Source organism: Elephas maximus, chromosome 7 (genome assembly GCF_024166365.1).
Source record: "Elephas maximus indicus isolate mEleMax1 chromosome 7, mEleMax1 primary haplotype, whole genome shotgun sequence".
Taxonomy (NCBI): Eukaryota; Metazoa; Chordata; class Mammalia; order Proboscidea; family Elephantidae; genus Elephas; species Elephas maximus.
The window spans coordinates 22,646,355-22,934,712 of record NC_064825.1 but is presented as its reverse complement, the minus strand read 5'-3'; positions in this window follow the sequence as shown (position 1 = coordinate 22,934,712).

Here is a 288,358-nt window from a genome sequence, read left to right as displayed (position 1 = left end):
GGTAGGGACACAATACACTCAGAGAAAGGAAGATTAAAAAATGGCTGATTTTCACCAAAAACAATAGAAGCCAGAAAACAATGGAAAATGGGAAAATGTCCTCAAAAATTGAAAAAGAATTTAAGACGTACTTTTTTTTTGACAGATACACAAAATCTGAGAGAATTTATCATTGATCAGCCATCAATACTAAAAATAATAAAGAAAATCCTTCAGGCTGAAGGGGATAATTACAAATAGAAAATTGGTCCTACAAGAATAAAGAACACTAGAAACAGTAAATAATTGCTGAGTTTCAGTGCCTAAGGAACATCCAGCAAACAAGTAGGTAGTCCCTTGTGCATATATAAGTCTGAAGCTCAAAAGAGTTATGGGAGTAGAGATTGATTTGGAAATTTTAACAGGTAAATAACCATAAGGATAAGATAACCCAGTAAGAGTTCCTAAACATTTAGTACCTCACAGATTTCTTCAGAAAAGGTGATGAAACCAGAGAACTCCTCAGAATACATGTAATGTTTGCCTACAATTTGGGGGAATTCAAAAATCTTCTACAAGTTGTTTATTGTCCTCAGTCTATGAACTCCAGATACATTCTGAGAAAAGTAAGGGGTATAATCTATAGGCCTAGGAAAGAAAACCTTCAAACAAGTCAAAGCAACCCCATGTTTTAATAGAACAAAATACTGACCAGTCCTTCACCATCCTCACAATCTTTGTTATGCTTGAGCACATTGTTGCAGCCACTGTGTCAATACACCTCACTGAGGGTCTTCTTTTTCACTGACCCTTTACCAAGCATAATGTCTTTCTTGAGGGGTAGTCCCTCCTGACAACATGTCCAAAGTACGTGAGACAAAGTCTTACCACCCATGCTTGTAATGTGCGTCTGGCTGTACTTCTTCCAAGACAGATTTGTCTTTCTTAGGGCAGTCTATGGTCTATTCAATACTCTTCGCCAACACCATAACTCACAGACATCAATTCTTCAGTCTTCCTTATTCATTGTCCAGCTTTCACATACATAGGAGGCGATAGAAAGTACCATGGGTTGGGGCAGGAGCACCTTAGTCCTTAAAGTAATATCTTTGCGTTTTAACACTTGCAAAAGGTCTTTTGCAGCAAATTTGCCCAATACAATAGTTCTTCTGATTTCTTGACTGTTGTTTACATAAGTATTGATTGTGGATCCAAGTAAAATGAAATCCCTGACAACTTTGGTCTTCTCTCCATTTGTCATGATGTAGCTTATTGGTCTAGTTGTGAGGTTTTTTGTTTTCTTTATGTTGAGGTGTAACCCATACTGAAGGCTGCAATCTTTGATCTTTATCAGTAAGTGTTTCAAGTCCTCTTCACTTTTAGCAAGCAAGGTTGTGTCACCTGCATAATGTAGATTGTTAAAGAGTCTTCCTCAAAACCTGATGCCATGTTCTTCTTCATATAGTCCAGTTTCTGGGATTATTTGTTCAGCAGATTGAATAAGCATGGTGAAAGGATACAACCCTGATTCATACCTTTCTTGACTTCAAACCACACAGTATCCACTTGTTTTGTTTGAATTACCTCCTCTTAATCTATGTGCTAGTTCCTCGTGAGCACAATTAAGTGTTCTGGAATTTCCATTCTTCACAATGTTATCCAAAATTTGTTATGATCCACACAGTTGAATGCCTTTGCATAGTCACTAAAACACAGATAAACATCTTTTTTGGGATTCTCTGCTTTCAGCCAAGAGCCATCTGACATCAGCAATGATATCCTTTGTGCCAGTGTCCTCTTCTGAAATCACTTCTGAACGATCTTCAGCAAAATTTTCCTTGTGTGTGATATTAATGATACTGTTTGATACTTTCCGCATTCTGTTGGATCATGCTTCTTTGGAATGGGTACAAATATGGATCTCTTCCAGGTAGCTGTCTTCCAAGTTCCTTGACATAGACTAGTGAGCACCTCCAAAGCTGTGTCCGTTTGTTGAAACATCTCTGTTCCGTAAATTCCTGGAGTCTTGTTTATCAGCAATGCCTTCAGTGCAGCTTGGACCTCTTCCTTCAGTGCCATGGGTTCTCAATCCTATGCTACCTCCTGAAGTGGTTAAACATTGGCCATTTCTTTTTGGTACCGTGACTCTGTGTATTCCTTTCACCTTCTTTTGATGTTTCCTACATCATTTAATATTTTCCCCATAGAATCCTTCAATATTGCAACTCGAGGCTTGAATTTTTCCTGCAGTTCCTTCAGCTTGAGAAATGCGGAGCATGTTCTTTCCTTTTTATTTTCTAACTCCAGGTGTTTACACATTTCATTATAACACTTTGCTTCTTTGAGGTGCCCTTTGAAGTTGCCTGTTCAGCTTTTTTACTTCAACATTTCTTCCTTTTGATTTAGCTACTGTGCATTCAAGAGCAAATTTTAGAGTCTTTTCTGATATCCATTTTGTCTTCTCTTCCTATCATGTCTTTTTAATGACCTCTTGCTTTCTTCCTGTATGATATCTTTAATATCATCCCACAACTTGTCTGGTCTTGGATCATTAGCATTCAGTGTGGTAAATCTATTCTTGAGTTTGGCTCTAAATTCAGGTGAGATATACTCTAGGCCCTATTTGGGCTGTTTTGAACTTGTTCTAATTTTCTTCAACTTCAACGTGAAATTGCATATGAGAAATTGATGGTTTCTCCTGCAGCCGACCCGTGGCCTTGTTCTGACTGATAATATTGAGCGTTTCCACTGTTTCTTTCCACAAATGTTGTCTATTTGATTTCTGTGTATTTCACCTGGCAAGGTCCATGCATATAGTCGTTGTTCATGTTGTTGAAAAAAGATATTTGCCTTGAAAAAGTCCTTGGTCTTGCAAAATTTTATCATGCAATTTCTGGTGTCATTTCTATCACCAAGGCCGTATTTTCCAACTACCAATCCTTCTTTGTTTCTAGCTTTCACATTCCACTTGCCACTACCACTAATTACCAATTTGTCTTGATTGCATGTTTTATCATTTTCAGACTGCAGAAGTTGGTAAAAATCTTCAGTTTCTTCACCTTTGGCCTTAGTGGTTAATACACAAATTTGAATAATAGTTGTATTAACTGGTCTTTCATGTAGATATATGATATTAACCTATCACTGACAGAGTTGTACTTCAGGAATGTTCTTTCTGACAATTCCTTTTCAATTTATCATTCCCTGCATAGTAGACCATAAGAATGTCTGATTCGAAATAGACAATACCAGTTCATTTCAGCTCACTAATAGCTAGGTTATCTATTTTTATGTCTTTCATTTCACTTTTGACAACTTCCAATTCTCCTAGATTCATACGTCACACATTCCATCTTCTGACTTTTCTAATAGTTCTGACTATTAATTGGTTGTTTGCAGCTCTTTCTTCTCATTTTGTGTCATGCCACATTAACAAATGAAGACCTGAAATCTTTATCCATGTCAGTAAGTTTGACTCTACTTTGAGGATGCAGTCCTTCCCCAGTTTTTTTATGAATGTCTTCCAACCTGAAGGGCTCATCTTTCTGCACTATATCAAATAATGTTCTGTTGCTATTCATAATGTTTTCACTGGCCCATTTTTTCAAAAGTAGTCTGTCCAGTCCTTCTTCCTAGTCTGTCTAGTCTGGAAGCTCAGCTGAAATCAGCCCATCAAGGGTGACCCTGCTGGTATTTGAAATATGGGTGGCAAAGCTTCCAGTATCATATCAACATGCAAGCCACCATAGCAGGACAAATTGACATGCAAACTGTGTGTGTGTATGCATATGAATGTGTGTTAGAGATTAGAATTTTGGCAGATCATTTTTCCAATATTACTAATCAAGTTCATGACTTCTTGAGAATACCATTTCTTCTTTAAAGAATTCTTGATATTTTGGGATTTAAAAAAATCACATAATTAACTGCAATATAATTTAGAGAGATGAACAATGTAATTTGGATTTATGAATGTCTTATGAAGTATCTTGGTTTTTCATAAATGAAGTAGACATTAATTTATGTTAGCATTTTAGTTACAAAATAAATAACATTCACCATTTTTTATACAAATCTCAGAGAGGAAACTGTGCACTCTGCATTTCTCATGTAATGTTTAATCAATAATTATATAATTTGCTAGGCTGCTAACCTATTTCATATTCTTTCTTGAAAATAAGCACAATATAAAAAATATGTAACATTCAATTCAGGAAACACACATTTAACATTAATTATCAGATTAAAATTAAAATAGGCCCTGTGGAATTCCAAAGAAAGCCTGTTTCAAGGACCATAGAAAATTCAAATGTACTTACATAAAAAATTTAGAAAACAACTTGCTCATAGTCTAGTTTAAGATAATTTTTTAATAAATGCATATTGATTTATTAAAATCAATTTCATGTTCATTGACTATCCGCTAAACAGTGTGTCAGAATCTAGACAGGAGTCAGCGAGCTTTTTTCTATAAAAGGGCCTATACCCACTGCCGTTGAGTCTATTCTGACTTATACCAACCCTATAGAAAAGATTAGAACTCCAAATGGTTTCCATGGCTGTAATTTTGGGGGAAGCAGACTGCCACATCTTTCTCCCACAGAGCAGCTGGTGGTTTCAAACTGCTGACCTTTCAGTTAGCTGCCATGCACTTAATCCTATGTCACTAGGGCTCCTTAGTAAAAGGAAATATAGTAAATATTTTAGGCTATACAGGCCATACTATCTCTGTCACAACTACTCATATCTGCCGTTGTAGTGGGAAAGTAGCCATAAACTACATGTGAATGAATGAATGTGGCCATTCTCTAACAAAAAAACTTGATTTGCAAAACAAGTGGCTAGTTGGATTTGTCCCAAGGGTTCTGCTTAAGAAGATAAAAAACGGACTGGTTACATTCCAAAATTGATCAATTACTTTGAAGAAGAATATAATCTTCTTGAAAATGGTAAAGAGGATTACATTATTTTAGGTGACTATATGCTCTAATATTATATTAATCCAAATATAGATATATAAAGCAATATGATAGAAAAATAAATGTTACTGTAAAACCACAAAAGTAGAAGAGATTTTTTAATTTTTTTAAAATAATATTTTATTGTGTGTTTGGTGAAGGTATACACAGAAGTTCAGATTCCCATTCAACAATTTCTATGCAAATTTTTCAGTGACATCAATCACATTCTTTGCAGTGTGTCAACATTCTTGCTATTTCATTCTGATTCATTTCCATTTATCTAGTTTCCCTGTACCCTTACAGTCTCATCTTAGTTTTAAAGTAATTATTGACCATTTTGTCTCTTATAGATGATTTTTTAAAGACATACAGTACTCAGGAGTGATGTTATTCTTTGAGACAATTTGTTATTTAGCTGAAAGGTAACCTCTGGAGCTAGTTTTGGCTCAAGGGATAAATACTTTCTCAGGTCAGGAAGTTCTCCATTCTCAACCGGTTAAGGAAGTCTGTTTTTTAGGGTCATGGTTTCATGGGGCATCCCAGTTAATAACATTTTAGTGCTTTTGTTCTAGCTCCTAGTTTGTGGCATAATGCCTGGGGTCTTAAAAGCTGGCAAATGGGCATCCAAAGTACAACGATTGGTCTCTATTCACCTGGAACAACAAAGGAACAAGGAGAGTCAGGAATAGCAGGAGGAAATGAAATGTGGCTAATTACCTCCGTGACCAACTGCCTCCTTTGTCATGAGACTGGAAGAACCTGATGATGCCCGGCTACCATTACTGAACTTTTTAATCAAAGATTCCATAGAAGAACCCTGCTCAAAAGGGGGAAAATGCAGAGTAGAATTTCAAATTCTCATGAACTCCAGACTTCCTGTAGCCATGAAGGTTTGATGAACCATGAAACTATTGCCCTGAGATAATCTTTAAACCTTAAACCAAAAATATCCCCCTGGTTTCTTCTTAAAACCAAAAAATAGTTTAGCTTAACTAGTAAAAACTGTGTACTTTGAGTATTACGCTCTTTTAAGAACTCTCTACATGGGATCAAAGTGACAATAGCAACTCAAAAGGTTAGATACAAACCTTAGGAGGAGTGAGTTTATGTTATTGGCAGAGGAACAATTCAGAAAAGGCAGAGGGGAATGGTTTCATAACTCAAAGAATGTAATCAATATCACTGAATTGTATATGTAGAAATGTTTGAATTGATGTATGTTTTGCTGTAAACAAAGGAAAAAAGATGTATTTCAAATAAAATGTTACTTTTTATGTTTAATATTTATCAAGAAATAATTTTTAATTGATACTTGGTGAAGATTTTATCAAGAAATTTTAACATTAGACCTTAGAGTATGAATGGTATCAATGGTAACAATTATATTTCATAATTAAAAAGTGATTCCACATATATTATCTAATTAGATAGAGAGGAATATTTGAAAGTAGAATATTTGAAGCCAAGAGATCAATTTGAATAATGCCAAGATACCAGAAAATACAAGACATGTTTTGGCATAAGTGAATTGTAGGATTTGGCCAAACTACAAGGCTAAGTATTTTGGTGACAAAATAGTCATATAGCAACTCATTTTTGAGAGATTGAAAGTGAGATATACTAGAGGTGGGATTATAAATTAAAATACAATTACAGAAGAATTGTCAACACCCATGGAAACTGCAGTCAAGAAATCAAATGATGGATTGCATTGGGTAAATCTGCTGCAAGACCTCTTTAAAGTGTTAAGAAGCAAAGATGTCACCTTGAAAATTAGGGTAGGCCTGACCCAAGCCACAGTGTTTTCAACTGCCTCATATGCATGTGAAGGCTGGACAATGAGTAAGGAAGACCAGAGAAGAACTGATGCCTTTGAATTGTGCTGTGGCTGAAGAATATTGAATATGCCATGGACCGCCAGAAGAACAAGTCTATCTTGGAAGAAATACAGCCAGAGTGCTCCTTAGAAGCAAGGATGGCTAGATTATGTCTCATATACTTTTGACCTATTATCAGGATGTATCAGTCCCTGGAGAAGGACGTCATGTTTGGTAAAGTAGAGGGTCAGTGAAAAAGAGGAAGACCCTCAATAAGATGGATTGACACAGTGGCTGCAACGATAGGCTCAACCATAACAAAGATTGTGAGGATGTCACAGGGCCGGGCACTGACAAACCCTAAAGGCCACACTTTCTGTTTGAGCCAGAACTTACTTTGAAAGCAGAAAGAAAGCAATGACATTGTAAGAAACACAAATGACCAGGTAATTCTCTCATATCCATCCTTACTTGTGCAAATCACTTATGCTGTAAATGATGACATAAAAGTAAAGGGAAAGATAAAGCAATTTATAGTTCCATTCCTTTCATTCCTTCCTTACACATTAGTACACCAAAGGTAGAGAGTGTTGGGAGAAAGTGCATGTATCAAGAAATAAAATAAAAACAGTTGAGTTAGTTTTGTGAAACATTTCCAATATTCTGGTAAGAACAAAATAAATATGCAGATAGAAGCTACAAAGTATGAATTGTGTCATTTCAGTGATTCTACGTATTAGTCTAACACCCTTGCATTTACATGTGAAACAGGCATTGCAAAATATAAAGATGGGTAGTAAAAGACATACTAATAATTTAAAGCTTGAATTTTCCTTTATTTAGAACAACATGAAGTCACAAATTATAAGCACCATGACAGATTGAAGCAGAAAGCACAAAAGAAAGAAAAGCTTTATACTTTTGTATTTAAGAACCTTTAACAACACTTTTTTCCTGCTCTTTGAACTAAGAGTCTTTCATTTTTATTTTGCACTGGGGCCTGCAAATTATGCAACTGGCATTGAAGTCCACTCTAAAAATGGTAAAGCACATATAGGCACTCCCCTTCATGGCTTGGGGAACTTCACTACCCAGGCCAAGATGGATAGGAAAGGATCAAGGGTGGGGAATGAAGTGACAGAAAAACATGGTGGTGAATAATGAAATAAAGAGGGCATGCAAATGTAAGGGGTGACCAGAATGCCAATGCCAGTGAACCAGTTAAGAGAAATCAGTGGCATATGACCCATAAGGGCACATGACAAAGTTTATATTTCCATGTCCATATGTTTTCATGAGGGCACTTCCATTCCCATCAGGAACCAATTTTGAAGTAATGTTTCTGTTCTCTTTCATTTAGTAGATTTTCTACCATGGAAGGAGTAATTTATTAGATGTTGAGAATCTATCATCCATGTGCCCACCTTTCTCTACTGAGTGGAGCAAAGGTGCTAATTTTGCTGTTATCATAGGCTTTGCTTTTCTTTTCTCTGGGCCATTGCCTGCCCATTCCAATCATACGCCTGTCTCTTGAGTGTGGTAAAATTACCAGGGTAGGCTCTGTTCTTGCCAATGATATGTCTACAATATTACATGCCTATATTCACCATAGGAAACCAGTCTGTGTCTATAAATTCAAGTGTGTCCTGCAGTCCGGAAATATTAATGATAAAAAGAATGGTTTTTCCCCCTTCTTAAGGGTTTTGCATATTTTTGACTGGTTTCAAACTCAAGGGAGATAGCTGGGATAAAGTATTACCAGTGGGAAAATGGTTGCCCTTAAACTGTTTATACACAGATGTCAGAAGTAAGGCATACATCAAGGGATCATAAATGTGATACGGGGGTTGTTGGAAAAAAATACAGGTGTTGCTACCTGAACTTGTTTTTATGTGCTCATATTGTTTTTTTTCTTTTAAGTGGGAAGTGAAACAATAGATTTCAGAGAATTCTAAGACACCTGAGAAGTTGTTGCTATTAGAGTTTTTCAAAATTTAAAACATATCTAAAGTTCATATTTTCATCTAACTATGAACAGAGTCAGACAATCTAATGCCAGTTGGGAGGGATGGGAGGAGCAGAAAAGTAAAAACCTAGTGGAAACACCCCTCTCTGTCCCCAAACTTCCTAAGTGAATCGTTACCAGATGATTTAGACGCAGTTTGAAATGGAGGGATGAGGGATGAGTAAGATACTCAACACTATCATCCATCAGCCATCATGTCTCTTCACTACAAAGCAGTGGTTTTGGAAAAATGCCAGGAAGGAGTCAGAAGAAGCAAGTGAAGCATCAGGGCAGCATAAATCCTTGCATCTGCTCTCTTTTATTATCATCCAGAACATTTTATTAGGAGTCCTGTGGGCCAGCTTCCTTACGACATACAGATGAAGCAATATGAATGACAGGATTTCTGTTTTTGGTCATTTAAGGATTAATAACAATAAATGAAAAATACAGCACTACTTAGAAAGAAATAATTGCTTATTAGCACACAGATGTAAAGCTACAGAGTTTTTTTTTTTTTTTCCATTATAAAAGATGTTCTGTAAAATATGTTTTCCAAATGAGCTAGTTCTTCTGAAACTGTTCTCCTAGGTCTGAATTTTAGGGAACATGTCAAATGCAATCACATAAAATGGAGACCTCACAGCATGAAATACCGCATTGCTGAGGCTGAAGATTGCAATTTCTAAGCAGGTATATCCTGTGCCTATGAAAAATAAGAGTGAGTCTGCTTGAGGAAGCTTGAATTGTGTGGTTATTACTTGCAGATATACAAACGGTCTTATAGGTTTATTTTTTTTTCAGACAGTAAAATTGAAAATGATGGAAGTCTAATTTTGGTATGGATGGTTGTTATAAGAATAAACATTTTTTTTAACTTGACCCATTCCAACCTTGTGACAGATAATTTCTGAAGCAAATCCAAGTCTGTCAAAAAAACAGTATTTATCTCCATTTATGTCAGCTTTGGCAAGGATAAGTTGTCTAAACATTGAGGCATAACATTCATGACAAACCACTAATGTAACAAATAGAGAGTAAGGTGAATTGTTAATTCTTTGTGTATATATCATACTTTTGTGAACTTCTTAAAAGCATTTTAAGATGCACTCTTCTTACATTTAGTTGGAAAGCATACCAAAGCCTTTTATTTCAGTCGGGGAGCTTTGAGTGGGGAAAAGTAAAATTTTAAAGTAACAAATCAAAAAGAAACCAACAAAAAAGCAAGTATGGTTTGATCTAAAAAACTAGTACTGAGGGTTTATTGCCAGAGTGTTTTATATGCAACCAGGATTATATATTGTAGTAGTTAAGCCTGCCCATGTTGAGATATTGAACTTTCTTTTACAGTATGCATGTTTATTCTTAGCATATGTAAGTTATGATTGTTTTATTGTTAAAATATTTTTAATCTGAGTGGTTTAGGGATTCATTGGCTACAATGAAGAAAACCACACAAACTAAACCTCAGAAGCAAAATGGGAGCAATCACCTGGCTTCTGAGACAATCTCAGACACAAGGACTTATGTACCATATTTTCTGTGTGTGCAAGGCTGAACATGGCCACCAGCCCTGAGTCAGCACACCCTAATTGGCACAGCACCCTCTGTCTGACCAGTCTATATCTCACTTCACATCCTTGGGAGAGAGAAAACCTGACTAATCTACTATCATACAGTGGAGTCAGGTTTTCATCCTTAGACGCAATGGCTGTCCTTTTTGTGGAGAGATGTGAGCATAACCATGTGGTACAAACATTATTTGAACTGGTAGGGAATGCCCAAGCCATAGTCTTTTCAATTTCCCCATACATGTGCAAAAATCTGGACATTGGAAAAAGAGGACACAAGAACTGATGCGTTTGATTTGTGATGTTGGTGAAGAATATTGCATTTACCTTGGACTGCCAAAAGAACGTACAAATCAGTCTTAGAAGAAATAGAACCAGAATGCTCCTTAGAAGCATGAATGGAGAAACTTCAGCCAGATTACTTTGGACACACCCTCAGGAAAGACCAATAGCTAGAAAAGGACATCCTGTTTGGTAAGGTAAAAGGTCAGTGACAACAAGAGAAACCCTGAATGAGATGGATTGACACAACTACCACAACAATGAGCTCAAACACACCAACCATCATGAGGATGGCACAGAACCAGGCAACATTTTGTTCTCTGATAAATAAGGTCAGCATGAGTTGGAGACAAACTGACAGCAACTAACAACAACAGTCAGGAAAGTTACCCCAGAAAGGTTTACTCTACTGAAGATTTGAAATGGAGATGATCATGTTACAAAACAGTTGAGAAAGGTCATAAAATTATGTAGAGCTAGTGGGTAGGAGAGAGATGCTGACGAAGAGTGAGCTATTTGTATCAGGTGGACACTTGAGACTGTGTTGGCATCTCCTGTCTGGAGGGGGGATGGGAGGATAGAGAGAGTTGGAAGCTGGCAAAATTGTCACAAAAGGAGAGACTGGAAGGGCTGACTCATTAGGGGGAGAGTAAGTGGGAGTACGGAGTAAGATGTATATAAACTTATATGTGACACTCTGACTTGATTTGTAAACATTCACTTGAAGCTCAATAAAAGTTAATAAAAAAAAATTATGTAGAGCTGAGTAAAACCAATTATCTGTACCAGGAAGTACAGGGACATTCACCACATCCCTTTTCAAATTCTTGCTTATGAATGAGCTTCTGATAATAAAAACAAGTAACATGCCTTGCATGCTTATTATGTTTACCTTCGCCCAGGCAGTACTGGTTTACACGCTTTACTGGCAAGATAACCTGGGGCACACTCTTTCATTCTCGAAAGCATCCTGGTTTTGACAACACATCATACGGCCACTCTGACTGTTTTTCATATGTATGCATTTGATTTGTGATGCTGGAGAAGACTACTGAGTATACCTTGGACTGAATGTAAATCAAATTGTTTAAAATACAACGTTATTATATTTTTAATGTCTGTAGGTTGTGTAATGATGTCCTTTTTTAATTTCTTCTGATTGGTGTTGGTTATTTGTGTCTTCTCTTTCCTTTGATCAGGCTTGCTATAACTTGAGGAGTTTTCTTAATGTTTTTCAAAGAAAATCAGCTTTTGATTTCATTATTTTTTATTCCATTTTTTATCTTTAACATTTTCTTGCTTCTGTTTAATTTGGGTTTAATGTTCTCTTCTAGTATTTTAAAGTTAAAAATTTAGATCAGTCATTTGAGATCTTTCTTCTTTTCTTATATAAGCATCTATTTTTACAAATGTACCTCTAAATCCTATTTCGGAGACATGGTGGCACAGTGGTTAAGAGCTCAGCTGCTAACCATAAAGGTCAGCATTTTGAATCTACCAGCAGCTCCTAGGAAACCCCATGGGGCAGTTCTACTCTATCCTATAGAATCTCTATGTGTCAGAATCTACTAGATGGAAATGGGATAGCTGGAGAGTAAAGGAGCCCCGCTGGTGCTGTGGTTAACTGAAAGGCTGGCAGTTCGAAACCACCAACAGCTCTGTGGGAAAAAGACGTGGCAGTCTGCTTCTGTAGAGATTTACAGCCCTGGAAATCCTGTGGGGTCACGATGAGTCAGTGGGTTTGGTTCTGTTTTTTTTTGGTGGCATTGCTAACCTAAAAATATCAGTGGTTTGAACCCACCCAGCTGCTCTGTGGAAAAGACCTATAGATTTACTCCTGAAAAGATTACAGCCTAAGAAACCCCATGGGGCAGCTTTACTCTGTCATATTTAGGATCACTATGATTGTAATCAACTCAGAGGCACACAACAACAACAGTTAGAGACCATATTTTTTTAGGATATCAATACATTTAAATGTACTAAAATTTGCTTTATGGCCAATAATTCCGCCCATCTTGGTGAATATTCTATGTACACTTGAAAAGAATATGAATTCTGCTCTTATTATTTAGAATTTTCTATAAACATCAACTTCATCAGGTTGGTTGACAGTGTCGATCAAGTCCTCAGCATCCTTACAGATTTTTGTCTATATTTTTTTTCAATTATGCTTAGCATTTTTATTAAATCTGATAAACTGTGGCTTTAATTGGAGTACCCCGACCATTTAAATTTAATGTAATTATCATTATGAGTGTGTGTAAATTACAATTTTACTGCATAAGCTTTATTTTTTAAATGATACTTTATTGTGTTTTCAGTGAGAGTTTACACAGCAGATTAGGTTCCCATTTAACAGTTTCTATAAAAATTTTTCAGGGACATTGGTTACATTTTTCACAATGTGTCAACCTTCTCTTTAACTCTGTTTTGGTTGTTCCATTTCCAGTAATCTAGTTTCCCTGCTCCTTACCTTCTCACCTTTGCTTTAGGGTAATTGTTGACCATTTGGTTTCATATATATATTTTTTAAAGAAGTGCAGCACTCACAGGTTATATTCTTTATGAGCCGCTCTGTTGTTTAGCTAAAAAGGTAAAAGCACATCTGAAGGCAATAGTCTTGGGGAGTCCTATGGTCTCAACCAGTGCACTAAGTCTGGACTTTTTAAGAATTTGAGTTCCTTTCCATATTTTTCCCTCATTTTTTTGGGGGGGGGATCCATCACTTCTTCAAATAGTTGAAAAATGCTCATAAATTTATTATTGCTGATAATATTTTTAAACTTCCATACTTACTCTTTTCCCCCCAAAATTACTGTATTTACTATTTTTAATAGTAATACCTTTTTTCTTTTTTATTGTACTTGTAACTGAAAAGTTTACAATTCACATCAGTTTCTCATACAGAAACTTATACACACATTGTTATGCGACCCTAGTTGCTTTCCTGATAATGGCAGCACACTCCTCCTCTACATCCTGTATTTCCTGTGTCCATTCATCCAGCTCCTGTCCCCCTCTGCCTTCTCATCTCGCCTCCGGACAGGAGCTGTCCACATAGTCTCATTTGTCTACTTGACCTAAGAAGCACACTCCTCACCAGTATCATTTTCTCTCTTATATTCCAGTCTAATCTTTGTCTGAGGAGTTGGCATTGGGAATGATTTTAGTTTTGGGCTAACAGAGAGTCCAGGGGCCATATCCTCTGGGGTTGCTCCAGTCTCAGTCATATCATTAAGTCTGGTATTTTTCAATGGTAACATCTTAGTAATACATACTATTTTTTCATCAATCCCAGTGCCCCCTTTTTGAAATATACTCAGAAAGAAAAGTCACTTTGTGCTCCAGTAGCATTGTTCGCACTCCTGTTTTATATGATAACACAATATAAATAGTTAACAGTAACTCACCCGTACTATACGGAATACTCACCATAGTCTCTACGACCAAAACATTGTTGTATATAATTTCATTTTTCTACTACCTACAGCAGTACCTGTAAAGTAGTAGAAGCTGAAGGAAATGTTTATTTTTGATTGTGATTTGCTAGTGTGCTTAACCCAGTCTTTCCTTATTTCATGCAGGATCAAAAACCTAAAATACACTGCCATCGAGTTGATCCTGACTCATAGCGACCCTATAGGACAGAGTAGAACTGCCCTATTAGGTTTCCAAGGAGCACCTTGTGAATTCAAACTGCCGGCATTTTGGTTAACAGCCAAACTCTTAAGCACTACACCATCGGGGCTTCTTCATGCAGAAATGAGCCCTTTATTCTACTTCAAATTTTCTTCCTTCAAAGTTTTCTTTCTTTCACAGCCCCAGATATAAGCCTGTTATATTCTGTGAATACAAACAAAGAAGAACTAAACTTATAAATAATAATTTTGTCTTTGGTTTTTATGTAAGTGAAAATATTATTCCACTAAAAATAGATATTTTTCATAATACTATTTATACTTCTTAATACACATCATCATACATATGTTTTACACAGAAACACCTAAAGCTTTGGAACAGAGGCAGAACATGTTACCATGTTATTGGTATGAAAACTAAAAGCTCCAAATTTTAAAACATCTGTACTGTTACAAATATTTGTGTGAATACTACATGACGATTCCGGTTATTTTATTATTATTATATTCTTTCTATATAATAGTTTAAAACAAAATAAAATAGCTCTGTGTAAGAATGACAACTTACAGGAAAACTGTCAGTTTTCCTTTACCGTTATAAGTTTCCCGACGAGGTCACAAGTCTCACTTAAAAATGAGCAAATTTAAGCAATTTAATTCTTTGATAGTGAAGTGTGATAAAAAAAACCAAACAAACTAATAATAGTAGGAAAATATTTTATTCTGTATCCTCACTTTATGCAAAGAGATAAAGCTATTAGCAAATCTTGAAAATCTGAAAGTCAGTACAAAATAGAATCCTACTTTGAATTCAGAAGTTAAAGGACGATTAACTGACTTATTCATGCTACCACCCACTCTGCTGTTATTTCATCCTTCAGTCAATCCTCAGTGATTATTATGTACGTAACACTTGTAGAACTTTAGAGATTTTAGAAATGAGGCAGTAATACAGCCCCCAAAATTTATGTTATCAGAAATGTTTGCAAAATTAGGAGTTCCTTGGCGATGCAAATGGTTAAGCTTGGACTATTATCAGAGAGTCTGGTGATTCAAACCCACACAGAGGTGTTTCAAAAGTAAGGCCGGGAAATCTGCTTTTGAAAAGTCACAACCTTGAAAAACTTATGGAGCCCACTTCTACTCTGCCCACATGGGTTCACCATGATCATCCAGAATCAACTGTATGTCAACAACAACAAAAATAATTTGCAAAATTAGCTATTGTGCAATACACAGTGCAGTAAGGACCATTTCTTTGTATGCGTGTGTGTGCATGTGTGTTTTAAATTTTTATTGTGCTTTCAGTGGAAGTTTACAAATCAAATCAGTCTCTCATATAAAAATTTATATGCACCTTGCTATATACTTCTAGCTTCTCTCCCCCTAATGAGACACCACACTCCTTCTCTCCACCCTCTATTTTTGCGTCCATTCAGCTAGGTTCTGATCCCTTCTGACTTCTCATCTCACCTTCAGGCAGGATGTGTCTACTTGATCCGAGAAGGTCACTCCTCATCAGTATCATTTTCTATCCTATATAGTCCAGTCTAATCCCTGTCTCAAGAGTTGGCTTTGGGAATGGTTCCTGTCTTGGGCTAACAGAAGGTCTGGGGACCATGACCTCCGGGGTCCTTCTAATCTCAGTCAGACCATTAAGTCTGGTCTTTTTATGAGAATTTGAGGTCTGCATCCCACTGATCTCCTGCTCCCTCAGGGGTTCTCTGTTGTCTTTCCTGTCAGGGCAGTCATCAGTTGTGGCCAGGCACCATCTAGTTCTTTTGGTCTCAGGCTGGTGTAGTCTCTGGTTTATGTGGCCCTTTCTGTCTCTTGGGCTCATAATTACCTTGTGTCTTTGGTGTTCTTCATTCTCCTTTGCTTCAGGTGGGTTGAGACCAACTGATTCATCTTAGATGGCCACTTGCTATTGTTTAAGACCCCAGACTCCACTCTCCAAAGTGGGATGCAGAATATTATTTAATAGATTATATTATGCCAATTGACCTGGATGTCCCCTGAAACCATGGTCCCCAAGCCCCTACCCCTGCTATGCTGGACTTCAAAGAGTTCAGTTTATTCAGGAAACTTCTTTGCTTTTGGTTTAGTCCAGTTGTGTTGACCTCTCCTGTATTGCGTGTTATCTTTCCCTTCACCTAAAATAGTTCTTGTCTACTATCTAATTAGTGACTATCCCTCTCCCTCCCTCCCCCATCTTGTAACCATCAAAGAATATTTTCTTCTCTGTTTAAACTATTTCTCGAGTTCTTATAATAGTGGTCTCATACAATATTTGTCCTTTTGCAACTGATTAATTTCACTCAGCGTAATGCATTCCAGATTCCTCCATGTTATGAAATGTTTTGCAGAATCATCATTGTTCTTTATCAATGTGTTACATTCCATTGTGTGAATGTACCATAATTTATTTATCCATTCATCTGCTGATGGGCACCTTGGTTGCTTCCATCTTTTTCCTATTGTAAACAGTGCTGCAGTGAACATGGGTATGCATATATCTGTTTGTGTAAAGGCTCTTATTTCTCTAGGATGTATTCCAAGGAGTGGAATTGCTAGGTCGTATGGTAGTTCTATTTCTAGCTTTTTAAGGAAGTGCCAAATCCATTTCCAAAGTGTTTGTACCATTTTACATTCCCACCAGCAGTGTAGAAGTGTTCCAGTCTCTCCACAATCTCTCCAACATTTATTATTTTGTGTTTTTTGGGTTAATGCCAGCCTTATTGGAGTGAGATGGAAAAGGAATCTCATTGTAGTTTTGATTTGCATTTCTCTAATGGCTAATGATCGTGAGCATTTCCTCATATATCTGTTAGCTACCTGAATGTTTTCTTTAGTGAAGTGCCTGTTGATACCTTTGTCCATTTTTTAATTGGGTTATTTGTCTTTTTGTTGTTGAGTTTCTGCAGTATCATGTAGATTTTAGAAGTCAGGTGCTGATCGGAAGCGTCATGGCTAAAAACTTTTTCCAGTCTATAGGTAATCTTTTTACTTTTTGGTGAAGTCTTTGGATGAGCATAAACCAATCCAGTGCCATCGAGTCGATTCCGACTCATAGCGAGCATAGGTGTTTGATTTTTAGGAGCTACCAGTTATCTAGTTTCTCCTCCCATGTTTAAACATTGTTAGTAATGTTCTGTATTCTGTTTATGCCATGTATTAGGGCTCCTAACATTGTCTCTATTTTTTCATCTGTAATCTTTACCTTTTTAGATTTTATATTTAGGTCTTTGATCCCTTTTGAGTTAGTTTTTGAGCATAATGTGAGCTATGGGTTTTGTTTCATTTTTTTGCAGATGGATATCTAGTTATGCCAGCACCATTTGTGAAAAAGACTGTCTTTTCCCCATTTAATGGACTTTGGGCCTTTGTCAAATATCAGCTGTTCATATGTGGATGGATTTACGTCTGGATTCTCAACTCTGTTCCATTGGTCTGTGTATCTATTGTTGTACTATTACCAGGCTGTTTTGACTACTGTGGCAGTAAAATAGGCTCTAAATCAGGTACTGTAAGGCCTCCCACTTTGTTCTTTTTCAGTATCCAGGGCCTCTTTCCCTTCCATCTGAAGTTGGTGATTTGTTTCTCCATCTCATTAAAAAATGTCAGAATTTGGATTGGAATTGCATTGTCACTATAGGTCACTTTTTTATAGAATAGACATTTCTTCCTATCCATGAACAAGGTATATTTTTCTTCTTATGTAGCTCTCTTTTGGTTTCTTGCAGTAGTGTGTTGTAGTTTTCTTTGTATAGGTCTTTTACGTCTCTGGTAAGATTTATTCCTAAGTATTTTATCTTTGTGAGGGCTACTGTAACTGGTATTTATTTGGTGATTTCCTCTTAGATGTTCTTTCTGTTGGTGTAGAGGAATCCAAGTGATTTTTGTATGTTTATCTTGTAACCTGATACTCTGGTGAACTATTCGTTTCAGTATTTTTCTTGAGGATTCTTTAGGGTTTTCTGTGAGGGCCGTTTCTAAGAAGTGAGCTTTAAAATAACATAATTTCTTTTTACTAGAAATGGAAGGATCTAGCACAATGATGTGGAAGAATCAGGAAATGTTCAGTGAGAAGGTGAGGCACTTGAGCTGAGTTAAAAGCAAACCAAACCAAACCAAACCCACTGTCCTCTAGTTAAATCCAGACCCGCTCATAGCAAGACTATAGAACTGAGTAGAACTGCCCTATAGGGATTTCAAGGCTGTAAATCATTATAGGAGAAACTGCCACATCCTTCTCCCAGGAAGCAGCTGGTGTGCTGAAACCACCAACCTTTTGGTTAGCAGCTGAGCACTTTAACCACTGCACCACCAAGGCTCTGTGATCTGAGTTATGATGGTATATATGGGGTAACACATTTAAATATGCAAACACAGCCTGAAGAATAAATGAATGCAGCTAATGACTCAAAGTAACAGGACTCAAAACATAAGGAATAATTATGTAAAGCTAAAGTGATTGATAAAACGGAGAAAGAATGAGTTTGGGAAGCATGGTTGCACCCAGATTTTATTAACTGAGAAAATTCCTTAATATTTTTATTATTAATTTCCCAACATGAAAAATGCATTGTTTTTATGAAGATTAAATGTGATAATTAATATAAATCACATGGTAGGTGATAAGTATTTAATAATCAGTATTTAGATCCCTAAAGAATAGGTTCATAAAGACAATGACACTCTTTCTCCTCAAGAAAAGCAGTGTAAACAGAACCTACCATGGTTCTTCTCTCCTTTCATGCATCCCTCCTTCTCCTCTTTCACCTACTCCACCTCTGCTGGCTCCTCCACCTTCTCCTCCTTTTCTGTCTCTCTGTGTTCATCACTTTATAGTTGTCAAAACAGAGGCTCAAACCTAATTCTTTCTGATTCTCTCCGCTGAAGTAATTATTTGAAAGTTATTTTTAGTACAGTACCACATTAAATGCTAGGGAACTTTAGCCCTCATCAAATGTGCTTTCAAGCAGCAATGTGCATGTTGGTAAGTATTTGTTGATAACACATGGCATTGCCTTGAAAGAAAAATAAGCATCACAGGTTCATCGTTTTGCACCCAAATCAAAACAACTGTATATCATACTTATTTCTTATCCAACCAGCTAATCAGAGTTATTCTCGTCTCGTGGGTACTTAAATTCCCTTTTCAGGATGTCCTGTTTGAAAACAACCTTTAGGAGTGATATGGAGGAAGATATTCAAACTAACTTTGTGGCATACTGAGGGACTGAATTAGGTAGAAAAGCTGCATGAAACATTTCACATGCACATAAAAATAGATACCTTTTTCAATTAAAGAGGAGCATTTTTGTCCTTGAATATTCTTGAGGACTTCAAGTGGAACAAAAGTTTACAAGAAAACCAATTTTTGCCTTCCGGGAATAGATTTATGGCACAGGCTCAAAGTAACATTTTACAAAAGTCCAAGTTTAACATTTATGTTTTTTTTTTAATATATATATGTTAAATAATAAAAATCTTCAAGGTGCAAATTCGTTGCGTTCCACCATAGATGTTTAAACACAGATGAACCCGGAGGAAGGCCTCAAAATTCATATCTGATAATGTAAGTATAATTTATTTAATTCAGTAATAAAATAGTTTGTTCTGTAGTTGTTGTTTTTAACCCATAAAAGCCTATCTGAGTACTTTATTTAGTTCCATAATAAATATGACTATTTTGCATATTTTTAGAAGATAAACAATGCTTATGCAATTGAGCATTGCTTGAATTTATTTTAAGCAATGTTGGTGTGTTTTGAAAGCAGTGTTCTAATTCATGAATAATCAAGTTCTTTGTAATTTTACATAAAATATGCCATTTAAGGAAAAAGTGGAGCAAAGTAATTTTGGTTAAAAAGAGATTAGATCAATAATTCATGAACATCTGCAGAGAGTGATAGCTAAACTATTTACATGTCATGAAAACACTGAAGTGAAACCATAATAAGAAATTATGTTAATTATACAACATTGAAAGGTTTTATCAAACTGAAAATGTTTTAACCTGCATTTACTTGAAATTTACCCTTAATCAATAATCTAAAAGTCATTTTCTTCCAAACAGATGGTGTTTTTTTGAGATAAATATAAAGTGCATAGCATAGCATTTGTTAAGACAATTGTGGCTAATGAAGTCACTCTTGAGGTTCACCCTTCAGCCAAAGTTGAGAGAGGCCCATAAAACATGAGACTAAAGGGGCACACTAGCCCAAGGGCAAGGATATGAATGCAGGAGGGGACAGGAAAGCTGGTAATGGGGAGCCCAAGATTGAGAAGGGGAGAACGTTGATGTGTCATGGGGTTGGTAACCAATGTCACAAAACAATGCGTACTAATTGTTTAACGAGAAGCCAGTTTGCTCTATAAAGCTTCATCTAAAGTACAACTAAAAAAAAAAAGAAAAAAAGATGATTGCAGCATCATAATAGGGTAAAAATAAATTATTAGGGAAAAATTTTGTGTAAAGAATTTAAACTGTATGTAAGAATAATTCATAATAATTTTAAACAAAGAGTTTCAAGTTAGATTAATGTAACTTGGCATGATGATTCTGCCCACTTATTCTTTTTTGACCCTTGGCACAATGATCCTTAGGTCTCATTTTCCCCTCATGGAACATGAGGATCATATGTGCCATGTGGGGCTGTTTTGAGGATTAAGCGAGGAAATGCATCTAAATTTTCTTGCATGGGGTCTAGTAATATTAGACTCTCAAGTTAGTTTCTGCTAAACTGGAAAAACAAAGATTGAATGTTGAATATTTTATCAATCATATGAATACATCTTTAGCAATATTTTATATTAGCATATGACATACGAATGGAAAATATAGCAAACAACACTGATTGCTGATATTAGGACCAATTCTTTTTTGTAAGTGGCTTTAATAGAGAGCATTTTTAGTGTAAGACAGTGGTCTGATATGGCTGACAAAACTCTAATCAAACTACAGGATCTTTTCTTCAAGAAAGTCCACTGTCTACCTTTGCATGGCCAAAACTCATTGCTGTGGAGTCAATTCCAACTCACAGTGACCCTATAGGACAGAATAGAACTGCCCCATATAGTTTCCAAGGAGTGGGTGGTGGAATCAAATTGCCAAAATTTTGGTTAGCAGCAGAGTTCTTAACCACTGGAATACAAGGGCTCCACAACGGGTTGGCATGGTCAGAGAAGAGGAAACTTGGTGTGCTGCTTCCCCTGTTCATTTCTCACAGCATGGAAGCAAAGGAGAATTTGGAATAGATGTTATCTGAACAGTTTAAGTTGTATTATAAAGTCAGCTCTACACCTTTAGGACAACTCTCTTAGTCTAACTGGACCTTTATTGGGAAGTTTAGGATTTATTTAGCATGATATAACTTCAGAGTAAAGATTCTATCAAGTCGTGTGCCTTCTTCCTCGTCCACCTCCCAGTCATTAGTAAAGCTAGGGTTTTACCAGGGTACTCAGAAGTACATGATTTGGTGGTTCTTTAATCATCTTTTGCCTCTATACTAGAGAGAGAGAGGAAAAAAAAAACAAACACTGTCCTGGAGTCCCTGAAGGACGATTTAGTCTTCAAAGATTAGGACATAAGCATGGAATTATTTTAACATGGTTTTCTATCATCATCTACTTATTAGTAGAATTCCACTCTTGGGAGAAATATTTTTTCAGTGTTTTCATGAAAGTATTGGCTCTATTTTTTTGTTTTATCTGCTGTTTTGCATTTCTCAGGCACTCTCACAAGTTGATATCTATCTTAGCCTTCTCTTGGTTTTCAGATTGGACTATATTCATGGACACGTGTTTCCAAACTGCACATCTCAAATGAGACTTCTTGGGAATTTCCTACATGTGGCTGCTTCACCAATAATCCTTCCTCCATCTTTGATGAACTTTCCCCACAGACTCTCATATTTCTAGGCACTCACAAAACCAACCCAAACCCACTGCCGTTGAGTCGATTCCAACTCATAGTAACCCTATAGAACAGAGTAGAACTGCCCCATAGAGTTTCCACGTAGTGCCTGGTGGATTTGAACTGCCATCCTTTTGGTTAGCATCCGTAGCTATTAGCCACTATGCCACTAGGGTTTCGTTTCTGGGGGCTAGTGGCTAAATAAGCCCTAACTTGGATTGGCAGAGGTTGAGTGCCAGATTTAGGCCAAATAGTAAGTAAAATTGCACCCTATTTTGTAAAAGGAGTTAAACCAAATAACAAGGACATTTATATGTTTCTTCTAATCTAGTAAACTTTCCAAAACATGTCTCTGCATTCATTAGATTGGAATAGTGCCAATAAATTTGGAAGAGCTCCAGTTGATAACCAAAAATAAAAATTGCATTGTTGTGACTTTAGGTGAGCTCCACAACTCATATGACAGAAATTTCTGCTAGTCCTAACTCAATTCCCCAACAAGATGGAAAAAAAAAAAAAAAAAAAATGGAGGCTATTTGTTAATAGAAACATGTGCCTTTCAAGTCTCTGGCTGTCCAAAAATACTTGCACAGACATGAATGCCTAAATCTTACCAGAAAATGGTGTCATTATTCTAGAGGGAAGTACCTGTGCTAATCTAACTGGGAAAATAATGATAAAAGTGTAAAACTATTTGGTGTTTAATGATATATTTTACCAATATCCTTATACTAAGTGTATGTGGGGGATTGGTTTGAGCTGATAATCTAAGCCTTTAGGGTTTTAATAGGACCTTTGGACTTGGTCAAGTTACTTAAATTTCTGTGCTTGTTTTCATCGTCTTTAAGATGAGAACAACAATTATAAATCCTTAAAGGGCTATATATTGAGAATTACAAGGATTAACAGCATATAAAACCCCTTGCTGTCAAGTTGATTCTGACTCATACATAAAGCACTTGAAACAGTGCTTGGCACATTATAAGTGCTATAGGGGTTTTAGATATTTTTATTGTTACTTTGGGGCCTAGGATTTAGGATATCATAATAACAGCCTGCGTGTTTACTCTATTGTTAGGATAATTTTCCTGAGCGAGGAAAAGCAGTCATGTTCCATATGTTGTCCCTCTCTTCTCTCATTATTAAAAAAAAAAAATTTTTAAAGAGGACTGAAAGTAATAATACGGGCTCAGAGATTTTTAAAGCTTTCTTTATGACATTTTGCTTCGAACTCACCTCATGACATTTAAAAGCTGCCTCAGGTGCTTACTTCAGAAGAAGTTTCTGCTCTTACATTATTTAGATGAATTGATGATAATTAAAAATCACTGTCATGTGCCATGATTATATTGTTAAGGCAGAAAAAAAGCAAGCCTCTTGAATGTCAATTAAGACTAAAGACATTCAACCTCACTTACCAAATTCAGTCCATAGGCAAACACACACTTAAATCTGTCCATATTACAAATCCACAAATAATATTTGTTTATTATTTTGAGGTAATAATCTGCTAATAGTAAATTAATTTTATAAGATCGTGAAATACCTGTTCTGATTTGTGGGTTTGCATTTTGTCTCACTAATGTGGACAAGGGGAGTTCTGGTGGCACAGTCCTTAAGCACTCAGCTGCTAACTGAAAGGTCTGCAGTTCAAACCCACCAGCCTTTCCATGGGAGAAAGATGTGGCAGTCTTGGAAAAAGATTTCCAGGCTTGGAAACCCTATGGGACAGCTCTACTCTGTCCTGTAGGGTTGCCTTGAGTCAGAATCAATATGATGGCAGTGGATTTGGTTTGATTTGGTTGTAAACTACATTTTAACACTGACTTCGTTATTGCCACTGCTCTAGGATAATATACTGAAGCCACAGGTAATTGATAGTAGTTCCCGGGTGGAACAAATGGTAAAGTGCTCAACTACTAGGTGAAAGTTTGGATGTTTGAGACTACCCAGAGCTGCCACAGAAGACAGGCCTGGTAGTCTGCTTCTGAAAGGTCCCAGTCTTGAACACCCTGTGGAGTAGTTCTACTACGCACATGTGGGGCCATCATGTGCATCATGTGAGGTCATTGTATATCAGTATCAACTTGAGGAGCACTGTGACTTAGTCAGTTGATAGAACTTCTCACTTTTTTTACGGCCATGAAGGGTCTTGTATGCAAACATCAGATCAATTAACTCAGTGTTCTGCACATGCTGGATGTTAAAAGCATATATTTGATAAATAACTAAATGAAGAAATCAATGCATTTTTGGTGATAAATCTTTGGTCTTTTAAAGTGATTGTCCCTGGATAACAACTATTAAGCTTCGGCAAAAACTGCCTTACTGTGCTGGTCAGAAGAAGAATATTCAGGCCTCCCTAGACTCTATAATTTGTTTTTAAATCATTGTGGCATTTTCAATTTCCTCTAGAGTTTCCCCATTCCTATTTTCATTTAGCTAAAAGTGTATTAACAGAGAGTTGGGGCTGAGTTATCTAATTACATCAGAACTCCAAACTGTAGATCAGACAATCCTTTCTAAGCACAGATTTTTCAATGAAATGTTTCATACTTAGTGATTCTGTATCTACCAGATACTTTCTCTGCTGTGAATGGCAACATAAGTAAAACAAATGAATATTGACACCAACAGCCTTGGACTTATTCACTAAACTTCACTTGAGAAAATATATTTTCATTATATAGTAAATTTCCTCCAAAGTAAAATTTCCATGTTTTGTGGGAGGTAAATATACATAAAAATATAAGCTACTAATTCATGTACTCTTCTATGTTATACACCCACTCCTCACTTATCCACATGGTTAGCTTCCAAATATCAAGTCATTATGAAAAAACTGGCATTATACAAAAATAGAGGAAGACTACATCAGATCACAAAATGGAGGATGATTGCATCATTACATGCTGGTAAATTACATCACTACATAACTGCCAGATTTCATCATTACATGATCGCCAAACCACTAAGAATTATTGCCCAGTCAAGTTGACACATAACCTTAAGCATCACAGCTAATGTTACTCTCCCTTTGACCTTTTCATTCATTACTGCCAGACATACGTCATTAATGTGCAAAATAGATAGTGGATTTTTCACTATGGTTGTAAATGCGAAATGTAGGACAACGAGATAACCAATAAGTCAGGAGTAGGCGTAACGTCAAATAGAAATTCCATTATGCTTTCAAAGTCTATACATTCACTGACATAGGTACTAAAATAAAATTTGTTATATTTTTAGTTCAAATCCACCCAAGTAGCAGAACATTTTACCCTTCTTTCATTCAATATTCAAAACATAACATTGGTGTTCAAAATATATGTAAGAATTATCTAATTAAGACACCTAACACAGTGGTGGTTAAGAGCTAGGGCTGCTAACCAAAAGGTCAACAGTTCAAATCCACCAGGCACTCCTTGGAAACTCTATGGAGCAGTTCTTCCCTGTGCTATAAGGTCACTATGAGTCGGAATTGACTCGACAGCAGTGAGTTTGGTTTTGGGTTTAACATAGTATAGTGCTTTGTACATAGTGCATGTTTGAGGAATAAATACTTAAAGAATGAATACATGTAAGACGGAAAGAAAGATACATTCCATATATTTTGGCATTTCACCTTAAGAGCCTATCCATTATACTGTAAATACAAATAACATTGTTTTCCATATTAGTTAACATCAAAGCAGTGACTGTTATGCACATAGACCCCATCACCAATACACCTGAAACATCAAAGACTAACACAAAACCAAGGCAAATCAAATAACATTTTTTTCTGAAAAAAATAGGCATTTAATTTACTTCATTGTCTATAGTTAACAGTTCAAGAAGATATATATACATACATGTATATGTGAATGTATATATATGCATATGTAAAAAAAATTTTTTTTTTTTTTTTTAATATATATATACAGTGCCCTGTTAGCAGCTACGGCTGCTAACCAAAAGGTCAGCAGTTTGAATCCACCAGCTGCTCCTTGGAAACCTTATGGGGCAGTTTTACTCCGTCCTGTAGGGTCACTAGGAGTCACTCAATGGCACCAGGTTTGGTTTTGGTATATATATGTACAACGTAGCAGGCAATTCTAAAACACAATTGAAAATTTATCTGATTAAAATTACAGGTGATCTCCCATGTGCTTAGTGAGAAGAGGGAAGCACAGAAAATTAAAGGGAGAGAAAATCAGCCTAACTGCTAATGTTCCCAAGCCGTAGAGATAATACAGCATGTGGAAACTGTGCAGCCTAGTGGGCTGTTTGCCATCATCTAAGCACTATAAATCAATACATTTATCAAAGTCTCTGCACCTGGCAAAGAAAGGAAAACTAAAAGCATAATTTCAGTGAAGCAGAGTTATCTACAGAGATACCAATGTTTAACTATACTTGGAAAACTTTAAGTGATTTAGTGTAAAAGGCTACTGGAGGCTGAAGTGGAACAAGAAATATCAATCAAGTCTTGTAGATATCATGATGGAAAGGGTGTAGTGGAGAGTAAAAGCACAACAGAAATAAACACACTTCTACTTGAAAAGGCTTCATAGTTCAGGTGGCATTTGACACTGCGGATAGTTTCCATTCTTACATCAAGGTATGTATCCTCATTGTCTGCTTTCCTGGGATTAGCTACACTTACTTTTGGGGGTAGCTACACAACACTCACACACACGCACACACAAACATATGTGTATGTGTGCATGTATGCATGTATATATATATGAATACATGTATATAAAAACCAAAACCAAACCCGTTGCCATCAAGTTGATTCTGGCTCATAGTGACTCTGCAAGACAGTAGAAGTGTTCCATAGGGCTTATAAGGAGCGGCTGGTGGATTTGAAGTATGAACATTTTGGTTAGCAGTCAAGCTAACCAGCTAGCCACCAGGGTATTTATATATATCTTAACCAGTTGCCCATGAGTTGATTCTGACTCATGGTGATCCCATGTGTGTGAGAGTAGAATTGTGCTCCATAGCGTGTTCAATTGCTGATTTTTAAAAAGTAGGTTGGTCAGGTCTGTCTTTTGAGGCACCTCTGTGGGGACTTGAATCTCCAAACTTTTGATTATCAGCCTAATGTGTTAACCAATTACACCACCCAGTCTCTCTCCCTCTCTGTCTCTATATATAATGGGATATTCATATGGACTATATTTTTTTATTATATAGGTGTGAAAAATAAGAAAAACTCCCAGAACTGATATAGAGTTATAGAGTGATTTCCAGTATGTGTCTGGGTGTTTTTTTTTGTGTGTGTGTGTGTGTTTGTGTGTGCTTTGTGTGTCTAAGTAGAAAAGCAAAGTGATATACATAGATAGGCAGATAGAGAGAAAGAAAGATAGATAGAGAGACTGAAGGGGGAATGCTGTTTATTTTTGCAATAAGGAAATAATAGGAAGGATGAAACATAAACCAGTGAAATCAATTGCCTAGAGGAGACGGGTGGTAACAGATAGTGGAGGGAGGGTCACTTTTCTGAGAATCTTTTCATGTAGTATTAACTTTTAGAAATAAATTAATCTTTTACAAAATCAAAAATAAAATTCAATCAATGAAGATCATCAGAAAACTAAAGTTGAATATGAGTGGAAACAACTGAAAGAACTGTATGCTAAATTAGTAGCATATCCAAGGAGAAGGGGAAACTTAGAAATAATGCAAATTTAATTTTCAGTACATATACTGTCCATAAAAAATAGAAAGAACTACAAAGAAATCATAAATTTTAATTAGTAGTTTTGATCTTTTTTGAGGTTTGTATGTATCAATTTTATAACTTTTGTGTATATGAAAGACAGAGAAAATGCATAAATAGATTAATATTGGCAGCTGGAATTCTCAGTTTGGAGAAGGGAATACAAAAGCGGAATGAGAAGATGAAAGAATCTTGGGTACTGAAATGAAATTTAAAGTTTAATTATGAACTCAGAATTAAAAAAAAAAAGTATATATTTCTTTTTTTTTAATATATATTTCTTAGCTCTGTCTGCTGAAAGGACCAAGAAATAATGATAGCCCTGTAAAAGCAAGCCTAATCTTGGTTTCTAAATATTGTCCACATCAATAGAATCAGGACTTCTTATAGAAATGACTGATTTCAGGGGTGGTGAGGAGAGTACAAAAGTGAGCCTGGAATATCTTCTTGTGCCAGAAATTAAGTGCGTGCTTAAAAATTGATAGAGACGTCAAAAACATAGGCCACTTCGGAGGACCACACTGTGGCCCTTCCCACTGCACATTTCTCTAATGTGGGTGATCTGGCTCTGGCTTGACCTCCTCTAATTACTGTCAACCCCCACCCCTAGGACTGCACCACAAAACTTTTGCTGCCAGAGTCTCTGAGCATCGGCCAAGCTTCTTGAATTGCTCAAAGTGAATACTTAACCCACAGGAAACCCATGCTTTCCTATCAAGCCAACAAACTGGAGTGTAGGAAGATCTAGGTGGATCTAATGCAGCCCTTATCCTTTCTGCTGTACATCACAGAAAATGTACAATCAGAGAAAGCAAAGCCCATTTTCTGTCTTTGCTGCCATTCCCTATGATTACCACTAATTCTTGTGGAGCCCCTCTCCTTCCTTGTTTTCCTTCCCCAGATAGAATGAGTCGATATTTGGGGTACTTAAGAAATGTGGCATCCCTTAATAAGCATTTGGAAGGTTTTCTATCACCAATTTTTGGCAGCTTTCTCTCTGTCTCTCGTATAACACGCACACACACATGAGTACACATACGTGTATGTGTGTATATATATATACAAATGTACTCTGTCATACAAAAATGTATGCACATATGCATATTTTTCATTATTTTGCATTTAAAATTATTTCATGAGTGTTTTACATATTATTAAATTATCACAGAAAACTTGAATTCAAAGAGTGTATGGTATTCTGGTTCTGTATACTGGCTATACAGTATACATGGTCATGGTAGATATTCTGGATAATAAATCAATCCATGGTGCATTATTTGACATGCAGATTGTTTCTAATATTCATTAAAATGAATTAATTGTCATGATCATACCTTAGCATAAATATTTGATACATTTCTAATTGTATCATTAGGATAGCTTCTAAGACATGGAATTAGGACAAAGGATTTAGACAGTTTTTTTCCCTAAGAGGGCTAATTCCACCTATATCATTTCTGCAAATGATCTTCTGAATTATATGCAAGCAATACAAATTATTGTTAATTAAGGATTCTTTAATTATTAAGGTATTTCTCATGTTATATTGAGAAAAGACACATCCGTAATAGAGAGAGATGATTAACTTTACAATTTTTAGAGGTAGAGTACAGTTTCTGAGAAACAGTATGACCAGACTGTGACCAAAAGCTTTTATAGTCAGCATTTTGTGGAAATAGTACATGAAGAAAGAAGGAAAAAAACAGGTTGATTAATCACAAGTAATTTATTTTATATAATGGGAGACTCCCCTATTTGTTGTTCCTAAATTATCTAATTTCCACCTTCTCTGCAAAAGCCAATTACAGCAGGTCTCTCTGTTTTTTCCTCCCTGTTTCCTCCACAGGGTCCACATGGTGCTTTCCTTGGTGTTCATTCAATAAATGCTTTTTGAGTTGAAATGAGTATAATTCCCTTTGTCTTAAGCCTATAAAACTCTCTTAAGACTTCAGTTTTATAAGTATGGACCATTATTTTCAAAACATCTCTAAGACAATTTTTTTCCCTACTAAACAAAATAAATAAAAATATATTCTCTTGCAAATACTAGTACCGTACTTAGTTTCAGATAGCTTTGCCCTTGTGCTGTGGCAGTTTTAAATTTTACATTTAGTACCAGATAATATCTAAAATGTTTTTATTGCAATACTTTTAAAAGTGAAGTTTTACAACATAAATAGTGTTCTTTAATGGGAAAACTGCTCTTTGCTGGGAAATCAGGAAGTTACTTCATTGGCTTAGTCATCGTATGGGATACATACTCAGTTTTTAAACCATAGAGATAAAATATTTAAATGTAACATGGATTCATGTATTGGATGTTTGCTTATTTCAGACTATTTTAACAAATATCCTATTATTTTTGAAATAAAAGCATAGAAAAGACACAATTGCAAGATTTCCATATGGTCAATAAATTAAACTATGTTTTTAACAGTCAATCAAGGCTGACAATTTTATTATGGAGAGTTTCATGATCTTTATCAGTGTTGAAGACTCAGTCAAGAGTAGTATGGCATGCATTAATAGTTTAAGAGAGAAAAATAAATAATTATTTATTATGGTTTATTTCTTCTGTAATTATATACTTAAACCAGTCATACTTTATTTTTATCTATTTTTTATTGTGCTTTAAGTGAAAGTTTACAATTTAGACAATTTCTCATACAAAAACTTATACACATGTGGTTATGTAACCCTGGTTTCTCTCCCTATAATGTGACAGCATGCTCCTCCTTTCCATCCTCATTTTCTGTATCCATTCAATCAGCTCCTGTCCACCCCCTCCCCCCGCCTTCTCGTCTCGCCTCTGGACAGGAGCTGCTCACTTAGTCTCCTGTGTCTACTTGAGCTAAGAAGCACTCTCCTCGCTAGTGTCATTTTATGTCTTATAGTCCAGTCTAATCTTTGTCTGAAGAGTTGGCATTGGGAATGATCTTAGTTTTGGGCTAACAGAGAGTCCAGGGCTCATGTCCTTTGGGGTCTCTCCAGTCTCAGTCAGACCATTACTGGAATTTGAGTTCTACATCCCACTTTTCTTTCGCTCCCTCAGGAACTCTCTGTTGTGTTCCCTGTTTGGGCAATCATTGGTGGTAGCTGGGCACCATCTAGTTCTTCCAGTCTCAGGCTGATGGAGTGTCTGGTTTATGTAGCCCTTTCTGTCTCTTGGGCTTATATTTTCCTTGTGTCTTTAGCGTTCCTTTTTTTTTTTTTTTCTCCTTTGCTCCAGGTGGGTTGGGACCAACTGATGTACCTTAGACGGCTGCTTGTTAGCTTCTAAGATCCCAGGCACCACTCACCAAAGTGGGATGCAGAACATTTTCTCAATAAACTTTGTTATGCCAATTGACCTAGATGTCCCCTGAAAGTGAAACCATGGTGCCCAGACTTTCGGATCTGCTACTCTGTCCCTTGAAATATTTTTTTGTATTCAGGAAACCTCTTAGCTTTTGGTTTAGTCCTGTTGTGCTGACTTCTCTTGTATTGCGTGTTGTCCTTCCCTTCACCTAAAATAATTCTTGTCTACTATCTAGTTAGTGAATAACCCTCTCCCTCCCTTCCCACCCTTGTAAAAGGTGTTTCCACCTTTCAAAGAATGTTTTCTTCTTGTTTAAACCTTTTCTTGAGTTCTCATAGCAGTGGTCTTACGCAATACTTTTCCTTTTGCAACTGACTGATTTCACTCAGCATAATGTCTTCCAGATTCATCCAGTTATTAGATGTTTCACAAATTCATCACTGTTCTTTATCATTGTGTAGTATTCTATTGTGTGAATATGCATAATTTGTTTATCCATTCATCTGTTGATGGGTGTCTAAGTTGTTTACATCTTTTTGCTATTGTAAACAGTGGTGCAATGAACGTGGGTGTGCATATATCTATTTGCCTGAGGGCTCTTATTTCTCTAGGATATATTCCAAAGGGTGGAATTGCTGGATTGTATGGTAGTTCTATTTCTAGCATTTAAAAAAAAAAAAAAGGAAGTGCTAATTCAATTTCCAAAGTGGTTGTACCATTTTACATTCCCGCCAGCAGTGCATAAATGTTCCAGTCTCTCCACATTTATTATTTTGTGTGTTTTGGATTAATGCCAGCTTTGTTGGGGTGAGATGGCCTCTCATTGTAGTTTTGATTTGCATTTCTCTAATAGTGAATGATCGTGAGCATTTCCTCATGTATCTGTTAGCCACCTGAATGTCTTTTTTGATGATGTGTCTGTTCATCTCCTTTGCACATTTTTTAATTGGGTTGTTTTTTTGTTGTTGAGGTTTTGCCGTGTCTTGTAGATTTTAGAGGTTAGACACTGATCAAATTAATGTAGCCAAATTTTTTTTCCCAGCCTGTGGGTTGTCTTTTTACTTTTCTGGTGGAGTCTTTGGATGAGCATGCATTTTATTTTGGGAGCTCCCAGTTATCTAGTTTCTCTTCTGTTGTTTGTGCATTGTTAGTAGTGTTTTGTGTACTGTTTATGCCATGTATTATGGCTTCTTGCATTGTTCCTATTTTTTCTTCCTTGATCTTTATCGTTTTAGATTTTATATTTAGGTTTTTGATCCATTTTGAGTTTGTTTTTGTGCATGGCGTGAGGTATGGGTCTTGTTCATTTTTTTGCAGATGAATATCTGCTTATGCCAGCACCTTTTGTTGAAGAGACTGTCTTTTCCCCCTTTAACTGACTTTGTGCCTTTGTCAAATATCAGCTGTTCATAGGTGAATAATTTTATGTCTGGATTCTCAATTCTGTTCCACTGTCTATGCATCTGTTGTTGTACCAGTACCAGGCTGTTTTGACTACCGTGGTGGTATAACAAGTTCTGATGTCAGGTAGTGTGAGGCCTTCCACCTTGTACTTCTTCTCCAGTAATGCTTTACTTATCTGAGGCCTCTTCCCTTTTCATATCAAGTTGGTGATTTGATTCTCCACCTTATTAAAAGATGCCATTGGAATTTAGATCAGGATTGCATTGTCCCTGTAGATCACTTTGGGTAGATATTTTTACAATGTTGAGTCTGCCTATGATAAAATGATAAATGGTATTAATTTGGTGATTTTCTCCTCAACATTCTCTTTTTTGGTATAGAGGATTCCAACCGATTTTTGTATGTTTATCTTGTATCCTGATGCTTTGCTAAACTCTTCTATTAGTTCCAGTAGTTTTCTTGTGGATTTTTTAGGATTTTGTGTGTATAGTAGTGGTGATAAAGGGCATCCTTGTCTGGTTCCCATTTTCAAAAACCAGTCATACTTTAGATTGACTTGATTTGTCTAATGCCAAAATATTTATCACAATATAAGGATTTTTTCATTTGAATGGAAAAAAAATGCACATTTTACTTCATTTTTATCAACCCCTAGAAAAAATATAATAAAATTAGGGTCAGAATATATACTTGAATCTAAGAAACATATTTTCTTCTACAGGATAAATGGAATATAGATATGTTATTCATTAAGTGGTGAAAACCTTATAGCTTTTTACGGGGAGGTTATAAGAAACATCTATTTTGACACTTAAAAAGTAGACACTTCCCAATGATTCATTTTAAAAAATAAGCTTCTACCACAGATGGGTTTATAGACTCTCAAATTCACATTTTCAGCTGCAGAAAAAATGATTTCAACTTCACACAAATGAAATTTCTAGGTATTAATCACGTATCTAAAGAACAATATCCATGGGACATCCTTTCAGTGATATAGACATGACAGTCTTTTAGTGAAACATGAATTAATTATATGATATTAAAAAAGTTACTTCTTTTTATAAAGATCAGGTGTTCAGACAGGTATTTAGGCAGATGTTAATATTTTTATCACTTCACTTTACTAAAACTTTTGTTTATATCTTGATATCAATAAAATGGTCTTAATAACTATAACAAACTTAGTTATAATAATCTCTTTCCTGTCTGTCTAAAATGGCCCTATCAACTAACATTTTTAAAGCTGGATGAATATTTTCTTTGTTCCTGAACATGTCAGAAAACTTGAGGGATTTAGTTTTTTATACTAGCAGTATTTCTGCTTCTGGTAATGGTAGAATAGGCAATTTAAACTAATCATTTTCCCACCGAGGACAATAAAAATCTGATCAAATTTTGTTGCTGTTGTTTGTTTTTTAATATGTCTGAGGAGAGAGAAGAAAATAGAGAATATTTACCAGGTCAAGAACAAAGGATTGCTATAGTCTACGGAAGTGATCTCTGTTTTTGGGACCACTTTCTCTCCTAAGGATCACACTGATTTCAGAGATGGCTGAGAGCTGAGAGGATGAGGGGAGCTTTTGATATCTTGCAGGGCTAACAAGCCAAAATTCTGTACTGGGTCCTCACAGGTGGAGGACCCTAGTGAACCTTTCTCTCCTTCTTGGAACTCCAAAAAACGTCACATTAGAAGTAAGGGTAAACTGGAAGTAGAGAAGTTCTATAAAGACTGCTGTTCAGTTTTAAATATTCCCAATTCCTAAAACTATAGTTTTCAAACTACAATAATGCCCCCAAAACATCTCAAAATGAATGCAGTCCAAGAAACAAATAATAATCTGTTCTGGAAAGATATGAGGTAATTTCAAATCTCAAATTGTTTCTTTAAATAATTTCATAAATACAATGATAAGCACACAATAAAAATATAGCTAGATATTATAAGAACAGACAATCAGCAAAAATTATAGCCAATAAAAATAGAAGGATGGTGGTTCAAATTATCGGGGTAATCAGAAAAAGACCTTAAAATAACTATGTATGCTATGTTCAAAAAGATAAAACATGAAACTGAAAGACTTTCCGAACAATAGAAACTTCCAAAAAAGACAAAGGGAAACTTGTAGTTCTAAAATATGGTAAGAAAATTAAGAACTCAGTAGATGAAATGAAAAATAGATTGGTCATAGGTGAAAATAGGTGAGTAGACAGTAAATGAAGTGAGAGATATACCAAAACAATGACAATGAAACACAGAGATCAAAAAATTATTTAAAATACAAAATAAAGATAAGAGATATAGAAGATAGATTAAGAAAGTTTGGCTGGGGTGGGGAATATGTGTTTAACTGGAGTCTCAGAAAAAGAGAAAGAATGTAGAAAAGCAATGCATTAAGACATAATAGCTGGAGAAAAAATACCAAAAAGATTTTAAAAATAAGCTACAAATTGAACAGGCCATAAAAATCCCGAGGAAGATCAATAAAGTAGAATTTATATCTAGATGTATCAGAGTAAAACCATTAAAATCCAAAAACAAAGAAAAATAAATTAGAGAAAAAGATACACTATTTTTAAAAAAGCAAAAAAAAAAAAAAAAAAAAAAATTATTAAGTTCCTCCAAAAGAAGATTCCGAGGCAAGGTTTTGAGTACACGTAGTTTATTTGGGTGATGATGAAGGAACCATTGGTAGGACAGTCAACAAGTTATAAGAAGCTAATATGAGGTGCGTTAACTGAGCAACTGGAGCTCAGTCCTGCCAGGAATCTGTGTGGACTGGAGCTCAGTCCTGCTGGAAGACTGCCTTAGACGGATGCATCACCAGAGGGTTGAGGAAGCTCAGGTATTTATTCATCAATGCCTGTCTATCATTTGTTGAGGTCTGCTCATCGGTCATTAACTTCCTGGCACTACCAGCCTGCACTACATGTGGGCTAAATATGCTTCTGCAGCTAGAAAAATTATTTTGGCAGTGATTTGCAAGGTCTTGTAGTAAGAAGCCATTAGGGCATACAGAAACGATCAGAGCTTAGGAGATACAGGGGAAACATTGACAGCATGTGCTATATACTTCTCAAAAGAAAAGAAGTTTAAAAAAAAAAAGTTAGAATGGTGTTATTCAAATGCCAAGAGAAAATATTATCAATCTCAAATTCTATAATCAGGGAAAATACTCTTCAGAACGCTGCCATAAACATATCTCAAAAAACTACCTGAAAGAATTAGTCATCATCATTCTAAAGACAATAATAAAGACTACTGCTCAGGAAAGTATCTCATATGGAAAGACTGAGACTCAAAAAGACTAAAAAACAGCTAAAATGTTAAATAAGAGGGTATATCTAACAATACCAAAATGACTACATCAAACAATAAAAATGGTAAAAATGAAATAAAAAGCACGTAGACTGAGAGAGGTTAACTTCACTTAAAATGAACATTCTAAAAAAAGAAAAAAATGAACATTCTAAGGACATCCCTTTATCAAGCAAGAGGCAAAGGGAGAAGATAAAAGTGATGATTAATATTAGATTTCAGCAGTCAGAACTTATGTTTTAGTCTCAATAACCCTTAAAGGTTAATAGAAGAGTGTATAATTTCAGAGTTAAAAAGAATGGAATTGTAAGAAATGAATTGCTGCAAAGAAGGCAAGAAAAGAGAAAATGATAGGCACATAGAATGCATATGAAAAAAAAAGCACCTCCTGTTATGGTAGATTTAAATCTAATAGTATTTGGAACTTCATCAAATGTAAATGAAGTAGATGACCTAGTTAATAGAAAAAAGATTATCAGATTGAATAAATAATCTAAACCCAACTATATGCTTTTTATAGACAACACACATAAAGCATATGGATACAAGACAGTTTTTTGCCCATTCACTATATGAATATTCAGAGAAAGGACACTTCCTAAGCTTATTGGCCCATCATATAATACATGCTAATACAAACCTGGAGTCCCTGGATGGTGCAAATGGTTAAGTGCTCAACTACTAGCCTAAAGGTTGGTGGTTTGAACCCACCCAGAGGCATTTCAGAAGACACCTGGCAATTGACTACCAAAATGTCACAGCCTTGAAAACCTTCTGGATCAGTTGTACCCTGCACATGAGGTCACCATGATTGGGAATCGATTTGACAGCAACTCTCAACAACAATACAGGCCTGAATTATTAGTACAAGTATGATTGAAAATGACAAAATTTGGACCTTGAAATAGTTAAGCAGTATACCAAGGTTCCAAAGTGTCCAGAGAAGGAAGGAAAATTAAAGGTTATGGAATCTCTGAAAATCTGCATCTTATTTTTGTGAGTTCTTGAATCAATATAATGTACACGCAGAGAAATGGGAGAAGAAGAAAAACTATTGCTTCATCCTGAGAACTTGCCATTTACTGTTTAGAGGGTTGTGTGTCCTACCCATATGAGGGACATTTCAGCCTAGCTCAGCTGAAAAATTAGTCTTGGTTCTTATAACTTCTGTGATAATGTTCTTTCTCCAGTAAGTACTTGTTTATTTAGGAATTCTTTGCCTACAGTGTCTCAACATTGATACAACCTTTTACTTCACCAATACTTTTCTACTTATTCCTCATTCACACAAACTGACATGTGTTCAAATTTCATCTTATCAGCAAAGCCTTCTCTGATCTAATTACTTAAAATAGGACTCTCTCATCACTCCTTACTCCTTTTACACAGTTTTATTTTTTTTTTTCATTGCACTTATCACTTCCTGATATAGGATACAATTTTTTGTTTCTTCTTAGTCTCCCCCTATGGAATATAAACTTCATGAGGAAAGAAAATTCACTATTGGCTAATTTCTATATCCACGGTGCCTAGTACAGTGCCAGGAACCCTGAAGTCCCTCAAGAAATACTGAATGAATGAATAAATGAACAATCCAGTTTGATAATAGAGCCATGTTAATACCTCACAGAATGATTTTAGTCTAATGTGTTTTCTTTATTATTATCATTTACATTTCTAGTGGGTTTTCCAAAAATTGGTCTCTTAGCTCATGCAGGGAAAAGCTAAGAAGGGCAATTTAGTATTCCTCAAATAATGTGTGCACTTAGTGGGTGAGCACACCCTCAGTTAATAAGTTATATTTTCCTTCTCTGAAAATTATATATTATGTACAAAGAACTCATGATATTGTGTGCAGAGCCCTGGCTTAGAAACAGAACAACCTGGAATTTATGACTCTGCTCAGTCCTCAGTAGTTCTGTGACCTTGGACAAATACACTACTTTTTGAGCCTCTGTCATTTTATTTGTAAAATGAGAATAAAAGTATGACCCAAACTAGTTCAAAAGATTGTCACAAAGATAAAATATGGTAAATATATGAATAACATTTATTGGTGGTAAAAGATGTAATATTTTTATTCCTATAAGTTCCCTAGTGTCCAAGGAAGTTAGTCAGAAAGTAACTTTAAGTTTACTCCTTTATATATGCCTTCTATATCTTATACCTTGTACTTTTCGTCAATTTTTTTTAAATTATTGAATAAATAGCTAGTCCCAGAGGCAAGTGATATGTTCAGGTAAACTAAGAGGGGTCGTTAGACATAGTCTTGTTATAAGAAATCCATTTAAAGGAATTCTGAGCTACAAAGAGTCCCCAGATACCAGTTGCACAGATCAATTACAGTATAGGGGAAGGAATATGCCTGGGCAAATTCAGTCTTTACAGTTACTAACAAAAAATAGAAATAACCGTTATAATAGTCTTCTAAAAAGCAGTTGAGTAGAGGGAAAAGTAGTGTCCTCTGTCAAACAGTCCTCTGCTTTGAGAAAGAACAATGACTTTGTATACCTCTGCTACCCATTGTTACATGAAGCCTCCAGACCTTTGAGTATTTAGATAAATTTATTTTAGTCCTTGGGTCCTGAAAATGGTTAATGAGCTTGGCTGTTAACAGAAAGTTTGGAGGTTTCAATCCACCCAGAGGCATCTTTGAAGAAATCCTGGTGATCTGCTTCTTGAAAAATTGCCCCTGAAAACCCTACGGAATATAGTTCTACATGACGCACATGGGTTGCCATGAGTTGGAATGGACGTGAGGGCAACTGTTTTGTTGTTGTTTTGCTTTTTTTAAACTGATTTATTTGAAATTAGAGCCTCCTTTCTAGTTCTGCTGACGCTGCCAACTTCCCTCCTTGTACTCCCTTCTCTCTGCTCCATACAGGAGAGGTATCGAATCTCATCTGCCTTCTGCTTTCCTTTTCTGCTATTTTTTTTTCACACAAAAAAACCTCTAACACCAATGATTCATGAGTTTGTAATTTTCCTGAAAAGTTTAAAGGTCAAGAGAAAGAATCACTCTTTACTAAGCCCAAGCCTTTGATATATAGTTCAGTTGCAGTCTCTTCTGACTTTTAAGAATTAGTAACACATCTTCTCCACACGCAACCTCTTATCTCATCTGAGGCAGATAAATCCACACCCAGGTCAGTGTCTAATCCAAGCATGCCTATCTTGGAATTTCCGTGTTGAAGTCTATCAGCTCTTCTTTTGCTAGGAGGAATTCCTTACTTACTGGTAAGAGAACAGCATTTTCTCCAATGGGTTTTTATTTTCCGTCAATCTTTTCCTTAGTAGAGACATACAGACATTTTTAAAGGAGATATTAGAAATACATAATGTGTTTTCTAAATGAGTGCATAACTACAAATATTTAATGAGTATGAAGTGGATATTTAATTCAATATCATAAACCTGGTTCTCTCTTTAAACATGCTTAAGTTCTAATTGCTCTCTTCATACAACCCTAAGCAGATACCATCTGATTTAACTTTCAGGAAATCAAGAGGGATTAGCATTCTATGTACCAATTAGGACTAGGGATTCTACATGAATAATTTAATCCTAGCAATTATACTGTTACCAGTTTATTAATGAAAAATCAGGTTTAGTAATTTTGAAAAGATCAAACCACTATTAAATGGAAAAACCTGGAGTACAAGCTCAGACTGATGTTAAGGTGAACAAATGCCTTTTCCAGATAATGTTGTCTTGGGAAATGGAAACTCTTAAGGGACCACCATATAATATGAAAGTTTTAATTTTTGTAGCAAAAATATAAGTGAGTAAAGTGAATCATAATAAAGAGTTTAATTCTATAAATTCAAGTTTTTATCTAAACATAACAGTATTTTGAAGGCCGTGATTTAATAATTGGGTTCTAGTTACTTACATGTTAGTTTATTTTAAGGCACATTAAGTTATTCCAAAATTCACCAACTTTATTTTGTAAGGAATTTAAATCTGTTTTTATATTTCAACATTTTATGCAACACAAATGTTAATCTAAAAAGAACGTGTAAGGGAGGCTCTAATTTAAATTCATGACCCGTCTTTCCTATGGAAAATTCAAGAATCTCATCATGACCTACCTCCAGTCACTAGCAGAAGTCTAAACCTACAAGAAATATCTCGTCACTGGAAATCATCCCCAAAGACTCCTCCCTACATTCCCTAACATAACGCCATCTTTTACCACTCTTCCTCTGCCTCTCAAATCTTCTCACTGTTTCCTTCGTTAACACCATCTGTCAGTAGGAACCTATCCCCACCTTCAACTTCTTCCCTGAATTCTCCTTTTACCACCCTATTTTGATAAAATATGGCAGTAAATGGAGTCTTCGTAGTGCACGCTGCTGTTGTTGCCATTTTTCTTCTAACACTCCTTGCATTTACAAAGCCTGAAGATGGTATATTTTCTTGTATCTTATTTCAGCCTCCAGACTATTTATTATATCTCAAACATCAAGACTTCTTTCAAGTTGATGCCATTAGACTTGACTGTCTACTAGCTTTCTTTGATGAACTATTAGCCTTTCCTAGTTTTTCTCATGCTTAAATTCTTCTCATTCTTTCACTTAGTTTACATCTTGCTCTGCATCATCATTTTTGTCACTATTCTTGACATGTCAAAATTCACATTGCTGACCTATTCAATTCCCTAGTCATTCAAATTCTGGCATCTGTACTTCCAATAATCTCTTTCTTAATCCCTTTTTAGTCACTTCTTATGTCCTAGACATTTTCATTCTCAATTACTACATTAACTCTGAAGCCTGAATATTAAGAGTCAAGTCTCTCAAAAATCTACTATCTTCTCTGTTCCGTTATTTCAGTAAAAAAAAAAAAAACACTACACAAATTCTTTTGCTCTTCCTAGAATTCCAACTGTTCTGTATGTCCACTTCTGTATGTCCACTCCTCATGTTTTCATTTTCCTTCTCTCCAGGTCAGATTTTATGCCTCCTCACTAGAACCATTTCCTTCCATATACCTTTTCCTCTCTTGTCCCTCACTCCATACACAATTACCTTGCTTGGATAATTTGAAATCTCAGTTATTCACAACTTCCACTTTCTCTGCATATGCACATAAGCAGCTAAACATGAGTGATAAAATAAGCAACTTACCATGACTAGTGGAAATCACAAGTCCCTAGCAACTGGGCTTCATTTAAATTGTTACCATAAATCCAAGGTGGCACTCAGCACTTTCTGGCAAATGTGCTACATTTTCCTAAGTAATTTATTCTCCCACTCTCCAAGAGGACTATTTTATACTTACTCTTCTATTAACAAGCCTACTGTCTTCCACTCCTAACTCTGAGTTGATGAAGACATCTCTTAATTCTTTGAGAAAGTATACCAGTTTACTTATCTGTCACTGGATGTATTAATTTAATCTCCCTTCTGTCCTGATAGGAGCCCTGGTGGTGCAATGATTAAGAGCTACAGCTGTTAACCAAAAGGTTGACAGTTCAAGTCCACCAGCTGCTACCTGGAAACCTTATGGGGCAGTTTTACTCTGTCCTGTAGTGCCGTTATGAGTTGGAAACAACAGCAATGGGTTTAGTTATTTTTTTTTTTCTGTCCTGATAAAAGGGATGTGTTTACCTATCACACTGTGAATAGTTTGCATGTCATTCTTATTCCACATTATGTTTCTGAAATGTATTCATAATGGAGCTGGTTTATTCTTTTTAACTGAAATAACCCTTTCACTGAATAAATATACATTTGTTATTCCACACCCTTGCTGCTTTGCTCTGTTTCTACATTTTCCACACTGTTAATAGTGCTGAGGTCAATAATCTTGTAGTTGTCTCCTTATCTACCTGCAGGAAAGCTTCTCTGTGTGTAGATTTCTCGAAGTGGGATTGCTGTGTTCTAGAATATGTGCATTTTTTGAACTTTAACTAGGTGGAGGCAAATTGCTCTCCAAAGTGGTTTTATCAATTTACAAACCCAATAGCAATGTAAATGACTTCTGTTTTTTTATACATTATCCTCAACATTGGTAAAGAGATATGTTATCAGACTTTAATGTTTCAGACCTGACAGGTGTCAAAAGCTATTCCTAGTTCTAATTTTAATTTCTCTGATTATTTGTGACATTGAGTATCTTCTCATATGTTTATTAGCTATTCAGACTTCCTCTTCTTTGAATTGCCTATGATTTTTTTGTCAATTTTCCTCCTTGAAATCTTAAATTTTAAACTATTTAAACTGTAAAGCATATCACACAGAAAACAGATACACATCATAACAAATTATTGTAAAAAAAATCTTTCATGCAATCACTCTGCAATTTAGTCTCGCCTGATTTTGTATTTTTTTAAATAAATAAAATTACTTAGTAGGAATTATTTTTGTTTCTATTTCCTCTCAGCATAATATTTCAAAAATTAATCCTAGTTATGGTATGTAGATGCAGTTTATACATTTTTGTTGCTGTGAGATATTCCCCTGTATGAAAGTACCATTATGTGTTCATTTTATTCCTGATTTCATTTTTTTTGGTTTTATTTATCGTGAACAATTATATTATAAATGGCCTTATACACGTATCTGGGTAAAAATAAGCACATTTCTGCAGAATAAATGTTTAGGGTGCAACTGCTGAATCAGAGTATATGAATTCTCAACTATACAATTTTTTTTCTTTTCTGTTTTTATTTGTTTTTGCTGTTGGTGGCTTTCGAAGTATAACTCATCTGCTAGCGTAGGTTCACATTACTCCAAGTTCTTCCCAACTCAGTATTGTCAGACTTTGTACTTTTCAATTTTAGTCTGTTGGATTTGTAGTGGTATCTAATTGTTATATTTTGAACCTCATTAATTAATAATTAGGTTGAATATATACATGCCATTAGTATATCCTTTTTTCTAGCATGTTTTCTGACTTTTTTATATGAACATTTTTCAATTCTAAAAATGTTATGAGTGTAATCCCTTTACCAGTTATGGGTAGTTTAGATGACATGAAGTTAGACTGCAATGAAGGATTGTTTCTTTCCAATTCAGTCTTAGCCTAGGTGTGCTCCTTCTCTGTTCCCACCCAAAGCAAGGTCCCTGATCGTGGTGAGACCAGGACTCTGGCTTTCTTCCTTCAGCCTTAAAAAGCTACTAAATCTGACTCTTCAAATTGGTAAATGTACAGGGAAAAAATGTCCAAAGTGCTAAGCTCCACTAGTTCCTGGTTTTTGACCTGGTGATTCTTCATTATGCTATTAAAAATTTGATGCTTTTAAAGAAGATGCTAGTTTATTTTTGTAATTGCCTTAAGCAGGAGTGTTAGGTCAAAGACCAAACCCTAATCATTGCTAGCAGAAATCAGTTTTCTTTATTTTTATTGTTATTTTTGGTAATGTTTAGGAACATTTTCAGTTTTTGCATACTAACTTTTGGTTAACTATGTTCCTACAGATATCTTTTCCAGACCATTTATCTCATTTCACTTTGTTTATGGTGATTTTTTTCATTTGTATTTAGTAAACTTATCCATCTACCTTCATAATTATTTTTGTGTGTGCTTTGTTAAAGTATTTTTTGTGCGTAGCTTGCTTGTGTGTACCTAGAAGAAAAAGTTACTTTTCTATTCTCCATAAAAGTTTAAAATGTTTGTTTTTAACCATTTCATTTTTGATTACCAATTTGATTTTGTCTAAAAAAATGAATAATTTTCCTTAAGTTTAAATTATTTTAAAATTTATTAATGTTTGAGGGAATACCAACCAGTTGCTGTCAAGTATATTCCAATTTGTAGTGACATCATGTGTGTCAGAGTAGAATGGTGCTCCATCGTGTTCTCAATGGCTGGTTTTTCGGAAGTAGATCAGTAGGCTTTCCTTCCAAGGTGTCCTTGTGTGGACTTGAATCTCTCACCATTCAGTTAGCAGCTGAGTGTGTTAATAGCTTGCAACCCCCAGGGACTCCATCGAGGGAGTATTTTCAGATAAAATCTAGATAAAGGGAGTAAGAGAAACAGAAAAGGCAAGGGATGCCACATCTCTTAGGGATTTCTGAAACATTAAAAGTAGTTCTGAGGAAAGTGGTTCCAGTTACCTGCTGGCAATTTTAAGGAGATGTTTGCAGTCATGAGTTATTAATAGTCAAAATTTAGAGTAGAGTAGGAATGAACACACCAGCCTGGTAAAGGGTATGCCAGACTGAGGGTAAATGGCATTTACTACTCTGCTATGAATGATATTATACTGAATAATTTCATAGATTATTATGCTATATTTCTTTATATTTGTTCAATAATTAAATATATATATATAAACGATAAAGATTCACATCTCTTTTGTAACCCCTCATCTCAGAGTTTTTTTTTTTTTACATTAGGAATGTATTTTTAATTAATTTATAGTATCTATAATTTTAATGCATTAGAATTCTATTTATTTTTGTATATTGATGTTATATCCAGCAACTCGATTGATTATATGTCTTACATCATATTAACCAAAACAAAAAAACCAAACCCAGTGCTGTCGAGTTGCTATGAGTGCATCATATTATCTCTGAAAAATAACCAGGTATTTCTTTTTGTCTAATGTTTATGAATTTTAATCCTTTAAAATATTATTATCATTGGCTAAAATTTTCAGAATTCTTATTGAAAGCACTTGCTATCTATTTTTAAAGGAATGTTTCTAGTTCTTTTTTTAATTTATGAATATGATGCATATAGGTTTCTAGCAAATGTTCTTTATCAAATTATAAAAGTTATGCTTTATTTCTAGTTTGCTAACAGTGTCTTTCATAGATGGAATATTAAATTTTACTTAATATATTTTGTGCCTTGAATGAGATTATCATGTTTTTCTCCCAGAATCTGTTAAAGTAATAGAATATAGCAATAGATTTTCTCATGTGATGCTACCATGTATTTCTGGAATAAATTCTTTTTTGCACCCTCTCTCTCTCTCTTTCTATATACTTTGTTGTTGGTGATGTTAGCATAAGACATTCAATTTGGGATTTTCTTTTACATATATTGTAATAACTAACCTTTTTTTTCCTGTCTTATACTGTCTATCTGCTTTTCATATTGCAATAGCATGAAGGGTTGAATTTTCAAGAACCACTCAAACAAGTAGTCATAGAGCTAGAGTGCCTACCTCACTAGTAACCATTTTCCATTCAGTTGAGTTCCATAAGACCATACATTCCAGATTTAGTTACAATATTCTATCTAGACATACCAGAGGTATCCATAGACAACAACATCCTAGGCCATGTGATTGCCCATAAATTCCATGATAGTGTTACCAAAAAAGTCTTAATAAGGTGGACTGCACTTTGTGCATCCCAAGGACAAAGGCAAATAGTTATAGACTCATTGTCAATTCTTTCTTTTCTAAGAGTCTTGGTTATGCTACCCTCAAAATAAGAGTGGAGTATCCTTAGTTTTTTATTCCTTTCTGATTTTTATTGCACCTTATAAGAATTATAATTTTTAGTCTACAGTTTGGCTAAAATATAATTACCTGTTTCCTCTTATAAATACAATTCTAAATATAATTTTATTTTTTAAAATTATAAAAAATTGTAATCTTTTAATTTTATAATTTGTTTGAAAGTTTGGTAAAATTCACTTAAAATACACCCGATACTAACCATTTATCATAACACCACTTCAATTCAAGCATTCTTTTTTACTTTTAGTTTTCTTTAAATAACTTAAGTTATATGCATATTTTCTGTTTCTTATTGAGTCCCATATTCATAGGCTGGTCAACAAGTATAGGTTTCTTATTTTATAAACTGTCATTGTCATCAAGTCAGCTCAGGGTCATGGCGACCCAATGTAACAGGATGAAACACTGCCCGGCTCTGCATTATTGTTATGATCATTGGTATCCTTGAGTCCATTGTTGCAGTGTTACTCTGAGTACCTTCTAATCTAGTGGGCTCATCTTCCAAAACTATATCTAAAAATATCCTTTTGCGATCCACAGGGTTTTCATTGACTAATTTTTGGAAGTAGATCCATAGGCCTTTCTTTTCTTTGTCTTAGTCTGGAAGTAGGAATCCCTGGGTGGTGCAAGTGGTTAACTGTCCCACTACTAGACGAAGGATTGACTGCTCAAAACCACCCAGAGCTGCCTTGGAAAACAGGCCTGGCACACAGCTTCTGAAAGGTCACAGCCTTGAAATTTCTATGAGCAGTTCTACTGTGCACACATGGGTTCGGCAAGAGTTGGAACCCACTAAAAGGCAATTAACAATAAAAAGTCTGTAAGTTCTGCTGAAACCTACCCACCATATATGACCCTGCTGGTATTTGAAATATGGGTGGCATAGCTTCCAGAATCATAGCAACATGCAAGCCACTGCATTAGGACAAACTGATGGATGAGTGGTGACCCTTATAAAGTTTAAAAAAAAAAAAAAATCTTTTTCCATCGAGTTGATTCCAATTCATAGTGACTGTATAACACAGAGTAGAAATGCCCCATAGGGTTTCCAAGGCTATAAATCTTTTTGAAAGTAGACTACCACATCTTTCTCCTGCAGAGCTACTAGTGGGTTCGTACCACCTACCTTTTGTCTAGCAGCCTAGTGCTTAACCACTGACCCACCAAGGTGCCTTCCTTAGAAAAACAAACCAAACCCATTGCCATCGAGTTGTTTCCAACACATAGTGCACCCATAGGAGAGAGTAGAACTGCCTAATACGGTTTCCAAGGAGCGGCTGGTGGATTTGAACTGCCAGTCTTTTGGTTAGCAGCCAAGTGCTTAACCACTGTACCACCAAGTCTCCTTCCTTATAAAGTAGTGTCTATATAAAGGTCAGATCCCTGGTGGCACAGTGGTTAAGAGCTATGGTATGCTATAGCTACTAGCCAAAAAGGTCAGCAGTTCCAGTCTACCAGCTGCTCCTTGGAAACCCCATTGAGCAGCTCTACTCTGTCCTACAGGGTCACTATGAGTCAGAATTGACTCATTGGCAACTAGTATATAAGGGTCAGAATACTTGTTGGCTAGAAAAGCATCAGTGTTTTGCTTATTCTGACTTTGATTTTTTTCATTGTGTTTCCATTTGTACTTGGAAGCTTCAGAATAATATTATTATTTTTTTCTTTCAAGCTCAGCTACTTATCAATACTTATTTTGGAGGAATGTATTAATCCAGCCTATGTTTTTTATTAAGTGGGTAATGCACTTTTTGTATGATATTATCGGAAGTTATACATTCTCTTTTTAACCTATTCCAACACGTTCTGTATGTGTACCTGTCCATTAAAACCCTTCCTAATAATGTGAGAGTCTGTCTTCATCTTAACCATATCCAATTCTCAAGTTTCTTTCTATTTCTCTGGAGCTTTATACACAGTGGCCACTCCTTCATTTTAGATATTTTTTTCACTTAACTCGCAGGACATAATTCTCTTCCTTCGATCCTCTTACCTCACTGACCATTTCTTTTTGATTCCTTTTGTTGATTACACTTCCTCTTTTCTTCCCCTCTCTAGATTCCAATTTGTCTGAAATTCAGTCCTATGCCTTAGATAGCTTATGATTGCTGATTTGTCCCAAATTTTGTCTTCTGTCTTACATCTTCAATCTCCAGAGTCTATATCCAATTTCTTACTTCTCTGGCCTTTGGTATTTAGGAGCCATATCAACTTGACATGTCTCAAACACAATTCTTCAATTCCATCCTCTCGCCAATCTGCTCCCTTCTAATGGAACTGCCATTCACATGATTATTCAGGACAAAAAGCTAGGAGACATATTTTCTTTCTTTTTTTTCCATATTCTATAGAAACATACTTCAGAATATATCTTCAATAAAAATTACTTCTCCTTACTTCTCTCATCTCAACTTCTACTACACTTGACTTCAGTCACTGTCCCTTAGCTACACTTGCTTTTTTAATGTTTTGTAAAAAGGCAATCATGTTTCTATACCCAGCACCCATTGCCCTGAAATCTTCACAAATATGTCTACATCTGACTATTTAACTCCCTTTTGTCAAATGTTTTTATTTGACTTCCTATCCTAAAACATTTTCCCCAAATTTCCTATTATGTTTTATGGCCTTATTTTTCTTTGTTTTTGTGTAATACTAAGATCAGAAATTATTTTAGTCATTATTTTTAAATTATATCTCACTGTTATCACACATAAGAGTAACTCCTCCTCTGTTGTTCACCACAAAATTCTCATTGCCTATTACTCTTCCTGGAATAAACCAGATTCTCTCTCTCTGTATGTACGTTTATATATACTGTTGTGTGCTGTTGAGTTGATTCCAACTCATAGTGACCCTATAGGACAGAGTAGAACTGCTCCATAGGGTTTCCAAGGAACTGCTGGTAGATTCGAACTGCCAACCTTTTTGTTAGCAGCCTGAGCTGTTAACCACTTCACCACCAGGCCTCCATATATATATATATATATAAATACATAAAATGAATGAATGAATGCAAGATAGAGAATAAGTACATCTAAAGTGAAATGCTGACCATTATGTGAAGAGTGTATATTTGAAATATTGTAAGAGGGAAATAAACATTTCCTTATTTTAAAGTTAAAATAAAAGCAGCTTTAATTAAAAAAAATTAAATCTATAAAATAGTGCTTCTTAAAATATGATCTATGGTCAGTCCTTATTATAATTACTGAAGAACTTTTTAAAATGTTGAATCCTGTATCCGCCTTTTTACTCAATTAGAATCTCCTGTTATAAGAATCACCACCCTATTTGCAAAAACTAATTATGCATTCATTTATTTTGCATAGCCTACAAGCAAAAGAGTATTTTTTTGTAGTTCATAAACCTTAAATATTTCATTGAATTTTATTAGATGGAGGCTAACAAATTCAAATTGTCAAATATTTAATTGCTTGCTTTAAATACTTGTCCCAGAAAATTGTGTAATACTCTCACATCCCATCCCAACTTCTTGGAAAAATGAGGTATTCTTCCAATCTTTCTATCTCAATGTCTCTTATTTAGAAGTTGGAAACTTGATTTTTTGAATAATGCTGAAAACAGGCTTAATCCTGAGGATTGAAATATAGGTAATCCCAATTCAAGGCAAGGTTTCATTCTGATGACTGTTGTAAATTGATTCTGACCCAAGTCGAATACCTCACTTCTTTTTAGTTTTCATTATTATTGCATTTTATTATCAGTATCTTTATAAATCATGACGTTGAACTGCTGCAAATGAGAGCAGTTTTGAGGATCTGAGAGTGATAACATCAGCAAATTACATACTTCAACATTGTATGTAGTACATATAACTAATGATAAAATGTACAAAAAAAAAAAAAGATGGCCGTAAGTGCAGTTTGTCAGTACTTGAATATGTTATAAGTAGGGGATTACCTGTACTGCTGTTTAGGAGCTACAAATAAACTCACACTCCCCTGGGCTGTTCTGCTCTTCTTTTCAACTTGTAGGAGAAACACTGACATTTCAGCTAATCTTCATACCTCCTTTTTTCAGATTATGATAGGTCTACATGCCTAGCTGGAATTCAACAATGAAACTACACACTGTGACTTCTTCCTTGCAACTTCTTTTATTTAGAGACAGATAAAAATAAACCTGACATTTTCTCTTATGGCTTTGCTAAGATTTCCCACTGATGTTTTGGTTTGTTTGCCCGATTTTCGTAGTGAATCCCTGAACAAAATACATTCTAACTGTAACATTTGGATTACTTAGACAGCTCCCTGCTGCTGTGACTTTCCAGTGATGTGGCTTTCCTCTGGAAATTGTGTTTTCTTTATATTAATTGAATGACTTGAGTGATTGGCTATGTACAAACCTCACTCTTTTGTTCCTGTGGGCTTGTATCTCTTCAGGTAGTGTGGACAGGGGGAGGCTAAGGGTCATTCTCACTTTGTTTAAAATGATCTATTTGCTTCTGACATTTTATGATTAAAGTTCATGTTAGTCTGTCTTTCATAGAGTTTAGAATGGGCATAAAATTATTAACTGCCCCAATTACCTTATGAGTTCTAAAATTTTATAAGTAGCCTCACCCCAATTATAAGAAGAAACATTTCTTGGTTTATTTATAGTCTTGTTTCCCAGGCCCTTGCTACCAATGTCATTTAGAAGGAAACCAACTTTTCCAGGGAAGGGCCAACCTGCTCTCCTGGTTCCCAGAGGTTCGAGCTAAGCAACTGCAATAATCATTGAAATTGTTGGCACATAGTAGGTGATTAATAACAAGATGTGAGCTGTTAATAACCATTACCGCCAGGAACAAGGAGCATAGCACAGATCCCTAAGGGGTCTGTGTGAGATTCTGGAGCCTTCGGGGCATATACCCTAGACTCAGTAAAGAAGCAATGACTGCTGTACCTATTCTACTTGGAGCACATGTCCTTGCTCTTCTCCTTTGCCAGAAATGATGAAATCTGCATAGCAAGAAAATAAATAAGCCCCAAACTGCAACAAAATCACAGGGATTCTTCAAGGTACCTAAATATCCCACATTTTCTTGCATTATTTTCTATTTTCGTATTATCTCATATTGTTCACACAAAATCGCCGTTCATCAAGCAGTTCCAAATTTGAATACAGACAAAGAGCTTGTGTGAATATTATATCAACTATGGCATTTTGAAATTATAAATGTCATGTTAGATGGAATAGGAAAATCATAATCTTTACTGTGGTAAAACCTAATTTTATTCATGGGTTAAATTCATATAAAATTGGCAGAAAGAAATAATAACTATTAAAAGTAAAGTATCATAATAAAATATGCAAAGACCTGAGACAGAAAACCAAAAGGGACGAAAACGTTAAGCATTTTTCAAACTGAAAGAACTGGAGGAAAAAATTCAAGCCTTGAGTTGCAATATTGAAGATTTCTAAGGGCAAAAAATTGAACAACTCAGAAAGCATCAAAAGAAGATGGAGGGAATACACAGAATCACTGTACCAAAAAGAATTGGTCGATGTTAAACCATTTCAAGAGGTAGCATATGATGAGGAACTAATGGTACTGAAGGAAGAAGTCCAGGCTGCACTGAAGGCACTGGTGAAAAATAAGGTTCCAAGAATTGACAGGATACTAACTGAGATGTTTCAACAAACAGTTGCAACACTGGAAGTGCTTGATTGTCTACGCCAAGAGTTTTGGAAAACAGCTACCTGGCAAGTGACTAGAAGAGATCCACATACACCCCCATTCCAAAGAAAAGTGATCCAATGGAATGTGGAAATTATTGAACAATATCATTAACATAATATGGAAGTAAAATTTTGCTAAAGATAATTTAAAAATGATTGCAGCAATACATCCACAGGGGGCTGCCAGCAATTCAAGCTGATTCAGAAGAGGACTTTGAATGAGGGATATCATTGTTGATGTCAGGTGGATCTTGGCTGAAAGTAGAGAATATGAGAAAGATGTTACCTGTGCTTTATTGACTATGCAAAGGAATTAAACTGTGTGGACCATAACAAATTGTGGATAATATTGTGTAGAATAGGAATTCCAGAACACTTATTTGTGCTCATGTGACACCTGTACATAGATCAAGAGGCAGTTGTTCAAAGAGAACAAGGGGATATTGCATGTTTTTAAATTAGAAAGGATAGTTTTCTTTTACCATACTTATTCAATCTGTATTCTGAGCGAATAATCTAAGAAACTGGACTGTATGAAGAAGAATGGGGCATCAGGATTGGAAGAATAATTAACAACCTGTGATATGCAAATGACCCAAGTCATGGTATTTTCAATCATCTCATATGTACGCAAAAGGAAGACTGAGAAGAACTGAGATGTTTGAATTATGGTGTTGGTGAATAATATCGAGTATACCATTAACTCCCAGGAGACTGAACAAATCTGTCTTAGAAGAAGTACAGACAGAATGCCCCATTGTAGTAAGGATGGTGAGACTTTGTCTCACATACTTTGGACATTCCTATGTTATCATGAGGAGCCAGACTGGAGAAGAACATCATGCTTGGTAAAGTAGCGGGTAAGCAAAAAATGGAAAGACCCTCAAAGAGATGGATTGACAAAGTGGCTGCGACAATGGGCTCAAACATAGCAAAACTGTGAGGATGGTACAGGACCAGGCAGCATTTATAATTTTTAGACAACCTTTAACTGGATGTAGAAAATTTAGTATATAATTTTAAGATTCTTATATACAGTTAATAACAATACCAAATACAGTAACAGGCAAAGTCTTTCCCTATTTAATATAAAAAATGATGGTCGTAATAATGGGCAGCACTTATATAGTGCTTAGTATGTATCAGGCATGTTCCAAGTATTTTATAAACATTAACTGAAATAATGCTCACAAAATAATATTAAAAATATTAGTAATTGTTCTTGTTAGGTGCCATTGAGTCAGTTCCGACTCAGTGACCCCATGCACAACACAATTAAATATTGCCCAGTCCTGTGCCAACTTCACAATCATCGTTTCATTTGAGCCATTGTTGCAGCCACTGTGTCAGTCTATCTCACTGAGGGTCTGCCTTTTTTCACTGATGGTCTGCTTTACCAAACATGATGTCCTTCTTCAGGGACTTGTCCCTCCTGATAACCTTCCAAAGTATGTGAGATGAAGTCTTGCCCTCTTTGCTTCCAAGGAGTACTCTGGCTGCATTTCTTCCAAGACAGGCTTGTTGTTCTTATGGTAGTTCATGGTATATTTGATATTCTTTGCCAATACCATAATTCAAAGGCATCAATTCTTCTTTGGTCTTCCTTATTCATCACCCAGCTTTTGAATGCATATGAGGCAGTTGAAAATATCATGGCTTGGGTCAGGCACACCTTAATCCTCAAAGTGACGTCTTTGATTTTTAATATTTTAAAGAGGTCTTTTGCAGCAGATTTGCCCAATGCAATACGTCATTTGCTTTCCTGATTGCTGCTTCCACAGGTGTTAATTATGGATTCGGGTAAATAAAAATTAGTAATGCATATAATGATTAAGAAGAAACCCTGGTGGTGTAGTGGTTAAGTGCTAAGGCTGCTTACCAAAGGGTCGGCAGTTCGAATTCGCCAGGCGCTCCTTGGAAACTCTATGGGGCAGTTGTACTCTGTCCTATAGGGTTGCTATGAGTCAGAATTGACTCGATGGCACTGGGTTTATAATGATTAAGTAGCATTTTTGTAAAAGCTACTTGTCTAAAACAGCCTTAAAATTGCAGTATATGTCCAGGTTCTGGAGGCTAGGATTATATAATTTTCAACTATTTAAAAGGGCAATACTGTATTTGGGTGCCAGAGGATTCTTTTTGTATGTGAAATGTGAAGGACATTCTGTTTTCAAAAAAAGTATCTGATGTAGACACATGAGACTACGTGGGCACCTCCTGTCCAGGGGTGAAATGAGAAGGCACAGGGGGACAGGAGCTAGTTGAATGGACGCGAGGAATACAGGGTGGAGGAGTGTGCTGTTGCATTACATGGAGAGCAACTAAGGTAACATAACAAGGTATGTATAAGTTTTTGTATGAGAGACTGATGTGAATAGTAAACTTTCACTTAAAGCACAATAAAAAAAATCTGAAAATGTGATGACCTTATGATTAAAAAATATATATTAAAGTTGGTGCTATATTTATTTATACACATAAGTAATCATATAAAATTTATTATAAACATCACTTACTATTTAATGATCTAGTTCTAATGTTTATGATGTACATTAATGTATAAAATATAATAAAATGTGAAATTCCATAATAACTAGTGTTCACCAATTATATATGTGTACATCTCATTCCTCAGATCTCCATTACATGAATTGTTGCCAGAATCAATGATACTCTGCAATGCCTCAGATGTCTTCTATATAGAATTAAAATATGTAAATCCAGCCTTTACCACACTATGAATAACCGGTTTATTCTCTCTTCTCTGTCACTAGAATCATCCATAGTTTTCTCGTGGTCTGTCTCCCTGGCTCTCTTTCTGTATCTCTATTTCTGTCTATGTCTCTCTGTCATTCCTCTCTCTCTCTAACACACCCACATTATGCAGTTATATAATTTATGAGTTGGAAGGAATAGGAAAGTCTTCTTCTTCAAACCTCTAATTGGTGTTCAAATCTTCTTAAAATACACTTCATAACAAATCCGGGCTACTTATTGCTCTCAACCGTGTCTATGTAAGTATGTTATTTTTCATCCAGAATTTCCACCTATTATCCCCAAGACTCCTGCCCACCTGATAAAAGTGATCAAAAACAATGTTGGCATGTACTCACAATATTAAATTTCTTTTGTGATTTTTAATCCAAAAATTATTTTTAAAATCTTATATCCTAGAGATAACTTGTCTCTACAGAATAGTTCGTACCCCTTAGGTTGCAATTGTTCCTTCACACTAATACCTTTTTCCTCCATCACTGATTTGTCAGATTTGTTAAACGTCATTTACTACGCTTAATCAATTGCCTTTTCTTAGTTCCCTGATACTCTTCTATTTAGCAATAATCTAGAGAGAAACATAGCCTGAAACTGACCTGATACAAGGCAAAACATAACATTCATGATTTTTAATTACTCTATAACTGTAAAGTCATGGGATTTATAAATAAGCTTCTTACTATGTTTTTTTGGGAAGATTTAGCTAAGATCATTTTGATTTTTTTCTCCAATCTGAAAATTCCAAAATCCAATGTCACAGTCATTTTGAAATAATAAATAGAAGAATTCATTTTTCTTTTCACCCGAGAATAATGTAAACTCGATTTCAAATACAGCCACCTACAGGATTTCATTACCAACAATCACAAATGACATTCATCATTTTGTTTTAATATATAGTCCTTTATCCAGGTGTCAGTTCAGGTGACAATTTTACAATTAACATCAATTTAAACATTTTTCTTCTGTGAGAAAAGGGTTGTGAAAATTAAATCAACTAAACTTTATAGGCTTTCACACCCCCGCAGCTGCACTCTAGATGGCTAATTCTCACTGATTTCAGAAAGAGGTCCATTTACGGAAATGCTCTGCAGGCATGCAGTGACCGAATGAGTGCAAAATGCCCGTGAAATACTCATTTTAGGAAAGAAAATGTTAGAAGAAGATATATAGGGGGACCATAGAAATGGCGCGTTTTTGAACACTGCTTAAAAGCCAAAAAATAATGTAAAAACCAACCAACGCACAAACAACACAAAACAAAACAAAAAAACCTCAAACAATGACAAAAACAACTACATTCAAGGTTTTTGCTTGTAAAACTTATATACAAGTGATTGTTTCTGGCACAGTAGAGTAAGTCCTATCCCAATCACGTCTACTGAAAACAAAATTATTTTTGTTAGATAGTTTTGCATAGAATTTTAAGGTAGAAACAATGCATTTGATGTCATCACTCAGAAATAACTTATTAATTACTGATTTTAAAGAAGTTTTTTCTCTATAATTTCTCATATTTAAAAACCCATCCCTGTAATGTCACTACTCCTCCAGCAAATGTTGCATTGTTTTTCTCCTATTCTTCACCTCACTATTTATTCCCATTATTCTTTACTGCCTCTACTCCTTTACTACTTTTTCCTTAACCCTTAGTAGTACGACTTAAGTCTTTACTCTTCAACTATATCTTGTGATTACCAGTAAGAGGGTAGGATCAACTTCTTCCCCAAATTGGCTCAGATGTCGAGACTGAGGACACCATAAAGACACCATACACACACCTAAATGTACAAAAAAGGATAATTTCTGGGAAGGACAGTGCAAGCACCTGAGCCAATCCCTTTGGCTTGAGTGAAATGAGGGGACTAACGGCTTTGGTTTTTCTTGTGGTTAAGGTTTAAGAGTTTCACTTCCCAGCTGGGCTAGAGTTTGTGTGGTTTGATTTTCTCCATGGCACCAAAAGAGGGAGCTACAGGGCTTTCTTATAGGCTTGCCCAGTTGAGGGTCAAGAGGAGAAGGCAGAAGAGGGAGGCCCGAATGCTGTCAGCTGTCAAGCATAAAAAATGGAGTCAGACATTTTATTATATTCAGAAGTGTTATGTCTGTTGAACTGATGTATTTCTAATTGACAAATCCACATGCTGACGAACATTCCTCATCATTCCTTCAGGGCATGCATTTCTGTGTTAAATAGTTCTTTTTGTTGGCTAGGCTCTAGCAACCACAGGAAAGGGTCATTGGAAGATACTATCATTGTTCTTGGGGCAGCGGTAGTTCAGTAGTAGAATTCTTTTGCCTTTCATGTGGGAGACCCTGGTTAGGTTCTGGCTAAAGCAATCAAGTGTAGCTATAACCTGTCTTTCAGAGGAGCTTGCCTGTTACTGTGATGCTGAACAGGTTTCACTGAAGCTTCCAGACTAAGAAGGCCTAGGAAGAAAGGCCTGGCAATCTACTTCTGAAAAATCAGCTGATGAAAACTCTATGAATCAAAACAGCCTGACATAATTGGTCTAAACTGGATTAGATGCCAATGACTGTAGCAATCACCTATAGCTAGGTGGTGAGGAACCATATAATCACATGAACACTTTTGATGAACATGTGGCTACAAAGAAAGATGTAAAGGGATTAAAATTTCAGGAGGAGGGCTGGAGGAAGAGTGTTAAGTAGACAAAGAAATGACTCTCTGCCAGCAATCCTTGAATCTGTCTCCTGCACTGACTCTCATAAGAGGAAGTATTCAGCCACTAATCTCATGTCTTTGGTTTAGGTTCTTTCATAAAGTCCCTAAAATTAGATATTTTTCAGTTATAACATTTATTTTAATACATTATCCCTGTATTGAATCTTGGGACAGAATGCAACCACAAACATTTTCTGGTTCTCAGGTTTCCTGGGAAGCTACTTTTCCCACTAAAAGTATATGCTGCCCTCCCGGGGGGGTCCTGTGTAATTTTGAAAAGTGAAAGAAATGTTCTTTGACAAAAATTCACTAAGGAAGAAGGCTTAAGTATGAGGCAGTACATCCAGGATGTGTGATTGGGTCAAACTTTTATCTCTTGGTTTTTGTACAGCTAGATAAGCCTTGTAAGCATATTTATGGTTGCCTGCCCCAGTGGCGCAGTGGTTAAGAGCTGAGGTGAGCTATGGCTGCTAACCAAAAAGTTGGCAGTTCAAATCCACTAGCCACTTCTTGGAAACCCTATGGGGCAGTTCTACTCTGTCCTATAGGGCTGCTAGGAGTTGGAATCAATTCGATGGCAACAGGTTTGATTTTGGTTTGGTGTGGTAGCTGGAGCCCTAGTGGCACAGTGGTTAAAAGCTTGGCTGTGAACCAAAAGATCAGCAGTTTGAATCTATAGGCTGCTCCTTGGAAACCCTGTGGGGCAGGTCTACTCTATCCTGTAGGGTTGCTATGAGCCAGCATCAACTCAATGGCAGTGGTTTTGGTTTTTTTGTTTTGGTGTGATAATTATGGAGCACTGGTGGGTTTGAGTTTTTTTTTGTATGTGTGTGTCATATTTGGAAAGCAAAAGGGTCCCAATGTAACCAAATGGAAGGTACCTTTATGTATCAATCCATGTTTGAAAAGATTAATGGTATTTGGGACATATGTGCCCCAAATAATATGTATCACATTCCATATGTCATAACATACATTCAGGCTCTTTGATTCAGCATGCCTTCCATTACCAAAAACACACAGTGTCAAAAATTTTTTTTAAAGGCGAAAATAACAAGGACTTGGAAGAATTATATTTACTATTGTTTTTTAGTGTTTTACAAAGTATCCTCTCATATTGAAGTGAGATAACTCTCCAGGAGTCTCCTATCTCTGCACATCTTGTGAGTAAAGTGGCAGGCGTGCTGTCTATTAAAAAAGATTCAGATTCCCTAGGTTCAGAATTCCCGTCTGTAACATAATTTACTGCATGCTCAGGTATCACCTAGTTTTCTTTACATTGCCAAGTGGGAATTGGGGCTTGGGGAACTAATGGAAAAATGCTAAAACTCTGGGTATTGCTATTGCTGTAAGTAATAAGCTGTCCATCATCTTTGACCTAGATGTTTCATACTGGTAGGAAAAAAATGTCCATCACCTTGTGGGTGAAGGTCAAAAATGAAGAAGCAGAGAAGAAAAAGAGAAAAATAATTAAAGTTTATTTTCCTTCTAGGGTGTGAAATAAAGGGCAGTGCAGAATTAAATATTAATAATACTACCTTCTTACTATCAATATTGCAATAAAATAGCCACGTTAACGTCATATTCCGATCTGATTGCCAAATGATACATAACTTACATTTATGGGTTCATTTCTCATTTATTTTCCCACTGTAATTTATTTTCAATGACTATTCTCAGTTTCAACTGACCCCCACTTTCACTTTCACATTCTGTAAAAACGACAGCAAATAGGTGTATTCTACTTTTTAAATTTTAGATTTCTATTTTCTGTTCAAAAGTCATTATCCTATTTAGAGACATTATCTGTGGTCAAACACTCAAAGCACAATTCCCAGTGAGGGAAACTACTGAGGCCTTTGAATACATGTTGTGTGATAAGACATTACACCTGTGTTTGGCCCTTGATTGTTACAGGATTTTAAAAAGTCTTTATCAAATTTGTTTATTCTTGCATTATTTTGTGATTTTTTTTTTCTTGAAATATGACTTATAATGAACAGGGTTTTGTTTTTGTTGTTATTGTCAATAGCAAACAAAAAAACTTATAGGAAAACACTTTAAACACTTAATTTAATGGTCCAAAAATTCTTGGGCCATAAAATTCCAAATGATCAGAATTAGGAAGCTACCACCCACTGTGGCCGATGCCACAGTCAACATTTTCCAATTACAATTTTGTTTGCAAATTTTTTACTTTCAAATTCCTTAGATCTTTCCTAGAGCTTGTTACCTTTATTGAACCTCACTCTTTTCAAAGCAGTAGTCAGAGCTGGGGTATTTGGAAGCTGGCTGTATTTCAAAGTCAAAGCGACATATGTAACAGTAGAACAAAAGGAGCAACAGTTGTCTGGGATAGCGTGTCAATGAATCATCATGGCTTGAAGGTAGCTATCACGTTCTATCCTTTCTCAAAAGTATAAGATCTACATTTTAAGAGTTTCCAAAGAAAGTTTGAAAGGTTATTATGTATGGAAGGAAACCCTGGTGGCATTTTGGTTAAGTGCTACGGCTGCTAACCAAAACATCAGCAGTTCAAATCCACCAGGCACTCCTTGGAAACTCTGTGGGGCAGCTCTACTCTGTCCTATAGGGTCACTATAAGTGGAATTGACTTGACAGCAGTGGGTTTGGTTTTGGTTTTTATGTATGGAAACCCTGGTGGCTTAGTGGTTAACAGCTACTCTGATAACCAAAAAGGTTGGCATTTAGAATCCACCAGGTGCTCCTTGGAAACCCTATGGGAGCAGTTCTACTCTGTCCTATAGGGTTGCTATGAGTTGGAATCTACTTGACTGCAATAGGGTTTTTTTTTTTTAATTATTATGTGTGTGTGTGTGTGTATATATATATTGCCTGTTTCTACTTCTTTTATTTATTTTTTATTTTATCTTTTTATTGTGCTTTAGGTGAAAATTTCCGGGGCAAATTGTTTCTCCTTAAACAGTTAATACACAAATTGTTTAGTGACATTGGTTGCCAACCCCCCCATGTGTCAACACTCTCCCCTTCTCCGCCCCATACGCCCTGTTTCCATTCGTCTAGTTTTCCTGTCCTTTCCTGCCTTCTCGCCTTTGCTTTGGGCTGATGTGCCCATTAGTCTTGTGTGCATGATTCAACTATGAAGCACATTCCTCAGGTGTGTTATTGTTGGCCTATCAAACCAAAATTCATTGCCATGGAGTTGATTCTGACTCTAGATCTGTCTAATCTTTGGCTGAAGGGTGAACCTCAGGAGTGACTTCAGTACTGACTGAAAAGGGTGTCCAGGGGCCATACTTTTGCAGTTTCTTCAATCTCTGTCAGATTGGCAAGCCTGGTCCTTTAGTGTGTGTGTGTGAATTTGAATTTCGTTCTATGTTTTTCTCCTGCTCTGTCCAGGGCCCTCTATGGTGATCCTGGCCAGAGCAATCAGTGGTGGTACCTGGGTACCATCTAGTTGTTCTGGGCTGTCTGGTGGAGGTTGTGGTAATTGTAGTCCATTAGCCCTTTGGACTAATCTTTCCCTTGTGTCTTTGGTTTTCTTCATTCTCCGTTACTCCAGCTGGGATGGGACCACTAGCTGTATCTTAGATGGACGCTTGGAGACTTTTAAGACCCCAGATGCTGCTCACCACGGTTGGATATAGAACATTTTCTTAATAGACTATGTTATGCCACTTGAGCTAGATGTCCCCTGAGACCATGGTCCCCAGCCCTCAGCCCAGTAGCTCAGTCCTTTGGGTGTTTGGGTGTGTCTATGAAGTTTCTATGACTTTGCCCTAATTAAGTTGTGCTGACTTCCCCAGTATTGTGTACTGTCTTACCCTCACCAAAATTAACACTTATCTTTTTACTCTCTAGTTAATGTTTTTTCCTCCTCACCCCTCTCCTCCCTCGTAACCATCAAAGATTGTTTCTTTCTGTGTGGAAACATTCTCATGTGTTGTTGTAATAGTGGTCTCATACAGTATTTGTCCTTTTGTGACTGTCTTATTTCACTCAGCATAATGTCCTCCAGATTCACTTATCTAGTGAGATATTTCACACATTCATCATTGTTCTTTATCGTTGCATAGTATTCCATAGCGTGTATGTACCGTAGCTCGTTTATCCATTCATCTATTGATGGGCATTTAGTTTGTTTCTATCTTTTTGCTGTTATGAATAATGCTGCAGTGATCATGGGTGTGCGAATATGTCTATTTTTGTGACTGCTTTATCTAGGATATATTCCTAAGAGTGAGATTGCTGGATCCTATGGTATTTCTATTTCTAGCTTTTTAAGGAAGCACTGTATAATTTTCCAAAATGGCTGTATGATTTTGCATTCCCACCACCATTGCATAGCATATTTTATTGCATTTTTAAGATACATTCTGTTGTGTTGTTATAGCTTTGATAATCATTTCAACATAAGCCTTCACTAAGTTTTCAGCATATTACAGTGCACACAAAACCGAACTTAAGTGAGGTGGTTAGGGGATATGGATTTTAGTCCAATTTAGGTCTGTAGCACTCTCTCACTGACTTGTGATCTCTCTTTTTCTTATCTATTTACCTATCTTCTATCTATAATATAGGCACACACACACTCACAAACCCAGTTGCCATTAAGTTGACTCCAACCCATGGCAACCCCATCACATACTGGGTTGTAATTTCTTTCTTTGCAAAATAGAAGAATTGTACTAAAAATTTAGCTAAGGTCCTTTACTGCTTTAATAGTCCATGCGCACATAGGATAGGAATAAAAAATAAAAAGGAACACTGAGTATCAGTGATGTCCAATGAATATTGTATAACTTATCATTTCCATTTCCAGTTGAGAAAACTGAGCCTCATATCATGTCCCTCGGGTAACACAATTAGTAAGTAGGATAGGTAAGATAGAGACCCATGCCTATCATTCTGCAACATCAATGTGCTTTTTATTATACTATCCCCTTTTCTCTTCGCCAAGAATTTGCTTTTAATAACACCCATTTATCATTGATTAAATATTTATTTATCACCTATTATGAGCCAGGAATTATACAGTAGCAAAGGAAATAGTCTTAGTCCCTTCCCTCATGGAACTTACAGAAGATTTGTTTGAGAAATAGATATGTATTTATCTAGTTAGCTAGCTATATTGCTATCTATGTATCTGTGCAAGTATTGATGGGTTTAATCTTTAATTACAACTCAATAAATGTTATGTAAACAAAAAAACAAGAAAAAAATACAGTTGCCACCAAATCAGTTCCAACTCATGGTGACCCCGTATGTGTTAAAGTAGGACTGTGTTCCATAGGGTTTTCAGTGGCTGATTTTTTAAAAGTGGATCACCAGGCCTTTCTTCTGAGATGCCTCTGGGTGGGTGCCATAAAAATGAATGACTGGGTGGTGGTTTGGTAGTTTACAGTAGATAGTCAATTAAGACCTATCAAAAATGGTATTTCTGATGAGATTGAAAAGATGAATAAAAAAAAGTTACACCTGTAATTGAGGAATGTGCTTTCAGGTAGTGGTATAAAAGCCAAGACAGAAAATGTATTTGAGGGTGTTAAAAGAACTGAAAGAAGCACAGAGTGCTACAACATAGTGATTAGGAGGTAGAATGATGTTAGAGGTTAAGAGAGGTGGTAGAGCAGAGGCTGCTAGTTACCTTCAGACATTCTCTCATTCTCTTGTAGTGACAGAACACTAGAACATCACTCCATTCTGCTACATTGTAAATAGTGAATTTCAACCCCCATTTTAGGACATTAGACTGAGGGTCACACACAAGAGATGGCAGAGGGCTAATCTGGAGGGAGCGTGAGTTGCTGATAAATTCATATGGCTACCATGTAAATCCTGCACTGCCTATCTTGGGTTACTTAAGCGACAGCCAGATAGGTTTCCCTCATTATAGCCACTGTTACTGTGGGATTCTTCTGTTATATGTGCACAAAGCTGAGCCCAATTAATAAAAATAGGTAGGAGTTAGAAAATGAAGAATTTGTAGGTCATATTAAGGGGTTTAGATTTTATTCTAACTAAGGTAGAATGATATTGAAGGAATTTTAGTGTGTGTGTTTGCAGCATTGATGATTGACATCTTCTACATTTTTAAAAGATCGTTATCATTCCGCATCCCACTTTGGAAAGTGGCATCTGGGGTCTTAAACGCTGGCAAGTGTCCATCTAAGATGCATCAATTGATCTCAACTCACCTGGAGCAAAGGAGAATGAAGAACACCAAAGACAGGTAATTATGAGCCCAAGAGACAGAAAGGGCCACATAAACCAGAGACTACATCAGCCTGAGACCAGAAGAACTAGATGGTGCCCAGCCACAACCGATGACTGCCCTGACAGGGAACACAAGAGAGAATCTCGAGGGAGCAGGAGAGCAATGGGGTTCAGACCTCAAATTCTCATAAAAAGACCAGACTTCATGGCCTGACTGAGGCTAAAAGGACCATGGAGGTCATGGTCCCCAAGCCTTCTGTTAGCCCAAGCTAACTCTTCAGACAGGAATTGGACTGGACTATGGGATTTTTTTTTATGGGATAGAAAACGATACTGATGAGGAATGAGATTCTTGGATCAAGCAGACACATGAGACTATGTGGGCACCTTCTGTCTGGAGGGGAGATGAGAGGGCAGAGGGGGTCAGAAGATGGCTGGACACGAAAATAGAGAGTGGAGGGAAGGAGTGTGGTTTCTCGTTACCCAGTGCTGTCTCATTAGGGGGAGAGAAACTAGGAGTGTATAGCAAGGTGTTTATAAATTTTTATATGAGACTGACTTGATTTGTAAACTTTCACTTAAAGCACAATAAAAATAAAAAAAAAGATCGTTATCCCTCATGTGTGAATAAATAACTACTAATGTGATATATGCCCAATCTTCCCCTAGATAATTTTATTAGAGAAAATAATTTAAAAATTATAATCAAAGAAGCCAGACATTTACTATAATTTTGGCTCACCGTAATTCTGCTTTGTGGAACCAGAAGACTAGATTTCCAGTTTTGGTGTTACCATTCATTAATAAAGACGGCCGGCAAGTTTCTTAAACTTACTGGCTCTCAGCGTGTTTATCTTTTTTAAAAAGGTAAAAATATCCAGCCAATATGTAAGGCTATTGAGAGATTAATGGCTTTGTGTGCATGAAAATGCTTTCTCTAGTGCAATCCTCTCTACAAATGGCCCACGTAAAAAATGTGGTCATAAAGGATTAAATATCATCCTTTTAATTTTGACCTTTCAAATAATCTACCCTGACAATGAGTAAATTCAGAAATCATACTAAATATCTGAAATGTGTAGATGACTAAAGTCACAAAAAGGATTTAAATTTCCTATCAGTTTAACAAATTATGGAGAGTTTTGGGCAACTGCCACAGAATTTAATAGTGATTATGATATAATAACCTTTGATGTTTACAATATTAAAGGGTATTGTCAAAATGGATTTTACTCTGTGAATATAATTAAAGTTAAAATAATACAATGGTTTGAATTCACTAATCTACTACATGCTGCCAACTGGCTTCAGTTCCATGTTTTTCTTTCCAGCCAATATTGTATTTAAAATCAATCCACTTCACGTGTCTGCTTTATTCTGCCACAAGTTAAACATTATAACTACAATGAAAATCATTTATGAAAGATGTAAATTAGAGGTAAAAATAAGAAACTGGGGGGAAAATGCAACGTAAACCAGAGAAGGGCAGTGAAAGCCATCTGGGAAGGGGTGAAATTGCTGGAATGGGAGACAATTTAGAGAATACGATTTGAGTGGTTTCAAATGTTGTCTTTGATCTCCACTACTTCTCTCACTGATTAACAATCAGAACCAAAATAATTATTAGACCCACTGTTTTAGTAATATTCTAAAGAAAGCTACAATTAAAATTCTAATGGTATTGGATTTATTAATCCATGAACACTTGTTAAAATTAATTTATTCAATATTCTATCTTTTCGCAGCTTTACATTACTCTTTATGGCTTCTCTGACCTGTATTTTGAACATTCCCCTCTCTTTTGTAGCTTTCCTATTGGTATTTAACTGTGTTTGTCTGCTTGCTGTACTGTGGTAGCTTGTGTGTTGCTATGATGCTGGAAGTTATGCTCCTAGTATTTCAAATACCAGTATGGGTCACACATGATACACAGCTTTCAGTGGAGATTCCAGAGTAAGGCAGACTAGGAAAACAGGCTTGGTGTTCTACTTCTAAAACTTAGTCAATGAAAATCAAATGGACTTAAACATGCCAACAATCCTAAAGATGTTGCAGGGCTGAGCAGTTTTTCTTCTGTTATGCATAAGGTCACCATGTGTCAGAGCCAACTTCTTAGCAACTATCAGTAGCAGCATGTGTCCTCCAACTAACTATTTAGAGATTAAATGCGTCTCCTTTAATATGTCTTTTCCCCTCAGTAAAACCCAAACCAAAGTAGAAGCATAACTAGGGTATGGCAGATATGGCCGGTATTGCACGGGCCCTGGTCATGGGGCACTACTGAGTAGTTTGTATTAACCCAGTACCTCCAGAGGCGTATCTACAGAAAATGGCGCCTATGGCAAGCACTGAAATTGTGCTCTTGTCCAAACATCTGACATCCTACTTTAAGATAACATTACCATAATTTCAACTCAAAAATACAAGTCAAGCTCATTAATCTTTTTATGAACATATTACCGTGCTTGAGGAAGGATACTGGGCCACACCAGGTTAACAGAAACTGCTCAGTAACACCACGCACCCAGGGCTGGCTCGATACTCTAGATATGCCATTGGTAGCCATTGCTGTCAAGTTGATTCTGACTCACAATGACCCTATGGGACAGAGTTGACCAGCCCCATAGGGTTTCCAAGGCTGTAAATCTTTATGGAAGCAGACTGCTCCATCTTCCTCCCGCGGAGCAGCTGGTGGGTTCAAACAGCCTATCTTTCGGTTAGCAGCAGAGCTTTTTAACCACTGTCCCACCTCTTCTTCGGAGGAAAACTTAAAAAAAAAAAATCAAGATCATCTATACTTAGAATTTTCATAATAAACCAACCCCCAGTCCCTAAAACTGTATCCGAGTGAAATTTATGATTACCTAGTGAAAATTAGTGTTGTCAAAGAATATAAAAGAATCTCAATGATTTCTAAGAAAGGGAAGTTAGATGGAGAAATTATACTTGTTTAGCCTCACCAGTTTGGTCAACGCTAGGTGTCCAGTTTTCACAATTTACAAAGTTAAACAAAATCTGTAGAAACGTCCCAGCAAGAGGTTAAGGTTGTTAATATAATTTACCCATATAGGTGGTGAGCAAATCTAGGAGTATTATCTTTCATCTTATTGTAAGTAAAATCTCTTAATTTTCATTTCTCTCTGAACTGTATGTTTTTAGCACCCTGGTGCTCTTTTGAGTGTGGCCCTATCTAATGTCATATATCCTCTCTTTTGAACGGGCATTTTTTTATACTGTGCCGCAGTGGCTGGTTTCACACCTTTAGCTATGAAATTACTTAGACCGGTGAAACTTGCCTGTAGTGTAAATCTCTGTGCCCTGAGGCCTCACCGTTGTTCAAAGAAACTGAAGCTACCTTTACTGTTAATGAAGCCTGTACATCAGCAGTTCTGTTTAGGAGCCATCAGTCTGCTACCCTCTCCAAAGGGCATTATCCTTCCTTGGCTCCACGTCTGTCAACCTTTTACGTCACTAGTGAGATAAGACTGTAGGTTTATTTACTTCTTTTCTTAGGAGAGCTACATTAAGTTTGTAACAGCTTAACCACCTTCTTCATACAATGTTCACTTGCCATCTATAACATATTGAGTTAGTGTCTTTTGTTAGAATGGGCCATGTTTCGTTTTCCTTTTAATTTTCATTTGCTTTCTTTGCAAACATTTCCCTTCTTAACATAACTTCTAGATTTTGTCTTTTTGGTTTTCTCATTATGAGTTCCAGGAATTTAAGAAATTCTGCGTGCCCCCCAAATTGTTGTACATCTTCACAATTCTGAGTTGCATAATCCCACTTGGGTTTTATTTGACCATTTAATTAGCATCTAATTCAGGCTTCTCAGATTATTTGTTCAGCATGCTGAGCAAATAATCTGAGAAGCTGGACTATATGAAGAAGAAAGGGGCATCAGGATTGGAGGAAGACTCATTAACAACCTGCGTTATACAGATGACACAACCTTGCTTGCTGAAAGGGAAGAGGACTTGAAGCACTTACTAATGAAGATCAAAGACCACAGCCTTCAGTATGGATTACATCTCAACATAAAGGAAACAAAAATCCTAACAACTGGACCAATGAGCAACATCATGATACACGGAGAAAAGATTGAAGTTGTCAAAGATTTCGTTTTACTTGGATCCACAATCAACAGCTATGGAAGCAGCAGTCGAGAAATCAAACCATGCATTGCGTTGGGTAAATCTGCTGCAAAGGACTTCTTTAAAGTGTTGAAAAGCAGGGACATCACCTTGAAGCCTAAGGTACGCCTGACCCAAGCCATGGTATTTTCAATTGCATCATACACGTGTGAAAGCTGGACAATGAGTAAGGAAGACCAAAGAAGAATTGACGCCTTTGAATTGTGTTGGCAACGAAATTTGAATATACCATGGACTGCCAAAAGAACAAACAAATCTGTCTTGGAAGAAGTACAACCAGAATGCTCCTTAGAAGTGAGGATGGCAAGACTGTGTCTTACATACTTTGGATAGTTGTCAGAAGGGATCAGTCCCTGGAGAAGGACATCATTCTTGGCAACGTGCAGGGTCAGTGGAGAAGAGGAAGCCCCTCAATGAGGTGAATTGACACAGTGGCTGCAACAATAAGCTCAAGCACAGCAACAATTGTAAGGATGGCGCAGGACCGGGCAGTGTTTCGTTCTGTTGTACGTAGGGTCACTATGAGTCGGAACTGACTCTACGGCGCCTAACAACAACCACAATAATTCAGGCTTACTGCCTGTTTGATCTCCTATTTGCTTTGCGTTTAATTAGAACCTTAATTCCATAAACTTTTGGTACATGCTCCCTCAAAGACCATATTCCCTGATCTATAATAACTGTGTCACCTTCTAACTCACCCAGAATTTTTTTGGAGCATTTATTAATCCCAAAGCTATCCAGTGCCATTAACTTCATGGAGTGACTCCTCAGCTGCTCTCAGAATGGATGCTGTCCACAGCTTTAAAGGTCACATCTCAAAGTTCCCAGAATATTGGCTTCCTCTGCGGGACCTTTCAGTTTTCTTTCTATGATCGTTGTCAGTCCTGTCAGGTTTCTGTTAGCATCACTGTGATCTAATAATAAAGTGTCTCCCACTTTTCTAATGTCTATTTTATGAACAATTTGACCTGGTACATTTCTCTTCCCTTTTATATCTACTTATTCTGTTTTTTAAAATTTCATTTCACCTTCACATATATTTAATCTCTCATACAATATCTCAACATTTTTCCTGAGAAAATCTTTCTTCTTATCCACCTTGACTAGTCTGTCTTGGTTTATTTTGCTTTCATTTGCCAGTGCTTTTCACTTGATAGGAAAACTAAAGCATGTATTCAAACCACTCCAATTCTTCCTTGTTTTCTTAGTAGGCAGTGGTCTTGTTTCTCAGAGATGCAGTGTTCCAATTACAAAACAATTTCTTTTTGCTTTTTGGTCTTTGTCATACAGTAATTCATTATTTTTTTTTTCCCCTGTGCCTCTTCAATTGCATAATCTTTTCATAATAGAGGCCCAAACTTTCTAATTTGAATATTAATAAATATCTACAATTCTTTTGTTGTTGTATCACAATTTTGATCTTTGAAATCTTAGATCTTGTTAAAACACTATGTATTTAATAAATTCTAGGTCAAATCCTCTTTGCAATACTAATACAAAGAATTTGTACAAATGTACTGGACCCAAGACAATGGCTATGAATCGAAACAAGGATGTGCAGTCATTATCAATGTTGCTTAATGAGTGACATGTCAGTGATGAGTAACGTGTAATTGGTTAGGTGTAGCTACATTAGAATTTGGGAGATATCCTTGAGGGGGCTTCCCAGCTAGCAAGGAATATAGGTTGGTAAGACCCTGGAACTGATACTGGTCCATGCCCATTCATCCTGCTCTTTGGTAAACATGCATTCCAGGTGAGAAATGACTTGAAGATATTCAGGAGCTGCTCTCATGGCCTTTACTATGCTATCATCATGCATACTGTGTGTTACCTGCCTGTTTCTTATATTAACGATACATATACTTGTCACTGGTGAAGCCTATTGTGCTTTGTAAGTTTGACTGCCAGTTTGAAATCAAGATTATGTTTGCTGATTGAGCAGAATAGGCATTGTAATTCAAAACAACAAAAAAGAGAACAGAAGCTGAAGAAGCTGATCTTACACTGCCTGCCCATACTTACCTTAACAATTTAAAACTAGGCACTAACTAGGCCTCTATATCACATATAAAAGGCAACTGTCTTTAAAAATTAAAAAAAACAAGTCCTATTCTCCCAGTTTGTAGCACTGGCTGAAAAACAGAATAGAAGGAAAAAAGAAGTTACAGAATTCTGTTTTGTTCAAGCTGAGACTTCATTGGTTGTATACCAAAAACTAAACCCATTATCATTGTCAATTTAGACTCATAGTGACCCCATAAGACAGAGTTGAACTGCTTCATAGGGTTTCCAAGGAGCACCTGGTGGCTTTGAACTGCTGACCTTTTGGTTAGCAGCCGTAGCATTTAATCACTATGCCACCAGGGTTTCCTTTTTGGTTGTGTAGCTAACTTAAATTTCCTTGATGTTGCAGACTGTTTGCACTTGACTGCTAGCTTAAAGGTTAGAGGTTCCAACCCACTCAGTGATAGTGCAAATGAAAAGGCCTTTGCTTGCATTAAGATTATTGCCAAGTATGGTTACATAGATAGATATGTATGCATATATATGTACAAGAAGACATATATAAATATACAGATGTGGGTGTATAGGTGTATCTGTAGGCATATATATATATATATATATACATGTTTATGTGTGTTGCATATGTGTGTGTGTATAAAATAAAACTCATAGGGACACAGGTATGGATACTTCCTAGACATAACCAAATACCTCACGAGATTGGTTTACTGAATTTAAGGGTTTAGGACCATAGTTTCTTGGGGCACCTTAGTCAATTGGCACAAAACTGAAAAACCCAGTGCTGTCAAGTCGATTCCGATTCCAGTGACCCTATAGGACAGAGGAGAACTGCCCCAAAGAGTTTCCAAGGAATGCCTGGCGGATTTGAACTGCCAACCCTATGGTTAGCTGCCATAGCACTTAACCAGTATGCCACCAGGGTTTCCAGATTGGCACAATATAGTCCACAAAGACAATATTCTCCATTCTAGTTTGGTGAGTAGCCTCTAGAGTATTAAAAGCTTGCAAGCAGCCATCTAAGATGTAATTATTGGTCTATACTAGTCCCAAACAAAAGAAAAAGAAGGAAACCAAAGACTCAAAGAAAAACTAGTCTATAGAACTAAAAGTCTGCTCAAACAATGGCCTCACCTATCCTGAGACCAGAAGAACTAGATGGTGCCTGGCTACCATTACCAATCGTTCATCCAGGGATTTCACAGGTGGTCCCAGAAAGAATGGGAGAAAAATGTAGGACAAAACTCAAATTCCTAAAAACGGCCAGATTTACTGGACTGACAGAGATCAGGTGAAACCCTAAGATTATCACCCTGGGACACCCTTTAAACTTGGAACTAAAACCACTCCCAGAGGTCACCTTCCAGCCAAATGACAAGTTGGCTTATGAGATAAATACTATCACTTCTGAGTACTATGTTCCTCTAAATAATCATCTAAATGAAACCAAATGGTAAAGATATACCCTAGAATAAAGATAATAAGGTAAGGACGGACAGGGAAGCTAGATTAATAAAAAATGAACAACTAGAATGGAAATAATGAAAATGCTAATATATTGTGAAAAATGTAACCAATGTCACTGAACAATATATACAGAAATCGTAAATGAGAACCTAATTTGCTATGTAAACTTTCATCAAAATATTTATTAAAAAAAAAAATTACAGACAAGAAAACCCTATGGAATGGTTCTACACTGTAACACAAGAAGTCACCATGAGTTGGAATTGGCTTGAAAGCAACTAACAACAACAATCTAATCCTTGTTACATTCATATATAGTTTAAAGTCGAACTGCAATTGTTTCTTAGCAAAGTTCTACGCAACCTCCTTTCTTATTAAGGGCACACATAGTTCACCTGCTTTGGAAAACCTAGCGACAATGTCATCCAACTTTGTCTTTCTATTTATTTTTTCTACAAGTTCCATTACTTGAACATTTCTTAAAGCTTATAGCTTATGTAACTTAAGTTGGGCACTCAAAGTTTTAAATAATGATGCAACTCTTCCTTTATCCAGTATAAAACCAATTGAGAAATAAACCCAGGAGGCAGACAGATGTATATCAAAATGTCAGCATTAGTGTTGTAAAAGCTAGATCAAAAAGGCAATTAAGATCTGTGGACAAGAAGGTGTGCTAACATTTTGCTCCTAAGTTAGATAGAATCACTCATAGGGTCATAGGCCACACTGGGCTATTACGGGCCTCTCCCTTGAGAATCTACCTCTGCAAAACCAATTTTATGTAGGAGCAGAGATTCTGTGGTTGTTATAGATAATCAAATACCCCCCCCGCCAAAGAAAGAAGATACTGATTTAAACATGCCATGTGTTCTCCTAAACTCACCAGTCACATTAGCCAGAGAAAAAGGATTTAATTCCCATGGAATTGGAAAGGAATGAGTGCTTCCTTTAAATAATATTTCCTAGTCCCCCTGTAGCACTATGAGGGCAAGAACTGTGTGCATTTTCCTCATCGCTTCCTACCTGACACTTACCAAGTGCCTACATATATTAGATACTTAACACATTCTTGATAAATAAAGAAATGAATCAAGCAAATAAGATGAATAGAAATATTAGAGGAATTTTTTGGGGGGAATTAATTTAATAATAATAGGGAAATTTTTAAATAAAAGATTAAAAAATGATTTGTATTGTGGACCTTCCTTATCAGAGTTCCTCAAAGGAAAGTTGACATTTCCTGACTACCGTTTATAAAATAACCTCTGCTTAGGGTGCTACTGCCTTCACTACCATTTACTGTTGATCATAAAAACCATAAACCAAACCCAGTGCTGTGGAGTCGATTCCGACTCATAGCGACCCTATAGGACAGAGTAGAACTGCCTCATAGGGTTTCCAAGGAGCGCCTGGTGGGTTCGAACTGCTGACCCTTTGGTTAGCAGCCGTAGCACTTAACCACTACGCCACCCTGTTGATCATATTAACCTTTTATTTCCTTCATATACGGGCCACACACAGCCCGTAACTTGTTACAGCATATTTACAACACAGTGTCTGGTAAATAAAAGCTACTTAAAAGAAATTGACATTAAAACACCAACTTTTATTTGTTCTCACATATTAAGCCCAGAAATAATACGAAAAATTAATTTAGACCTAGTAGTCTTCTCTGGTGGTGTAGTGGTTAAGTGTTACGGCTGCTAACCAAGAGGTTGGCAGTTCAAATCCGCCAGGCGCTCCTTGGAAACTCTGTGGGGCAGTTCTACTCTGTCCTATGGGGTCGCTATGAGTCGGAATTGACTCGATGGCAGTGGGTTTAGTCTTGTCTTCTTACTGTCCTCTCTTAAGATGTTATTCTCATTAGTGTGATCTAAGGGAACTCCAATGCACATCTCCATTTCATCCAGGAAAATGGTAAAAAAAAAAAAAAAAGAGAAAATGTTTTCCTAACATTAAAGTCACTTCTTAGAAGTTGCCCAGATAATTTGGGCTTCTAAGTCATTGGCCATGCCTTGCCATTAGAGATGCTGGGAAATATCACTTTTTCTGGGCAGAGATGTGACAAACTAACATATGGCGGGCTTAATAGCTGGAGAAAACAGTGCAGTTGAAAAGTCATGTATTAATTGAGAAAGTGGTATCTTGGATGTGACTTATCAGAGTTAAATTTTCTTTTCCTGGATGTTTGAAAATTGGCAGATTGGCCCACAGTGATTACACTAAAAGTTTTTGTAAAAATAAAAAAAGGACTCATTGAAGGTAGCGTGAGATGGCAATAGTACAGATTTTAAGATTAGCTAATTAGAGAAAAATTCGATATAAAATTGTCTATTTGATGTCCCTAAAAAAGCAACAGTCTTTTGTAACCAAGGGAAGAAAGGAATTTGTAAGTTTTTTAATGAGTAGTATAAATTATAAGACTTTAGTTCTTAAAGTCTTCTTATTCAAACTGTTTACAAAATGAAGACATAAAGCATAGATTTTAAATGTGATTCACAATGCTAGCTAGTAATAGAGATGGGAGTGGATTTCAGTCACCTGTCTACCTAGGCTCTTTATTTTATACCATGATGTCAGGTTAGGTTTTTAATAAGAATACCATTTAATTAAGAGGGATCAGCTAATGTCTGGTCTGTATTCCTACAGTAATATGAATGTGGACAAAAAGATATTATTGATTGAATGCCGTTCTTTGCCCAGACTCCATTATCAAAAGTGGTACCCAAAGTTTATATCTTCTCGGAGGAGACAAATGATGTGGAGAAAATGGTGAGACTGAATCAGCGGGGAGGAAAAGCAGGTTCATCTTGGGAATATGGAAAGTAGAGGATTGATCTCTATGTTCCTAGTATACTTTGAGCTGATTCTTTCAATATTGGGCTGAAGAAGCAACTGGCCAATAACAGCAAGATTCTGGGAGTAATGCCACTTTCCCTCAAGTCCCAGAAACTAATATAGAGCTCATTCCCACCCATATAAACCAAAGAAGCTGACTGTTATAAGACGGTATCGAACTAAGACGAGACAGATGGAGTACAGATAGATCCTATAAACACCTGGCTAGCTAACCGTGTAGGTCCCCCCCAATTTCATTAATCTTGCAAAATGTGCTTGTGTAATATATACCATTTAATTTTCGATCCCCATTTACTGTGTCATGTCAAAGCTCTCCTGTCATTGCCATAAGCAATTTTGTTACTCATTCTGTAAACATTCGTTACAACCCTACAAGCTATTGAAATAATAAAATTTGTTTATGCCAGTTGGTAAACAGCCACAGTCCCAATCTTTGACCCCTTTTGAGATCCACTAGATTTGTTCATATCTAGAAATTAAAATGGTAATGCCTGGAAAAACAACAACGACCACAAAAAAGCCTCATGGATCCTGCTTTGTTGCTATGGTCTGCCTCCATTCTGATTGACCTGTGCCTGTGTCTTTCCAAGTGTTAAATATTTTGAAAATTATTCCTAATTATAACCAAACTAAATTAAACTTTGTGAACTTTCTTTTCCTCTAACTCTTCTTAATTGTGTCCTCTCTGTTTTCAAACCAACCTCATAATTTCTCTATCTCCATTTATCTTAATATCTTGGCTGTAGCAATGCCCCTAAGAATATTTATTCTTCCTGAAATAAGAACTCTAGTAAAGGCAACATACTTTTAAAGAAGAAATATAAATAAGTTAAGTTATAAAGTTAATAGGCAAATATTTAAATAATTGAAAAATAATTTTATTTCAAAACAGGCATATTCTGAATTAGAGTCTTTGGTATAACATACTTATTAGCAAGCAAAACAAAACAAATTATTTCCTCACCATCACTAAAGCTTTCTCTGGATGAGTAAAATAGCACAGCAATATATTTAGATGCCATGTATAGTTATTAGCAAATTTATTGGTTTATCAATCTGCTCAATTAACATTTAACATACAACTAGAATGTTTAAGCCATTGTGCAGGATGAATATTTCAGGCACCATCCCTTCTTTAAGAAGATTACTATCCAGTAATTGAGAATACATAGAGCCAAATGATTGCGATTCATTTAATAATATGAAATATGTCTTAAGAGAATTTTCTAAAATTGCAATTCGAATTGAAAGGTGGGAACTATCACTTTCAAATCAGGGAAATTCAAGAAGAATTTATGGAGGAGGTTGATGTAATCAACTAATGAGTTGAAAGCTGAATTTTCTGGAGATGTGATCTGCCTCTAGAATATAAATGGATGGTCTGGCAGAGCTTTCTTTCTTTTGATCCTGCACACTTCTCATCACCTGACCTACAGATCTGGAAGTCTCCAGCCTGCCATCTGACCTGTAGATTTTGGATTTGCCAGGTCTCCACAATCCTGTGAGTCAGCAGAGGTCTCCAGCCTGCTGCCTGGCCCATGTGTTTGGGACTTGCCAGCCCCCATAATTATGTGAGCTAATTTCTTGAAATGAATCTTTCTTTCTCTCTCTCTCCCTCCCCCATGTATATGTGTGTGTGTGTATGTCCATTCCTCACTTATGGACCTGGTTAGGTTCCAAAGACCAGGTCATTATACAAAAATGGAGGATGACCACATCAGATCACTAAATGGAGGATGACTACATCATTACATAAGTGTCAAATTACATCATTACTTAACTCCAAGACCATTGAGAATCATGGCCCAGCCAAGTTGACACATAACCTTAACCACCACAGCCAGCGTTACTCTCACCACTCACCTCAGCCCTCAGCGTTCATTACTGACAGACATACATCATTAATGTGCAAAACAGTTGGATAGTAGATTTCTTCCTGTTGTTGTAAGTGTGAAATGCTGGATAACAAGATAGTTGGTAAGTGAGGAATTGTGTTTATATATAATATCACTGGCTTTACTCCTCTAGAGAACCCAAACTAGACCCAAACTCATTGCCATTGAGATGGACTCATCGCCATCCCACAGGACAAAGTTGAACTGCCCCATTGGGTTTCCAAGGAATGGCTGGTGGATTTGAACTGTTGACCTTTTGATTGACAGCCAAATGTTTAACCACTGTGCCACCAGGACTCCTCCCCAAACTAGACACATATCTTAAAAGTTAATGTTCAAAGACATTAACATGCAAAAAATTAAAGGCCAAGTAAATGTTATTTTATCCTCCTGAGTTAAAAGTCTTTTCATAATTTGTCTTTAATGCCTTTACTTAAATTTAAAAGCCATTCCCCAAATCTCATATTCTACTCAGTCTCAATGAGAAACTTCCCTGATGCCCTACTAAAAACCAAAACCAAACCCAGTGCCATGGAGTCGATTCCGACTCATAGCTACTCTACAGGACAAAGTAGAACTGCCCCATAGAGTTTCCAAGGAGCGCCTGGGGGATTCAAACTGCCAACCTTTTAGGTTAGCAGTCATAGCACTTAACCTCTACTCCACCAGATTTTCCAGTGCCTTACTAGATGGAGTAAAATTTCTCTCTTCATTTGCCTTTTCCTGAAAACAATATCCTTCCTTCAAGGTTTAGCATGGTGTGTGGAACTCACTTCTAAATTGTCCAAATGAAGGTTCTAAAGAGTTATAAAAAGTAAATTAAAAAAAAAAGTAAATAGGGCAGAAAAATTCATACCTATCAATATGCACAGATTATAGAGTTGTCATACCAGGGAATGTTTATGTTTCCAAAACACTTTTTTTTTTTTTTTTAATTCTCCACTGACCCTATCAGAAATTTAATAGTATCCACATTCAGGAGGATAGATGGGAAAAATCATATTGCCAATCGCCTCAAAATGCTAGTCATAAAAACCAGTTGTCTAGGATCTACACTCTGTGGACTTTAACTATAAAACACCCCAAGAAAATGGCTAATTTTGGCACTGGGCATTTTTTCTTAATCTACTCTTACCCAAGGGGTGTATCATTTTTCTATTGTCACTGTAACACATTACCACAAATTATCACTTAGTGGCTTAAAACAACAATTCTGAAGTTCAGAAGGCTAAAATGGGTTAACAGACTGAGTTCCTTCTGGAGGCTCTAGGGAAGAATCCATTTACATACCTTAACCATGTTTTAGAGCCTGTTCACATTCCTTGGATCATGGTTCCACACGACTCTTATCTCTGTTCCATGGTCACAGCTTCTCTCCACTCTAATCTTACTGCCTCCCTCTTGTAAGGATCCTTGTTATTAAATTAGGCACACCTAGATTTTTTTTTCTTTTTTTTAGATAATCCATGATAATCTCTCCATCTGAAGATCCTTAAATAAATTTTATCTGCATATTTCCTTTTAACATATAAGGTAAAATATCCACAGTTTTCAGGTATTTGGATGTGGACATCTTTGGGGTGGAGGGCATTATTCTGCCCACTACCATTTGATATTAAGTGGATATGCTCAAGAAAACACAAACACAGGTTTAGAAATTGAACATTACAGAAGCATCTGAAGTCTCCCACAGCTACCTCTGGATCCTTGTCACTTCCTTCCTCCCCAAGGGAAACATTCTATAGAATCTCAGTAGCATAAATTAGCTCGCCACTTTGGGAAATTTTTAAAAAATGATATTATGTAAAGTGTTTTTTTTTGGTCTCTGGCTTTTTTATTCATTCACCATTTTTTTTGTGTGTGATATCCATCCGTGTTTTTATTGGTATATGTTTATTTTTACTGCTATATATTATTTTATTTCACGAATAAAGCAAAATATGTTCATTAAAATGCTAGTGGACATTTGTATTGCTTCCGGTTTAGGATTATTGCGAATAGTACAGTCAAAAATATTTTACAGATGTATTCTATTGCTCATGTGCTTGTATGTCAAGCATAAATCTAGGAATAAAAATTCTGGGTCATTAGATAGGCATATGCGCAAATTTACCAGACAGTATCAAAATAGTTTTCCTCAGTGGCTATACAAGTTTTTATGCCAAACAAAATTTTAGGAAAATTACAGTTTGCTAAGGCAGTTTATCATGAATGGATGTTAAGTTTTATTTTTTTTTCTGCATCTATTAAACTGATTAAATTGTTTTTCTCCATATCTTGTTGTCTTAGTTTTCCAGTACTGTCATGACAAAAATATCACAAGTGAGTCACTTTAAAGAACAGACTTTCTTGCCTCACAGTTTTGGAAGCTAGGCGTCCACAGGGTTATGCTCTATCAACTCTAGGAAAAGATCTTTCCTTGTCTGTTTCAGCTTCTGGCAGCCCTGGGTGTTTCTTGGTGTCCCATGGCTTGTAGATAGAGTCTGACAAGGAGTCCTCCTTGTGTGTGTCTCTCCTTGCCTGTTTTCCCTTTTTACAAGACACGGCTCAGAGATATTAGGTTTAGGACCCACCTATTTTATCAAGATCTCATTAACATAATAAAGAACAATACTACAGACAGTCCCTGGGTTACAAATGAGATCCATTCCTAAATCCATCTTTATGTTAAATTTGTACATAAGTAGAACAGGTACAAACAGTTTTTATTTAGTGCCAGTTAATCAAATGTTTGTCTCAGTACACAGTATATGTTTTACCTTTCTATGCATATAAAACACTTAAGAAACACTTCCAAACTGTGCGATGTTTTCATGAGTGTCACAAAGTAATGCGTGTGTTCGTTATTACAAAACATTGTATTTAACTCAATTTTTTAATATAATAGGCTTTATGGCTGTCCATTCTTAAGTATGAGTTGCCTGTAAATCAGATGTTCTTGATCTGGGGACTTACTGTAATAGGCTTTATGACAGTCCATTCTTAAGTATGAGGTGTTCATAAATTGGACCTTCATAACCGGTGGACAACCTGTCTTTCTAAACAGAGTCACATTTACAGGTACAGGTGTTAGAACTTCAACATATCTTTTTGGCGGACACGAATCAATGCAAGTTTTATCAACTGATTTTCAAATGTTAAAATAATGTTGCACTCCTTGAGGGGGAAAAAGCAGTTTGTTCATGTTACATTATTCTTTTGTGTATATCACTAGATACAGTTTAATATATTGATAAGGAATTTAGTATCCCTGATCATAAGTACCCTTTTCACATTTTTATCACAAAGTTAGGCTGACATCATGAGCAATATAAAAATGTGTTCCCTTTATTCTGATCCCTGGAAGTGTTTGCATATTTTCTTTCTTAAAATGTTGGTAGAATTTACCTCTGAATCCATCTCTGCCAGAAGTTGTGGAAATATGTACGTTTGTGAAGGTTTTTAATTACAAATTTGATTACTGTTCCATTTATCAACTGCTGCATAACAAAATACCCTAAAATTTAGTGGATCTAAACAATTTTATTTTGTGGATCAGTAATTTGGCAAGACCTCAGCTGGGAAGTTCTTGACAGGGTTCTTTTGTGAGATAATAACCAAATATTGGCTCGAGCTGCAATCACCTGAAGGTTCACTTGGGTCGACATCTAATATGGTTCACACAGATAGCTGTGAGCTGATGCCGTCTGTTGAGAACACATCTGGAGCTTTCAAATGGAGTGCCTACACTTGGCCTGTCCAGATGGTAGTCTCAGGGTATTCACACTTCTTCCATGGTGACTGGTTTCCCCAGAGCAAGTGACCCATGAAAAACAGAGGAAAGCTGCAAAGTCTTCCTTTTTTGTCTTGTTTATCTGCTACTTAGTTAGAGAGATATGTTGAAATATGTTTCAATGTGACTATATATTTGGCTGTTTCTTTGGAAAAATTTAATCCTTACTTCTTAGAATATGTTTTTCTGTCTCCACTTTCTTGCTTCTCATTTTGAGACTCCAATGGAAGATTCTAATTTATATAAGTTAGATCACTTCTTGTTCTTTGGGAGTTGCGCATAGGTTTTTTCTTGTTGTTGCTTGTTTTTTCTTTAAATTAGTTGTTGTTGAATTTCCACATAGTTTCTCTTTTTCTTTAAGTTTTACTTATTTTGTTGTTGTTATTGAGAATATATAGACAACAAAACATATACCAATTCAACAGTTTCTACCTGTACAATTTAGTGAGAATGATTACATTCTTCAAGTTTTGCAACCATTCTCCTCCTCCTTTTCTGAGTCATTCCTGCTTCATTAACATAAACTGACTGCCCCCTAAGGTTCCCATCCAATGTTTCGAGTTACTGTTGTCAATTTGATTCCATACGGATAGTTCTTAAAGGAGTATAATACACAAAGAAGAACTTTTTTACTAGTTAAGCTAAACTACTGCTCAGGTTTGAGAAAACTTCAGGAGATGTTTTTGGTTCAAGGTTCAAAGATTATCTTAGAAAGATTATTCAAAGATAGTTTCAGGGGTTCATCCACCTTCCATGGCTTCAGAAACTCAAGAATCCATGAGAATTTGAAATTCTGTTCTACATCTTTCCCCTTTGGATCAGGATTCTTCTATGGGAACTCTGATCAAAATGTTCTGTAATGGAACCTGGGCACCGTCCAGTTTTTCTGGTCTCATGGCAAAGGAGGCAGTTGTTTGCAGAGGCATTTAGCCACACATTCCATATCCTTCTCCTATTCCTGACTCTCCTTCTTCCGCTGTTGTTCTAAGTGAATAGAGACCAATTGTTGTGCCTTAGATGGCCTCTTGCAAGCTTTTTAGACCCCAGGCACTATGTAATAATCTAGGAGGTAGAACAGAAACACTAAATATGCTATTAGGACAATTAACTGGGATGTCCCATGAAACCATGACCCTAAATTTCCAAACCAAGAAACCAAATCCCATTTGGTGTTTGGTTGTACATGAGCAGCCTCAGCAGCTACACTTTTTTTTTTTTGTCATTGTTGTAAAGATTATCACACAATTTTTGCCAATGCAACTTTTTACAGGTGTGCAATTTACTGACAATAGCTGGCTCTGCAATTCTACCCTTAACCAATGTGATTTTTCCATCACTGTTAACTCTCCATTTTCCCCTCCCTCCCACCTATGGTAACCACTAATAAACTTTAATCTCTATATATTTGCCTTTTTTTTTTTAATTTTTATATAAGTGAGGTCATACAATATTTGTTCTTTTGTGATTAGCTTATTTTGCTTAGCATAATGTCTTCAAACTACATCCACACAGTAGCATGTATCAAGAATTCATTTCTCCTGCTGGTTGAGTAGTATTCCATTGTGTGTATATACCACATTTTGTTTATCCATTCATCTGTTGACAGGCATTTAGATTGTTTCCACCTTTTGGCTATTGTGAATAATGCTGAGATGAACATTGGTGTACTAGTCTCTTTTCGAGTCTCTGCTTTCAGGTCTTTTGGATATACACCTTGGAGTGGAATTGCTGGGTCATATGGTAGTTCTATTTTTAGTTTTTTGAGGAACCACCACACTGTTTTACATAGTGGCTGTACCATTTTGCATTTCCACCAGCAATGGAAAAGTGTTTGAATTTCCCCACATCCTCACCAATGTTTTTATTTTATTTTTAATCTTTGCCATCTTAGTGGGAGCACGATAGTATCTCATTAATGCCTGTTGACTCTGAGTATCTTTTCCTGTGTTTGGTGGCTCCATTTCAGGGTTTTTTTTTGTCTCCCATTTTTTACTTATTCTGTTTATATTTTTCTTTAAGTCTGTGAGGATATTTATAACAGTTGCCAAAGTCCATGTGTACTAATCTCATCATTTCTAAGTTTCCTTTTAGTGATTTTTCTCCTGGTTGCAGGTCACATTTAGCTCCTGCTGATATGTCCAATAACTTTTTATCAAAGCTGCACATTGTGTATTTTACATTTTTGCATGTTACATTTTGTTGTTTTGCATTAATGAGCATTTGGCCGTGTCCTAGCAGAAAGTTTATTTGCAGATCATTTTGATTTTTTTTTTGTGACTTATTATTTTTTTCTTGACAACATAGTTGCTTTTATTTCAGAACTATTTTAGCCATATTTTTAATATGACACTTTGAGATCTCTACTGAATGCTGTTAGTTTATATGAGAATTTTTCATACTCGCTGCTTGAAACTTGAATTCCTCCCCACCCTGTGTGTGGGCTCCTCAATTTACAGACGCCTGATTATTCTTTACCAGACTAATGGAGTTTCTCCCTAAACCATGCATGACTTGGTACTCTACAAAAATCTCAAAGGTCTTCTTTGCAGGTTTATGGAGATCTTTATCTATGTATCTCCCTCCTCACCAATACTCTAGCTTCCACCGTCTAGTCTCCTTGAACTCTGATCTCTGCCTCCTCACAATGGCAAGATGAACATCATCATGAGGGTGTAAACGATTCTATGCAAACTAATTAATTTGGGAATAAAAAAAATCATAAATAGAAACAGATCTATGATAAAATTTACACTTGCCATTGTCCAATTGTATCATTTTCATTTACAATACAATTGTTAAGATTTTTGTAGTGAACTTTAAACTTCACAATCCAAAAATATAAAGCAAACAATATTTTGTAAACCAAAGACATCGATTTAAACAGAAATTATTTTAAATAATGTCTTAGTTATCTAGTGCTGCTATAACGGAAATACCACCAGTGAATGGCTTTAACAAAGGGAAATTTATCCTCTCATAGTCTAGGAGGCTAGAAGTTTGAATTCAGGGTACCAGTGACAGGGAACGCTTTCAGTTTCTGTCATCTCTGGAGGAAGGTGCCTGTCAACAGTCTTTCCCTAGACTAGGAGCTTCTCAGCGTAGGGATCCCTGGTGCAAAAGACATACTCTTCTTCTAGCACTAATTTCTTGATGGTCTGAGGTCCCCATGTCTCTCTGATAGCCTCTCTCTTTTATATCTCAAAAGAGATTGACTTAAAATACAACTTAATCCTGTACATTGAGTCCTGCCTTATTAACATGACTGCTACTAGTCCCATCTCATTAACATCATAGAGGTAGGATTTACAACACATAGGAAAATCACATCAGATGACAGAATGGTGGACAATCACACAATACTGGGAATCATGGCCTCGCCAATTTGACACAACTTTTTTGGGGGGACACTATTCAATCCATAACAGGTATATTTCATTTAATAAATACATAAATATTATTAATTTATCAGCTTATCTAAGTAACAAGTATAAACACTATTAGACTCATTAGTGAGCCATAAGTATTACCTTGAAATAAAATGATGGTTGTGGTCTCCCATTACTGTGAATATTATAACTATGTTTATTGATTTTTCTACTGTTTAAGGCTTACTAGGTACTTTGCCTTCTAAACCTCATTAAGTCAGGATAAAAAATTAAAATGCACAGTGTTAATCTTTTATAATCTATTATTTCATGCCAAATGCTTTTTCAGAACAAAGGATAAAAGCTGGGCAGTATCCGGTTAGTGTTAAGAAAAGAGGTATACTGCCATGATTAAGGAAATACCGTACATTCATTTAGGACTAAAGGCTCAGAAGCCATTATAACTGGGTTTAAGTCCTGGCTTTGCTATTTCAGTTATTTAACTTTTCAAAAACTCAGTTCCTCCATCTAAAATGAGGATAGTAGTTATACCAAACACTGAGTGTTGTTGTAAAGATTAAAATGAGATAATGCACGTAAAGCTATTAGCATAGTGAACAGTACATAAGTAAATGCTGAAAATGGTTATATAATGTTGCTATTCATTGTATTACAGGGTAGAAATGACTGAGAAGCAGATTCTGTGCTCAAGAAAGTTTGACCTATGCAAAGTTTCACTGAATTTGAGTCATGAATTAGCAAGATTTCCAGAATAACTCTGGAACCCTGTGTCTTCCTGCTCATCTTTCTCAAATTCTCAAATTTTGTGTGATAAGTGCTTCATAAAATAATAATTTGAGGAACAGAATATTAATGCAGATATAAGAAGTTTTCAGAAAAAAAAAACTGAAATAATTTACAAAGACTTGCATCTTAGAAATTATAAAATGAATTATCTATCAAAATATTTCTGCTGTCTTCACCACAGAGTTCACAATCTCCAACAAATACCAATTTTCTAGCATGTCTGTATGTTGTTGTTGTTAGGTGCCATGGAATTTGCTCCTACTCAAAGCAACCTACACATATACAACAGAATGAAACACTGCCTGATCTGAGCCAGCCTCATGATCGTTGTTATGCTTGAGCCTATTGTTACAGCCACTGTGTCAATCCATCTCATTGAGGATCTTCCTGTTTTTGCTGACCCTCTACTTTACCAAGCATGATGTCTTTCTCCAGGGACTGATCCCTCCTAATAAAATGCCCAAAGTATGTGAGAAGAAGTCTTACCATCCTTGCTTCTAAGGAGCACTCTGGCTATACTTTTTCCAAGACAGATTTGTTTGTTTTTTTGGCAGTCCAAGGTAAATTCAATATTTTTCACCGGCACCATAATTCAAAGACTTCAATTCTTCTTCAGTCATCCTTAGAAATGCAGATGAGGAGATTCAAAACACCATGGCTTGGGTCAGATGCAGCTTAGTCCTTTAAATGACATCTTTTCTTTTTAACACTTCCAAGAGTTCTTTTGCATCAGCTTTGCCCAATGCCACGTCTTTTGATTTCTTGACTGCTGCTTCCATGGGTGTTGATTGTGTACCCAAGTAAAATGAAATCATTGTCAACTTCAATCTTTTCTCCATTTATCATGATGTTGCTTATTGGTCCAGTTGTGGGGATTTTTGTTTTCTTTATGTTGAGGTGTAATCCACATTTAAGCCTGTAGTCTTTGATCTTCATCATAAAGTCCTCTTCGCTTTCAGCAGGCAAGGTTGTGTCATTTGCATATCTCAGGTTGTTAATGAGTCTTTCTCCAATCCTAATTCCCCTTCCTTCTTCACATAGTCTCAGATTATTTCCTCAGCATACAGATTGAATAAGTATGATGACAGGATACAACCCTGACACACAGCTTTCCTGACTTTAAACCAGCAGTATCCCCTTGTTCTGTTGAAAGGACTGCCTCTTGATCTATTTACAGGTTCCTTATGAGCACAATTAGGTGTCCTGGAAATCCCAGTGTTATCCATAATTTTTTATGATCCACACAGTAAAATGCCTTTGCATAGTCAATAAAACACAGGTAAATGTCTTTCTGGTATTCTCTGCTTTCAGCCAGGATCCATCTGACATCAGCAATGATATCCCTCATTTCACGTCCTTTTCTGAATCTGGCTTGAATTTCTGGCAGTTCCCTGTTGGTGTACTGCTACAATCACTTTTGAATGATCTTTAGCAAAATTTTACTTGTGTGTGATATCGATAACATTGTTTGATAATTTCTGCATTGAGTTGGTCCACCTTTCTTTGGAATAGGCATAAATATGGATCTCTTCCCATCAGTTGACCAGGAAAATATCTTCCAAATTCCTTGGCATAGATGAGTGAACACCTCCAGCTCTGCATCCCTTTGTTGAAACATGTGAATTGGTATACCATCAATTTCTGGAGACTTGTCTTTCTCCAGTGCCTTCAGTGCAGCTTGGACCTCTTCCTTCAGAAGCGTCAGTTCTTGATCATACACTGCCTCCTGAAATAGTTGAACATTGACCAACTCTTTTTGGTACAGTGGCTCTGTGTATTTCTTCCATCTTCTTTTGATGCTTCCTGCATTGAATCCTTCACTATTGCAACTTGAAGCTTGAATTTTTTCTTCAGGTATTTCAACTTGAGAAATGGTGAGCATGTTCTTCCCTTCTGGTTTTCTAACTCGAGGTCTTTGCACACGTCAGTATAACACTCCGTCTTCTCAAGTCATCCTTTGAAATCTTCTGTTCAGCTCTTTTACTTCATCATTTCTCCCATTTGTTCTAGCTACTCGATGTTCAAGAGCAAGTTTCATAGTCTCTTCTGACACCCATTTTGGTCTTTTCTTTCTTTCCTGTCTCCATAATGACCTTTGCCTTTCTTCATGTATGATATCCTAGATGTCATCCCATGACTCTTCTGGTCTTCGATCATTGGTGTTCAATGCTTCAAATCTATTCTTGAGATTTTCTCTGAAATCAGGTGGAATATACTCAAGGTCACACTTTTGCTCTCATGGATTTATTTTAATTTTCTTCAACTTCAATTTGAACTTCCACATAACCAGTTAATGATGTGTCCCACAGTCAGCACCCGGCCTTGTTTTGACTGATAATATTGAGCTTTTCCATCATCTCTTTTCACAGATGTAGTCTATTTGATTCCTGTGCATTTCATCTGGTGAGGTCCGCATGTATAGTCACCATTTATGTCAGTAAAAAAGGTATTTGCAATGAAGAAGTCATTGGTCTTGCAAAATTCTATCATGCAATCTCCAGCATGATTTCTATCACCAAGGCCATATTTTCCCACTACATATCCTTCTGTGTTTCCAACTTTTGCATTCCAATCCCCAGGAAGTATCAATGCACCTTGATTGCATGTTCCTTCAATTTCAGACTGCAGATGTGGGTAAAAAATTCTTCAAATTCCTATAGTGGCTGGTGCATAAATTTGAATAATAGTGGTATTAACTGGTCTTCCTTGTAGGCATATGGATATTTTCCTATCACTGACAGCATCGTACTTCAGAATAGATCTTGAATTATTCTTTTTGACAATGAATGCAACACCGTTCCTCTTCAGTTTGTCATTCCTGGTGTAGTAGACTGTATGGTTTTCTGATTCAAAATGGCCAAACCAGTCCATTTCAGCTCATTAATGCCTGGGATATTGATGTTTATACAGCCCATTTCATTTTTAACTACTTCCAGTTTTCCTAGATTCATATTTTGTGCATTCCGTGCTCTGATTACTAATGGATGTTTGCAGCTGTTTCTCCTCATTTTGAGTTGTGCCACTTCAGCAAATGAAGGTCCCAAAAGCTTGACTCCATCTATGTCATTCAGGGTGATTCTACTTTGAGGAAGCAGCTCTTCCCCAGTCATCTTTTACGTGCCTCCCAACCTGGGGGGTTCATCTTCCAGCACTGTATCAGTCAATGTTCTGCTAGTATTCATAATGTTTTCACTGGTTAATTTTTTTCAGAACTAGACTGCCAGGTCTTTCTTCCTAATCTGTCTTAGTCTGGAAACTCACCTGAACCCTGTCCACCATGGGTGACCATATTCGTATTTGCATACCAGTGGCTTAGCTTCCACCATCACAGCAACACATAAGCACCCACAGTATAGCAAACTGACAGATGTGTAGGGATGTCTGAATAGAGGATGTTTACTTTACAAGGGCAATAAAAGATACTGTAAAAAATATTAAAGTGAAAAAAGAAATGTAAGCTAATTTTTATTAATGTTAGTCTTCAAATGCCTCTAAATAGAGAGAATTGTACGTATTGGTAAATTTTTGTGTCTTCTGATATTTTAAATGCAGAGAAATCTGAAATCCATTCAAATTGTCACTTTTGAGCTCTCTGTAAGTATACACATGCATACACACATACGCTTAAGCACATAGAGATTGTGATTAATTCTCAAACAAGGTAGCAAGATCTGGGTTTCACAGATAAAAAGATATCGTAAAGTGAAAGCTGGGAAATTACCTCAGAACCATTTTCAGGGCTTTGCTAACTGAAAGAGAGCAATTAAAATATTATTGAGGATATCAAATGTGTCAAAATATAGTATTTATATATAATACCCAAAACTGTTATACTCTTGATTTCCAAAGATCAGTAATTTGATGTGTGAAAGTCAATTACACTAGAGAAGAAAGTTTGGTTAAAAGAACACTGGACTAGGAGTCAAAAGTCCTGAGTTCAAGCACAATGTTAAGCAATTTATAACTGTGTGATCTCAGGCATATCGTTCATTTGCCATACACATTTTCATAAATTTTTGAAGCTCTAAGGCACTTAATTGGGAAACCCTGCTGGCGTAGTAGTTAAGTGCTACGGCTGCTAACCAAGAGATCGGCAGTTCAAATCTGCCAGGTGCTCCTTGGAAACTCTATGGGGGCAGTTCTACTCTGTTCTATGGGGTCGGTGTGAGTTGGATTCAACTCGACGGCAATGGGTTTTTTTTTGGTTTTTGGTAAGGCACTTAACTAAAAAAAAAGTCTACGTGGAGAAATTGGTGAACGACGAGATGTAAAATTAACATTACAACCAGATAGTAAAAGTAGTCTACATTGATTGATTTTAAGCGGTTTATTGTAAAACTCTGGGCTACTTCCCTCAAGTCATTCATGGTAAGAGCTGAAACATCATGAGAGAATCATCCTGACTCAATCTGACATTTTTGCTCCTTTCTTCCATGAAGGAGAGGAATATGACCCCCTCTTCACATAGCCACTCTGGGCAGAGCAGGACGTAATGTGCTTCCCTAATCCAATATGTGGAAACCCTGGTGGTGTAATGGTTAAGAGCTATGGCTGCTAACCAAAAGGCCTGCAGTTCGAATCCACCAGGGGCACCTTGGGAGCCCTATGGAGCAGTTCTACTCTCTTCTATAGGGTCAATATGAGAATTGACTTTACGGCAGTCGGTTTTGTTTAGTTTTAATCCAATTGTACATAAATAAATGCCTTTCAAGAGCAAACTACAACAATCTATTTCTTTTTCTGATTCCCTTCACTAGAATGGGAACTCCATGTTACACAGGAGAAGTCTTACTCAGTTTTTATTACCGTGACTAGCAGAGAGGCTGCCCTTGTAGATAAATGCAGTTAAAGAATGTTGATAACATATTCTTGATATGCATATTGTTTATGTATACAGTAAGAAAAGAGTTATATAAATTGTTGATAATTGCTCTCTTATAAAAAATTTGAACTTTGAAAACTGGTAAATACAGTTTTCATAATTCTTAATGACCAAAACCCTAAATAGAGAGAAGTGACCATTCCAGCATATATCAAATTTGGATTCATTGAAGCGAGGAAAGAAAATTAAAAAAATTATCAAATTAAACTCATTTTTCTTGCATAACCAGTGCAAAGATTTTATCTTTTTATGAGTTCTAAACTGTTTAATTTTGTAACAGAATCATTCTCTATGATTTTTGTAACTTTTTGTGTATATGCGTGTTCTTGTGCACGTGTGTTTAACTGTTTGTTAGGTGCCGTCAATTTCGTTCTGACTAATAGTGACCTTATGTACAACAGAATGAAACACTATCTGGTCCTCCACCACCATCCTCACAATCATTGTAATGCTTGAGCCCATTTTTGCAACCACTGTGTCAACCCAGCTTTTTAAGGGTCTTCATCTTTTTCCCTAACCCTCTAGTTTAACAAGCATGATGTCCTTCTCCAGGAATTGGCCCCTCCTGATACCATGTCCAAAATATGTGATATGAAGTCTCACTGTTCTTGCATCTAATGAGCATTCTATCAGTAGTTCTTCCAAAACAGATTTGTTCATTCTTCTGGCAGTCCATGGTATATTCAATATTCTTCGCCAACACCGTAATTCAAAGACATCAATTCTTCTTAGGTCTTCCTTATTCATTGCCCGGCTTAGAACTCCATATGAGGAGATTTGAAAACACTATGTCTTGGGTCAGAGGTAACTTAGTCCTTAAAGTGACATCTTTGTTTTTAAACACTCCAAAGAGGTCTTCTGCAGCAGATTTGCCCAATGCAATGAATTGTTTGAATTCTTGACCACTGCTTCCATGGGCATTGATTGTAAGATTCAAGTAAAATGAAATCCTTTACAACTTCAATATTTTCTCTTTTTGTCACTATTTTGCTTACTGGTCCAGTTGTGAAGTTTTTTGTTTTTTTTTTTACTTTATGTTAAGATGTAATCCATACTGAAGGCTGTAGTCTTTGATCTTCATCAGTAAGTGCTTCAAGTCCTCTTCACTTTCAGCAAGCAAGGTTGTGCCAACTGCATATGATAGGTTGTTAATAAGTCTTCCTCGAATCCTGATGCCCTGTTCTTCTTCATATAATCCGGCTTTTTGGATTATTTGCTCAGCATACATATTGAATAAGCCTTTCCTGACTTTGAATCATGTAGTACACCCTTGTTATGTTTGAACTACTGCCTGTTGATCTATGTACAGCTTCCACATGAGAACAATTAAGTTTTCTGTGATTACCATTCTTCTCTATGTTATCCATAATTTGTTATGATCCACACGGTTGAATAGCTTTGCATAGTTAATAAAACACAGGTAAACACCTTTCTGGTATTCTCAGCTTTCAGCCAGGATCTATGTGATGTCAGCAATGATATCCCTTGTTCCACTTCCTCTTTTGAATCAGCCTTGAATTTGTAGCAGTTCCCTGTCAATGTACTGCTGCAACCACTTTTGAATAATCTTCAGCAAAATTTTGATTATGTCTTATATTAATGATAATGTTTGATAATTTCCACATTCTGTTGGATCACCTTTCTTTGAAATGGGTGCAAATATGGATGCTTTCCAGTCAGTTGGCCAAATTTTTTGACATAGATGAGTGAGCTGTTCCAGCACTGCATTCGTTTGTTGAAACATATCAACTGGTATTCCATCAATTCCTGGAGATTTGTTTTTCTGCCAATGGCTTCAGTGCAGCGTGGACCTCTTTCTTCAGTACCATTGGTTCTTAATCATATGCTACCGCCTGAAATAGTTGAACATTGACCAACTCTTTTGGTACAGTGACTCTGTGTGATCTTTTCATCTTCTTTTGAAGCTTCCTGTGTCATTTAATATTTCCCCGTAGAATCCTTCACTATTGCAACTGAAAGCCTGAATTTTTTCTTCAGGTCTTTCAGCTTGAGGATTGTCGAGTGAGCTCTTTCCTTTTTGTTTTCTATCTCTGTGTGTTTACACATGTCATTGTAATACTTAATTTGTCTTCTTGAGTCACCCTGTGAAATCTTCTGTTCAGCTTTTTTATTTCATCATTTTTTTTTTCCATTCTTTTTAGATACTGGAGGTTCAGGAGCAAGTTTCAGAGTCTCTTCTGTCATCCATTTTGGTCTTTTCTTTCTTTCCTGTCTTTTTAATGACCTTTTGCTTTCTTCATGCATGATATACTTGATGCCATTCCACAGCTCTTCTGGCCTTCGATCATTAGTGTTTAATGCTTCAAATCTATTCTTGGGATCTTCTCTAAATTCACATGGGATATACTCAAGGTCATACTTTTGCTTTTGCGGTCTTGATCTATTTTTTTCAACTTAAATTTGAACTTGTACATGAGCAATTGATGGTCTGTTCCACAATCAGCCTCTGGCTTTGTTCTGACTTGTGATATTGAGCTTTTCCTTTGTCTCTTTCCGCAGATGTAATTGATTTGATTCCTGTGTATTACACCTGTTGAGGTCCACACATATAGTGGCCATTTATGTTGGTGAAAAATGGTATTTACAATGAAGAAGTCGTTGGTTTTGCAAAATTCTATCATGTGATTTCCGTCTGGTGTTGTTTTTATCACCAAGGCCATATTTTCCCACTACCAATCTTTCTTCTTTGTTTCCAGTTTTCACATTCTAATCACCAGTAATTAACAATGCATATTGATTGCATGTTTGGTCAATTCGGACTGCAGAAGTTGGTAAAAATCTTCAATTTTTCTTCATCTTTGTCCTTAGTGGTTGGTGTGTAAATGTGAATAATAGTGTTATTAACTGCTCTTCCTTGTAGGTGTATGGATATTATCTTATCACTGCCAGTGTTGTACTTCAGAATAGGTCACGAAATGGTCTTTAGGCAATGAATGCAAAGCTATTCCTCTTCAATTTGTCGTTCCTGGCATAGTAGACCACATGATTGTCCAATTAAAATGGCCAATACCAGTCTATTTCAGCTCACTAATGCCTAGGATATCAATGTTTATGTGTTCCATTCCATTTTTGAGGACTTCCAATTTTCCTAAATTCATACTTTGTACATTCCATGCTTTGATTATTAATGCTTGTTTGCAGTATTTTTTTCGCATTTTGAGTTGTGCCACATTGGCAAATGAACGTCCCAAAAGTTTGAATCTATCCACGTCATTAAGGTCGACTCTACTCTGAGGAGGCAAATTTCCCTAGTTGTCTTTTCAGTGCTTTCCAACCTGAGGGTCTCATCTTCTGGCACTATATCAGACAATGTTTCAGTGCTATTTTTAAGTTTTTCCTTGGCCAATTTTTTCAGAAGTAAACTGCCAGGCCCTTCTTTCTCATCTGTCTTTGTCCGGAAGCTCCACTGAAACCTGTCCACCAAGGGTGACCCTGCTGGCATTTGAAATACCAGTGAAAAACTTCCAGTGTCACTGCAACACAGAAACTACCACAGTATGACAAACTGACAGTTAGTGTATGATATATTCCTCTCATTCCGTAGTGGTTTCAGTAATGTTTCCTTAATTCCTTTACAAAGATTCACACAAAAGTAATTATTAAAACAAGATTATAAAGCAATGGCTGAACTAGATGAATCTTAAAAAAAAAATCTTAAATGATTCTAAATTCTCATGCTTACAAGTAGCAGACTAAATGAGCAGTAACTTGCACTCTAGAGTCATAGAGAACTTTGGTGTCAGTCCTGGCTTTGCCACTTATTAATTGTGTGCTATAGAATACTATTTAAACCTTCTAAGTTTCAGTTCCTTCAGCTATAAAAGAGGGGGTAATGAAAAATAAAAATGTTTTTAGTGCTTCGTGTGTATCAAGCATGTTCTAAGTACTTTAAATGCATTTTCTAATTTAATCCTCACCACACACAGCCCTGTTAGTCAGGCTGTATTATTTTCATCTTCATTTTACGGCTGTGGAAACTTAAAGAAATTAAGTGAATGGACCAAGTTAAAAAAAAAAAACTATTAAGTGATAGAAGTGACATTTCAAATTTCTATTAGTTTCCAGAGGCACTCCATTATTCTACATCTCTAGTGGCTTCTAAATGAAATGAAGTAAGGACACTGCTGCCATGGAAGGCACCCCACACTGACAACCTATCATCAATTACAATATCTTAAAAGAATAGGAAAAATAATTGTTCCGGTTCCTGCTGCTGTTGCTACTGCGATTAGTACTATTACTACCCCTAGCAATGATTCTTCTTTTCTGCCAAGGCATCTACAGATTACAACAGCTTCTTCTGGACGCCCCCCTTTTCTTCTCTAAAGATAAAAGTACTTCGAAGAGAAGCTTTAAAGCTAAAAATAACAAAGGCTACCATGTCCACATTATAACATTTTACTACCTATAGCAGTAACTGAAGGGAGTTATCTCCCAAAGTGTACTCACCTTAAAACTATCATTTGAGCTCAGACCTGTATTATTTGTTTCTATAACACCACACTGTCACAAAAGAATTGAGCGCTCACCTCCTCATTTTGGTTCTTTTTGGCTCAGAAAGGTAGATATTGCCAAGCTACATACTGCTTCTAGATTACGATTTATTTTCATCCAGAAGAGATAAAATAGAAGCCATCTTGGTATCCCTAGTGAATTCAGTATGGCAGGAAGATCTATTTCAGAGGCCATCACATTATCTTTTTCCACTTGCAGAAGCCACATCATAGGAAATTCAAAGTCCTAACAGTGTCTCTGACTTGGAAAAATTTGTTCCATGATATTAGCCTGGGACAAGCATTTCGTACAAAGATTGCAACTGGTTTATCTCTAGTATAGGGGTTAAAATACTTCCTGTACTTTGGAAAATTTTCAGTTGGTCTGCAATAAATATCCTCAAATTGTACTAGACTGCTGTGCTCTTCCTGGCAGTCACGGCCACTTTTAGTAATTATATTCTTGAGGTTGGAACTGTTCAACATTTTCTGAACTCCCACCGATCCTACTCTGTTCAATAAGTTATAAACATAATTCAGATTCACATTTGTACAATAGGGATGGAAATAGAGATCTCCAACTATAGGTTCTTGCTCATATTTTTAAGATTTCTAATGGTTTTATCTTCATACCATAATACCCATTTTTTGATTTAATTTGTGCTTCCTACAGTAATGCTTTTTAGTAGACCCTGTATTTTTCTTTCTTAAATCTTAATCTCTTCTCTAATTCTTTAAAATGCAAATTCTAAATGACCGTTTCTTAGTCAGTTGGAGATGTCAAGTTTGCAAGGCTAAAGAAGAAATGCAATAACTTGAAAAGCTCTTATTTCTCATAAATGTTGTTGTAAAAATCACATATCCTTTTAGAAGTCAGCAAGCAGCCTGTGGCATATTTGAATATGTCAATCATAATGCATCCAAATTGCTGTTGCCCTTAACGTTTCCATGAAAACTAACCAAGAAAACAACTTTTTTTTGTGTGTGTGGTCATTTTAGAATTGACACAAAATAAACACAGTGCAACATTTAATTGAAATTTCTTGCAAAATGTAACAATATCAAAATTTTCCCATTGAAAAAATTACTAAATGAATAGTGAAGAATTTATACTCTTAAATGAGTTTTCTAGTTTAATCATCACCACATCTAATTTAATAACCCACAGCCATTATCAGTCAGGTTGTACTATTTCTGTCTTCATTTTATAGCTGTGGAAACTTAAAGGATTTAAATGAATGGACCATGTTAAAAAAAAAAAAATTACTCTCTCTTACTGTCAATAAAATCATACTAAAATGAGTAATCTACCACCACCTGTTGCCATTAAGTTGATTCTGATGCATGGTGACCCCATGTATGTCAGAGTAGAATTGTGCTCTATAGAGTTTCAGTAGTTGGTTTTTCAGAAGTAGATCACCAGGCCTTTCTTTCACGGTGCCTGTGGGTGGACTTGAACTTCCAACCCTTCAGTTAGCATCTGAGTGCATTAACTCTTTACACCACCAGGGACTCCAAAATTACTAATTTGCCTTTACAGTACTATCTATACACACATCAGTTCTTTTAAAAAGCCTTCTTGGTTAAATTAATTATGAGCAACTCAACATAGTCTTCACTTAGCCACAAAGACACAATTTTAAAATGTAAGAGGATTTTGACAAATGAATGTTTAAGTTTGGAACACAAGCAACTCAATTTTCTGCACAGATAGAGGGTAATATTCCCTAGAATAATACACTGTATACTTTCTTACATTTGCTGTTTTTTTCTTTTAAAAAAGTGAATAAATTCAGGGGAAAACACTTGAAATATATATGACTTAATGATATATTTATTATATAAAAGACTTAAAATCAATGAAATAAATTTTAAAATAGAAGAAAGTAAATTCCCCTATAGAACTTTTCGACACATGACATTGGTATTTATTTGAATATTAGCAACAACTTTTCTAATTCTTCAATAAAAAGGTCATTGGTATTACATTTAGGGATTCCATTGGCTCTGTAGATTAATTTGAAATGTACTGCCATTTTAACAATATTCAATCCTCCAATTTATGAACACATGATGTCTTCCTATTTATTTAGATCTTTTAAAAAAATTTTTGACAGTGCTTTATGGTTCTTAGAGTACAAGTCCTGCAATTCTTTGGTTGGGACTTAAATTTAAATTAAATTCATTCCCAAATATTTTATACTTTGATTCTGTTGTAACTGGAATTGTTATTCAGATTTTTCGTTGCTTTATATAGAAATGCAAATGAATTTGTATGTTAATGGAGTATCTCGCAACTTTGCTGATACCATGTAAACTCTGATATAAATATCGGAATCAATTCGACAGCAATAAATTTGTGTTTTTTAATATATTATGTGTACATATAATCTATAAAATACATTATATATACATTTATACGTACATATATTGCATTTATATACATTATATATACATTTATATATATATAGGATATGTGATATGCTACATGTTACATATTACATGATACAAGCTGTATGTGTATACGTATATATACATATCCATATATATGTATAAAAAAAAACCTGTTGCCATCGAGTAGATTCTCACTAATAGCGAAGCTATAGAGTAGAACTGCCACATGTGGTTTCCAAGAAGCACCTGGTTAGCAGCCAGATCTCTTTTTTTCTTACCCAATTGCCTTAGCTAGAACCTTCCAGTGCAGTGTACAATAAAAGTGTTGAGTGCAGACATCTTTGCCTTGTTGCTCTATTATAGGGGAAAAACTTTCAGTCTTTCATAATTAAGTACGATGCTAGCTGTGTGTTTTTCATAAAAGCATTGCCTTTGAGTTGATTCCAACTCATATCAACCTTATAGGACAGGGTATAACTTCCCCATTGGGTTTCCAAGGCTCTAATCTTTAGGGAAGCAGACTTCTACACCTTTCTGCTGAGCAACTGGTGGGTTTGAACCAACAACCTTTTGGTTTAACCCCTGCACAACCAATGCTTCTTGGGTTTTTCATAGATGACCTTTATCAGACTAAGAAAGATAGATAGACAACTGCCCTCAAGTTGGCTCCAAATTATGGAGACCCCAAATACAACAGAATGAAATGCTACCTGGTCCTGTGTCATCCTCATAATTGTTGGCATGTTCAAGTCCATCTCTGCAGTTATTGTGCCAGTCTATCTCACAGGGGGTCTCTTTGGTGCTTGCCGGCTCTCTACCAAATATGACGTCCTCCAGCAATCAATAGTGAGTCTGACAATGTTATGTTGTGATAAATAAGATTTTCATTGACTAATTTTCAGAAGTTGGTCACCAGGCCTTTCTTCCTAGTCTGTCTAGATCTGGAAGCTTTGCTGATACCTGTCCACTATGTGTGACCCTGCTGGTAGTTGAAATACCTGTGGCGCTATTTCCAGTGTCACAGAAATATGCAAACCACCACAGTTCAACAAAGTGATATGCTAATAACTGTCAGATTAAGATGGTTCCTCATAATCCTATTTTGTTGAGGGTTTTTATCACGAAAGTATGTTGAATTTTGCCAAGTACTTTATCTGCATCTATTGTGATGATCATTTTTTTCTCCTTCTATTAAAATGTATTACCATGATTCAGTGTTCTATGTTGAATTGTTCTTGCATTTCTGGCTTAAAATCTACTTGGTGATGGCATATAATCCTTTTAATATGCTTCTGGATTCTATCTACCAGTATTTCTTTTCAGAATTTTTTTCACCTTTATTCATAAGGACATTGGTTTATAGTTATCTTTTCTTGTGTCTTTGGCTGATTTTAGAATCGAGGTAAATTATGACCTCATAAAATGAGTTAGAAGTGTTCCCTCTTTAAAGATTTTGGGATATTTTGTGAATGATTGATACTAATTATTTAAATTATTGTACAAATGACTTATTTATCTGGTCCTGGGAATTTTTATTGTTATTGTTAGAAGTTTTTTTTTTTTTTAATTATAAACTTAATCTGTTTACCTGTCTATTTAGATTTCCTATTTCTTCTTAAGTAAATTTTGGTAGTTTGTGCGTTTCTAGAAATGTGTCCATTTCATCTAGGTTATCTAATTTAATGGTATACATTTGTTTATAGTATTCCCAAATAATCCTTTTTATTTCTGTGAAGTTATTTGCAATTTCTCCTCTAACGTTCCTGATTTTAGTAATTTAAGTCCTTTTTCTTTTTTTCTTTGTCAGTTAAACTAAACATTTGTTAATTTGAGAACTGTCTGGTAAATTAATGATAACCTTAATAAAAACATTAAAAGACTGAATTGTGTCATGGGACAATCAATCAGAATGGTGAGGTTTTATGCATTAAATGTAGGTTATACATTATATTCCTTTTTAAAGATTATATCACTAGTATTGGCAAAGAATTATACAAAAAGGGGGAGGGAGGCTTCAGAAACAGTGGATTGAGATTTCCGCATGGAAGTCATGATAGGACTTGAAAAGCAGCCAGTTGAATTATTTATATTGTCATTGACATTGAACTCTACTTTTATGTGAGAGCCCACACACTAGGGAAAATAGGGGAAAATACAATGAAACACTAGTCACAGAGAAACTGTCTGATATTTCACTAGACTAGATTTTTCTTTTCTCGTGATTCCTGTTTTTAATCCCTCTATTTTTTTTTAAGTCTACTAGCCTTTTTACTTTCATAGCTCTGTCATGATACATGACATATTTTTTTGCAATTACTAAATAGCTTTTATTTTTTTAAGTGAATTAAAATAAAAACGAAATATATATTTTTAATCATCTGCTTAGCTTTTTCCTTGTACTGAAAAATAATTTTGCAAAATCTATTGTTTAGCTTAGAGAGTTTTCCAGATGTCCTGTTCGAAGCCACAAATTCAATGAGGACAGTATTATGCAACATTTTATTTTTCTCAATAAAAGTCACATCTGCAGCACATTCTATTAAATGTGTTTATATGGTAAAAAGGATTTAAATAAAATAAGCTTCTGGTGGAAGGTTAAGTATCTGGTGGGTGTATAGTAAATGATATTTGATGGAATGACTGGCAGCAAATTCGATTTAACCCAACTGACTTTTATTGAGAGTCTAAGCTATTATAGATGCTAAGAGTATGAAAATGGATGAAAAAGATTGCCTTCAGTCTAAAGAAGTTTAAGGTCTTTTGCTGGAGAGAAATATTTTCATAACTATAGAAAAGGCTATTTTTTAAAATAAGTCATTAGTCAAGGTTTATTATATTCTAAGTAATATGCTAGGCGAATATTATAAAACCCTGGTCCTCTACCTTCTTGTTCTAAAAACTCAAAGTGAATTTTAAAGTATAAAATACAACAACAAAAGATTCACTCTTTCTACATATACCTATTTTGTGCAAAGTAAAATAAGATATTTTCCTGAGATCGAGAAATTTATAGTAGAGTACGAATTCGGGCAAAAAATATGTCTTTGCGTGTCTTTCAGGTAAGATTTCACTGACAGCCATAACTGTAACTATGAGTAGGACTTGCACGAGGAGAGGTTAGAGATAAGTTGGCCTTTCACCACTGGGAAAAACACCCAGATCTATGACTTGGTCCTTGAGTGTGAAGTTTGTGACAAAGCAGGATTCAGGGAGGGTCGTGGGGAGACATGTATGCTATTACAAAGAACCTGTTTCTTTACTTGTCTTTTTTTTTTTTTTTTTTCTAGATGACAGGAATCCTCAAAATCACAGTATGTACATGTTATAAATATTCTTCTGATTGTGTCTAGAGTGTATAGGCTAAAAAGATAGGAAAATATAATGTGGATGTGGTTGAACTGGGTCATCATATCTGAGACCAATTTCAATAGCCAGGAAGAGGTCACAAGACAAAACTGAACTTCCAATAGATGAATAATAAAAAGAAATAGAAGTTTACAAACAAATTAACAAACACCAGCCCTCTTTATCTTTGTTATTCTGTGTCTCTTTAGAAAGTAAAATGTGTACTATTCACAGGAGCCTATTACTGAAGTAGCCATGGTCTCGTGAAGGCGATGATGGTGTCAGTCTGGGCACCATTGTAGTTGTATGTAATAACTCTGGCTTATCCTAGAATTAATAAGATCTCTGCCTGGCTGAACTTTAGTAATATTTCTCTTCACTGTTGTTGCTGATGGGGGCTCATGGTGTTGAGACTGGGAGTTGAAGTTGCAAATACTGTAAATAACATTCTGCTTCTAAGACTTCAATATTAAAGATATGTTCAAGTTCTAACCTCCAGTCCCTGTGAATGTGACCTTACTGAAAGGAGAATAAGGAGAAAGAAACAGTATGTGTTCATCTGTTTTGTGAATCAGAAAGTACTTCACAAATATTATTTGCCATTATGATTATTAACTAGAATAAAGACTTTTCTTTGATCAAAGTGACCAGCATTTTCTCACTCTGAACTTCTTCCTATTTCTAGCTTTAAGCTCCAATTTGTGTCTACTTAAATTCATTCTCTCAGTAAACCAAGAGGTCCAAAAATATTATACACGTAAAGTATCTAAATATATGTATCACATAAATCATGTATACTATGATTAACCTAGTTATATATAATATGCAGCTATAAAAAAAAATTTTTTTTTTTTGCAGTTATAGGTGTTTATAAATGCACAAAATTAGTGTATCCAGGAAAGCACATTCTTCAAACTCTGATTTTAATGTGGAACTTTATGACACAAAGATAAGTATTAATGATGACATTTTAGGGGTTAATGGCAAAATATGGCACATTAATATGTTTGGGAGCAAAACTTGTCCTTGCACTACAGCTTTTCCAATTACTAAATATCACAAGGAACTTCCTTAACCACATGTAACTCTCACTTCCTAACATATAAGACATGAACTGGCTCTTGAATATGTAAAACAAGTGTAAATATTTGTAAAGTCCAGACACCCTGAAAGTTTCCATAAACATTAACTTCCTTTCTATACACCCCACTTCCCGGCAGCTATTCAAATCTATATTATTAGACAGAGAATTTTGAGAGGAGGATATCTGCCCTAACGGTCTTTGATTCTCCAAAAACTGAACCCATTGCCGTCAAGTCAGTAACAACTCACAGCAACCCTATGGCAAAATGGCTGACTTAGAGCGAATGTAAAATGATATTATTGGTTGAAGGAAAGAAATACTAAATTGATAGATGAAAGAAGGACGGAAGGAAAGAATGAGGCAGAGAGAAAATGCCACAGCAAGAATACCCCATTATACTTTAGTATCTTCTTCTTGTTATTATCACACTTCAGGACATACTGTGGGTGCCGATAACTTTTGGGGGATAGGCAAGGAGTTCACTAGAGAAAGGAGCCTCTGAAAAGAAAATTTAAGTAACAAAGCATTTCAAGAGAAGGGAGTAGCTAAAACGTGAGTCCTTCAAGGAGAATGCAGTGACTTGGGACATAGTGAGAAAAGTAGATTAAAAATAAAAGATGAGTATAAGTAGGTATGCTAGTGACAGAGCTAGTTTTTCAAAATGCAAAATTAACATCTTGAATAAGTATTAAGTAGAAAGGGATGCGATCTCATGCTTTGATAGGAGGAGCACACTAATGCTTTACAATGAAAATCAAAAGAAAGCTGATACCTTTTTTCTCTTTATTAATTGCTCTCTTAAGCAAATAGAATTTTTGAAAAATTGCCCTTTTACCATCCACTTACAAAAAACTATTAGAATACATTAGTGAAACACCAGTCTAGGAGGTAAAAGTCTTCTATTTTAGTGCTGTCTTGTTAATTAATAAATATTTGTGTAAATCTAAGCAGATCCTTGAATTTCATTAAGCCTTAGTTTGCTCTTGCGGTTGTGGCTAGATGCAGCCTTAATTGATTCAAGTACGGTAAGGAACCAAAAACACATATATTACTATATTTTATTCTCACTCAAAAAAGTATGTATTAATACTTTCATTTGACAAATAAAGAAACTGAGGTTACGTTTTCACTCAAGATCATTCAACTAGTGGCTTGTTGTTGCTGTTAGGGCCGGTTCCGACTCATAGCAACCCTATGTAACAGAACAAAACACAGCCTGGCCCCGTGCCATCCTTACAATCCTTGTTATGCTTGAGCCCATTGTTGCAGCCAATGTGTCAATGCATCTTGTTGAGAGGGTCGTCTTCTTCTTTCACTGACCCTCTGCTTTACCAAGCGTGATGTCCTTCCCCAGGGACTGATGCCTCCTGACAACATGTCCAAAATACGTAAGCTGTAGTCTCACCATCTTTGTGGCTTATACAGTTGGAATTTGAATTTAAGTTTGTCCAGCTTTGGGGATTCTCCATCAGCTACAGCTTGTCCTGGCTTAGCCCAGACATAAACACAAAGAGTTTTGCTACAAAGGCTGTGCTATTTTTATTATAAAATACATTCCAATTAATCTCAAGGGATTTTTAATTTAATTTTTATTGTGCTTTAAGTGAAAGATTACTAACCAAGTCAGTCTCTCATCTAAAAATTTATATACGTCTTTTTACTATATACTCCTAGTTGCCCTCCCCTAATGAGACAGCACACTCCTTCCCTCCATTCTATATTTTTGTGTCCATTTGGCCAGCTTCTGACCTGCTCTACCCTCTCATCTCCCCTCCAGACAGGAGCTGCCACATAGTCTCATGTGTCTACTTGATCCAAGAAGCTCACTCCTCACCAGTATCGTTTTGTATCCCATAGTTCAGTCCAATTCCTGTCTGAAGAGTTTGATTTGGGAATGGTTCCTGTCTTGGGTTAACAGAAGATCTGGGGACCATGACCTCTGGAGTCCTAGTCTCCATCAGACCATTAATTCTGGTCTTTTTATGAGAATTTGAGGTCTGCATTCCACTACCTTCCTGCTCCTTCAGGGGTTCTTGGTTGCGTTCCCTGTCAGGGCACTCATTGTTTGTAGCCGGACACCATCTAGTTCGTCTGGTCTCAGGCTGATGTAGTCTCTGGTTTATGTAGACCCTTCTGTCTCTTGAGCTCATAATACCTTGTGTCTTTGGTGTTGTTCTTCATTCTCCTTTGCTCCTGGTGGGTTGAGACCAATTGATGCATCTTAGACGGCAGCGTGCTAGCGCTTAAGACCCCATCCCACTCTCCAAAGTGGGATGCAGAATGTTTTCTTAATAGGTTTTATTATGCCAATTGACTTAGATGTCCCCTGAAACCATGGTCCCCAAACCCCTGCCCCTGCTACACTGGCCTTTGAAGTGTTCAGTTTTTTCAGGAAACATCTTTGCTTTTGGTTTAGTCCACTTGTGCTGACCTCTCCTATACTGTGTGTTGTCATTCCCTTCACTTAAAATAGTTCTTGTCTACTATCTGATTAGTGAATACCCCCTCCCTTTCCACCCCCATAACCATCAAAGAATATTTTCTTCTCTGTTTAAATTATTTCTTGAGTTCTTATAAGAGTGGTCTCATACAATATTAGTCCTTTTGCAACTGAATAATTTCACTCAGGGTAATGTCTTCCAGATTCCTCCTGGTTATGAAATGTTTCACAGATTCATCATTGTTCTTTATCAATGCATAGTATTCCATTGTGTGAATATACCATAATTTATTTATCCATTCATCTGTTGGCAGGCACCTTGGTTGCTTCCATCTTTTTGCTATTGTTAACAGTGCTGCAGTGAACATGGGTGAGCACATGTCTGTTCGTGTAAAGGCTCTCATTTCTCTAGGATATATTCCAAGGAGTGGGGTTGCTGATTCTTATGGTAGTTCTGTTTCTAGCTTTTTAAGGAAGTGCCAAATTGATTTCCAAAGTGGTTGTACCATTTTACATCCCCACCAGCAGTGTATAAGTGTTCCAGCCTCTCCACAACCTCTCCAACATTTATTATTTTGTGTTTTTTGGATTAATGCCAGCCTTGTTAGAGTGAGATGAAATCTCATTGTAGTTTGGATTTGCATTTCTCTAATGGCTGATGATCGTGAGCATTTCCTCATGTATCTGTTAGCTACCTGAATGTCTTCCTTAGTGAACTGCCTGTTCATATCCTTTGCCCATTTTTTAATTGGGTTATTTGTCTTTCTGTAGTTGAGTTTTTGCTGTATCTTGTAGAATTTAGAGATCAGACACTGATTGGAAATGTCATAGCCAAACCCTTTTTCCTAGTCTGTAGGTAGTTTTTTACTCTTTTGGAGAAGTCTTTGGATAGCATAGGTTTTTGATTTTTAGGAGCTCCCAGTTATCTGGTTTCTCTTCTGGTGTTTGTGCATTGTTAGTGATGCTTTGTATACTGTTTATGCCGTGAATTAGGGCTCCTAGCATTGTCCCTATTTTTTCATTTTAGATTTTATATTTAGGTCTTTGACACATTTGAATTCATTTTTGTGCATCACGAGAGGTATGGTTGTGTTTCATTTTTTTTGCAGATGGATATCCAGTTACGCCAGCACCATTTGTTAAAGAGGATGTTTTTTCCCATTTAATGGACTTAGGGCCTTTGTCAAATATCCGCTGCTCACATGTGGATGGATTTGTGTCTGCTCTGTTCCATTGGTCTATGTATCTGTTGTTGTACCAGTACCAGGCTGTTTTGACTACTGTGGTGGTATAATAGGTTCTAAAATCAGGTACAGGAAGGCTTCCCACTTTGTTCTTCTTTTTCAGTAATGCTTTGCTTAACTGGGGTCTCTTGCCTTTCTATATGAAATTGGTGATTTGTTTCTCCATCTCATTAAAAAATGTCATTGGAATTTGGATTGGAATTCCATTGTATGTATAGATGGCTTTTGGTAGAATAGATGTTTTTTACAATGTTAAGTCTTCCTGTCCATGAGCAAGGTATTTTTTCCACTTACGCAGGTCTCTTTCGGTTTCTTGGAGTAGTGTCTTCTAGTTTTCTTTGTATAGGTCTTTTACATCTCCGGTAAGATTTATTCCTAAGTATTTTACCTTCTTGGGGGCTATTGTGAATGGTATTGATTTGGTGATTTCTTCTTCGATGTCCTTTTTGTTGGTGTAGAGGAATTCTACCGATTTTCGTATGTTTACCTTGTATCCTAACACTCTGCTGAACTATTAGTTTCAGTAGTTTTCTTGAGGATTCTTTAGAGTTTTCTGTGTATATGATCATGTCATCTGCAAAAAGAGATGCTTTTACTTCTTCCTTACCAATCTGGATGACCTTTATTTCTTTGTCTAACCTAATTGCTCTGGCTGGGACCTCCAGCACGATGTTGAATAAGAGTGGTGATAAAGCGCATCCTTGTCTGGTTCCCATTCTCGAGTGGAATGCTTTCAGACTCTCTCCATTTAAGATGATGTCAGCTGTTGGCTTTGTATAAATGCCCTTTATTATGTTGAAGAATTTTCCTTCTTTTCCTATTCTGCTGAGAGTTTTTATCATGAATGGATGTTGGGCTTTGTCAAATGCCTTTTCTGCATCAATTGATAAGATCATGTGGTTCTTATCTTTTGTGTTATTGAAATAATGGATTACATTAATTGTTTTTCTAATGTTGAACAATCCCTGCATACCTAGTATGAATCCCACTTGGTCATGGAGAATTTTTTTTTTTTTTTTTTGATCTGTTGTTGAATTCTATTGGCTAGCATTTTGCTGAGGATTTTTGCATGATAGGTATAAAAGAAAAAAAGTATAGGTCTGTCATTATTTTTTTTGGTGGCTCCTTTACCTGGTTTTGGTATCAGGGATATGCTGGCTTCATAGAATGAGTTTGGACCTATTCTGTCCTTTTCTATGCTCTGAAATACCTTTAGTAGTAGTGGTTTTAACTGTTCCCTGAAAATATGGTAGAACTCTGCAGTGAAACTGTCTGGTCCAGGGCTTTTTTTTGGGGGGGGGGAGGGGTGAATTTTTTAATTACATTTTCAAGCTCTTCTTTTGTTATGGGTTTATTTAGTTGTTCTACCTCTGTGTTAGTTTAGGTAGGTCCTGTGTTTCTAGAAATTCATCCATTTCTTCTAAGTTTTCTCATTTGTTAGAGTACAATTTTTCATAGTAATCTGATATGATTCTTTAATTTCAATTGGGTCTGTTGTAATATTGCCCATCTCATTTCTTATTCAGGTTATTTGCTTCCTCTCCAGTTTTTCTTTTGTCAGTTTGGCCAACTGTTTATCAATTTTGTTAATTTTTTCAAAGAACCAGCTTTTGATTTTTTTAACTCTTTCAATTGTTTTCCTGTTGTTTATTTCATTTAATTCTGCTGTAATTATTTGCTTTCATCTGGTGCCTGAGAGTTTCTTTTATTTCTCTCTTTCTATTTGTTCACGTTGTAGGGATAATTCTTTTATTTTGTGCTGCTTCTTCTTTTCAAATGTGTGCATTTATTGCTATACATGACCTCTGAGAACTGCTTTATCTGTGTCCCAAAGGTTCTGATTGAAAGTGTTTTCATTCTCTTTGGATTGTATAAATTTCTTTATTCCATCCTTAATGTGTTGTATAACCCAGTCATTTTTGAGCAGACTATTGTTCAGTTTCCAAGTATTTGATTTTTTCCCTGCTTTTTCTGTTGCTGATTTCTACTTTATAGCCTTATAGTCAGAGAAGATGCTTTGTAATATTTCTATGTTTTGGATTCTGCTGAGGCTTGCTTTTTGACCTAGTATGTGGTCTATTCTAGAGAATGTTCAATGTGCACTAAAAAAGAAAGTATAATTGGCTCCTGTTGGGTGGAATGTTCTTCATGTGTCTATGAGGTCAAGTAGGTGGATTGTGGCTTTTAGATCTTCCGTGTCTTTATTGAGCTTTTTTCTGGATGTCCTGTGCGTCACAAAAGTGGTGTGTTGAAGTCTTCTACTATAATTGTGGTGCAGTCTATCTCACTTTTCAATGCTGTTAGAGTTTGTTTTATGTATCTTGCAGGCCTGTCATTGGGTGCATAAATATTTAATACGGTTTTAACCTCCTGGTATATTGTCCCTTTAGTCATTATATAGTGTCCTTCCTTATCCTTTGTGATGGATTTAACCTTAAAGTCTATTTTGTCAGAAATTAATATTGCCACTCCTGCTTTTTTCTGGTTGTTGTTTGCTTGATAAATTTTTCTCCATCCTTTGAGTTTTAGTTTGTTTGTGTCTCTAAGTGTAAGGTGTGTCTCTTGTAGGCAGCATATACATGGATCATGTTTTTTAATCCATTCTGCCACTCTCTGTCTCTTTACTGGTGCATTTAGTCCATTTACATTCAACGTAATTATGGATAGGTAAGAGTTTGGTGCTGTCATTTTGGTGTCTTTTTTTGTGTGTTGTTGCCAGTTTCTTTGTCCCACTTAGTTTTTGGTGCTGAGTAGTTTATTCTTATATATTGTCTTTTCCTCTCATTCATTAGTTTAAACCTAACTTTTATTTCCTTATATTGCCTTGTCTTCCTCTCCATATGAAAGATCTATGACTACGTTTCTTAGTTCCTCTTTATTCTTATAATGTTGTCTTCTTTTACATGATGACATTGCTGTTTCCATTTTGAACTTTTTTTATCTTGATTTATTTTTGCAATTTCCCTATCTGGGTTGACATCTGGTTGCTCTGCCCTGTGTTCCAGGGTTGGGTTGATATCTGATATTACTGATTTTCTAACCAAAGAACTCCCTTTAGTAATTTTAGTAGTTTTAATATTGTTTTTTATGAATTCCCTCAACTTCTGTTTATCTGGAAATGTTCCAATTTCACCTTCATATTTGAGGGATAGTTTTGCTGGATATATGGCTCTTGGCTAGTAATTTTTTTCCTTCAATTCTTTATATAAGTCATCCCATCGCCTTCTTGCTTGCATGGTTTCTGCCAAGTATTCCGAGCTTATTCTTATTGACCGTCCTTTAGGTGACTTTTCGTTTATCCCTTGCCACTCTTAAAATTCTCTCTTTATCTTTGGTTTTGGCAAGTTTGATTATAATATGTCTCGGTGACTTTTTTTTAAGATCTAACTTATATGGAGTTTGATGAGCATCTTGGATAGAATTCTTCTCATCTTTCACAATATCAGGGAAGTTTTCTGTCAACACATCTTCAACAATTCTCTCTGTATTTTCTTTTATCCCTCCCTATAAAAGAAAATACAGAGAGAATTGTCTGGTACTCCAATCACTCGTAGGCTATTTCTCTTGATAGAGTCCCACATGATTCTTAAGGTATCTTTATTTTTTAAAATTCTTTTATCTGATTTCTCTTCAAATATATTGGTTCCAAGTGTTTTGTCTTCAATCTCACTAATTCTGGCTTCTACTTCCACAATTCTGCTCCTCTGACTTTCTATTGAGTTGCCTAATTCTGGAATTTCATTGTTAATCTTCTGATTTTCTGATCGCTGTCTCTATGGATTCTTGCAGCTTATTCAATTTTTCATTATGTTCTTGAATGGCGTTTTTAATTTCTTTAATTCCTTTACCTGTTTGTTCCTTGGCTTGTTCTGCGTATTGCCTGATCTCCTTCCTGATTTCGTTCCTGATGTCTTGCAGAGTTCTGTGTATTAATCTTTTGTATTCTGCTTCTGGTAATTCCAGGAAGGCACCTTTATCAAAAGATCCCTTGATTATTTGTTTTGAGAGCTTATTGAAGAGATCATGGTCTGCTTCTTTATGTGATTTGATATTTACTGTTGTCTCTGAGATATCTGTAAGTTATTGTATTGTTTTATGTTTGCTTACTCTTTTCTAGCTTTTTGCTTTGTTGTGTTTTCACGTGCCCAAAAAAGTTGCTTGAGTGAGCTAGCTTCATTATTTTTGCCTTGAAGCTCTAACTTCCTTTTACCAGATGGCTAGAGCTGTTATCAGGCATATGAACCTAGGAATCCATTCACTTTTCCTGTATGGATTAACCTCTGGTGTCCAGGTAGTTCATCATCAAGTGTGTGGTGCAGGCTCTGTCCTACAGTATTAGAGGTGCAGGAGTGATTTGTGTATGCACAGGTACCTGGTTGCAGTAGGTGGTCATGCTCTGCACAAGGCAGGGGGCTGACAACCATCCCCTGAGTACCTGTGAGGAAAGCACTTCCCTGTTCCCTAGAGCACATAGGTGGGTGGGTTCTGCAGACGGACTTTGGGCACCCAGTGCTTTTGGTTGTAAGGACTGGGAGGTATCAGTTATCCTTGGACCCCTGTTGTGGGTGGCTGGGTGACCTGAGTGGAACCATCAGTCCTTAGGTCTTGAGTAGGTGAGGACCGTGTTTAATAGGCAAAACGATGTCAAACATCCAACACCCACCTCTCCTCTCCACCGCACAGCTGAAACAGTTGCAGTGTGCCAACAAGGGCCTATTTCCTGAAATAGGCCCATACAGGCCCATGCAGGGGGGAAAGTTATTCAAAGTCCAAGGACCATTTATGCCTGGGCAGAATCCTGTTTGTGTCCTGAGCTCCCCAGGTTAGTGGAGCTGGCAGATTATTTCTCCCCCAACTATGAATTTATTCCTTCTCCAAGGCCAGGAGAATGGCTTAGAGAGTTCATCAGAACCTAGCTCAGGCCCAGGGAAATCAACAGCCACTGAAGCGGGCTTGGGGGTGGGGGGCACGGTAAAATATACTCAAGTACTTGGCTTTTGCGAGAATGCCATTCTTCTCTGGTTCTGGCGGTGTGAGTAAGCTGTGTGGCTGGCTGCTTCTCCCTGAGGAAACTCTGGCCGAAACATTGCCATTAGTCTGCCACTGTCACTCCCAGGAATGTTGCCTCAGTGTTTCTGGTGATGCAGGTCTGGCAATTCCTCTCCACTTTTGAACTGTCTTGCCCTTCCCCTGACACTCAGTTCATTTTCTAACTTTGCCTTTGATGTTCAGAGCTCCTAGCTTGTCATAAATATAATTGTTTCACTTGTCTCTTCAGGTCTTTGCTGTAAGAAGGAGCACCAGAAGCTTCTGACTACTCTGCCATATTGGCCCCACCCTCCAATCTCAGGGATTTTTAATTACAAATTACTTTGAAATACTAATATTAAATTGGCTTAAATAAACATTAGTTTTGTGAAACTCGTTGCCGTCAAGTTGATTCCAGCTCATAGCGGCCCTATAGGACAGAGTAAAACTGCCTCATAGGGTTTTCAAGGAGTAGCTAGTGCATTCCAACTTCTGACCATTTTGGTTAGCAGCTGAGCTGTTAACCACTGTGCCACCAGGGTTCTTGTTTTGTCAAAAAAGCTAAAAAAGCATTTTTATCAGAGATGAAATTAATTAAATAAATAATAATGACTGTATTGTCATATAAATGCAAAGATTCAAGAGGAAAAATAATCCTGAAGTTTGATTATAAAACTGCATATAAAAGAATGTATCTCATAAAGCAGTTTTAAAATGCATTCCTTTCTAAAAGCAGATAAAAGCAGACATATTGTCATATTGAAAAATATTTAAAACTGTTGGAGCACATCTTAGTAATCGCCAAGAAATCTTTGGAGAGTGAAAAAAATCTCAAATACTACATTGATTATCATAGGAAGGCAATTACATTAAATATCAATGTTGCAGGGTAGGTAATTTTGATTATGCTGGTAAAAATTTTAATTTCAATGAACTCAAATAGAAAATACATTAGTTATAATGGCACAGTTGAGTTTATAACCTGTAGAATTAGAGGACTATTTTGAAAGTTCTAAATTATTAAACCAAAGTGATCCATTCCAGATAAGAGTGGCTAAAATACAGTAAAATGAGGAAAAAATGCTCAAGTAGAAGAAATCCTGCTTTAGCTTATTTTATATTTTAAAATGGCACTTTGATTCTTCCCCCACCATTTTACTAAAAAACAAAAACAGATTAGCTCTGAGAGACCTCGTATGAAGTACGTAGTCAGCACCATGGCTTTCTGCACAAAGAAAGGGAAAAGTAAGTTATTTCTTGTTAGGCTAAAAATGCAACTGAAAAAATTTAAGCAGCTTCACAGTGTTCTGACTCCTCAGTATGTCACAGTGGTTTAGACTTCTCTTTCACAAGTTGGTTCCCATCTACTTGACTGAAACATGTCAAAAGAAACAACAAAGGGTATTTCTGAATCCCTCCTATAATTTAGAGGGCGAAGTCATCCATTCTGATGCGAGTAGAGTAAAGCTGACGTCTCAGACCTGGCTCGTAGGTTATTTCTCATGGAATGACCTGGAGAAAAAAAAAAAAAAAACCCTGAGAAATATTCCAGGTTTTCAGAGTGGCCATATATATTCTAAGAAAGAGCCCTAGTGGCACATTTGTTAAGCATTCCACTGCTAACAGAAAGGTCTTTGGTCCTAACTGACCAGCCACTCCACGGGAGAAATCTGCTTCCATAAGATTAAGGCCTTGGAAAACCTATGAGGCCATTAGACCCCGTCCTATGGGGTTGCTATGAGTGAATTGACTCAATGGCAACAGGTTTGGTTTTGGCTTTATATTCATTCTAGGGTCTCCAAACTGCAAGTTAAAATTCTAAGATTCCATATGATATGACCGATTTCAAGAGGTAGTTTGATAAACTTTTTTGGAAAACTGGCTATGCAGGAAGGCATTGCTTATCTTCCCATATTTGGGATTGAAATTGTCCTTGTAGTTGCACTTAGGTGAAGAAGAAAATGTAGTATTTCCTCTCTGAGCCAGTATCTGTTCTGATTTAAGGTTATAAATAGATGAAAAAGAGATAATAAGATACTTTAATTGCTCCCCAAGTGATTGAACTTGAATTGAAATAAGAATGAAATTAAACTCATCCTAACATAGCCCAGATTAAGATCACATTAAACCCACAGGTTTCATTGTAGAGGACACTAGGAGAAAAATATTCCCTGTATATGATGTCAAAGTTCAGAGATGGATGAAACCAGGTTTAGATTGCAGCTCTGCCACTTAATTGCTGTGTGACTGTGGTCAAGTTATATAACATCTCTGAAATTCTGCTTTTTCCCCTGAAACATAACGGTAATGACATATGGCTTGCAATGTTGTTGAGAAGACAGTAGAGAATGAATCTAATCTACTTAGCACAATGATAAACAGTAGGTAGATAATAAATGACAATTTCAAGATGAGATTAAGTTTTATTATGAGACTGTGGTTTATTCATTTCCTTCATCCTTCGAGCTACTATAAGGCAAAATCCCTGCCTTCAAGGCTGGGTAACAATACCGGATAATAAAGTCTATGATGACTTAACTAAAAAGTGAGTTCAAGATACAACAACAAAAAAGTAAAATAAATTATATAAAAAGTGGGTGTTAGATATAATGTGATGGTTAAGGGTTAAGGGTGTTTGTCAGTTTGGCTGGGCCATGATTCTCAGTGGTTTAGCAGTTATGTAATGATATAATTTGGTAGTTATGTAATGATGTAGTTATCCTCCATTTTGTGATATAATCTTCTCTGTGACATGATCAGCCAATCAGTTGTAAGGGGAATATCCTTGAGGGTGAGGCTTACATACAGCATGTGAAGATGTTCTGGCAAATCTCACTGGTTTTTTCTTGCTCTGAATCCTACATCCAGCTTATCATCATCTGACCTCTGGTTATTGGGACTTGATCCTGCAGCTTGCTGTATTGTCTTTCAATCTTGGGATTCACTGACCTATGCATCTTATGAGCCAGTGGCCTGCTGTTTACCTGCCATTCTTGAGTCAGAAAAAGCCTCCAGCCTGATGCCTGACCTACAGACTTGAGACTTGCCAACCTCTACAATCATGTGAACCATTTCCTTGAGATAATTTTCTCCCTTCCTCTCTCTCTGTATATATAAGCTTCACTGGTTTTGCTTCTTTAGAAAACCTAGCCTAAGACGTTTGGTATCAAGGGTGAATCAAGAGAAACAAAATTGTAAGGATGAGTTTTCTAAATTGGTTCTCAAGTCTGGTCAGTCTTAAAGATGTTGGTGACTCTGCTTCCAGTAGTAAAGAAAAAAAACAAAAAAACGTTAATCCATGGCATGAGGTGGCAATAGAAGTACACAAAATATTACCACCTATAGATCAAGTGTTGGTGACAGGTTCTGGGTGATCACATGTTCAATACCATTCTACAATTTTGTCATAATGAAAACTGTAAGGAGCTTTCCTACTTTCACTAGGCAAAATCGTGAAAGAATGAGATGAGCTCAGGGCCTCAGAGTCAAAGTTCAAGCACAGCATAAATGACCACAAAGTTGTGGGAAATGCCCTAACTGAATTAAGACACCTAACTACAAGGGGACTGATTAGACTCTGTGGGGATAGGTGCCAAGAGGTGTCATTCAGTTGACAAAGGCAAAGTTGGTCTTGTTTACCATAATGGAGACAAGAGTCAAAACAGTAATTAGAATAGTCTGCTTGTATGGACTTCTGGCATTGAGTACTTAGTCATGGTGTTCCTAGGAGTGAATAGACAGGAAATCTACTAAATATTTACTTGATCTGTGAAAGTGGAAGAATTCTGGTCCAAGTGAATGAATGGCAGTCTAACTCATATTGCCAGAATAGAGAGTCACAGCCCCTCAATCAACTCTCAGACTTAAGCCAGTTTACAGATCCACAACCCCTTGAATGAAGGGGAGCCTGGGTCCTCTTGAGAAACAAGCCTATTACACTGCCAAACATTTATACTGTTAGTCTTTCTTCCAGCCTTCCCCAAAGGAATTTATGGACTTTTACAAGAGTGACTGTTCACTGAGGAAAAGGAAGTAATCAGACTTTTTGGGTATTACCAGATACTGGCTCTGAACTGACACTAATCCAAGAGACCCAAAATGTCACTGTGGCCCACCAGTCAGAGTGGGGGCATATGGTGGTCAGGTTATTAATGGAGACTTAGCCCAGGTTTTCTCATAGTGAGTCCAGTAGATCCCTGAGCCCAATCTGTAGTGAAATCTCCAGTTCCAGAATGCCTAGTTGGAATAGAAGCACTCAGCAACTGGCAGAACGCCCACACAGCATCCCTAACAAGTGGAGTAGAGGTCATTATGGTAGGAAAAGCCAAGCTGAGGCCATTAGAATTGCCCTTACCTAGGAAAATAGCAAACCAAAAGCAATACCACTTTCCTGCAGGAATTGCAGCGATTACTGCCACCATCAAGGCCTTGAAGGATGCAGTGGTGATGATTCCCACCACATTTCCGTTCAACTCTCCTTTTTGGTCCGTGCAGAAAACCGATGGATCTTGGAGAATGACAGTGGATTATCAAAAATTTAATCAGGTGATGACTCCAATTTCAGCTGCTTTTCCAGATGTGCTTTCATTGCTTGAGCAAATTAATACATCTCCTAGTACGTGGTATACAGCTATTGATCTGGCCAATGACTTTTTCTCAATTCCAGTTTCAAAGGAATATCCGAAGCAGTTTATTTGCAACTGACAAGGTCAGCAATACATCTTCAGTGTCCTACCTTAGGGGCATATCATCTCTCCAGTCCTATGTTATAATTTAGTTCTCAGGGAATATGGTCACCTTTGTCTTCTACAACACATCACACTAGTCCATTACATTGATGATATTATTCTGCTTGAACCTAGTAAAGAAGAGGTGACAATAACTCTAGACTTACAGGCAAAATATTTGTGTGCTATGGAGTGAGAAACTAATCCCTCAAAATTTCAGTGTCTTCTACTCTGGTGAAATTTCTAGGGGTCCAATGGTGGGGGCATGTCAAGATATTCCTTCTAAAGTGAAGGATAAGTTATTGCAACTGGCTCCTCCCACAACTAAAAAAGGACATGCCTGGTGGGCTTCTTTGGATTTTGGAGGCAATGTATCCCTCATTTGGGTGTGCTACTCTGGCCTAATTACCAGATAACTCAAAAAGCTGCTAGTTTTGAGTGGGGACCAGAACAAGAGAAGGCTTTGCAATAGGTTCAGGGTGCTGTACAAGCTGGTGTGCTATTTAGGCCATATGATTAGGTTGAACCGAAGGTGCTTGATGTGGCAAAGTGTCCGTGACAGATATACATGCCGTTTGGAGTCTTTGGCAGGCTCCTATTGGTGAATCACAGCACAGACCCATAGGATTTTGGAGCAAAGCCCTGTCACCCTCTGCAGATAATTACTCTCCTTTTTAGTAACAACTTTTGGTGTGTTACTGGGCCATAAAAAAAATAGTAGAGATCAAATGTTTAAACATGGTCCACTATGTCACCATGTGGCCTGAGATGCTCATCATGACCTGGGTGTTGCCTGATTCACAGAGCCATAAAGTTGATATGCACAGTAGCACTCCATCATTAAATGGATGTGGCATATATGAGATTGGGCGTGAGCAGGACCTGAAAGCACAGGTAGGCTGCATGAGGAAGTGAAGCAAATGCCCATGGTATCCACTTCTGTCCCGTCTCCGTCCATCTACCAGTCAGCACCTATGGCCTCATGGGGAGTTCCTTGTGAACAGTTGACTGAGGAAAAGGAAACTTGTGCCTGGTTTACAGATAGCTCTGCACAATATGCACGCACCACTTGAGAGTCGACAGCTCAGCATTACAACCCTTTTTCCGAGACCTCCTGGAAGAAGAGTGGTGAAGCGAAATCTGCCCAATGGGCAGAACTTCAAGCAATGCACCTGGTTTTTAACTTAAAAAAAAGAATGACAAGATGTGCGATTGGATGGTCAGAAACTTGGAAAGAATGTGATTGGAAAATTGGAGACAAAGGTTAAGGGGAAGAGGTATGTTCTAGACCTCTCTGAACAGCCCAAGAAAATGCAGATATTTTTGTCTCATGTGAATGCTCACCAAAGAATGGCATCAACAGAGGAGGATTTTAACAGTCAAGTTGATAAGATGATGTGTTCAGTGGAAACCAGTCATCTTTCTCCAGCCACTCCCATCAGTGCCCAGTGGGCTCATGAAAAAAGTGGCCATGGTGGCAGGGATGGAGGTTATGTATGGGCTCAGCAACATGGACTTCCACTCATCAGTGGCCACAGCCACTGCTGAGTGCCCAATCTGCCAGCTGCAGAGACCAACACTGAGTCCCTGATATGGCACCATTCCTCAAGGTGATCAGCCAGCAACCTGGTGGGTGTTGATTATATTAGACAACTTCCAAAATAGGAAGGGCAGCATTTTGGTGTTACTGGAATAGACACTTACTCTGGATATGGATTTGCCTTCTCTGCACACGATACTTCTGCCAAAACAACTATTTGTGGACTTACAGAATGCCTTATCCACCATCATGGTATGCCACACAGCATCACATCAAATCAACGGACTCCCTTCACAACAAATGAAGTGTGGCAATGGTCCCATGCTCATGAAATTCACTGGTCTTGTGTTCCCCATCATTGTGACAGCTTTGTGTGTGCAACAAATATTTTTGTTTTCTTCACTTATAAAATATCAGATGTAGGTAGGGCTAGTTCATTTTTGTTTGTATGCATGTTAGTTGTATCACGTTAGGCACAAATATGACTTTGTAATTATCCTTATTAAGAGACTGTGTTTGGTTTAAAGAGATGTGTACATGTGCCAAGTTGACAAGCGGTGGACTCTGATGTTTAAGGTTGTGTGTCAGCTTGAATGGGCTATGATTCACAATGGTTTGGCAGTTATGTAATGTAATTTGGCAGTTATGTAATGATGTAACTATCCTCCATTTTGAGATAAATGTAATCACCTCCATGATGTGATCAGTCAATCAGTTGTAAGGGGAGTTTCCTTGGGGATGTGGGCTTCATCCAATATATATGGATGTTCTTGCAGAGTTTATTGGCTTTTGCTCCCTCTTTACCCTGCATCCAGCTCATCATCATCTGACCTACCTGTATTGAGACTTGATCCAATGGCCTACCATATTGCCTGCTGATTTTGGTTTTCATTAGCCTCCTTAGCCTCTGAGCCAGCACCCTGCCACCTCACCTGCTGTCTTACCTGCAGATCTTGAGTTTGTCAGCCCCTGCAGCTACGTAAGTCAGCAGAAGCCTCCAGCCTGATGCCTGAGACCTGACCCACAGACTTGGGACTTACCAGCCTCTACAACTGCGCGAGCTTTTCCTTGAGATAAATCTCTCTCCGTTGTTGTGAAGTCGATTCCAGTTCATAGTGGTCCTATAAGACAGTTTAGAACTGCTCTTTTCATTAGCGGTCACACTCTTAACCACTGCACCATGTATATAAATTTATAAAATATATATATATTTATACACTTCACTGGTTTTGCTTCTCTAGAGAACCCAGCCTAAGACAAATGATAAGTAACGAAACACTAAAATGTGAAATATTGGATTTGGCTTCCCAGAATAGGTTATGCTTGAGCTAAATCATATGCAATCCACTGATTAAATATTGTTTAGTAATCTTTTTTTTGGTAAATGCATAGAAATACTGTGTAATTAGCAAGGAATACCAATAAGGCAAGCAGCTGGAAAACTAACAGTATTTGTGCAACTGAAATGTAAAGAAGGGTAAAAATGCATCATTATTGCAACCGGAAAATTGCCACATATTAGTAGTGCATATCCATCCAGATTTATTCTCAGTTTGTGACTTTTTCTATAGGTTTACAATTTCTACTTTGAAAAAGAATATTGCTTTAGTTTTATTCTTAATAAATTAATTAGATATTACACTGTAACTATCAAGTTTACTATACATTTTACAATGAACACATATGCAGTGTAATTTTATGTAAACACTAATCATCCTCTTGTAGCATTTGACTATAATCAATGACCATAGTCAACAAAAGAAATAAGCTATAAATGGAAAGGAAGCATACTGCATAAAACCAAGGTGCCGGAGGCACACATCCTAGTTTTGAATCCAGCCTTTGCTACTTATTAACCGTGTGATGTTAAGTAATTACTTAATCTCTCTGTGCCTCAGTTCCCTTACATTCAGTACATTCATTGTAAGGCTCTTACGATGATTAAATGAGTCAATGTTTGCACACACTTAAAACAATGCTTGGCAGAGGGTAAGCTCTATATTTCTGTTTGTTAAAAAAAAAAAAAAAAAAACCCAGTGCCGTGGAGTCTAATGAAAAGAATATTTTGATTTGTAAGCCTCTTGAAGTTTTAAAGCAACAACACAGAGTATTTTTGTTGGGGTATGCTGGGAATGAAAGGAATGCTTTTTTCCTATTCCAATGTGTTCTTGAATAGGAAAAGAGACCCTCTGGCAACAATAGCCTTGACTTTCTCTATCCCCTCACTTCTTATTCAGTTTGGCCAATTGGGAAGGAGAAAGTGAGCATGCATTAAGTAGCCTCTGTCTGTCCTGTTCCTCTTGGAGCAAACATTCCACAAAACCCAAAAACCAAACCCACTGCCTTCTAGTCGATTCCATCTCATAGCGACCAGGTGGGCATAATCTGCTCTTCCCCTACCCTTTACAATTTTACAGGGGCAGTCCCTACACAGGGGAACTTGTAAGACTGCCTGTTTATCACTATGACTCTGGGTTTAGTATTAGAAAGCTGACTTGTTCACACATATATAAAACATTTTCCAAAGTTAGTATTTTGGCTTCTACCTGCCTGATAGACCTGTTAATCTTCCAATTAGTTTTCAACTCTGGCAGAAAAAATGGGTGGTGCTTATTTGGCAACCTCAAATCTCAATAAACCACACACAAGAATAAATAAATTTAAAAATGCATGTGGCTGAAGGAATACACCCATACTTAAGTTTTTTATACACACATGCATATACAAAAAGAGAGCTAGGTAAATAGATAAATTTTGTATGTACTATCAAGTAGGTATATATGGCGGTATTATACCCATTGCCATTGGATGACTTTTATCTTAGTAAACACAGCGTTCACCAAAGTAAATTTCTGTCAAAATTCTTGCAGAGTTTAACAAAAGTCCTTATTTTAGAGCTGAGACCAAATTGCCTGTTCCTATTAAGAAAGACCTTTATAGCCTTTCTACATTTCCTTCTACAAAACTAAAAGGAGACTAAGCATGTGTGACAGCACTTGGTAAAAGTGATTGTAGTGACATTTTAGATCTGTCAAGTTGTTCTGTAACTACTGCGCTGTAGGTAGCCTAATGAGACACAGTGCATAGTAACATAGTGAGAAAAACCCTTTAGAACTCGTGTTACAGGCATTTGAAAGGGGTTATAACTCTGAAGGCTATCATTTCCTGCTGGGCGGTGGAATCTTTTGGTAGCTGCTGAATTGCAGCAAAATGTCTTGAAAGCAATTCCCTTTCAGTCATAACCACACCAAGATTTAGGTACACTGGGTTTCGCTGATGATAGATGCAGGCAGGGCATCTCTGGAACTGGAATTCATATCCAGGAGGACACTTTCTGAAATTTAAAGATTTACTTAAATAACTCATAACGCCTATGCATACAAAGTATACAGGGACAATGAATGGACTGAGACTAGTTCTTAAATTATTGAGCCTTTTGACAGCTTCTATTTTTCTGTTACAACAATAAGATTCCAACTGTTGAGAATGGTGCTGATGTTTCAATACATCCTTTAGAGACATGATTGCAAAATGATTTTTTTATCCAGAATAACTGAAAATACAAACATAATATTTATGTAGAAATAAAAACTATGTATGCTACTTCAATAAATATTTAATTTTTTAGTAAAGCAAAAAGAAAGTTTTTTTTTTATTAACTTTTATTAAGCTTCAAGTGAACGTTTACAAATCCAATCAGTCTGTCACATATAAGTTTCCATACATCTCACTCCCTACTCCCACTTGCTCTCCCCCTCTTGAGTCAGCCCTTTCAGTCTCTCCTTTCGTGACAATTTTGCCAGCTTCCCTCTCTCTCTATCCTCCCATTCCCCCTCCAGACAAGAGCTGCCAACACAATCTCAAGTGTCCACCTGATATAATTAGCTCACTCTTCATCAGCGTCTCTCTCCAACCGGTTAACCAGTCCCTTTCATGCCTGATGAGTTGTCTTCGGGGATGGTTCCTGTCCTGTGCCAACAGAAGGTCTGGGGACCATGGCCGCCGGGATTCCTCTAGTCTCAGTCAGACCATTATGTATGGTCTTTTAATGAGAATTTGGGGTCTGCATCTCACTGATCTCCTGCTCCCTCAGGAGTTCTCTGTTGTGCTCCCTGTCAGGGCAGTCATCGATTGTGGCCGGGCACCATCTAGTTCTTCTGGTCTCAGGATGATGTAAGTCTCTGGTTCATGTGGCCCTTTCTGTCTCTTGGGCTCTTAGTTGTCGTGTAACCTTGGTGTTCTTCATTTTCCTTTGCTCCAGGTGGGTTAAGACCAATTGATGCATCTTAGATGGCCACTTGTTAGCCTTTAAGACCCCAGACGCCACATTTCAAAGTGGGATGCAGAATGTTTTCATAATAGAATTATTTTGCCAATTGACTTAGAAGTCCCCCGAAACCATTTTCCCCAGACCCCTGCCCCTGCTCCGCTGACCTTTGAAGCATTCATTTTATTCCGGAAACTTCTTTGCTTTTGGTCCAGTCCAATTGAGCTGACCTTCCATGTATTGAGTGTTGTCTTTCCCTTCACCCAAAGCAGTTCTTATCTACAGATTGATCAATAAAAAGCCCTCTCCCTCCCTCCCTCCCTCCCTCCCCCCTTTGTAACCACAAAAGTATGTGTTCTTCTCAGTTTTTACTATTTCTCAAGGTCTTATAATAGTGGTCTTATACAATATTTGTCCTTTTGCCTCTGACTAATTTCGCTCAGCATAATGCCTTCCAGGTTCCTCCATGTTATGAAATGTTTCAGAGATTCGTCCCTGTTCTTTATCGATGCGTAGTATTCCATTGTGTGAATATACCACAATTTATTTACCCATTCATCCATTGATGGACACCTTGGTTGCTTCCAGCTTTTTGCTATTGTAAACAGAGCTACAATAAACATGGGTGTGCATATATCTGTTTGCATGAAGGCTCTTATTTCTCTGGGGTATATTCCAAGGAGTGGGATTTCTGGGTTGTATAGTAGTTCCATTTCTAACTTTTTAAGATAATGCCAGATAGATTTCCAAAGTGGTTGTACCATTTTACATTCCCACCAGCAGTGAATAAGAGTTCCAATCTCTCCACAGCCTCTCTAACATTTATTATTTTGTGTTTTTTGGATTAATGCCAGCCTTGTTGGTCTGAGATGGAATCTCATCGTAGTTTTAATTTGCATTTCTCTAATGGCTAATGATCCAGAGCATTTTCTCATGTATCTGTTAGCTGCCTGAATATCTTCTTTAGTGAAATGTGTGTTCATATCCTTTGCCCACTTCTTGATTGGGTTGTTTGTCTTTTTGTGGTTGAGTTTTGAAAGAATCATGTAGATTTTAGAGATCAGGCGCTGGTCGGAGATGTCATAGCTGAAAATTCTTTTCCAGTCTGTAGGTGGTCTTTTTACTCTTTTGGTGAAGTCTTTAGATGAGCATAGGTGTTTGATTTTTAGGAGTTCCCAGTTATCGGGTTTCTCTTCATCATTTTTGGTAATGTTTTGTATTCTGTTTATGCCTTGTATTAGGGTTCCTAGGGTTGTCCCTATTTTTTCTCCCATGATCTTTATCGTTTTAGTCTTTATGTTTAGGTCTTTGATCCACTTGGAGTTAGTTTTTGTGCATGGTGTGAGGTATGGGTCCTGTTTCATTCTATTGCAAATGGATATCCAGCTATGCCAGCACCATTTGTTGAAAAGACTATCTTTTCCCCAATTTACTGACACTGGTCCTTTGTCAAATATCAGCTGCTCATATGTGGATGGATTTATATCTGGGTTCTCAATTCTGTTCCATTAGTCTGTGTGCCTGTTGTTGTACCAGTACCAGGCTGTTTTGACTACTGTGGCTGTATAATAGATTCTGAAATCTGGTAGAGTGAGGCCTCCCACTTTCTTCTTCTTTTTCAGTAATGCTTTGCTTATCCGGGGCTTCTTTCCCTTCCATATGAAATTGGTAATTTGTTTCTCTATCCCCTTAAAATATGACATTGGAATTTGGATCGGAAGTGCGTTATATGTATAGATGGCTTTTGGTAGAATAGACATTTTTACTATGCTAAGTCTTCCTATCCATGAGCAAGGTATGTTTTTCCACTTAAGTATGTCCTTTTGAATTTCTTGTAGTAGAGCTTTGTAGTTTTCTTTGTATAGGTCTTTTACATCTTTGGTAAGATTTATTCCTAAGTATCTTATCTTCTTGGGGGCTTCTGTGAATGGTATTGATTTGGTGATTTCCTCTTCGGTGTTCTTTTTGTTGATGTAGAGGAATCCAAGTGATTTTTGTATGTTTATTTTATAACCTGAGACTCTGCCAAACTCTTCTATTAGTTTCAGTAGTTTTCTGGAGGATTCCTTAGGGTTTTCTGTGTATAAGATCATGTCATCTGCTAATAGTGATAGCTTTACTTCCTCCTTGCCAATCCGGATACCCTTTATTTCTTTGTCTAGCCTAATTGCCCTGGCTAGGACTTCAAGTACGATGTTGAATAAGAGCGGTGATAAAGGGCATCCTTGTCTGGTTCCCGTTCTCAAGGGAAATGCTTTCAGGTTCTCTCCATTTAGAGTGATATTGGCTGTTGGCTTTGCATAGATGCCCTTTATTATGTTGAGGAATTTTCCTTCAATTCCTATTTTGGTTAGAGTTTTTATCATAAATGGGTGTTGAACTTTGTCAAATGCCTTTTCTGCATCTATTGATAAGATCATGTGGTTTTTATCTTTTGTTTTATTTATGTGATGGATTACATTAATGGTTTTTCTGATATTAAACCAGCCTTGCATACCTGGTATAAATCCCACTTGATCAGGGTGTATTATTTTTTTGATGTGTTGTTGGATTCTATTGGCTAGAATTTTGTTGAGGATTTTTGCATCTATGTTCATGAGGGATGTAGGTCTATAATTTTCTTTTTTTGTAATGTCTTTACCTGGTTTTGGTATCAGGGAGATGGTAGCTTCAAAGAATGAGTTGGGTAGTATTCCGTCTTTTTCTATGCTTTGAAATACCTTCAGTAGTAGTGGTGTTAAGTGTTCTTTGAAGGTTTGGTAGAACTCTGCAGTGAAGCCGTCCGGGCCAGGGCTTTTTTTTTGTTGGAAGTTTTTTGATTACCGTTTCAATCTCTTTTTTTGTTATGGGTCTATTTAGTTGTTCTACTTCTGAATGTGTTAGTTTAGGTAGGTAGTATTGTTCCAAGAATTTATCCATTTCTTCTAGGTTTTCAAATTTGTTAGAGTACAATTTTTCGTAGTAATCTGAAATGATTCTTTTAATTTCATTTGGCTCTGTTGTGATGTGGTCCTTCTCGTTTCTTATTTGGGTTATTTGTTTCCTTTCCTGTTTTTCTTTAGTCAGTCTAGCCAGTGGTTTATCAATTTTGTTAATTTTTTCAAAGAACCAGCTTTTTGGCTTTGTTAATTCTTTCAATTGTTTTTCTTTTCTCTAATTCATTTAGTTCAGCTCTAATTTTTATTCTTTGTTTTCTTCTGGTGCCTGATGGGTTCTTTTGTTGCTCACTTTCTATTTGTTCAAGTTGTCGGGACAGTTCTCTGATTTTGGCTCTTTCTTCTTTTTGTATGTGTGCATTTATCAATATAAATTGGCCTCTGAGCACTGTTTTTGCTGTGTCCCAGAGGTTTTGATAGGAAGTATTTTCATTCTCGTTGCTTTCTAAGAATTTCCTTATTCCCTCCTTGATGTCTTCTATAACCCAGTCTTTTTTCAGGAGGGCATTGTTCATTTTCCAAGTATTTGATTTCTTTTCCCTAGTTTTTCTGTTATTGATTTCTAGCTTCATTACCCTGTGGTCTGAGAAGATGCTTTGTAATATTTCGATGTTTTGGATTCTGCAAAGATTTGTTTTATGACCTAATATGTGGTCTATTCTAGAGAATGTTCCATGTATGCTAGAAAAAATTATACTTTGTAGCAGTTGGGTGGAGAGTTCTGTATAAGTCAATGAGGTCAAGTCGGTTGATTGTTGTAAGTAGGTCTTCCGTGTCTCTATTGAGCTTCTTACTGGATGTCCTTTCCTTCTCCGAAAGTGGTGTGTTGAAGTCTCCTACTATAATTGTGGAGGTGTCTATCTCACTTTTCAATTCTGTTAAAATTTGATTTATGTATCTTGCAACCCTGTCACTGGGCGCATAAATATTTAATATGGTTATGTCTTCCTGATCAATTGTCCCTTTTATCATTATATCTTTATCCTTTGTGGTGGATTTAAGTCTAAAGTCTATTTTGTCAGAAATTAATATTGCTACTCCTTTTCTTTTTTGCTTATAATTTGCTTGATATATTTTTTTCCATCCTTTGAGTTTTAGTTTGTTTGTGTCTCTAAGTCTAAGGTGTGTCTCTTATAGGCAGCATATAGATGGATCGTGTTTCTTTATCCAGTCAGTGACTCTCTGTCTCTTTATTGGTGCATTTAGTCCATTTACATTCAGCATAATTATAGATAAATAAGTTTTTAGTGTTGTCATTTTGATGCCTTTTCATGTGAGTTGTTGGCCATTTCATTTTTCCACATACTTTTTTGTGCTGAGACGTTTTTCTTAGTAGATTGTGAGATCCTCATTTTCATAATGTTTAACTTTATGTTAGTTGAGTCGTTACGTTTTTCTTGGCTTTTTTCTTGAGTTATGGAATTGCTATTCCTTTTTGTGGTTACCTTATTATTTACCCCTATTTTTCTAAGTAAAAACCTAACTTGTATCCTTCTATATTGCCTTGTATCACTCTCCATCTGGCAGTTCAATGCCTCCTATATTTAGTCCCTCTTTTTGATTATTGTGATCGTTTATCTATTGATTTCCATGATTCCCTGTTGTGTGTATTATTTTGTTTATTTATTTATTTTTTAGAATTAATCTTACTTTGTTTGTTTTTGTGCTTTCCCTATTTGAGTTGCGTTGATATCAGGACGTTCTGTTTTGTGACCTTGTATTGTGCTGGTACCTGATATTATTGGTCATCCGGCCAAACAATCACCTTTAGCATTTCTTGAAGTCTTGATTTAGTTTTTGCAAATTCTCTAAACTTGTGTTTATCTGTAAATATCTTAATTTCTCCTTCATGTTTCAGAGAGTTTTGCTGGATATGTGATCCTTGGTTGGCAGTTTTTCTCGTTCAGTGCTCTGTATACGTCGTCCCATTCCCTTCTTGCCTGCATGGTTTCTGCTGAGTAGTCTGAACTTATTCTTATTGATTCTCCCTTGAAGGAAACCTTTCTTTTCTCCCTGGCTGCTTTTAAAATTTTCTGTTTGTCTTTGGTTTTGGCAAGTTTGATGATAATATGTCTTGGTGTTTTTCTTTTTGGATGAATCTTAAATGGGGTTCGATGAGCATCTTGGATAGATATCCTTTCGTCTTTCATGATGTCAGGGAAGTTTTGTGTCAGGAGTTCTTCAACTATTTTCTCTGTGTTTTCTGTCCCCCCTCCCTGTTCTGGGACTCCGATCACTCGCAAGTTATCCTTCTTGATAGAGTCCCACATGATTCTTAGGGTTTCTTCATTTTTTTTAATTCTTTTATCTGATTTTTTTTCAGCTATGTTGGTGTTGATTCCCTGGTCCTCCAGAAGTCCCAGTCTACATTCTAATTGCTCGAGTTTGCTCCTGTGACTTCCTATTGCGTTGTCAAATTCTGTAATTTTATTGTTAATCTTTTGGATTTCTACATGCTGTCTCTCTATGGATTCTTGCAACTTATTAATTTTTCCTCTATGTTTTTGAATAATCTTTTTGAGTTCTTCAACAGTTTTAACAGTGTGTTCCTTGGCTTTTTCTGCAGCTAGCCTAATTTCATTTGTGATATCTTTAAGCATTCTGTAAATTAGTTTTTTATATTCTGTATCTGATAATTCCAGGATTGTATCTTCATTTGGGAAAGATTTTGATTCTTTTGTTTGGGGGGTTGGAGAAGCTGTCATGGTCTGTTTCTTTATGTGGTTTGATATGGACTGCTGTCTCTGAGCCATCACTGGGAAACTAGTTTTTCCAGGTAATCAGCTAAAAAATAATGCATTCAGATCCCTATCTGAATTCTCCCTCTGGCTCAGGGTATCCGGATGTTAATGGAGCCACCTGGGGAGGGTGGGGGACGGATCAGAGAGCTAGGAGTGTAGCACCTCAGAATATAGAGCTGATCCCCGCATTCACGCTCTGCCCATGTCCGCCAAAATCCCGGCGGCATGGCTCCCCGGCTGGGATCCTGCTCTCCCCGTTCCAAGACCAGTCACTTCCTCTCGGGGACTTTTCCCTCTGGCGTGCTGCTCCGCTCGCGTGAACTGGGTGGGCGTCGCCCCCGCGAACGGCTGGGCCCGCCCCCGGGGTCAATTCAGGGAAGTATAACTGGTCCCCACACTCACGCCCCGCCCACGCCCGCCAAAATCCCAGCGGGACGGCTCCCCCGCTGGGACGCTGCTCTCCCCGCTCGGAGACCAGTCACTTCCTCCCGGGGACTTGTTCCTCTGGCGCACCGCGCCGCATGCGCGAACTGGGTGGGCGTTGCCCGCATGAACGTCTGGGCCGGCCCCTGGGGTCACTTTAGGGAAATATAGCTGATCCCCATGCTCGCGCCATGCCCGCTTCCCCCCAAACTCCCGGCGGGACGGCTCCCCGGCTGGGACACTGCTCTCCCCGCTCCAAGATCAGTCACTGCCTCCCGGGTGCTTCTCCCACTGGCTGTGCCGCTACGCCACCCGCGCCAACCAGCTAGGCTCTCTCCTGGGATGAGTTCGGGGGTAGGGCTGGGCCCCTTGTCTGAGCTGTCTGCCCCCCTGGGCTCTGCCCCAGATCGGGCTCCGAAGGTCACCTGCCTGGTACGCTGGCTCCTGGTTCTGAAAACGATCACTGTCTGCCCGTATTTGTTCATTCTTCATCTCTAAGTCTGTGTTTGTTGTTCAGAGTTCGTAGATTGTTATGTATGTGATCGATTCCCTTGTTTTTCCGAGTCTTTGTTGGAAGAGGGATCCGCGGTAACGTCCACCTACTCCGTCATCTTGGCCCCCCCCTTTCTTTTTTTTTAAATAGCCTTAAGAAAATGTGAGATAACTTTCCAAATACAGGCTCAGAAAATATAACCTTCCTTGTTATTTTTTTCCATGTCTTTTTTTTTTTTTTTTGCTTTCTATGCTATTAAATTGAAGATGAAGTATGCAAAAAAAAACCTCTTTAAGAGTTAAAAAGCAAAGATGTCACTTCGATGACTAAGGTGCACCTGACCCAAGCCATGGTTTTTCAATTGCTTCATACACATGCGAAAACTGGACAATGAAAAAGGATCATAGGAAAATTGGTGCATTTGAATCGTGGAACTTGCAAAGAACCATGGACTGCCAGAAGAATGAAAAAAATCCACCTTGGAGGAAGAACAGCCAGAATGCTCCTTAGAAACAAGGATGGGACAATTCATCTCGCTTACTTTGAACTCATCATCAGGGAAGACCAATTGCTGCAAAAGGATATAAGATTTGGTAAAGTGGATTGAACCACTCCATCAAATGGATTTATATGGTGGCTGCAACAAATGGGTTCAAACACACCAACTATTGCGAGGATGGTGCAGGACTGGGCAATATTTTGTTCTGTTGTACTTAAGGGCACCGTGAGTCAGAGCCAACTAGACAGCAACTAACAACAACATGTATAATTGAGTATATATATATACATATGTATATATGTTCACCAAAAGACAGGCAAAATGTTCACTGAAATGCTTTTATAAAAGTCAAAAACAAGGATTAAAAAAATTATGAACAACAGAATAAGTAGTGATATATTCAAAAAGTGGTATATATTAAAATGAACAAACTATAACTACATAGTTTAACATGAGAAACACTCATAAGATAATGAGAGGAGAATCCAGGCACAAAATATTCTATATTATATAATTTCATTCATTTAAAGTTTAAAAACATGAACAATTAATTTATGGAATTAGAAGTAAAGCCAATGATCACACTTAGTTGAATCAGAGACAGTGAAGGGACAAGATGGATTAAGGAATGCTGGTTGTTATCTGGAAACCCTGGTGGTGTAGTGGTTAAGAGCTATGGCTGCCAACCAAAATGTTGGCAGTTCAAATTCACCAGGTGCTCCTTGGAAACCGTACAGGGCAGTTCTACTCTGTCTTACAGGATCACCATATGACAGAATTGACTTGACCAAACCCAGTTGAGCAATGGGTTTGGTTTTTTTGGTTTGTTTTCTGTTTAATTATCTGGATGATAGTTACAAAGGTGTATAACAAGCTTTATTAAAATGTACATTTTACCTCAAGGTTTATGAACTTTTTGAGTTCACAGGAAACATGACTGCCTTTCCATTCCAATCTGATATACAATTTCACTTGGTAGGCAGGAAAGAGCAACTCCTCTAGACACAATAATAAAGCACAGGGAGACAGCAGGTGAGAAATAAGTCCTACAAAAATGCAAGGGCCTACTATCTTGGTGAAATTTCAAGGGCGGGTGGTGTAGTGATATGGAGAATTTTTAGGGATCCCTTATAAAATGAATGACACATTGCTGTTACCCAAAGCAGGTCCTGCTCGGTGTGGATTCTTGTCAATAAAGACACACAGAGGTGAGGAGGAAGAAAGAACGTTTACCGCAAGCAGGGAACAAGGAGGAGTATACCTCAAATCAAGCTCCCCAAACAAAGGGAGGCAGAACATTTTGTGCTGTCTCTCACAGGGAAAAAAAGGAAGTACATACAAATAGTACGGACCACATAAGTTATCATGGTGCCCAGATGCAGTAAGACAAGTTGCATTGTTTTCTTTGGCATACAGGCTAGTAAATTGGGTTTGACTGGCTTGAGCCACACCCAGCGCTTTGAGGACAATGGACAGGAGGGGGCAGGCTCCCCTTGGTCTGAGCAACTCCCAGCTGAGCCACATCCTGTGCTATCACTTTAGGCTTTGTTTGATAATAGCTAAGTACCTCCTGGCTGTGTTGGCTATCATTGCCACATATGATCCCTACTACCACAATGCCTTTTTGGATTTTAAAGACAAAGTAAGTCTCACTTGGTCAGGCTACTCTGTTCTATTTACAGAATGATCCGAAAAGTTGCCAGCTTTGAGGGAGACCAAGAATAAGAGAAAACTCCGCAAAAGCTCCAGGCTGCAATACAAACTGATCTGCTGCCTGGGTCATATGAAATAGCAGTTTTGATGGTGCTTAAAGTACCCATGGCCTATAGACATGCCATATGGAACGTGTGGTAGGTCCCTAGAGGAGAATCAAATCATTGATTCTGAGGATTTTGGAGCAAGCTGTATCATCCTTTGCAGATAACTAATATCATATTGGAAACCCTGGTGGCATAGTGGTTAAGTGCTACAGCTGCTAACAAAAGGGTCAGCAGTTCGAATCCACCAGGCGCTCCTTGGAAACTCTATGGGGCAGTTCTACTCTGTCCTATAGGGTTGATATGAGTCAGAATCAACTCGACAGCACTGGGTATAATATCATATTATGAAACTGCTTCTATTTTGCCATTAGACTTTAGTAGAGACTGAATGTTTGAAAATGAGCTACCAACTTTCCATGCACCCTAAAGTGACCATTAACTGAGTGTTGTCTGACTGACCAAGACATAAAGTTGAGCAGTATTTGATTAAGAACTATAAGAGTGGTGAGTAATTTTCCAGACAGTTGCTGCTTGCAGGGTATGTAGGTACTGTGAGTTCTGGAAGCCTGAGGTCAATCCTACAGTATAGAGGTGCTGATTGTTGGTATTGAACCCACGTTGAAGGTGGTGTATGCAAAAGTGGTAAAGGGATCTCCAGGGGGATATGGGTAGAAAATTACCATTTCTGATCGATGATCTAAATCTGTTGCATGTGGCTACTGAGCACTTGAAATGTGGCTAGTCTAAATGGGGATGTGGTGTAACAGTAAAACATCAATGAATTTTGAACCAGGGTAGTATATAATATAAAAATATCAGAGGGCGGGGCCAAGATGGCGGACTAGGTGGACGCTACCGCGGATCCCTCTTGCAACAAAGACTCGGAAAAACAAGGGAATCGATCACATACATAACAATCTACGAACTCTGAACAACAAGCACAGACTTAGAGACGGAAAATGAACAAATACGGGCAGACAGCGACCTTTTTCAGAACCAGGAGCCAGCGTACCAGGCAGGTGACCTTCGGAGCCTGATCTGGGGCAGAGCCCAGGGGGGCAGACGGCACAGAAAGGGGGCCCACCCCTTCCCCCCCGAACCCATCCCGGGAGGAAGTCTAGCTGGTTGGTTCGGGCAGCGTAGAGGCGCAGCCGGAGGGAGAAGCACCCGGGAGGCAGTGACTGATCTGGGAGTGGGAAGAACAGCGTCCCAGCTGGGGTGCCGTCCCGCTGGGAGTTAAGTGAGAAGCCGACGGGGCGCGAGCGGGGGGGGTCAACTATATTTCCCTAAAGTGACCCCGGGGCGGGGCCCACACATTCGTGTGGGAGGACACACATCCAGTCCGCGTGTGTGGTGCGGCACACCGGAGGGAGAAATCCCCAGAAGTGTCTGGTCTCAAAGCGGGAAAAGCAGCATCCCAGACGGGGAGCCATTCCGCTGGGATCTGGGCACGCGCGCGGGTGGGGCATGAGCGTGGGGTCCATTTTTATTACCCTGAATTGACCCAGGGGGCGGGCCCACCTGGTCGTGCAAGTGACGCCCACCCAGTTCGCGCAAGAGGTGTGGAGCACCGGAAGGAGAAGTCCCCGGGAGGAAGCGATTGGTCCCGAAGTGGGGAAAGCAGCGTCCCAGACGGGGTGCCATCCTGCTGGGATTTGGGTGCGCGCGGGGGCGGGGCGTGAGCACGGGGTCCATTTTTATTACCCTGAATTGACCCAGGGGGCGGGCCCACCTGGCCCTGCGGGTGACGCCCACCCAGTTCGCGCGAGAGGTGTGGCGCACCGGAAGGAGAAGTCCCCGAGAGGAAGTGACTGGTTCCGGAACGGGGAAAGCAGCGTCCCAACCCGGAAGTCATCCCGCTGGGATTTGGGCACGCGCACGGGGAGGGCGTGACTGCGGGGCCCAGTTATAATCGCCTGAATAGACCCTGGGGGCAGGCCCACCCGTTCGTGCGGGAAACGCCCACCCAGTGCCCGCAAGCGGTGCCGCGCACCGGAGGGAGAAGTCCCCAGGAGGAAGTGACTGGTATCCGAGCAAGGAGGCAGCGTCCTAGCCGGGGACCTGTCCCTCCCGGATTTTGGTGAACGGGGGCGGAGCGTGAACGCTGTGTTCAGCTCTATGTTCTGTGGTGCTACACTCCTTTTTTTTTACACTCCTAGCTCTCAGATCCCTCCCCCACCCTCCCCAGGTGGCCCCATTAACATCCGAATACCAGGAGCCAGAGGGAGAATTCAGATAGGGATCCGAATGCATTTTTTTTTTAGCCGACTACCTGGAAAATCTAGTTTCCCAGTGATGGCTCAGAGACAGCAGTCCATATCAGACCACATAAAGAAACAGACCATGACAGCTTCTCCAACCCCCCAAACAAAAGAATCAAAATCTTTCCCAAATGAAGATACAATCCTGGAATTATCAGGTACAGAATATAAAAAACTAATTTACAGAATGCTTAAAGATATCACAAATGAAATTAGGATAAATGCAGAAAAAGCCAAGGAACACACTGATAAAACTGTTGAAGAACTCAAAAAGATTATTCAAGAACATAGAGGAAAAATTAATAAGTTGCAAGAATCCATAGAGAGACAGCATGTAGAAATCCAAAAGATTAACAATAAAATTACAGAATTTGACAACGCAATAGAAAGTCAGAAGAGCAGACTCGAGCAATTAGAATGCAGACTGGGACTTCTGGAGGACCAGGGAAACAACACCAACATAGCTGAAAAAAAATCAGATAAAAGAATTAAAAAAAATGAAGAAGCCCTAAGAATCATGTGGGACTCTATCAAGAAGGATAACTTGCGAGTGATCGGAGTCCCAGAACAGGGAGGGGGGACAGAAAACACAGAGAAAATAGTTGAAGAACTCCTGACAGAAAACTTCCCTGACATCATGAAAGACGAAAGGATATCTATCCAAGATGCTCATCGAACCCCATTTAAGATTCATCCAAAAAGAAAAACACCAAGACATATTATCATCAAACTTGCCAAAACCAAAGACAAACAGAAAATTTTAAAAGCAGCCAGGGAGAAAAGAAAGGTTTCCTTCAAGGGAGAATCAATAAGAATAAGTTCAGACTACTCAGCAGAAACCATGCAGGCAAGAAGGGAATGGGACGACGTATACAGAGCACTGAACGAGAAAAACTGCCAACCAAGGATCATATATCCAGCAAAACTCTCTCTGAAATATGAAGGAGAAATTAAGATATTTACAGATAAACACAAGTTTAGAGAATTTGCAAAAACTAAACCAAGACTTTAAGAAATGCTAAAGGTGATTGTTTGGCCGGATGACCAATAATATCAGGTACCAGCACAATACAAGATCACAAAACAGAACGTCCTGATATCAACGCAACTCAAATAGGGAAAGCACAAAAACAAACAAATTAAGACTAATTCTAAAAAATAAATAAATAAACAAAATAATACACACAACAGGAAATCATGGAAATCAATAGATAAACGATCACAATAATCAAAAAGAGGGACTAAATATAGGAGGCATTGAACTGCCAGATGGAGAGTGATACAAGGCGATATAGAAGGATACAAGTTAGGTTTTTACTTAGAAAAATAGGGGTAAATAAAAAGGTAACCACAAAAAGCAATATCAATTCCATAACTCAAGAAAAACATAACGACTCAACTAACACAAAGTTAAACATTATGAAAATGAGGATCTCACAATCTACTAAGAAAAACGTCTCAACACAAAAAAGTATGTGGAAAAATGAAATGGCCAACAACACACATGAAAAGGCATCAAAATGACAGCACTAAAAACTTATTTATCTATAATTACACTGAATGTAAATGGATTAAATGCACCAATAAAGAGACAGAGAGTCACGGACTGGATAAAAAAACACGATCCATCTATATGCTGCCTACAAGAGACACACCTTAGACTTAGAGACACAAACAAACTAAACTCAAAGGATGGAAAAAAATATATCAAGCAAACAATAAGCAAAAAAGAAGAGGAGTAGCAATATTAATTTCTGACAAAATAGACTTTAGACTTAAATCCGCCACAAAGGATAAAGAAGGACACTATATAATGATAAAAGGGACAATTGATCAGGAAGACATAACCATATTAAATATTTACGCACCTAATGACAGGGCTGCAAGATACATAAATCAAATTTTAACAGAACTGAAAAGTGAGATAGACACCTCCACATATATAGTAGGAGACTTCAACACACCACTTTCGGAGAAGGACAGGACATCCAGTAAGAAGCTCAATAGAGACACGGAAGACCTAATTACAACAATCAACCAACTTGACCTCATTGACTTATACAGAACTCTCCACTCAACTGCTGCAAAATATACTTGTTTTTCTAGTGCACATGGAACATTCTCTAGAATAGACCACATATTAGGTCATAAAACAAATCTTTGCAAAATCCAAAACATCGAAATATTACAAAGCATCTTCTCAGACCACAGGGTAATGAAGCTAGAAATCAATAACAGAAAAACTAGGGAAAAGAAATCAAATACTTGGAAAATGAACAATGCCCTCCTGAAAAAAGACTGGGTTATAGAAGACATCAAGGAGGGAATAAGGAAATTCTTAGAAAGCAACGAGAATGAAAATACTTCCTATCAAAACCTCTGGGACACAGCAAAAGCAGTGCTCAGAGGCCAATTTATATCGATAAATGCACACATACAAAAAGAAGAAAGAGCCAAAATCAGAGAACTGTCCCGACAACTTGAACAAATAGAAAGTGAGCAACAAAAGAACCTATCAGGCACCAGAAGAAAACAAAGAATAAAAATCAGAGCTGAACTAAATGAATTAGTGAACAGAAAAACAATAGAAAGAATTAACAAAGCCAAAAGCTGGTTCTTTGAAAAAATTAACAAAATTGATAAACCACTGGCTAGACTGACTAAAGAAAAACAGGAAAGGAAATAAATAACCCGAATAAGAAACGAGAAGGACCACATCAAAACAGAACCAAATGAAATCAAAAGAATCATATCAGATTACTACATAAAATTGTACTCTAACAAATTTGAAAACCTAGAAGAAATGGATAAATTCTTGGAACAATACTACCTACCTAAACTAACACATTCAGAAGTATAACAACTAAATAGACCCATAACAAAAAAAGAGATTGAAACGGTAATCAAAAAACTCCCAACAAAAAAAAGTCCTGGCCCAGATGGCTTCACTGCAGAGTTCTATCAAACCTTCAGAGAAGACTTAACACCATTACTATTGAAGGTATTTCAAAGTATAGAAAAAGACGGAATACTACCCAACTCATTCTATGAAGCTACCATCTCCCTGATACCAAAACCAGGTAAAGACATTACAAAAAAAGAAAATTTTAGACCTACATCCCTCATGAACATAGATGCAAAAATCCTCAACAAAATTCCAGCCAATAGAATCCAACAACACATCAAAAAAATAATACACCCTGATCAAGTGGGATTTATACCAGGTATGCAAGGCTGGTTTAATATCAGAAAAACCATTAATGTAATCCATCACATAAATAAAACAAAAGACAAAAACCACATGATCTTATCAATAGATGCAGAAAAGGCATTTGACAAAGTTCAACACCCATTTATGATAAAAACTCTAACCAAAATAGGAATTGAAGGAAAATTCCTCAACATAATAAAGGGCATCTATGCAAAGCCAACAGCCAATATCACTCTAAATGGAGAGAACCTGAAAGCATTTCCCTTGAGAACGGGAACCAGACAAGGATGCCCTTTATCACCGCTCTTATTCAACATCGTACTTGAAGTCCTAGCCAGGGCAATTAGGCTAGACAAAGAAATAAAGGGTACCAGATTGGTAAGGAGGAAGTAAAACTATCACTATTTGCAGATGACATGATCGTATACATGGAAAACCCTAAGGAATCCTCCAGAAAACTACTGAAACTAATAGAAGAGTTTGGAAGAGTCTCAGGATATAAAATAAACATACAAAAATCACTTGGATTCCTCTACATCAACGAAAAGAACACTGAAGAGGAAATAACCAAATCAATACCATTCACAGTAGCCCCCAAGAAGATAAAATACTTAGGAATAAATCTTACCAAAGATGTAAAAGACCTATACAAAGAAAATTATAAAACTCTGCTACAAGAAATTCAAAAGGACATACTTAAGTGGAAAAACATACCGTGCTCATGGATAGGAAGACTTAACATAGTAAAAATGTCTATTCTACCAAAAGCCATTTATACATACAACGCACTTCCAATCCAAATACCAATGTCATACTTTAAGGGGATAGAGAAACAAATCACTAATTTCATATGGAAAGGAAAGAACCCCCAGATAAGCAAAACATTACTGAAAAAGAAGAAGAAAGTGGGAGGCCTCACTCTACCTGATTTCAGAACCTGTTATACAGCCACAGTAGTCAAAACAGCCTGGTATTGGTACAACAACAGGCACATAGACCAATGGAACAGAATTGAGAACCCAGATATAAATCCATCCACATATGAGCACCTGATATTTGACAAAGGCCCAGTGTCAGTTAATTGGGGAAAAGATAGTCTTTTTAACAAATGGTGCTGGCATAACTGGATATCCATTTGCAAAAAAATGAAACAGGACCCATACCTCACACCATGCACAAAAACTAACTCCAAGTGGATCAAAGACCTAAACATAAAGACTAAAACGATAAAGATCATGGAAGAAAAAATAGGATCTACCCTAGGAGCCCTAATACAGGGCATAAACAGAATACAAAACATTACCAAAAATGATGAAGAGAAACCAGATAACTGGGAGCTCCTAAAAATCAAACACCTATGCTCATCTAAAGACTTCACCGAAAGAGTAAAAAGACCACCTACAGACTGGGAAAGAATATTCAGCTATGACATCTCAGACCAGCGCCTGATCCCTAAAATCTACATGATTCTGTCAAAACTCAACCACAAAAAGACAAACAACCCAATCAAGAAGTGGGCAAAGGATATGAACACACATTTCACTAAGGAAGATATTCAGGCAGCCAACAGATACATGAGAAAATGCTCTCGATCATTAGCCATTAGAGAAATGCAAATTAAAACTACGATGAGATTCCATCTGACACCAACTAGACTGGCATTAATTCAAAAAACACAAAATAATAAATGTTGGAGAGGCTACAGAGAGATTGGAACTCTCATACACTGCTGGTGGGATTGTAAAATGGTACAACCACTATGGAAATCCATCTGGCGTTATCTTAAACAGTTAGAAATAGAACTACCATACAACCCAGAAATCCCACTCCTCGGAATATACCCTAAAGATACAAGAGCCTTCACACAAACAGATATATGCACACCCATGTTTATTGCAGCTCTGTTTACAATAGCAAAAAGCTGGAAGCAACCAAGATGTCCATCAACGGACGAATGGGTAAATAAATTGTGGTATATTCACACAATGGAATACTACGCATCGATAAAGAACAGTGACGAATCTCTGAAACATTTCATAACATGGAGGAATCTGGAAGGCATTATGCTGAGCGAAATGAGTCAGTTGCAAAAGGACAAATATTGTATAAGACCACTATTATAAGATCTTGAGAAATAGAAAAAACGGAGAAGAACACAGACTTATGTGGTTACAAAGGGGGGAGGGAGGGAGGGAGGGAGAGGGCTTTTTATTGATCAATCTGTAGATAAGAACTGCTTTGGGTGAAGGGAAAGACAACACTCAAAACAAGGAAGGTTAGCCTAATTGGACTGGAGTAAAGGTAAAGAGGTTTCCGGGATAAAATGAAAGCTTCAAAGGTCAGCGAAGCAGGGGCTGGGGTCTGGGGAACTTGGTTTGAGGGGACTTCTAAGTCAATGGGCAAAACAATTCTATTATGAAAACACTCTGCATCCCATTTTGAATTGTGGCGCCTGGGGTCCTAAATGCCAACAAGCGGCCATCTGAAATACATTAATTGGTCTCAACCCACCTGGAGCAAAGGCAAAGGAAGAACACCAAGGTCACACGACAACTAAGAACCCAAGAGACAGAAAGGGCCATATGAACCAGAGACCTACATTATCCTGAGACCAGAAGAACTAGTTGGTGCCCAGCCACAATCGATGTCTGCCCTGTCAGGGAGCACAACAGACAACTCCTGAGGGAGCAGGATACCAATGGGATACAGACCCCAAATTCTCACTAAAAGACCACACCTAATGGTATGATTGCGACTAGAGGAATCCCAGAGACAATGCTCCCCAGAACTTCTGATGGCGCAGGACAGGAACCATCCCTGGAGACAAATCATCAGGCATGAAAAGGACTGGTCAGTGTGGGGGAGAGAGATGCTGATGAAGAGTGAGCTAATTAAATCAGGTGGACAAAGGGAGAGTGTGTAGGCAACTCTTGACTGGAGGGGGGATGGGAAAATAGAGAGAGAGGGAAGATGGCAAAATTGGCACGAAACGAGAGACTGTAAGGGCTGACTCAATAGGGGGAGAGCAAGTGGGAGAAGGGAGTAAGATGTATGTAAACCTACATGTGACAGACTGATTGGAATGGTAAATGTTCACTTGAAGCTTAGTAAAAATTAAAAAAAAAAAACCAAACCAAAAAAAAAAATCTCCGTAATATTTCTAATATCGGTTGAAATGACAATATTATGGCTAAATTGGGTTAAGTAAAAAAATTATTAAAATTAATATTTTTTTTAATGTGCCTACTTAGTAAAATTTCATACATGTCTTTCTTTACATTTTTGTTGGGAAATGCTGACCTAAAGTGCCTTGCCTTTCATGTCCTGGGGCTGAATGGATATGAATCTAATCATAATTCCCTACTATGTAGAGAAAGCCATATTCAATAGTAGAAGCCAATACAGGGAAAAGCAAGTTGTGAAAAAAACAAAAGAGAGGGAACTATTGATGGGTAAAATTAGATGTTTTTGAAGCCAAGTCTTCATCCCTTCACTTTGTACAGATGGCTCTCATCCATACTTGCTGACATGTTTATATTTAATACAAGAACAAAATAAGAAGTTTACATGACAGGAAAATTCATCAGGTTTTTTCTCCATTAATACGTAGTGTTTGTTTTCTCCTGATTAAAATAATAAACTTTATTTAACCTGTAGTGTTTTGTTTTGTAGCACAGTTAACTTGATTCTATAGGTCTGAATGAAAAGGCATGAAGTTTTATTCTCTTATTTTCAAATCTGAAAAAAGTTATTTAAAATAATAAATGGACAGTATTTCTTTTTTCCTATTGTTTGCAAATTGTAGGCATTTTTCTTTAGAATTTTTCTTTTTTATTGCAAATTATTTCTATAATTATATTGCTTTTTATTTTAAGCCTAACAGTGAGTCTTCTGAGGTAAGAATGGCACTTCTAACTATTCCTTATGAACATATATAACTATGTAATGAAAAGGCACTAACATTTTATACGTAATTTGAGAATACTGATTATATCAAGGTTCAAAACTTGAGAGTGCGTGTTTAAGATTTTCATTTTGTACTTTTGGTGGACCTCTACTCTTAAACAAAAAAAAAATAAGAAGCAATATGTCAAGAATTGTTTGAGAGTATAAGTTTATGAAAGAGCTGTCAGGGATGTCTAAAATTATTAGCTTTCCTAAAAGAAAAAGAATTATGGAAAACAAAACTAAATACAGAATAAGATTGGCCAAAATATTCAAAAAGAAGTAATTTCACAATTGTTTAAAATATGATCCTAAAACTAAAAATTGGAAAATACTGAGAATAAATGTTATCAATAAATCATTATTTTTATGAATGTACTTGAACAAGTACGGAAAGTTGTATTTATTTCCATTAAAAATGTTGAAATTGCTTTTAACACCAGCTTAGGACATGCAAGTGCATTAGGGTAAATCACAAAGATTACACTGAATGAAGTATATACCGTTTCACAAATTTACAAACTGGATTAGGTGAACGTGGATAAAAATGTGTGAAGTTAAATTTTAAGTTAATTTCAAAATTATTACTAATAATTGCTAAAATGGAGGAAAGTTTTCTGTTCTTTACATGTGAAAGAGCACAATTAGAGATAAAGAGAAATGACAGTCTTAATATTGTAATCAAAGATCTGACCCACAAATAGGTACATTAGTTAAAGAGTTCTATGGTCTCTCTATTCTCAGCCCTAAAAAAAAAAAAAAAATTGTTGGCAGTTATGCAAGATAACTGGAATATTTTCAACATTTAAAGTCATACACAGGTTGTAATATAATTAAATAAGTTCATACTTTTCACCAGCTCCTCCCATGAGAGATTTTTCAATCTAGTTGGTGATAAAAATAAATGAATTATTAAATGAAAGAAAATGCTAATCTATGAAACATGTGACACTCACCAAAACCAACATTAAAAATTCCATCACCCAAGAGAATTTGTGTGTGTGTTATTTTCTCTTCCCTTGACTTCATGATGGGAAGCACTTCTCCACTCCCCTTCCTCTACAAGTATGACTGCTTTCTTTCATTCTAGCTGTATTACTTTGCCTTGGGGATGGTTTATTTCTGCTTTTCTTGTTTCTTTATTTATGAGGTATCTTGATTTTGACTAGCTAAGAATTTATTGTAGAGTGTCTGCCATCCCATGGAATATTCCTTAGTAGGCTTTAAAATATTCTGAATCTTGGATGCATTTATAACTAAGAAAACTTTGTCTTTAGCTTCAACTTGACACTAGAATGATAAAAATGTTACTTAAATGGCGGGTCTCTTAAACTTGTAGGATTTATCTCCCACCCTCTGCAGTGTATGTATCTTACCAAAGCCTGTGTTATCTTAGCCACTTTTTGCATATTTTGCCTGATAGGCATGATGCCATAGATGTAATGGATCGATATAACATTCTGAAGGAAGTACAAATGGTCCAGATCTTTTTGGACTCTATTTTGACAGAGCAAGAGAGTTAACAGCCTTGGACCAAAATTTTGCACTTCCATTTTGTCATAATGAGAATTGTTTTTGATCCTGTTTCTGGATTAGGATAGAGAAGAACAAATTTGCTGAATCAATAACTGCATATTCTGTATCTGAGGCCATATTTACCTTCTCTAACAAGAATAATACAACGTAAGCCTCAGTTTACATTCAGAATACAATTTTATTGAGCCTTTATTCAGCCATTCTCAAGGATCCATCTCGTTCTCCAAAAGCCAACCAGGCAAATTAAATGAGCATATGTGGGGACCACCATTCCTATATCCCTTAGATCTGTAAACGTGGCATGAGACTCCACCACACCCCATTCCATGTGTGATATTTTTAAATTTACTATCTTGGTCAGGGAGAGGCAGTTTCATAGTCTCCCAGTTTCAGAGGGCTTCCAGCTGAGGAACTCTTACTCCACAGGTCAAGGGCCCAGTATGAAGGTTACTCCAATTGCCAAGTATGTCCATCTCAATCGTACATTTTAAAGGCTGTGGAAATGAAAGCTAAGTGGACCCTAGAACACAATGGATCCAGTGTATGCTGGATTTTGGGTCAGAACTCCATTTATCACCCAGCACCAATCTGCTCTCACACAAAGATTTCATCCATGATGATGTTTCAGGTTTGGAGTATCACCAGCAACTCAGATCCTTTGTCCAGTGATCTTCAAATTGCCTGGTTGTTTACCCTTCTTCAGCGTTGAATTTTCCAAATTAAGGACTGCAGGCAATATCAGCATCATGGGCACGTGACCTATGTGGTTGCACAGGTAACATGTTACAAAGGGTCTTGCACTTTGCTAAAGATCTGTTGTCACTGTTTTAAAATGTTAATAGTTTTTAAACAAATTATTGAAAAATTGCATTTTTACTTTGCAATGGGTCCCCCAAGATTATGTACACAGTTTTGTCTGTAGGTTCCTTTAGTGATGAACTAGAGGAACCATTACTTTGTATACTTCCCATGATGTTACAGAAATTTCACTCCTGGGAATTCAGCCAGTTTTGTAATATCTAAAAACTGATTCATATAGGAGAACTGGAGAGTAGATCCTGCATTTTATAGGGTACAATACATTCAAGGAGTCTTTGTCTTTGTGTGGTGCTCATGATTAACATGCTCGGCTGCTAACTGAAAGATTGGAGGTTTGAATCCAACCAGAGGTGCCTCAGAAGAAAGGCCTGGCAATCTACTTCCAAAAAGTTAGCCATTGAAAATCCTACACAGCACAGTTCTGTTCTGACACACATGGGTTCACCACGAGTTGGAACTGATTTGACAGCAACTGGTTGGTGGTATTACCCTCAAATCACGGCTTATATGTTATTAGACACAGATATAGATGTACTTATAGGTATACATATAAACCCACTGCCGTCGAGTTGATTCCGACTCATAGCGACCCTATAGGACAGAGTAGAACTGCCCCATAGAGTTTCCAAGGAGCACCTGGTGGATTCGAACTGCTGACCTCTTGGTTAGCAGCCGTAGCACTTAGCCACTACGCCACCAGGGTTTCCTGGATAGCTATTATAAATCCATATCCCTATTGGCCTTTAAGAATATTGTGCCCTATTATCGTTATCAAACCAAAACTCTGCAGACCAAGCCACTTGTTTGCTAGTAATTAAAATAACTTCAATTCCCTGGATTCTGCCAGCAAGCTATGTCAACTGGCCTCTATTGTATAATGGGCCCTTCATCTCGTATTATTAAAAAAAAAAAAATAATAATCGTAATCAATAAGCCACTTTCTATGATCACTTCTTTTTACCTTAATGCTAGCCCTCAGAAGAGAATCACCACTGAACTTTTATTGTTCCTTCCACCTCTTCCTCCCATTCCCCGCTTCGCTTACTTTTCCAATGCCTGTGTCTGTGTGTTTCCCTTTATTGAGATATTCTCCCAAGTTTTAGCAGCTGGGCTGCCACTTTATTCCCAAGAGTATGCCTACACTATATAACACCCAGTATGGAGTCCTCATTGCCAGCCAAGTTGAAAGCCCCACAATTCCAACTTACCTCCTGCTTCCTCTGACTACTCTTGAAACAGCTGTGTCCATGTTGTTCTCCAGTAAGCAGAAGCTGAAATTAAGAATAGCTGAAAGTTAAGAAAGCTGAAGCCAAGAATATAGAAGTGTTATTGGGGAATAATAACACCCCCCTCCATAAAAGGGGAGGGAGAAAACAAGTTTGGGCAGAAGAAGCTGTCAGACTCTGAAGCAGATCTGACAAAGCCTCTTCCAGCTCAAAAAAGTGCTCTGCAGAAGAGATTGCCACGAAGCGTGTGACATAGGTTCAAATGACCAGATGCTTGAACCCCAGTCTTGTTCAGTCATCAGCTGAGGCCACTCCGAGACGAGAGTAACAGTCACGCAATACCTGAGTTAAACCTGAAGGAGTTTAGAGGTAGGGGTTGTTGGCTAACCACACGCCTCCCAGCTCTTCCTAGTCCCTTCTTGAAGAAGAATTTCAGCAATGAATTTCTGTATCTACTACAAGTAAATTGCCAATGTTCATATGGCTGGAAAGTATAGTAGCCAAGAGTTGAATAAAGTGTACGATAATTGTGATATTCATATACATGAATTACCAAATCAAAACAATTATCTCATCATTCAGCAAAGCATAAAGTAAGCCTGGTTTGACACTTCTGTTCAAATTCCAATATCCATTTCATCTATGGCTGCTTTTAACCAATTAGATTCTGTCAACCTGACAAAATTATAACTGCGGCTTGTTTTTATTTTTCCCTAAGAGTACATTTAACATTTTTTATTCTACATGTATAAGAACATATTGTGGGTTTAGAAAATAAACCAAAAGAATGTAGCCTCAGAATGGTTGCATTTTCTGATAATTGACTGCCATGCATTGTTATAAATCATCTGTGTTTTTCAACAGGAAGACATTTTTAAGACACTATGTCAGCTTTTGGAAAAAATTATTTATTTCTGATGAACTTAAATACGCAATTCCCTTTGCTGCGATTGGTTTCTTTGGAGGCTCACTTATTCCATGTATTTCCACAATGTGTGCATTTACACAAATTTATAAATGTGTATGCTCCAAGATTTTTTTATGCTCTAAGATATAATATGATTTAATGGAGATTTGAATTATGTTTGAGTCTTTGGATTATTATCTATTGGTTGAAAGTTTTTATATACATTACATATACTCCTCTATGCTTCAGTTTTCTCATCTATAAAGTGAAGGTAATAACCCTCCCTCTCCGTATTGCCAAGTCTCTAAACTGGGATCGTTATGACCTATATATTACTTTTTTTAAATGTCAGTTTTCCTTTCTTTTCATATAAGTATGTATATAAGTAGGCCTGACAGCATAAATTTGAGAGAATGAAGTCAGTTTAAGAAACTTTGTGGCATTGCTCTTCACTTCTTTTCTGTCCTCCGCCTATCCACGTCATATGGTCACCTAGGGTAGAAATGCAAGAAAAATGAAGTTTAAAGACATCATAGCAATTTTTGATATAGCATTATTTTTCTATCTGTAATACTATTGTACCATTTCTGGATAACCAAGTAAAGAAGTTTCATCCTGTTATACACCAGATGACTATGGCATGGAAAAAAAAACCTCAAAGGAAATTTGACTTTCTCTATCAATTTTATAACAACCTTGACATTATTTTAAGATTTTTTTTTTTTTTGTAAATACAAGATATCCCTGTCTTCTGCCATCACTTCATTAAGATTTGGATGACAGCCTACTAGCTATCTAGTATAAAAAGATTTTTTTTTTTTTTTAAGGCAACATACAGGATAAGGCAGGCAAGAAAGAAAGAAAGAAAGAAAACAGAAACTAGCATTCTTCAAGATATTTTCTATAGACAGGTGTTGTAGTTAGCTGTCATCCAGTAGACTCTGACTCATAACGACCATACGTACAATAGAATGAAACATTGCCTGGTCCTGCACCATCCTCACAATCGTTGCTACATTTGAGCCAATTGTTGCAGCCACTGTGACAATCCATTTCAATGAGGGACTCCTCCTTTTTCAATGAATTTCCTCTTTACCAAGTATGATATAAACTGACGTTGAATCTATTTCTTTATTAAAAAAACTATTTTTTCTTTATTACCTGCTTAAAAATAAGATTTAGCTTGCTGGTAAAAGTCCTAGTTATTTCTTAGCAGATATAGTATAAAACAACATATAATAAATAACCCTCGGTCTTTGTAAATGTCCCTATTTAAAAATAAGAAATGTGAAATTTACAAATTTAATGTAATGTATCTTTTTTTCTAATCTTCATTTATTTCCTGTATTTTCTGTGTTCACACTGTTTATCTATGTCCCATGCTGACCTATAATCTTCAACAGCATGCTAATAAAATTGCTTTTCTGTTAGAAAATATATGTCACTTAATGTAGCAGCAACATATATTTATTCATTACTATGTTTAATTATAGAACCAAATGATTTATAAATTCTTACAGATATTTCAGTAATTAAATCACTCATTCGTCCATTTTTTGTTTTTTGATTACAATTAAAATATTCAGGGTCCTAGGTCAGGGGCTGAGAATATAAAGACGAAGGCAGAACCTCTGTCCTAGTCTGACCTGTAATTAATCAGGGGAGGCAGATAAGAACTAGGAGGGCAGAGTGTAGAATGCGTAGGCTTTGGAGGCATCAAATGCTTGCTCCACCATTTGCCAGGTCTGTGACTTTCCACAGGTCATTTTCACACTCCAAGCCTCAATTTTGTCATCTGCAAAATTGGAATAATACATTTTTCCATATTTACAGAATTACCACAGACTTAAATGAGATTATTTATATAAGATGGTTAGTAGCTGCCTGGCACAATTGTAGGCTCTCAACAAGTCCTGTAGGCTCTCAACAAGTCCTATGTTGTATTCCCTTTCTCTAAACTACGTCATGATCTGTGTGAGCTTTATAGCATAGGATTTCAGAATGCTGCTGAAGCTCAGAAAAGTAAGCAAGTAATTGATGAAGAATATTGACTATACCATGGACTGCCAGAAGAATGAACAAATCTGTCTGGGAAGAAATATAGCCAGAATGCTTCTTGGAAGCAAGGACAGTGAGACTACAGCTCACGTACTTTGAACATGTTCTTAAGAGGGATCAGTCCTTGGAGAAGGACATCATACTTGGTAAAGTAGAGGGTCAGCGAAAGAGAGGAAGAGCCTTGGAGAGATGGACTGACACAGTGGCTGCAACAATGGGCTCAAACATAGCAATGATTGTGAGGATGGCGCTGGACCAGGCAGTGTTCGGTTCTGTTATACATAGGGTCACTATGAGTCAGAACCGACTTGAGGGTACCTAAAAACGACATCAATTCATCTTCAGTGTGATAGGGAAGTCTTCAGAGTGGAAGTAAAACTTGACTTGAAAGCTAGACAAGGGGTTAAAGAGGTTCCAGAAATAGAACAGCACGCGTGAAAGTAAAGAGGCAGGAAGTGAATAAAATATTCTGGAAACAACGTGATGCAATTGGTAGGCAGGCAATGAGAGACAAGACAGAAAAAGCTGGGTTGCTGACTAGGCTATCAACAGTGAGGGTCTCTTGAATTGTCTCTGAGCAGATAAGTATGAAAACATTTTTATGCCATAATTCTGGTGAGAATTTTGAATTTGATTAATATAGTTATGACTCCCATTCATTTCCATGATTGAGAATTTAACATCCTCTAAATATCAGTTGTCCTTAGTTCTCTTGAATAAGTCAAACTTGGTCTGCATTTTTTTTCTCCAACTTCATCCTCGCTCCACTTCTTTCTATGGAAATTTCCTCCAAACCAAAGACCAAAGAACAGCATGCGTGAAAGTAAAGAGGCAGGAAGTGGATAAAATATTCTGGAAACAAAGTGGTGCAATTGGTAGGCAGGCAATGAGAGACAAGACAGAAAAAGCTGGATTGCTGATAGGCTATCAACAGCGAGGGTCTCTTGAATTGTCATTGAGTGGATTCCAACTCCTAGTGACGCTAAAGGACAGAGTAGAACTGCCCCATAGGGCTTCCAATGAGCTGCTGGTAGATTCTGAAATCCAGTTGGAAGTTGGAAGACATGCTATCTGATTTTATCATTTTTTTAAAACCTATAGTTGCACTTAAATAAATTACGTTTATCCTCTTAACAGACACTGAGACCTCTAATTCCCGTGCCTCTTAATTACTTGTATAAAGAGCTTTAGTGTTCTTTACTTTCATTTTAAACGATCAGTATAATAGTGGACGCACCCTAGGCATGATCATACTGGTAATAAAGAAACCCTAAGCTACATGTGAATGTGTTAACTGTGTTGCTTTGTATGCTTAGTAAATAACACATGCTAAAACATATAATTACCACAAAGAGTTCAGATAATACCAAAAATGTTGAGAATAGAAAAATAACCAAAAATTACACCACTAACTGGTGAAATTCCTTCCAGATATTTTTTGTAAACTTCTTTAATATAACCTAATCTAAATAATATAAAGTAATATGTTATACGATAGTTTTATTCATGTAAATTTAATTTTAATATGTTTTATATTATAATTTTGTTAAAAATTATTTATATGATACACCCAGGTTTGTTATCTGATTTTCCACTTAAGAATAGTTCATAGACACATTTCTATTTCAATGAGTATAGATTACACCATCATTTTAAAGGCAACCTAATTTCCCATTCAATGTATGTGCTGTCATATGCTGTAATTTTTTCTGCTTCTACTTGAGGCATGAGCATTGTATCCTTTTACCATACTTATTCAATCTGTACTGAGCAAACAATCCAAGAAACTGGGTCATATGAAGAAGAATGGAGCATCAGGATTGGAGGAAGACTCATTAACAGCCTGCAATATGCAGATGACACAACCTTGCTTGCAGAAAGTGAAGAGGACTTGAAGCACTTACCGATGAAGATTGAAAACTACAGCCTTCAGTATGGATTGCACCCTCACACAAAGAAAACAAAAACCCTCATAACTGGGCCAATAAACAACATAATGATACATGGGGGAAACATTGAAGTTGTCAAGGATTTCATTTTATTTGGATCCACAATCATCATGGAAGCAGCAGTCAAGAAATCAGATGACACATTGTATTGGGCAAATCTGCTGCAAAAGACCTCTTTAAAGTTTTGAAAAGCAAGATGTTACTTTGAGGACTAAGATGGGCCTGACCCAAGCCATAGTATTTTCAATCACCTCATATGCATGTGGATAAGGAAGACTGAAGAAGAACTGATGCCTTTGAATTATGCTGTTGGTGAAGAATATTGAATATACCATATACTACCAGAAGAACAAAGAGATCTGTCTTAGAATTACACCCAGAATGCTCCTTATATGCAAGGATGGCTTGACTTCATCTCACATACTTTAGGCTTGTTATCAGGAGGGACCAGTCCCTGGAGAAAGACATCATGCTGGGAAAAGTGAAGCGTCAGTGGAAAAGAGGAAGACCCTCAATGAGATGAACTGACACGTTGACTGCAACAATGGGATCGAGCATAGCAAGGATAGTGAGGATGGTGCAGGACCAGGCAGTGTTTCCTTCTGTGGTACATTGTGTATCTAAGTGTTGGAGCCAACTTGGTGGCAACTAACAATGACAACAACAGAAAAATATTCCTCATGAAAACATATGTTAACAAATTTTACAGATAAAATACAATATATAAATATATTGACCAATTTGAATTGATAAACAAAAAAGCAGATTGGAAAAGAAGTAAGTCTATCTTTATTCACATATGACACAATTGTCTACATAAAAATTCTGTGATATAAATGTGTAATAACCACTAGGCCTATTAGGTGAGTTTATCAAGGTTACAAACGCAAGACCATCCTACAGAATTCTACTGTATTTCTGTATTCTAACAATAATACCAGGAGTCCCTGAATGATGAAAAAGGCTAAATACTCCACTACTAGCCAAAGGTTGGCAGTTCAAACCCACTCAGAGGTGACTCAGAAGATAGGCCTGGAAATATGCTTCTGAAAGGTCGCAGCCTGGAAAACTCCATGGAACAATTCTACTCCGCACACATGGGGCCACCATGAGTCAGAATTGACTCAATGGCAACTAACAACAACTGTAACAATAATCTCAGAAAAGAAGACAATTAGACTGATAGGTTAGTTTACATCTTCAAGTCAATAGAGACAAAAAACTGAAATGAAAGAATATGTTTATATTTGTGTGTGTGTAACCAAATCTGTTGTTGTTGAATCAATTCTGACTTACAGTAACCCTATCGGACAGAGTGGAACTGCCTCATAGGGTTTCCTAGGAGTGGCTGGTGAATTCCAACTGCTGACCTTTTGGTTAGCAGCCAAGCTCTTAACCACTATGCCACCAGGGCTCCAAGTATACAGATATAGATAGATAGATGCTAAACAGATAAGGCTCAAACATAACGACGATTGTGAGGATGGCACAGGACCAGACAGTGTCTTGTTCTGTTGTACACAGGGTCCCTATAAGTCAGAACTGACTCAATAGGACCTAACAACAGCAGCAACAGTGGAAAAAGTTAACATACTTCTAATTGATAGATTAGTAATCAAAACATCAATTTGTTCATCCATTTACTTGTTGATAGACATTTGAGTTGTCTCCAGTTTGGGGCTATTATGAATAAAATTGCTAACAACAATCACATACAAGTCTTTGAGTGAAACATTGTCTCTGTTGTTTTCTCATGCTGTCAGGTCAGTTCCGACTCATATCTTTTCATTATTAATAGAAATTCTGTAATTTCAGTTTTCATTTCCCCTTCTACCCAAGTGGTGTTTGATAGAAGATGTTTAAGTTTTCAGTGGAAGGGCCTTTGTCTTTTTTTTTTTTTTTTTAAATAAATCCTTGTTTTATTGACACAGTGGCTGCAACAATGGGCTCAAGCTAACGATTTTGAAGAGGGCTCAGGACGCAGCAGCTTTCCGTTCTGCTGTACATTGGGTAGCTATGAGTCAGAACAAACTCGATGGCACCTAACAACAACAGTTTTGTTGAGTGGTGATCAAAATGTATTTTTGTAATATTTCTACTTTAAGTAACTTACTGATGCTTACTTTGTAAACTAATATATGATCATTATTTGTGAATATTTCATCTCAGCTTAAAAAGAAGGTGATTTATTATTAACTTGTAAAGTTTCATAGGCATTCATAAAATATACTTAGTTATATGGTTAGGTAAGGGTATGTCTCCTACTTCCTTAGGTATTGTGTATTTGTGCTGTCGTATACCAAAATGCATAAATTAATATGTTTAAAGTGTTTGGAATAGGTTTTTCTTTCCTCTCGGATATCTGGCCAACTAGATACAAAGTTATACTCTTTTTTTCATTTATTTTCTATTTTTTAAGGATTTGTGCTACCAGTTTTGAACCATTTCTTCAGAACATGATAGCAAAATTGGCTTCATTTTGTTTTTAATTTTTTAAATGTATGTGTTTCATTATCTTGAAGAGCTAACCATTTTTCTTTGCTTTTAGAAAAATGTATTCTTCATTATTTATAGGTAAATCTTATATTCTTGTAGAAAACAGACAAAAATCTTATAAAACAAAAAATGTTTCCACCCATTGCCCACTTGTTGTTGACTTGAATTAAGTTGAACCTAAATGTTGATTTCAGAAGAGAAAGCAGTTTTCCTGCAGTTGGATCATTCCCTGAAAAAAATGGATTCTCCCCATTTGAACAATTCTTTTCCTGTGTTTTCAAAACCTCATATTTTTCCATTGATGTGCATTTAAAAAAGTTATTTTGAGCCTTAAAAATGTTCTTTATTTTTATAAACTTTCATACTGTTTAATCAATTTCTTTTTTTTCTTGATAGCAAATCAATCTCAATTATTTTCAATTATAAAAATAATTATGGATAATTCCCTTTTGAAGTTTTAAAACAGTGACCAGAAATTTGAGTATAATCTAAGTTAGTGAAACTGAGTATTCCTTTTACTCCTAATTTTCATGAGAACACTTTGCTTGTTCAAAATGCCAGGAAGTTTGAAACACATGCTTCTTTCAAAAAAATCTAGGCTTACTGATTTCTGGGCTAATAAGTTCTAGGAGAAATTGAACTAAATTCTTTTAGAGTTTAGACTAAGACCGACCCGAATATTTCTGGACATATTATTTTCATTTAGTAAAGAATCGGATATTAGCTAACGTCTTATAACTCTAGATTTATTGGTACAAACTATATTACAAATATTTTCAGTTTATACTTTGAAGTAAATTATTTTGCCTTCTCTTATGAATCCTTCAGCATTTCCTTTTATAATTCTTGATATTATTAACTATTTTTGTCCAGAGAAGTTTCTTTCATTTCAGGTTTCATAAGCTTTAAACTAGTATATCACCGACCTCATTTTTTAAAAAATTGTACTCTTTGTACCCAGTTGTGTTCTGGAATTATTTCTAGGTCCTTTTGATTTCCATAAATGCCTAGGAATATAGTTAAGCATTTATAATGCAGACTGGAGAATTGGCTCTTTGAATGCTATTCATTTTTCTCCTACAAGTGACTTTGCAAACCAGAAAAAGAAGTCACTATAAATAGCCATACTAAATCGCACTGGGGACCTATTGATCACTCAGCCTACTTTTGTCTTTGTACCTTCTGTTACTCTTTTGTTATAATTTAAATAAAGGTCTGCTTCCCATCTGACCTTGACTTCATTACATTGTCCAAATTTGGGTCAAAGCCCTTATTCTCCAGTATATGCAAACCACTTTGGTTCATTGAATCAAAATGAATGATGAAACCCTGTCTGAATTTTAGGTGTGTTTTTTGCATTGTAGTGGAATAATATTTTCCTCTCTAGTGAAAAATAAGCCAAAAAACCAAAGAGGAGAAGTATTTTGTTCTTTTTTTTTTTTTTTTTTTAATTACTTAAATACTGTAATACATTGTGGATGTTTGGTTTAAACATTTGCTTTTCTACTCCTCTGCAATCTTCACTACTTTTTCTGTTAAGCATGATTGATAAAATATATTCTAATAGCTTTAAGTCTTTCAACGTGACTTTCACTTCCACACCTATTTGTGCCTGCCTCACTGTTTCACAGGACAATTTTTATCAAACTCATTTTTCTAGCTACAACCATAACATACCTCTAGAAATGTTACCTTCTTAGCATTGTACACCCAATATTGATCACGTAAAAGTTTATTATGTGTCCCTGCTAACATGTTTCTGTACCCTGCATGAAGTGCACATTTAGGAAGACACAACTATTTGTAGTGAGTATATTCTCTTATGACTGTCTACAGAAAATCTCAAAGAATCAGTGCATTTCCAAGGCCTATTTCAAAATGTATCATTTTATTTGCCACAGAATCAGATGCACTATTCCATTTGTCCATATTTTAGGTGCTCAGTGAACATTCTTTTCTAACTAAATGAATAAATATATGACTACTGAGCATGTCTCGGAAACCCTGGTGGCGTAATTGTTAAGTGCTACAGCTGCTAACCAAGAGGTAGGCAGCTCAAATACGCCAGGCGCTCCTTGGAAACTCTATGGGGCAGTTCTACTCTGTCCTATAGGGTCACTATGAGTCGGAATTGACTCGAGGGCAGTGGGTTTGGTTTGGTTTTTTTTTTTTTTTTTTTTTTTTTTGAGCGTATCTCTACATAAAATATAAAACATAAGAAAAACACAAATTTTCTCTTCCACACAGAGCTTATGATAATTTCTACTTTATTAGCCTTAAGTTCTGCTTGAACATATAAGCAGTTTTTTTCACAATCCAAGTAAACCATTGGTTTTGCTCAGGGAATGCAAACTGTAGTCTAAGGGCCAAATCCAGTGTGTTGTATGATTTTGTAAGTAAATTTTAATTGAAATATGTATTGTTAATGGCAGCTTATATGCAGCACTGGTAGAATTTAGCAGACCTGGCAGAACAGTGGAAACCCTGGTGGCATAGTAGTTAAGAGCTTGGCTGCTAACCAAAAGGCCAGCTCTTCAAATCCACCAGATGCTCCTTGGAAACCCTATGGGGCAGTTCTACTCTGCGCTATAGGGTCGCTATGAGTTGGAATTGACTCAACAGCAATGGGTTTGCGTTTTTTTTTTTTTTTTTTTGGCAGAACAATATGGCTTAACACATTTACTATCAGACTCTTTAGAGAAAAAAGTTTTCTGACCCCTGGTTTTGATGGCACAGTTTTCAGTCACAAGTTAATTTTAAGAAATTGCTACGTTATGACTTTATTGTCTACGGTAATATTTTATGCCTTCAGTTTGCTGTCAGGTTACTATTCAACTAAGACGAATTACTTAAGAAGTCTTTTAAATAATACAAAATAAAGTATACATTGATTGTGTGTTTAATGGTGTATCGATATATGTTTATATCGTACATTTAACTATGATGAGTTAACAAGTAACTGCAGCAGGAAAGAATAACTGGTAAACTCTCAAATCAGAGATCTGCTTTAACTCTTATTAACATCAGTCAGACTCATGGGTGAAGGTTTATTGCAACAAAAGAATGGAATTTAGCCCAGGAGAGCCTTAGAAACACAGACAGCACATGGACAAGCTGAGTATTCTGGGAATATTACCTACCAGTTTACCAACTCCTTAAAGCTCACTAAAACACAAATGAGGGACAAATAAAGGAAGGGCAATTCTATTTCTGAACACCTACTATGTGGCAGGCTCTGTTCTATCTCTGTGTATAGTATGTTTTTGAAACCTCACATTGATACAACTGTGAGATACATAGAATTATCATCATTTTTAAAGAGAAAAAAGGATTCTCAGTGAAGTTTTAATTAATAACTTTAAATTTCTTTTAAATCCTGACTCTGTGTCAGGTTCACTATTGAGACACCCTGGTGGCGCTGTGGTTAAAAGGTTGGCTGCTAACCAAAAGATTGGCAGTTTGGAAGCCTTATGGGGCAGTTTTACCCTGACCTGTAGGGTCACTATGAGTCAGAATCAACTCGACAGCAATTTTTTTTTTATTGAGGACTTTGCTATATTTACTGTTTTATTTCATTTCTTCCTGGTAATAGTTCAATGAAATGGTTAAGATTATTCTCGTATTATCTAACAAGAGCTGTTAATGATTTATCCAAAGTAAAAGTGGCAGGGCCAGCATTTAAATCTGGTTCTATTCGAGGCTAAATCAAAGACGCATTGCACTGGGCAAATCTGCTGCAAAAGTGTTGAAAAGCAACGATGTCACCTTGAACGCTAATTTGAGCCTGACCCAAGCCATGGCATTTTCAATCGCCTCGTATGTATGTGAAAGCTGGTTAATAAATAAGGAAGACCGAAGAAGAATTGATGCCTTTGACTTGTGTTGGCGAAGAATATTGAATATATCATGGACTGCCAAAAGAACAAACAAATCTGTTTTGGAAGAAGAACAGCCAGATGCTCCTTAGAAGCAAGGACGGTGAGACTGTATCTCACATACTTTGGACATGTTATGAGGAGGGACCAGCCTCTGGAGAAGGACATCATGCTTGGTGAAGTAGAGTCAGGGAAAGAGAGGAAGACCCCTGAAGAGATGGATTGGTACAGTGTCTGCAACAACATTCTCAAACATAGCAACGATGGTGAGGACGGCACAGGACTGGGCAGAGTTTTGTTCTGTCATACATAGGGTTGCCATGAGTCGGAACCAACTCAACGGCACCTAACAACATTTGAGTGTAAATACATTTTCTTAGTCAAAATTGTTTGCTGAAATGTCCTCTCTTGGTGCTTAATTAAGAGCAAGGGGTTAAATAAGTGTCTGAAAATTTTTCTAAGTGACAACTTGAGGAGAGAAAATCAAGCCTGTTTGGTTCAAAAGCTAAGTTTTTTTTCCGTGCCAAAAATGACTTCATTAAGAAGAGAAATTCTGAAATATTTCTCAGGATATAGTTGCCAATGGAAGGCTGCTGCTGCTATCGCTACACCTTATACGTTCGTATCCCTTGTAGACATGGTATCATATTGTGCTTAAGAGTTTTAACTTGGCTATGAGGTTTCCAGGATTCAAATTATTGCTCCATCATTTACTGACTATGTATTGTGTAGAAGTTACATAATCTTTCTGTGTATTTGTTTTCTCATCTTTTGAGTGGGGGTAGCGATAATATCTACTTTGTAGGAGCGTAAAGAGTATTGAATGAGTTGGTACCTATAAAGCACTTTGAGTTAATTTTCTCTCTCTCTCTCTGCCTGCTTGTCTATGTACTTAGGTCTGCTATTATTATTATTTTCTTAATGTTGACTTTTTATTTTCAGGGTCAGTTGAAAATCTAGTACTTAAGCATCAAAAAATAAATTCGCCTTACTTGATAACTACTGCAAGTGAAGTCTTCAAGATTTTTAATCCTAATGATTATGTGTTCAAAAGTAAAATTAATACTGATAAAAATTATATTTATACAAGTGTGTACAAGATAAACAATGATGCTGAATTTATATAAAATTCATGAGTACTATTTTCATTTCAGCCTTTTTAAAATTATTTATTTTATAAACTATGCTTTAAGACTTACTGTGGGTTAAGGACCATTCAGATTATTGAGAATACAACAACACATTCTTGTATATGTGAATGAACGTGTATGCTAATCCCTCTGGAATCAGGTAATCAATTAATTATAATGAATGCCAAAAAATCAGTTTGGAGTTGCTCCACCATTTCAATATAATTCCCCTTTCAAATAAAAAGTATGAGTTATTTGTGATGATGGATATAATATATGAGTGATGGTGCAGTCAAAATAGCTTTATTCTGTATATTAATTGAAAGTAGTCTCTAGAAATCACATTGAAAAGTTATCAGACAAACCCTATCTCTCATAAAACTAGAAAGTATTTGTAAGCCATAGTCACAAAACAAAAATAGCCCTATTTGCCATAAAAGTGAGCTTCTGCTCATTTTGCCTCTGGTGGCACAGTGGTTAAGCACTGGGATGCTAACCAAGGGGTATGCCGTTTGAACTCACCAGCCACTCAGGGGGAGAAAGATGTGGCAGTCCGCTTCAGAAAAGATTACAGCCTTGGAAATGCTATCCTATACGATCACTATGAGTTGGAATTGACTTGATGGTAATGGTTTTGGTTTGAGTTGTTGAATACTCAGTGATGTATATGGAACCTTAAATGTGGTACACATTCATCAAATGTTTGCTGAATGAAGAAATGAAGGAACAAACTTGATGGAGAGAGGAAACTGAAACTGGACTCATGGTAAGGAAGATCACTGATAACAGGTAGTGACAGTCAACTGTAGAATAAACATCTCAAGGATCAAAAATGAATACAAAAAATAAAACAGAAAACTTCTACTTGGCACTGCAGATTGAATGTTCAAATGGGAATAGACAAGCCACTCCAATCCAAATGATATCCTACCCTGGGTAGTAAAGAGTATAATGTATACATGGTTCAAGTTTTCTAAATAGCCGAATCCCAATTCGAGAAAGTTTAGGAAAAGTGAATTATTTAGGCACCTCATTTGAAACAATTTTAACAGACGTAAATAAACGTAAATATGTTGAAAAACCAAAACCAAACCTGTTGCTGTCCACTTGATTCCGGCTCATAGTGGCCCTGTAGACATGTCCAAACCAAACCAAACCCAGTGTCGTAGAGTCGATTCCGACTCATAACGACCGTATAGGGCAGATTAGAACTGCCCCATAGAGCTTCCAAGGAGCACCTGGTGGGTTCAAACTGCTGACCCTTTGGTTAGCAGCCACAGCACTTAACCACTAGCCACCAGGGTTTCCCATTAGATTTTTTTTTAAAGCCGAACCACAAACGGATGTTTAAAAGCTAAATTACCTAGATACACAGTGCTGGAAATAACCATTATGCGTTGTTTACATCAATAGTGTCCAGCCAAGGTGTAGTTGATTTAGCCAATTTAAATATTATGGAATCTCAAAATAGTAAAACTATACATAATATGTGTGTGTATGTGCGTGTGTTTGTGTGTTTCTGTGCTGGTGTGGGAAACAAATAGTTGTGCATATCAATGCCAAACAATGATTAGTGCATAGAAGTTGCTCAATCCATTTTAGTGTAATTGAATGTGCGTGTGTGTGTGTGGTATGTTTAAGGCATAGAGACAGATATAGAGAGGAAGACATCATTACATTCCTTCTTAGGTAGAATTCATTTTGAAAGCCAGTGTGGAAACTTCACTTCAATTACACAGTTCATTAGAAGTGCCAATCATTGTGCTCCTTGTATTTCTCTTTCTGTCTTATAATCTTATGAAAATTGATCTTTTTCTTCACATGGAGGATAATCGTTTATGTCAGAATTCAAAAATTCAGGAACAATCGTCTATTTAACCAATATGGTTCAAGCACATGGCTTTTTTCTTGTGGGCGATCCTGTATCTTTTGCGTCTCAGGATCGTATCTTCTTCTCTCAAGTCTCTCTATGGCTCTTAAGAATTATTTTTACCTTGCTTATGATCAAAATTTATGCCGTTCAGAAGTTTGAGTTAAGGCTTTGCAGCTCTCTCAGCATGCTGGTGATTATGGCTCAATAACGTTCACTTTTCTCCATCTCTTGTTGAATATAGCTTCTATTTTCTCCTCCATAGAGGTCATAAATTTCTGCAATCTGTTTTGCCCTACATGAATCACATCAAACATGCCCCTGAAAGATTATGGTTCATCTTTTCTGACATCTGTGGGAGCAGTCCTAAACTAAGAAGACAAATACAACACTGAACTCTTTGAGTGAGGGGCTTGAAAATTCTATTTGATGGTTTTTATATTTCCCCTGCAAAGCACTAAAAGAATAACAATGCTGGTCCCTTATCTATTTCATATAACTACTCCAGGGAATCATTAGATCATCTCTGTAATGTGCTTTAAGCCCTTCAAAGAGAAATACTCTAGAATTTTATATCTCCAGCTTTTTTCATTCTTTGTCCCTTTGATAAACTTTTACTGATGTTGGGGCAGCTAATTATTAAAAAATATATATATCTCTTTTTTTTTTTCAAAAGAGAGCAGTGATAAAGAGAGGGTGTCATACAACTTTTTCTTAAGCGCTCAGTGTAAAACAGCAGGGATTTGGTCAATGTTAGTTTTTTTCTCAGTGAGACCTCTCTCCAATGAATACCTCCTAAGTACCCTGCAGCTCTGTGGTTACCTTCAGGTCTCACCTCAGTGCAAGGGCATTTGGGAAGGCTATGACTCTCTACTTCAATACCCATAAAGTCCATCCTGTGTATGTACAATCAACACATGTTAACTATATGTTGCATAGGGAGGTATAGCAGAGATACAAGATGACTACATGTAAACCCAAATCTGCCACAAATTGTTGAGATTATTAGAATATATACATGGAATATAAACAACGGTCTATTTGAATTCACGAAGTTCAGTCACATAGAGGAGAAGCGAATCATCTTCAAACACCTAGTGCTGTGCTTGCATATAGTAGGTGCCCAAAACATATGCATTTAATGAACAGATTCCTACAAAAGCGCAGTTCAGTTTCAGCCACACGATAGCTGGTCCTAGTAACTGGAGTTTTTCCTTCCTCATAGGTTCTCACATTTAGGAAGGATAACAAAAGGTTGCTTACTTCTCATCTCATCTAAGAACAGGAGAAAAGCTTTGTTAACCAATGGACCATTAACATAGGGAGTAAGAAGAGCCTTGGGGATCTATAATTTGATCTCTACAATCATTCTGGATTCTCCACAAGTGATCTATTACCTCTAAATTTCCCAACTCCATGTTTCCAAATGAACCATTTTTTGCATTTAAAATTTTTCTACAGTGCAATCGATGGATTGATTTAAACTTTTGCTTTAGATATTACATTAATTAGATGCTATCAATAAAAAAAAATTTTTATCAATAATATTTTTGTAACCTTGTAAAAAACAATGCAGTTTTCCTTAGGCCATGTTTATGATATATGGATGGTGGTGTACTCTCTAGTAGAACTGAGTTGATTTTAGATTCTATGCCAACTATAACCCAAAAAACCCAGTGCCATCTATAAGAAGTAATAAAACTGGGGAAATAATTATGAAATACTACCACATTACTGGAAAGATATTGTGGTTTTCACAAAGATAAAGTAATAATGATAATGATGATAATAATAGCTTGCTTTTAAATTTAGTGATTTACATTTAGAAATCACACTCACATATATCATTTTATTTTATTATTATCGTGTGATAAGCATTATTAGCCACACATCCCACACACATACATACGTTCACTTTACAGATAAGAAGGCTAAGACTAGAAATTTTAAGTACTAGCTATATTGAACTAATCACAGTTTTAACAAAAACTTTCATTTGTCCATCTCTCCATAACATTTTCATGCTGTTTTCCAAAGCAGTGGTAGCATGTCCCATTCCTATCAACGATGTCTGAGAGGTCCTGTTATTCCACACTTTGGCCAACAATTGGCGTTCTCGTTCATTTTACTTTGAGCCATTTGAATTGGTGTGTAATTGTATCTCATTGTGTTTTTTTTTTTTATTAACTTTCATTAAGCTTCAAGTGAACGTTTACAAATCCAATCAGTCTGTCACATATAAGTTTACATACATCTCACTTCCTACTCCCACTTGCTCTCCCTCTCTTGAGTCAGCCCTTTCAGTCTCTCCTTTCGTGACAATTTTGCCGGCTTCACTCTCTCTCTATCCTCCCATCCCGCCTCCAGACAACAGTTGCTAACACTATCTCAAGTGTACACCTGATATAATTAGCTCACTCTTCATCAGCGTCTCTCTCCCACTCGCTGACCAGTCCCTTTCATGTCTGATGAGTTTCTTTGGGGATGGTTCCTGTCCTGTGCCAACGGAAGGTCTGGGGACCATGGCCGCCGGGATTCCTCTAGTCTCAGTCAGACCATTAAGTTTGGTCTTTTCATGAGAATTTGGGGTCTGTATCCCACTGATCTCCTGCTCCCTCAGGGGTCCTCTGCTGTGCTCCCTGTCAGGGCAGTCATCGATTGTGGCCAGGCACCAACTAGTTCTTCTGGTCTCAGGATGATGTAGGTCTCTGGTTCATGTGGCCCTTTCTGTCTCTTGGGCTCTTAGTCGTCGTGTGGCCTTGGTGTTCTTCATTTTCCTTTGCTCCAGGTGGGTTGAGACCAATTGCTGCATCTTAGATGGCCGCTTGTTAGCATTTAAGACCCCAGATGCCACATTTCAAAGTGGGATGCAGAATGATTTCATAATAGAATTATTTTGCCAATTGACTTAGAAGTCCCCGCAAACCATGTTCCCCAGACCCCCAACCTTGTTCCGCTGACCTTTGAAGCATTCATTTTATCCCGGAAACTTCTTTGCTTTTGGTCCAGTCCAATTGAGCTGACCTTCCATGTATTGAGTGTTGTATTTCCTTTCACCTAAAGCAGTTCTTATCTACTGATTAATCAATAAAAAACCCTCTCCCACCCTCCCTCCCTCCCCCCCTCGTAACCACAAAAGTATGTGTTCTTCTCAGGTTTACTATTTCTCAAGATCTTATAATAGTGGTCTTATACAATATTTGTCCTTTTGCCTCTGACTCATTTCGCTCAGCATAATGCCTTCCAGGTTCCTCCATGTTATGAAATATTTCACAGATTCGTCACTGTTCTTTATCGATGCGTAGTATTCCATCGTGTGAATATACCCCAATTTATTTACTCATTCATCCGTTGATGGGCACCTTGGTTGCTCCCAACTTTTTGCTATTGTAAACAGAGCTGCGATAAACATGGGTGAGCATATATCTGTTTGTGTGAAGGCTCTTGTTTCTCTAGGGTACATTCCGAGGAGTGGGATTCCTGGGTTGTATGGTAGTTCTATTTCTAACTGTTTAAGATAACGCCAGATAGATTTCCAAAGTGGTTGTACCATTTTTCATTCCCACCAGCAGTGTATAAGAGTTCCAATCTCTCCGCAGCCTCTCCAACATTTATTATTTTGTGTTTTTTGGATTAATGCCAGCCTTGCCGGTGTGAGATGGAATCTCATCGTAGTTTTAATTTGCATTTCTCTAATGGCTAATGATCGAGAGCATTTTCTCATGTATCTGTTGGCTGCCTGAATATCTTCTTTAGTGAAATGTGTGTTCATATCCTTTGCCCACTTTTTGATTGGGTTGTTTGTCTTTTTGTGGTTGAGTTTTAACAAAATCATGTAGATTTTAGAGATCAGGTGCTGGTCGGAGATGTCATAGCTGAAAATTCTTTCCCAGTCTGTAGGTGGTCTTTTTACTCTTTTGGTGAAGTCTTTAGATGAGCATAGGTGTTGGATTTTTAGGAGCTCCCAGTTATCTGGTTTCTCTTCATCATTTTTGGTAATGTTTTGTATTCTGTTTATGCCTTGTATTAGGGCTCCTAGGGTTGTCCCAATTTTTCCCTCCATGATCTTTATCATTTTAGTCTTTATGTTTAGGTCTTTGATCCACTTGGAGTTAGTTTTTGTGCATGGTGTAAGGTATGGGTCCTGTTTCATTTTTTTGCAAATGGATATCCAGTTATGCCAGCACCATTTGTTAAAAAGGCTATCTTTTCCCCAATTAATTGACACTGGTCCTTTGTCAAATATCAGCTGCTCATACATGGATGGATCTATGTCTGGGTTCTCAATTCTGTTCCATTGGTCTATGTGCCTGTTGTTGTACCAGTACCAGACTGATTTGACTACTGTGGCTGTATAATAGGTTCTGAAATCAGGTAGAGTGAGGCCTCCCACTTTCTTCTTCTTCTTTTTCAGTAGTGCTTTGCTTATCCGGGACTTCTTTCCCTTCCATAAGAAATTGGTGATTCGTTTCTCTATCCCCTTAAAATATGACATTGGAATTTGGATCGGAAGTGCGTTAAATGTATAGGTGGCTTTTGGTAGAATAGACATTTTTACTATGTCAAGTCTTCCTATCCATGAGCAAGGTATGTTTTTCCACTTAAGTATGTCCTTTTGAATTTCTTGTAGTAGAGCTTTGTAGTTTTCTTTGTATAGGTCTTTTACATCCTTGGTAAGATTTATTCCTAAGTATCTTATCTTCTTGGGGGCTACTGTGAATGGTATTGATTTGGTGATTTCCTCTTCGGTGTTCTTTTTGTTGATGTAGAGGAATCCAAGTGATTTTTGTATGTTTATTTTATAACCTGAGACTCTGCCAAACTCTTCTATTAGTTTCAGTAGTTTTCTGGAGGATTCCTTAGGGTTTTCTGTGTATATAATCATGTCATCTGCAAATAGTGATAACTTTACTTCCTCCTTGCCAATCCGGATACCTTTTATTTCTTTGTCTAGCCTAATTGCCCTGGCTAGGACTTCCAGCACGATGTTGAATAAGAGCGGTGATAAAGGGCATCCTTGTCTGGTTGCCATTCTCAAGGGAAATGCTTTCAGGCTCTCTCCAGTTACAGTGATATTGGCTGTTGGCTTTGCATAGATGCCCTTTATTATGTTGACGAATTTTCCTTCAATTCCTATTTTGGTGAGAGTTTTTATCATAAATGGGTGTTGGACTTTGTCAAATGCTTTTTCTGCATCTATTGATAAGATCATGTGGTTTTTGTCTTTTGTTTTATTTATGTGATAGATTACATTAATGGTTTTTCTGATATTAAACCAGCCTTGCATACCTGGTATAAATCCCACTTGATCATGTTAAATTATTTTTTTGATGTGTTGTTGGATTCTATTGGCTAGAATTTTGTTGAGGATTTTTCCATCTATGTTCATGAGGGATATAGGTCTATAATTTTCTTTTTTTGTAATGTCTTTACCTGGTTTTGGTATCAGGGAGATGGTGGCTTCATAGAATGAGTTGGGTAGTATTCCGTCATTTTCTATGCTTTGGAATACCTTCAGAAGTACTGGTGTTAAGTCTTCTCTGAAAGTTTGGTAGAACTCTGCAATGAAGCCGTCCGGGCCAGGGCTTTTTTTTTGTTGGGAGTTTTTTGATTACCGTTTCAATCTCTTTTTTTGTTATGGGTCTAGTTAGTTGTTCTACTTCTGAATGTGTTAGTTTAGGTAGGTAGTGTTTTTCCAGGAATTCATCCGTTTCTTCTAGGTTTGCAAATTTGTTAGAGTACAATTTTTCATAATAATCTGAAATGATTCTTTTAATTTCATTTGGTTCTGTTGTGATGTGGTCCTTCTCGTTTCTTATTCGGGTTATTTGTTTCCTTTCCTGTATTTCTTTAGTCAGTCTAGCCAATGGTTTATCAATTTTGTTAATTTTTTCAAAGAACCAGCTTTTGGCTTTGTTAATTCTTTCAACTGTTTTTCTGTTCTCTAATTCATTTAGTTCAGCTCTAATTTTTATTATTTGTTTTCTTCTGGTGCCTGATGGATTCTTTTGTTGCTCACTTTCTATTTGTTCAAGTTGTAGGGACAGTTCTCTGCTTTTAGCTCTTTCTTCTTTTTGTATGTGTGCATTTATTGATATCAATTGGTCTCTGAGCACTGCTTTTGCTGTGTCCCAGAGGTTTTGATAGGAAGTATTTTCATTCTCGTTGCTTTCTATGAATTTCCTTATTCCCTCCTTGATGTCTTCTATAACCCAGTCTTTTTTCAGGAGGGTATTGTTCAGTTTCCAAGTATTTGATTTCTTTTCCCTAGTTTTTCTGTTATTGATCTCTAGTTTTATTGCCTTGTGGTCTGAGAAGATGCTTTGTAATATTTCGATGTTTTGGACTCTGCAAAGATTTGTTTTATGACCTAATATGTGGTCTATTCTAGAGAATGTTCCATGTGCGCTAGAAAAAAAAGAATATTTTGCAGCAGTTGGGTGGAGAGTTCTGTATAAGTCAATGAGGTCAAGTTGGTTGATTGTTGTAATTAGATCTTCCGTGTCTCTATTGAGCTTCTTACTGGATGTCCTGTCCTTCTCCGAAAGTGGTGTGTTGAAGTCTCCTACTGTAATTGTGGAGGTATCTATCTCACTTTTCAATTCTGTGAAAATTTGATTTATGTATCTTGCAGCCCTGTCATTGGGTGCATAAATATTTAATATGGTTATGTCTTCCTGATCAATTGTCCCTTTTATCATTATATAGTGCCCTTCTTTATCCTTTGTGGTGGATTTAAGTCTAAAGTCTATTTTGTCAGAAATTAATATTGCTACTCCTCTTCTTTTTTGCTTCTTGTTTGCTTGATATATTTTTTTCCATCCTTTGAGTTTTAGTTTGTTTGTGTCTCTAAGTCTAAGGTGTGTCTCTTGTACGCAGCATATAGATGGATCGTGTTTCTTTATCCAGTCTGTGACTCTGTGTCTCTTTATTGGTGCATTTAGTCCATTTACATTCAGGGTAATTATAGATAAATAAGTTTTTAGTGTTGTCATTTTGATGCCTTTTCATGTGTGTTGTTGGCCATTTCATTTTTCCACATACTTTTTTGTGCTGAGGCGTTTTTCTTAGTAAATTGTGAAATCCTCATTTTCATAGTGTTTGACTTTATGTTAGTGGAGTCGTTACGTTTTTCTTGGCTTTTATCTTGAGTTATAGATTTGTTATACCTTTTTGTGGTTACCTTATTATTTACCCCTATTTTTCTAAGTAAAAACCTAACTTGTTCTATATCGCCTTGTATCACTCTCCATATGGCAGTTCAATGCCTCCTGTATTTAGTCCCTCTTTTTGATTATTGTGATCTTTTACCTATTGACTTCCATGTATTTTTTTTTTTAATTAATCTTCATTTGTTTGTTTTTGTGATTTCCCTATTTGAGGTGATATCAGGACGTTCTGTTTTGTGACCTTGTGTTGTGCTGATATCTGATATTATTGGTTCTCTGACCAAACAATATCCTTTAGTATTTCTTGTAGCTTTGGTTTGGTTTTTGCAAATTCTCTAAAGTTGTGTTTATCTGTAAATATCTTAATTTCAGCTTCATATTTCAGAGAGAGTTTTGCTGGATATATGATCCTTTGTTGGCAGTTTTTCTCCTTCATTGTTCTGTATATGTCGTCCCATTCCCTTCTTGCCTGCATTGTTTCTGCTGAGTAGTCTGAACTTATTGATTCTCCCTTGAAGGAAACCTTTCTTTTCTCCCTGGCTGCTTTTAAAATTTTCTGTTTATCTTTGGTTTTGGTGAGTTTGATGATAATATGTCTTGGTGTTTTTCTTTTTGGATCAATCTTAAATGGGGTTCGATGAGCATCTTGGGTAGATATCCTTTCATCTTTCATGATGTCAAGGAAGTTTTCTGTCAGGAGTTCTTCAACTATTTTCTCTGTGTTTTCTGTCCCCCCTCTCTGTTCTGGGACTCCAATCACCCGCAGGTTATCCTTCTTGATAGAGTCCCACATGATTCTTAGGGTTTCTTCATTTTTTAAAATTCTTTTATCTGATTTTTTTTCAGCTATGTTGGTGTTAATTCCCTGGTCCTCCAGAAGTCCCAGTCTGCATTCTAATTGCTCGAATCTGCTTCTCTGACTTCCTATTGCGTTGTCTAATTCTGTAATTTTATTGTTAATCTTTTGGATTTCTACATGCTGTCTCTCTATGGATTCTTGCAACTTATTAATTTTTCCACTATGTTCTTGAATAATCTTTTTGAGTTCTTCAACAGTTTTATCAGTGTGTTCCTTGGCTTTTTCTGCAGTTTGCCTTATTTCATTTGTGATGTCTTGAAGCATTCTGTAAATTAGTTTTTTATATTCTGTATCTGATAATTCCAGGATTGCATCTTCATTTGGGAAAGATTTTGATTCTTTGGTTTGGGGGGTTGGAGAAGCTGTCATGGTCTGCTTCTTTAAGTGGTTTGATATGGATTGTTGTCTCCGAGCCATCACTGGGAAACTAGTTTTTCCAGAAAATCCGCTAAAAAAAAAAATGCAGTCAGATCCCTATCAGAGTTCTCCCTCTGGCTCAGGCTATTCGGATGTTTATGAAGCTGCCTGGGGAGGGTGGGGGAGGGGACAGAGAGATAGGAGAGTAGCACCTCAGAATATAGCCAGAGTTGCTTGTCTTGCTTGGAATGACTATTATATCTGAGATTCCCGTGGGGCGTGTCGCCTATGTGTGCTGGCTGTGTGGAGATTGCCCCCGGGGGTCTGGCCTGCTGGAGTCATGGTCAGATCCTCCTCTTCCAGCCCCACGCCCAGCGTCAAGGCTCCCTTGCTGGGATGGTGCACTCTCGACTCCTGGGGACTTCTGATCCGCCCCCTCCCGGGGTTAGTTCAGGTGGGTGGAGCAGCTCCCAGTGCTTGTGCCATGACCGAGTGTCCCGGCTGGGACGCTGTTCTCCCCGCTCCAATACCAGTCGCTGCCTCCCGGGGACTTCTCCTACCGGCTGTGTCCCACGCCGCCCGCGCGAACCGGGTGGGCCCTCTCCCAGGGTTAGTTCAGGCGGGTGGAGCAGCTCTCCGTGTTTATGCCGTACCTGCGTCCAGTCCAAATCCCGGTGGGACGGTTCCCCGGCTGGGACGCTGCTCTCCCCATTCCAAGACCAGTCACTGCCTCCCAGGGACTTCTCCTACCGGCTGCGTCCCTCGCTGCCCGCGCGACCCAACTGGGCCCCCTCCCGGGGTTAGTTCATGGGGGTGGGGCAGCTGTCTGTGTTTATGCCGTACCTGTGTCCAGTCCAAATCCCGGCGGGACGGTTCCCCGGCTGGGACGCTGCTCTCCCCGTTCCAAGACCAGTCACTGCCTCCCAGGGACTTCTCCTACTGGCTGCGTCCCACGCCACCTGCGGAACCGGCTGGTCCCCCTCCCGGGGTTAGTTCATGGGGGTGGAGCAGCTCTCTGTGCTTGTGCCGTACCTGACTGGTACGCTGGCTCCAGGCTCTGGAAACAATCGCTTCTTCCCTGTATTAGTTCGTTCTCCGTCTCTAAATCTGTGTTTGTTGTTCAGTGTTCGTAGATTGTTATGTATGTGACCGATTCACTTGTTTTTCCGTGTCTTTGTTGTAAGAGGGATCCGAGGTAGCATCTGCCTAGTCCGCCATCTTGGCTCCACTCCTCTCGTTGTGGTTTTAATTTGTCTTTTTCTAATGACAAATGACATTGAGAACCTTTTCATGTGCTTATTTGCCATCCATATCTGTAATTTGATGTAGTGTCTGCTCAAATTTTTACCCATTTTTTCCTTCTTATTTTTGACATTGGAAAATTCTTTATATACTCTGAATACAAGACCTTTTGTACATATGTGATTCACCCTTTCAGGGCATTGGATATTGAAGTTAATTGCATCCCATTGGTAGGCACCTTACTCAGCTCTATTACCCAAGTAGAAGATAGAAGTCCAGGCAACAACCAGAATTTGCAATAATCATTGGTGTTGATGCCTAGGATATTCAAGATATTACATAGACTTTATTTTGCTTTAAAGACTTTAGAAAAATAATTTGTTTGGAATAGTTAAACCTAAATCTGGAATAATAACTAATGAACTTTATTATCATTCAAGTTTCTATGCATCAATAATAAATTTCATAAATTAGATTACTGAAAAAACTGATTCTTTCGCCCCAAAAAGCTACTTGAATTCTTTTTTAAAGATAGCTAAGAAAATCGACAGTAAGTTTTGAAGAGGAATTGAAAGATGACTAAAAAAGCACATATACTTTATTTAATTGAAGTGTGCCTGTGTGTATTTCCCAGGTTGATTACATCATTAGTTCAGGATAGCAAACCTCAATTTCTACCCTTAACATTATTATTTTGAAATCCCTAATAACTGTTTAATCAAGTGTAGCAAAACAAACAAGCATGCACATACACAACAGAATAAATTAAAAAAAAAAAAACACAAAAATCCCACCTTAATCGTATACACCAAGGAATAATATTGATATTGACATCTTAATCTATAGCTGTGGCCATAACCATATCTACATATAGATCACTTATTTGTCCTATTTGCTCTATTAGCTTAAAAGTAACTTCTGTTTTTTGAATTCTTAAAAGCATTGCAGTCAAGTTTTCTAAATAACTTATCCGCATAGTTAATTTAATACATCAGTGGCAGGCAAAATATGGCTGACTTGCTGCCTATTTCTGTAGGCAAAATTTTATTGAAATGCAGCCACACCAGTTCGGTTTCATGTTGTCTATAACTGCAGTGGTTAAAGCAATCGACTGCTAACTGAAAAGTCAGAGGCTTGAAACCACCAGCGGCTCCCCAGGAGAAAGATGGGGCGGTCTACTTCCATAGAGATTTCTAGCCTTGGAAACCCTCTGGGTTCGCTATGAGTCAGGATCAACGGCAGTGGATACAGCTGCTTTCATACTACGTCACGGAGTTGAGTGGTTGTCTGCAGGATCTCTATTAGTCGGAAGTGACTTGATGGCACACTGCAACAGCAAAAGAGGCCATATGGCCCACAAAGACTAAAGCGTGTACTAACCGATACCGTAGAAAAAATTTCCTTCAAGACTTTCACTAGATACTATTAAGGAAAGAATAACTGTGAACCTGTAAATTGGGGTCAGATATAAAAATTATTATTTAATATAGATAGATAGATGGATAGATACCTTACTTTTTCATAGTAGTTTATGCACTAACGTGATTTTGTTCTTTTCATCCTATTTTTAACCAGTAATCATTTATCTGGAATTAAAAAAAAAAAAATTCTCTTCCTTGCAGATCGCTTAATATAGATTTGCTTGATCTAAGCGTCATGGTTTTATTTTAAACAATTCTGTTTGAGGACAACATTATATCAGAAGTCTCATGATGTAGTATAATTTTAGCAAACTTTTTTCCATAAATGTTTTTAACATCGAATTACTGACAACCTCAAATAAACCATGAGAAACTTAGAGATTTTTCTGTCCTAAAATAATATGCTGATACTATGAGTTACTCCTGGAATTTTTTTTCCTGCAAAGCTCACACAAACCTATGAAGACGATTTACAAAATAATAACTTTACAAGTCATCAGGTGAAGGACTACATAAAGCTAACCATTATTATTGACCCCAGATTTCATAATCTACCCCGTCATATTTTGTAGTCTGTTACTTAATCACATATTTGTTTAATCTGAAAATATTGCCTAACCATAATGGCATGAGCCAAGTGCTGATTCAGATTCTTAAAAGGAAATCATCTCTAACTTTGATTACCAAAGCAAAATACAAATATCCATAAAAAGGTTAAGATTAAATGCACTGGCGTATTTCATTAATGTTGCATTCTGCCCTTAAAGGTGTGGATAAAAAACATGATGAGGAGTGCTTCACCTATTTGTGGCTCTGTAGGGGTTTTAAAGTAATTCATAAGGGAAAAATTTTTCCTTCTTTAATTTTAATGCCTCTTTTAAATTTAGGAAACAGAATAAAAGTTTTATTCTTACTGGACCGTATGGCCCTACACAATTAGTTATGCACTTATTTTTCTTTCTTTATTTATATTATGTTGATGTTATTTCTAACAGATGGAAAATTAACAAAATCATAAAATTAACCCACTCAGTTGGTATATAGTAGACATTTTAGGTATGTGCTTCAGTTTTTCAGAAAATAGTTTAAAAAATATATTTTGGAATGAGGCCAATATAAATTAAGAAATATTTTGCTCTGGTTTTATCATCTAAATAAAGATGCCCTGAATAAATCAAATAGTCCCACTCTATGAGAAGATGTATATCATAAATGCCCAAATACAATATAAGAAATTTTTTCCTCTCAAATTATCTTTCAAGGAAGAGAGTCAACCTACATACCATATATCACACACACACACTGACTTTGATCTTGTTAAAATGGATGAGCCCTGCCGACTGTGACCTGAGATCAAATTCTTAACTGTATACTGGTTCCCATCCCTTATTTCTCATCAACTGTCTTACTTGTGCAATTTTTTTCTATCTCTTCCATACCAATAATGTCCTTTTTATAATTAATAATATATAGTGCTGTTACAGTCAGGTGAACCTTACAGTGCTTACAGTATATAATGTACTACTTCAGGCGACCCTTGTCTCTATCAGCCTTACATCCTACGTTTTCCCTCCTTGACGATGTTTCTACAACACAGCATGCTCTTTCCTCAGGGCTCTTGTAGCTGTTCCTCTCTCTGCCTGAGCATATGTCCCTCTCCCCTCTTATTTTGTGTAGGCTGCACTTTTCTACTTTTATTTTCCTGTCTTCAAGGCTGGAGTCAAATTAATTTTACTTGTGGTAATCTGACTAGAAAATTTATAGAAGACACAGGGGTGAAAAAGGGCATTTTTGGCCTCAGTTGTTTGTGCTAATGGCTGTGCTTAGCAGACGGGTCATATAATTTAATTTATCATACTTTGCTTAGCATCAGAAAACATGAGTAGAAGCCTTACGCTGTCATTTATTAATCAGAAAGTTTGTGCTGGAATAAAAATAAACCTCTGTATTTTCTGAGGAGATTGAAGTCACATAAATAAAGTTTCTGGTGTGTGTTTAATGTGTGGAGAAAGAGTACTATTTTCAAACAAAACAGTTCATGAGCTTTTTTAGCTCAATGTACAATCATTCTAATCACCTGTGGGGCTAATTTCTTCTTTCAAATTTGCATGTTGCTGTTGGTCTGAATCTAGGAAGGCATCCTACAACTTAAAAAAAAAAAGGTAACAAAGATGATCTACAGGTCTATACTTGTCTATTTTCTTTCACTAGTATTTATAATTTGTAGGATTGCTGTGATGTTTAAGAGATAATTTTTATAAAGTGCTTGGAATGTTGTCAGCATTCAATAAATTTCAATAATATTTATTATTACTGCTCGTTTTAGTTGAAGAATCAAGGCAGTTTTTGGAGAAGGCAGTAACTATGATCTGTAGGAGAAAACATTCACAGCAACCTGAATATGGGTATACGAAGCCAGTTAAAGGAGGAACCTGTACATAGATCAAGAGGCAGTCTATCCAAAAGAATAAGGGGATACTGTGTGATATAAAGTCAGGAAAGTTGTGTGTAAGGGTTGTATCCTTGCAGCATACCTATTGAATCTGTATGCTGAGCAAATAATCGGAGAAGCTGGACTATATGAGGAAGAACGTGGCATCAGGATTGGAGGAAGACTCATTAACAACCTGCTTTATGGAGATGACACAATCTCGCACGCTGAAAGCAAAGAGGACTTGAAGACTTACTGATGAAGATCAGAGACAACAGCTTTCAGTATGGATTACACCTCAACATAAAGAATATATAAATCCTCACAACTGGACTAATAGGCAACATCATGATAAATGGAGACAAGATTGAAGTTGTCAAGGATTGCATTTTTCTTGGATCCACAATTAACATCCATGGAAACAGCAGTCAAGAAATCAAAAGATACATTGCATTGGGTAAATATGCTGCAAAGGACTTTAAAGTGTTGAAAAGCAAAGATGTCATTTTAAGGACTAAGGTGCGCCTGACTCAAGCCATGGTATTTTCAGTCTCATCACATGCATGCTAAAGCTGGACAATGAATAAGGAAGACCAAAGAAGAATTGACACCTTTGAATTGTAGTGTTGGAGAAGAATATTGAATATACCATGGACTGCCAAAACATTGAACAAATCTGTCTTGGAAGAAGCACAACTAGAATGCTCCTTAGAAGCAAGGATGGCGAGACTGTGTCTTACATATTTTGGACATATTATTAGGGGGTAATCAATCCCTGGAGAAGGACATCATGCTTGAAAATTAGAGGGTCAGCAAAAGAGAGGAAGACCCTCAAGAAGATGGATTGACACAGCGGCTGCAACAATGGGCTCAAGCATAACAACAATTGTGAAGATGGTGCAGGACTCGGCAGTGCTTCTTTCTGTTGGACATAGGGTCACTATGCCACGGAACCAACTTGACAATACCTAACAACAACACAACAACAATCCAGTTAAAAGGATCAATCACCTTATTGATCTGCTGAAGTATTAATCAGTTAGCTTAAGCAACTTATACCATGTTAGCAAACATCTCCAAAACCTTCTAGCTTACACCATCAAGATTTATCTCTCTCCCATATTTCATGTCACCTGTGGGTGGTCCTGTGGCTGTTCCTCCTCCTACCAGGATACAGGCTGATAAATTAAAATAAAAAATACCAGGTTAGGTAAGCTTCCAAAAAAAAACTAAACCCGTTGCTGTAGAGTCGATTCCAACTCAAAGCAACTAGGCAGAGGGAAAAAGAGAAGTGGCTGAGTCATTTTGTTGCCCAATTAGGGTCTGTGGCCTGGAGCAGTGGGGACAATGAAATGTACTCCAAGTCAGAAAGAGAGAGAAGGGTTATTTGGGAGGTGTCCACCAACAGAAAATGAGTCATCCACTTTGAAAAGGAGAAAACATGCTGCAGAGTATTAGGGTCACAGCTTGGTCATATCTTAAAGCTTCAGCTCAAAAAAGGCTTACATCATTTTCACTCACATAGCATTGCCTACAGCAAGTTAAACCAACATACAGCAAGTTACATGGCGAAAATTGATGTCAGCTGGGATAGAAGGATGATTCTCCCACAGGAAAAATGTCACCCGGAAACAAATGCTAACTGCAACACTAATGTAATCCTCCATAGTTTATTCTTTTGTTCAAAAATTATTTGGATCCTCCTTCCTCTTACATGAAGAACACATTCACCCTGTGGTAAAAGAGAGCCAAGAGTTCCATTAAATCATGGCACTAGAATCAAATTTTAAGGTGTCGTGATAACATCTACATCAAGTGATAATATCTACCTCAAATCTAGATGTTGTTTCTCTTGATTTGGGATCCTATGAATGAAAAAGACACATATATATATATATATGTACAGCAAAAAACAAACATAACAAAGCAATAAAATAATTCTCCCATTTTCAAAGGGGAGTGAGAAATGCCCTGCGCACAACAATTCTCAAGTCCCCTATCTTTGGGGAAGGGATGTATCTTCCTTCCTTCCTCTTTCCCTCCCTCTCTCCATCCTACCTCTCCTTTCTTTCTTTCTTCTTCCTTCCTTCACTTCTGCTCCCCTCCCCTCAACCATACAAAGAGTTTCATTTTTAGGGAAGCAGCCTCCTTCTTACACTAAGGTATCAGGTCTCTATGCTTATGCATGTCCTTGCCATCACGTTTTGCCTTTGTGCCTGGTTTCTTCTTTGCTCTGGATATGATGATTTAAAAAGTAGCAGCTCAACTTTCTTGATTATTTCCTTTCATTGCTTCAAATCTTGACAGAAATTTATGCATTTTTAAATTATTCAATTTTGTTTGGTTGCTTTCAGTGGTTTTAAAAAACAATATTCAAATTTACGTTTTCTTTTTTGCACATCATGTCTTTGTTTTCTTTTAAATTTAAATGTGTTTGAGATTATTAGTGAGAAAAGTTTTATCATAATTTTTGTTGTCTTTCTGCGTGGTGGAAAATTTGATCTTCTAGTTTCTCTTTTACAATTTTACAGTCACTGGATACCTGTGGATGTAAGGTTAATTCCACTTTCCAATTTAGAGATATTATCTACCCAGATAGCCCAACTTGAAGTTATGCATAACATTTATGACATTAACTTGGCTAAAGCTGAATTCTTAACTTGAGGTTATAAAAAAAATTAAGTAAGACAAAGTATAATCTCATAGAAACTTTAAATGTTTATAATAACACTTTGTATATGATTAATCAATAATATTTAAAAATAAAGTATATTGTAAACAGGGGAGAGTTTTTTTTTTTTTTCCTCCTTTCTCATCTATATTTTATTAAAAGCCTAATTATAAGGAATTCTTTTATGGACTATTGCAGTATTGATTTGTATATCTTACTACTTTAGAAAGGAACAAAAATCAAAAGACAACAGACACAATATCTACAAAGGTCAGAGGAGCATATTCTAAAATATTACACTTAAGAGTTTTAATTTTAATATATTTTACATATTTTGCTAATCCATAGATCCCTTACTGAAAAGTGCATTTGTATAAATTACCTGAATACATTTATAAAAGACACAATTACTTGAAACCTGCAAAGACAAAAAAAACATTTTAATTTATACAATTGGTCAGGCATTTAAAAGTCCCTGTCACCATAAGAAAATCCTGGTTGAAAATTTGAAAGAATTCACTATGAATAGTGTCTCTAACACTTACAAGATTAGGCTAGTTAATTATTGGTTCTTAGCCTCTGTTCTCAATTTGCAAACCTGGGATAAAACCAACAATTTTATGGGGTCATTGTGAGTAATAAAAGTGGATCTAAGCAATCCATAATTAACAGATATTATTACTATTTTATTCACTACTATTATCCTTGTAGATCAAAGTATAGGCTGAGTACAATCAGGTAAGAAATGAGAAAAAAACGAAAACAAACACCATGGTATAGCTTTATTTTAAAATATGCTTTACCTTTTCTATTGCATTATTACTTTTAGCATTGGACATTGTCAGAGACAAGAAGCTGGACTACATCGTCTATTAGTCCATTCAAGAAGACCTGCTTTTATTTCTTAATATGCTTCATGATATACTACACTAACATCTCTTGAGTTTCACATACCTACTTTCCTGTGGTTTTCTGTACCCATAAAATGGAAACACATTTTGCAATCAAATGACATTATTTCCAAATAGTTTAGTATCTCTGTTCTGGAGTTACTTCTACATCTCATAATTCATTTATAGCCATTGCTATAATAATTTAAAGCTATCATAATATCTCTGCAATATCCCCAGGAGTACTTTGGCAAGGAAAAGCAATGCCACATATACCCAAAAATGTAATCACTAAACAAAAACTTATAAAGATTCTGGGAGGAAATCTATCTCTTTTCATATCTATTTCTGTTTTAGGAGGCAGACAAGAAAATAGACATAATAACAAAATCACAGTCAGCAGGAAGAGTTTTTCTAAGTTTAAGATACATATCTAAGTGGAAAATTTTAGTTCCTATTCAGAGAAGTCAAAGGAAGTGCAAACTCAGTTTTGCTGTGTGCTATTACCAAACCAAAAACCAAACCCAGTGCTATCGAGTTGATTCCGACTCATAGCGACCCTATAGGACCGAGTAGAACTGCCCCATAGAGTTTCCAAGGAGTGCCTGGTAGATTCGAACTGCTGACCCTTTGGGTAGCAGCTGTATCACTTAACCACTATGCCAGTGCTATTACATAAATGAAAAAAAGTGTCAGTCACAGACAAAATGAATAAATAAAATGTAATGTACACATTTAATGGAATATTATTCAGCTGTAAAGAGAAATGAGTTTCTAGTACATATCGCAACATGATACATAGGTACATACTACAACATGAAATAAGTCATAATTTACAAATATTGTGTGATCCCACTTACATGAGATACCTAGAAAAGACAAAGCATAGAGAGAAATGTTCGTTAATGTTTATCAGGGGCTTGGGTAAGAAGGGATCGGGAAGTCGTTTTAAGTGGTACTGAGCTTCCATTTGTGGTGATGAAAATCTTTTGGAAATAGATAGTGGTGATTGTTGTACAACATGGCGAGTGTAATTAATGTCATTGAATTGTACACAAAAAATTTTTTAAATGACACATTTTTGTTATATATTACCAAAATAAAAATTCTTTAAAAAGAGATGATACATAGTAACCACTTTAAAAAAATGAAATAATGAAATATGAGGAGGCTTTGAACCTCTGTAATACTGAGTTCAATTAATCTTGAAATTCTCATACGAATCTAATGAAACAAACTTTAATACACACACAAATACACACTCACACACACACTCACATACGTACATAAAAGTAATAGGCACAAATAGAAGCAATTATTTTTGTGAACTGTATGGCACAAAATTTAGAATTCACATAGGAAAATATTGACAAATACTATAAAACATAAATTAAAAAATTTCAGGATGATAAATCATAAACAAAATAAAAAGTTAAAGCTCAAAGAATACTGTACAGAATAGGCAAAGCTGTAATGTCTAACGTACATACAAATCAATATTAAAAACAACAAATAACACAATAAAAAATAGACTGAGGCTATGAATAGGGCATTCATAGGAAACACTGAAAAATAATAAACATAAAAATAGATTATCAGTATCATTACTAATGAGGGAAATTTAAATCAAATTAGATAATTCAAAGGAAAAGTCAAATTTTATTCCTCAGATTAAAAAAAAAAAAGTGCCGTAGAGTTAATTTTAACTTATAATGACCCTATAGGGCAGAGGAGAACTGCCCCACAGGGTTTCCAAGGGGTGGCTGGTGGGTTTGAACTGCGGACATTTGGTTAGCAACCTGAACTCTTAACCACTGTGCCACCTGGGCTTAATAAATGTGCTCTCTCATACACTGATACATATAATAAACAGTAAACATGTGAAATCCAAACTCTATCATATGTTGATATACGTTATGAAGTAAATAAAAATAAGGAAGACAAATAGGAGTATCAAGCCAAGATGTAAGGGTGATTTCTAAAATTGGGTGATCAGAGCAGTCATCCATAAAAACCTAAGACAAAACCAGATTGATGTCGCAGAGAAAGGCAACATAGGAAACGTCAGTTGCAAAGGTTGTGACTCAGGAGTATTTTAAGAACAACACGGAGACAAGCGTTAACTTGAGCAAAGTGAGCAAGGAAGTGCAGAGTGGTAAATAAGTCAGCTGGTTTGTGTGTACATGAGTGCATGTGCTTATATTGTTTATTATATCTCTCCCTGCACAATGAGAAGAAAAACTTTAGTCCTAGAACAATGAGTGGCATATGATACTAACTATGTACCAAGAAATAGTGGCTCCTTTTTTTTTTTTTAATTTCAAAATTTAAATTTGGGGAAACAAGAAGACTTAGGATTATGAGGTAGAAATTGCTTGGGGGGAGGGAGAAACTGAAATGTCTGCTTTCAGGTGAGAGAGAAGTGAAAAAAAGAGAAATAAAACGGCAGTTTGGTGCACAATGGGCAAGATGACAAGTATAAGAGATGAGGTCAGAGAAGCAGCCAAAGGCCTAAATCTCCCGTCACTTGGGGATCGTGGTAAGGGTTTAGAATTTATTCTATGTGTGGCTAGAAGTCTTTGGCCATTTTTAATGAAGGCGGCTATCAGAAGTATTGCTCTAGCTACCATGTGGAGAATATACATTGTAAGAAACAAGAGTGGGAACAGAAGAATTAGCATGCCTAGCAGCAGTCTGAATAGGAAATGATAGGTGCTTGAACAGTGAAAGTAACAATGGAAAGAGAGAAAAGTATAATCAATGGAAATTGCTAGAACACTGGATAGAGTGGTGAAAAACATGAAAAAGCAAAAATGACCACTAAGTTGAGCAATTGGTGGTATCAGAAATAAGGGAGGATTAGGTTCCGAAGGGATGGGGAATAAGTGGCTGTTAGGAATACGGTAAGTCTGAAATAACCTTTAGATTTCCAAGTAGATACGTTAAAAAAAAAAAAAAAAAGGGATTCAAAAAGGTAGGAATTGATGGAACTGTCTGAGAGTCACCAGTTTATAGAGAGTAAATAATTTGAACAGATTAGAAGAGATTATCTGAGGAGAAAATATTGATGGAGAAATAGAGAATTTTTAGATGTCTGTCAGGAAAACAGGCTAGTGACTTAGTGTAACAGCCAGAGTCTGAAAAAAATGGCAGCATTCAGCTTTGTGATTGCAAACCTGTTGGAATCAGGATTCATTTTAACAACAGTTGGAATTTGGGAGAAGGAAGACTACTAGTACAGTGAACTGCGAACTGTTGGAGAGTTAAGGGTTTGCAGATAATTGACTTCAGTAATCACATATAAACCACAAAATCTAAACGATTTAAGAAGGAAAGTAAAGACGTAAGGGATGTGATGAGTATTGCAAAAATGGTAGGATAAATGAATTCTATACACACAAAAGGAAATCTTCTCATAATAGGGTGCTTGTCAACCACAGCTCTCACGAGCCCAGGGAAATGTTTGTCACTCTGAGTTGATCTTTAACTTTCTTTTATTCATCATAAGGAGACTAACTGTAAATAATTTTAATAACTGTATTTATGTGCCATTTTACAGTTTAGAAGATATTTACACACATATCAGTATGTCCAAAAGTTAATAAAATAGTAAACCAAGCTTTGAACATTGTTTTAGAGATTTAATAAATGAAGATCAATCCCCCAGTAATGAAAGCACCAGTAGAACATACATCAGATAAATCCTAATCAGGAAAAGGGAAAATTATCTAAATGAAAGTCAGCTAAAGGTATGTTAAAATTGGACTCCCCTTTACTGAGACTCTTACTTATATAAGCTACGTTTTTATGACATGAAGATGTACTATAAATATTGTGTGGTTGGTCAGAATCAAATTAATTTTTTTCTCCTCATGTTTCCCTTTGGAAATGAACTATTATTTTTGTAAATTATTTGGATCTGGTAAGGGATAAACTGATGTGCCTATTAAAATATTCACCATGGGGATACATGCACTCACTGGTATACAGATTTCTTGGGGTTTGAGTCAGGAGTTGAGCTTCAGACTATTAGGTGACACTGGACAAATCCTGCTTATAGAATCTTGCTTTAAATAGATGGGCTCTGTACCTGGGTAGATATGATTCACAGTTTTTTTTTTTTTTTTTAAGGGGTATAGTGTACTACATGTCCCTTAGCTTAGTTATAATAGGTCCTGACTCTGTTACAGCAGAAATGGAAATTAAACATTAACTATATTTCAAGGCCTGTCTTATAAATGTTAGCACAGAATCAGCAAGTTAATCTCAAATTTAAATATGCAGAGTTCTGCATAAATGCCGCGCTTGCACAGGGATTTGTTGCCAGGGCATCCTTTACAATTTACTGAGCTGTTTTATAGGATTGCACACCCAGCTAACACAGCCATTTTCCATTTAACTGACTAGATTCAGAGCCAAAGTAAAGACACTTTTTATTTTAGTGTCACCTATAGTTAAGGTTATGTAGGTTTTCCATTATGAATCTGTTTTCAGTGCTTTTTAACTTTGTAATACTTCGAATCACAGAGTAAATCCAAATCTCTTTCTACAAGAGTTTCAAGTGACTTTTTTTTTTTTTTGAAAAATCAGGCCAAGTACTTAGGCTTAAAGTAACACACCAATATTAAAAGGGATGTAATTTCTAGAGCTTGTAATTATTCTAGCCGAGTAGGTGAACATTAAAAATACAATTTTTGAAAATACAGTGATTGACACTTGTATGGAGGCAGGCTGAAGACAGAAAGAGTTTATGGTAATGTATTGACAGGATTAGGTTCTTTTAAAATGATGCTTTCAACTTATTAAAGTGAAAAATGAGGATAAGAAGAATGGATATGAGTATAAGACCCACGGTCTTCTTTTTTTCCCTCTTCTCTCTGCTGCTACCTTTCCCCTAGCCTACCAACATCATCACATCCCCTCTCTATTCCTTCCCATATTTTTCTCCCAAATAACTCCAGGCTTCACATTGTGTTCAGATATACGGAAGAAGTAGTTTTATACTAATATCTACTACTTCTTGCCAATTGATCATTATTTGCTCACTTAGAATCTGGTTATTTGCTTTGGCCTCTGACACTGCTTCTTGAAAGTTATCGCACACATTCTCATCACAAATTTTTATAAGACAGTTCTCTGTTCTCGTTCTTCTTGACATTTTTCAGACCTTTATCACTTTTCCTTGGTTTTTGAACACAGTTGTCTCCTGCCTCTAGCCCCTCTTCTCTGGGCATTTTACATGTTAAATAAGTTAATATATGACATAGGCATTTAGATAGTGCTTGGGACTGAATAAATGGTTGCTCTTCTTAGTTATTGATAACAGTTGTTATCCAATATTGACTAGATGATGAAAATGAGAACTGGAAAAAGGGGGTTTCTCAAGGTCACAGAAGTTTAAATGGAAGAGTCTGAATTCCAACCAGGTTAGAAGATGTCAGGGTCCTAAACACTACATGATACCCTTCCAATCTAATTTTTTTAAAGATTGATTTTTTTTTTTTAGTATGAGGGGTTAGAGAAATGCCCCTATCTGGGGTAAAAGCCAGAAAACCGGTCATATAGTAGTAGTTCTAACACTTGCTAGTTTTGTGCAACAGGCAATTTATTTAACTTTTCTATGCCTCTGTTTCTTCATCTAAAAAGTAAGACTAGTGCCAAATCACTTCTATAAACATTTGCAGATTTTTTTAAATTAATTATACTACAAGTAATTTTTTTAAGCCTATGGCATGAAATAAACGATTAAGAAATAATACCATTAAGCTAGAAAAGTTCATTGTTCCCAGCATGGTGATGGAAATGCATTCAAAGCAGCAAATTGGAGCTATCAATTTATTGAGGACGATGCTTCTACTGAAATGTGACAGATGCATTGTAGACACCTCCTAAGCTGTCATTGGCTTACCAGACAACTGAAGCAATCATTTCTGATTGGACTTCTTCAACCTTAAGATAGTGTTTGGAATCCTGACCTTATCAGGGAGGAGCAGAAACAGCCAGGCAGAAGCACGAGAGGCATAGAAGCAACAATAATTGTCAGCAGTGTCGTCAGAACTGCTAAGTATAGAAATGCTTTAAGATAGGTACTCAAGTACTGTGGATTTTCCTTTTAGTGATTTTAGCAGCATGAAGTGCTTTGTTCTCAATCAAAAGAAATGTTAAATAGTAATGATACAAATTTCTAAAAAGAATAATGAAATCCTGCACATTGTGAAAGCCTTGCCTGTGAAAAAGCCCCTGGAGTATCATATAAGTGAAATGCTGCCAAATTCTATTTCTAGACCAAATTTTCCTTGTCCTTAAGGAAGAGCTGTCAAATGTTTCCTTGACTAACATTCAGACAAAGCCAGAGATTCGATTGATAACTTCTAATGAATAAAGTCAGCTTAAAAAATACTTGTTGACTTGACTTGGAGGTGGAAAAAAGCCCTGCTGTTTTATCAAATTCTAAGTTTCCAAAGGAAAATGGAGAAAGCAAAAATGCATAAATTAATAATAACCCACACTTTTACAGCATCCCCAGATAGATGGCCTTCCTTCAGATGATGATAACAAGAGATTTTGGTGGGCAAAACAAAGGTACATCACCTGTCTCTATGATTCCTTCTGAGAAAATGGGGTATGGTAATGCGCCCTTTAAAGGCCAAGTGACACCAATTATACAATTAATGAAAAAAAAAAAAGAGTAGTTTTTTTTTCTTTAAATACTTTCTTATGTGTATTTCACTGTATTCTGTTGACAGTTTCTACGTATATAATCAACACTGGAATCAGTTTCCATAATGTTCTGGGAAATTCAAGACTATGAACTCACATCCTCAAATTTAAGATACTATTATTATCTCACTATTCAAAACACATAACACTATCCCAATTTACTTCTCTTTGACTGAACATAAGACACATTAATGGTGTTAAACTCTTGATTTTAGAACTGTTAACATTTTTTAGCACCATATTTAATTTATTCATCAATAAAAAAATCAATAGCTTGACTATAACATATATTTTAGATTATACTTGTGGCTGTTTCACGCAACTCCCCTATTTTAGAAAGACAAGCATATTGTTAAACATTTATTTATTCCTACATTTAACAAAATCTGTTCATATATCTGGAATTACGGTGGTTTCTGAAATAAAGACGAAAAAGACATATCCCTTTTGTCAACAGTTTGTAGATGATGATAATAGATGGATGTACAGAAGAACTCTGGCCCCAGGAGTCATACACAACTTTTAAGAGCTTAGCATTAAGGTGTGAATTAGTGTTTCCCAGGAAGTTAGCACAAGAAATAGCATGTGCAAAGGCCCAACCAAAAACCAAACCAAACATATTGCTATCCAGTCAATTCTGACTCATAGAGCCCTATAGAACAGAGTAGAGCTGCCCCATAGAACTTTCAAGGCTGAAAACTTATGGAAGCAGACTGCCATGTCTTTCTCCCACTGAGTAGGTCATAAGTTTGAAGCATTTGAACCACCTACATTTCAGTTAACAGCCAAGTGCTTAACCATTGCTCTACCAGGGATTTTTGCAGGCTAAGAGCTCTGAAAAAATATGCATACTTGAAAAAATACAAATAGTTTGCTAAAGCTATAATAGAGGCTGTTATTTGGGGAACTGTGGAATATGCAATTGAAAACATTGGTAGGAGGCAGAAAATATTAATTGCACATAACTGGGAATCAATTACTAAAATTCCTAAAACAGATTATTTTAACTCTCTAAGCATAACATAAAAAAACAGTCTCTTTTCTGGATATTTGCAAAGTATATGAAGAAATGAAATGCAGTACGGACCAAGATAATAGGCTGGTAATTTGGAAAAATGGCAATCTCTAAACATGATAATTGCTATTATCTATAATTTTTTTTTTTATTCTTGGATAGGCCATGAATAGATAAATATGATATTTAAAAAAGGAAGAAAAAAATGAAATATAACTGAACCAAATAAATTTCACTGTAGGAGGAAAAGCAACAAAGCATTTACTTGTTGAAAATCCAAACACCATGGTGGCAACCATGGCAAATAACATATTACTCCATACCCTAAACCAACCCATCTACCATAATCCCCTGACCTACTAGCAGAAAGAAATCTCCATTGTCTGGAATCTAACATCAGTAACTTCCAAATATTTGTCCACATCAATGTCAAATGGAAACCTTAAAAACAAAAGAAAACAAAAAACCTCAAAGCTTCACTTTAGAACATATGGAGATTCAGAACACATGTGATTAAGAAACAGGAACTTTAACTTGAAATGTATTTTTGAAAAAATAGATTCTACTCTGTGAAAGACACTGTTAAGAGGACGAGAAGACAAGCTATGCATTGGGAGAAAATGTTCACAAAACATATGTATGATAAAGGACTTGTATCCAAAATATACAAACAACTTAAAACTCAACAATGAGAAAACAATTCAATTACAAAATGGACAAAAGTTCCAGATAGACTCATCACCAAAGAAGATACACTGATGGCTAATAAGCATATGAAAAGGTACTCAACATCATATATTACTAGGGAATTACAAATTAAAACAGCAATAAAATACTACAACACACGTATTAAAAAAAAAAATTAAATAGCTAAAATCCAAACCACTGACAACATCAAATGCTGGTGAGGACATGGAGCAACAGGAAGTCTCATTCATTACTGTTGAGAATGCAAAATGGTGCAGCCACTTTAGAAGCCTGTCTACCAGATTCTTATTAAGCTAAAGATAGGCTTACCACATTGTGATGTGTCAACTTGGCTGGACCATGATTCTCAGTGGTTTGACAGTCATATGATCTTGTGATCACCCACATGGTGGGATCTGCTGTGAGTAGTCAATCAGTTCAAATGGAATTTCATTGGGTGTTTGCCCTATCGAATGTAGGTGGACATTCTTGCAAGGCTCATGACTTTTGCTTGCTCTCGATCCTGCAGCTGGCTCCTGTTCGTCTGACCTCTGGTTCATGGGACTTGAGCTAGCAGTGTACCTATGGTCTTGCCTGCCCATCTTGGGATTCTTGGAACTTTGCAGGTGCGAGCAACAGACCTGCTCTCTTACCTGCTGATCGTGGGTTCGCCAGCCCCGGCAGCTATGTGAATCAGGAAAAGCCTCTAGCCTGACCAACAGACTTGGGACATTCCAGTCTCTACAACCGCATGAGCCATTTCCTTGACATAAACCTCTCCCTGTATATATTTATATGCTTTACTGGTTTTGTTTCTCTAGAGAACCCAGCCTAAGACAAACACTATCTAGCAATTGCACTCCTAGGTATTTACCTAAATGATTTGAAAGTGTATATCCACATAATAACCTGCACATTAATATTTATAGCAGGTTTATTCAGAATTTCAAAAAAAAAAAAAACTGGAAACAAATAGGCGAATGGATGAATAAGCTGTGGTACAGCCAAACAATGGAGTATTATTCATCAGTAAAAAGAAATTAGCTATCAAGCTGCTAAAAGACATGGAGAAAACTTAAATGCATATTGCTAAGTGAATGAAGCCAGTCTCAACAGGCTACATACTACATGACTCTAACTATGTGACATTCTGGGAAAGGCAAAACTGTAGCAAGAGTAAAAATTCAGTGGTTACCAGGGATTCAAAGAGAGAAGGGAGGAATGAAAAGCGGAGTATGGGGCATTTTTAGGGTGCTGAAATTATTCTGTATAATACTGTAAAAAAAAAAAAAAAAAACCCCAGTACCGTCAAGTCGATTCTGACTCATAGCTATGAGTGTAATACTGTAATTGTAGACAAATGGCATTATGCTTTTGGCAAAACTCAGAGGACTGTAAAACACAGAGTGAACCCCAAGGTAAAGTGCGGACTTTAGTAAATAATAATGTATCGATATTAGTTCATCAACTGTAACAAATTACACCACAGGAAGGCAAGATATTATTAATAGCAGAAATAGTGTGCAGGGGGAAGAGGGGCATATGGAAAACTGTACTTTCTGCACAATTTTTCTGTAACTCTAAAATGACTGTAAAAATAAATCCTATGCAATGGATTAAATAGCGTTAACCAAAAATGTGTGAACTTGTCTAGTCCTTGATTCCCAGTGTTGTGTGATTGTCCAACATTTTGTCATCTGATGGGATTTTTGTGTGTGTTGTAAATTCTAACTCTATAATGTTAATGAGGTGGGATTAGTGGCAGTTATGTTAATAAGGCAGGACTCAATCTACAAGATAAGGTTTTGTCTTAAGCCAATCTCTTTTGAGATTTAAAAGACAGAATTGAGCAGAGAGAAGGGAACCTCATACCACCAAGAGTCAAGAGCTGGGAGAATAACATGTCTTTTGGACTCAGGGTCCCTGTGCCGAGAAGCTCCTCAACAAGGGAAGACTGAAGACAGTGACCTTCCTTCAGAGCCAACACAAAGAGAGGGCCTTCCCATGGAGCTGGCACCCTGAATTTGGACTTCTAGCCTACTAGACAGTGAAAGAATAAATTTTTCTTTATTAAAGCCATCCACTTGTTGTATTTCTGTTATAGCAGCATTAGATAGCTAAGACAGTCCATTAAAAATAAACAAACATTAAAAAAAAAAGCCCAGAAATTCTTAGATTTTTCTAATGCAATGTTGAATTTGGATACCTTGGTTCTATAGCTCTTCTGTGTCACTCATATGTATTGTGTTACTGAAATGTATTATTATTATGCCTGCATATCTCCTATATTGAATCTGTTTCAGTCTGTTCAATTAATTTTTGTATCCACAACATTGCCTAATAAATTATTATTATGCCTGCATATCTCCTATATTGAATCTGTTTCAGTCTGTTCAATTAATTTTTGTATCCACAACATTGCCTAATAAAGTGCCTGATAAATGCTGGAAGAATGTTTGTTTAATATAGTCAATAAATATTCAAAAATGTATAAATATATTTTTTGGTTTTTTTTTATATTTAAAGTATATATTAGTGATGGATTATTTCCTTTTAGCATTTATTATACTTCTCCTCTCAAATTTATAAGTAACAGCAATATTTTCTTGATAGTCCCTGGTATGTTTCTTGTGATTTTTCATTGAACTATTTTCCATAGTCCAGGACTTCAAAATGTCCCCTTATTGTTGCTGAAATATAGTAATATAATAGACGTTCCTCCTAGCAATTTATCACTGACTGTCAGGATACAGGCTCACATATAGGGTAATTCCATGCTACTGTTTATATCTAGATCTACATAAAGCAATATATCCATAAAACCAAACCAAACTTGTTACCTTTGAGTCTATTCCAACTCATAGAGACCCTACAAGACAGAAACTGCCCAACGGGGTTTCCAAGGAGTAGCTGGTGGATTCGAACCACTGACCTTTTTGGTTAGCAGCCAAACTCTTAACCACTATACAAATCAATACTACACCAAAATATTCGAGCAAAATATTCTTCAACCTTCAGTAATGTTTTATTTATTGTAAGATAAATATGATGGTAAAAATTAAACATAGTGGATCTTTGAACAAGAGAAAATAAGACATTTTTTCTCTGTAACCCTAATCAGGAGTAGTCTATCATGAAACATCCAATTAGTTTGGAAAATGCCCTTAATTAAATGAAATATACCTCAAATTTAAAGAAATTCAGTTAATTTAATTTAGCACTTTCAGAATTCAATATATTGTTTTAGTCACATTTAGATTTATTTCCTCTTTTAATTCAGTAAAACAATATATGAGTTAAGTTTTATTATTTCCATTTTATAAACTAGAAAATGGCTGTTCTAAGAATTTAAATAGGTTGCACAAGGTCAAACAGTTAATATAGCACCGTCAGGAACTGGCCCTAAATCTGCCCTTTTCACTACATCTAATTCCATTCCATGAGTGATTGTTAAATTGGAACAAATCCTTAAGAAAAACTCGAGAAAATCTACAAATATGTAATTACATACAATTTATCTGCAGACTTATCTGTAAATCAGAAATACCTATGGCTTTTTAAAAAAAGTACAACTAATTGGTTCCAATCCTAGATTCCCCGGTAATTCTTCAAGAAGAGTCTAAAAAGCTGCATTTGTACAATTTGCCACAGTTGTTTTGACTTAACCTCCTTAAGAAACCATAGACTGTAGGAAACACTGATTTCCCAAGTGCAACAATTAATTTCCAGCTAAAATGCTATGGCGTTTTGTAGGTTGTTTACCTAAAGTATCACTCAAGAATCCTCAGAGAAACAGAACCAGGCTTAGGACATATTCAAGATGTGTAGAACAGCTCTTGCAATTTCTTTTTTTGTACATCTTATCACTCTCAGATGTTATTCTCTGATGTTATCACTCTCAGATGTTCACTCCACCAGATGTTAAATTTCATGATTTACTGTTCAAAACACTGATGGATTTATAAAGATGCTGATAATAAAATATAATAATAAGGAAAACAAACCAACAAAAAAAAGGTATTCAATTTACATCAGAATCAACTTATGAAGGAGTGTTGGGACAGATCCCCATCATAAGTAGAGGACCAGTATATATATAAAAGGAGAGAGAGATGGATTTTAAGAAATTGGCTAATGGGATTGTTGTTATTTAGGCACCTTTGAATTGGTTCCAACTCATAGTAACCATATGTACAAAAGAACAAAACACTGCCCAATCCTGTGCCATCCTAACAGTCCTTGTTATGCTTGAGCTCACTATTGCAGCCACTGTGCCAATCCATCTCATTAAGGATCTTCCTCTTTTTGCTGACCCTCTAATTTACCAGGATGATGTTTCTCATGGATTGAATTATGTCCCCCCAAAAATACGTGTTTCAACTTGGTTAGGCCATGATTCCCAGTATTGTGTGGTTGTCCTCCATTTTGTGATTGTAATTTTATGTTGAGAGGATTAGGGAGGGATTGTAACACCACCCTTACTCAGGTTACCTCCCTGATCCAAGGTAAAGGGAGTTTCCCTGGGGTGTGGCCTGCATCACATTTTATCTCTCAAGAGATAAAAGGAAAGGGATGCAAGTAGAGTTGGGGACCTCATACCATAAGAAAGCAGCACCAGGAGCAGAGCTTGTCCTTTGGACCTGGGGTCCCTGTGCCCGAGAAGCTCCTTGACCATGGGAAGATTGAGAACAAGGACCTTCTTCTAGAGCTGATAGAGAGAGAAAGCCTTCCGCTGGAGCTTACGCCTTGAATTTGGACTTTTAGCCTACTTTACCGTGAGAAGATAAATTTCTCTTTGTTAAAGACATCCACTTGTGGTATTTCTGTTATGGCAGCACTAGATGACTAAGACAATGTCCTTCTCCAGGGACTGTTCCCTTTTGAAAAAAATGTCCAAATTATGTGAGACGTATTCTCAGCTCCTTGCTTCTAAGGAGCATTTTGTCTGTATTTCTTCCAAGACAGATGTGTTTGTTCTTCTGGAAGCCCATAGTATATTCAGTATTCTTCACCAACATCATAATTCAAAAGTGTCAATTCTTCTTCAGTCTTCCTTATTCCTTGTCCAGCTTTCAAATGCATGTGAGGTGATTGAAAACACCATGGCTTGGGGCAGGCACACCTTAGCCTTCAAGGTGACATCTTTGTTTTTCAACACTTTAAAGAGGTCTTTTGCAGCAGATTTGCCCAATGCAATGTATCCTTTGATTTCTCGACTGTTATATTTCCATGGGTGTTGGTTGGGAGTCCAAGTAAAATGAAATCCTTGACAACTTCAATCTTTTCCCTGTTGCTTATTGGTGCAGTTGTAAGGATTTTTGTTTTCTTTATGTTGAGATGTAATCCATACTGAAAGCTGTGGTCTTTGATCTTCATCAGTAAGTGCTTCAAGTCCTCTTCACTTTCAGCAAGCAAGGTTGTGTCATCTACATAACACAGGTTGTTAATGAGTCTTCCTACAATTCTGATCCCCTGTTCTTCATACAGTCTGGCTTCCTGGATTATATGTTTAGCTTACAGATTGAATAAGTATGGTGAAAGGATACAACACTGACCCACATCTTTCCTGACTTTAAAACACACAGTATGCCCCTGTTCTGTTTGAATGGCTGCCTTTTGGTCTATATACAGATTCCTCAAGAGCAGAATTAATTGTTTTGGAATTCTCATTCTTTGTAATGTTATTCATAATTTATTTTGATCCGCACAGCCTAATGCCTTTGCATAGTCAATAAAACACAGCTAAACCTCTTTTTGGTATTCCTCACCTTCAGCCAGGATCCATCGGACATCAGCAATGTTATCCCTGGTTCCTTTTCTGAATTTGGCTTGAATTTCTGGCAGTTCCCTGTCAACGTTCTGCTGCAACCACTTTTGAATGATCTTCAGCAATGTTTTACTTGTGTGTGATATTAATGATATTATTCAGTGGCTTCTGTATTCTATTGGATCAGCTTTTTTTGGAATAGGCATAATTATGGATCTTTTCCAGTCGGTTGGCCAAGAGTTGTCTTTCAAATTTCTTGGCATAGACAAGCAAGCACTTCCAGCACTGTATCCTTTTCTTTGAAACATCTCAATTGAGATTGTGAGGGCTGACAAATCTGAAATTTATAGATCAGGGTGGCAAACTGGAAATTCACCTAAGAGTTAATCTTGCAATCTTGAGTCTCAGAATCCATAGAGCAGACCAACTAAACCCATTGCTGTTGAGTAGAGTCTGAGTCATAGTGACCCTATAGGACAGAGTAGAATTGTCCCATAGTCTTTCCAAGGGTTTAATCCTTATGGAAGCAGACTGCCGTATCTTTCTCTCATGGAGTGGCTGGTGGGTTCAAACCACCTACCTTTAGCTGAACCCTTAACCACTGCACCACTAAGGCAGGCCAGCGGGCTACAAACTCAGCAGAATTTCTATGTTGAAGTCTTGAAACTGAATTCCTTCCTTCTTTGAGAAACCTAAGTTTTTGCACTTGAAGTCTTCAACTGATTGGGAGAGGCCAGTCCACATTATGCAGGGTAATCTGCTTTACTTAAAGTCAGTCACATCTAAATACTTTCATAGCAACATCTAGAGCTAGTATATGACCAAACAACTGAGCACCATTGTCTAGCCAAGTTGACACATGAAATTAACCATGATATCAACCATTATATTGATATTGATATATATATTGATATATATATATTGATATATATATCAATATCAGTATAAGACATATATATATCTGACATTATAGTATAAAGCTGATGTTTGATAGATGTTTAAATATATATATATATATATATATATATACATATATGTTGTTATTGTTAGAACCTATTGAGTTGGTTCTGACTCATAGTGACCCTAAGTACGACAGAACAAAATTGAAACACTGCCCAGTCCTGTGCTATCCTCACCGTCGTTGCTATGTTTGAGTTCATCGTTGCAGCCACTATGTCAAACCATCTCGTGTAAGTCTCTCTCTTTTTCATTGACATTTTTCTTTAGCAAACATGATGTACCTCTCCAGAGACTGGTCCTCCCTAATAATATGTTCAATGTGCCTGAGACGAAGTGTTTTGACAAAACAGATACGTTGTTTTGGTATACTTGGAACAATTTTTTTACTCTGGAAAGTTTCTACCTGTTTTCTCAATAATTTCTATGCATGATTTGAAATGGATAAACTCTTCTTCAAATGCCAGGATTTAATATCAGAATTGAAATTTTCACATAGTGTTCATAAAATGCTTTTATTGACTCACTTCAGAATAATTTTATACAGCTTCCTTAGGAAATATTGGCTATCATTTCCAGTTTTAATTAAAATGTTGTTTTCATTTTCCTATAGAAATGTTGTTTCTTGAGACTTGAGTAAAACACAGTGATTATATAATCCTTATTAAGTAAATTCTTATGGATCAGAACACTGATTTATATGAAATGTTGCAAAACAGCCTATATCTGAATCTACCTCGAAGAATATATTAAAAATAGAAATAATGGGTTTCAGTTTTCCCACTTCTTTACATATTTAAGATTTGCTATCCATCAAAATCAAATTAATAAAAACACTAAAACCAACCTGAGTCAAATTAGCTATCAAAATGAATAAAAGATAGATGATTTTTCTCTCTATACATTTTTACATTCTCTAAAACATCTAGTAATGGCTTCATGCTGTTTTGATGCTTTGGTTTTCCTTTACTGCAGTTTGATGTGCCCATCACACAAAGGAAAAATCAAAATTTATTATAGTATATCATCTGAGACTCTCTACCAGAAAGAATCAGAAATATTTGGGAAGATTTATGTGAACATTTGAAGGCCCCCCAAAATTCTCTTTTTAGACTGAGGTGGTGACTTTGAATAGATCTGCATATGTCATGCTTTGCCCTATTAATGAGGATCATGTGGATGAAACTGTCAGTCACTGTGGCATTACTTTTCTTGCCTTATTAATTCAAATTCCAAACCAGACACATTAATAGCTTGTTTATTAAGTTGACTGTAGACTCTAGATTCATTATGCACTTAGATCTTTGGTATCCTTTGTTCGGTTACAAGGAGCTTATTTCAGTTTTGAAAACTCATTTTGAGAAGCATATTGTGGCCTTAAATTTCCACAGCAGGAAATAATGAAGGATTGTTAAAACAGGATTCTGCATTTTTACATCAAAAAACAGTTTGTATCTAAGGATTAACCTTCAAAGTTTTAACTATATTAATAAATTCAAATTGTTGAATGCATAATTATTATGCGATCAAGTAACCTGGAGTGTTTCCTCTTCTCTCTGATTATACAAATCTAATCAACCTTTTAAGATTAATTTCAGACACAACCTCCATTCTGAATCCACACAGACCATTTCAGCTGTGTGCTAAAGAATTGAACCTTGCCCAAAAAGAGGTTTGACCTTTGTCTCGGATTCTGGTAGGTAATCTCTAAACCCTTAGGATGTTATCTATGCCTGATAGGAATATCTTTGTTTATCTGGGGACTTGGGTCACACCGTATACTCTAACACTATGATTTAGGACAAGGACCGGACATACCTTACAAGCTGGGCTGAACACACCAGAAAGACCAACAATATGATTTACCATGAAGGCTCTATACCATTTTGCATAAGCTTAGTTGGAGACTGAAATCAACCATGTGGTCAAAGAATCAATCACCAATGCCTACATATGGGAACCTCAATAAAACTCTAAACAACAAGGCTTGGGTGAGCTTTTCTGGCTGGCAATACTCAGTGCATATTTTCACACACTGATATGAGGAAAATAATGCGAAACCAGAACAACAAGAGCTGTGCACTGGGTATTTCCTGGACCCTGCCCTATGTGTTTATTCCCTTGGCTGATTTTAATCTGTCTACTTTCCATGTAATACTGTAACTGTGAGACTAATAGCTTTCAGTGAGTTCTGTGAATCCTTCTAGTGAATTAAAGAAACTACTAGAGGTTTTGGAAACTCTCCAAATGTGCATTTGGTGTCTGAAGTGAAGGTGGTCTTGTATGAACTATTCCCTCTAACTTTACAAACCTGTTGCCATTGACAGTTGCCTAAAATTATCTATCACACCAGCCTATACAAATCTTCCCCTACACAAACTCTTAGTCATTTGGTCTTCACTAAGTTGAAACGTGTTACATGTAATTTGTCACAAATTCTGTCCCTAGAATAGTACTTGGCTTGATAAATATGTGTTGAATACATGATAACCAAAACCAAACCAAACCTAGTGCCATCGAGTCGATTCCGACTCATAGCGACCCTATAAGACAGAGTAGAACTGCCCCGTAGAGTTTCCAAGGAGCGCCTGGAGGATTTGAACCGCCATCTCTTTGGTTAGCAGCTGTAGCACTTAACCACTACGAGACCAGGGTTTCCTGAATACATGATAGAGTGAATAAATGAATGAGTGCATGAATGGATGGATACACAACAGAACGAAAAAATATAAATTATTTCCCTTTTTTAAAAAGTAAAGTATCATAAGCTTATCAATCTAATGAAGATGCTTTCATCACTTTGTCTACAAATAAGTTTTGGAGTCAGAGAGCTAGGGTTAGATTTAGAGCACATAGCCATCAGAATATTATGACTTTATATACACACCATTTTGAAGTGCACCATGCATGATGTCATTCTGTTGCTGAATAAACATATAAGTTGTACAGCATTCAACTTCATTGAAAACCACTTACTTAAAAAGAGGAGGAGAAATTACATCTGAGGAAGTATGATGATTTAGGTTATAATCCTGGATTTTCCTTCATTTACTGATTATGTTAGTCTTGAATGTCTAAAAAGGATGTTGATATAGGGTAACACGAAGACTAGGTATTCACTGAAATTTTGAGATCATTGGGCACAGTGGTAAGGTAGATCCCAGACTGGATGGTACTAAAAATTAATAAGAGATATTTGATAAAGGCATCCGACTTCTGCGTCTCTGAGTTCACGGTGAGGAAAGTCAATGTAGGTTGAGATAATGCACAAAGGCTTCATAGAAGAAGAAAAATATGAAACTAATCAATGGTAGATTAAAATTGGAAAATTGAGGAGAAAAGAGAACATTCCAGAATCATGTCAATTATCTACTTTCTAATGTAAAAAAACACTATTTTCTAATGAAAAAAAAATACTGGTAGACGAGGAAGGATTGCATAATGATATTATTTTGGATTCAAATGTAAGTTTAAATTTCTTATGAACTTTAGTCTATAAAGCAAGCATCTTCATTCAGTTCACTCTGCTTTCTTTCTGACACAATCCATAGAATTTAACAAGACCAATGTTGTATTTTAACTTTCAAGAATAATGTTAAACCCTAATATATTATATCTCTTTAACAGTTGTTTAGACAATACAGTAATAAGGCAGTATCCTTAGAAATGTCTTTGAGTGATAAATTCAAATTCAGACACATACCTTTTGTTACTATCTTCCTCAGCTTAAAAAAAAAAAGCAGAAAAGAGCTTAGTATCATCAAATCAATCTTGAAAATGAAAATTATTAGGAGTACCATTTGCTTATCTTAGACATTGCTGGATACTTATAGGCTGATGTGGGCAAGTGGTTTAACGTGAGGACCCTGGGGGATGCAAATGTAGGGCGATTTGAACTCTCTTTCCACCTATGAAATTTACCAGGCAATAAGAGTGAGAAAAAAAGGAGAAAAGGAACTGTTGGCATAGAATCGGATTCCAACTCACAGTGATCCTGTAGGATAGAGAAGAACTGCTCTATAGGGTTTCCCTGTCTGAAATCTTTACAGGAGCAGATTACCACATCCTTCTCTCCTGGAACTGCTAGTGGACTTGAACCGCTCTCCCAACTTTTCCATTAGCAGCCCAGCACTTAACCACTGCACCACCAGTGCCCCTTCAAAAGGGAATTAGTTGACCTCAAATAAAGCAAATTACCTGTGTCCTCAATCAATCTGATGAAGGCCTTAAGAGTAAACAGGGGATGGGGGGGAAGAAAAAATGGGCTTTTCCTCTTGGGGGAAGGGTGTGTTATGCCTCCACACTATGAACACGCATTTTGCCAGAACACTCTTACTCTTCACTCTTCTTATCTCCTAACCTATGAATTTTGGGACTTATATAGGTGTCTCCAGCTTGTTGCCTAACCTGTGGGTTTGGACTTGCCAAGCCAAACCAAGCCTGTTGCTGTCAAATTGATTTCAATTCATAGAGAACGTATGGAACAGAATAGAACTGCTGCATTGGGTTTCCAAAGAGCGTCCAGTGAATTTGAAACGTGGACCTTTTGGTTAGAAGTCAAACACTTAACCACTGCACCACCAGGGCTCCATTGGACTTGCCAATGTCTCATAACATATGGTCTAATTCTTGAAGTAAATCTCTGTCTCTCTTTCTCTGTATCTCACTGTTTCTGTTTCTCTAGTGAACGCTGATGATGAAAATCTCTAACACATTTCTAGATAGACTGGATCAAAATCAAAAAGGAAATTAGGAAATGTTTTGAATAGAATAATAATAAAAAATTAAGCAATACTTAGAGCCAGCTTTAGAAGGCAAATATTTGAAAATATGAAAATGTACAGATCAAATATATGAATTTCTAACTCCAGAATCAATAAAAAAAAGAAAGCTGATAAAATACGAAGAAAATAGAAAAGTAAATAATAAAATAATTAATAAAAATATGAGCAGGTCACAAGGAAATAAGAAACATATAAAAGAGAATCAACAGAGCCCAATACTGATTTTTTGAAGATAATAATAAAGTTCACTTATCTATAGTAAGACCAATCATGAAGAAACAGAGAAAACACAAGTATCAGGAACAAAAAAAAAATGACATCACTACATAGTCTATGAATTAAAGAGATAATGAAAGAATATGAATAATAATTGTATGTCAATATAGTTAATTTAGTGGACTACAAATAAACAAATTACTTGATGACATAATTTTCTGAAACTGACACTAAAAACAAATACAAAATATAAGTAAACATAGCTATTAAAATTTTGAATATATAATTTGAAGAAATCTTCCTCAGTGAAGATCTCAGACACAGATGGTTTCAGTTGTAAATAATTTCAAACATAAAAGGAAGAAATGATATCAGTCTTTTGCCAACACATCTGAGGAAGGGAACAAGAGGGGACACTTCCCAACTTGTTTCATGAAGCCAGAAAAAACCTAATACCAAAACATGACCAGGACAGTATGAGAATGTAAACTATAGGCAAATGTGAAATAAAAAATTGTATGACAAAACCTTAAAGAAAATATTAACAGAGAGAATACAGAGCAGTTTTTTTGTTTGTTTGTTTTTGTTTTCATTTTTTTAATGTGAGGATACTTTGATGCTAAGTGGGATTTATCCTAGTAATACAAGGATTGTTTAATATTTTTTAAAAAAGCAACCAAATAGAGCATAAAACTAACAAAAAGAGTGATGCATATCCAAAGACTACTAAAAAAAACCTAGAATGGTTTAAAATAAATTAAAAAAAATTAATCAATGTAATTTGTCTTATTAATGTAGTTAAGAAGAAAAATCAGTGTCATAATAATGTATGCAGAAAAAGTGAACACATTTTGAGACTCAACATACTATGAATAGTAGGAAACTCAATCTGTGTAATATCTGCAAAAAAAATCTTACATATAACATTATATATATTCAACACTGGGGTATTGAACACTTTCCCTGGAGGTCTGGAAAAAGACAAAGATACTTACTACCACCACGTCTACTTAGCGTTCTGTTGGAGTCCCCAGATAGTGCATTTATAAGAAAAACAGTACATATATTAGAAAGTAAGAGATACAACTGTCTATGTAGATATGATTGTGTGCACAACAAATATCCAAAATTAGCTACAAATAACTAATAGAATTAAAAACTAAATTTAACAAATTTAATAGATACAAATGTCAATACAAAAATTACTTACATGACTCCATACTATCAAAAACATTAAGAATATAAATTTAAAACTCTAAAATGTTTACAATAGCAAAAAAAAATTAGCAAACATTTATGAATAAATCTACAATGAAAATTACAAAATATTGAGAGAGCTTAAAGAATACTCAAATAATTTTCAAAATATACCATTTCGATTGATTTTGTGTATGTGTATGTAGGCAGAGGAATAGTTTTTTTTGTTTAATAATATTGTATTTTTGATGAAAGTTTACACAGCAAATTAGGCTACCATTTGACAATTTCTACACAAATTGTTCAGCAACATTAGTTCCATTTTTCACCATGTGTCAACATTCTGTTTGAGTTCTGGTTGTTCCATTTCCAGTACTCTAGTTTTCCTGCCCCCTTATCTTCTCTTCTTTGCTTTAGGGTAATTGTTGGCTTTTTGATCTCACAGAGATGTTTTTTAATGAAACACTGTACTTACAGATAATATCTTTTATTTTGTATTCCAATCTGCTATTTCACAAAAAGGTGACCTCAGTGTTTAGTTTCAGTTCAAGGCTTGAACATTATCTCAGGGCAACAGTCTCAGGGAGTACTTTAGTTTCAACTAGTCCAATAGTCTGGACTTTTTAAGAATTTGAGCTCTGTTCCACATATTTCTCCCATTCTATCAGCGTTCATCTATCGTGGCCCTGATCAGAACAGTTGGTAGAGATAGCTGGGTACCATCTAGTTCTTCTGATCTCAGGGTAGATGAGGCCATGGCTCATGTATACCATTAGCTTTGCAGACTAATTCTTCTGTGAGATTTTGCTTTCCTCCTTTCTGTTTTGCTCCTAATGAGTAGAGAACAAGAGTTGTAGCTTAGCTGGCTGGTCACAAGTTTTTGAGACCCTGGATGCTATTCACCTCACTAGGATGGAGAACATGATCTTTGTGATGCCAGTTGACTGAGTTGTCCCATGAGACTTAGCTTTTAGGTCCTAAGCTTTCACACCAAGAAAGCCATTCTCACAAGTTATTTGGTTATGCATGAGAAGTATCTGTAACTGTGTCTTTTCTGTGAATATATATGCATATACACACATATCTGTATATACATGTACATATAAATACTACTATCTGTTCACATGTATGTGCTCACCTGTACCTACCCATACATATATATGCATATACACCTACATATGTGACCATACACTCTTCTTTTTGGTTATTGGTGTTGTTGCCAAATTGTTTTTGTTATACTTTAAGCACATTCTTTACTCTTGTGTGCTTCTTAGTGGGATAGTTTAATTTGGTCAAGCTGTGCTCATTACACCCATGTTCTGTGCTACTCTTCCCATCACCAAAAATAACAAATATCTACTACATAGAGAGTGATTCTTCCCTTACCCACCCAGCCCTTGTAACTACCAATGAACATTGGTCTTTGTACCTATATCTATTCTTGTCTTGTTATAAAAGTGGGATCATACAATATTTGTCCCTATGTGATTGACATATTTCACTCATCATTATGTCCTCCAGATCCATCCATGTTATAATGTATTTCACAGACTCATCTTTGTTCTTTATGGTTGTGTTGTATTTCATTGTAGGTATGTACCACATTTTGCTTATTTATTCATCTGCTAAGGGTACATAGACTTCTATTGATTTTAAGAACCAATATTTTAAGATTAAAGTGTTACCCAAATTGATATACAGGTTTAGTGCAATGCACAAAAAAATTATCACAAAGGTTTTCTTTTGTGGAAATTTACCAGCCAGTTTTTAATGGAAATGCAAAGAGTCTAGTATACACAAAACAAACTTCTAATAAATGTAGAAAGTTTAGGGAACTAAGGGTCTCAACTACCTGATTTTAAAGCTTGTTATTTTTGTTGTTAGTCGCTGTTAAGTTAATTTCAACTCACGGCAATCTTATATGTGCAGAGTAGAACTGCTCCATAAGATTTTCAAGACTATGATCTTTTAGAAGCAAATTGCCAGGTCTGTCTTCTAAGAACCCTCTGCATGAGTTTGTATTGCCAAACTTTTGGCTAGTAGTCAAGCACTTAAATGTTTCCTCCACCCAGAAACTCTCAGTCGCAATATTTAACACACTGTATAATGGCACGAGGATATATGACAGATCAGTTAGAGAAAATAGAAAGCCATAAATAGACCCACATACACGGTGAATAGATTCTTGACTAAGAGGCCAAATAAATTTAATGGGAAGTAAAAGTCTTAATACAAAAAGTATTAAATATAGATTATATACATACTTACATATATAGTTTCTTGAAAACAGTTTTAAAAATACAAAAATGGGTCAATTGAATTTCATTAAAATTTAAGATCAACAAAATGGACAAAATTTTAGTGAGATTGATAAAAGGAAAAGGGAGAAGACTCAAATTACTAAATTATGAATGAAAAAGACATTAGTAGCAATCTTACAGAAGTAAAAGAAATAAGAATTATTACGAACAATTGCATGTGAAAAAGATAGCTTAGATAAAATAGACAAATTCATAGAAAAGCACAAACTACTGGGACTGGCTCAAGAATAAATATAAAATCTGAATAGATGTATAAGAAGTAAACAGATTGAGTTCTTAATCAAAAAACTTCCCACAAAGTCTAGGACCAGATGTCTTCAACAGTGAATTCTCCTAAACATTTAAGTTAGAACTAACAGCAATTCTTCAAAATAATGCAAGAGGAAGAAAGATTTCCCGAATAATTTTATGAGATTCTAATATCAAAACCAGATAAACACATTACAAGTGAGGAAAATTGCAGCCCAATATCGCTTTTGAATATAGACACGAAAATTCTTAACATTCTACTAGCCAACCAAATCCAGCAATGTATAAAGAGGATTATATACCATGACCAAGTGGACTTTTTCCCAGGAATGCAAGATTTGTTCAATATAAAAAATTAATACATGTAATATGCCATAATAATAGAATAAAATGGAAGTTGTTATCATCTCAGTACACACAGAGAAAGCATTTGACAAAAATCCAACAGCCTTTTAGGATAAAAATACTCAAAAAACTTGGAATGAAAGAAAACCTACTCAACTTATGTAGGTGTAAGGGCCTGTCTATCTGCACTGCACATGCAGACAGGCTATACCTCAAACCTCCAGGCAGCCATATGTCTGCTAGGAATGAGACACATACGTCCCCTGGCATCAACCATTCTATAGGTTCTGCATTCATCTGTGATCGAGCCAAGCACATGAGATACTTACACAGTGTTGGCAAAGTGAAAGCTATTAATATTATTTATAGAAAGCAAACAAAAAAAGACACCCAAAAGAAGAAACTCTTACCTTTTACAAATTACCCATGTCCATTCTTATGTTCCTGGGCAGGTGTGCCATGGTTCAGGTCAGATGTTTTCTTCATGTCACTGCTGCCTCCACTCTGCTCCAAGGCCTAAATTGTTCCCAAGGCTTCTTCTCTCCTCCTGCACCTCGCTGACCTCTGCTGCCAGCTCTTGCCTCACTACCCAGGCCTGCGGGGCTGTTTTGCTACCATGCTACCCAGGTCCCAGCTGCCCAGGGTGGGAGGTGTTCAACCCCTGCATGGGGCACACTCAGCCTCTGCCCTGCACACGCACGTGTTACAGCTCTTTTAGCAAACCTCCTGACCAAAAGCACTCAGCAATTGCTCTGTGGGCTGGCAAGCCCACAGTTGCTGTCTTTCACTGCTTCATGCTGTCTTCAATGCTCGCTTTTTCTTCTCGATCTAGGAGGTTTTCAGCACAGGGACCCCAGATCCTTGTTCCAAAGAATGCACTCCTCTCCATATTCTTCTTTTTGATATAGTGAGGTTCCCCATGACCTTTGTGGGGTTGGCCTTATATAGGCCTAACCATTGTCAATTTCACTGTCCTCCCACCAGGACCACAAAGTGACCAATCCACTTGGTAGGACATAAGTCACTCAGTTTTCATAGCCCAACCAGTCATTTTGTGGAAATTAGAAGACTGTGGCAAGAAAGGCCGTATAAAAGCTATTTACTGCACCACAATAGAGCATCTATGAAAAAAAAAAAACACATCTAAGCACTCAAATGCTAACTGAAATGTTGGCAGTTTGAACTCAGCAATCACTCTACAGGAGAAAGATGTGGAAGTCTGCTTCTGTAAAGATTGCAGCTTTGGAAATCCCATAGGGCAGTTTTACTCTGTCCTCTAGTATCACAATGAGTCAGAACTGACTTGACGGCACACAAGTGCAGCAACAATATCACAAGAAATGGTGAAAGAGTGAATGTTTTCCTAAATAAGATCAAGAACAAGGCAAAGATGGCTGCTCTTGCCCCTTCTTTTCAACAGACGACATAATTTTTGATAAAGAAAATGATAAGGAATTCATACATACAGAAAAGAAAAAAAAAAGAGCCAATAAAAAATCAATTCGATTTCTATATGCTAGCAATAAACAAGACAAAATAAAATTAAGAAAACAATTCCATTTATAATATGATCAAAAAGGAAAAAATAGGAAAATTTTAACAGAAAATTGTAATACTTGTATACAGAAAAATATAAAATCTCATTTAAAGAAATTAAAGATTTCAATAAGTTGGTATATGCATGCAATAAAATATTTTCCAGCCATAAAAAGCCATGCAGTAGTGATACATGCTACACAAGGATGGGCCTTGGATCATTACACTAAGTAAAGGAAGTCAGAAACAAAAGACCACATACAAGATTCCATTTATATGAAATATTCACAGTAGGCAAATACACAGACACAGAATGCAGATTATGGTTGCCAGGGGATAGGCGACAGAACTAACTGTCCATAAGTATGGGATTTCTTTTCTCTAAAAATGTTCTGGAATTAGACAGTGGTTATGGTTGCACAACTTTGTAAATATACTGAAAACTATTGAATTGTACACTTTAAATCATGAATTGTATGGTATGTGAGTTATGACTTAATAAAAAAGTTTCCCAAAAAAGAAAAAAAAAACTTTATTGAACTGAAAATTTAATATCTCCATTTTATATGTAAATGATAATCTAATTAAAAGCAAAACAAAGAAAAAACATTTAAAATAAAGTAAAAGTAAAAATGTTTCTAGTTAAACAAAATTGAGATTTACTGCTAGCTCCACACCAAAAGGTGTACTCAAAGGAGTTTTTGTGTTTTTCTCCCCAAATCAGAAAATGATGAAGACCAAAGTATTAGCATTAGACCTAAATAAATGTTGACTGCAAACCATATTACTGAGTTATATTTTGTGACTTAAATATATACAGAAATTAAAATGAATGACAGCCATAACATCAATCAAACCAAAAACAAAACCCATTGCCATTGAGTCAATTCCAACTCAGAATGACCCTATGGGACAGAGTAGAATTGCCCCATAAGGTTTCCAAGGAACAGCTGGTAAATTTGAATTGCTAACCTTTTGGTTAACAGCTGTAGCTCTTAACCACTGCAGAACCACAGCAGTATCAGAATAATTGGAGTTAAAGTATTCTAGGTTCTTGGCATTGTCAAGAAGAGGTAAAACTAATTATTAGTAAATTCAATAACCAAAAATGTAAGTTGTATTCACTGTTGTTGTTAGGTGCCATCGAATCGGTTCCGACTCATAGCGACCCTATGCACAACAGAACGAAACACTACCCGGTCCTGAGCCATCCTCACAATCGTTGTTATGCTTGAGCTCATTGTTGCAGACACGGTGTCAATCCTCCTCGTTGAGGGTCTTCCTCTTTTCCACTGACCCTGTACTCTGCCAAGCATAATGCCCTTCTCCAGAAACTGATCCCTTCTAACACGTCCAAAGTATGTAAGGCGCAGTCCCGCCATCCTTGCCTCTAAGGAGCATTCTGGTTGTATTTCTTCTAAGACAAATGTGTTCGTTCTTTTGGCAGTCCATGGTATATTCAATATTCTTCACCAACACCACAATTCAACGGTGTCAATTGTTCTTCGGTCTTCCTTATTCACTGTCCAGCTTTCACATGCACATGATGTCATTGAAAATACCAAGGCTTGGGTCAGGTGCACCCTAGGCTTCAATGTGACACGTTTGCTCTTAAACACTTTAAAAAGGTCCTTTGCAGCAGATTTACCCAATGCAATGCGTCCTTTGATTTCTTGACTGCTGCTTCCATGGCTGTTGATTGTGGATCCAAGTAAAATGACATCCTTGACAGCTTCAACCTTTTCTCCGTTTATCATGATATTGCTCATTGGTCCAGTTGGGAGGATTTTTGTTTTCTTTGTGTTGAGGTGCAATCCATATTGAAGGCTGTGGTCTTTGATCTTCATTGGTAAGTGCTTCAAGTCCTCTTCACTTTCAGCAAGCAAGGTTGTGTCATCTGCATAACTCAGGTTGTTAATGAGTCTTCCTCCAACCCTGATGCCCCGTTCTTCACATAGTTCAGCTTCTCGTATTATTTGCTCAGCATACAGATTGAATAGGTATGGTGAAAGAATACAACTCTGACGCACACCTTTCCTGACTTTAAGCCAATCAGTATCCCCTTGTTCTGTCCACACAACTGCCTCTTGATCTCTGTAAAGGTTCCTCATGAGCACAATTAAGGGTTCTGGAATTCCCATTCTTTACAATGTTATCCATAATTTGTTACAATCCACACAGTCGAATGCCTTTGCATAGTCAATAAAACACAGGTAAACATCCTTCTGGTATTCTCTGCTTTCAGCCAGGATCCATCTGACATTGGCAATGATGTCCCTGGTTCCACATCCTCTTCTGAATCCAGCCTGAATTTCTGGCAGTTCCCTGTTGATATACTGCTGCACCCATTTTTGAATGATTTTCAGCAAAATTTTGCTTGCATGTGATATTAATGATATATAATTTCCACATTCAGTTGGCTCACCTTTCTTGGGAATAGGCATAAATATGGATCTCCTCTAGTCAGTTAGCCAGGAAGCTGTCTTCTGTTTGTTGAAACATTTCAATTGATGTTCCATCAATTCCTGGAGCCTTGTTTTTCACCAATGCCTTCAGAGCAGCTTGGACTTCTTCCTTCAGTACCATCGGTTCCTGATCATATGCCACCTCTTGAAATGGTTGAACTTTGACTGATTCTTTTTGGTGTAATGACTCTGTGTATTCCTTCCATCTTCTTTTGATGCTTCCCATGTCATTTAATATTTTCCCCATAGAATCCTTCATTATTGCAACTCGAGGCTTGAATTTTTTCTTCAGTTCTCTCAACTTGAGAAACACCGAGAGTGCTCTTCCCTTTTCGTTTTCCATCTCCAGCTCTTTGCACATGTCATTATAACACTTTACTTTGTCTTCTCGAGAGGCCCTTTGAAATCTTCTGTTCCGTTCTTTTGCTTCATCAATTCTTCCTTTTGCTTTAGCTGCTCGACCTTCAAGAGCAAGTTTCAGAGTCTCCTCTGACATCCATCTTGGTCTTTGTCTTTTCAATGACCTCTTGCTTTTTTCATGTCTGATGTAGTTAATGTCATTTGACTCAAAATGAAAAGAAACAGCTGCAAACATCCAAAGTACAAAGTATGAATCTAGGAAAATTGGAAATCATCCAAAATGAAATGGAATGCATAAACATCGATATCCTAGGGGATCAGTGAGCTGAAATTGGATGGTATTGGCCGTTTTGAATCAGACAATCATATAGTCTACTATGCTGGGAATGACAACTTGAAGTTGAATGTTGTTGCATTCATCATCAAAAAGAATGTTTCAAGATCTATTCTGAAGTACAATGCTGTCAGTGATAGGATAATATCCATACACCTACAAGGAAGACCAGTTAATACAACTATTATTCAAATTTACGCACCAACCACTAGGGCCAAAGATGAAGAAATAGAAGATTTTTATCAGCTGCTGCAGTCTGAAATTGATTAAACATGCAATCAAGATGCATTGATCATTACTGGTGATTGGAATGCAAAAGTTGGAAACAAAAAGGACCAGTAGTTGGAAAATATGGCCTTGGTGATAGAAACAATGCCAGAGATCAAATGATAGAATATGGCAAGACCAATGACTTCTTCATTGCAGATACCCTCTGTCACCAACATAAACAGCGACTATACACATGGACCTCGCCAGATGGAATGCACAGAAATCAAATTGACTACATCTGTGGAAAGAGACAATGGAAAAGCTCAATATCGTCAGTGAGAACAAGGTCAGGAGCCGACTGTGGAAGAGACCATCAATTGCTCATATGCAAGTTCAAACTGAAACTGAAGAAAATCAGAGCAAGTCCATGAGAGCCAAAATACGACCTTGAGTATATCTCACCTGAATTTAGAGACCATCTGAAGAATAGATTTGACGCATTATTATATTCACTAGAGCATATAAAGGAAGATAAAAGCATGCAATCTAACAATTTAACAAAGAGTGAAATTAAATAATAAAATTATTATTAATAAAAAAAGAAAAAACACCAAAAGACAGAAACAAATAGTAATATAGATTAAAATATGAATAAATTAGTAATACTATTAGGGTAATTGGACTAAGTATTCTAAATAAAGATAAAGATTGTCTTACTGGATTATAAAGCAAAAAGTGGTTGTATGCTGACTTTAAGAGACAAATGTTAAGTAGATGTGTAGAGATTATTTGAAAATAAAATGGTAGGAAACATATACTATATAAACATTAACCAACAAGAAACAAGTGTGGTTAATTAATATTAGACAAAGTGTTCCTTAAGTCAAGAAGCATTACTACAGACGGGAGAAACATTTAATAACAATAATATAATTAATCTGAAGGAAAGATAAAAATCCTACCCAGTGCCTAAATGTATATGCATGCAAAATAGCTCCAAAATATAGAAAGAAAAAGTTGACAAGATTAAAAGAAGAAATAAATAAAATTTAAAGTATGGTGAGATAATTCATATATCTCACTCATTAGCTAGTGGAGCTATGGTTGCTCAGTGGTTAAGCATTCAACTGCTAACCAGAAGTTCAGTGGTTTGAATCCACCAGCTGCTCCTTGGGAGAAAGATGTGGCATTCTTCTTCTGTAAAGATTACAGCTTTGGAAACCCTATGGAGCAGTTTTATTCAGTCCTATAGAGTCACTGGAAACCCTCGTGGCATAGTGGTTAAGTGCTATGGCTACTAACCAAAGGTCAGCAGTTTGAATCCACTAGGTGCTGGTTGGAAACTCTATGGGGAAGTTCTACTCTGTCCTACAGGGTCACTATGAGTTGGAATCAACTCTATGGCAACACGTTTGGTTTGGTTTTTATAGTCACTATGAGTCAGAACTGACTTAGTGGAAATGGTTCTTTTTGGCTCATAGCTAATTGAAAAAGCAGACAAAATTTAGTACAAGATGTAAATGACACAATTAACAAACTTTAATTAATTTACCTAAATAGAACATTACACCTATAAACTACAAATTCACATGGAATACTTGCTAAATTTACCCTTTATCTGGTAATAAAGAAATCTACAAAAGATTTAAATTTGAAATCATCTGGATTATGTGATCCAACCACAATGAAATCAATCTAGAAATCAGTAACAAAAGCTTACTGGAACATCCCCAACTTCCTGGGAGTTAAATAAGTCACGGATCAAAGGAGATATCTCAATGGAAATATGAGAGTGTTTTCAACAAAATGATGATGAAAATATGACATACAAAGTTTGATGGTGCAACTTAGCCTAAACTTAGAAGAAAATATATAGACTTTAGAGATTTATTAGAAAAAATGGAAAACTAAAAGTCTGTTATCTATCAATACCACGAAATTAAAAAATGAAGAAAACTATGTACAAAAGGAGAAAGAAAGAAAGAAATAAAATGATGAGCAGAAATCAGTGATCAAAAATATATATAATACAGAAAATCAACTTGGCAAAAGCTAGCACTTAAAAAATAATAATAAAATTGCCACTACAACACTATTCAAGGAAATTAAAGAAAGCACAAATTCTTAATATTTGGTCTGAAAAGAGAGGATACATTACAGATCATGTAAACTAAAACGAATATGTGCAAAAGTTAGGAATTTTTCAATAAGTTTAATAATTTTGTTAATTTAATATTTCCTCAAAACAGACACAAAAGATATAGCAAACTGAAAAAGTGAAATATATATTTTAAATTTATGTCAGTAATTTAAAACCCACTTTACAAAGAGTACACCAGGCCCAGCTATTCCGTTAGTAAATTTTTCAAAAATATTTAAGAAATAAATAACATTAAATTTGTACAAATTGTTTCAAAGTATAGAAAAATGCAAGTCATTTTGCTGTGCTATGTCAGTCTTGGTACAAAATCCTGGTAGGAATTAAAATAAAGGAATTATCTAGGATAAACTCAAAACAAACATTATTTAAATATTCTAAATAAAATATTAGAAAATTAAATTCATTAATACGTTAAGAGGTAATGTTCAAGTTGGTTAATGCCAAAAATGTAGGTTGGTTTAACATTTGAAAACCTGTCATAATCCCCTACATTATACAATCGTTTCATTTGACTCAGAAAATCATTTAAAATATTCATAATTGTATGATTTTTTTAATGTACCAAATCTTATAATTTATGAAAGACATTTAACTATGTAATGAAGTAGTAAATCTTTCCTAAAAAGATTCACATCAACTGAAAGTTTCACTGTCTCATTGCTTCTATTCAACTCTGTATTGGTTGGCTTAACCAGTTCATTAAGGAAAGAAAATAAATAATAAATGGCATAAGGACTTGGCAGGAAGGATACAAAGGCTACCCTTATTTACAGACAGCATAAGTAGGTATGTATGAGATCCAAAAAAACTGCAAAAAAAACTACAGTAATTTAAAAAGTGTGCAGGATGCAATTTAAAAATAGCACAAAATCTATAAAACAGCAAAAAAAATCAAAAAATTAAATTTCAAAATGATAATATTTACAGTGTCATTGAAACACATCAAATACCCAGAAGTAAATCTAATGAAATATGTGTAATAACTCTACAGAGTAGAACTGTCCCATAGGGTTTCCAAAGAGTGGCTGGTGAATTTCAACTGCCAACCTTTTGGTTAGCAGCCAAGTTTTTAACCACTGTGTCACCAGGGCTCCATAACTCTACACAGACTATACTAAAACATTTTGAGAGAAGTTTTAAAAGCTCCCCAAAAAGCACAAGATAAACAATGACTGGAAGACTTGATTTTATAAAAATGGCAATTCTCCCAAAATTGACCTAAACACTAACACTAACCTGATCAAAAATACTGACGCTAAAATTCATACAAAAATTCAGAACTCCTATGGCCAAGGTAATGTTGAAAAATAAAGGACAGGAGGCAGGGCCAAGATGGTTGACTAGGTAGAAGCTACCTCGGATCCCTCTTACAACAAAGACTCGGAAAAACAAGTGAATCAATCACATATATGACAATCTACAAACCCTGACCATCAAACACAGATCTAAAGAGTTGACCTGAGTGACAGAGACTGAGAACGAACAACCACGGGGAAGCAGCGACTGTTTTCGGAGCCTGAAGCCAGCGTCCCAGTCAGGAAACCGTGATGTTGGGCTTTGGACTGGGTGCAAGGGAGCTGAGCACAGCATCCTGAGACAGAGCAAACACAGGGTGGAGCCCTAGCCCCCCAGAAGTGACCTCGGGGGAAGCCCAGCCAGTGCACGCAGACAGCGCATCGACACAGCTGATGGGAGAAGTCACCATGAGGCAGCGACTGGTTTTGAAGCCGAGATGCGACATCTCAACCGGGGAACCTTGATGGTGGGCTTTAGACTGGGAGCGGAGGAACTAACCACGGCTTCTGAGAAAGTGCAAGCACTGGACGAGGGCCTGACCCTCGGGGGCAATCTCTACTGAGCCAGCGCACACAGTCAACGAGCCCCTCTGGAATCTCAGATAAAAGAGTCATCCCAAGCAAGATAAGTAACTTTGTCTATATTCCGGGGTGCTACTCTCTCCTATTTATCTGAACCCTCCACTCCCCTTCCCAGGCAGCTTCATTAACACTGGAATTTCCTGAGCCAGAGAGTGAAGTGCGCTGCGGTTTTTCTTTCTTTCTTTCTTTTTTTTTTTTTGGTCTTTTCCTAACCCATTCTCCTGGCCTGAGAGAAGCAGCTACAAAAAACCCAGGGACCAAAAATCCTTCCCTAATTGGACTAAAAACACAGAACCAGCTCCAGCCAAACATATGTGATCCACAGTCTTGGGCTTTCATCCCTACAGGGAACAAGGTGGCTATTCTAATGCAAAGGCATTTCTGATAGGGATCTGACTGTAATTGTTTTAGCAGATTATTGGAAAGACAAGTTTCCCAGGTCTGATATCTCTGCATATTCAACAGGACGGTTCCCCAGCTGGGATGCTGCTCTCCCAGCTACAAGACCAGTCACTGTCTCCCGGGGACTTCTCCCCCCGGCTGCGTCACCAAGCCGCCCGCACGAACTGGCTGGGCCCCCTTCCGGGTGAGTTCAGGGGGTTGGGACTGGGCCCCTTGTTTGTGCCATCAGCTCCCCTGGGCTCTGCCCTAAATCGGGCGCCAAAGGTTACCTGACTGGGACTCTGGCTCCAGGCTCCGAAAACAATCACTGCTTCCTCGTATTTGTTCATTTTCCATCTCTATATCTGTGTTTGTTGTTCAGGGTTCGTAGATTGTTATGTACTTGATCGATTCACTTGTTTTTCCGAGTCTTTGTTGCAAGAGGGATCTGGGGTAGCCTCTCCCTAGTCCGCTATCTTGGCCCCGCCTCGGGGTTTTACTTTTGTGTGTGTGTGTGTGTTACCCAGTACCTATGTTAGTGCTTTACATCATCATCTATTTTGAGGTTTGCAAACTTGCCGTAATGTAGCTTATTATACTGACTAAAGCCTAAAGTGGTTAAGGGACTTGCCTAAAGAATCACAGTTTTGAGGCCAGGCCTCTTTGAAAACAGGAACCATCATCCCAACCATATTATCTGCCTAAAGGATGAATGGAATTTTGCCAGGCAAAGGAAAAGGAAAATGAGTTGCTGAGCAATGTAATACAATGAAAAAGTCCTGGAAGTCTAAGGTGAGGAGTATGGCAAGATCACAGGATGTGAGGATGCATAAGAGAGGATATTGAGAGATGAGGAGGAAACGATGTCCAGTGTCAGATTGCAAAAGACTATATACTAAGAGTCAAGTCTTGATTTAGCTTCAGAGGTCTTTTTTTTTTTTTTTTTAAATAGGAATAACTAAAGGCACTGCTGTTATAATTCTCGTGTCAACCTGGAAAATAAGCCATTTTAGAGAAAGACTTATGCGAGAACGAACAGTAAGGAGTCAGTTGAAATTATTCAAGTAGGAATTGATGATTCGAAAATGATGCCCAGATGTTTAGTTTAGGAAAAAGACAGGCTGGTTGAAGAATTCAGCAAGAAGGAAGATAAAAAAATATCTAGATCTGATTTGACACAAAGCACTCACAATCCACGTATCTTTGGATAAGTTATTTAAACTCTGTAAAACTTAGTATCATGGTGTGAAAAATGGCAATACTAATAACAGTACTTAGAAGGTTGTTGTGAGGATCAAAAGAGAGAAGATATTTGAAGCAACTGGCACAATGTCTGACAGATAGTATGTGCTCAATAAAATATGAAGTCTTTTTAGGTAGCAGTATTAATGTCTAATGAGCCATTAAGAGTGTGACATCTTCTGAATTCCTGCATAGACATTGTCTTTAGGGAAAGTGATAACTTGTTTACCTTTCTATTTATGCCAAGCCAATTAATTCATATTTCTTCTGAGAAATAGCCTAGTTGTTTGTAGCCCCTCATCGATTTTGTAGCTTTTTGTGCAAGAAAATTCTGTTCGGAGAAATGAAACACATCTATTTGGTTAGGGTTCCTGTTGGGCACCAAATGCTTACCTGAGTGAGGAGGATTACTGCTTCCAGGAGCATACTGTGTCTGTGGAGAGAAAGGACAACCTACCTAATGCTGAGAAGATATTTGCTGAGGCTGGAGGAGTGCTGAGGCTGTATGACACTGCTGAATCCTGGAGAGTATTAGACATTAGATGTAGCCTTAGTATAAATGGCATCCTAAACACCTCTAACCTGCAGGTAGCTAGTTAGGACAAATCATTTGGCCAGGAGTCTAGAAAGATGTCTAAATTTTATGTATCTAAACAGGAAACTTATACTTTATTTCAAGGCAAGGAGAGGCTCACTGTTGCTGTGAAGTGCAAGAACTTGTTCACAACTAAATAGGTCCAAGGAAGCATGGAATGATCAAACATGGGACACTCAGAAAAGAAAACAGGAAAAGCAGGTATTTCTGAACTCATCAATCCAATCGGACTGGAGGCCAATACAATTAAAATCCTGTCAAATGCATTCAGAAAAGATAGAAACTCATTATTTTGGCAAACACTTGAGCTGTTGGATGTATAAAAGAACATAATGAAAGGTACAGTAAATAAGGGAAAATAATGACACAAACAAGTATATCACGGCAACAACAGAAGGTTATATTACATCCACTAGGGATTAAATTTAATCGCTTGTCTTATTTGACTCCGATTTGAAAGATCTCTTTATGCTGAGACATAATTATATTCCATAGCGGATAAAATATTCTCGACAATGAACAATCCAGATCCATTGACATGAGCATTTATACATATCCACATTTTAATAGTAAAAAATAAAATTGACATTATTGACATAATCTTGAATTTCTGTGGAAAATAATTTTTATTCAAAAGTCTTTAGAGGTGCTAAGCTAATAAAGAGGAGGGCAGAAGAAAGACATGAGAACAGAGGTACTTAAAATTAAAGTGTTAATTGGGACCTTATAAATAATTTATTCTATCCCCCTTCTTTTCTTATTCATTCAAAAAATAAGTATGGAACATTTGCTTTGTAATTGGTGAATCATGTTAGATGGTTCAGACCAAGTAAAGAATATACTATATCTGTTTTCAATTGTTCATATTCTAAAAAGGACACATAAAAATATTAGTATAATATGAATTTATGACATAATATTTTGCCATAGTACTCTACGTGGATTCAAAAGAAGGAGAGATAACATCAATTTTAGGGATTTAAAAAGGCTTTATGAGTATTTGAGAAGAGGTTTTAAGAATAGATACAATGTGGAAAAGTAGAGATAAAGGGAGGGTATTGCAGGTGGAGAGTTCATGATATAAAATATGGAACTAAGGATGTAGAAAGTCTCTTCTAGGAAAAGAGATAAAGTAAGTTTTATTGAGTCATAGTGTATTATGCTATTAATCAGATAAATTCAGTTTCAAATCATAACTCTCTACTAGCTAAGTGGCTTTTGAAAAGAGTCCCTGTATGTCACAAACAGTTAAGTGCTTAATGGTTGGCAGTTTGAATCCACCCAGAAGTACCTTGGAAGAAAGACCTGGGAAAGTGCTTTCAAAATGTCATAGCCACTGAAAATCCTATAAAGTGCACTTCTACTCTGAATCACATGGGATTGCCATCTGACAGAATTGACTAGATATCAATCGTTTTGATTTTTTGGACTTTAGGAAAAAAAAAAATTATAAGCTTCAGTTTCTAAGGTGTTAAAATTAGGGTACCAATACCTGCTTCATTCGTGTGATTTGAAGAATAAATGTATTGAAGTATGGAAAGCTCCTAGCATACTGCTTTCCATATAGTAAACACTCAAACTTTTAGAGAGAGAAAACTTTTAACTACAGTAGTTAAAAGCCCAGACTTAGGAACCAGACTGAGCTCTATCTAATCCTGGATCCAGCACTTATTAGAGGAGTAACCTTGCACAAATTTCCTAACCTCTCTGTGACTGTTTCCTCCTCTGAAAATGGGTATAATTATAAAACATTCAGAGCACAGCTGAAATACATTTATATAAGTGTTAACCATTAGTATTGATAGTACTGCAGAATAATTTAATATGTTAATTTATTATGTTTCTCTGTCATCACCATTAGTCTTTAATTTATGTTGTTGTTGGAACTAATAGGAGACGAATGAAAAATGACCGAATCGTTGTCTGCTAAGTTCTAGGATGTCTGAATCCAGGAAAGCATCAGTGGCTTGTGTATCTCGGGACCTAGAACAAAAGTGGCTAAAACATTAGAAGCCATTCTCCATTCAGGTTTCTGTTTAGGAGTCTAAGCATACTTAAATGTCAAAGCTGCACTTGCCCTGGAGACAGAAAGATTATAGCCTTAATCGTATAGAGATGTGGATAGTACTTGGGGGAAATCTATGAGCAAAAAAAACTCATAACTTACCATGGCATTCCTCAAAGACTTGATCCCGGTACCTTGTCTTGAGAGCGGCTGCAGAAATCCTTTTGCTAAGTCTACTCAGTGGCAAGGAGTGAACCTCTCCAAGGCATCCTATAGCGGTAGTGTTGTCCCAAGTAAACAGGACCGAGAGTTGACAGAAACATCATGTGAAAGAGGGACTAATAGTGATGATGCAAATCATCAGGAACTAAGGCCTAGAACCATGTCCCATATTCTAGACATTGTTTTAAGTCCAGGACCCTGTTTAACCATTTCTAACAAACTTCCTCACCACTTGTCTATCAGTTTCCTTTATTGTACTGTGGTGGCTTGCAAGTTGCTGTGATGCTGGAAGCTACCCCACCAGTATTTCAAATACCAGTAGGGTTACCCACAGTGGACAGATTTCAGTGGAACTTCCAGACTAAGTAGGACAAGAAAGAAGAACGTGGCTGTCTACTTTTGAAAAAAAAAAACTGGCCTGTTGAAACCTTATGAATAGCAGAGGAACATTGTCAAATATAGTGCTGGAAGATGAGCCCCTCAGGTTGGAAAGCATTTAAAATACTACTAGGAAGAGCTGCCTCCTCAAAGTAGACCCAGCCTTAGTGATGTGGATGAAGTCAAGTTTTCAGGACCTTCATTGGCTGATATGGAATGACTAACATGAGAAGAAACAGCTGCAAACATCCATTAGTAATTGGTACATGGAATGCACAAAGTATGAATGAAGGAAAATGGGATGTTGTCAAAAACGATATGGAATGCATGAAGATCGGTATCTTAGGCATTAGTGAGCTGAAATGGAATGGTACTAGCCATTTTGAATTGGACAATCATATGATCTACTATGCTGGAAATAACAAATGGAAGAGGGACAGCATCACATTGTCAAAAAGAACATTTCAAGATCTATCATGAAGTACAACTGTCAGTGACAGGATAATATCCATATGCTAACAAGGAAGGCCAGTTAATATGACTACTCTTCAAATTTATGTACCAACCACTAATGCCAAAGATGAAGAAATTGAAGATTGTTACAAATGTCTACAGTCTGAAATTGATCAAACATGCAATCAATATACATTGATTATTACTGGTGATTAGAATGTGGAAGTTGGAAACAAAGAAGAAGGGTCACTAATTGGGAAATATACCCTTGGTGATAAAAACAATACCTGAGATCGCATGATAAATTTTGCAAGGCAAATGACTGATTTCATGGAAATACCCTTTTTCAACAACATTGACAACAATTATACATGTGGACTTCACCGGAATGAATACACAGTAATCAAATCAATTACTTCTGTGGAAAGAGATAAAGAAGAAGTTCAATATCATCTGTCAGAACAAGGCCTGGGGCTGAGTTTGGTACAGATCAATTGCTCATATGCAAGTTCAAGGTGAAGCTGAAGAAAATTAGAGAAAGTCCACAAGAGCCAAAATATGACCTTGAATATATCCCATCTGAATTCAAGACCATCACAAGAATAGATTTGACACATTGAACATTAATGACAGAAGACCAGATGAGTTGTGGAATGACATCAAGTACATCACATAAAAAGAAAGCAAAAGTCATTAAAAAGACAGGAAATTAAAAAAAAAAAAAAAACCCAAAGTGGATGTCAGGAGAAACTCTGAAACTTGCTCTTGGACATTGAGTAGCTAAAGTGAGTGAAAGAGATAATGAAGTAAAAGGGCTGAGCAGAAGATTTCAAAGGGCAGCAGGAGAAGACAAAGTATTATAATGAAATGTAGAAAGACCTGGAGTTAGTAAGCCAAGAGGGAAAAACATGCTTGGCATTTCTGAAGCTGAAAGAACTGCAGAAAAAATTCAAGCCTTGAGTTGCAATATTAAAAGATTCTTGGGACAAAACGTTGAATGATGCAGGAAGCATCAAAAGAAGATGAAAGGAATACACAGAGGTACAGTACCATAAAGAATTGCTCAACATTCATTCATTTCAGGAGGTTACATGTGATCAAGAACTGACAACACTCAAGGAAGAAGTCCAAGCTGCACAGAAGGTATCGGTGAAAAACAAGGTTCCAGAAACTGACGGAATACAAATTGATATGTTTCAACGAATAGATGCAGCACTGGAGGTGCTCACTTGTCTATGCCAAGAAATTTGGAAGATGGCTACTTGGCCCACCAACTAGAAGAGATTCATATAAATGTCCATTCCAAAGAAAGGTGATCCAACAGAATGCAGAAATGATCAAACAGTATCATTAATTTCACACACAATAATATTTTCCTGAAGATAATTAAAAAATGGTTGGAGCAGTACATCAAAGAGAAATTCAAGCCAAATTCAGAAGAGGATGTAGAATGAGGGATATTAATGCTGATGTCAGATGAATCCTGGTTGAAAACAGAGAATACAAAAAAAAAATTTAAACCCCCCCCAAAAAATTTACCTGAGTATAATTGACCATGCAAAGGCATTCTTCAGTGTGGATCATAACAAATTATGGATAACATTGTGAACAATGGGAATTCCAGAACAATTAATTGTTCTCATGTAGAACCTGTACATAAACCAAGAGTGGTTGTTGGAATAGAACAAGGGAATACTGTGTGGTTTAAAATCAGGAAAGGTGTGCGACAGGGTTGTATCCTTTCACTATACCTATTCAATCTGTATGCTGAGCAAATAATCCAAGAAGCCGGACTATCTGAAGAAAAATGGGGCATCAGGATTGGAGGAGGACTCATTAGCAACCTGTGATATGTGGATTACAAAATCTTGCTTAATGATATCCAAGAGGATTTGAAAAACAATTACTGATGAAGATCAAAGACTAGAGTCTTCAATATGTATTACACCTCAACATAAAGAAAACAAAAATCCTTACAAGTGGACCAGTAAGCAACATCATGATAAACGGAGAAATTACTGAAGTTGTCCAGGATTTCATCTCACTTGAAGCCACAATCAATGCCCATGGAAGCAGTAGGTAAAAAATCAAAAGGCCTATTGCATTGGGCAAATCTGCTGCAAAAGGCATCTTTAAAGTGTTAAAAAAGCAAAGATGTCACTTTAAGGACTAAGGTGTACCTGACCCAAGCCATGATATTTTCAGTCACCTCATATGCATGGGTAAGCTGGACAATGAACAATGAAAACTGAAGAAGAATTGATGTATTTGCACAATGGTGTTGTTGAAGAATATTGAATGTACCGTGGACTTCCAGAAGAATGAACAAATCTGTCTCAAATTAAGTGCAACCAGAATTCTCCTTAGAAGAGAGGTTGGCAAGACTTCATTTCATGTACTTTGGATATGTTATCAGGCTGGACCAATCCCTGATAAAGGATGTCATGCTTGGTAAAGTAGAGGGTCAGCAAAATAGGGGACGACCCTTGAGGAGATGGATTGACACAGTGGCTACAACAAAGGGCTCAAACATAGCAGTGATTGCAAGTATGGCATAGATGGGGCAGTGTCTCATTCTATTGTACATAGGGTCGCGATGAGTTGGAATGAACTCAATGGCACCTAACAACAACAACAACAGGGATTAAGTTAAGGTAAAACAGGGTGGAATCAGATATCCCTTAAGAGAAATAAAAATTCCAGTTTGATATAACTAGTCAGTTGAGTATATAAATGTGGAGCTCAGGTGAGAGATTATGATGAGGACATAAATTTCATTTACTTATTGGTTAGTCATATTAACAATTCCTTCATTCTGACCATCTGTGGAATGAAGGCAACTGATTAGGAATTCATGAAGGTCATCTAAGCAAACTAAACACATCCATGCCTTTAGATAATTTGCAATCCTCTTCATTAAACTAAAAAGATATTTGACATACGCATGAATGTATAAATGTTCACCTCCATTAAGAGTAATATAGACAATAATTTGCTATTTAGAAATGAATTATTTTATACTGAGCTTAAGTAGGGAGCACTATAGAAAATCTGGTGTGAAAGAATTTTTCAGCACGTATACAACCTAGAAATTTTTAAGCTATGTTCCTATGCTCTAGAGTTACAGTCCAGTCCTAATTATGCACAGGGTCTTACTCATGGCTGCAAAAATCTCAGAAATTAAAAATTAACAACAATGCTCATCTTTCTCATTCTTGTGTACACAGGTCCAGGGTACCAATTAAATTATCAATGCTTTTTAAAAGCCCCTCCTCAAGTGGTACAGCCACAATGCCCCATAGAAGCAAGTATGGCAAGACTTCTTCTCACTTATTTTGGACATGTTATCAGGAAAAATCAGTCCCGGGAGATAGGAATCGTGCTTGGTAAAGTAGAGGGCCAGTGAAAAAAGATGAATTGACAGTGGCTGCAACAATGGGTTCGGACATACCAACAATTCTGAAGATGATACAGGATCAGTCAGTGTTTTGGTCTGTTGTACGTTTGTCACTATGAGTCAGAACCAACTCAAGGGCACCTAAGAACAAGAAGTGGTTCTAAACATATTTAGGGCTGCAATAACTGGCTTAAAGAAAAACTTAATGCTCCTCACAACAGAAGCTTCAATAACTATGGTGATATGTTGAAAATTGAAAAATTGCCTGCATCATAGTTGCTCTGATTTTACTCAACATCTAATGTATTCTCCAAATCAAGCATTCTCTAAGCAAAGCATTCTTCAAATTAAGGAGCAGGGAGCCTGAGGTGTCACTCTTATCAGAAATTTAAAGTGCTTGTTCCAGTATTTCTCCTAGTGAAAGCAGAAAACATTGCAACATGAGGACAGAGGCCATGATATTTTGAGTCCACTTGATTACTGAGCATGAAAGCTAGAAAAGAGTTGTGTGTGCCCTGAGGAAAGTTTGTTTGTTTGAGGTCATTCTTTTTTTTTTTTTTTCTTTTAGTTTAAGTCTAAGTATCTACTCTGAGAGAGCAGCAGTACTGAGGCTGTTAATTCCCTAAAGGCTAAGAGGAGAGAGAAGCAATGTCAGAGAGGCAATGACATCAGTGTAGATGGTGTCAATGACATGGACAAATGTCAGTGTGGTGCTGATGAGGGTGACAGTAATAGCATTGGAGAAGGTATACAAACGTGCCTTGGATTTGTCTCAGTGGATAGACATTTATCACTGGTCCCAGTGGAGAGGCCATGATTTCAGTGACATCTCTAACAGATGCAGCGTTACCTGAAGTCTGACTAGATTTGGGGAGGGCGTTACTTGGAATGCTACTTATTTTTGTTAGTCTAAAAAGGCAGAAACATTAACATTTAGTCTCCTATCTCTGAGAGCTTACAGGGTCATATTTCAATTTTCAATCCACATTAACCACTGAAAAGGAGCTATGATTTGGGAACTGGAGTTAAATTGAAGTTGACTGAAGTGTGGGAAGAGTAGACAACTTAATATCACTAAGAGTTTAATTTTTTAAATTGATATAATTTGTGTGCATGTATGTTAGTGAATAAGGAACCCTAGTTAAGTGGTCAGCTGCTAACTGAAATGTTGATGATTCGAACACACCCAGCTTCTCTGGGGGTGAAAGACCTGGCTGTTTGATTCCATAATGTTTCAAACTCAAACCAAACCCACTGTTGTCGAGTCGATTCCGACTCATAGCGACCCTGTAGGACAGAGTAGAACTGCCCCATAGAGTTTCCAAGGAGCACCCGGTGGATTCTAACTGCTGACCTTTTGGTTAGCAGCCATAGCTCCTAACCACTACACCACCAGGGTTTCCTCTGTAATGACGACTGCCAAGTAAACCCTATGGGGCAGTTCCACTCTGTCACATGGGATAGCTAGGAGCTGAAATCAACTCGACAGTACCCAACAACAACAACATTAGTGAATAATCACAAAAATAAAGTTAGAAACAATAAAAACAAGCAGGCTTCCTATATTTCTCCATATTTCAAGGTCTCACACATATAACAAACCCTCACTTTTACAGAGTCAGAATTCTATTCCTGTGTTTTTACATGTATTTGAAAACAACACAAAGCAAGTCATTACAAATATTTTAAAAAAATAACTAAAGTGAGACTAAGTATTAGATGATTCTACATGCTTATTCAGATCCTCTTAATTTTATTTCCCTCCAGTTAATTTTTTTCAAACTTATTAGGCAGTTGCTTAATTCATTTACTATTATTCTAGTCAAAATTCATACAAGTTTTTTTGTTTGTTTCTTCTGCATGTGGCTTTATTTGTATCCCCTGGGTTGTGATCATCATTTTTTCTTTTCTATAAATCTGAATCTTTACCAAGAAATTGAGTGAGCTTATACTTTCCAAAGTGGGGTTTATTTTGTTTGTGTTTTGGCTATTTAATTCTTTTATTAATATGTTGTATTACATTTTGATCAGAAAATACTTTCTACATTATTTCTACTTTTTGGAGTTTATCAAGATTTTCTTTGTAGCCTAATAATGGAAAAATTTTGTGAATACAACATAAGCTCACAGGAAGATGTTGATTTCTGTATTTTCAGGGCACAGGTTGCCATAAATTCACTGACACCGCCCTGTGAATCGTAGTACTTAAGTTTTTCTATGTGAGACTTTTTGCTTGACTAAAAAAAGACTAAGTTGGTGTAAATTCTTCAGGCATTTACACGATTTAGAGTTTGTGTTTCTCTCTTTGATTCACTAAAAATACATTTTTATTGTTGTTATTGTTGTTCTTATTTCCATGGAAAGTGGGAAGACTCAGACCTAAGGTAACAACACCATGTTCTCAATAAAATCCTTAGATCTTACCAAACGGGGCAAACGTACAGTGGCTGAGCTGAAGCTTAACATTGACAAATCTACTAAACAATAACGAAAAGTAGTTTCTAAATGTCTTAAAACCATTTAGGTAGAATTATTTCCCGTTTAATGGTACTGATAGTTTCAGGTCCAGCAATAGTCCTAAATTAATAAAATGTGAGTTTATTTTAAAAAATATATATCCTGTGACACAGATGTTTCACTAAATTGTTTCTGCTAATTATCCTGAACTAATAATGAAAGTCTCGCCTTAATTTATCACGTGATGAATGCATATACCAGTGCAGCGTCATTCTCAACCCAGCCAACTTAATGAAACTCCATTCTTCAGCCAAGAATCTGTGAGCTGAAATCAGATATTGTAGTGAATTCTTTTTAACCATATAAAACAAATATTCCACTCTGCCCTGATTACATAAATAAACAATGGGGACAAAACTCTAAGGATATTCAAAGGGTTCTATTGAATTTTTAAAAAATAGAACAGCAAATGGAGACAATGCTTGATATTATTTTCCCCATCCACATAATTGTGATTACTGCAATCATTAGGAATATTAGTTTATTCAGAGAGGAAAAAAAAAAAAAAAAAACTAAGACTTTCAATTCTGCAACTCCTTTATCTTCAGTTAAACAATTAGGAACATCTCTAAGCTGGCTGATTCAAGCAGGCCCCATTCTTTCAGTGACTTTCCAGCAGTTGTTATTTCTCTGCCCCTTGGCTGAGCCAGCCCTTGCCAGTGGCATAAGCACTTTGTCGCAGTCAATGAAGTTGATAAATGAAGTACCCTTATGTAAGCAGGAACTATTAATAAAACTGCTCTTAATGGGTGGTCTGACTGCTTGTGCCATGCAAGCTCGTACACTGATATACAGGGAGAAACAAAGGGCTTATTCATCATTGTTCTTTATCGATCAGCATGACAGTCTCAGTTTATGGACAAATAATATAACTAAATTTTGTAGTTTATTCTCTTCGTCAAAATGTTTGCCCTCTTTCTAACATATGCACTAGGTCATTAAAAAAAGGAAAGGATGTGTACTTAGCTATGCCTCTATGAGGCAATGATAACATATGATTTGTGGCAAACCATTCTTCCTTCCATTTTTTGTCAGTAGAGAGGAAGAAAAAGATTTACATAGTGCAAGCATAACTTGGTGATTTAATAGACAAAATAGACTATTACTACAATGATAAATACAATTACATGGTTTATATCATCGTATAAGATGTTTTGACTCATATAACAGCACTAAGACATGAGTTCTGAATTTAAATAGTAAAATTTTTTTTTCCTTTTTAGATAATTTTTTTGGTTACATCCTACTTAAACAGCACTTTATCTACTTCAAAGTCATGAGGATGGACTCATATTTTCTTCTAGATAATTTATTGTTTTACCTTTCAGATTTAGTGTTTATGATTCGCTTAAAATTAATAAGTGTGTGTTGTGCATTTGGTGAGGTTTAAGTGTTAATATGTTTTCATTTTTCCACAAGGATATCCAGTTAACTACACACAATTTCTTGAAGACCACACTTTCTCCACCGCACTGTACAGTTATTATTAGCATAAACCAGGTGACCATAATATATAGATTTGTTTATGAATTCTATATTTTACTCTGTTCATTTTATTGAACCCGCACAAAACTAAGTTAAAATAGTTTTATACCTTAAAATTTGGTATTAAAAATACTCTAAATTTGTCCTTTATTTTTCAACATTAACTTGGCCATAAATTTGTCCTTTATTTTTTTTTAAATAATTTTTATTGAGCTTTAAGTGAACGTTTACAAATCAAGTCAGTCTGTCACATATAAGCTTATATACACCTTACTCCATACTCCCACTTACTCTCCCCCTAATGACTCAGCCCACTCCCTCCTTCCAGTCTCTCCTTTCGTGACAATTTTGCCAGTTTCTAACCCTCTCTACCCTCCCATCTCCCCTCCAGACAGGAGATGCCAACACAGTCTCAAGTGTCCACCTGATACAAGTAGCTCACTCTTCATCAGCATCTCTCTCCAACCCATTGTCCAGTCCCTTCCATGTCTGATGAGTTGTCTTTGGGAATGGTTCCTGTCCTGTGCCAACAGAAGGTTTGGGGACCATGACCACCGGGATTTCTCTAGTCTCAGTCAGACCATTAAGTCTGGTCTTTTTATGAGAATTTGGGGTCTGCATCCCACTGAGATCCTGCTCCCTCAGGAGTTCTCTGTTGTGCTCCCTCCCTGTCAGGGCAGTCATCGGTTGTGGCCGGGCACCATCTAGTTCTTCTGGTCTCAGGGTGATGTAAGTCTCTGGTTCATGTGCCCCTTTCTGTCTCTTGGGCTCTTAGTTGTCGTGTGACCTTGGTGTTCTTCATTCTCCTTTGATCCAGGTAGGTTGAGACCGATTGACATATCTTAGATGGCCGCTTGTTAGCATTTAAGACCCCAGATGCCACACTTCAAAGTGGGATGCAGAATGTTTTCATAATAGAATTATTTTGCCAATTGACTTAGAAGTACCCTTAAGCCATAGTCCCCAAACTCCCGCCCTTGCTCCGCTGACCTTTGAAGCATTCAGTTTATCCTGGAAACTTCTTTGCTTTTGGTCCAGTCCAGTTGAGCTGACCTTCCGTGTATTGAGTATTGTTCTTCCCTTCACCTAAAGTAGTTCTTATCTACTAACTAATCAGTAAATAACCTGCCCCCACCCTCCCTCGCTCCCCCCTCGTAACCACGAAAGTATGTGTTCTCAATTTATACTATTTCTCAAGATCTTTTAACAGTGGTCTTATACAATATTTGTCCTTTTGCCTCTGACTAATTTCACTCAGCATAATGCCTTCCAGGTTCCTCCATGTTATGAAATGTTTCACAGATTCGTCACTGTTCTTTATCGATGCGTAGTATTCCATTGTGTGAATATACCACAATTCATTTAGCCATTCATCCGTTGATGGACACCTTGGTTGCTTCCAGCTTTTTGCTATTGTAAACAGAGCTACAGTAAACATGGGTGTGCACATATCTGTTCATGTAAAGGCTCTTATTTCTCTAGGGTATATGCCGAGGAGTGGGATTTCTGGGTTGTATGGTAGTTCTATTTCTAACTTTTTAAGATAAGGCCAGATAGATTTCCAAAGTGGTTGTACCATTTGACATTCCCACCCGCAGTGTATAAGAGTTCCAATCAATCCGCAGCCTCTCCAACATTTATTATTTTGTGTTTTTTTGGATTAATGCCAGTATTGTTGGAGTGAGATGGAATCTCATCGTAGTTTTAATTTGCATTTCTCTAATGGCTAATGATCGAGAGCATTTTCTCACGTATCTGTTAGCTGCCTGAATATCTTCTTTAGTGAAGTGCGTGTTCTTATCCTTTGCCCACTTTTTGATTGGGTTGTTCGTCTTTTTGTGGTTGAATTTTAACAGAATCATATAGATTTTAGAGATCAGGCGCTGGTCGGAGATGTCATAGCGGAAAATTTTTTCTCAATCTGTAGGTAGTCTTTTTATTCTTTTGGTGAAGTCTTTAGATGAGCATAGGTGTTTGATTTTTAGGAGCTCCTAGCTATCTGGTTTCTCTTCGTCATTTTTGGTAATGTTTTGTATTCTGTTTATGCCTTGTGTTAGGGCTCCTAATGTTGTCCCTATTTTTTCTTCCATAATCTTTATCATTTTAGTCTTTATGTTTAGGTCTTTGATCCACTTGGAGTTAGTTTTTGTGCATGGTGTGAGGTATGGGCCCTGTTTCGTTTTTTTGCAAATGGATATCCAGTTATGCCAGCACCATTTGTTAAAAAGACTATCTTTTCCCCAATTAACTGACACTGGGCCTTTGTCAAATATCAGCTGCTCATATGTGGATGGATTTATATCTGGGTTCTCAATTCTGTTCCATTGGTCTATGTGCCTGATGTTGTACCAGTACCAGGCTGTTTTGACTACTGTGGCTGTATACTAGGTTCTAAAATCAGGTAGAGTGAGGCCTCCCACTTTCTTCTTCTTTTTCAGTAGTGCTTTGCTTATCCGAGGCTTCTTTCCCTTCCATATGAAGTTGGTGATTTGTTTCTCCGTCACATTAAAAAATGTCATTGGATTTTGGATCAGAAGTGCATTGTATATATGAATGACTTTTGGTAGAATAGACATTTTTACTATATTAAGTCTTCCTATGCATGATGAGCAAGGTATGTTTTCCCACTTAAGTATGTCCTTTTTAATTTCTTGTAGTAGAGCTTTGTAGTTTTCTTTGTATAGGTCTTTTACATCCTTGGTAAGATTTATTCCCAAGTATTTTATCTTCTCGGGGGCTACTGTGAATGGTATTGATTTGGTGATTTCCTCTTCGGTGTTCTTTTTGTTGATGTAGAGGAATCCAACTGATTTTTGTATGCTTATTTTATAACCTGAGACTCTGTGAAACTCTTCTATTAGTTTCAGTAGTTTTCTGGAGGATTCCTTAGGGTTTTCTGTGTATAAGATCATGTCATCTGCAAATATAGATAATTTTACTTCCTCCTTGCCAATCCGAATGCCCTTTATTTCTTTGTCTAGCCTAATTGCTTTGGCTAGGACTTCTAGCACAATGTTGAGTAAGAGCTTTGATAAAGGGCATCCTTGTCTGGTTCCCATTGTCAAGGGAAATGCTTTCAGGCTCTCTCCATTTAGGGTGATGTTGGCTGTTGGGTTTGTATAAATGCCCTTAATTATGTTGAGGAATTTTCTTTCTATTCCTATTTTGCTGAGAGTTTTTATCATAAATGGGTGTTGGACTTTGTCAAATACCTTTTCTGCATCAACGGATAAGATCATGTGGTTTTTGTCTTTTGTTTTATTTATATGGTGGATTACATTAATGGTTTTTCTAATATTAAACCAACCTTGCATACCTGGTATAAATCACACTTGGTCGTGGTGGATTATTTTTTTGATATGTTGTTGAATTCTACTGGCTAGAATTTTGTTGAGGATTTTTGGATCTATGTTCTTGAGGGATATAGGTCTGTAATTTCCTTTTTTTGTAATATCTTTACCTGGTTTTGGTATCAGGGAAATGGTGGCTTCATAGAATGAGTTAGGTAGTATTCCTTCATTTTCTATGCTTTGAAATACCTTTAGTAGTAATGGTGTTAACTTTTCTCTGAAAGTTTGGTAGAACTCTGCAGTAAAGCCATTCGGGCCAGGGCTTTTTTTTGTTGGGAGTTTTTTGATTACCTTTTCAATCTCTTTATTTGTTATGGGTCTATTTAGTTGTTCTACTTCTGATTGTGTTAGTTTACGTAGGTAGTGTTTTTGTAGGAATTCATCCATTTCTTCTAGGTTTGCAAATTTGTTAGAGTACAATTTTTCGTAATAATCCGATATGATTCTTTTAATTTCATTTGGGTCTGTTGTGATGCGGCCCATCTCGTTTCTTATTCGGGTTATTTGTTACCTTTCCTGTATTTCTTTAGTCAGTCTGGCCAATGGATTATCAGTTTTGTTAATTTTTTCAAAGAACCAGCGTTTGGCTTTGTTAATTCTTTCAGTTGTTTTTCTGTTCTCTAATTCATTTAGTTCAGCTGTAATATTTTATTTATTTGTTTTCTTCTGGTGCCTGATGGATTCTTTTCTTGCTCACTTTCTGTTTGTTCAAGTTGTAGGGACAGTTCTCTGATTTTGGCTCTTTCTTCTTTTTGTATGTGTGACCTCTGAGCACTGCTTTTGCTGTGTCCCAGAGGTTTTGATAGGAAGTGTTTTCATTCTCATTGCATTCTATGAATTTCTTTATTCCCTCCTTAATGTCTTCTATAACCCAGTCTTTTTTGAGCAGGGCATTGTTCAGTTTCCAAGTATTTAATTTCTTTTCCCTGGTTTTTCTGTTATTGATTTCCACTTTTATGGCATTATGGTCTGAAAAGAAGCTTTGTAATATTTCGATGTTTTGGATTCTGCAAAGGTTTGTTTTATGACCAAATATGTGGTCTATTCTAGAGAATGTTCCATGTGCACTAGAAGAGAAAGTATAATTTGCCGCTCTTGGGTGCAGAGTTCTGTATAGGCCTACGAGGTCAAGTTGGTTGATTGTAGCAGTTAGGCCTTCCGTGTCTCTATTGAGCTTCTTACTGGATGTCCTGTCCTTCTCCAAAAGTGGTGTGTTGAAGTCTCCCACTATAATTGTGGAGGTATCTATCTCACTTTTCAATTCTGTTAAAATTTGATTTATGTATCTTGCAGCCCTGTCATTGGGTGCATAAATATTTAATATGGTTATGTCTTCCTGGTTAATTGTCCCTTTAATCATTATGTAGTGTCCTTCTTTATCCTTTGTGGTGGATTTAACTTTAATGTCTATTTTGTCAGAAATTAATATTGCTACTCCTGCTCTTTTTTGCTTCTTGTTTGCTTGATATATTTTTTTCTATCCTTTGTGTCTCTAAGTCTAAGGTGTGTCTCTTGTAGGCAGCATATAGACGGATCGTGTTTCTTTATCCAGTCTGAGACTCTCTGTCTCTTTATTGGTGCGTTTAGTGCATTTACATTCAGCGTAATTATAGATAAATAAGTGTTTAGTGCTGTCATTTTGATGCCTTTTTATGTGTGTTGTTGACAATTTCGTTTTTCCACTTACTTTTTTGTGCTGAGACGTTTTTCTTTGTAAATTGTGTGTTCCTCATTTTCATAGTATGTGATTTTATGTTTGCTGAGTCGTTACGTTTTCTTGGTTTTTATTTTGAGTTATGGAGTTGTTATACCTCTTTGTGGTTACCTTAATATTTACCCCTATTTTTCTAAGTAAAAACCTAACTTGTATTGTCCTATATCGCCTTGTATCCCTCTCCATATGGAAGCTCTATGCCACCTGTATTTAGTCCCTCTTTTTGATTATTATGATCTTTTACATATTGACTTCAGTGATTCCCTGTTTTGAGCACTTTTTTCTTTTTAAAATTGATCTTAATTTGTTTTTGTGATTTCCCTATTTGAGGTGATATCAGGATGTTCTCTTCTGTGACCTTGTGTTGTGCTGGTATCTGATATTATTAGTTTTCTGACCAATTTCCTTTAGTATTTCTTGTAGCTTTGGTTTGGTTTTTGCAAATTCTCTAAACTTGGGTTTATCTGTAAATGTCTTAATTTTGCCTTCATATTTGAGAGAGAGTTTTGCTGGATACATGATCCTTGGCTGGCAGTTTTTCTCCTTCAGTGCTCTGTATATGTCATCCCATTCCCTTCTTGCCTGCATGGTTTCTGCTGAGTAGTCTGAACTTATTCTTATTGATTCTCCTTTGTAGGAGACCTTTCTTTTATCCCTGGCTGCTTTTAAAATTTTCTCTTTGTCTTGGTTTTGGCAAGTTTGATGATAATATGTCTTGGTGATTCTCTTTTTGGATCAATCTTAAATGGGGTTCGATGAGCATCTTGGATAGATATCCTTTCATCTTTCATGATGTCAGGGACGTTTTCTGCCAACAGATCTTCAACTATTCTCTCTGTGTTTTCTGTTATCCCTCCCTGTTCTGGGACTCCAATCACACGCAAGTTATTCTTCTTGATAGAGTCCTACATGATTCTTAGGGTTTCTTCATTTTTTTTAATTCTTTTCTCTGATTTTTTTTCAGCTATATTGGTGTCAATTCCCTGGCCCTCCAGATCTCCCACCCTGCATTCCACTTGTTCGAGTCTGCTCCTCTGACTTCCTATTTCATTGTCTAATTCTGTAATTTTATTGTTAATCTTTTGGATTTCTGAATGCTGTCTCTCTATGGATTCTTGCAGCTTATTCATTTTTCCACTATGTTCTTGAATAATCTTTGTGATTTCTTCAACCACTTTATCAGTGTGTTCCTGGGCTTTTTCTGTAGATTGCCTTATTTCATTTCTGAGGTCAACCCTGATGTCTTGAAGCATTCTGTAAATTAGTTTTTTATATTCTGAATCTGGCAATTCCAGGATTGTATCTGGGAAAGATTTTGATTCTTTAGCTTGGGGAGTTGTAGAAGCAATCATGGTCTGCTTCTTTGTGTCATTTGATATCGACTGCTGTCTCCGAGCCATCTCTAAGATATTGTAGTGATTTATTCTATATTTGCTCACTGAGTCTTATCTTGTTTTGTTTTCTTTCAATATGCGTAGATGGGCTACTAGATTGCACTGTCTTGATTGTCATTACCCTTGAATCACTTATATCCTTTTACCAAGTTGTTTGGGCTGTTACCAGATATATAAGCCTAAGAGTCCATTCACTATTCTTGAGTAGAATCTGATTTTGACTGGGCGCTGGCACAGCAGAAGCACGGAGAGCTGCTCCACTCCCCTGAACTAACCCTGGGAGGGGGCCCAGGGGGTCCGCGGAGGCGGTGCGGCGACGGCTGGCAGGACGAGAAGTCCCCAGAGGCAGCGACTGATTTTGGAGTCGGGAGTGCACCGTCCCAGCAGGGGAAACTTTACGCTGGGCATGGGACTGGCAGAGGAGGATCTGACCGCGGCTTCAGTGGGCCAGGTCCCCGGGGGGCAATCTCCACAAAGCCAGCACACATAGGCGACACGCGCTGCGGGAATCTCAGATATAATAGTCATTCCAAGCAAGACAAGCAACTCTGGCTATATTCTGAGGTGCTACTCTCCTATCTCTCTGATCCCTCCCCCACCCTTCCCAGGCGGCTTCATTAACATTCGAATGGCCTGAGCCAGAGGGAGAACGGCTCCGGCTCTGGCTCCGCGGCGGCTTTGCTCTTCCACCTTTTTTTTTTATTTTGGTCTTTTCCTAATCCACTCTTTCAGCCTGAGAGAAGGAACAAAACAAACAAACAAACAAAAAAAAAACCCAGGGACCAAAAATCCACCCCTAATTGGACTAAAAACACAGAACCAGCTACAGCCAAATATATATAATGAAATCTCAGACTTTCATCCTTACAGGGAACAAGGTGGCAGTTATAACTGAAAGGCAATTCTGATAGGGATCTGAATGCATTTTTTTTTTAGCGGATTTTCTGGAAAAACTAGTTTCCCAGTGATGGCTTGGAGACAGCAGTCCATATCAAACCACATAAAGAAACAGACCATGACAGCTTCTCCAACTCCCCAAACAAAAGAATCAAAATCTTTCCCAAATGAAGATACAATCCTGGAATTATCAGATACAGAATATTAAAAACTAATTTACAGAATGCTTAAAGACATCACAAATGAAATAAGGCAAACTGCAGAAAAAGCCAAGGAACACACTGATAAAACTGTTGAAGAACTCAAAAAGATTATTCAAGAACATAGTGGAAAAATTAATAAGTTGCAAGAATCCATAGAGAAACAGCATGTAGAAATCCAAAAGATCAACAATAAAATTACAGAATTAGACAACGCAATAGGAAGTCAGAGGAGCAGACTCGAGCAATTAGAATGCAGACTGGGACATCTGGAGGACCAGGGAATTAACACCAACATAGCTGAAAAAAAATCAGATAAAAGAATTAAAAAAAATGAAGAAACCCTAAGAATCATGTGGGACTCTATCAAGAAGGATAACTTGCATGTGATTGGAGTCCCAGAACAGGGAGGGAGGACAGAAAACACAGAGAAAATAGTTGAAGAACTCCTGACAGAAAACTTCCCTAACATCATGAAAGACGAATGGATATCTATCCAAGATGCTTATTGAACCCCATTTAAGATTGATCCAAAAAGAAAAACACCAAGACATATTATCATCAAACTCGCCCAAACCAAAGATAAACAGAAAATTTTAAAAGCAGCCAGGGAGAAAAGAAAGGTTTCCTTCAAGGGAGAATCAATAAGAATAAGTTCAGACTACTCAGCAGAAACTATGCAGGAAAGAAGGGAATGGGACGACATATACAGAGCACTGAAGAAGAAAAACTGCCAGCCAAGGATCATATATCCAGCAAAACTCTCTCTGAAATATGAAGGCGAAATTAAGATATATACAGATAAACACAAGTTTAGAGAATTTGCAAAAACCAAACCAAAGCTACAAGAAATACTAAAGGATATTGTTTGGTCAGAAAACCAATAATATCAGATACCAGCACAACACAAGGTCACAAAACAGAACATCCTGATATCAACTCAAATAGGGAAATCGCAAAAACAAATTAAGATTAATTAAAAAAAAAAAAAGCTCAAAACAGGGAATCATTGAAGTCAATATGTAAAACATCACAATAATCAAAAAGAGGGACTAAATACAGGTGGCACAGAACTGCCATATGGAGAGTGATACAAGGCGATATAGAACAATACAAGTTAGGTTTTTACTTAGAAAAATAGGGGTAAATAATAAGGTAACCACAAAGAGGTATAAGAACTCCATAACTCAAGATAAAACCCAAGAAAAACGTAATGACTCAACAAACATAAAGTCAAACAGTATGAAAATGAGGATCTCACAATTTACTAAGAAAAACGTCTCAGCACAAAAAAGTATGTGGAAAAATGAAATTGTCAACAACACACATAAAAAGGCATCAAAATGACAACATTAACACTTATTTATCTATAATTACGCTGAATGTAAATGGACTAAATGCACCAATTAAGAGACAGAGAGTCTCGGACTGGATAAAGAAACACAATCCGTCTATATGCTGCCTACAAGAGACACACCTTAGACTTAGAGACACAAACAAACTAAAACTCAAAGGATGGAAAAAAATATATCAAGCAAACAATAAGCAAAAAAGAAGAGGAGTAGCAATATTAATTTCTGACAAAATAGACTTTAGACTTAAATCCACCACAAAGGATAAAGAAGGACACTACATAATGATAAAAGGGACAATTGATCAGGAAGACATAACCATATTAAATATTTATGCACCCAATGACAGGGCTGCAAGATACATAAATCAAATTTTCACAGAATTGAAAAGTGAGATAGACACCTCCACAATTATAGTGGGAGACTTCAACACACCACTTTCGGAGAAGGACAGGACATCCAGTAAGAAGCTCAATAGAGACACGGAAGACCTAATTACAACAATCAACCAACTTGACCTCATTGACTTATACAGAACTCTCCACCCAACTGCTGCAAAATATACTTTTTTTCCAAGCTCACATGAAACATTCTCTAGAATAGACCACATATTAGGTCATAAAACAAACCTTTGCAGAGTCCAAAACATCGAAATATTACAAAGCATCTTCTCAGACCACAAGGCAATGAAGCTAGAAATCAATAACAGAAAAACTAGGGAAAAGAAATCAAATACTTGGAAACTGAACAATACCCTCCTGAAAAAAGACTGGGTTATAGAAGACATCAAGGAGGGAATAAGGAAATTCATAGAATGCAACGAGAATGAAAATACTTCCTATCAAAACCTCTGGGACACAGCAAAAGCAGTGCTCAGAGGCCAATTTATATCGATAAATGCACACATACACAAAGACAAAAGAGCCAAAATCAGAGAACTGTCCCTACAACTTGAACAAATAGAAAGTGAGCAACGAAAGAATCCATCAGGCACCAGAAGAAAAGAAATAATGCAAATCAGAGCTGAACTAAATGAATTAGAGAACAGAAAAACAATTGAAAGAATTAACAAAGCCAAAAGCTGGTTCTTGGAAAAAATTAACAAAATTGATAAACCATTGGCCAGACTGACTAAAGAAATACAGGAAAGGAAGCAAATAACCCGAATAAGAAACGAAAAGGACCACATCACAACAGACCCAAATGAAATTAAAAGAATCATATCCGATTATTACGAAAAATTGTACTCTAACAAATTTGCAAACCTAGAAGAAATGGATGAATTCCTAGAAAAACACTACCTACCTAAACTAACACAGTCAGAAGTAGGACAACTAAATAGACCCATAACAAAAAAAGAGATTGAAACGGTAATCAAAAAACTTCCAACAAAAAAAAGCCCTGGCCCGGAGGGCTTCACTGCAGAGTTCTACCAAACTTTCAGAGAAGACTTAACACCACTACTACTGAAGGTATTTCAAAGCATAGAAAAAGACGCAATACTACCCAACTCATTCTATGAAGCCACCATCTCCCTGATACCAAAACCACGTAAAGACATTGCAAAAAAAGAAAATTACAGACCTATATCCCTCATGAACATAGATGCAAAAATCCTCAACAAAATTCTAGCCAATAGAATACAACAACATATCAAAAAAATAATTCACCACGATCAAGTGGGATTTATACCAGGTATGCAAGGTTGGTTTAATATCAGAAAAACCATTAATGTAATCCATCACATAAATAAAACAAAAGATGAAAACCACATGATCTTATCAATTGATGCAGAAGAGGCATTTGACAAAGTCCAACATCCATTTATGATAAAAACTCTAACCAAAATAGGAATTGAAGGAAAATTCCTCAACATAATAAAGGGCATCTATGCAAAGCCAACAGCCAATATCACTCTAACTGGAGAGAACCTGAAAGCATTTCCCTTTAGAATGGGCACCAGACAAGGATGCCCTTTATCACCGCTCTTATTCAACATCGTGCTAGAAGTCCTAGCCAGGGCAATTAGGCTAGACAAAGAAATAAAGGGCATTCGGATTGGCAAGGAGGAAGTAAAATTATCTCTATTTGCAGATGACATGATCTTATACACAGAAAACCCTAAGGAATCCTCCAGAAAACTACTGAAACTAATAGAAGAGTTTGGCAGAGTCTCAGGTTATAAAATAAGCATACAAAAATCACTTGGATTCCTCTACATCAACAAAAAGAACACCGAAGAGGAAATCACCAAATCAATACCATTCACAGTAGCCCCCAAGAAGATAAAATACTTAAGAATAAATCTTACCAAGGATGTAAAAGACCTATACAAAGAAAACTGCAAAGCTCTACTACAAGAAATTCAAAAGGGCATACTTAAGTGGGAAAACATACCCTGCTCATGGATAGGAAGACTTAGCATAGTAAAAATGTCTATTCTACCAAAAGCCATCTATACATACAATGCACTTCTAATTCAAATTCCAATGTCATTTTTTAAGGTGATAGAGAAACAAATCACCAATTTCATATGGAAGGGAAAGAAGCCTCGGATAAGCAAAGCATTACTGAAAAAGAAGAAGAAAGTGGGAGGCCTCACTCTACCTGATTTCAGAAGCTATTATACAGCCACAGTAGTCAAAACAGCCTGGTACTGGTACAACATCAGGCACATAGACCAATGGAACAGAATTGAGAACCCAGATATAAATCCATCCACATATGAGCAGCTGATATTTGACAAAGGACCAGTGTCAGTGAATTGGGGAAAAGATAGTCTTTTTAACAAATGGTGCTGGCATAACTGGATATCCATTTGCAAAAAAAATGAAACAGGACCCATACCTCACACCATGCACAAAACTAACTCCAAGTGGATCAAAGACCTAAACATAAAGACTAAAACGATAAAGATCATGGAAGAAAAATAGGGACAAACCCTAGGAACCCTAATACAAGGCATAAACAGAATACAAAACATTACCAAAAATGATGAAGAGAAACCAGATAACTGGGAGCTCCTAAAAATCAAACACCTATGCTCATCTAAAGACTTCACCAAAAGAGTAAAAAGACCACCTACAGACTGGGAAAGAATATTCAGCTATGACATCTCAGACCAGCGCCTGATCCCTAAAATCTACATGATTCTGTCAAAACTCAACCACAAAAAGACAAACAACCCAATCAAGAAGTGGGCAAAGGATATGAACACACACTTCACTAAAGAAGATATTCAGGCAGCTAACAGATACATGAGAAAATGCTCTCGATCTTTAGCCATTAGAGAAATGCAAATTAAAACTACGATGAGATTCCATCTCACTCCAACAAGGCTGGCATTAATCCAAAAAACACAGAATAATAAGTGTTGGAGAGGCTGCGGAGAGATTGGAACTCTTATACAGTGCTGGTGGGAATGTAAAATGGTACAACCACTTTGGAAATCTATCTGGCTTTATCTTAAACAGTTAGAAATAGAACTACCATACAACCCAGAAATCCCACTCCTCGGAATATACCCTAGAGATGCAAGAGCCTTCACACAAACAGATATATGCACACCCATGTTTATTGCAGCTCTGTTTACAATAGCAAAAAGCTGGAAGCAACCAAGGTGTCCATCAACGGATGAATGGGTAAATAAATTGTGGTATATTCACACAATGGAGTACTATGCATCGATAAAGAACAGTGACGAATCTGTGAAACATTTCATAACATGGAGGAACCTGGAAGGCATTATGCTGCGTGAAATTAGTCAGAGGCAAAAGGACAAATATTGTATAAGACCACTATTATAAGATCTTGAGAAATAGTATAAACTGAGAAGAACACATTCTTTTGTGGTTACGAGACGGGGAGGGAGAGGGTTTTTTATTGATTAATTAGTAGAGAAGAACTGCTTTAGGTAAAGGGAAAGACAACACTCAATACATGGAAGGTCAGCTCACCTGGACTGGACCAAAAGCAAAGAAGTTTCTGGGATAAAATGAATGCCTCAAAAGTCAGCGGAGCAAGGGCGGGGGTTTGGGAACCATGGTTTGCGGGGACTTCTAAGTCAATTGGCAAAATAATTCTAGTATGAAAACATTCTGCATCCCACTTTGAAATGTGGCGTCTGGGGTCTTAAATGCTAACAAGCGGCCATCTAAGATTCATCAATTGGTCTCAACCCACCTGGAGCAAAGGAGAATGAAGAACACCAAGGTCACACGACAACTAAGAGCCCAAGAGACAGAAAGGGCCACATGAACCAGAGACCTACATTATCCTGAGACCAGAAGAACTAGATGGTGCCCGGCCACAATCAGTGACTGCCCTGACAGGGAGGGAGCACAACAGAGAACTCCTGAGGGAGCAGGATCTCAGTGGGATGCAGACCCCAAATTCTCATAAAAAGAGCATACTTAATGGTCTGACTGAGACTAGAGGAATCCCGGCGGTCATGCTCCCCAGACCTTCTGTTGGCACAGGACAGGAACCATCCCCGAAGACAAGTCATCAGCCATGAAAGGGACTAGACAGTGGGTAGGAGAGAGATGCTGATGAAGAGTGAGCTAATTAAATCAGGTGGACACTGGCGAGTGTGTTGGCATCTCATGTCTGGAGGGGGGGTCGGAGGATAGAGAGAGTGGGAAGCTGGCAAAATTGTCATGAAAGGAGAGACTGGAAGGGCTGACTCATTGGGGGAGAGCAAGTGGGAGTATGGAGTAAGATGTATGTAAACTTATATGTGACAGACTGACTTGATTTGTAAATGTTCACTTGAAGCTCAATAAAAGTTAATTGAAAAAAAAAAAAAGTAAAACCCCTTGCCACCGAGTCAACTCTGACTCATAGCAACCCTATAAGAGAGAGTAGAACTGTCCCATAGGGTTTCCAAGGAGCAGCTGGTGGATTCGAACTGTCAACGTTTTGGTTAGCAGATGAGTTCTTAACTACTGCACCATCAGGGCTCTTACAAGTACTCAGTAAATAATAGATTTTATTGTATACACATTCAAATACCACCAACTCTAAGATCTCTTATGATCTGTGTTGCCTTCAGTAGTTGGATCACATAATTCTTATAGCATTTAGCATGCTGTGTGGTTAATTTCCTTGGCTGATAACTAAAAGTCAGTGGTTCAAACCCGCCAGCAGCTTTGCAGGAGAAAGATGTGGTGGTTTGCTTTTGTAAAGATCACCAGCTTGGAAACTCTGTGGGGCAGTTCCACTCCATCCATCCTACAGGGTCGCAATAAGTTGGAATCGACTCGAGGGCAATAGGTTTTTTTGGAAGTGTAAATTTACACTGCATGGATACTCTTAGAAACTTTTGTGATGGTAAGTCATGTACAACAGAGGAAACAGGAGTCAGAGAGGCCATGAAGAGTAACTAGGTTTACTATACTCAGTTCTCAGAGACAGAGAGGTACAGCATGCTATGATTCGGCACCACACAGGGTGTCGCACCAGGGGAGGAGGTAACCATAAGCTGGAATTGTAGGGGAGGGCCTCTATACGGCAAGCTAGGTGAGGTTAGCTAGTTGTGCAGGTCCTCTGGGGATTTGGCATTTTGAGTAATTCTGCAAAGTCAGAGGACATAGGGGCTGTTCCTAGTTGTTGAGTATCTGGCCCTGTGGTGATTAGGATGACTGCATAGAGGCCCAGGCATGTGAGAACCTGATTAGGGGAGAGATTGAAGAGTGAAGTTTATCAATTGCTCAAGAAGGTAAATGGACCAGCCTCCAGCCAGGGCCTCAAAGTTGTGTCAAGATGGCATTGTAAGAAAATTGTATTGCATTGGGTGTCATGAGACTCAGCTCAACTTCACCAAGTGTTGCCAATAAAAGTGAGGAAGGAAGCCACTGGACAAATACTTTAGAGTTATCCAAACCTTCAAGAACTTCACATAATTCATCCGACAACAGGTTTCAAGGCTCAGCATATTTACATGTTTTCACTTTAGTGTCACAAGAAAAGTGAAATGGCAGAATCACTTGAAGAGGTTTTCTTTTCAAAAGTCAGTGATAAAACCCCAGAAGCAATCAATTCCACACTTTGTAGTGGTATTCAAAATGCTCGTTCTGAACAAGATAAAGAGTTTGCATCAGAATATTAATCAACACAATTCTTCAACCTTGAAGAAAGTCATATTACGAAAGGGGAAAAAACATCAGCTTAGTGAAACATTGAGCCTAGTGATATGTTTGATTTGCATTTTTTGCAAAGTCCTTATCTCGTGGTAAACCAGTAAACACAGCTCACCAACAGGCAGATAGTTCAGGGATTGCAGTTTTAGTAAATTTGTTTTGTATCATTTATCTCCAGTACTCACCGTGTATGATACTCTTGGGGTCTTAACTTCCTCTTTGTGAGCAAAATAATGCGATATTTTCATTCTAAATTTGCTGAACTAATCTACATCCTGGAAGCTACTATGCTGTCAATGGTTTGAATGCTTACTGACACGAGTCGGGGGAATGAAAAGGGTGCCATCAGTAGAAAAAGTCTCAGGGAATGTTGTTATTTTAGAAGAGTATACAGAGGAGCCTACTAACAGTGGAACCTAGGTAGATATGAAAATTATAATTTACCACTTTTGTGTCTTCGTCACTCTTTTTAGAACATAAACTTGCAGAGAGATGTTATTTTATGCATATTGTCTCATAGGACAATATGCATTTTAAAATAATTGGCATTGCACTGTATTTTTTTTAAGCAGATGTCTTTGTGTTTAATATGCATGTCCTGTAACCAGCATATACTTGGGTCTTGCTTGTTTATCCAAACTTGGGAGTTTTTTTTTTTTTAATGGAATGTTTTGTCTATTCACATTTGATCTAATTATTACTACGTCTGCATTTAAGTCTATTATCCTTTTCTATTTGTCCCATCTGATCTTGTTTTTTATTCTTTTTTTTTCCAATTTTTTTGAGATTAATTGCATGCTCTTTTGTATTTCATTTTTATCCCTTTTATTGACCTAGTAGAGGTATTTCTTTGATTTGGTTTTTAATGGTTTCTCTGGGGCTTAAAGTATGTACTTACACTATGCCTTAAATAATTATTTTAACCCCTTCTCATATAATGTAATAGTTTTACAACAGTATACTGTATTTTTGTGAAAATAATGTGCGCCTTCTGCATTTGTTTGGGGGCAGTGCCCTTTCGCTGTGCAGTATTTTCCTAAGTATCCTATCCTAATTTCTTTTACAGCAAGCTGTGGAAGAGGATTGGCTGGCAGCACTTGTAGAAGTGCCTGGGGCTGGGGGGAGGGGAGGCGTGCCTGGCAAACAAACACGGAAGACCATGGGTGTCATTTGTGTAACAATACAATATGTTTATTTCTTCCCTTCCATCCTTTGTGCTATTGTTCTCATACATATGTTAACATATGTTATCTTTGTCTTAGTCATCTAGTGCTGCTATAACAGAAATAACACAAGTAGATGGCTTTAACAAAGAGTAATGTATTTCTTCACAGCAAAGTAGGCTAAAAGTCCAAATTCTGGGCGTCAGCTCCAGGGGAAAGCTTTCTCTCTCTCTGGCAGCCTTCTCATCAACCTTTTCCCAGACCAGGAGCTTCGCTGTACAGGGACCCTGGGTCCAAAGAATGGGCTCTGCTCCTGGCACTGCTTTTTTGGTGGTATGGGGTGCCCCTCTGCTCACTTCCCTTTCCTTATTATCTCTTGAGAGTTAAAAGGTGGTGCAGGCCACCCCAGAGAAACTCCCTTTACATTGTATCAGTGATGTGACCTGAGTAAGAGTGTTACAATCCCCCCTAATCCTCTTTAACATAAAATTACAATCACAAAATGGAGGATAACCACACAATACTGGGAATCCTGGCCTAAGGAAGTTGACACTTATTTTGGGGGGACACAATTCAAACCTTGACAATCCTATATATGTTATATTCCTACACTATGTTGTTATTAATTTTCATTTACCCTGTCAAGTATAAAAATTATAGTTTAGAGAAATTAAAACCTAACAAAATTGTTATATTTATCCACATATATATCATTTCATCATTTTTATTTTTTTAATAGATTCAAGCATCCAATTTTTAAAATTTTCTTTTTGTCTGAGATATTCATTATCTTTTCCTGTAAATAAGGCACACAGGAGATGAACTATCTCAGTTTTGTTAGTCTAAAAATGTCTTTATTTCATCTTCATTTTTGAATTATGTTTTTGCTAGATATAGAAGTATGAGTTAACATTCTTTTTTTTTTTTCTTTCAGCACTTACAAGATGTTCCACTATCTTTGGACTTTCTCAACAAGTCCAGTCCTATATTTCTTCTTGTTCAATGTCTGAATACAGTTATTTGATGAGAAGACTAGGGGTGTTCTTACTGTTTCTCCTCTGTAATGTGCTTTTGTTTTTTTTCTGGTTGCTGTTAGGATTTTCTTTTCATCATTGATTTTGTGAAATGTGTGCCTTATTGTGGTTTTCTGTGTGTTTATTTGGCTTGGTGTTCGTCTTAGTTATCTAGGGCTTCTATAACAGAAACACTGCAAGCAGCTGGCTTTAACAAACAGAAATTTACTCTCTTACAGTCTAGGAGGCTAGAAGTCCAAGTTCAAGGCACCCGCTCTCTCTATCAGCTGTGGGGAAAGGTCCTTATCTTCAATCTTCCCCTGGTCTAGGAGCATCTCAGCACAAGAACTCTGGGTCCTAAAGATGCGGTCTCCTCCTAGCTCCTCTTGCATGGTGGTAATGAGGTCTCCCTGTCTCTCTGCTTGCTTCTCTCTCTTATATCTTAAAAGGGATTTACTAAAGATACAACTTAATCTTGTAGATTGTGTCGTGTCTCATCAACATAACTGCTTCTAATCCCACCTCATTAACATCATAGAAGTTAAGATTTACAACACGGAGGAAGACTGTATCAAATCCAAAAATGGAGGACAACCACACAGTACTGGGAATCATGGCCTAGCTAAGTTGACACATATTTTGGAGGGCCACAATTCAACCCGTAACAGTGGTCATTGAACTTTATGGATGTGTGGGAGCTATATCATACGTGGAATATTTTATCATTATTTTTTAAAAATATTTTCCTTCCTCAATCTCTCTCTTCTTTTCTTCTGGTATTCTAATAACACTTATGTTATTAGCCCATTGATCCAAAAGATCACTGAGCTTTGCTCATTTTATTCAGTCCTTTCCCATGGGTGTTGCTGTTTGGAGCAATTTCTCCCTTTCCTCATATTTGCAGATCTTTACTTCTTCAATGCCTAATATGCTGCCAAATCCATTCAGTAAAATTTTATTTCAAATATCATATTTCGAATTCTAGGATTTACATTTGTTTCATTTTTATCTTTTCATTTTTCTATTGAGGTTTCCTATTTGTTCTTTGATTACATTTATGCTTTTTAAAAATATCTATTAAAATTTTTAAATTCTTTTATGCTATGTTCAGAATTTCTGTAATTTTTTGGATGCTTCTATTGATTAATTTTTCTCCTGGATATGGATAACATTATCCTACTTCTTCATATGTCCAGTAATTTATGATTATGTGCTAGATGTTATTTATGTTGCACTGATTAGTATCTAAGGAGCCCTGGGGTGCAGTGGTTAAGTGTTCAGCTGCTAACTGAAAGGTTTGAACACACCAGGCATTTTGCAAGAGAAAGATGTGGCAGTCTATATTCATAAAGATTTACAGCCTTGGTAGCCCAATGAGGCAATTCTTCTCTGTCATATGGGGTCTTTATGATTTGGAATCAACTCAACAACAATGAGATTGAGTTAGTATCTGGATTTTGTTATCTTTCTTAATAACCAAAAAAGAACCAAACCCCTTGCCATTGAGTCTATTCTGACTCATAGCAACCCTATAGGACAGAGTAGAACTGCCCCATAGAGTTTCCAAGGAGTGGCTGGTGGATTCGAACTGCCAATCTTTTGGTTAGCAGCTGTAGCACTTAATCATTATGCCACCAGGGTTTCCATCGTTCTTAATAATGTGTTGAATTTTCTCCTAGCATTCAGGTAATTTGCTTTTTTTTCCAATTTGATCCTTTCAAGGTTTATTTTAACACTTTGATAAGGTGTGTATAAAATAAGGAAACCGTAGTGGAGTAGTGGTTAAGTGCTACAGCTGTTAACCAATAGGTTGGTAGTTCAAATCTGCCAGGCGTTCTTTGGGAACTCTATGGGGCAGTTCCACTCTGTCCTATAGGGCCGCTACGATTTGGAATTGACTTGACAGCCTTGGGTTTTTGGTATAAAATAAGCTTTACTTCAGGGCTTGATAAATGCTAATCCAAATCTGTGGGTTTTCTGGGTTCTCTATGGAATTTCCAGGATGCTCAAGGAGGTATCTCCTCTCTGACTGTTTGGAACTATGTTGTCTTCCATACCATGTAAGCTTCAGTAGTTTTTTTATCCTGTAAACCTGTGATAGTTTATATTTTCCTGGTATGCATTCTTTCTCCAGTAGTTGTCCTTTGCCCACCTTCCCTAAGCAGGTGAAACTTACTCTTTGGCTAAAGAACAAAGACAAACTCTATGCACAGCTCATTCTCTGAGTTGCCCCTTTTCTCTCCAGTACACTGCTTCAAAAATTCCAGTCGTACCAATAGCTTAAACTCCAATATCAGATTCTTTAGCTCAGAAAGACCATCAAGCTCTGGTTGGGCTTCCCCTTCCTATAATTCAGTTAGAAATGTGACATCACACAGACATCCAGAGTTAGCATGAAGCTAATTAATTTATTTCTCTTTGCTCAAGGAACTAAATTCTGTATTTCCTTTAGTTCAATATATTTGAATATAACTATTTCATATATTTTGTCTTGTTTTAGAGTTGTTTACAACATGAAGACTAGTCCATCACCAGTGGAATAATAGTAGTGGAGATGAAAATAAGTGAATGGATTCAGTATATATTTTGCCTTTCAAAATTGAAATAAAGTTATTAGTATATATTGTCTGTTCTTAGTAAGTTACTGATATTAAACACTTGCAAAATATTAGAAAAACTGTTTTCTGAACTAATCAACCCAAGCTGGTAAAATGCTAATTGATATGCTCTCATCAGTTTCTAAAATGAGATTTACTGACCTTGTGCTTGGAAAAATATGCTTGAAATGAGTCCCAGTACTTTGATGTCCACTGAGTATTGTTATATACTAGATTTTCTTAGTGCTATGTCCCACTGACCTAATTAGATCACTTTGATACACTATATACTCTGAAGGATGACATTTGTGGGAATACCGTTAAAGTCCCACTTATCTCCTGAGCTGGTGCTCTAAACATTCCTGGTTTCTTTTGTCTCTCCTCTAACCTGTGCCTAGATGGTTCCAACTTGATGCAAGTGAAGGCATAAAGAATTATGGCAAATTGAAATTGTTTGGTGCTAGTATGAAGGAGAGGGTATTATAGATACCGCTCACTGTTTTTAAAATTCCCAGTATAAATGATGATAGGCATTTGTGAGATGCTTCTTGAATAAAGGGTATTACGTATTACTCAGAAATACAACACAAATAGTGGAGCAGAGCCAACCTCAAACTCAAGTCATTGCTTCATTAGAAAAGATTCATAATCAACAAGAACATTACTTATAGTATTTAGGAATGAAATTAAGGGAATGCCACTCTGCTGATTAGGAACATCAGTCTTAACCTCAGTGCTAAGTGGTCCCTATTCATCTTTTTATTAGAAAAATAATTTAAACATTTTATTTATTGAGAAAATATAGAACAAATGCCTCTGAACTTACTGTTGTTTCTAAACAAGTAACAGAATCATTTTAGAACTGTTGTGGCTTGTAATATTCAGTTCTGTTAGTCATGCCTGGGATTTTTTACTGTTATATGAGAATAAACACTACATTGATCTGACAGAAAGTAACAGATAAAATGTTCTTGTGACAATTCTACTACTCAGAATAGCTGGAAATAGCACTTGATTATTTCTTTGGTTTACATGAGAAAATTTAACAGGGCTTCCGATATTTTGCTCAATTAATTAAAAGAGCCTGTGTATTCTTTCAGTTCAAATTTATGACTCCACAGGCATATCCCTGACAATTCTCATCTAATTACATTTGTTCACCAGAAATGCTGGTGCAAGTTCTGAAAGAATCCATGTACTTAATTGCTAATTGCTTGCTTCTCCCATTAAAAAGCACCGTTGTACACTTTTAGCTTTGTAATTAAATCTTCATTAATTGCCTCATTTGGAAAATGAATAGTTGTGATAATTAATAAGGAGTTTTTAATGGTTACTTTCATATGTTGGTAGAATCAGACCAAGAATCATATATGTCTAGATAAATGTAATCGCTATTCAAACTTCATACTATGAAACATAAATATAAGATACCGTTGTCATTGAGTCGATTCCGACTCATAGTGACCCTATAGGACAGAGTAGAATCGCCCCATACAGTTTCCAAGGAGCACCTGGTGGATTTGAACTGCCGACCTTTTGGTTAGCAGCCTTAGCTCTTAACCACTATACCACCAGGGTTTCCCAAATATAAGATATGTACATATGTTATCAGATGTAACTTGGCAGTCACATTTCTCTCAGAGATCAAATAACAATTCTACAATCTGTGAGAGTCCCTGATAATCTCCTTCATTTATGCTAATTTACACCCCATTGCCATCAAGTCACTCCTACTCATAGTGACCCTGTAGGACAGAATAGAACTGCACCATAGGGTTTCCAAGGCTGTAAATCTTTGTGGAAGCAGACTGCCACATCTTTCTCCCATAGAGTGGCTGGTGCGTTTGAACTGTCGACCTTTCAGTAAGCAATCAAGAGTTTAATAACCCTCTCATGATTGCAGAATACATGGTTGCCCACCAATATTTTCTTCCTCTCAAGACTTCCACAAGGTGGGAGTCTGTTTAAATGCATGAAACTGAAGAAATGAGAGTTGGTGCCTCATTACCGTCTTGATGGAGTATTGTATTAGATGTTGCATCCTGGAGGTGTGATTTTGCAAAACTTTTGTCTCTTTTGCCTTTTTTACTGAGAGATAAGCTTCATAAGTATATTTCCTGGTTTCTGTGTGCTTGGAAGAATGTACTTCTCATGAGAATAAGCTTTCTATAAACACCATTCATTCTTAGTCAACATTCATTTCCAAATGCCATCCATTGTATCCGGATGTTAAGGCATCCCTGCTTAGTTGTGAGTTGCTGTCTTGCAATATTCCAGGACTGTTCTTCGTATTTCTGAGCTGTAAGTACTACTTTTGCAATAAGGAAGATGCATTACAGTGATAATTTGCAAGCGACACAAATTCCTATAAATTTTCTTAGGTGCCATTCGTTCTTAGGCATCATTATTTACACATGTAGCTGTCTCCATGCCTAGCTGTGAGTTGTCTTCTAATTTTCCAGGGCTGTTCTTTTTGTTTCTGAACTGTAAATACTACTTTTTCAATAAGGAAGAACGCTTTGTAGTGGTAATTTTCCTGAGATACATACTCCTTTGGTTTCATTTATTTGGCCAGAAGGCTTGAATTAGGCAATTTGCTTCTCTTATGTATTCTCATGTTTGTTTGGAGGTATGCTATATGTGTTATCCTAGTAATAGCAGCAGTAACAATTTTTTTTTTTTTTTCCTGGAACATCGCTTTGTTTTAGAAATGGTAAAGAGATTTAGAACTCCCAGGAAATTCTACATTATTTATTTTCTTTATCTGATACTGAGGAGAACTTAGATGAGGAGGGTGATGAGGATGCCTCAGAAGAGCTTACCAGGCTTATGGAGTCTTCAGCACATTCTAAAGGTAAGAACAACACTGACGTGCTGGTAGAGGATGAGGAAGCAGTGAATGTTGCAGATACAAGGGATAAACCAGATGATGATGACCATGATGAAGGGGAATGGTGTGAGGATGTCTCCTACTTGGAAAATCTAACTACCTCACTTCATCGGCATTCCTAAGTTTACCCTAACTTGACCCATACAGACCCAGAAGAAGATTATTTTATGTCTGCATTTACGGGAAAGATTTTGGAAACGATAAAGGACCAAATGAGTCTTTATGTGACCCAAGAGTTTTCCACATCATCTAGAAGGCAGGGTATTCGAAGGGTATGTGAAAACCGGCAGCCTACAACAGTAGAGGAAATAAAGGTGTATATTGCTATGCACATAGTGATGGGTTCACACATCTTGCTGAAACGCAAGAATCATTATTGGTCCAGTGACCCCAGCCTGGGTTTTGCTTTGGTTCCAGACCTTATGACTAAAACTGGATTCAAGAAATTGATGAAAAACATGTACTGCAATGACAATTCAAAGCTATGTCCAAAGGAGAATGTGGCTACAACCAGCTTCACAAATTGAGCCCAATTATCAATGCTCTCAGAAGCTGCCTCAAGTGTCATGACAGTTGATGAAAGCATGGTGCCGTTCAAGTAAAAGGCTCAATTAGAGTTCAACAAAATAGAGCTCAGTGTCCAACAAGGATAGAAATTTACAGACACTACCACTGGCTCCTCTAATGAGTGGACCCTTCTTAATTTTACTGAGCATAAGTGACAAGAGTTGATCTAGCTATCTCCTCTTTGTAGAGTGACTGGGGAGAGTATTGGAGGGATTAGTGCGGTGAATAAAGGAACGGATCAGGAAGGGTGGCACTGAAAAGTGCTGAAGATGTGCTAAGCCTACAAATTTATTAACATCACGATAGCATAGAAGCCTTGTAACTCCTACTGATTTAGTCACATAAAGGGAAAAATATCCGGTTTTGAGGATGCATTCTGCTTCATTTATTCTGTCATTTGGCCACTGTCACATTTGTAGCATCCCTCAGACTGGAAGATAGTCAAATTTATCCTCCTGACGACTTGTTTTTGATAATTTAACTTGATTTGCTAATAAGTATGGCAGCCTGTTGCCTTGATTATTTTCACCATCTCTTCCCTCCAACAAGGAGACTCAAAACCATCCAAAAGGAAATAGAATAGCTACAAAGGGAGTCAACAATAAATTATTAAAATATAGAAAATGTTTAATGTTCTTATAAATAAAAGAAATGCCAGTGAAAAATCCGAACTCCGTGGATTACCCCTTAAATAAAAATCACACTTTTACTATTCAAAGCTGCTGCAGGTGTGGTGAAAGAAAAATCTTTTAGATATTGATCTAGATAATTAATATTAGCTTACCTCTCAGAATGGAATGTGGATGAACCTTCAAAATGATATTTAGAGAGCAGAGATAATAAAATTGGAAAATTAATAATTATAGTATAATAACATAATTGCAAAAAAAAATTTAAACTTTAGCATAGGAAAGCAAAACAAAAACTTAAGAAAACAGGAAGATTTATTTCCAAATATACCCCAAAGCCAAACCTGTTGCCTTCCAGTACATTCCAACTCATAGGGACACTATAGGGCAGAGTAGAGCTGTCCCATAGGGTTTCCAAGGAGCTGCTGGTGGATTTCAACTGGCAACCTTCTGGTTAACAGCCAAATGCTTAACCACTGCACCACCAAGGCTCCAAAATTTCAAAACATACAAGTTATAAATTATCTTTCTCAATTAATTTTTGCTACATAATAAAATACCACAGAACTCAGTGACTTAAAACAAAGAGGAATATTATTTCTCATGATTCTGTGACTTGCCTAAGTGGTTCTTCTGGTCTGAGCTGTCTTGACTAGTAGTTGAGGATGTAAGATGATTTAGCTATCATTTTTAGGGCCTAAGCTGGTATGACGAGGATAGCTGGATTAGCTGAGACAGCTAGGACCTGTTTCCACATGGTCTCATTCTCTAGAAAGCTAATTTAGGTTTATTTAAATGGTGTCTTAGGGTTACCACCAGCAACAGAAGGCAAGCCCAAAGCACAAGAACATTCCTAGTCTTTGCTAGAACCGTATTTTCTAATGTCCCATTCACCAAAACAAGTCACATAGCTAAGTCCAGATTCCAGTGGTAGAAAATTAAATTCCTTTTCTGATGGGAACAGCTCAACAGTCATATGACAAAATTACATGCATACAGTAATGAGAAGCATTATTGCAACAATTTTTTTCAAATATTCTGCGATAAAATCCTGTGAAAATTTTAAAACTAAAACTTTTATGATACTCTCATAAATATTTAATAAAACATTTGACGTTTAATTTAAAACACTACTTGTAAAAAAAGTTTATTATACTATTACATGGATGATAAGGTCTTTTATTTAAATGATAAATATTCTCTACTTATGCTTACATGGGCGGCCCTGGTAGTGTAGTGGTTAAGAGTTTGGCAGCTAACCAAAAGTTCGAATCTACCAGGTGCTCCTTGGAAACCCTGTGGGGCAGTTCCACTCTGTCCTATGGGGTTGCTGTGAGTCGGAATTGATTCTATGACAATGGTATGCTTATGTGACATGTAATGGTAAAACAGAAGTTTTCCCACAAGTACAGTGACAAAATGAGAATGACTTTCTAAATTATTCCTGAAACCATTGACTTGAAGTTCTAACCAATCAGTAAGATGGAAAGTATAAATAGAAGGAGAGTTATTTAATTGATGCGAGCAAAATATCATCATTCTACTACAGATTATGTAGCCTTAACTTCATGTTTACTTGTTGTATTGTTTACTATAAATTCATCTGTAGCACAAGTTCCTGATTCTTGAGCTCTTTGTTATTACTTATGATAATATCTCTATCATAAATGAATGTCATTTTGATTTAGAATAAAATTCCTAGACCACAGCCTTTTTTTTTTTTTAATTAATAAGGGAAATATGTTGGTTACTTACTGTAGCCCAGTCACTAGGACATGAGTATATTGAATCACTAGGACATGATACACTGAAGTAAAGGGCCTAGTGGACTTTAAAGGTTGATAACCTGAAAGGGAACTCAGAAAATTTTAAAGAACCAAGCCAAAAGTATTTAAGGCATTTTAGGACGAGGAAATTAAAAAGATCAGTTAGAGACTGAGAGACTTCCAGAAGAAACCATATTCTCACAGAGCAAACATATGGAGAAATCCAGCATAATGTTAACAGCATGAGAGACAATTTTGGAAAGAGAAGGCTATTGGACAGGAGCAAGGAGCAAGGAAAACTTATTGATAGAGGCTAAATATGAAATAAAAAAATATTTTAGCTAACATTATGATTTAGAAACTGAACAAATAGCCTTTTAAAGCAGAAGGAAATTTATAAAGAATCACTATCTGACAAAATAGTAATACTTTGAATAGTAGTAAAACTGTTCAACATTACATAAAAGAGCTAAAAGGACAAAATAATAAGTACTATAGAACTTAGAAACATTGACCTTCAAATGAGGTCAAACTAAGTATGTATGCTACCTCTGACATCATCAGCTGAGGAATGTTACTTCACCTATCATGAGCCTCAGTTTCCTCATCTGTAAAATGAGGATATAACAACTACTTCAAAATAGTGTCCTCAAGATTATAGGTAATCTTGATAATACAATGATAATAAATATGAAGTATCTAGCCATCTCTAGGAAAACAATAAGAACACAAAGTTAATAAGAATACAAAATATTATTAAAGCTTTGATATACATTAATAACAGAGTAATAATGTGAAAGAGAAGACTGGAAAGACAATAATAACATGACTAAGTAGAGTTTATAAAATACTAACAATTATATTTAGAAAATGTATCTACAGGTCAAAAACAGAATCTAAGTATGTTAATGTACTTTATAAACCTGTGAGGACAAATAACATACTATATCTAAAAACACTTAGAAAATTATGAAGTGCTAATTAAATACACTGGATAAATAGGTACTAAATTCTCATTAACTTAAAGGACCAGGGCAATTAACAGATGAGGGAACAGCTGTAGTAGCTGAAAATAATACAACTTTGAAGATAAGGCTTAAAATATAAAACACGGTATAATGAAGACCAAGCACAAAGGAGAGGAGAAGACAACATTATTTTTAAAGGACTTAGAAATTTTCTTGTAGATGATTCAAAGATAATTTTTAATGAAATTTTTGGAAATAAGAGTGTTCTGTCTTTGATAAGACTTGACATGTGCATATACCCGTGAAACGACCATTTCAGTCAAGATAACGAATGTATTTATTACTCCAAAAGTTTCTTTGTGCCCATGTGTATTCTCCCTTTACTCCTTTTTCCACTTCTCTCACTTTCCTCAGGCAACAAATGATCTGTATGCTGTCGTATAGATTAGCTTGAATTTTTTTTTTTTTTTTTTAGAATTTTATAGAAATAGAGTCATACAGTATGTACTCTTTTTTTTGTGTGGCTTATTTTAGTCGATCTAACAAATCTGTCTTGGAAGAAATACAGCCAGAATGCTCCTTAGAAGCGAGGATGGTGAGACTTTGTCTCACGTACTTTGGACATGTTATCAGGAGGGGCTGATCCCTGGAGCAGAACATCATGCTTGGTAAAGTAGAGGGTCGGTGAAAAAGAGGAAGACCCTCAATGAGATGGATTGATACAGTGGTTGCAACAATAGGCTCAAACATAACAATGATTGTGAGGATGGCACAGGACCGGGTAGTGTTCTGTTCTGTTGTACATAGGGTCATTATTAGTCTGAACCAACTCAATGGCAACTAACTACAACAACAACAACAATTTTAAGAATCCCTCATGTTATGGCAAGTGACATTAGTTCATTCTTTTTTTATTTTGTGGTTGTATTCCATTGTATGGATATACCATTTTTTGACTATTTTAGGTATTTGCATTGTTCCCATTTTTGACTATTTTAAATAAAGCTTCAGTGAATATTCTTGTGCAAGTATTGGTGTGGACGTATGCTTTTTTTGTTTGTTTTTTAAATCTTGTGTAAATAACTAAGATTTAAATCCCAGATCATAAAAAAATAGGGTAGCCATATTTCTACCCTCTTAAGAAACTGAAAAGAAAAAAGTGCTTTCCAAAGGAGCTGTAATATTTCACATTCTACCACAAGCATATTAGAATCCAAATTTCTCCATGACCTCACCAATGCTTGGTACGATCAGTCTTTTTAAATTGAACTATTCTAATAGATGTCATTGTTAGTTGCAGTTGAGAACTGCTGCATAGGATTTTCAAGCCTTGACTTCCAGAAGCAGATCAGCAGACCTGTCTTAAGAGGTTATCTCTGGATGGGCTAGAACCACCAGCCTTTCAGCTAATGATGGAACTCTTAACTGTTTGCCCTACGGAAGTTATTATGCAATCTCCTATTCTGTCGCACTTAGAAAGCACTACAACATGAATTGTCAAGTGGCAAAATTGCTGCTGAAGAAAATAACATCAGTGTTTCCTTACCCATTGCTGTCCAGTCAATTTCTACTCTTGGCTACCCTATAGGACAAAGCAGCACTGCCCATTTAGTTTCTAAAGCTGTAATTGTTACAGAAACGGATGGCCACAGCTTTCTCCTGTGGCTTGGCTGGTGGGTTTGAACCACTGACCTTTCAGTTAACAGCTGAGTGCTTAACCACTGTGCCACCAGGGCTCCTTAGTGTTTCATGAAACCCTATAATCTATTATGTGCCTGCCTACAATTGAGAATAAAACTTTGTTAATTACACAGAACTATGTAATGTCCCCAAAATACTATTATGTGTTCCTGCATGATGTCAGATAAGGCAATGGATTATTAGATATAACACTGATAGCATGAGCAACAAAAGAAAAAAGTAGATAAATTGGAATTCATCAAAATTGAAAACTTCTGTGCTTCAAAGGGCACAATAAAGTTCAAAGACAACCTAGACTGAGAGAAAATATTTGAAAATAATTTATCCAAGACACTTGTATCTAGAATATATAGAGAATTCTTATAACTGAATACTGTAAAGAAAAAGAGCACAATTTTAAAATGTGCAGAGGATCTGAATTGATATTTCTTCAAAGAAAATATACAAATGGCCCATAAGTTCATGAAAAGATGCTCAGCGTCATTAGTCATTAGGAAAATACAAATCAAAAACATAATGAACTATAACTCCATACTCATTGGGACAGCTAAATTGTTGGAATTGGCTTCTAATGAAGGATTGAAGATTAATTTTGAAACTATGCATCATTTGCTTAATTGTGGATAAGTTGCTTTAAAATTATCTTCTTCCTACCCTGTCAACATACATGTGTGAAAATGGTTTCTCTTCACTGAATGTTATTAAAACAAAGCTTAGAAACAATTTAGGTATTCATTATCCTCTGTAACATTGCCATCAGTTTATCCTAGATTAGGTAAGATAATGAGCAAGATGCAAGCTCATTTGTTGCACTAAAACGTTTTAAATATTGATATACACCGTGTGTGTTCAAAGCATATATATAAATTTAATATGGGTTATTATTGTTACACTTACAATTTTTGTTTAATTTCAATTGCAGAATGGCAAAAAGTTTCAAGTATAATGGTGATTCATTGCATTAACTGCTTATGTGCAGTTTTAATGATCGACGTTTAGTTTTCTATTGTTCCCATTAATTACATATATTGTAATGTAATTTTTCTTTGTAGAGGCATATAATAAAATATTGTGCTTATAATCTGCATGTCTTTGTTTATTCAACTTATTTTTGCTAGTTAATCATTATGGATCGCAACAGAATATTGTCCAATATAGTGTTGGAAGACGAACCTCCTAGGTTGGAAGGCATTACATGATAGCTGCAACAAAGGACTCAAACATACCAAGTACGAAGATGCTGCAGGGTCAATGTTTTCTTCTGCCATACCTAAGGTAGCCATGAGTCAGAGTTGACTCTATAGCCACTAACAACAACAATAAAAAAACACATGTTGAAAATTAAAAAAAAAAAAGATTGCTTATTACAGATGTGTAAACAGCAGTGCTTTAGAAGGTCCCGGCTCTATCCCTAATCTGCCCAATGCCCTTCCCATAAAATAAGAAAGTAAGGGGCATGTCCACCTGAAAGCCACATTGTTCTGTGCTAAATCCTATTCTGTTGTTGTGTAATTCCAACTCATAGAGATCCTACAGGACAGAGTAGAACTGCCACATAGGATTTCTTAGGCTATAAACCTTTTTGGAAGTAAATCCATGTCCTTTCTCCCAAGGAGCAACTTGTGGGTTCAAATCTCTGACCTTTTGGTTAGCAGCAGAGCACTTAACCATTGTACCATCAGGGCTCCTCAGTTAGGGTCTCAGAAATGGTATCCTTGATTTCCTTACCAAAAAGTTCCCAGGCTGGGGGTTCTGTGCTGGCTATTCTCTGGGCCTGGTTTCAAAAGGGCAAATCACACCATTGATTTGTGCACTCCTTTCCTTGAGTGTAACCAATAGGCAGCTAGTCAGGGAATGTGAATGGGGCTTAGGCTTGTGGTTAGGGTGTCGATATGTGTGTGGGTGAAGAAGAAAGGTAAAGCCCAAGTTGATAAAGGAAGTGGGAATAGCTACGGGCCTGCGGAGAGAACAAAGGTCCATCTTGCTCTACTTAGCCACGTATCTAAGCAGTACCTGGCTTTCCAAGTCACTGTAAAAATATATTTGTCAAAGTAGAAGAATAAAATATATTTTATTTAACAGTCCATTAGCTTTATTATAACTCATAAATATTTACACATATGGTATGTGAGCCTCTATTTATAATCCTGCCTATTCCCAGGAAATGGTATGGGTAGACCCAGTTATCATCGAGTCTGGTCAATATTTATTCACTTATTCCTTCATTCAACAAATATTTACTTAACTTCCACATGTGTCAGGCACTATTTTAGATGTTAGAGCTATACTCATAAAAGAAAACATAATTCTACCCCTCATACTCCCACGCATCTCTCAGTTTGTCATACTGTGGGAGGTTACATGTTGCTGTGATGCTGGAAGCTGTATCACTGGTATTCAAATACCAGCAGGGTCACCCATGGCAGACAGGCTTCAGCTGAGTTTCTAGACTAAGAAAGATTAGGAAAAAGGACCTGATGGTCTATTTCTGAAAAGAATTAGCCAGTGAAACTTTATGAATAGCAGCAGAACATTGTCTGATATAGTGCCCGAAGATGAGGTTGGAAGGAACTCAAAATATGACAGGGGAAGAGCTGCCTCCTCGAAGTAAAGTCAACCTAAATGATGTGAATGGAGTCAAGCTTTCAGGTCCTTCATTTGCTGACGTGGTTCTGCTCAAATTGTACGATGCAAATGTCCATTAATAATCAGAATGTAGAATGTACGAAGTATAAATCTAGGAAAACAAGAAATTGTCAAAAATGATATGGAATGCATAAACATTGGTACCCTACATATTGGTGAGCTGAAATGGACTACTATTGGTCATCTTAAATTGGACAATCATATGGTCTACTATGCCGGGAATGACAATGTAAATAGGAATGATGTTGCATTCATAGTAAAAAAAAAAAAAAAAAATTCAAGATCTATCCTGAAGTACAACACTGTCAGTGATAGGATAATATCCATATGCCCAAAAGGAAGAACAGTTAATGAGACTGCTATTCAAATTTATGTACCAACCACTAAGGCCAAAGATGAAGAAATTAAAGATTTCTACCAACTTCTGCACTCTGAAGTTGTTCAAACATGCACTCAGGATACATTGATAATTACTAGTGATTAAAATGTGGAAGCTGAAAACAAAGAAGGATCAGTAGTTGCAAAATATGGCCTTGGTGATGGAAATGATGCCCGATATCGCATGATACAGATCATTGCAAAGACTTTATCATTGCAAACAGTATTTTTTCAACAATATAAATGAAGACTATACACTTGAACCTTGCCATATGGAATACACAGGAGTCAAATTAACTACATCTGTGGAAAGAGACAATGGAAAAGTGCAATACCATCAGTCAGAAGGCCATGGGCTGACTGCAGAACAAAGCATCAGTTGCTCATATGTGAGTTCAAGTTGAAGCAGAAGAAAATTAAAACAAGTCCACAAGAGCCAATGTAAGACCTTGAGTATATCCCATCTGAATTTAGAGACCATCTCAAGAATAGATTTGACCTATCGAACACTAATGACCAAAGACCAGACGAGTTGTGGAATGACATCAAGAACATCATACATGAAGAAAGCAAGAGCTCATTAAAAAACAGGAAAAAAAGAAAAGACCAAAATAGAGGTCAGAAGAGACTCTCAAACTTGCTCTTGAATTTTAAGTACTGAAGCAAAAGGAAGAGATGATGAAGTCAAAGAGCTGAACAGAAGAGTTCAAAGGGCGACTTGAGAAGGCTAAGTATAATGACATGTGCAAAGACATGGAGATAGAAAACCAAAAGGGAATAACATGTTCAGCATTTCTCAAGCCGAAAGAAGTGAAGAAGAAATTCAAGCCTCAAGTTGCAATATTGAACGATTCTACGAGGAAAGTATTGAGCAACATAGGAAGCATCAAAAGAAGATGGAAGGAATACACAAAAAGAACTGGCCTATGTTCCACAATTTCGGGAGGTAGAATATGATCAGGAACCAGTGGCACCGAAGGAAGAGATCCAACCTCCACTGAAGGCATTAGTGAAAAACAAGGATCCACGAATTGATGGGATACCAATTGTTTCAACAAATGGCTGCAGAGTTGGAAGTGCTCACTAGTCTATGCCAAGAAATTTGGAAGGCAACTACCTGACTAACTGACTGGAAGAGATCCGTATTATGCCTATTCCCAAGAAAGGTGATCCAATCGATTGTGGAAATTATTGAACAATGTCGTTAATATCACACACAAGTAAAATTATGCTGAAGATCGTTCCAAAGCAGCTGCAGCAGTACATCGACAGGGAGCTGCCAGGAATTCAGGCCGGATTCAGCAGAGGTCTTGAAACCATGGATATCGTAGCTGATGTCAGATGGACCCTGGCTGAAAGCAGAGAATACCAGAAAGGTGTTTACCTTTGTTTTATTTTCTATACAAAGGCATTCCACTGCATGGATCATAATAAATTATGGATAAGATTGTGAAAAATGGAAATTCCAGAACATTTAATTGTGCTCATGAGAAACCTGTACATAGATCAAGAGACAGCCATTAGAACTGGAGAAGGGGATTCTGCATGGTTTAAAGTGTGCTTCAGCGTTGTGCCATTTCATCATACTTATTCAATCTGCGTGCTGAGCGAAAAATCCGAGAAGCTGGACTACATGTAGAAGAATGGGCATCAGGATTGGAGGAAGACTCATTAACAACCTGAGTTATGCAGATGACACAAACCTGCTTGCTGAAAGTGAAGAGGACTTGAAGCACTTACTGATGAAGATCAAAGACCACAGCTTTCAGTACGGATTAAACCTCAACATAAAGAAAACAAAAATCCTCACAACTGGACCAATAAGCAACATCATGATAAACGGAGAAAAGAATGAAGTTGTCAATGATTTCATTTTACTTGGATCTACAATCAACACTCATGGTAGCAGCAGTCAAGAAATCAAAAGATGCATTGCATTGGGCAAATCTGCAGCAAAAGACCTTTAAAGCAAGTATGTCACCTTGAAGATTAAGGTGCACCTGACCCAAACCATGGTATTTTCAATCACCTCAGAAGCATGCAAAATCTGGACAATGAGTAAAGAAGGTTGTAGAAGAATTGACACTTTTGAATAGTGGTGTTGGCAAAGAATATTGAATATTTGTTCTATGGACTGCCAAATGAACAAACAAATTTTTCTCAGAGGAAGTGCAATGAGAATTCTCCTTAGAGGCAAGAATGGTGAGACTAAGTCTCACATACTTAGGACATGTCATCAGGAGGAATCAGTCCCCAGTGAAGGACAACATCCTTGGTAGAGGGTCAGCAAAAAAGAGGAAGACCCTCAATGAGAAGGACTGACACAATGGCTGCAACAATGGGCTCAAACATAACAAAGATTGTGAGGATGGCACAGGACCGGGCAGTTTTTCATTCTGTTGTACATAGGGTCGCTGTGAGTTGGAACTGACTTGACAGCACCTTACATACACACACATGCACACCTCATAGGCTTTTTATTTCTGAGGGAAAAAAAGGGCAATATTTAGTAAAGTTTAATATGCACATGTTAAATGACACCCCAGTTCCCCTCCTGGAAATGTACTCTTATATGTGTTCATAAAGTTATGTAAAAATATATTTATATCAAAAATAGAAATAATCTGGAATTCCATCAAGAAGATAATTGATCAATGCATTATCACATACTCATAAAATGCAACACTATATACCAGTTGCCCTCCAGTCGACTCTAACTCATGGCAACCCCACGTATGTCAGAATAGGATTGTGCTAGATAAAATTTTCAAGGGATGATTTTTCAGAAGTAGGTCATCAGGCCTTTCTTTGGGAGTGCTTCTGAATGGTGTTGAATCTCCAACCTTCCAGTTAGCATCTGAGCATTAACTGTATACAAACGTATTAGATCTATGTATATAAATAAATACCAATCATTAATACAATGAGTGTCACGGGGCTTCAGAAAATGCATTCATTATTTATGGTGTTTAGATAATATTTAAATACAAGCATAGCTCTTAGGATTCACATGCAAGGGATTTAAGAATATTTGAATTTCTGGAAATGATGAACCCCTATTTCCAATATTGTTTTCCAGCAGGGCTTAACAGTGATAAGGTTGGATAGGGGAACACTGCATATATGTCTTCATCCTTAGGTTGGTTATTAGTAATATGGATGCTCATTTTACTATTGTTTGCATCTGTTAGTCAGTCTTATATATTTACAATAAATTAAAAAAATAAATAAATAAAGACGATGAAGTAATGTTATGTTGGATTCAAACAAGCCTATAAGCCAGCAGAGCTTGTTAGCCTGTGTATTTGAGAAGATTATTATGACGGATTTATAAAAGCCATAGTTTTTTGGGTTTTTTGTTGTTATTGTTGCTTCCAAGAGTGGAATAGTGCGGTTTTGGTGATGGCAAGGTCATGTTTATGGGCCTAGAAGTTTGTGGCTGAATTGGAGTTGAGCAGATTAAAGGAAAACAATCCTAGAGGCCAGATGAACTATGTGGAGATTTAGAAGTTATCATGAATGATTGTAGAATTAAATACTACTTGCTCTAGCTGATTATTTTCTCTCTCCTAGTTATCTTTGTCTCTCTGTCTCTCCTTTCCTTCTTTCCTTCTTAATCCCCTTCTCTCCCTGCCCCCCCCCCCATTTTTTAAGAAAAACGAAAGAATGATAATTTGGAAGAAAAATGATATCAGAATAGTTTGGAGAGGAAATGATAGGGATTGGAAATGGTCGGATGGGCAGAAAGCAATGGGAGGATGTCAGTGGAGTGAAGCACAGACACAGAATGAAGATTAAAGACTTTTGAAAAAGACAGATGGCAGAGTCCTGGTGGTGCAGTGGTTAAGAGCTCAGCTGCTAACCAAAAGGTCGGCAGTTCGAATTTACCAGCTGCTCCTTGGAAGCCCTATGGGGCAGTTCTACTCTGTCCTACAGGGTCACTCTGAATTGGAGTCAACTCCCATGGCAACAGTTTTTGTTTGTTTGTTTGTTTTTTAATGATGTTTATTTCACATAAAACCAAACCAAACCTATTGCCATGAACTTTAACTCATAGTGACCCTAGAGAACAGAGTAAAACTGCCCCATAGGGTTTCCAAGGAGCATCTGGTGGGTTTAAACTGCAGACCCTTTGGTTAGCAGCCAAACTCTTAACCACTGCACCACCAGGATTCCATTACAAAGACCTAAAATATGTATTGGCCTGCTTATTATGCTTTGTTATGTGTGTGAGAAAATCTTTGTTTCCTAAGGAGAGGGTGGAAGTTTGTCTTAAAAGGTCTCCATAACCTCTATAGTCCATGCTAAGGCGCCTTGCAGAAAATAACTCTTCAATGACACGTATTACAGAAATAGCTGTTTGTGGAATGTTTCAGTAAAATACATCTGTATGGCCATACTTATGTTAAAAGCACTAAGGTATACAAAAGAGAGTAATAAATTATAGCAAAAAAGTTCATGTGATTGTGACACTTTTCTGATATTTATTAATGTGAATGCCATATTTTTTCAAAATAAAATAAATCATTTGAGGTTTTTCCAGTGAGGTAAGCCAGAACATAAATATGTCAAATAAAACTGTTATAATGATTTATTCATTCAATCATTCTTTTTTTTTGCAACAAATATTTACTAAATGTCTACTTTGTATATGGTAATAAGTTAAATAAGTTTCTAGATAGATTTAAAAGTGTATAACAAAAAGAAGAGAGAGAAGATTGGAAACCAAGCTATCAAATTTCTTAATATTTACCTTGTTATTGGATTTAATAGAGGTAGAATTTTTTTGCTTGTTTGTTTACATTTCTTTTATTTCTATAACATCCTTCCATAAAAAGGTTAAATCCATTGACCTTAGGATGTATAAAAAATGAATTTTAAGCATTGGCTTTTAACCAATTATAGCAAATTACAGGTTAGGGAGTTCCTTTCTGTCATTACAAAAATGTCTCTGTCATCAATTTTAGGCCCCATGAAAATGCTGAACCAGTGGCTCCAATCCACCTCTTTTTTTTTTTTTTAATTTTTATTAAGCTTCAAGTGAACATTTACCATTCCAATCAGTCTGTCACATGTAGGTTTACATACATCTTACTCCCTTCTCCCACTTGCTCTCCCCCTATTGAGTCAGCCCTTACAGTCTCTCGTTTCGTGCCAATTTTACCTTCTTCCCTCTCTCTCTATCTTCCCATCCCCCCTCCAGTCAAGAGTTGCCAACACACTCTCCCGTGTCCACCTGATTTAATTAGCTCACTCTTCATCAGTATCTCTCTCCCCCCCACTGACCAGTCCTTTTCATGCCTGATGATTTGTCTTCGGGGATGGTTCCTGTCCTGTGCCATCAGAAGTTCTGGGGAGCATTGTCTCTGGGATTCCTCTAGTCGCAATCATACCATTAGGTGTGGTCTTTTAATGAGAATTTGGGGTCTGCATCCCATTGGTCTCCCGCTCCCTCAGGAGTTGTCTGTTGTGTTCCCTGACAGGGCAGACATCGATTGTGGCCGGGCACCAACTTGTTCTTCTGGTCTCAGGATATTGTAGGTCTCTGGTTCAAGTGGCCCTTTCTGTCTCTTGGGTTCTTAGTTGTCGTGTGACCTTGGTGTTCTTCCTTTGTCTTTGCTCCCGGTGGGTTGAGACCAATTAATGTATTTTAGATGGCTGCTTGTTGGCATTTAGGACCCCAGGTGCCACAATTCAAAGTGGGATGCAGAGTGTTTTCATAATAGAATTGTTTTGCCCATTGATTTAGAAGTCCTCTCAAACCAAGTTCCCCAGACCCCAGCCCCTGCTTCGCTATCCTTTGAAGCTTTCATTTTATCTCGGAAACCTCTTTACTTTTAATCCTGTCCAATTAGGCTGACCTTCCTTGTTTTGAGTGTTGTCTTTCCATTCACCCAAAGCAGTTCCCATCTACAGATTGATCAATAAAAAGCCCTCTCCCTCCCTCCCTCCCTCCCTCCCTCCCTCCCTCCCCCCTTTGTAACCACAAAAGTATGTGTTCTTTTCCGTTTTTTCTATTTCTCAAGATCTTATAATAGTGGTCTTATACAATATTTGTCCTTTTGCAACTGACTCATTTCGCTCAGCATAATGCCTTCCAGATTCCTCCATGTTATGAAATGTTTCAGAGATTCGTCACTGTTCTTTATCGATGCGTAGTATTCCATTGTGTGAATATACCACAATTTATTTACCCATTCGTCTGTTGATGGACATCTTGGTTGCTTCCAGCTTTTTGCTATTGTAAACAGAGCTGCAATAAACATGGGTGTGCATATATCTGTTTGTGTGAAGGGTCTTGTATTTTTAGGGTATATTCCGAGGAGTGGGATTTCTGGGTTGTATGGTAGTTCTATTTCTAACTGTTTAAGATAACGCCAGATGGATTTCCAAAGTGGTTGTACCATTTTACAATCCCACCAGCAGTGTATGAGAGTTCCAATCTCTCTGTAGCCTCTCCAACATTTATTATTTTGTGTTTTTTGAATTAATGCCAGTCTAGTTGGTGTCAGATGGAATCTCATCGTAGTTTTAATTTGCATTTCTCTAATGACTAATGATCGAGAGCATTTTCTCATGTATCTGTTGGCTGCCTGAATATCTTCCTTAGTGAAATGTGTGTTCATATCCTTTGCCCACTTCTTGATTGGGTTGTTTGTCTTTTTGTGGTTGAGTTTTGACAGAATCATGTAGATTTTAGAGATCAGGCGCTGGTCTGAGATGTCATAGCTGAATATTCTTTCCCAGTCTGTAGGTGGTCTTTTTACTCTTTTGGTGAAGTCTTTAGATGAGCATAGGTGTTTGATTTTTAGGAGCTCCCAGTTATCGGGTTTCTCTTCATCATTTTTGGTAATGTTTTGTATTCTGTTTATGCCCTGTATTAGGGCTCCTAGGGTAGATCCTATTTTTTCTTCCAAGATTTTTATCGTTTTAGTCTTTATGTTTAGGTCTTTGATCCACTTGGAGTTAGTTTTTGTGCATGGTGTGAGGTATGGGTCCTGTTTCATTCTTTTGCAAATGGATATCCAGGTATGCCAGCACCATTGTTAAAAAGACTATTATTTCCCCAATTGACTGACACTGGTCCTTTGTCAAATATCAGCTGCTCATACGTGGATGGATTTATATCTGGATTCTCAATTCTGTTCCATTGGTCTATGTGCCTGTTGTTGTACCAGTACCAGGCTGTTTTGACTACTGTAGCTATATAATAGGTTCTGAAATCAGGTAGGGTGAGGCCTCCCACTTTCTTCTTCTTTTTCAGTAATGTTTTGCTTATCCGGGGGTTCTTTCCTTTCCATATGAAATTAGTGATTTGTTTCTCTATTCCCTTAAAGTATGACATTGGTATTTGGATTGGAAGTGCGTTGTATGTATAAATGGCTTTTGGTAGAATAGACATTTTTACTATGTTGAGTCTTCCTATCCATGAGCAGGGTATGTTTTTCCATTTAAGCGTGTCCTTTTGAATTTCTTGTAGCAGAGTTTTATAGTTTTCTTTGTATAGGTCTTTTACATCCTTGGTAAGATTTATTCCTAAGTATTTTATCTTCTTGGGGGCTACTGTGAATGGTATTGATTTGGTTATTTCCTCTTCGGTGTTCTTTTTGTTGATGTAGAGGAATCCAAGTGATTTTTGTATGTTTATTTTATATCCTGAGACTCTTCCAAACTCTTCTATTAGTTTCAGTAGTTTTCTGGAGGATTTCTTCGGGTTTTCCATGTATACGATCATGTCATCTGCAAATAGTGATAGCTTTACTTCCTCCTTACCAATCTGGATACCCTTTATTTCTTTGTCTAGCCTAATTGCCCTGGCTAGGACTTCAAGTACGATGTTGAATAAGAGCGGTGATAAAGGGCATCCTTGTCTGGTTCCCGTTCTCAAGGGAAATGCTTTCAGGTTCTCTCCATTTAGAGTGATATTGGCCGTTGGCTTTGCATATATGCCCTTTATTATGTTGAGGAATTTTCCTTCAATTCCTATTTTGGTGAGAGTTTTTATCATAAATGGGTGTTGGACTTTGTCAAATGCCTTTTCTGCATCAATTGATAAGATCATGTGGTTTTTGTCTTTTGTTTTATTTATGTGATGGATTACATTAATGGTTTTTCTGATATTAAACCAGCCTTGCATACCTGGTATAAATCCCACTTGATCAGGGTGAATTATTTTTTTGATGTGTTGTTGGATTCTATTGGCTAGAATTTTATTAAGGATTTTTGCATCTATGTTCATGAGGGATATAGGTCTAAAATTTTCTTTTTTTGTAATGTCTTTACCTGGTTTTGGTATCAGGGAGATGGTAGCTTCATAGAATGAGTTGGGTAGTATTCCGTCTTTTTCTATACTTTGAAATACCTTCAATAGTAATGGTGTTAAGTCTTCTCTGAAGGTTTGGTAGAACTCTGCAGTGAAGCCATCTGGGCCAGGACTTTTTTTTGTTGGAAGTTTTTTGATTACCGTTTCAATCTCTTTTTTTGTTATGGGTCTATTTAGTTGTTCTACTTCTGAATGTGTTAGTTTAGGTAAGTAGTGTTGTTCCAAGAATTTATCCATTTCTTCTAGGTTTTCAAATTTGTTAGAGTACAATTTTATGTAGTAATCTGATATGATTCTTTTGATTTCATTTGGTTCTGTTGTGATGTGGTCCTTCTCGTTTCTTATTCGGGTTATTTGTTTCCTTTCCTGTTTTTCTTTAGTCAGTCTAGCCAATGGTTTATCAATTTTGTTAATTTTTTCAAAGAACCAGCTTTTGGCTTTGTTAATTCTTTCAATTGTTTTTCTGTTCTCTAATTCATTTAGTTCAGCTCTAATTTTTATTATTTGTTTTCTTCGGGTGCGTGATGGATTCTTTTGTTGCTCACTTTCTATTTGCTCAAGTTGTCGGGACAGTTCTCTGATTTTGGCTCTTTCTTCTTTTTGTATGTGTGCATTTATCGATATAAATTGGCCTCTGAGCACTGCTTTTGCTGTGTCCCAGAGGTTTTGATAGGAAGTATTTTCATTCTCGTTGCTTTCTAAGAATTTCCTTATTCCCTCCTTGATGTCTTCTATAACCCAGTCTTTTTTCAGGAGGGTATTGTTCATTTTCCAAGTATTTGATTTCTTTTCCCTAGTTTTTCTATTATTGATTTCTAGTTTCATTGCCTTGTGGTCTGAGAAGATGCTTTGTAATATTTCGATGTTTTGGATTCTGCAAAGATTTGTTTTATGCCCTAATATGTGGTCTATTCTAGAGAATGTTCCATGTGCGCTAGAAAAAAAAGTATATTTTGCAGCAGTTGGGTGGAGAGTTCTGTATAAGTCAATGAGGTCAAGTTGGTTGATTGTTGTGAGTAGGTCTTCCATGTCTCTATTGAGCTTCTTACTGGATGTCCTGTCCTTCTCCGAAAGTGGTGTGTTGAAGTCTCCTACTATATATGTGGAGGTGTCTATCTCACTTTTCAATTCTGTTAAAATTTGATTTATGTATCTTGCAGCCCTGTCATTAGGTGCGTAAATATTTAATATGGTTATGTCTTCCTGATCAATTGTCCCTTTTATCATTATATAGTGTCCTTCTTTATCCTTTGTGGCGGATTTAAGTCTAAAGTCTATTTTGTCAGAAATTAATATTGCTACTCCTCTTCTTTTTTGCTTATTGTTTGCTTGATATATTTTTTTCCATCCTTTGAGTTTTAGTTTGTTTGTGTCTCTAAGTCTAAGGTGTGTCTCTTGTAGGCAGCATATAGATGGATCGTGTTTTTTTATCCAGTCCGTGACTCTCTGTCTCTTTATTGGTGCATTTAGTCCATTTACATTCAGCGTAATTATAGATAAGTAAGTTTTTAGTGCTGTCATTTTGATGCCTTTTCATGTGTGTTGTTGGCCATTTCATTTTTCCACATGCTTTTTTGTGCTGAGACGTTTTTCTTAGTAGCTTGTGAGATCCTCATTTTCATAATGTTTAACTTTGTGTTTATTGAGTCATTACGTTTTTCTTGGCTTTTTTCTTGAGTTATGGAATTGATATTCCTTTTTGTGGTTACCTTTTTATTTACCCCTATTTTTCTAAGTAAAAACCTAACTTGTATCCTTCTATTTCGCCTTGTATCACTCTCCATCTGGCAGTTCAATGCCTCCTATATTTAGTCCCTCTTTTTGATTATTTTGATCGTTTATCTATTGATTTCCATGATTTCCTGTTGTGTGTATTATTTTGTTTATTTATTTATTTTTTAGAATTAGTCTTAATTTGTTTGTTTTTGTGCTTTCCCTGTTTTAGTTGCGTTGATATCAGGACGTTCTGTTTTGTGACCTTGTATTGTGCTGGAACCTGATATTATTGGTCATCAGGCCAAACAACCTCCTTTAGCATTTCTTGCAGTCTTGGTTTAGTTTTTGCAAATTCTCTAAACTTGTGTTTATCTGTAAATATCTTAATTTCTCCTTCATATTTCAGAGAGAGTTTTGCTGGATATATGATCCTTGGTTGGCAGTTTTTCTCGTTCAGTGCTCTGTATACGTCGTCCCATTCCCTTCTTGCCTGCATGGTTTCTGCTGAGTAGTCTGAACTTATTCTTATTGATTCTCCCTTGAAGGAAACCTTTCTTTTCTCCCTGGCTGCTTTTAAAATTTTCTGTTTGTCTTTGGTTTTGGCAAGTTTGATGATGATATGTCTTGGTGTTTTTCTTTTTGGATCAATCTTAAATGGGGTTCGATGAGCATCTTGGATAGATATCCTTTCTTCTTTCATGATGTCAGGGAAGTTTTGTGTTGGGAGTTCTTCAACTATTTTCTCTGTGTTTTCTGTCCCCCCTCCCTGTTCTGGGACTCCAATTACTCGTAAGTTATCCTTCTTGATAGAGTCCCACATGATTCTTAGGGTTTCTTCATTTTTTTTAATTCTTTTATCTGATTTTTTTCCAGCTATGTTGGTGTTGTTTCCCTGGTCCTCCAGAAGTCCCAGTCTACATTCTAGTTGCTCGAGTCTGCTCCTCTGACTTTCTATTGCATTGTCAAATTCTGTAATTTTATTGTTAATCTTTTGGATTTCTACATGCTGTCTCTCTATGGATTCTTGCAACTTGTTAATTTTTCCACTATGTTCTTGAATAATCTTTTTGAGTTCTTCAACAGTTTTATCAGTGTGTTCCTTGGCTTTTTCTGCATTTATCCTAATTTCATTTGTGATATCTTTAAGCATTCTGTAAATTAGTTTTTTATATTCTGTATCTGATAATTCCAGGATTGTATCTTCATTTGGGAAAGATTTTGACTCTTTTGTTTGGGGGGTTGGAGAAGCTGTCATGGTCTGTTTCTTTATGTGGTTTGATATGGACTGCTGTCTCCGAGCCATCGCTGGGAAACTAGATTTTCCAAGTAGTCAGCTAAAAAAAAATGCAGTCAGATCCCTATCTGAATTCTGTCTCTGGCTCCGGGTATTCGGATGTTAATGGGGTCGCCTGGGGAGGGTGGGGGAGGGATCTGAGAGCTAGGAGTGTAGCACCACAGAATATAGAGCTGAACACCACGTTCACGCTCCGCCCCCGTTCGCCAAAATCCGGGCTGGACGGGTCCCTGGCTAGGACACTGCTTTCCTTGCTCGGAAACCAGTCCCTTCCTCCTGGGGACTTCCTCCGGTGCGCGGCACCGCTCGTGGGCACTGGGTGGGCGTTTCCCGCACGAACGGGTGGGCTCGCCCCCAGGGTCTATTCAGGCGATTATAATTAGATCCCGCGGTCACGCCCCGCCTGTGCGCGCACCCAAATCCCAGCGGGATGACTTCCGGGTTGAGACGCTGCTTTCCCTGTTCGGGAACCAGTCACTTCCTCCCTGGGACTTCTCCTTCCGGAGCGCCACACCTCTCGCGCGAACTGGGTTGGCGTCACCTGCACGGCCAGGTGGGCCCGCCCCCTGGGTCAATTCAGGGCAATAAAAATGGACTCCGTGCTCACGCCCCGCTCGTGCGCGCGCCCAAGCCCCGGCAGGACGGCACCCAATCTGGGACGCTACTTTCTGCGCTTCGGGACAAATCAGTTCCTCCGCACGGCCAGGTGGGCCCGCCCCCTGGGTCAATTCAGGGCAATAAAAATGGACTCCGCGCTCACGCCCCGCTCGTGCGCACGCCCAAGCCTCAGCAGGGCGGCACCCCGTCTGAGACGCTACTTTCTGCGCTTCGGGACCAATCAGTTCCTCCGCACGGCCAGGTGGGCCTGCCCCCTGGGTCAATTCAGGGCAATAAAAATGGACTCCGCGCTCACGCCCCGCTCGTGCGCGCGCCCAAGCCCCGGCAAGACGGCACCCTGTCTGGGACGCTACTTTCTGGCTTTGGGACCAATTAGTTCCTCCCGGGGACTTCTCCTTCCGGTGTGCCACACCTCTCGCGCAAACTGGGAGGGCGTCACTCGCACGACCAGGTGGTCCCGCCCCCTGGGTCAATTCAGGGTAATAAAAATGGACCCCGCGCTCATGCCCCGCCCGCGCGCGCGCGCGCGCGTGCCCAGATCGCAGCGGAATGGCTCCCCGTCTGGGATGCTGCTTTCCCTGTTTTGAGACCAGACACCTCCGTGGATTTCTCCCTCTGGTGTGCCGTGCCACACGCGCGGACTGGGTGCGCGTCCTCCCGCACGAACGCGTGGGCCCCGCCCTGGGGTCACTCCAGGGAAACACAGCTGACCCCCCTGCGCGCGCGCGCCCTGTCGGCTTCTCGCCTAACTCCCGGCGGGACGGCACCCCAGCTGGGAGGCTGTTCTCCCCCCTCTCAGATCAGTCACTGCCTCCCGGGTGTTTCTCCCTCCGGCTGCGCCCCTACGCCGCCCGCGCTAACCTACTAGGCTTCCTCCCGGGATGGGTTCGGGGGGGAAGGGGTGGGCCCCCTTTCTGTGCGGTCTGCCCCCCTGGGCTCTGCCCCAGATCGAGCTCCGAAGGTCACCTGCCTGGTGCGCTGGCTCCTAGTTCTGAAAACAGTCGCTGTCTGCCCGTATTTGTTCGTCCTCCGTCTCTAAGTCTGTGCTTGTTGTTCAGAGTTCATAGATTGTTATGTATGTGATCGATTCCCTTGTTTTTCCGAGTCTTTGTTGCAAGAGGGATCCGCGGGAGCGTCCACCTAGTCCGCCATCTTGGCCCCCCCCCATCTCTTTTTATTCACGAAGTATTAATCCAAGTTTCTTTTCTCATGGGGGTAGTTCACAAAAAATTCATATTTCAGTACTTTCTGAATAATCTGGCATCTTTATTCCTTATTCATTACATGCCATGCAGTTTGCTTTCTGACATTCATCTTGGTCTCTTTTGACTGCAGTAAATACAGTTCAAAATTACATTGCAGATTTATTGAGGTCAGATGCCTTTGGCAGAAAAGTTTCCTTCTCTTTGGGTTACAAAATTCAGAAAATGGCTTTTACCATATATATATATATTTTTATGATCCTGCAACAAAAATCTGTCATTTGTTGCTGTTGTTGCGTGCCTTCAAGTCTATTTCAAATCATAATAACCCTATAAGACATAGTAGAAGTGCCCCATAGGGTTTCCTGGGTAGAAATTTTTATGGGAGTAGACCGGTAGATCTGCCATACATTGCACTAAAACCATGTGTCCTTCATGCAACTTCACAATTTGTCTTAAGCCCACCTTAGTTTTATCAAGGTTTGTCAATACATTGGCATGACTATTGAGACAACACTTTTTAATTCTTCTGGAATCCAGATTTCTGGGGTCCATGGAGCTGGGGTAACCCACCCAGGCCATTTGCCCTAGATGTCATTTTGAATTTTGATCCTTGTAGAAACTGGTTTTCTAAAAGTCACCTTTGAGTCAAACAATGGTCTAGATAAAGTAGTAAGACAGCTTTGCCTTGGACATTGTGCTCTTTTGAAGAATTCAGTCAGTTTCAGGAAACGGAGACGCCAAAGTTCAGAAAGGGAGCTATGTTTGAGAGTAAATCAGTAATTACTGTAATGTTCTTTGAGGCAATTCTGTATGAAATCCTTCCTGACTAAAAATTGCTTATCATTTCTGTTCCAGCCCTTTTTCTGAGGCAATGCTGATAAGATTTGGTGTAAGAGTGTTTCAAGGTTCTCTCATCTTTGGAACGTTTTTAACTATCTAGCCGAAATGTTACCCCAATATGCAAATCATGTATTAAATAAACTTCAATCAATTTATATTACTGGCTTAATACGATTTTTGGCTTAAACACTATTCATGCCTAGGTGTGTAGCCAAATCTAAAAATAGCACTGCCGGTGCTTCTTATGGCATTGTTTTCCTAATCACGTAAAATGAGTGTGTATGTATGTGTGTGCATTTAAATATATATACAGTTTTGTAGGGAAGTAGATATACAAATGTTTTTTATAAACACCAAAACCAAAATCAAACAAATTGCTGTCTAGTCGATTCCAACTCATAGTGACCCTATAGAACAGAGTAGAACTGTCCCATAGGGTTTCCAAGGAGCGGCTGGTGGATTCAAACTGACACCTTTTGGTTAGCAGCTAAGCTCTTAACCACTATGCTACCAGGACTTCATCTATATGTGTGTAGAGGTATATATATGGTATATATACAGACGCACGTACACATACATATATACATATATCTACAGTCAGATATACATATACATACCCATACACATGGCCACACACACGCATATACATATGATGTTGTTGGTTGCCATGGAGTCGATTCTGACTCATGGTGACCCCATGTGTCCAGAGTAGAACTACCCCTATAGGGTTGCTATTACTCAGAATCAACTTGATGGCAACGGGTATGAGTTTTGTTTTTGTAGGATTTTCAAAGCTGTGATCCCTTAGAAGCAGTTCACAAGGCCTGTCTTCTGAGGTACTTCTGGGTTGGTTTGAACCTCAAACTTTCGGTTAGTAGTCAAGCACTTAACCATTGCACCACCCAGATAATTCTTTCCGACTTGCCTAGATAACATAAAATTTTCCTCTAGAATTAGGTATGTATATCCATGGCTTCACTCTGTTAACAGTTGTTTTGGCATGGCTCTTTTTGACTGTCTCTCTGATCCCTCCATTAAACCGTCACTCTCTAGGTATCCCACTCAGTTGTTAATATCCACAATAGTTGTCTGATTGCTTTATTGTTTCGACAATGCTCTGGGCCATAAACGCTTCACAGTATGATCTAATAAAAGTAAAGCATCTTTGCAGGGATAGTTTTTGAAGCCATTTGTAGAGGTTTGTTCTGAACCCAGGAGGGCTCTTGTTACCTGTCACTTTACCTGGTTCTCTCTGGTAAACTAGCTGGTTTAGAGTTTAGCTTTTTCTCATAGCTACCAAAATAAAAAATCAAAACAGTTGCGATCAAGTTGGTTCTGACTCATGGAAACCCCATGTGCTTTGGAGTAGAACTGTGCTCCCCTGGGTTTTCAGTGGCTCATTTTCCAGAAGCAGATCTCCATGTCTTTTTTCTGAGGCATTTCTGAGTGGGTTCAAGTCACCAACCGATAGGGTTAGTGGTTGAACAATTAACTATTCCAGACTCCTCAGAGGTACCACAGCAAAGACAAAATGAAACAAATGACAAAAAAAAAAGCAGTTGCCCTCAAGCTGTTTCTGACTTATGGGGTCAGGTCAGAGCTACCAGCTTCTTCTTAGTTTACTACAAACTCTTTGCCATCGAGTTGATTCCTATTCACAGCAATACTGTAAGACAGACTAGAACTGCCCCATATGGTTTCCAAGGAGAGACTGGTAGATTTGAACTGCCCATCTTTTGGTTAGCAGCCGACCTCTTAACCACCACACCACCAGAGCTCCACAAAAATCTACATTTATTTTGAAAGCACCCTAGGCTTTAACTTCTTCACATTCTCTTTCAAATTAAGTCAGTTCCTTTAGAAAGCTTTAGTGCTCTCTGCTCTTATAGGCTGTTATGGATTGAATCGTGTCCCCCCAAAATGTGTGTCAACTTGGCTAGGCCATGATTCCCAGTATTGTTTAATTGTCCTCCATTTTGTGATCTGATGTAATATCCTATATATTGTAAATCCTAACCTCTATGATGTTAATGAGGCAGGATTAGAGGCAGTTATGTTAATGAGACAGGACTAAATCTCTAGGATTAGGCTGCATCTTGAATCAATCTCTTGAGATATGAAATAGAGACTCAAGCAGAGAGGGGAGGGACCTTCTACCACCAAGAAAGAAAAGCCAGGAGAAGAGCGCATCATTTAGACACAAGGTCCCTGCACTGAGAAACTCCTAGACCCAGAGGAAGATTGAAGACAAAGACCTTTCCCCAGAGCCAACAGAGACAGAAGGCCTTCCCCTGGAGCTGGCTTCCTGAATTAGGACTTCTAACCTCCTAAACTGTGAGAGAATAAATTTCTGTTTGTTAAAGCAATCCACTTGTGTTATTTCTGTTATAGCAGCACTAGAAAACTAAGACAGGATTCTTCTCTCCTTTGGGCAAAATCTCTGAGCTCCAGAGCTGGAGGTGGGAGTGACACCTTTTTTTGTAAGAGCAGGGTGCTAGGTGGGGGAGGTTGCTCTAGTTTTCTTGGCTTGTCTTATATGAAGTGAAACCTCTGTCCAATGACTGAACTGAGATAAAGATCAGAGCCCCAGTCTTTTCAACCTTCTACTTCTGCTGTAGATCATATGTGTAAGGTATGTTTGCAGAAAGGAAGCCCCCAACTTGCCATCCACACTTGCCAGAAATTTAGCATCTAAAATTTGGAGCTCGTGTGATACTGTATCAATTTACTGGAGGCTGAGGAGAGAGGAAGACACTTCTTAGCCACACCTGCAGAAATAGAGTTACACCATGCTGACCTGGTGGAGGAGAAAAGAGGGATAGAATTATGGCTCAAGGATCATAGACTCTTTCTGTTCTTATCAGGATTTAGCAGATGTTCCTGAATAAATGTTTCTGCATTTGCTATATGTTTTCCAAGACTTCAAATGGTTGGTTTTTTGTTTTGTTTTGTTTTTGCTTGTATTCCATCAATTATCAGTGTTTCACTGTGGGGCTGGTCTCCAGAGCTCCTCATGTCACCATTTCAGAAGTGTATTCAAATGGTAAGTACACTTTAGTTATATAGTCTAACCTAAATCAAACACTTATTACCTTATATATGAGATGTGTGTGTGTGTGTGTGTGTGTTTTGAGAAACCATTTTAATTCTCTTGAATCCAGATTTCTGGCCTTTATGGAGGTTGGGGTAACCCACACAGGCCATTGTCCTTAGGTGTCCTCTCGAACCTTGAAAAAAAATAGTTCCTATAAGCCACTCTTGAGTCAAACAATGGTCTACATAAACTAGTAAAACCGTTTTGCTTTGAGAATTGTGCTCTTTTGAAGAATTCATTCAGTTTCGGGAAACAGGCTCCAAGGGTCAGACTTGAAGCTATGTTTAATGTAAATCTGTAATTATTTTACTTGTTTTTTAAGACAACACTGTATGAAAATTCTTCCTGACACAAAATTGTTTATCAGCTCTGTTCCAACCCTTTTTTCCCATGGCAATGTCAAATAAGATTTAGAATAAGAGTGTTCTGAGGTTCTCTCATCTTCAGAACATTTTTGATTTTCTAGTCGAAATGTGGAGCCCTGGTGGCACAGTGGTTAAGAGCTACTGTTGCTGACTGAAAGGTTGGCAGTTTGAATCCACCAACTGCTCATTGGAAACTCTATGGGGCAACTCTACTCTGTCCTGTAGTGTCACTATGAGTCAGAATCGATTTACCCTGATATGCCAATCATATATTAAATAAACCAGTCAATTTCCATTATTAGCTTAATATGATTTTTGTTTCAACAATATGTATATATGTATATGTATATATGTGAACACACACACATACTTTAAAGGTATCTAGTGCCCTCAGGCCATTGTTCATGTAAGAGTTCATAATTTTGGGATTAGAAAATTTTAAGCTGCTCTGGCTAGGATTGGCTTCATGGGTTTGTGACCTATGGGGTTGTACAGGACTTGCCTGCCCTTAGAAAGGTCTGTGTTTGGTTTAATGCTCCACTGCCACTGTCTTAAAATTCTTAATTTTTGATCAAGGGGCATCACATTGTTATTTTGTACCGAGATCCATAAATAAATTATTTTGTATTGAGCTCCAGAGAACCAGTCCCAGCTCTGGGTATTATATGGTTTGGTACCACCTAGCTCTCCAAAATAATTCTGTCTTTGCTCTATCCTATAAAAAAAAAAAAATAGCAGAAGTGAAATTCGGTGTTTTAGTTTTCTCCTTTCTGATTTGTCAGTTCCTGGTAATATATTTTTTTTTTTTTTTGGTAACATTTGGTCATGCATTGCTTTTTTTTTTTTTTTCCTTCAGTTTCAACAATACCCATAAAAGGTCACTTTCTTTTTTAGTTTTTGGAAACTTCTTATTATATGTCATTGCTCAACCTGGAGTTTCTTTCAAAACTATCTTCATGTGATCTAGCCCCTTCTATTTGCCAATCACAAATCCAAACTGATTTTTTTTGTATGAAGTCTCCAAGTTCTCTAACTTTATACACCTGAACACCACAGTGAACACCTATAGATCTCTATCTTTACCTCTTTTTAAAAATGTAATGATTTTTGTGTTTTATTATTGGCGTGCAGATATCTATTATCACCTTTAACTTGAGTATAAAGTCCTTGAATGTAGGGTCTCTATCTTACGCAGTTTTTATATTCCCCCAATGCACTTGCTGTGAAGCTTTGTTCATGATAGAATTTTGATAAATAACTTCAGGCTAATGAAAAAAGAGATAGAGTCATGGAGAGTCAGTGTGGAATATGAAATACACCTGAATGCAATAATTCTACAGTGACCAAGTCAGTATATTTTAGAAATAGTTCAATAATTCTTTACTCTAGACTAACTAGAAGTATTTAACCAAAACACTACTATTTTCCCAATCACTTTTTCTGTAAAGAAAAAAGAAATTCTCATAAGCTGAAAATCCATCATTAAACATCCCTTATATTTTTAGCAATAGTGTTTACACAATACAATATCTGTGCATGCGGGTAAAATGCTCAATGTATTAAGTATCCCATGTTTGAATTAAAAAAAATGTTCTCTGTTTACACCTACCTGTCTTAATGGGCAAAACTCATGAAAATGAAATTGCCTTGGATTGCTGTAAATATTTTATGAACTCAGTTTAATTGCAGTTATATTCAGTAGTTTCTTTTTGTGAAAGGGAGAGAAAGGATAGGTGCTGTTGCCTTTTTTGTGACACAGTGGCTTGGCTTTTTTGTTAAGATTAAACTTTTCAGACATCATTAATGTTCTTTGTTAGAGTAATAAACTCCTACAACTTTTGATGAGAATTCGTAAAAATTCACATTACCTTCTTCTGCAAAGCTTAGATAAGATTTAGATTCAAAAGAACAAATAATCAACATACATATTCCATTGATCTCCCACTATAGTTTCAAGTTGTGCTGAACACATAAATGCTGTGTACTAAAGGTTTTTCTTACAAAAGTTACTACAACATATTTTAAATGGAAGAACAATAGGCCTAACCATTCAAAAACAAAAACAAAGCAAAATGTACAGAGCACATCACATGGACTTTACTTAATGGTACGCCTATATTTTAGTTTCTCAAACTTACAAAAGTAAGAAAACTTTTTTCTTGAGTCATTGCCAATGATGAATTACTAGTTTGCTAACTGTGTTCACATTTTGTGAAGGTGAATTCAAAATTATTTTTGACTCAGAACAAATTTAACAATCCCTCTCTCATATCATACTTTATTTTAGCTCACGAATCTATTCTTCTGGAAATAAAAATTTTAAATAATACTGGCTAATTAATGCATCTCTCTGGGATGTTTTCCTATAAATGATGCTATACATTTCATAATCTTAATTTTTAGTTCTTACAGATCAACACAATTGGAAACATTGTATAAAATGACCAGTTCATTTTGCTTATGTATTTGTTCCTTGGAACGTCAAGATACCTGATAAAGTCCCTTCTTTGTTAAATGAAATATACTTAGAATATCTTTTGATTTTAGTCCATATGCCTAAGTATTAAAAAATAAACAAACATTGATCAAATCTTATTTTAAATAGATACATCGAAGCCCTTAAGACCCAACAATAAATAGAATATCAGAATAAGAAAATACTGATTTTAATCAGGGCCCTTTACATAAGTGAAATAATTAGGTCAGATACCTTAAGAGAATTGAAAGTCAGAACCTAGACAAGGTTCCAGGACTCACAGGTGTGCTAGGTATGGATCTGGGCTTTGAAGTAGGGTAGATCTGACTTATATAATCCTGCTGTTGTTCCTTCTTGAATAAAATATTTTATTTGTCTGAATTTTCAGTTAATAATTGCTTCTCCTTTGGACAGTAAGATCTTCTCGTGCAGGAATGATTTCTGTTTTTCTCATATGACATTCGAAGGATCAAGCCAGTGTTAAGAATACCATAAAAACCGGTTGTCATTGAGTTGATTCTGACTCACGGAGTCCCCATGTGTTTCAGAGTAGAACTGTGCTCCACAGGGTTTTCAATGGCTGATTTTTTATCAAAGTAGATTGTCAGGCTTTCTTTCAAGGTGCCTCTGAGTGAATTTGAACCACCAATCTTTCGGCTAGCGGTCACTTAACCATTTGCAGTATACAGGGGTGCCTAAGAAGACCACAGGCATACAAAATATATTTATAGAAGAATTCTAGCTAAAATGAAGACTATTTGCTTATCTGGATTGCTGAAATAAACTGGTCATTGTTCACATTATGGTAGAAATCTGTTCTACATCATCTTGTTTTCTATTAGAACAAGTAAAACAAACAAAAAGAAACAAAGTATTCCAGAAGCAGAGATGGAAGTAATAATTTCAAATTAATTTAAGGACTTTTGTTTTTTTTCCATTCTCCTTTGATTCAAAACTTCAGTGTTTCACACCATTCTACTTATAGCTCTCTTTCTAGACATGGTATTTCCAACTGGCAGGCAGTCTAAAACAAAATTTCCCTGGCACTTTGGTGCAATTGACGTTTTAGAAAATCTGAGAGTGTGAAAGATGGCATATTTCTTTCCAGTGAAGATTTATGAGCGTGAATAAATCCAGAATTTTCAGATTTCGTTATGTTTCCGTGCTTGAGGACATTTATGCTCTTTTTATTTTCTTTCCTTTGAAAATGTGTACAATGTTTTCTTGTTACATGTAAGTTTATTTCAAACTCCGTTGTTCTGTGGTACCTGGAAGGTTAAGATAGCTTTATTTCTAAACACCGGTATTTCTTAGGTGTAAATTTTCCCTTTCTAATTATCGAAGAATACTTCAAGAAATTTACTGAGTTGAAATATTCACATTACACCAGATACGATGGAATTTTTTTTTTTTTTACCTCATATTTGAATTCGACTGAAAGGACTGACTATATTGATATTTTTACACGTCCAACTGTGTTGGTTTGTTTGTTTTTGGTAAATTTTCTTATTTTCTGTCTCATGATTAAACATGTACATTAACTGTGCAGTTATCCCCCTGTGATCAGGCAGACAGTTCAGGCTTACTCATTATTTCTTTTGTTTGCCGATTCACTCATGTCCTACTTCCCCATTGAAAAAAAAAAATCACAAATATTAGGGATATCAAATGAGTTTGCGGTTGGCATGGGATCTCAGAATTTAGATGTTTCTGTTGGAAAAGTTTCATTTTCCTGTTCATTGTTTTTAAAAATAGAGCTACTAGAAATGGAAAAGAAAAAACAATGATAGCAAATACTTAATGAACCTAAGGCAAGAAAACCCACAAAAATAAAACAGCAAAGAACAAATTATTGTCGTGTCTCTTATTATTACTAAGGTGGGGTAGTGGTTCAGAGCTACGGCTGCTAACCAAAAGGTTGGCTGCTCAAATCTATCAGGCGCTCCTTGGAAACTCTATGGGGCAGTTCTACTCTGTCGTATAGGGTCGCTATGAGTCAGAATCAGCTGGAAGGCAACAGATTTGGCTTATGTATTTATATGTTACTTACTCCCAAACAGAACTTGAGACAATTAAAAACAAAAAAGTATTCCATGTAATTGGCAAGTATATTTTTTGTTGGATTTAGTTTGTGCTCTTTTCAAATATACTTATTTGTCTTGGTGAGCCTTGTATGGATTTTAAACCACATCCAACTTACACTGGCAGTATAACATCTAAATATAAACAGGAAAAAAAATTTTTTTTTTCCTTTTTCTACTTTTCAGTTTTTGTGAAAGTTAATTATTGAATTAAAACCTATCTTTAATATACATAATGCTGAAATCATTTTATTTCCTACCATTGTGTCCCCACGTTAAGTGAAAGAGTTTTGATTGTGGGTTTTTTTAGAGTCCTGGGGTTGTGCAAATGGTTAATATGTGGTTGTTAATCAAAAGATTGGAAGTCTGAGTATGCTCAGAAGTACCTCAAAAAAAAGGCCTGGTGATCTCCTTCCACAAAATCAGCCATTAAAATACCTATGGAGCATGGATCTACTCTGATATACTCGGGGTCACCAGAAATTGAAATTGATTTAACAGCAACTGGTTTGTTTGTTTGTTTAATACAGAAAAAATAATTTTAAACATTATGGATGCCCTTTTTTGGCAATTCCTAGATATTGTCAAACATTTTACAGAATGTTAACTAACAGAGTAATAAATTCTTAAACATAAATCTTAAAGAAACTTTTATATGTAATAATGTTCATTTTACTACTATGACACAGATCAAAGAGTCCTTTCTCAAACAATTTTTTGTTTGAACTTAATAGTGCTCGCTCTAGTAGGTAAGGCAGCTTTTTGATTCCCCAATATAGAGAGCTCACTGAAAGCATATTTTCCTGAGTTGAAATTCACAAAAGGGTTTGTCACATAATCAGCTTTACTCAATTGAAATATAGGTAACATCAATTTATTTCTCGAAATGCTAGTTAGGAACTTCATACACATCACCAGGTGAATGCATTTTGATTCCACAGCAGTTTTTCTAAATACAGTAGGTCAAGCTCAGTCAAATTATACACAAATACTAAAAAGAAGTAGTCAAGATAGGCCTGACGTGATAAAGTATTGCATTTATTAAAATCACTCGTAACCAATTGCATGAGATGGCTTTCCTCTACTGAGATATTAAAAGGTTGGTTGGATTATGTTTATAGACCCAACAACTCTCACATGTTTTGTAGTGTATGCTCATTAGGGTATCCTGCACATATAAGTAATAGATCATATATCTTTAATAAAAATGATATTCATAGAAATCTTTTTAGGCATAATGAAATTAAAACTTAAAGGATAAACTATTATTATCGAGGAACTTACAATTCATCAAATTTGGAGCAGAAGTGATACAACTGAATAAAACGTTATACAAATCAGATTGATATAAAATTTATGACTACATAGAAGTTACATGTTCAGTGTTAATATGTGGTAAGTCTACTGTGCTAAAAAAAAAGTCTATTGTGTTAAACAGTTTAAATGTATCATCTCAATTAATTCTAATAAAAACTCTAAAGACAAGCCTATGATTCTCTTACTGTACACATGAGAAGATTAGGCTTAGAGACATTTAATGACTTGCCATGATAACCTGTATTAGAACTGATTATATTTAAACTTGGCAGTCTGAGCACTGCACTGTAAAGAGACCTTTATACTTTTTTCAAAAGCAGAGAAGAAACACCTATATTTCTATATCTTAGAAAATGAGGAAATTTAGATGAAAAACAAAATCTCTGACTATTCAAGAAGGGTGAGATATTTAAGTCAGAATCTTTCAGATTGTATGCCTATAAATTTAGTACTGTCAAAGCTAATACGAGAGTTTTAAAACTTGAAAAATTCACAAAAACTGAATTCTAGATGAAAGTATTACACCAAAAAATCTACCTCTCATTGTAATTAATGGAAGAATAAAAAATTATTAATACTAATGGAAAATAACAAAAATTTAGTAATGAAGGAGCCCTGGTGGCACAGTGGTTAAGGGCTTGGCTACTAACCAAAAGGTCAGCTGCTCCCCAGGGGAAAGATGTGGCAACCTGCTTCCATAAAGATTACAGCCTTGGAAACCCTATGAAGCAGCTCTACTCTGTCCTATTATCCTTTCAGAATTGACTGTAGGCTATACAGCAATAATTAATGATTGGCAGAAAATATTTTTTAACTTTATTTTACACCCCTTATGTTATTGAAGTATATATTTGCATATCTTTTCAAAACATTTTCAGTACTGCCACAACTTCACAATCAAATGCTAGAAACTTTCATTTTAACTTCATATACTTGATGCAATTATGTTTTCATGTTTTTGTCATAACTTATGATCAAATATTTTCTGAAAATATATTTTTTCCATCGACCATTCTGTTTTTATTTATATTTTTGCTTATTTTAATACCTCATAAGAAAAGTTTAAATGGAAAACCCATGTTTTTGGTGACACTCCTGAATTATGAGCAACTCTGAGATATTTAACTCTAAGGCAGGTAAAACAAAGTTACTATCTACACATTGTAGCTACATGGTCCACTGAATCAAGAATATACACCACAAGATGATGTAATCTTTGTCAAACATTTGAACAAGTATTGAGAAGCTGTGCATTCCTTTAGCTAAAATAAAATGTTAATGTCATTTTTTAGAATATTGGAAAAACTACAATTCTATGGGCCAAGTGTAGTACCGCACTACCTATATAAAATTGTGTTGATTTCTCTCAGATAAACTGTGCTATTAAAGGAGGACTATAGTAAAATAAACATATGTAACAAAATATTTATATATATATATATAACATCACAATAAGAAATTATTTTTTTATGTAACAAAAAATAGAGGTGATATCAATGGATGAAGAAGGTAACCAATAGCAATACAATAATCTCTTAGATTTCCTGTTTGCATAAATCCTATCACAGTGTTTCCTGTACAGTTATGGCCTGCAGTCAACTGGAAATTGTCTCATGGTTATATTATGGCAAAATTGTGGCATTTCTGGTTTTACAAATCAGGCAACAAAGCAGAAAAATGACTAAGATGTAGAATATCAAGCATTTTCAAGAGCATCAAGTTATTTTATCCTTTCAATGACTTGAAATCATAGAGTGATAAAATTGGAGCTTACGATTGATTTTGAGAGGAATTAGGGGGTTGAATGGGGTCTGTGGCGGCATAATTGTGGCTACTGAAAGAAAGAGAGAGGTGAATTATGGAGAAAAGCTGGGGCATAAAGCCCATGTCTGCAAACCTTTTTCAGCTTAGTTTTCTAAATTTAATGAAATGTCTGCCCCGGCAACCAATTTACAAAAATAAAATTTGTACTGGTCTGATGTATCAGACACACTTGAATTCAGACATAGGTATACTGATTTTTGGAAATAATAAAATTTTGTAAAGCACATTCAATAAACTATAAAATGTTGAGATGTGTGGCAGTTGCGAGCCTGAGAGTTTTTTTTTTTTTTAATGTCTGTAGTAGGAATGAGAGTGAGAGAATTCACATTATTATTCCAGATATTACTGGAAGATTTAACTGGGAAAAAAAATAGTTTTTTTTTTTTTACCCATGATACTCTCAAGTACATTTGACTCTGTACTAAGTGTTTAGGTATTTGTTATAGATTGAGTCTGCACTAAATATTCATGTATTTATACAGTTCTTAAATACTCATTTAAAATATAGTTTCTTTATATTTATTTAAAATGTAGTTTCAGAGAACTCCAAATTAGAATACCACAATTATAATAGGTGAAAGGAGAGACAGAATTTGAAATTTTGTGTGGGAGTAATCAACTTTGTTTCTCGCAATACTGTTATTGTTTAATCATATCTTCATAGATAAATGATCCATGACTATGTTATAATAATTTTATATAAGTTTTATGCTCAGAGTGTTTGAGATAAAAGCAATTTTGTATATGGGGAGTGCTGCTGAATACATTATGTTAAAAACCATTCTAAATTATTTGGAAGTGACCATCATTAGTAGCATAACGGTTGAATTCATGGATGAGAGAAAATTAAAAGGTGCTTTAATCAAATGTTAACAAAGAGATGACAGTTATTCAAAGTTCCTTCTAGGTGATAATGCTATAGATAACAAACAAATGAAGTTCAAATTATACAAGGGTGTATTATGTAATAAAGACAGATTTCTAAATCCAGTTATAATAGTCAAATAAAGGGAGAAATAAAGGTAAGGCAAATTTACCAATATACAGTCAGAAAAGCAGCTACCACTCTTAGCATTTTAGAAGTATTTTAATGTATGCAATAGTTATAAAAGTGCTGAAAATGGAAAAAAAAAATGAGGATACTCAAGAATTAGAAACTGTAGAAAACATCTCCCTTCCAAGGTCAGGGAAAATAAGAGGGAACGTTTCCCAGACCTGACGCTCCCTGAGCCAAATGAGGATTCTGGAGTGTTTGCTGGTGTTGTGGCTTTTGGAATATTGTTGCTGAAGCTTTCCAGGAGCCAGAAGTCCAGGGTTCCACTATAAACCAGGGCTTGGCAGCCTCAAATTGCCCCAAGCTTTTACTATTAGTCTTACTAAGGAAGCCAGAGTCAATAAGCATTCTGCTACTGAAATTAATGTGGTGCTCACTGCTGATGCTGCTTCTGCCTGGCCAGCAACATAGGTGCTATGCTGTTCAGGCTGCTCTAGGATTACCTTCATCTGCTCTTATTGGCATAGTGATGTGCTACTCCACACATCAAGAGAACTGACCCATTGTTGTTAAATCAATTCTGACTCACAGCGACCATATAGACAGAGTAGAACTGCCCCATAGAGTTTCCAAGGAGCATCTGGTGGATTTGAACTGCTGACCTTTTGGTTAGCAGCCATAGCACTTAACCACTACTCCACCAGAATTTCCTCAACAGAACTAGAAAGGAGAAACAAATGTTTTCTCTCTTGTCCCGCCTTCCAATGTTATTTCAGAGCCTCCCACTGGCTGGCTAGGGAGATGGAAAATGTAGTTTGCAAGCTTCTAGCTTGCAGTGTTACAAAGGAGAATGGCAGAAATAGAGATGAGAGCCAGAGACAAATAACAAATACAAAATGTACAATACTCCAATTGTGTTAGTGAGAATTAAGTATAAAGGGGAAATCAATTATGACATCCAAGGTGACTGAAATTATATCATTTCTAATAGACAAGAAGCTGTGGCAAGCAGAGGTAGAAATTATGTGGTACAGAGATAGAAAAATAATCCACTATTAATAAAAACAAAGTAAGGATCAATATTTTGAGTTGCCCAGTGTATTGACACAGAATTCTAGAGGAAATCATTTGAAGAATAGGGCATAGCAGAACTGAAATTAGAGAATGGAGAGAAAGCTGCATGGAGTTAGTCCACAGAAAGACAATGAAATGCATACTGGGTGATGAAGAGATCATATGACTAGAGCAGTCTGTGTCATTGTGGTCTAGTTAATTCTGAACTTTGAAATTTAGAGGGAAAAATTTCAAACTGAGGTTCTGAAATTAATTATACGAAGTAAATTCATATGTTGTTGTTGTGTGAAGTCAAGTAAATTCTGGCTCATAACAACCCTGTAGGACAGGGTAGAACTGCCTTATGGGATTTCCGAGTAAATTCCTTAATACCCTGAAAAATTGCAGTTCTCAATTCTTTCTGATTCACATAATTTTTGGTACTACCTTTATGTCCTCAGATAAATTTCATAAGAGTACATAAGTCACTTATCTTCACATATTTCTTTGAAGCCATAACTCAGTAACCCGGTGCAGTCGAGTCGAAAGACAAAATAAGAGAAAGTGAAATCATAATAAGTTAATATGCATTTTGTATGTAAATGCTAAAACATGACCATAGTAGAAGACATAATAGATACATAGTAAGGACTCTTGAGGACCCCCTAGCTGTTGAGAATGGTTAATGTGCCAGGTTGTTAACCAAAAGGTTGGAAGTTAAAGCCTACCCAGATGTGCCTTGGAGATCTACTTCTTAAAAGTCAGCCATTGAAAATCCTATGGAGTGTAGTTCTACTCTGACATACACAGAGTCACGCCATGAGTGAGCTGGAATCAACTCTACCATAACTGGTATGAAATACTCTTGTGTTATATACTTCCTGCTTGCTATTTTATATTCCATCATTCCACACCATGCTATACACCTCAGGATAATGATTCATATGGAATTTATCAACGTACTTCTTTTCCTTCTGACTTCTGGAATTAGGCAGTATAAAGCACTAGCAAGAGACGCAGGGTGGGAGGAAAGGAGGGGTATTTATTTCACTGTCTCCTTTCCTGTTGGTTTGTCATAGTTTTGCTACATCCCTCTGCAAAGGCCATAGTCCTCTCCAAATAACTATTCTCTACAAGTTTTAGTCCTGATGGTGAAGTGGTTAAGAACTAGAGCTGCTAACCAAAAAACTGGCAGTTCAAATCCACCTGCTGTCTTCTTGGAAACCCTATTGGGCAGTTCTACTCTATCCTATAGGGTTGCTATGAGTTGAAATCGACTTGATGGCAGCAGGTTTGGTTTTGGTTACAGGTTTTAGTAATTGCTCTCCTCCTTGTCTCTTCAGTCTTAGGAGTGGTGTTGGTACCCTGCATTTATAATTTTTAATATAAAAATGTACTCATAAATATTCTGTAATATTTATTTTAATATAACAATTGTTATTCTGCTATTTCCATTTTTCCCCTGAAACTCTATCCAAATCTTTGTAAAAAGAACTTTTATTAAGCCCTTTTTCAACTACCCAGTTTGAATACATAATTAGTCCCTGCCATGCCCCAAGCTCATTATCTTTTTTTTTTTGAGCTGTTCACTCCCTTTTTTTTTGTTGCTGAGACTATACACAGCAAAATATACACCAATTCAACCATTTCTACATGCATAATTCAGTGACATTGATTACATTTTTTTTATCACAATAATTTACAAAAAAAGTGAAATGTCGAGCTTCCACCTGAGAGAATATGTCTGGAAACCATATATCTGATAAGAATCTAATAACCAGAATAGACATAATATATATAAAACTTCAGCAACTTAACAACAAAAAGACAAATAACCCAATCATAAAATGGACAAAGGACTGGAAGAGATATTTCCCCAAAAAGAGCATTTGAATGGCCACGAAACACACAAAAAGATGTTCAATATCATTAGCCATCAGAGAGATGCAAATCAAAACCACAGTGAGATACCATTTCACTTCCACTAGCATACTTCTTAGAAATAAGGATGGTAAGGCTTCTCATGTACTTAGGACATGTTATCAAGAAAGACCAGTTCCTGGAGTGGTTGGTAAAGGATTTATCATGCTTGGTAAGGTAGAGGGTCAGGAAAAAAGAGCAAGACCCTCAACCAGGTGTATTAACACAGTGGTTGCAATGAGTCCAAACATAACAATGATTATGAAGATGGTGCAGGACCTGGAAGTGTTTTGTTCTGTTGTATATAGGGTCACTATGAGTTGGAACAGACTCTAGAGCACCTAACAACATAATAACAAGGTGGTTAAGATAAAAAAAAAAAAAAAAATAGCAGAACATAACAAATGTTGGTGTCTTAGGCTGGGTTCTCTAGAAAAGCAAAACCAGTGAAGTATATATATACACAGAGAGAGATTTACATCAAGGAAATTGCTCATGTGGTCGATGAGGCTGGAAAGTCCCAAGTATGTGGATCAGGCATCAGGCTGGAGGCTTCTCCTGACTTATGTAGCTGCAGGGGCTGATGAATCCAAGACAGGCTGGTAAGATGGCAGGCTGCTTACTCAAATCTGAAGAACAGGTGATGACAAGCCAAATGTAGAATCTAGAGCAGAGTAAAAGTCAGTGAGCTTTGCCAGGAAGTCCATATATATTGGATGCAGGCCATATTCCCAAGGAAACTCCCTTTCAACTGATTGGCTGCTTAGAGCAGATCTTATCATGGAGATTACGTTATATTAGATCTCATCATGGAAGTGGTTACATCATTACATAACTGCCAAACTACATCATAACTGCCAAGCCACTGAGAATCATGGCCTGCCAAGTTGACACACAACCTTAACCATCACAGTTGGTGAGGGTGTGGGGAAATTGGAAGCCTGATCCATTGCTGGTGGGGATGCAAAATGGTACAGCCATTGTGGAAAACAGTGTGGCTGTACCTCAAGAAGCTAAAAATATAATTACCATGTGACTCAGCAATTCCTTTCCTAGGTGTATACAAAAAAAATTGAAAGTGGAGACTCAGAGACTTGTACCCCATTGTTTAGAGCAACATTATTCACAATATCCAAAATGTGGAAACAATCTAAATGTCCTTTAACAGACGAATGGATACACAAAATGTGGAACATACATAAAATAGAAAATTATTCAGCCAGAAGGAGAAACAAAGTCTTGATACATGCTACAATATGAATGAAACTGTAAGATATTATTCTCAGTCAAATAAGTCAATCACAAAAGGATAGATATTGTATGACCTCACTTGTACAAAAAGACAAGAAAAGACAAAGGCATATAGTCCAAAGTTTATTAGTGGTTACCAGGGGAAGAAGGGTATGGGAGACAGAGGTTAACAGTGATGGAAAAATCTCATTGATTAGGGTTAGGTTTGCACAGCCAATCCTCAAAATTACTGTCAAGAAGCTGCACACTTGTAAAAAGTTGAATTGGCAAAAGTTCTGTGATAGATATAGCAATGACAAAAAGAAAAACTGCTGAGGCTGCTTATGTACAAGTAAAAACCTCATGGGATTTGATTCCTTGGTTTGGAGGTTTTGGGTTATGATTTCACAGGATGTCCAAGATAACTGACCTAATGACATGTTTAGTGCTTCTGTTCTACCTCCTAGTTGGTTGCTTAGTGCCTGGGGTGTTAAAAGCTTGCAAGCGGCCATCCAAGACAAAGCACTTGGTCTCTCTGTATCTACTGTTAATGAATTAGTTTGGAATTATGACAAGTAAGATGATTAGATGCAATTTAATAGCAAATATACAAGAAAATGATAGAATAGAGGGATGATTGAATTCAGAGATAAAATCTACTCTTAGGATAAATATAGGCTAGGCTTATCAGCTGAGCTCTTAACCACTGTGCCAACAGGGCTCCTATTTGTATACGAGAAAAGAAATAGAAAATTTAATTGAAGTAGGCATAATATTCCAATATATGTTACAGATTGTCAAAGTGTAAATACTGAGGTATAATAATTTCACAGATTAGTTGGATCATATTTATTAGTCTCGTACTAATTGTGTATAACTCCAGGATTAAGTATTACAGTACATAGTTATTCTCTTGAAATTTGTTACCTCATGTTGACAAATACCATTTTGTCTTTAATACATAAAACAACTTTCGAGACTGTATCCTTCAGTAGGTAACAGGGAACAGAAGATTCATTAGGCAAAGAAAGAGCACAGAAGGTAATAGAGAAGTTGTGGGGTAGGCTTCCAGGAACAGTGTCAGCATTGGAACAAAAAACCAAAAGCAAACCAAGATATAATCAAGATATTAAACGTAAAGCTAAAAATTTAAGAATGTTTACTGTTAAATAGCCAATTATGTGTTTGAAATATTTCCAAAATAAATATCTTATTACCATTCTACATTTTAAAAATAATATATAAGCTGGCAAAAATACGAAACATTTAAAAATAACCTCTTTATTTGAATTATTCTTAAAAAATCATGTTTTTAAGGTTTTTAAAGTGTCAGAAGTTTCCATAGTTCTCACTAAATTTGAAGAAATTATATGTAAGTTCTCTTGTGTCTGTATAATAAATAAATAAATAAATAATTTGTGTATACCTGCAGTAAAATTAAGACAGATATGTAATGCAAAAAGTGTGAACCTTCTCTCATACCAGCAAAAGTGGAAAATATCTCTTCATGTATTAACTCTCACAGTATGAGCCAAAATTCCTTTTTTTAAAGTTCTTATGTCATTTCCAAGCTTCTCCCTTGCTATTCCATTGTATAAATTTAATAGAGCCTGCCCTAGTGACATAAGTCCCCTCCAGCTTTAAATTCAAGAAGGCTAATGATAAGCTATCAGTTTGCTTAGCCCCCTGTAGTTTTTAACACAGATATAAACATAGAAGGAAAGAAGATTAACAGTTACTCCATACCTACTCAAAGGCATATATGTGAGGTCAAATTGGATAATGCCTGCAAAGTGTTTCAATTCCTAAGAAAAAATAGCACATAAGCATGAGGGGATAAAGGCACCATAGTAAAATTATAACCATGTAAGTAGCAATAAAGGTAGGTTTTCATTTGAATTCTGATAGACTAGCAATAGGATCCTGATATGAATTGCTCTAAACCTCTTCCAAATATTATCAGGAAACACTTTATAACTGTGAACTATTTTGGAAAGTATAACTGACAGGGAGAGAGGAAGGCAGGTTCAAGCCCTTGCTCTCTTGGCATCAAATGTAGGTCTATAAACTTGACATGGAAATTTTAAGAGCCACAGCTCACTCTACTACAAAATGATGATAAAAATTTCCTTCTACCTCACAGGTTTTTTTCTAAGCATCATATGTGGGAAAAATTCAGTGAAAATGCTTGAAGATCTTTAATATGCATTATAAATGTTTGCTAAAAATGTTTTCTATGAACAGGACAGCTCCAAACAAGGAACACAAGTTCATATATATTTAAAAAAATTGAAAAGCAAAAAATTTTAATATACGAGGAGTTAATTTTACCTACTGTACAATATATACAAGGAGTTATTATAAAGCAAAATTGCCAAACATAAATCTGTCAACATTGTATACGACAAAAACCATGAATTTTATTTTATAATGGAAACCCTGGTGGCATAGTAGTTAAGAGCTACAGCTGGTAGCCAAAAGGTCAGCAGTTCGAATCTACCAGGTGCTCCTAGGAAACTCTATGGGAAAGTTCTACTCTATCCTATAGGATTGCTATGAGTCTGGTTTGTTTTTTTATACTGTGTTTATGAAATATGTTTTTACATGTCTTCATAGAATTTATAGGGCTTTGGTTACCTCTTGAGTTACAACCCTTCTAGAACTCCAGTAAAGGAACATACTAAACACCACAATGCCAGAGTCACAGTGGACATTCAAAAAGTAATAGAAGTATGGAAAAATAGAGAGACCGGGCCAAGATGGCAGAATAGCCAGATGCTTCCGGTGATCCCTCTTACAACAAAGACCCAAAAAATCCAAGTAAAATGGTTATATTTATAACAAGCTAGGAGCCCTGAATATCAAAGACAAAGAAAGCAGATTGAGCAGCAGGGGGAGGGAGAGTTGGTTCAGAAGGGGAGAGGATATACCGTACCTGAATCGCTGGGATCCCTCAGGCACCATCCCAGAAGCAGCTGCGGTGGGCTGGTAGTAACGTTTGGCCACAGTTTCCTCAGGGAGAAGCAGCCAGCCGCTCAGCCTACTCACACCTCTGGACCCAGAGAAGAATGGTGCTCTCGGCAAAAGCTAAGTACTTGTGTATATTTTACCACACCCTCCACTCCCAAGCCAGCTTCAGTGACCGTTGATTTCCCTGGGCCTCATATAGGCCCATTTGAATGCCCTGAGCCATGTTCCCAGACTTGGAGAAGGAATAAATTCACAAGAGGGGGAAAAGATAATTTGCCAGCTCCACTAACCTGGGGAGCTCAGGACAGAAGTGGCTCCTGTCCAGGCATAAACTGTCCGTGGATTTTGAATACCTTTCCCCGCTGCATGGGCCTGTGTGGGCCTATTTCAGGAGAACAGGCCCTTGGTAGCAGACTGCAACTGTTTTAGCTGCCTGGTGGAGTGGTGGGTATTTGATATTTTACATCACTTTGCCTATTAAGTAGGGTTCTCACCTACCCACATCAGTGGCATAAGGACTGGTGGCTTCACTCAAGTCACCCAGACACCAGTGAAAGGGGTCCAAGGATAACTGGTACCTGCCAGTCCTTACAACCAAAAGCACTGGGTGCCCATGGTCCATCTGCAGAAACCACCCACCTGTATGCTGTAAGAAACAAGGATGCACTTCCTTCAGAGCCACTTGGGGGACAATTCTCAGCCCCCTGCCTTGTTCAGAGCATGAACCCCTGCTGCAACCAGATACCGGTACCCACATCAAACATCCCTGCTTCTCTAAGACTGTAGGACAGAGCCTGTACCACACACTTTATGACCAGCAAGCTGGACACCTGAGCTGAATCCACACAAGAAAAGTGAATGGACCCATAACTTTATATACCTGATAACAGTTCTAGCCATCTGGTGAAAGAACTCCAGAGCTCCAAAGGTGAAAATAATCAACCTAGCTTACTCAAGCCACCCATTTGGGCATATCAAAACAAAACAAAGCAAGAAACTAGAATACCATGAACAAACACAAAATAAACTAGTATACTAACTTATAGATGGCTCGGAAACAACCGTCAATATCAAACCACATAAAGAAACAGACCGTGATCACTTCAACAAGCTCTCAAAACAGAGAATCAAAGGATCTTCTGGATGAAGATGACTTCCTAGAATTACCGGATGCAGAATTCAAAAGATTAATATACAGAACTCTTCAAGATATCAGGAAGGAAATCAGCCAATATGCAGAACAAGCCAAGGAAAACACAGATAAAACAGGTGAAGAAATTAAAAAGGTTATTCAAGAACATAATGAAAAATTTAATAAGATGCAAGAATCTACACAGAGACAGCGATCAGAAATTCAGAAGATTAATAATAAAATTACAGAATTAGACAACTCAATAGAAAGTCAGAGGAGAAGAATTGAGCAAGTGGAAGGTAGAAATTGTGACCTTGAAGATAAAGCACTTTGCACAAATATATTTGAAGAAAAATAAGATAAAAGAATTTTAAAAAATGAAGAAAACTCGAGTCATGTGGGACTCAGCAGAAATAACCTACTAGTGATTGGAGTACCAGAACAGGGAGGGATAACAGAAAATACAGAGAGAATTGTTGAAGATTTGCTGGCAGAAAACTTCCCTGATATCATGAAAGATGAGAAGATATCAATCCAAGGTGCTCATCAAATTTCACATAAGGTAGATGTTAAAGGAAAGTCACCAAGACATATTATAATCAAACTTGCCAAACCCAAAGATAGAGAATTTTAAGAGCAGTTAGGGATAAACAAAAGGTCACCTACAAAGGAGAGTCAATAAGAATAAACTCAGACTACTCAGCAGTTTTTTTCACTGGGTGACTTGGCAGTAACCACGCAGGCAAGAAGGCAATAAAATGACTTATAAAAAATTGAAGGACGGAGGTGGGACCAAGATGGCTGACTAGGTAGAAGCTTCCACCGATACCTCTTGCAACAAAGACTTGAAAAAACAAGCGAATTGATTACATACATGACAACCTACGAACCCTGACCATCAAACACAGAACTAGGAAGTTGACCTGTATGACAGGGGAGCAAAAAGCTGCTTACTGAAGCTGCAACTGCTTCCGGAGCCAGCGTCCCATGCCACAGACTTGAGCTCTCATGGTTCTCTGATGCCAGAGTGGTGGGGCTGTTCGCTGCTTACTGAGACAGGGCAAGCACGGGACGCAGTTCTACACCCTGGAGTAACCTCTGCGGGAACCCAGCCAATGTATACAGGCTGCACACTGACACAGCTGACAGGAGAATGAGAAACCACAGGGAAGCAGTGACTGGATTTGGAGCCTGGAGCCAGAGCCGTAGTCAGAAAACCTTGGCGCTGGGCTTTGGACTAAGCTTGGAGGAGCAGACTGATCACAGCTTCCTGAGACAGCACAAGCACGGGACGCAGCCTTAACCTTCGGGGGTGGTCTCTACCCAGCCAGCGCACACAGGCTACACGCCCCTCTGAAATCTCAGATAAAACAGTTCTCACAGGACGAGATAAGTAACTTTGTCTATATTGCCAAGCTACTCTTTCCTATCTATCTGATCCCTCCCATCCCTGCCCCAGCCAGCTTCATTAACATTGGAATTTCCTGGGCCAGGGAGTGAAGTGCTACAAGTTTTTTTTCTTCTTTTTCTAACACATTCCCCTGGTCTGAGAGAAGCATCAATGAACAATCGGGGGGAAATTTCCTTCCATGACTTCCCTAAACTGGAATAATAATACAGAACCAGCTCCAGGCAAGCATAAAAGATCCACAGTCTTTGGCTTTCATCCCTACAAGGAACCAGGTGGCTATTATACTGCAAAGGCAATTCTGGTAGAGATATGACTGTAATTGTTTTAGCTGAGCAGTGGAAAGGCAAGTTTTGGAGATCTGATACCTCTCTACCTATTAAACAGAGCCCTCACTAATCCACAGCTGGGAACTGAGAGCTGAAGCTCCACCCACATCACCTAGCCACCTGTTAAAGAGGTCTGAGGATAGTGACACCTACCAATCTTTAGAGATACAAGCATTGGATGCCTAAGGTACAGCTGCAGAGCCCACCCACCAGAGTGCTCTAGAGAATAGAGACACTCCTACCTCACTGGCATGTGGGGGAAGGTTATCAGCATCCTTCCCTCCTTGGAGTGTGATCCCCTCCCGCTACCAGAATCTGGTGCATACAACCATCACCACTACTCCCCTAAGTTAATAAGTGACAGCCTACATGACACACTAGGTAACCCACTATTAGGACACCTAAGCTGAATCTATTCAAGAATAGTGAAAGGACTCATAGCCTCGTATATCTGGTAACAGCTCAAACCATCTAGTAATAGGACATAAGTGATTCAAAGGCTACAACAATCAAGATAGCAGTATCTAGTAGCCCATCTGAGTGTATTGAAACAAAACAAAACAAGAGGATAAGACTCAGTGGGCAAATATAAAATAAATCATTACAATAACTTATAGATGGCTAGGAGACAGCAGTCAATATCAAATCACATAAAGACGCAGACCCTGATTGCTTCTACAAACCCCCAAGTCAAAGAATCAAAATCTTTTCCAAATGAAAATACATTCCTGTAATTGCCAGATGTAGAATAAAAAAACTAATATACAGAATGCTTCAACACATCAGGGATGACCTCAGAAATGAAATAAGGCAATCTACAGAAAAAGCCAAGAAACACACTGATAAAGCAGCTGAAGAAATCAAAAAGATTATTCAAGAACATATTGAAAAAATTAATAAGCTGCAGGAATCCATAGAGAGACAACATTCAGAAATCCAAAAGATTAACAATGAATTTACAGCATTAGACAATTGAATAGAAAGTCAGAGAAGCAGAATTGAGGAATTGAAATGCAGAGAGGAGGAGTCAGAGGATAAGGCAATTGACACCAATATAAAAAAAAAAAAAGAAAATCAGATAAAAGAATTTTTTAAAAATGAAGAAACCCTAAGCATCATGTAGGGTTCTATCAAGAACAACTTCCATGTGACTGGAGTTCCAGGACAGGGAGGGATAACAGAAAATACAGAGAGAATAGTTGAAGATCTGTTGGCAGAAAACTTCCCTGGCATTGTGAAGATGAAAGGGTATCTACCCAAGATGCTCATTGAACCCCATACAATAAAGATCTCAAAAGAGAATCACCAGGACATATTATCATCAAACTTGCCAAAAACAAAGATAAAGAGAAAATTTTAAAAGCAGCCAGGGATAAACAAAAAGTCACCTACAAAGGAGAATCAATAAGAATAAGTTCAGACTACTCAACAGAAACCATTCAGACAAGAAGGCAATGGGATGCCATATATAGAGCACTGAAGGAGAAAAACTGCCAGCCAAGAATCATGTATCCAGCAAAACAATCTCTCAAATATGAAGGTGAAATTAAGACATTTACAGATAAACACAAACTTAGAGAATTTGCAAAAACCAAACCAAAGCAACAAGAATTACTAAGGGAAATTCTTTCGTCAGAAAATCAATAATATCAGATACCAACACAACACAAGGTCACAGAACAGAACACCCTGATATCAACTCAGATATAGAAATCACAAAAACAAAATAAGAATAGTTTTAAAAAACATGCTCAAAAGAGGGAATCATTGATGTCATTATTTAAAAGATCACAATAATCAAAAAAGAGGGACTAAATACAGGAGGCATCGATCTTCCATATGGAGAGGAAAACAAGGCAATATAGGATGACACAAGTTAGGTTTTTACTTAGAAAAATAAGGGAAAATATTAAGGTAACCACAAAGAAGTCTAACAATTCCATACTTCAAAATAAAAACCAAGATAAACATAATGACTGAGCAAAAATAAATTCAACTACTATGAAAATGAGGAACACACGATTTACAAAGAAAAACTCAGCACAAAAAAGTAAATGGAAAAATGAAATTGACAACAACACACAAAAAAAAGGCATCAAAATGATAGCACTAAACTCATACTTATCTATAATTACGCTGAATGTAAATGGATTAAATGCACCAATACAGAGATAGAGAGTGACAGAATGGATTAAAAAACAAGATCCGTCTATATTCTGCCTGCAAGAGACACACCTTAGACTTAGAGACACAAATAAACTAAAACTCAAAGGATGGAAAAATATATATAAAGCAAACGACAATCAAAAAAGAGCAGGAGTGGCAATATTAATTTCTGACAAAATAGACTTTAAAGTTAAATCCACCACAAAGGATAAAGAAGGACACTACATAATGATTAAAGGGACAATTGACCAGGAAGATATAACCATATTAAATATTTATGAATCAATGACAGGGCTGTAAGATGCATAAAACAAACTTTAACAGAATTGAAAAGTGAGATAGACACTTCCACAAATATAGTAGGAGACTTCAACACACCACTTTCGGTGAAGGATAGGACATCCAGTAAGAAGCTCAAGAGAGACACAGAAGACCTAATTGCTACAATCAATCAACTTGACCTCATAGACTTATACAGAACACTCTACCCAACAGCTGCAAAGTACACTTTCTTCTCTAGTGCACATGGAACATTCTCTAGAATAGATCACATATTAGGTCATAAAATAAACCTTTTCAGAATCCAAAACATTGAAATATTACAAACCGTCTTCTCAGATCATAAGGCCATAAAAATAGAAATCAATAACAGAAAAACAAGGGAAAAGAAATCAAATACTTGGAAACTGAACAATACCCTGCTCAAAAAAGACTGGGTTATAGAAGACATCAAGGAGGGAATAAAGAAATTCACAGAATGCAACGAGACTGAAAACACTTCCTATCACAACCTCTGGGACACAGCGAAAACAGTGCTCAGAGGTGAATTTATATCAATAAATGAACACATGCATAAAGAAGAGACAAAATCAGAGAACTGTCCCTACAACTTGACCAAATAGAAAGAGAGCAACAAAAGAATCTGTCAGGCACCAGAAGAAAACAATAAAAATTAGAGCAGAATTAAATGAATTAGAGAACAGAAAAACAATTGAAAGAATTAACAAAACCAAAAGCTGGTTCTTTGAAAAAATTAACAAAATTGATAAACCATTGGCAGACTGACTAAAGAAATGCAGGAAAGGAAATAAATAAC